At 41.5% G+C, this 288358-nt stretch overlaps 10 protein-coding genes across 11 annotated transcripts in view; 5 read left to right on the top strand and 5 right to left on the bottom strand.

The window, feature by feature from the left end:
• The window catches only part of MFSD8 (major facilitator superfamily domain containing 8), a gene marked incomplete at both ends in the record, with an annotated part of 8571 nt that extends 6703 nt beyond the window's left edge, over positions 1-1868 (bottom strand). The window contains 2 exon segments of the mRNA XM_079534661.1: positions 938-1023; positions 1777-1868. Of these exon segments, the coding sequence (XP_079390787.1) occupies positions 938-1023; positions 1777-1868 (178 nt within the window).
• Positions 1869-5950: 4082 nt separating this feature from the next.
• Positions 5951-22306, top strand: ABHD18 (abhydrolase domain containing 18; the record flags this gene model as incomplete). The annotated part of the gene is made up of 12 exons (XM_079534871.1): positions 5951-6042; positions 9311-9395; positions 10362-10462; positions 12259-12337; positions 12417-12511; positions 13189-13206; positions 14914-15052; positions 17108-17197; positions 17874-17975; positions 18833-19205; positions 21113-21275; positions 22255-22306. The coding sequence occupies 12 exons, from the start codon at positions 5951-5953 to the stop codon at positions 22304-22306; spliced, it is 1389 nt and encodes a 462-aa protein (XP_079390997.1).
• Positions 22307-27692: 5386 nt separating this feature from the next.
• LARP1B (La ribonucleoprotein 1B) lies at positions 27693-60584 on the top strand (the record flags this gene model as incomplete). The annotated part of the gene is made up of 20 exons (XM_079534068.1): positions 27693-27966; positions 33252-33275; positions 34600-34661; positions 35729-35788; positions 38702-38870; positions 40223-40366; positions 42602-42745; positions 42999-43167; positions 46879-47023; positions 50328-50502; positions 51285-51457; positions 51945-52316; positions 54290-54413; positions 55235-55437; positions 55830-55936; positions 56475-56635; positions 57065-57209; positions 59069-59178; positions 59396-59523; positions 60369-60584. 20 exons carry the CDS (start codon positions 27693-27695, stop codon positions 60582-60584), a joined length of 3105 nt encoding a protein of 1034 aa, XP_079390194.1.
• A 7844-nt stretch (positions 60585-68428) lies between these two features.
• Positions 68429-78749, bottom strand: PGRMC2 (progesterone receptor membrane component 2; the record flags this gene model as incomplete). The annotated part of the gene is made up of 3 exons (XM_079534233.1): positions 68429-68526; positions 69254-69409; positions 78416-78749. 3 exons carry the CDS (start codon positions 78747-78749, stop codon positions 68429-68431), a joined length of 588 nt encoding a protein of 195 aa, XP_079390359.1.
• A 19911-nt stretch (positions 78750-98660) lies between these two features.
• JADE1 (jade family PHD finger 1) lies at positions 98661-221822 on the top strand (the record flags this gene model as incomplete). Of its 2 annotated transcripts, none has more annotated exons than XM_079534201.1 (11): positions 98661-98815; positions 188359-188436; positions 198493-198575; positions 201963-202120; positions 205616-205803; positions 208667-208878; positions 209994-210161; positions 210730-210846; positions 213752-214282; positions 219945-220062; positions 220927-221822. In XM_079534201.1, exons 1-11 carry the CDS (start codon positions 98791-98793, stop codon positions 221820-221822), a joined length of 2574 nt encoding a protein of 857 aa, XP_079390327.1. In that variant the 5' UTR covers positions 98661-98790. The 2 variants fall into 2 exon arrangements, with proteins under 2 accessions (XP_079390327.1, XP_079390328.1); XM_079534202.1 differs by lacking the exon at positions 98661-98815 and adding an exon at positions 188091-188189.
• Positions 221823-224687: 2865 nt separating this feature from the next.
• RCHY1 (ring finger and CHY zinc finger domain containing 1) lies at positions 224688-228305 on the top strand (the record flags this gene model as incomplete). The annotated part of the gene is made up of 8 exons (XM_079534660.1): positions 224688-224768; positions 224845-224964; positions 225068-225331; positions 225727-225771; positions 225877-225935; positions 226821-226847; positions 227211-227331; positions 228096-228305. 8 exons carry the CDS (start codon positions 224688-224690, stop codon positions 228216-228218), a joined length of 840 nt encoding a protein of 279 aa, XP_079390786.1. The 3' UTR covers positions 228219-228305.
• A 7993-nt stretch (positions 228306-236298) lies between these two features.
• On the bottom strand, positions 236299-244413 carry LOC306946118 (prostate androgen-regulated mucin-like protein 1; the record flags this gene model as incomplete). The annotated part of the gene is made up of 4 exons (XM_079535068.1): positions 244329-244413; positions 238138-238773; positions 237184-237262; positions 236299-236383 (listed from the first exon to the last, which is right to left on the bottom strand). Exons 1-4 carry the CDS (start codon positions 244378-244380, stop codon positions 236299-236301), a joined length of 852 nt encoding a protein of 283 aa, XP_079391194.1. The 5' UTR covers positions 244381-244413.
• Positions 244414-245773: 1360 nt separating this feature from the next.
• Positions 245774-248579, top strand: BTC (betacellulin). Its single transcript, XM_079534518.1, has 5 exons — positions 245774-245873; positions 247684-247755; positions 247921-248038; positions 248154-248300; positions 248458-248579. The coding sequence occupies exons 1-5, from the start codon at positions 245801-245803 to the stop codon at positions 248561-248563; spliced, it is 516 nt and encodes a 171-aa protein (XP_079390644.1). The 5' UTR covers positions 245774-245800; the 3' UTR covers positions 248564-248579.
• Positions 248580-252390: 3811 nt separating this feature from the next.
• GSR (glutathione-disulfide reductase) lies at positions 252391-256401 on the bottom strand (the record flags this gene model as incomplete). The annotated part of the gene is made up of 13 exons (XM_079534734.1): positions 252391-252540; positions 252709-252842; positions 252944-253075; positions 253149-253260; positions 253451-253612; positions 253784-253870; positions 254272-254371; positions 254628-254682; positions 254778-254925; positions 255035-255104; positions 255281-255369; positions 255855-255881; positions 256273-256401. The coding sequence occupies 13 exons, from the start codon at positions 256399-256401 to the stop codon at positions 252391-252393; spliced, it is 1395 nt and encodes a 464-aa protein (XP_079390860.1).
• Positions 256402-257205: 804 nt separating this feature from the next.
• On the bottom strand, positions 257206-269376 carry PPP2CB (protein phosphatase 2 catalytic subunit beta; the record flags this gene model as incomplete). The annotated part of the gene is made up of 7 exons (XM_079534391.1): positions 257206-257278; positions 257704-257822; positions 258605-258766; positions 260307-260396; positions 260922-261095; positions 261359-261568; positions 269275-269376. 7 exons carry the CDS (start codon positions 269374-269376, stop codon positions 257206-257208), a joined length of 930 nt encoding a protein of 309 aa, XP_079390517.1.
• Between the last annotated feature and the right edge of the window lie 18982 nt (positions 269377-288358).

Genomic DNA, 288358 nt, shown 5'->3' with positions numbered 1-288358 from the left:
TAAGTCTGCTATGGCTTAAAACTCAGTCTGCCACCTCAAAAAACTACGCGTTATGTACTTGCTTAAAGATTAGTAATTCTTTTGGAAAAGAAGGCCTATTTTTAAAAAGGATGTAATACAGTTGCATACGTGCTAAGCAAAAAACTCCAATGAAAAGAATACAGATGCACAAACAAACTGGACAGAATTTTTCCTCTTAGTGGAAAGACAACAAGGTCTCTGAGTAAAAAGAATGTCTTGATACACAGTATTAAAGAATTTTTAATACATCAAATGAAAAAACAGCAAACAAAACCCCTCTGAAATATCTCATAATCCTCCAGTTTTTTTCTAGGCCCCCAGAAAGTTGCCGGATGGCAAAAATCAACAGAACTGTCACTTGGAGGGGCAGCTGTTTAGGACTGGAACTGGAACTTTTTCTGCAGTGGAGATGCAAAGTCCCTTAAGAGAAAACAAGCTTTGGTGTGTTCTTTGAAATAGATAACACATTCTCACAAAGATATTATCTCTAAAGGGCCAAGCTTCTACTTTCATTTCCTGAAAGTTTTACTTTGGACACTCTTTATAAAAGTGAGACCTCTCCTTGGCTTGTTTCTATGTCACAACCACTACCTTCTACCATTACCCCAGACTACTTCATTTCTACCATTACCCCAGACTACTTCAAACCCAATGAAACAAAGATTTAGATAAAATGTCATTTATTCTCCAAGCACGGCCATATTCATTTCACTAAAAGTGAACTTCTGTTTGATTTGCAAGCCTTATCTTCTTTTTTGAAGAAAAAAAACCCAGAATGCACATTTCTATGGGCACAAAAGTTAAAGGAGTTAAATGTTAAAGGAGTTAAGTAGTTAAAATCTGAAAACACTGTCATTTTCACATCTAAATGTATCCACTAAGCAAAGAGCACTGAAATCCATCCATGATTACTCACCTACACTACTGAGAAACATAGTCAGATACATGATCCAGATAGACCTCCACCTGCTCTTGTAATGCTCCTGCGTTTCCACGACATCTCTGCTTTGTGAGGGCAAAAGAGAAAGAAATCACAATCACGTCCTCTCAGGACACTGTGAACACTTTCCACGCACACGGCACAGGACAACTGCATGAAGCGCTTTAACTCCCATGCAGCAAAGGACTTCTACATAGAAGACAACACTATTTTAGAAGCAGGCTCAAAAATACTACTTTGAAAGACATAAAAATTAACAGATATATGATAATAAAAATATGATAACACATGTGATTGTATTGCATTATAACGAAAAGGAAACAAAAAAAAAGAAATAGAAACGTACCACCAGGTACCACCGCATTCACAAGTGTTGCACTAGGAGAAGCTCATCGAGAGAGATCTCGATACAATCTCTGCGTCAGGAGCATCACAGATTTCACATACAAGCTTCAACAACCACGTATGAAGCCACAAAACCCCAGGCACCTCCCAGAGCCGTGACTAAAGCAAACAAACCAAAACCTCTGACCAACAGCTGCCTACGCTCAGCGTCGCAGCAAGTCTAGTTTTACTGCTAGCGAAAGGAAAGAACGACAGATGGTGCCCACACAGCAAAGGCGCTGTGAGGAAAAGCCGCAGCGGCGGGCTGCCGGGCGAAACCTCACGGCCGTTCGCTCGCTGAGGCCCGACCCGGACCGACTCGCGGGACGGAGGGCCGCGCCGCCGAGGGCAGCCGCCGGCTCCGGGGAGCCGGGAGCGACGCCGGCCGCCTGTTGCCGCGGCGCCCTCCGCCCGGCCCGAGCGGCCCGTACCTGCCCCTCCGTCGCCGCTGCTGCTGCTGCTGCTGCTCCTGCTCCTCCTCTCCAGCCCTCAGTAAAGGCTCCCGCCCCTCAGCGGCCGCCATACCGAGCTCCGACCGCTTCCGAGCCCCGCGCCGCCGGGATCCTTGGGGATCCGCCTCCCACTCCTCCAGGCCCGACGCCAGAGGGCGCGCGCCGCGGGAAGAACCGCCTCACGCCGAGTGCCCGCCGGGCGCCTGCGCGCTCCGCCTACCCCGACTCGATCCATCCCTCCCCACGCGGTGCCCAACGGATGCGGGAGGAGCGCCAGGAGCGCCGTGCCGTCGGGTGAGTGACCTTCCCGCGCAGGGGACGAGCATGGGGAAGCTGGCGGTTTGCATGCTGCGGGCGTCCGAGGGGCCGTGAGGTGCGCGCGTCCCCGCCGCGCCTCAGGGCGAGCTGCCTCCTCGCCACGCCGCGCCTCAGGGCGAGCTGCCTCCTCGCCGCGCCGAGCGCCGCTCCCGCTCGTGGACTTTGAGCCGCCGGGTGGTGGTGGGCGCCTGCGGGCCGCCTTTCGTTGGACCCCGCGTGTGGGCTGAACGAAGCGGCGCAGGCAGCGGAGCCTCCTGGCTTAGGCCGCTATGTTTATCTCGCGCTGTTCTGCCTCCAGGCTGGTGAGATCTCTGTGTGGCTCGTTTGTGACTCGTCGTGAGGAATTCTTCGTTTATTGTTCTTGAAGGCGTTTTTCTGCTGTTGGGGGGGGAGCGTGATCTTAGTTGGAAGAGAGAATTTTGTTTATTTATTGAAGTAACACGGCCGGGAAAAGTTCAGGGCTCCCAGTAAGCCTTTCAGAAATGAATCTAGCCTGTAGTTTTATAGATAGTCTATCTAGGTTTTCTTGTTGCTTTCTTTGTGAGATAATGTTCTAAAATGAAAGGATATTTTAGCAGGCCGCTTATTAACGTGTCTGTTTCTCTGTATTTCTCTGTTTCTGTATTTCAGTTTCGAAATACAGTTCTGTGAAGCTTCCTGTGTAAGCTGTGCACTGGCTGTATGCTCAGAACACAGCTGCTGGCTCTTGGCCTGCAGAACTGTGCAGCATCTTCCTCAGGTCATGATTTCCAACTGAAGTGACTTTCAAAGGGATCTTGTTGCCCCCTCCCTGGAAGCATTCAAGGCCGGGATGGATGGGGCTGTGAGCAAACTGGTCTATGGGAAGTGTCCCTGTCTGTGGCAGGGGTTTGGAACTAGATGGTCTTAAAGGTCCCTTCCAGCCCAAACCATTCTGTGATTCTATGGTTGTTTCTTCGAGCTTAAGCTCTGCAGTAATAAATCTTTAGCCACATCAATAGCATTTGCCACTTGTGACAGGAGAGGTATTTGTATTCCTCTTTCCCTGTAGACATCGATGGGCAGTGGCTGAAGTTTTGTCCCACCCATTGCTTACTCTCATAAACAAATAGGGGATTCCTATTGTATTTCAGTGGTATTTCTGAGGAGTTCCATACAGCGTTCTTTACACCCTTTGAATTGTTCTTGTGGTGTTTTCTGCACTCTTTCCAGTAGTAGCTTAGTCTTGAAGCGTTCTTATTGAAATCTCCTGAATTACTTACGTGACTCCATTTAATCAATGAAGTAGAATAAAGAATGAAACAACCCATTCATCTCAGCCAATGTTCCATTTGAATGTAATGTATTTTTCTAGGAACCTTGGCACTCCTTTATTGTAACAGAGAGCTCATGCCAGCATCTGAACTCATGGCTAAATCCTCCTCGTCATTTTTTCCTCCCTGGCTTTTATTATGGAAAGAATTTAAAAATCTCCAGGCTGCTTTGCAAGACTTCAAAGCATTCATTCAAACTTCTTTCAGGATTGCTGGTGAGCAGTGCAGTGATGTAACTGCTATTCTAGGGTTAGTGCATCTCACAGATTGTTCTGCATGTATTACTCAGGCCCGTCCTTCCCAGCCTGCAGGATGCTCTCTCAGGCCAGCTGCTCCCTGATCTCCCCCAGCATCAGGAACATCCCAAGCTGTCTCCCTGCTCCAAGCAGCAGAGGTGCCCTGTGGAGGCTGTCTGACATCCCTACAGCACATGGGGTGGTTGTCTCCATAGCCTTAGAATCATAGAAAGGCTTGGTTTGGAAGAGATCCCAAGGATCGTCAAGTTCGAACCCCCCTGTGCTAGTATATCATTACCGTATATTGCTGGTCACCTCCAAAGCTGAGCTATTGCTTCCCGTTTCTCACAGTGCTTCTGACAGCAGGTTTGCTGTGCTTTGGAGATTCTGCCAGGAGCGAGATGGTGGTCTTTGGGATCTTTTCTCAGGAAAGCCTGAATTGAAGACTGTGAGCGGGAACTTTTTTTTCTGAGAAGAGTACACAAGGTTGTGGGGTGCTAGTTTTCCTTTGGTTTTCTGGTACCAGGAAATACTTACTGTGTGGAAAAGAGCAGGAAGACTGGGCAAGGTCTTCATTACTTCATTACAATCAAAAGGTGGCTAGAATTCTAAGAACCAATTTTCAGTGGTTTCTTTCAGTTGAGAAGAAGATAGCTGTACACAGATCTCTTTGTAAAAAGCTTGGTTTTGGTAGCATGTCTATGGTGGAAGATTCCTCTCTGTCTTTCCCCACCTACCAGTTTTGACACCAAAATACATGACTTGAGGTTGATACCAGCTACCAGTGCTTGTGTTGTTGTATTTATGTTATTTATGTTGGTTTATAGCTTATATTGCATAACTTAATATTCCCTTGTTTGGGAGTTTCTCATGCGTGTATTTCAGTACCAAAGTAATTTATTCTTCTAGAGCAGGCAGATATGAATCAGCTATTTCAGATAGGCTGGTAGAGTAACACCTAATGCTTTCTGCAGTGTTAAAATAAAAGTTTCTGGTGATAGTATGTTTTTATTTCTGTCATATAATGACAGAATATGACTTTATGGGTTGCTTGTTTTAGCACTAGCCTATTCAATTTTGTTATTAACTTTTGATAAGCATTAAAGGGTTTTTTTTGCTTATTTTTTTGGTATCTTGAGTCTTAATGATGTATTAAGTATTGATTATTTGTTTTTAGGAGAGCAAAGGAATGTATTAATCTAACAACACTTTGAACTCATTACATTCAGACAAGTTCAGAATGACCATATTAAAATACAGTCGAATAAATTTAATTGGAATCAGCATGAGAAGCATGAATGAAATCACATTTTTTGGGGGTGTTGTGAAGTTATTCAGGCCTTTTACTATAGAGGCATCTGCAAAAATTACAGGGTAGGGTAGGTGAAGGCAACTTATTAACCAAGTCTTTGATTATTATATTTTTTTGTTGTCTTAGGTGTAGGGCAGACTCTGGACCTCATTTTCATTGAATAACCCGTATCCTGCTGATCAAGAAACCAGATTGTTCTTGTTTGTTTGTTTTCCTTCCTTATTGGAAGAGCACAGTAGTGACTTCAAGCTCTCTTCAGTAAGTATTGCTTTGAAAGTAAGACAGAGTTGGCCTAAAGCCTTGTTGGCTTTAGTTGTATTTGAGCTAATGCATTCTCTGCGTAAAAAAAAATGGTGCTGGTGAAAGGATTCTGATGGTGTGTTTTGTTGTTTTTTTTTTTCAATTCTTTTGTTCTCTGAAGGTAGTGAGAGCTTTGTTTTCAAAATCATAAGAAATGAGTTGGGGAAAATTGGAAAGGAAGGGTTAAAAGAAGAGGTTTCCATTCTGAGACGCACTGATGGAAATTCATTTGGATTGAAAAATATTTACCATTATCGCTATACTGACAGAGGGCAGATATCAATGCTTTTCTTCTTATTGGTCTAAGTAAAATACGCTTAGAACAGGCTGGAGGTGTAATTCTGTGACCTCATGTGCTTCTTCTGTAATCTTTTCATCGATAATATGATAACTTTCTGGTTTCTTAGGTGTATCAAGTTCCTACTGCTACATTCCACTTCTTTTTTTTTTTTTTTTTTTTTTTAAGCAAAGGCAGAATTTGTGTTAACTGCCTTTATGCTTTGTTTAAAAGGCAAAGAATTGACCTAAGTATCAAGGATAACTTCCTTGTAATAAAGTGGTATGGCTTTTCATTGAAACAGGTACCAGAATAAGAACCAACTTAGACTAATAAGCAATGAACTTGCCCCTCAAGTCAACCCCTTTAACTGCCTTGTTTTTACCTGTTCTTTTTTCTAGATGTCAGTTTGCTGCTAATGGGTGTAAGTAAATTAGATGTCTTGTACAGAAAGCTTCTCCTCACTAAACTCTTCATCAGAGGATGGGGAAAGCCAGAGGATCTGAAGAGGTGACTTGTTTAAAAAAATAATAATAGCACAATCTGTCCTTTATATTAAAAGGAAACAAAACAAAATACCGGTGCTCTTCTGTGTGCTTTTTTGAAAAGTTATGCTAAAGTTTGTTATGGTCAGGATATCGTGTATTTCCATACTGAGGGAGTAACTGAATTTAGAAGTCTTAAAGGGATCTCTGAAATGTTTTTCTGTTTAAAGAGGATTTTCTTGAGAGAATGTGTGTGTCCAATCGCATTTTTCACTTTGGAATATCAACCAACCCATTTTAAGTAGTGGCTCTCAAAAGTCTTGACCAAGAAGAAAACTAGCTAATTCTTTCCAGAGGAACTGTTCTGTTTAACATGAAGATGATCTCACTAACTTTCTGTAATGGCTGAATAAAAATGCATTTTAGAAGGGTAAGGTGTATTCAGAAATGTCTCTCATCCCCAAAGCAGTGAGCTCATTTTCTAAGTGGAGATCTTACCAGCGATTAGAAGTATCTGAAGGGCAATTGTCAAGAGCATGAGGCTGGGCACTTTTAGGTGGTGCCTAGCGAGGGGCAAGGGGCAGTGGGGTGAACTGGAACACAGGGAGTTACATCTCAGTATGAGAAAAAAGCTGTTTTGTTGGGGTTTTTTTGAGAGTGACAGAGCACTGGATCAGGCTGCCTAGAATGGTTGTGATCTCCTTCTTTGGAGATATTCAAGACCCGTCTGGAAGCTTTTATGTGTAACCTACTGTAGAGAACCTGCTTTAGCAGAGAGTTGGACTTGATGATCTGCAGAGGTCCCTTCCAACCCTTATGATGCTGTGATTCTTTTTTGGTGTCTTTAAAATAAGAGAATTACCAATGAATTTTTAAATATTTGCGTTTGTTTTTTTTCTTCAAACTGTGAGTAACACTTGAAAATTAAACACTTGCATATTTTAATTGTTATTTTTGTTTTAACCTTTAAGTGAATGAATATATTCTGTGTCATGTAGTATACAAATAGGAAATGATAAATCTCTACTGCATAAGCTAATTTGTATGTGTATGGAAATCAAGGAAGGAAACTTGTAACAAAAGCTTTGTTTGCTGTGGAGAGTGATGGAGTCGTGCAGGCTGTTTGTTTTTTCAATCTCATTCCTTAGTTGATTTATCTCAATAGCAGAACAAAATTGTTGAATTTTTATAACATTAATGCAGTTCTGTTAGAATAAGCAAAAATGCGTAGTTCACTTGGTTGTGACTGCAGCATTTCTGTATTGTATGTTGTGCGTGTTTGGCTGAAATGGGATGTTTATCAAACCCTTTCCATGAAAACTTTTAGGTTGGAGGACTCAACTATGTTTCGCTGACCTTCTCCCCATCTTTTCTCCCCACTTAATGTGTGGGGTAACTTCTGGCTAATTCTGTTAGCTGTAAGGGGTCTGCAAGGGTAACCACTTGTGTCAAACAGAAATGATGGTATCAGCTACAGCTCCTCCTTTTCATGAGCTGGAGGAATGGCATGAAATCCAAAACTGTAAGCAGTACATGGGACAGACTCGCTGGCCTGCTGATCTGAAAAGAGGAAGAACTTTTTCTTCGTGCTACCCCTGGGTGGATAGACAAGCTGTTCCCTGGCAGCTTGTCTTCACCCGGATGAAGAAAGAGAGAACGCTGCCTCTTCACACCAGCAGGAGGAGAGAGTACACTCCCTAGCATGCTGATCATGCTGGAAATAGTGATAGTGTTTGTTTGTTTTCACTATGAAAACCCATTAGAACAATTTATGAGATTTCTTAGCGTTAACTGAGATTGACTGATGTCACTGGCTATCTTGACTTGGATGTAATCTGAAGATTTGCTGAGCACACCATCGATGTGGTGACCTGTATCCTAGTTCTTTATCCTCAGCTCATTAACAAGGGTTGAAATTCCTCAACATGTAAAAGGTTTTCCTTTCAATAGGTTTAGTATTCTCCAGGCTACAGAGAAAATGTGTACATGTATTTTTTTAAGAATTTGTGTCAAGCATAACATCTTTGCATTTAGTTCATCCTCCATACTCATGTCTCATATCTATACTCTTACTCTTAGAAATATTTAGTGCTATGTTCTGTGTAAGAAAAGCAGGTTATACAGGACAGCAATTTTGGTGTGGTGATAAACTGCTTTGTATGGTGGCTTTCTTTGCTTTTAGGAAGGTGAATGGGTTGTTCCTGTTGTACCATTCTTCTGTACTGGCCATCCAAATCTGCTGTTTTAGTTCTATCAGGTGATATATTTGCATGTGTTTAGAGACTTAAGAACTAGTGACTCCTAGCTCCACTAGGGCTCCGCTATGTTTTGCCCTTTCACCTTCTACCACAGTGCTAAGTTTTGTTTCATCTTCTGCAATACTTTGTAGCCCATTTAAGTAGCAGAAGGAAGCAGCTCGGTTTGCCCCTAAGCCTTCCCTTCCCCAGGCCACGTGTACTTGGTTTCTTCATTCTTTTTTTCATACATGATGTGTTCCAGTTATTCTAGCAGCACTCTTCCCAACTGTGGAATATGTCAGCATGTCTTAAGGACAGTGGTCCCAGAACTGGACCGAGTATTCCAGATGTCATTTTATGAGTATTGAGTAGAGGGTGGTCTCTTCCATTGACTTTCTGTCTGCCTTTTTGCTGAATGCTGAGGTGATACCAATGGTCTGCAGAGCTGCAAGGCCATGCTGCAAACTCATGTTCAGTTTGCTGACTGCCAGAAGCTCTATGCCCTTTCCTGCAGAGCTGCTACCTGGCTGGGTGGTACCTGGCTTATATTGTTGCACAGGTCTAGGTGCAAGACTTGGCAGTTGGATTATTGAGCTTTAGGGTGTTTGCTGACTTGTTCTTCCAGCTTATCCAGGTGGCTTTGAAAGGCATCCGGCTATCAGCCTCACTCCAATTTCTGTCGTTTGTGAAATTCACTGAATATGGCTTGTGGCAGTTACACCTTGAGCCACTGACACTTTGACATTGGTGATTTTACCTTTTCCCCCTTCTGTCCATATCTCCCCGGTATGTAAGAGTAGGGGGTTCCAATGTCTTCATTTAGCTCTGAAAAATGGCAGTAGTTTTTTAGGTATCAGGCTTAAAATACTATTTAAAAGCTGTGTAAGCTCTAGCAATATGTGGACTTTTTTCCCCCTTCTTTTTAACTTAAAAATGTTCTTACAGACCTGTGCCATCATAGTCTGACTGATCTGTAAATGTTTGATATTTTTATAGATTTAATATTTTAAATAGACTAAAAATTGAATCTTTTCTTTACTTGTTTGTATTCAACAGAATATTTGAATTCAGAAAGATTATTGGAAACAGGGAAAAATGCCAGACACTGGTTTCAAGAGATTACCCAGTCTTTATTGACAAGGTATGTAAATGCAAAGGATACAGTTTAACTAAATTTATTTGCCTAATGGTATAAAAATGTGAAATAAATTTAGTCCTTTCCAGGTTGATTTTAAAGAGTAGAAGTTTGAATTTTGATATATGTGAATCTGTATTTTCCTGATGTTATTACAGGATGTTCTGCCTCTGGGACTGTCAGTTGGGAACTTGCTTTAGGGACTGTGTGCACATAGGGTGATAAATACACTCCTGATGATACTCACTTTCCTTTTGCTCATCGGTGATTTTCTAGCTGGTGGCATGAAGTAACTTCACGTGTGGTCCCTGTTGCTCTTATCAAGAAAAGGATACTAGAATTTTTCTGTGAAGGATGTAATAATGCTGCAGTGGCAAAATAAATGTAGTGTGAATTTCCAGACTGGTTAGAGAAAGGAGGCCCTATGGTTTCAAGTGAAATGCAGATGTAAGCAATCCTTGTCCTGAAGACAAGGATATTTTTTTTCAACCGAGGTAGTGTGAATAAAGGGGTCAGAAAAAGCCAATAGTTCTTAAGTCAAATAAATACACTTGTGATCATTTATGTGGCAAGCTAAATGCTTTCACCAGTAAAGTGAAATTAATAAACTTCACAATTAATTTTTGAGCCACTGTGAGTAGAATTAGGAGGCAATGGCAGAAAAGTAAAGCTTGGTTGGAAGGGGTAGGAGAGTGGGTGATCATATTTGTTGTTAATAGAACTGAAGTAAGCTGTAAGATTGAAGTAGTGGTTGTACAGATGCATTTAGATTTTTTTCTCAGTCAATAACTGGGAGTGGAGAGCATAAGATTTTAATTGCTGAAACTCAAAAAAGGCTCATAACATGGTTTATATAATTGAAATATATGCTACTGGAGCAGCACAGCTTAAGATGGTTCTTTAAAAGGTCATTTATAAGGAAACATGAAAATATTTGGCTGTGTTGATAGATATGTATCATTCCTTCTGCAGGTTGAGGAACAATCAGACTGTAAAATCCTTGAGGGGCACTTCATTTCCCCTTTAGCTCATTATGTTCCGGGTATCCTGCCTGTTGAGTCTCTTGTAGCCAGGTAGGAGAAATCAAGTGTATTTCCTTTCTGAAGCTACTGCTGGAGAGAAATGAAAATGATACATCAGTGGTTTTACCATGAAGCCAATATATCGCTACACCAATAATCTGCAAAATAAACTGCCTTTTTTTTTTCCAGCCTACATGTTGGAATATGTTTTGACCTTAAAGTTTCAAGTAATCTTATTTGTGTGATAGTTTAATCTGTGTGGATAACATACTTTGGTAGGGTGCTTTATTGTGAAGTATAGAGTCATATTTGAGAAAGATTGATCGGTTATGTTCTGAAGCCAGGAAAAAAGTAAGAATTACAAGAGATGGAAGTTTTGCTGTAATTATGTGAGAATTTATCTATGACTAGAGGAGAGCTTCTGTTATTACTAGTAATAACATGGAAAACTAAGTCTAATCTTAGCTGAGAGTGGATGGGTGGATGATGTAACTCTTTATGAAAAGCTTAAGCCACAGTGAGAAAAGTTAAAACCTGGGATTACCTGACTGCTAGTCACAGGATTTGATTCTGAAGTCTTGTGGGATTGGTTTGTTTGTTTTTCAGTGCAGAAATTATATTGCCCTTGACTATGGAATGTGTTTGTTTTCCGAACAAACAAATTTCCGAAACGATGCTGGAAATCAAGGTTACTAGAGCTTGGACAGGAGCTGTTTGTTTTATACAGAACAAGAGAAATTATTTTTGGAAAAGAAACTCCTTACATTGTATTTGAAGGAACCATTCAAATTCCATAAAAAAAAAAAAAAACTGTCTGTGTACAGATATAAGTGAATGTAATTGCAGCAAGAGAATCTGTTACACTTTGCCAAGAAAAAAAAAAAAAAAAAGTACCCATTCAGAAAGCTTAATGATCTGTAATAGTCAAGATATTAGATTGCGTTTTTGCTGTTTTGGCACGAAAACTGCTTTGGAGTTGAGAAAAGGAGAGTGTAATTTTTAGGTAAAAACTAAAAGCAAACACTTTCATGGCATTTGTTTTCTTTTCCCCAAGCTTTGTTTACTATCTTAAAGGCTGAACATACAAATTCAAACATCCCTAATTAGTACCATAACTGAAAATCTAGTATACTGCCTGTTTTCTTATGTTCCTTTGCACTTTGAGGCTATGTTATGCTATTGCATTGGGCAGTAGTACTGTTAGAGTTTTGAAACTTCCCTTAAAATTGTCATGCATCGCTTTTTTTGTTGTTTGTTGTTTTTTTCCTGAATGTAATTCAGTTGTAGGTTTGTGCTCCATCTTGTGGAGAAAATATTAGTGCCTTAGAAATTATGTATCTTTTGTCTCTCAATACCTTTCTTGTAACTAACTTCTGTGTAGCAGCAGAAGGCATTAGATGTTGTATAAAATACTTTTGTGTTTGTGGGTTTTTTGAACTGTTTATATTTCATTTTAATGTAAACGTTTTGCTCACCTTATTCTTCAGTTTCAGCTGTTGTGCCCTCAGGAGAAAAATAGCAATATTGCCTAGGAGAGCTAGGCATTCATGTTCAGGCAGCTCTTTATCTGCAGTTCCACTTCTCTGCTCTGCACAATTTGAACTGTGATGATGAGGTAGTGGTCTGTTTTAGGAGCATGATCTTTCTGCTTGACTTCTTTTGGTCTCTGGAATTCATACTGTCATACTCTTGGATTTCTTTCTTTGCTGGATGTGTTTATGAAAGATGATATTGCTGTATCAACAGTTTGCCTGAGTGTGTCACAGAGTGTGTCGGTTTTTGTTTGTTTTTTAAACTTATTTATCTGAAGCAATGGATACTCTTACTTTGATGTTTGTTTCTCGTAGGTTTCAGTTCATAACACCCAGAAGATGGAATAGCAAGCACAGACCTGTATGCATTCATTTAGCAGGCACTGGGGATCATGTAAGTAAAATGTGAAATGAATTAGTGAGAAAATAAATATTGGATTTGATCTTCTTATGATTATGCATCTTACCTTTAGCACTTCTGGAGGAGGCGCACATTAATGGCTCGTCCAATGATAAAAGAAGCCTGTATGGCTTCCCTATTGCTGGAAAATCCCTATTATATCCTTTTGTGGAAAACAGGATTCTGAGGCAGTTTTCAGCGTTTTCTCCACAGGGTAGGAACCCACAGAATGGGACACGAGGTGGAGCACAGTATAACATGCTACTATTACACGTTCTGATTTTGCTGAAAACATCTTCTACAACTCCTTGGTGCGGTCATCAGAGTGAAAGTTCTGGCATTAATCTGTTTTCCCATTCATCATCAAGCTTACTAATGTGATTGATTAGTGTAGTCATGGCAGAGGGAAAACTGTGCATTCTTTCTTCATCATACTGCGTGACTTCTGGACGTATTAATGACAGAAAAGAATGTTATTTCCTTTGCTTTCCTTTTTCAAACGCTTATGAGAAATTTTATCTTGGCATTTAAGATCTGTTTTGGAGTAAAAGTTTCCATCAACTCATCAGCAACCTTTGGAACAATGTTACTTCATTTCGTTACATAGAATCTCAGGTTATACTTTCTGTATACCCGCATAGCTGATAGAAGTAAAACTTAATGTTATAAATTACATAATCCAATTGTATTTAATGTGATTTACTTCCAGTTAAACATTTGGAATTTAAATTCCAAATTATAATTAATCACTGTGCTATTTATGTGATTTATTTTTTATTTTAATTGCCAATTTTTATGTAGACAATTCTTACTTTCCTTAACTTGAGACTTCTACATGGCTGCAGAAAACCTAAGGATCAAATGTAAGTATTGCAAAATACAGTCTTGTCAAAATACTACTACTTTTTTTTTTTTTCCTTCAGGAAGCTCAAATGAATATAAACTTTGTGAGCATGTTGAGAAAAATGAAATCCCAAACATCCTGTTAACATAAAATCATCAGCCTTTGTTGGGCTACTTTACTTCTGTTTGCGTTAAGAGATCACTGTGATGGTGAAAGTTTGCATAAGATGGCATTGCAGCGTAAGAATGAGACAAGTGTGAATGCAACCAACAGTTTGTTTTCCTGATCAGCTACTGTATTTGTCTGCATGCTGCAGTTATTTCAGTCAAATATGAGTTTGTTCAGATAGTTGATCTTGTTATTTTCGTATCTCAGCTTTACCTTTTTCTAGATATTTCGAAAGGACCACATTAAGACATAATGAGTTGCTCATTTGTTAGCCTGTTCAAAGAATGCAATGAGAAAATTCTAATTCCAGAAATGGTTTCTAAGTTTATTTTCAAAGCAGGTGCAGAACTTTATTTTGACATAAGAACCAATTTTTTTAAGGTAAAAACCAAAAGAAAACACAAAATTGCCAGCTGATTGTTTTAAAAACTACTTTTTTAAGCAGGAAAAACACTTTTAAAAAATATATTGCATTTAGAGGTATAAGATTATAGGAGAGGGACAAGAGTATGTGTGCTGGAATAGGTCAAGGTTTGTTTTTGTTTTTCCTTGTAGTTCAGTAATTGATGCAGAAAAGTAATTTGGTGAGGATATTTCTAACTCCTTTTTCTATTGTCCAATTTGACAGCTTAGTATATGAATGATGTAGACAAGGATTCTCTGAAAGGCAAGTGCTCAGTCAAATACCCCAAGCAATATCTGTCAGTCTTCAATACAAGCTTACAAAGCAGCAGCAGTGGTTTTAGTTAACGCAGTAGTAACAGTGCTTAGTAAATACAGCAGCTATGGAGGGTTGATGAATCTTTCATAACAAAGCTGTCAGAAGGAATTACGTTAGCTGCTCTGCAGCAACTGCATTCATTTCTCCTGTGACTAGCACAGTATATTTCTTTCTCCTTATTTAGAGGTATGTTAATTGGTCTGTAAAATACTTCCACTTTTTGAGAGTTCCTTTGATGGTTCAGCTGAATAGCTTTTTCCTTTTTGTTTCCTTTGTTTTGATGCTTTAGAGTACACTACATGAGTTTCTCAGTACTGTGACAAACTTCCCACTTTACAATTTCATTCTTACAATGACACTGCTGAGTTCTTCCAAAGCTGGCATACTGGTTGCTCTTCAAATGTTGTGTGCAATTTTTCAGTGATGTGAAACAGGTAAATAAGAGGAGGAAAAGGAAAAAAAGGATTTTTTTTCTGCATTTAAGATAGTATATGTGTAGGATTGAACTGCTCTGATTCTATTTCTAGAATACCCATTATGACTTGACAGCACAGAAGATTACTGCTAATGAGATTCTAACGTTGCTAATACTTGTTTCTAAACGATCAGGTGGTGAGTGATGTTAGAAGCTTAGCAGGTGTCTGTTCCTGGTCCTTGTTTAGAAAAATTGCCAGAGAATCTGGACTTGCTTCTTATGTTGAATCAACAGGAGTTAAGATCCAAAATTCTCTGGGAATGTGATGAGGCTTTGTATGAAAGTATGCATAGAGTGATGACAGATGTCAAAATCTAATCTTAGAAAATAAATCCTGTCTTTTCCTTTTCTGGGGAGAAAAGACGGTCATGTTTAAAAAATGTCTCGGACCTGTTTGTGATGGGAGGAGCTCTTGTTCTAGAATCGGCAGCTCTTTTGCACTGGCTAGAGAGAGAAGGCTATGGACCGCTAGGGATGACTGGAATATCCATGGGAGGACATGTAAGCTTTCATATTTCCTGTTTAGTACTTTTTTTTCACTTCTCATTTGATCTTTTAGTACATGGGAATAATTTGTTTTATTTGTTTCACGAGCAAATTATCCTTGCGCCTCAGGGATCTGAGCTGAGGGCTTTTGGCACACAAACTGTTTTTACAGAATGCATCCTGTGGGCTTTCTATGAATAACCTTTCCTAACCTGTGTGAAGGAGCATTTCTACTTGTTTTTAACCTTTCCTCTCTGAAGGACTTGAAAACAAATATCAAGAGTCACGAGAAAAATCGTCAGCAATTCTCATGCTCAGTAGTCCTGAATTAGTATAATCCTTGGTAAATACTGACAAATCATACAACCTTAGTCAGCCATCTCCTCTGAGGCTTCATATGAATATCTTCTCACATAGTTGTTTTTTATCCCAATGGGGAAAAAAAATCTTTTTTGAAAGATGATCCATATTGATCAATTGCTTGTTTAACTTTCTTTCTTCCATTCTTCTTAAAGTTGTTTTTGAATGCATTGAGTGAAATGCATTCTCTCTACAGAGGTACCGTAACTTTCGTGACTTCTGGTGTTGGGTCTGTTCTCAATGTTTTTCCTCATCTTTGATATGGATTAGTGAGGATTTCTGGAGTGTGGTGGGTAACAAAATATGTGACTGTGCATGTTCCAACTCAAACAGTGGTGTATTCACAGTAAGATGCTTGAAATCCTAATGCACAGTATAACTCTTGTCTCCACAGATGCATGTTGCTCTGAAATACATGTATAGAAAGCCAATTAAAACAACGTACCTCCATTTTGATGATCCCTTTCAGTTTATTTCTTGTCAAGAACTAAGTAGATAATTTCAATGATAGTGTCTACTGAAAGAAAAATAATTTTCCTCCAAAGCACAATTTTACAACTCTAAATGTCGTACATGTTTAAAATACCTTACGTTCACATAAATATCATCCTGATGAGACAACTTCTGTGTTAAACGTATCTCCCCTGTCTTATTTATAAGCTGGATTGTAATTATTAAACGGATGTGTCCTCTGTTAGCTGCAGGCTGCTACTTAGGCGTCTAGGTGAATACTGTAGGAATGACAGAGTGCTGTATCCCATACCAGTTGTCATATGCAGCATGAGTATAGCAAGAGGCAAGATCAGAGAAAGTAAGCTTGGAAACTCTCTTGGAATATTTTTCATTAGTCCAGAAGCATGCATTTTTTACTCGTTCTAACAAATCTAAAGCAGTCTTTAGAATGTATTTTGTAACTGAAAGGAAATAGCACTAATTCAGTTCTAATGATGGAGAGAGCTGGAACTAAGGACAAAGACATCTGGCTTTCTGACTATTGTAACATATGTATGTGATGCTTCTGTCCCTTTTTATTATTAAAAATAATTTGAATAAAATTATATAAGTTGTATAAGTCTACTTACTAGAATGTCTGGGACAAACATGGGATATTTTGTAGGAGGGATTTTACACTGCTTAGTATGTTGAGCTTTTTTCCAATATTTCTGACGTGATCAGAATAGTTACCAAAATATGTCCAGATTTAAAAACAATAATTTAGATTTTGAAGGACAGGAAAACAGTCCCCTTAACATACTGAATTACTTCTCGTCTATGTTTTGTTTCTAGAATATAAATTCAAAAGTGTGAAACTTTAAATAGTTCTTCTTATAGATTGCTTTAGTTTTGCCTTGAAATAAGCTTGCGAGAGCCTGATGACAAGGCTGCGTAAAGTTTGTCATTGTTTGAAATAACTGTAAGAACAAATACCCCATCCAGAATTCTTGTGGTTACAAACTGTTCATGTGTGAAATTAATCCTGTCCACAGCAATATTTGTTACTGGGGAAATCAGTGAAGAGCAGACTGAACCTTCTGAATTCCAAAGATGTGGAAGGATATCCAATTACCCCAGTCCAGTCCTTAAGTGCTTTGGTGGTACTTATTTTTTGCTCTATAAACAAATAAATTGGAGATGAGACAGTTCTTAAGATACCTTCAAAAATATTATGAATTTAGGATTGAAATATATAATAACTGTGTTTAATTCTAGATGGCTTCCCTGGCAGTGACGAATTGGCCTAAACCACTGCCATTGATTCCATGTCTTTCGTGGTCAACAGCTTCTGCAGTATTCACTACGGTAATTGCCCAATATTTTTATATTAATATAGTGAAATGTGATCAGATACATGAGTTAAAATGTTTGGGTTGGCTACATTTGCCTTTGTTGTTAGGTATTTCATTGCCTTCTGGCCTTTATTAATAACTAGTGGCAAAAAGCTTAAGATTTATCAAGTGATGCGAAGACAGCTTTGAGCTACTTCACTGGGTCATGTCCTAAATGAAGGGAAAGGACTGATATGTGACACAGTGATTGCAGTCCTTTTCTGAATGTGGAAGGGTGAGGAAGGAAACTGAAAACTTTTTCTGGTCAAAGCCTGGCCTAAATAGCTGGATGATAATGTAGTCACTGTTTTTGCTACTTCTACCGGGTAAGTGATTTAATAGACCGACATTCATAGTCCTCTCTGGTTTAGTTCAGTCTAAATATGTGTTTTATTATTTTTATTTCTTTGAGGAGAAATGTATTTCCGTGTGTGTTTGCTGTATTGTATACAGGTTGTATGTCCTGTGTGTTTGCTTACGATGCATGCTTAAAAGCTTCCAGTAATTTTAAGTGTTGTCTGGAAACTTAAGCCAGAACTGCCCTGGAAAAATCAAATCCCAGGAACAAATCAATTTTCTTTGCATGTCATTATTTTAGAACAGTCTTTGGCTTTTGCTTGTGTACTAGACTCTTGTGTTTATAACTTCAGGGTGTGCTGAGTAAGGCAGTGAACTGGAGAGAGCTTGAGAAACAATATTATACACAAACTGTTTACGAGGAAGAAATCATTCAAATGCTTGAATACTGTGGAGTAAGTATAGTTTATTTTCACTATTTGTAAATGTTTACATGTGCCTAATATTTTAGTTGAATAATACCTGTTAAGTATGGCACTTACTACAGAGTTAATGCAATCCATAGTGTTAAATGTATTCAGTCAAAACATGGAAAATACAGGTAATTCATCCTGGTAAATGGCTTTGTAATCTGGTAAGCTGTTAGTCTGACACATCAAATGATGAATTTTTGTCCTTTGAATTTGGAATTGCTTCCAAATACTCAATTTGAATAGACTAAGCAGAGGAAAAAAAGCAAGAAAGAGAGACACATTACAGGAAGTTCAGCTTATGACATCCTATTATTTGGAGGAGGTAAATTTGTAGATTTTTCAGATTTTTTAAAATCAAACATCAAATCTGGTCAAATATATTTCTTGCTATTGCCTATTTTCCTTTTTCTGTTTAAAAAACAAAAAACAAAAACCATTGTTTACTTCTGGCTACTTTTTTAAAAAGACAGTACGACTATTTTGAGAGACACAAACCTGAGAAAAGCATAGATTTTATGATTTATTTGCTCAGAAATGTAAGCTTGCCAAACTGTAGTCATGAATTCAGAGTTTAATGCAGAATTTGAAAGAGACAAATGTTTGTCCTGTGTATTGCTGTAGGTACTTCCTTGAGCTGACAAATGTAGAATTAAAATATCAAAAGGCCATGGCAATTGGGATTTAATTCACGGTGTGACATGTAGACTGAAAATAGCAAGTACTGCAAGCAGTTCTCTTTGCCTCCTTTTTACTGAATATTGTTATTGTGTTGATTTGAAGACTAACATGAACTAGCTGAGGTAAACGAGTTCCTTAATAAATGACTTGTCTTTGTTTAGACAGATTCTTTCAAGATGGGACAAGATTTTGTTAAAAACTTTCCTGACAATGTGGATCGTCTGGAGGACATAGATGTGGCTTCCAGAATGTTCAGCTTTGATTCATCAAAGAAGACTGAGCCTAAAGAAGCTGTCCACAGCTTTACCACAAGTAGAAGTCCTCTAAGTGCCTCATCAGAAAGACTTCTAATGCAAGATGCTCCTAAAATTCAGTGCATAAATCAAACGTTTTCAACCAGCAGCAATAAAAACTTAACCATACAACAGGGACACAGGATAAATAATAGAACGAAGAGTGACACTTTACAGAGAGAATCATTAAGGTTCATGAAAGGAGTAATGGATGAATGTACTCATGTAGCTAACTTCTCAGGTATGTATTTATTTGTTTCAATATGGAGTTGGGAAAACTAAATTAGAATACTATGCGAGGAAAGGTATTCTCTGATTGGGCAAACCTGCTGTCACTTAGATGGAGTATGAAAGCATTCTGAGTCTTGTTCTGTAAAATCTATTTAACACTCAATTTCCTGGTGATTGGTTTGTTTCTTAACGACCAAATGATGATCAAGTCAGTTGACAATGTGCCTTTCTGTATCTGTGCACCTTTTTTCTGTGCCGTGCTGTGGCTATTTTCAGATATGACATAGTATATCATATTATTTAAAAGAGCAAAGTGTTTATGTGATATGACTAATATCTAGATCTAATTCATCTGCTGTGTCCTGCTAGTAAGGTTTTTCATGCAGATTAAATTAAATCTAATTGGGCAGAAACCTAGTATTGACTTCAGTCAGAAAGTAGCCTACATAGATGAGAGCTAAACTTGAATGATACCTGAAGACAAATGACACCCGTAAGAATAAACCCTGGTCCTTCTGGGATGATGCAGTTTTGAATATAGCATTTCCCAAGACAAGTACAGCATATAGAGGGAATTGTAGCCCAGTGAGTCTTAAATCTGATGAAGCCGAATTTGGTATCTAGAAAAAATCACTTTTAATGGTCTGCTTGCAGGCAGTGCAAACAAGTGATTTCTTCCTAGTACTGGTTGAGGGAGTTCAGTTGAGATGAAGATTTGGAATGGCTTTTGTAGACAGTCTGTGAAGACAGAATGGTTCTACTGTGAATATACCAAGTACTCAAACACGTATCAGAAAGTGCTTCAATTTCTGACAGGTTTCACCTCAGTTTTGTAATTCTGGCATTCATTGCCCCTCTGCCAAATGTAAATAGTTAAAATAATAATAATATTTTTAAAAATCAAATATTTATACTTAAAATAGATATGTTAAAAAGAAAAAAAAAAAGAAAATTAAAACTTTATTCTAATTACAGATGTTCTTTTATATCTAACCACTTATCCAGGTATCACTTAGCTAAAGCACTGACCTTTCTTGAAATTTAAGAGGATGTGTGATCTCAGTGACGTTTTTAAGGTGATGTAGTCCTTTGTCCCAGTTATCTCTCAGGTCTCTTGATGCTCTGGGAAATACTGCATCCCTTGCCAGGGTATGCTTGACATATATCTGTAGAGGAGATCTGAAAATCCACCTAATGTTCAGATTTCATGGAAAATGGAAGGAAAAGATGGGATCTACCTTAACACTGTATATCTTCTATACATTATTTACTATATATGAAAGGAAAGGGTCTAAAGTTTTTTGTGACCCTCCCCTTGCAAATGCCTTAGTTTGTCCCTATCTGCCATACCACATGTATTTTTCTGAAGAGAGTGGTGGTCTGTGTTAATTTTCTAAACAACCTGGTAGTATTATTCCAGTTGATAATCAGATTGGTGCAATTGTGGTGATAAGTAGTAAGTCTGTACAACAATATGTTAGGATCTTCATGCTACAAACAAAAGCAAAAAAAAGTAGGAAACAGGAAAAAAACCATGCTGCACTTGCTGTCTGACTTCTAATACTGAAAGTTTTTTTTTTTTGTTTTGTTTTGGTTTTTTCCCCTCTTTGAGGGAAAAATAATACAAAGCTTTTACTCTATTGAATTCCAGATATCTTCTAGTTATTTTCCCTGGGCAAGGGGGGTAGCTCTCTTAGAACTGACCTGCATGCTATAGAGTTTGTCTTTAAGGAGAAAGACAATTTTCTTCTACTGTAGCATCAAAAATTGCTGGAGACATTAAAAATATAATTTGACTAAAGGTTACTGGTATTTTTTTTAGTAATTGGGAGCATATTGAAGCAGAAATCTTCAGCTAAAGTATTTCTATCATTTTCTAATCTTAGATTAATTCAATTTTGAGTTGTTTTTCTTTAGTTCCAGTTGACCCCAGTTTAATCATAGTTGTGCAAGCTAAGGAGGATGCATATATTCCTCGAACTGGAGTGCGCAGTCTGCAAGAAATCTGGCCCGGATGTGAAATCAGGTATCTGAATGGAGGTCATGTCAGTGCCTACCTCTTCAAACAAGGACTCTTTAGGTAAGGTAGATAGGAAATCATAAAAATAATACAGAACTTAAAACCATACTTTTGAGATATAGATTCGTTTGTTAGAAGGAAAGTGATAATTAAAGCAACAAATACCAAATACTGCTTGTGAGATCAAATGATTGGATCCTAGAGAATGTCACAATTCTGTTCTGTGAGTGAGGATGATGTGTAATGTATCTCAAATCGTTCGCTAAGCCTTTGACAATAGGGTCATCGTTATCGCTCTTGCTTTCCTATAGTTCTTCATTTGTTTCCTGGACACCAGAAAGTACTTTCTGAGCAGTGACCTCTTACGTTGTATTACACAGCTGTTGCCTTTTTGCAGGTGTTATCTTCTGTGAGTAAGTAGTTGAAGAATTAAGACATAAGCTTGATTGCAGATGAGTGGTACTTGCCTTATAAAGCCTTATAAAGTCTTGCCTTAATAGTACTAGGCGTCAACTTTTTAGAGTCAGTTACATAAATCAGTTATAAAAATGCATTTATAAACCTGCAGTTCCTTAGGTTTGAAAAGGTAAATACTTCTGGTGTTAATTTCAAAATGTAAGAAATTAGCAACTGAGTATACATCCCATTTAGGAAGTCTAGGCAACATCAGAAAGGAATAGCAGTATACCAGGTCAACATATGTGAACTCCCAGCTTACTGCTGTTTTAAACCATCACCCTCAAAAATAATTTATGTTGCTTGTCTGACGTACTTCCTGACATGTTTGAATACAAAAATCCTCATCAATTAAAACTTGCATTCCTGTGAAAGGTGGTAAGTAGTCTGGTTAACTTCTGAAACATATTACTAGATTGAAGTGAGATATACATGAAGGAAAAAATGTCATATTTTTACTGAATGCTATTTTCAAGTTGTGGTGATATGCTTAATTTTGAAATAAATGCAAATCAGCAGTTTTGTCTATTGTTTCCTAAATTATACAAGTGATCTACAATTAACTTGTTTCTTCCTGCTTTAGGCAAGCAATTTATGATGCATTTGACCGCTTTCTTCAGAAATATGCTGTTTAACAATTTTCGTCATGGATTCAAACTGATCTCATTTTATTTCCCATTATTGGAACTCATCTTTGGAAAACAAGCCTCTTGCAGTGTTAAGTAGATGATGGTCAGTTAATTTGAATGTTGTAGGTAACAAATACAAAAAATGATCAAGTCCCAATATTACTTTTCTTTCAACCAAGTGCCATTCTGACACACTTCAGCTTTACTTGTGAAGAGCAATGGTAGCATTTGTTAGTGCACGAATGGTTCATGTATTTCTTACTTTATTGCGTTATGTACAAAGCCTGAGTAAATTCTTATTTGTGTATCTGTTGAAAACAGACTGATTTAAATATTGATAGAACATAAAATTTGCTGTAGGGCTAAGATGCTGTCTTATGTTTGGTGTATTTACAGTTTGTTCTAGCTACCATGTTTTCCTCTTGCTTCCCTGACACTTGCTATTCCTACTGCATTTTAATATGGCTTGGCCAGCACTCTGCCTCTTGTGTTTGTTACTGATTTTCTCTTATTCTGAATTGAAAATAAACTACAGTGGATGAGGCAAAATTAAATCTTGCGAAAAGCTTTCAAAAACTGAATGAAGAGTGAGGGAGACATTTTAATTCAATGCATCCATTAGATTTTTCTGCTGTTTATAATTAAATGGTGCCATTCTGGAAGACTCATGTAGCTATTCATTGTTTTTACAGAACTGGAATAACTCTAAATGGAGTGTCCAGTAATTCATTTTTTACATACATTCAATTGGATAATGAAGATTTTTCTAGTAGATTTTGTAAAAAATTGCTAAAGGGAATAATAATGTAATAACTTTTATTGATAAACAGTGGCAGAAAGAGTCTGATTCTAAGCAGATAAATCAACAGCAGATTATATGGTGCTATAAACATCTCCTTGAAAGCAGGGGTCCTTTTTAAAAAGCATTCAGTGCTGATATGCAAAAGCACATTGTAATTGTTAAGAACATATGTGAGACTAAGGGTTATCAAAACAGTCACATGAACTTCTTGTTTTTTGGAAGTTTTTTTAACCGACCTTTAAAAAAGAAAAAGGTAGGGTTAGGAGCACATTTAAGTAAATCCCATCTGTTGCTGCTTCTTTTGGGATCAAAAATGCCAACAAAGTAAAGTGAAATTAAAGGTCATCATGAATCAGCCGTGTGTGGTAGCTGTCCATATCCTATATAGTGGTAATGTCCTGCATCGTTCTTCTAAAGCAAGTTTGCAGGGAAGTTGAAAGCCAAAACGCTTCAATATTAATTTTAGTACTGTAATGGCTGATGTTACACAGAAACTAACAGAAAAATCCAGATATTTCTTGAGATACGTGACTTAAGTATCTTTCAAATCATACGCCTTATTGATTTCCATGGTTACCATAATGGTTTTTAATAGTGCATTAAGCAATCAAAGCTCTGTTTGTTCCAGCGTATTATCTTGAATTTCAGTCTGGCAGACAGAACTGATAACTGCTAGTATTGCTGGTCAGATAAACTGAGATAAAACCGAATGCAGCAATTTGTGAAAACCAAAGACAGTTAACATAAAAATGTACTGAAAATTCACAAGAAGTGATATTCTGTTGGAAGTTAAATTGCTTCAGGTGTTTTTATCATCATTTCTGTTAGGCATTGTTGTTGTTTTATCTGTATTGGAAGCGGGTGTAAAGTGACTAGCATGTTTCCAAATCTTAAAATACTGAATTTTGGAAGATTGGGAATGAAATATGTAAGCTCTGAATTTTAAAATTAAATACTTGAATACTAAACTGAAAGTTTTATGGGTTTTACCTTAATAACTAACTCACCTGTCAACTAAGGATGTTTTACAAGAAGGCTGTCGGCTGTTCACTAAATCTTTTGCATCTCCATGCGTGGCCACATTTAAATGTATTTATGTGCTTTGTCCTGTTTCTGTTGCAGCTGTGAAAGAAAGGGAGATAACTGGTGGCAAGGGACAGGGCGTGAATAAATGGAAGAGGAAAAAGATTATTTTATAAGGCCAGGACTAAGCTTTAAAAAATCAACTTCTCTACACTACAAATGTAACATGCCAACATAAATATTTCTAAAGTGTACGATACTAGGAATTACACAACTGATGGGAACGTGACATCCTGAGGTTAGTGTTCTGATGATGTTATTAATGAGTTGAACTTTCCAAAAGGGCATACTATGCAATGAAGCAGATATGTATGAATGTAACTCCTGTTTCTGAGAAAGGCTTTTGAAAGTAGTCAAGGACCAGTCTCCAACAATTGTAAATCACACTTGGCTATGTAACTAAAGCAGTGTTGCCAAATAATAGAATACAGTAAGGAACATAGACAAGAATTCTCAGGTTAAAAAAAAAAAAAAGAAGGAAAGGATGTATGTGGTTCATGTCCGCCAGATATCAAACACAGGAGGCCATCAGCTGGTCTGTGTAGGTGGGAAAATTGTTGTGTTTTAATTTTAGGAAAATTGGCTTTTAAAAGTAAATTCTGAGTCCTAAGAAAGTATTATTAGCAAACAATTTTTGATGTTAAGTGAGAATGTGATGTTTGATCCAGAAATTGCTTGAGAAAAATATCCCAGTGGCAGGTAAGCCATTCTGCATATCTTAAACTCCCTGTAAAACTGACCTTGATCATTTTTCAATGTTATGTTTTTCAATAAAAATCCTACAGAATTGTTGCATGGTGTTCTTTTCCCTTGTGAACACAAATTCAGAGTAACTCTCACTGTCACCCTTTAATTCCTGAATATTCCTTCTAGCACTGTAACATAAGAAGAGTGCTTAATCTAAGGCACAAGATAAAGGCTTTACATAATAAACAATGTAACTGCTTTCATGGTCTTCTACATTCAGCTCCTATCTGTCAGCTAATTAAGATATCACTGTGAGTCTAATTTTAGGCTTCTCCATGGCTTCATTGAACTTTTTCCTGCTTGTTCCTGTGCTCCACAGAAGGGTGTACTGTGCTGTAATGGACTCAGAATGTATTGTAGAATTGTGCAAAAGTAATTGTTGATGGTTGTTCTTCCATCTGTGTGGGGGAAGGCAGAGTTGGGCTGGTGGAGTGTTGTTCAAGAGGAGAAAGGAGGTGGCTTCATCAGCAGCAGTAGTCCCTCAGACAGATGAGAATATCGCACGCGAGCTGAAAGGCTGCTTTGGACAGATAGCTGTGCATGTTACTGGCCTTTCATTTCTGAGGCTTGCAGATGTTTATATACAAAGAAAAAGAAAACACTGGAAAACTGTTGTGCCTTGCTCTGTGGAACTGGAGCAGTCAATCTAACTGCAGTTTGCCAACTGTGTCCAGCAACCAAGGCACAATTGTGTTGCAGTGTTCAGTTACGGTGGCTAAGAATTGAAGACACTAGTGACACCTCAGCATGCTAAGATTGACAAAATGTGAGGGGGACAAATGGTGTGGGAAGTGGGCTTTGCACTTGGAAGAAGAAGCTTTGAAATGTGTCTAACCAGCATCAAATAGAGCTGTAATTTTTCTTCTGAAGTCCAAAAAATGCCCCTGAAACGTGACCACTGAGCTTGTGTTGTAGCAAAGATAAATCATTTGTGTTGTGTTACTCTTAAAAGTCGAAACACCCTTTCATGGCAAAAAGACATCTTGGCACCAAGTAATGGAGCCTGACTTTGTCTTACTAGAATGCTATATAAACTGAAATGGATACTCTTTAAATAGCAGATTTTATTATAAAGATTCTTGCTGTGATATATTTGCTTTGGGAGACACTACATATTTTTATTAATATTTTTATTTTGTCTTGTCACTTTTCTTTTTACATGTTGATTATAATTACAGTTGGTGGGGCAGGGAGCTTTCTTTATCTTAAGTTGTCAGGTTCTGTGTCAGCTTGGCTGTAATGATAAGTTACTAAGTGTTGAAGGAAAGTTTGTATAGTCTGTAGGCATGTCATTCCCCATGCAAAACCATGACATGAGTAAAATGCTGTTCTGTAATGCTACCATGTTACTGCTCCCCTGCCCAGCTTTCCTCCACCTCTTAACTGATTTCCTACTTTTCCCTGGTCTTCAGGTGCCAGTACTGCAGTTCCTCATGTCCTGGCTGCCCTACAGACCTGCTGCCTTCTCCCCAACACTTAGAGAAGGAAAAGGAAGCGGGAGGGGTGTGCTGTTCTACCAGTGACTAGGTAGGGCTCTACGCTTTCCTATTGCTCTGGCAGTGGTCTTCAATGCCTCTGTCTAACCTCTGACTTTGGAACACCAAATAATTGCAAATTGTTCTGAACTGACAGTGTGGGAAATACTCCTCAGGAGCATAGGGGTAAATGTATGCAGATAATGCTCTTAGGCACTGGCAATTTCAAATTATTTCAAATGAATGTGTCACTGTGATGTGCTATTGGCATGTCCTTGCCTTGTGAATGTTGTGCACCTGAAGAAGCTGAGCTCTTACTTGCTAAGAAAAATGCTTCTAGGTGTAGCAAGTTTTCAAACCACTTTAACTGCATTTTTTTTTTTGCTATTGATTAAAAATGAAGAAAAATGACACGTCACTTGTACAGAAAGTGCTTCAGAAGCATTTGTAAATGTAGTGCTAGGAAAGATCTCACTTATTTCCAATGTTTTCAGCTTAAATCTGCACTGACAGCAATGTGTGCTAAGTTTGGCAAGATTTGTATCTACATAACCTCAGTAAAGCAGAGTAATGGTGTCTCAAATGAGAGGTGTTTCCACCGAGGCAAAACTCCAGAAATTTGATTATTTGTAACATTCCTTTTAAAAGTACTTAACTAGCTTTTAAAGGAATTGTTTTCAGACCTTTATCGTTTCGTACGATCACGTAATTAAGGGAGGGAAAGGCCTGTGAAACCCCACGTGCCCCACCCGTTAAACTCGAGACGTGACCCCGCGGCCAGATGAGCGCCGCTGCCTCCCGGGCCACGCGCCTCGCGCTCAGTCCGGTGGCGCAGCTCAGCCTGACCGGCCGCTTTCGAGCAGCGCTGCAACGCGCGTCCCATCTAACGCAGCTTTTAATGCGGTTTGCGAGGCGGGCCCCGGTCCCGAGTAAAGCGAAGCGCTCCCGGCCGCCTTTCCTGTCGCTGCGCGCGGCGCCGAGCCGCGTTGTGCCTGCCGGCCGCTTAGCGCGTCCCCCTGAAGTCCGGGGCGCGGCGCGGCCCTTGTGAGCTCACCGCGCCGCCGGGGCGGCCGCCGCCCTCCGAGCCGGCGGCTGGCAGCGAGCGGCCTCTTTCGCTCCTCCTCTCCTGCCCCCGCCGCGGTCGCCGGCGGAGGGGCCGCCGGAGCTGACAGGGGAGCCCCGGGAGGCGGGGCGGAGCGGCGGCGGCCGGGGGAGGAGAGACGGCCGCCCCGCCTCGGCGCCCCGCCGCCTTCCCCCGAGGGCCGCTCGCGGCGGCCGGCAGGGCATGTCCGCCGCGCAGGTGTCCGCCGCGCCCGCCGAGCCCCCGGCCTGGGGCGCCGAGGGCCGAGACGCGCCGGCGGAAGGGGCCCGGCAGAGAGAGGCCGGTTCGCTCGGCGGGAATGAGGCCGCGGAGAGCGGCGGCCGGCGGGAGCCCGAGCCCGACGAGCGGCGGCGGCCGGCGGCGGCCGAAGCCCCTCCGCCCAAGGAGAACCCGTGGACGAAGCGCAGAGCCGCGCAGGACGGCGCGGCCGACGGGCAGCACGCGCTGTGGGACCCAGGTGCGGGGCGAGGCGGCGGGCCGGGCGAGGCGGCGGGCCGGGCGGGCGGGGTGCTGGCCGGCGCCGTGAGTCGCTTTCGGTTCCGCGGAAACGCCGCGTGTGTCGGGGAGAGCGCATCCCGTCCAGTCCCGTCCCTTCCCTCCTTCCCCGGCACCGCTTTCCGCCGCGCTGCACGCGGCCGGCCGCGAGAGCTTCTACATACATGGGCACGGCGGCTCGGGGGAAGGCTGCGGCCGCTGCAGGCCCGGCACCGCGAGCGGAGCGCTGAGCCGCCCGTGCGGTGCTGCTGACATGTAGGAGCGTTACTGAATCCCCGCTGCTTTCCTGTAGGTCAGCTCTTTGTTTCTGTTTTGCTTTGGTTAGTTGTTTTGTTTTATTTTGTTTTTACCTATTTATACAATTTCCCCGTTCGGTTCGCTCCTGAGTTTTGCTTTTTAGAAGGTTGGGCTTGCAAAGGCCTTAGTATTAACAGCTGTAGTCAGCTCACTCGTGCTGACGGTTCAGGCTTCTTCTGTGATAAGAGATGGAGACCAAGATGGGCAGCTTGGTACAATTTGCTGGCCTTTAATTACCCCAAGTGTAAAATAAAGCTGTGTGAGAGCTCCATATGGACCGCGGGCTGCAGACCTGGCTGAAATTGCCCAGCATTAGCTTTGGGCCCCTGTGGAGTTCCTCAAAGTCAGCACTTCTTGGAGTGCTGCTGTCAGCCTGAAGCAGCTGCCAGCCTCACATATTTAGCCCGGCGTGTATTCCTTGTGCTCTGGCCTGTGCTCCTGAGGGCTCCTGACAGCTCCACTTGTGTTCTCCTGGTCTCTTTTATCCTGGAATTAATTGTATGCCTCCCTCACAAAGAGAAATGTATCCCTTGACAGTTTCAAGCAGACATATGCAGGCAGACAGAAATGCTCTCCAGACTACAGAACTTTTACTAAAATGAAGATGAAACCTTTTGGCAGCACGTGTGCCATCAATACCGTGGGGCTGTGCTGTCTGTGTGTACTGACGCACTCGTAAATGCCAACTTAGCGTCCCAGTGCTGTGCTGCAGCTGCAGTCCTGCCCGTACATGACAGGGAGCTCGTCACCTGCCCGAGCTGCTGGGGCAGTCCCAATAATAATACAGCAGTACAGTAATGCCTCGTGGGCCTGGTCAGGCCTGTGCTGGAAATGCTGCTCTTTGCTGAGGTTTTGTTTCCCGCTTAAGGCAAAACAAAAATAGTTGTTGGGGGAAGAGAGAATGGAGGTGTGCAGTTCATGCATCACGTACGTAATGTGTTAAGTTTGATTATTTCAGAGAGCTTTAAACTTTTTCATCTGTGCAGAAGTTATTATTTATGAAATTACCACCTAACTGAGCTGTTGCACTGGAGTATCTTATTCAGTGGCAGAATTCAACAAATAGAGGAGTCGCTGGTGGCAGTGGTACCAGTAAAAGGCATGTGAGGAGGGGTGTGCTACGGTGTGACTGCCATGGGGAGCTTTGGAGTGAGCTTTGGAGTGGCTGATCCAGCAGGGCTTGACTGTGTGTGTGCCCCCATCCGCAGGAGCTGTGTTCTGAAGCAGTGAATTGACAGCAGCGTCAGTCGCACTAGGCCCTTGTAAGTGTGGTAGTATGGAAATTGCACATGTGAAATAGTAGGTGAGCAGAAGCACTGCTGGGATGGAATGTAAAACCATTCATACAGGGGATAATAAAACGGAAAAGAATCTTGCATCAAAGTAGCAGCTGAATCCTGTTCAACTCGTTAATCTTGGCCTAATTTGTTGAAAGTTTCCTGACACATGCATGTACGGCGCCGTGCTCAGTGATAGTTACACTCTAAGAAGGCTGCTTTCAGGCAGTCATGCACTGTGGTGTTACTCATCTGTACCACAGGCAGAACCAACTCCTTTTGAAGGCAACTGCTAAATCACTGGACAGACAATAGAAGGAAAAAGTAATGGAAAAAGCTTAAAAGTCTTTCCTGGTGAAAGAGTTCTGTCCAAGCATTGTTACCTTTTAATTTTGGGTGTCGTATATGTCAGTAGGTTTTAATAACACGGTGGTAAACCAAACACCTCATATGAACATACTTGATGATTTTATGGTGTGTTTGTTACTATAGTTGGGTGTTTTGAAGTAAGCCTTTTATTAAACCCCTAAGTAGAACAATTTCAAAATGATACAACAGATGCTGCTAATCTGCAGTTAATTCATGGAGAAAGACGGGTAGCAAGATGGAATTGCCAGTGAAGTTCATGGGTTCCTATCTAACTCCAGGATCTGTGGTACAGGAAGGCAGCTTTGGCAGGGGCTGCCCATGGTTAAAGGCCGTTCTTGCAGCACACACCTTCCTCCCTGCTTCTCCTGTACTGCTGAGCTTTCACTGCGTCTTCATTTCTTCAAGTTGAATCTCAGTAATTAAGAGAGGAATGCTGCAAGGAGGAAGTGCCGTGTAATCATGTTGATAACCATTTTTTACCAGGTAACAAGATAAGTTTTGTTTTAAATGGAGCCAAGGAGATGTGTCGCTACCGAGGCTGTGTAGCAACCCAGCATTATTCCAGTTTTCCTTGTCTTTCCTTTGAATTTTGTTTTATCTTAGCCTCCCCTTGGAGCCAGGCTCTCCCAAAAGAGGTTAGTTACCCTTCCTCCACTTACATAATTCCCAGCGTGGAGTTGTTGAACTGATTTTATTCAAAAGTTTTCCCACCTCTTTGATGAAATACTGCCTTTTTTTATTAGCTTCTAAAAAGGAACCCAAACAACAAGTTCTGTGGTCTGTATAGCTGATCCTGAACTCTAATGAGTCATTAGGTAATTGCTCTAGAACAGTCCATGAAGTTTATGGAAGTACTCTTTAAAGCAAAATATCTGTGGTGAGTTTGCTTCCTAGTGTTCTTTGATATTGTAGCTAATGAAAGTAACTGCATGCTTTAGTCTTTCATATTTTGCTCAATTTGTCATTCTTCACTCCATTGATTTCTGGACATTGAGGACTGCCTTCATCTGGTTGATGTTTCAGTAGCAGAAACTGATTCACGTGTGATATTGATTAACGATGGTCTGTTAATAAGCAGTTGTTGCAGGTACAGCTTAGTAAAGGTGTCCTGTGTTATTAAGGATAACAGACTTTACAGTTTTGATGAATAAATGGGCAAATGGGCAAAAAATACGATCAAATCCTTTGGTGTATTTCATGCAAATGCTGTCATTATTTCTCATTGTTTCACTGGGAGTAGCAGCTTTTTTATTTTAAGAATTATCAAGAGATACAGCATCAGCAATTATCCGACCCCTGAAGGGAGTAAAAGCATTCTCAAATCTGCTGTCTGTGTTTTCCAGACCTATGACAGTGCATAGAACACAGCATACATCTGTTTGCATGGTATGGTATTTTTCGTTACTAAACTGGAGACTGTTAGGAGAGAGAAATGCATCCTGCTGCCTAGAGCCTCCATGCAGACCTGGCTGTGCTCTGGCACATGCTGGTGCTTCAGCACAAGAGCTTTTGTAGAAACTGAGCCACAGGTTGTAGCTTTCTATGAAGCAGCTAAGAACCAAATAATAGTAGAAATGAAGCAGAGGTTAAGAAGTGTAATGATGAACGTGTCATATGTTGGGGACTTTTTTTCTATTGATTGTTCAGCACTTGTTACACTGAAAAGCTGATTCTGACTATAAACATGTGGAAGGATGCTGGTGACATGATGCAGTGCCTTGGTTTGTTCAAGTAGCGTGAGGAAATTGGTCCAACTAATGCTGTTTTGCTATAAAATGCTTCAACTACTGTAGGAAAGGATGTTAGCATAGATGACTGTTCTTTAATTTCCAAGAATCTTGGACCATAAACCCATGCTTTAAATTTAAACTAGCGCATGTTCCAAGGGATTATTTTGTCACATTTGCAAGACATTTATTTGTTAAAATAAATAAAAGGTTTATAAAATAAATAGGCTAAAATAAATCTAATTTGCCGTATAGTTGGTGATACTTTGGTGATGCATCTTTATGTGTAAAGTTTGCTCCTCTACCTCTGCACAGCATCTAGTTTCACCCTTTCTTTGCTGCTGCTTGAGGATTGCTGTTGTTATGCAATTTGTCTTTTGTCTTTTGCTAACTGTTGTCTCATACCTTGAAATACTGCACTTGACACATTGGCACATCCTTGTCTTTCTACAGAAGATACCTTGTGTTAGGATGTGATGTATAAAAATACTTGAACCATTTTTAAAATGGTTTTGAAAGGTTATTTCAGTTTTCGTGTGGATGAAATCTTCACTGGCATTCACTGATTTGAATTCTGATTGTTAGCAATTAAACTTGCTCATCCTTGATGATTTTTCTTTCAGCCCACTCCTTCAAAGTTCAGCCAAAACCCAACAGGTAAAGTAATTGCAGACAGCTGTATATTTTCAGGGGCTGCTGGCTTCTGCTGTGGCCATAAAGTGAAGATACCATTTCTGGTAGTCAGCGCTGTTACATGATTCTGAAACCAAAGGCTGGGTTAACATTCAGCATGGAGCTTTTATCTAAATATATGGTAGAGTGAGCTTTGTCTGTGTACTGGAGGCTGTACTCCATGAGAATGTGACAGACATGATTGAGGTAAAACTTTTAAGGGAGCCCATGTTTTGTACTTTCACTCTCACCCTCCTCCCCCCACCCCTTATCTTCTCTTTCATGCTTCACACCAAAATCCAGCTCCCAAATGATAAGCTGGCTGGCCAGGAGAGCTCAGTTACATCTGGGTCCGAAAGAGACCCTGGAAGCCTGGAGGAGCTCTTGCTGGGCTCGCTGGCCTTTTTGCTCAGCATGGGCACCATCAGCCAGGCAATGTTGTTGCCTGATGTTAATTTTCTTTTCACTTAGTGGCAAATGTATCTTTTAAGTCTTAGATTACTACATGTTAGATTTATAAACAGATAAGAAAGGTTACCTACAAAACAAGTTGGGTCTCATTTTACTTGATTCAAGGTGGCCTCTGTTGCTGCCTTGAATAATATCCTATGACTAAGTACTGCGGTGAAGCCAAGTTGGCTTTTTTTCTGTTTAATTCCTTGCTTTACCAAGGATGCAGTGAGAGAAGTTGTGACAGAGCAGTCCTTGGGTAGCAATTTAAGTAGAAGTGCTATGAGGTGAAGAAGGTCTTCAGTAAGGTAACCAAACAGCTAAAGGAGAGCTCTGTTCAGAGAGCCAACACTATGGCTGGTCAGTTTGCTGTGGTGGGCAATTGGCAGCTTTGTTGTTGGCACAAATTAGCTTGTTGCTACATGACTGCAACCTTTTTTTGCCCAATTTCATAGAGGGTGGCAGTTTACTTCTGAATGGTAAGTAAAAATTGGGATCATACATTCATTATGTGCACTGGGCATAAGGGTGGGGTTCCCAGGGTGAAGCTGCAGTGAGGAAGATTAGCTAAGTCAGTGGATGCCAGAGAGATAAGGGCTGAGGAGATGATGTTATCCTCAAGGAACTAATAATCCCCTACTGATTTCAGCCATGCTCAATGGTTTGAGCTTGGCTTTCAGTAAAAGGCTGAAAAAAACTTTTCCATTAAAGGTTGTAGCTGCTTCTCTATGGGAAAGACAACACAGTGAGAGTGAAACTAAGGCAACTGGAAGAATGTAATTAAAAAAATGTGCATGTTGAGAACAGAATGAAGGTAGGAGAAACTAAAAGGTGATTTTATCTGTCTGGACCTACTCTCCCAAGAGAAGTTATCTGGTAATAGTTCTGTTGCTATTGAGTTGGGTTTTTTCCCCCTTGAATACTCAACAAAAAAAGCTAGAGCGCAATTAAATGGGAGGAAAGTGAGAAAATTGTGTTCATGTACAGAATGGAAATTGCATCTATATTAAAGGGCGTAATGACTTCAAATGGGCACTGTTGCTCAGGAGGAGTATTGTTATTACGAAGGTTAGGTCTTCTCGTAGGGTGGTTCTGAAAATGTCTGACTATCAGCTTTCTGGCAGCTAGTTACATTTATCATAAACAGGTTTTGTAACTTGCAGAATCTGAACATAAAAATGTATCAGTATCAACCTTACATTTATTTTGTCTTTGCACCTTTCCTTTTATTTTTTCTTCTGTTGCTTTGATTTGTTTCTGACCAATGTGGCTCACTTGTTTAGCAGTTGCGTGATTGCTTATGAATTGAAATTACTAGGAATTTGCCAATGTGTAACAGCTTTTTTTTCACGCTCATGTAATGGTAAATTTCCTAAATGAATCACATGCTTTAAATATAGCTTCTAATATTTGGGTATCTGTTTGTTTGGGGTCTCATTTTTGCTCATACCTGAATTAAAATACCAATGATTGTGATACCAATGCGATAGGCTTGGCATTGTAGCTCATCAAATGCTTACATACTGTGATGTAATATTCTGTTCACCTGTTTTTTTTTGAGGCTATTTACACTTGTTGTGAGTTTGAGTTTTTCGATGTCATATGTCATATTAGCTATCTTGTGGTAATACTCTTGTACTAATTACATTTAGGAATGTTCATCGGCTTCAATACCAAGGCCACTTGAAAAACCATTGGTGTAATATGCTAGGTAGCAAAGAAATTGTGAAAGCATACTTCATGCTTTGTAAGCACAACTTATTACATCGCCTGAAAGTATTTTTTGCTGTTGTTCTTTTTCAGAACTAGAGAATTCCACTAAACATGTAAAAGCAGCGAAAGCCAGGACGAGGAAATGCAGCAAGGTTTGTATTTGCCAGAAGAACATTTAGCTTGGAGTTAGTGGACTGCTTGAATTAGAAGTCCCAGTTAATGTAACCTGCTTATCTAAACTGGCATTTAGCTCTGCTGATAATACAGTAGGAAAATGAAATCGTTTCAAGGAAATATTTCTGATTGTGAATATTCACAGTAGCAAACAGCTGCTGCTGTTAAAAAAGGAAAAAAGAAAAGGCAAGATATTTTGAAGTTAAGAACAGAAACTTCTACTTTATCTTCTTATAGTTTGACAATGGTTAATTTGGAAGACAGAAAAAGGTTTAAAAGAAAAAAGGACAAGAAAATTGAAATTAGAAAACTAAAGTGGTGTGTGTACAAGGGGGTTTGAACAAGTCACAAGATTATACAAAATGGGAAGGGGCTATTATGAAACAATGTAATTTGAGAATGTGGAATGATAGGTTGGTTTTGGAAATGCTATTTTTGTATTATGTTAATAATGAGTGTACTTCATTTTTTGTTGTAAAATTACTATGACAGGAGAGACGTTGAATCTTCTTACTGAAGAGTTAAATTTCTAACATTTTGTGTAGCCACGCCTTCTTAGATTGAGTAAAACTAGTGCTCAAAGGTCTTCCAAATGCTAAAAGCTGTTTAAAGGGGAAGATACCTTTAAAGCAAGTAGAGAGCCATCTGTAAGACAACAATTAGCCTTGAACGTGTTTCTTCCTGTACTTCAGACTGAACTCGTTAGTCTGTTCTAACAATTTTGCTTGCTTATCATCTTTATTTGGCCATGTCCACTTACATGTTCTGAGTGAAGGCATTCTTTAGTTGCTATCACATGGTAGGTAAGATGTGTTTTACCTCGTTTTGGATGTAATTGCGAAGACTGGTTACTTCTGCTGTCAATCTATTCTGTTAAAAATAGCTGCTTATTTATTTTCTGTATTTCCCAGCTTTTAAGAATTGCTAATTCTAACAGCTTTGTTCAAATGGGGATAGTCTTGTCATCAAAGTCAAGACAGTCATCTTCCATGTTTTAAAAGGGGCTAGATCTAGGAAGTAGCACAAACTGTGACTGTCTTTGCAGGCTGGTGATTTCGTTGATATCGGAGACTGGCCAACACCAAGTGAAACAGCAAACAATGAAGTAAGTATTTATTGTTATCAGCAGTACTATTTTATTAAGAATCACGTGGCCTTCTGTGATTAATGTGGTTGCCATATTCTAGAGTTTGTATATTATAATAATATTATATGTTATATATATATATAATAATAATTCCAAATGCTGGGCTGTGCATAACTGTCTATCTTAATACAAGAATGTCTGAACCCTTCACAAGCATGCACACATGCACTCTTTCTAGCTTTGCCTGTGTGAACATGCAGAGTAAAAAAGTGTTGTATTTAATCCACCATGTTTTTCTTTTATTTCCCTTTTCTGTCCTTTGAGAGGTTTATAAACAGCCACAGACCTGTAATTTTTTGGACTGTGAGCACCCTCCACTCTCTTGTGCTCAAACTGTTCTATGCATAGGTGTCCTGGGAATTATCAGAGGAATGGGGATGGAGAAAGGATTTATTTTCCTATTGCCAATGTCATCAAATTCTTTATTTTACAATATCTCAAGTGATACGTGCATGCTATCTCAGACCTCTTTTGTGTTACGTTATTTAAAGCAACAGAGCGTAGACAATTCCTGTATATCTGGTGCTGTTTCACTCTGTGCTTTAGTCCTAGCAGAGCATCTCTGATTTTTCTGCTTTTTCATGATGAGGGAAACCAGAAGATTTGGATTCAGCACTGTGTGTTGTATAATTCAAAACATCCAAGTAGACGCTGAAAAAAAGCATATTAAGGTAGTTCAGTATGAGTCGTTTGTCCTGTGGGCTCAGATTCTAACACCTTCCCTTTCCCCTAATTAAGTCCTATTTTTATTGTTTATGTCAGCAACTAAACGTCCTCAGGTTTCTCACCAGGCATTTCACGTTGCAGGTCAAACTTCTAGATGTCTGTACATTTGACGCAGCACTATGTTTTCTTCTAGGTAGAATTTGCCTCTTCGAGTAGCTTTTTGTACAGAGAAAATCTTTGATGTTTCTAGAAGAATTTTTAAAACCTGAACAGATTACATGCAGATAAATTGTTATTCAGTTATTCACTGAAATACCAGCTGAAATATTTTAGTGGAGACGTACATGCCGCTAAGGTGCAGGATTTATATAAGATCCTTGATTTAACTTCTCTTTAGTATTGATAAGTTCTGTCACTAACATTCCTGCCGGTTGTTGAGATGCTGCTGCTCCAATTCTGCTCAGGGGAACAGTGGTGATATATTTAACAATACCACGAGGGAGGCATGTTGATAGACTCACCCTCTAAGACTGCTAATTTACTGGATAACATTCGCTGGGCATCAAACTCGTGTTTGATTCATAAAACTAGAAACAGTTTAATCTGTGCATTTTATACCTTTGATGCAAAAGGCGCATCCTCTTCATTTGTCACAGTCTAATGACTGAAAAATGCCATTCCTGAAGATTATGCTTTCTATTTCACTATGGAATGCTTCTTATTTGTAATTTTTCAGATACACCTCTTGTAATACATGAGATGTAGGAGGCTCTATGGTGCAATTAAGTTCTATAATAATGCTTACAAAAATAAATTCCATACCATAAGTGTTCTGATTCTCAGAAAAGGAGAGGGTCTACCGAGCTTAGTTCTGCCAGATTGAATAGCATTCAAAGAATTACATTTTATATCTTTTAATAATACTTTCAAATGTTAATGCTGATCTAAGTCTACAATATGCTTATTTTACCATCTCCTTTTTTTGGGAGTGTCTGGAAAGCATACACCCATATCTTTTGTATTCTGTAGTAGCACAGTGCTTTAACATCTGCCGGTTGTGTGAAATTTAGTGTGACTGATGATTTCTGTACAGTACTAATCAGAGCAGCTGAGACAAAAACACAAATGTCTGATGTTTTCTGAAGTAGTTTTTTCAGGAGTTTTTTTGTTTTTTTTTTAATTAAGATTTTTTGCTTTCCCAAATGGTCTAGATTGTATTGCATGAATGTTAATTAAACTTCTGTTGGCTTCAATATGTGAGAATTTAATCACAGAAATTCATGTAGTGTCTGTTATACCAAACAATCAGTTTGTATTTTATCTCAGTTGATTTGTTTAGGAGAAGATTTTTATTCAAAGTAATTACGGGGATAGTGCTGCCATATCTACTGTATGCATTCCAGCAAGTTCAAAGCAGTCTCCACAAGATAGGAGAACTTCAGTTTGGCAAAAATGGTTGTAAGGTTGAATTTTGCGTGAAGATATCATACCAACTTCACATGACGTTTTCCACTGTTTAGTGAAATGCTGTTTGCTTCATGTTCTTTGAAGCTTGCTGTTCTATGGGATTTCCAAGAAATGATGATTTGCAGCATGTTGGCACTACTGGAATGCAAACAGTTCTAAGTAAATGCTATATTCTAATTTTGGGGGAGGAGGGGGGGATGTGAATCTAATCATACAGCTCCACGTCTGTTTTTGGCTCATGTTCTGATTTAATGAAACAGATTTGACAGAGTTAAGAGCTGTGGCTCCTTATAGTTTACATGGACAGCTGAGATTGGTAAATCAAAAAATCACACAATGCTGTGCATTCACAGTTCTGTGAATAGAGCTTTTAAAAGTCAATCAGTCTTAACAGTAGATACCAGTAAGTACATAATGTTTCTTTCTTTCCTGTAGTATGAAATTCAGTTTTGAGGTATTGAAACGTGAGTGTTGTACGTTCTGTAGCTTTGCATCTTCATGTTAAAAAGCAAACCAGACCCTGTTCCTTTTAAAGTATTGTTTTCATAGTCTTGCTAGACTAGCAGAAAATAGTTATTTTTTTAAAAAAGACTTCACAGAGCAACATAGTTGTAAAAACTCACAATCCTGAAGATTTCAAGAACAGCTAATAGTAAAGGAATTTAAATAGGTGAAAGAAATTTATCTTTTGCTATCACCAGCTGTGCTGTCAGGAATAATTATCAGTATTTTTTTCAGTGCAAGTCTCTAAGTTACAGTAAGAAGCCAACAAATAGAAAAGAAAAGGAGGAGAAATTTGATCAAAAAGGCAATAATGGAACCAAGGACAACCTGGAGGCTAACCCAAATGGTCCAGGAGATAACATTAGTGAAGATGAAGGTCATACTAACAACCAAAGGAAAAAAGGTTTGTCTGGATCCTAAGTATAATGCAGTAATTAATTGTTGATACATTTATGTTAATTCCAGTTGAATGACCTGATGGAACATTTTGTCTTTCATTTTTTAGGTAATAACAGGATACGTTGTGTTAGGAAGATGGAAACTGGCCTCCTCTCTCAGATTTCAAAGTGTCCTATTTAATCAAATAGGAATTCTGGAGAAAAAGCAATTCATGTCTTCCTGATGGTTATATGGAGCTCTGACAGAAAATCACTGGAAAATTGTGGTTTCATTTGATTATCATCTTTTGTATTTTTATTCATTGAATAGTTAGAACTATGTTCATTTAATTTCATACACATATGTGCATGCATAGCACTGTAGGTGGCATCATTTTAATTTTCATATTTTGATACTAGCTTACACCTTGAAGTATCGCTTGAGAACTAAACCAGATTTGTTGTTTCCCCTCAATCCAATATGTTACATTAAAAATAGGAAGCAGTTGTTTTTCTTAGTCAGTAAACTTGAGTGAAATGAAGACAGAACTGAGGTAGCTTTATAATAGTGCTGCCATCAACTGCTTTATTTCTTGATTCCTTGCTGATAGTTCTTTAGATACTAAAGACCTTTGTTAATCTTGCTGTTTGTATATTAAAAAATAAAATCCTGTAGTGCTTTTAATTTTTTTAATCTAAGTTAAAGTACAAAGCAAAGCATACCACAGGAACAAACTTGTTTTTTTTTCCCCTCTAATGTGGATTATGAGTGTTATGTGTTACAAAGTTCACAATATCAATCAAGAGTAGAACAGTGAATATTATCACTAAGTAAATGGCCAGTAGATGTTCAGGCCAGCCTTCAGCAAGGTACAGCTTTGCTTACTGTTTTTGATGCACAGAAATGAATTTAATCTGAATGTCTTGATGTAAAACTGCTGTACCACAGCAAAATTCTCAGGAAGTTTTGTATGGCTAGTGATTATAATCTTTATTTCAGTAATTAACCTGACATGCTATTTTTTACATAACGTTTCATGTGCAAATTGAGAAATTATTTAATAATGAATTTAGTGTATGTATTTAACTGTATACTTATGGAGCATGCATACATCTAAAAATTAGAAAGCTCACCTTCATTTACTTATTATAAGGTTACCATTCATTTTGAGAAGTTCTTGCTTACTGCATCTGTTGTTGTTCAATCATTTCTTACATCTTAAAAATACAATTAGTATTTAAGCTGCTTCTCCTAGTTTTTTTCACATGGGAATTTACTGTTATTTACAATTTTAAAAGCAGTATTAAATAGAATCTTAAATGGGATTTGAAACTTGAAGCAATATCATAATTAAGAGAAAGTTATTAACTTCTTCAGGTAACAAGCAAAAATGGGTTCCACTTCACTTGGATGATGTAAGGTCAGATAGTCAAGAAAGATCAAGCTCTCGAAGTAGCTCAAGATCTCAGCTGGAAACAAACAAGTTAATACTTCATAACAACAGGCGGAATGACACAAGAAGTAAGTAGTTTTTAATCTCTTTGGGTCTTCCTGTTTGTAGCAAATGAAATGTGACTTAAAACTTCTTGGCTGTTAGCGTAAGTCCAGTCAAAGTTAAAGAGAACATTGGGAGTGCTACGTTGCCCTTCTTTTTTTTCTCTGATGGGTGAAACCACAAGAGTAGGCATTAGTTTGGCAGCTGATGTTGAAACTTGACTTTGCCAGTACTAAAATGCAAACCAAAACAAAAGAATAGTGTTAATATTTGCCAGTAATTCATAAAAATAAATGAATTGTACCATAGTGTAATCTTCAAGTTTTAAACTGGGAAGTCTTGTTTAAAACGTTATATTAGATAATTATTTTTTAATTCTTCACATATTCATCAGAATTGTAACATCTCAGTCAATGACTCTTTGAGTAAAAGGGCTTGGTAACAGTCTATTTTTACAGTCTGTGCTGGTTCAGAGCCATGTGTTCTTCTGATGGCTAACGAGTATGTGTTGGGCTACAGTTTCACAGTGCAGAAAGTCTGATAATGTTCTTGTAAAAGGTTGCTCTGTCCTGCTCTATTCCTGTTCCTGCGGTTTGTTGTGGCCAGAGCAGTTGCTTGTGGGACGCTTTGAATTCTGCATTGGCAATTCTTCTGGTACTGTTCTCTTCTTTTGTGTTCACTTCTCCAGTATATTTCTCAGCATGGCCATGCAAAAAGCTGTACTAGCACAGCAGAGAGTACAGTGCACTGTAGCTGGTACTGCCTTTGGTCCTCAGGTGTTCTAAATACAGCTTGTCAGAAAGTAGAGATCTCAGGCTGACTCTAACTCTATGGTCTGTATATTTGCATTTAAGTTTCTGAATTGTGATTTGCATTAACAATTCAAGTGTTTGTTCCCTATAATAATAAGTGCTGGACACCACTGAGATGAGTTTTGTTTTTGAAGTCATTTTAGGAACACTGATACAAGGGTTTTATCTGGATGTCTGAGGAACAGAAAGGGACAGGACAAGGATTTTTACTAATGCTTCACTTTACTCCAGCAATTATTCCTCAGGAGCCCCATGGTCAAACAACCACAAACTTCTAGTGTAAACTTTACATCGAGGCTATGATCGCTTAAGATGAATTTCAGGGTGAGAGAGCATAAAACCTCTTCTGTTCTTTGGAAATATTGGTTATTTAAATTCAAACAAACATACCAAACCTGTGTCAGGCTTAAATATAACAGTTACTCTTGGACCTGTTATTTGTAGGGCTTTTGCATGTGCCTAGGAGCTATGTGTACACTCAGTGCAAAAATGAAACTGGCTAGGGGAAATACTTCAACTAATGCCACATTTGGAATCTCTAAGAGGCTGAGGTCCAAATTCCCATAGAGAAAGACATGTACTGACCAGGACATTTGTAAATTCAAGTTATTATTTGACAGAAGATAGAATACAGAAACTTGAATGTACAAGCATACAGATTAGGTTGCAGGGTTTCTTAAAGATAATTGCTAGTAAAGCGGGATTTGTAATAGGAATTTTAAGAAGTGTCTTTAGTCAGCCCTATGTTGAAGTTAGCAGATCTCAGTGACATCAGATGAGGTTTGTACACCCAGCCATTCTTCTAACAAAGGAGTTCCCTGGAATATGGGGATGATTTTACAGAGCTTAGATTTACCTGTGTTATCAAAAAGGGATTCTTAAGTTAAAAGCTCCGTTTAGGGGAAGATCAATAGAGAATAAGATATTGCTGTTTAAAAGGCTGAGTCAGGGGAGTGGTAAATGTCTGCTTCTGGGAACAAAAGGGAGGTTCCAGGGAGCCTTGGAAATCTTCCCCAGAGCAGAATTATCAAGAGCTAGCAGCCCTGTGTAGCTCTCTAACTACTGGGAGTTGTCCACAGGAGCGGAGAGTTATTACCATGCCTCAAAGGAGAATGGCATGATGATGCATTCCTATCCTGGACTTAATGCATATATTGTGATCCCTGAGTTGGCACAAGTGTCCAGTTGCTTCGGAAGCATTTGAGACTGACTGCCAGTCAGCTCATTTACTCCTTATTGCTAGCAGCTCCTCCCCATTCGCACTTAGGCACTGCTATACAAACCTTTCTTCAGCAGTTTCATTTCCTTCAACGTTTCAGAGTATCCAAAAAGTAGACAGTGCTTTTCTGTGCTGTTTTTTAACGTTAATATCTAGGAATGAATCGGAGACTAATTAATTGCACTGTGAAGTTTAATTATGATTGTATGATATTTTTTTTTCTTTTAAAGATTGGCATCGTGATAGAGAAAAGAGAGACGATCACGATGAAGTGTGCAGTGTGAGAAGTGAGGGTGGCAGTGTTCGAGAATTCTCCAGAGGCAGAGGAAGAGGCAGAGGCAAAGGAAGAGGACGAAGCAGAGGAAATCCTAGAAGTATGCAAAGAAGTAGATGAGTGGCATCTGTTTTTTAAGCTGTATTTATAATGTTGATGTTCTCATATGAAGTTAGGATTATCTCAAGGTACATATCCTGTAGCTTGATACTTTCAAGTAGTTTGTGGGATTTCTGTTTCTTTCAAATCAGATGTTGAAAGCCAATCATGAAGTTGCGTGCTTGTTACGTTTATGTCTTAAAATATGTTTGTACCAGACTGAATTAATTTTTATTTTCACCTGCATTTTGAAGGGAACTTTGACTATTCAGTTGGTTATCAAGAACTGTATGGTGAAATAACTGACCAAGCATTTCAACCTGAGCTTAACTCTAGTATGATGTATTACTACGATGATGGAACAGGAGTGCAGATGTATTCTGTGGATGAAGTTCTTCTGAAAGAATATATAAAACGTCAAATGTAAGTAGACTGTTTAGTATGCAAATATTTTGAAAGAGCATTTAATAAAAGGATTAAACACTCTTTGGAATGAGTTATTACCCATAAAATGGTGGGGATGAAGACATTTCAACTTGGTTTTGATTTGACCGTTATCAGTGTCTGTTTGAACTTACTCACAAATGGGGTGAAAAGCCATGAGCGATGGGGAGGAATTTTAAGGCAGCTGTTCTGCATCTTGTGCTGTAGTGTGGCTCTAACTCATATACCTTCTTTATTTATGGTACGTAGCCCTTTTTTATGTTGTCATGTAATTGAGATATGGATGTCTCTGAGCTTGTGTTTTTGAGTACCATTGGTCTGTTTGCTTATAAAGCTCTTCTTGGGTGGTGCAGCTACAGGTTTCCCTTATTTGCTCTTGATTTCACTTTGAGTGTTCTTGTTAGTTTTATGTTTTCAGAGTGTTTCACTTGGAACATTCAATGAAAGAGTAGTTTTGCAATGATACTTGATTTTCGAGTAATCTGAAATGTTTACTTTCTCATGTATACCATTAGGAATGAGAAACCATCTGGAAGACTGATTATCAACAGGAGACATGTCAAAAGGGCCTGGAAACCACTAGTTCATTTTAAAGAGACAGTTTCCACCACTGGCAGATATTTCATCTTCTGTACTTGTAATGGCATTTCCCCGTGATGCCTGTGTGGTGGTTTTTTATTGCCCTTGTATTCCATAAAGCAACTTGCTTATTTTATTCTTGCTTCTTTTGTTACAGTTGTCGAAAAAAAGGAAGAAAAAAGCCTGTATAAGGGCAGAAAGTATCTGGCATGTGACTGTCAACTTCAAAACTTCTATTGCAGTCTTTTTTGTTACTCTTGCTACCAGGCCCCTATGACACCTGACAGTGGACATGTACCCCCATGTCAGGATAATCGGCCTGCACTGTCCTCAGACAAGTGAGGGAGGAGCACAGACACTCCACTGTTGGCCAGATTTCTGGGCATGCAGTGTAGAATCCAGACCTTCTAAGGTAGGACATGATGATGTCCCCCTTTGGTGAGAAAAATGTCAGTTGCAGCATTGGTCACATCTGACTTCTGGTTATATTTGTGTCTTATTTTAGCAAAAAGAGGTTGGCAGGTGTCCATGAAAGACAGCATAGCTGGCTAATCACTGCCATTGGTTGCTTGTCTGATATAGTCTCCCAAGGCATTTGGATTATGGAATTTGCTTTTCAATAGAGAGAGATTCTTGAGTAGGTTTAGAATGTAACTTTACCATTTTTGTGCTCCTTTAAAAAATAAAAAAAAAAAATTAAAAAAAAAAATAAATTGTTTCATTATTCATTTCTTATATCACACAAAAATGATGGGAAACCAACTTTATTCATCAGCTACAGTGATGTTCATCAGTGTCATTAAGTCATCCATGGAGGTGGTTTGGTCTGCCTTTTGTAAGTGAGTTCTAAAATATTAAAGTGATTGTGCCAAAGAGGGAGGCATGTACAAAAGAAAGCTGAACAGAGTTGTTGGATGTTGGAGTTCCTTATGGAGTCTGAGATAAATGAGGATGTGTTAGAGAAGAGAAATTATTTTCTGTAGTGTATTGATGAATTTTAGAACAGTTCACCTGCTTAAATAAGGAAAGATGTTAGATGCTGTGTCCAACTGAGTTGATATGTAATTACAGTAAGAAGTACACTGCTGTCAAGCAGTTTATGCTTGTCCCAAGAAACAGCTTGATGTGCAAGAGGAATATTACAAGAATATCATTACCACTTTTAATTATGGGCTGAAATAATCAGCCTGGAATGTTTCAGTGCCTTGAAACTCCTCAATGTGCAACATACAGTAGAACTCCAAGTTCTCTTAAAAACAGATAAATAAAAGCTCAGATGTGCATCCAAGTCTATATTGATTCAAGAATAAATAAAAAGATTCTGAGGAAATTAAGAAAAGTGAAGCTGGAGGGTGTGTGTTTGTGTTTAGATTTGTCCCTCTACTCAAACAACCTTGTGCATTGTCTTTGTTTATCATTAATGTTCTTTCAAATTCCTTTTTCTAGAATGATGGACATCAAATGAGGCAGTTTGAGTCAAGTTCAGTCACTGTCCATTTCTGCTTGTGGAATTTTTAACTAGGTGAATCATTACAAGATTTTTACCTTTACTGTATGACTGTAAAGGTACCATTACGAAAACATTGACATGGCTTTTGTACTTGTCTATCTTAAAGACTTTTAGGGGAAAAGAGTTACACTGGTTCAGCACAATAGATAGAATATTCTTGAGAGAAGCCTTTGTGCACAATTGCTTTGCTGATCGACTTAGATCTAAGTAAAAGCTTAATTCTCTAGGAGCTATGTTCTCTTAGCTGCTTGTTTCAGTTTAACGGCAGTGTGTTCATTTGTCATATGTCTTACTGTCCAACTTCGAAGCTTTTGTTTTCATTCTGTCCTGGAGCTGAGTGTTTCATGTAGACAGCTTTTGCTTTAAAAAATTTTTTAGCCACCATAAGTTTTAGAAAGAAATGATGTCAAGCTTCTCTTAGGTTCACTGATGGCATTGCAATCTGCTCCTCTTTGTGACTTTAGCCTTGAGCCAGCTTCAGTGGAGATGTATAGCATTTTATTCATTGTTGGAATCAGACTTTATATTTGCATGTGTGTTTTTTCCTCAGCATTTTAATGCTTTTTTGTTTTATTTTACACTACCTCTATTTGAGTCACGGAATAAACATTTCACTGCTTACTTTTTCCTGAACCTGATGAGTAGTAGTATTCCTTGGATGTAGTATGCTAAACTATGGAACGATGTGCAAACCCTGTTAGAGGCTTAGATTTTAGTCACATTTTTTTTTCTGTTCTCTTCCATAGGTTGTTTTCTTACTCCCATGCTTTGTATGTGTGATCATAATTTCAATTCTCCGCTTTTTCTCATCACCAAGTATAAAAGATCCTGACATCCTTATCGTTTCACACGACGACTTCATTGTTTAAGATGTTGTCTTTCTGCAACTTTTTTGTTACTTGTCTCTCTTGTTCTGTAGCATTGTCAGATTCATGAAATGGTCCTTGTCCATCTTCTCCTTATTAACTAAGTATCATTTATTAATTTAGCCTCTACCTTTCTCCATGATCTGTTGTGCTGTTTGGTACAGTTTCATGAAAAATACACGATTACTGGTTTGGTTCTCTCATCTTCCCTCAAGCATGCTTCAAGTAGTGGTTCAGAGTGCGTGTATGTGCCTCAACACTCAGATAGGACACATAAACCTTGTAATGTAGTAGAAACTGGGAAAGGATACAGTTCAGGATGAGGTTGCACTGCTGAACAGGAAGTAAGATGTGAGCAGTAATTGTCCTTCATCTTATATGGAGGCTAAGAGGATGTTGTTTCTATCTGTTCATGTAAGTAATAAGGAGGGATGGGTGAAAGAAAAACAGAATCTTTCCACGCACAGCTCGTGCAAAGGTTGTAACAAGGCTTTGATGTGTATTCTTGTGTGCTGTACTGGATCTTAAGTCATTCCTAAGATTATGAGGATGCATGCATGCTGTTCCAAAAGTTTTGTTTTTAACAATATAGCTGTTGAAAGAATAATGTTGTTGATTACAAACTGCGCTCTATTTTTAATGGAAGACTTTACCAAGGAATATTTTGGCTACTGTTTCAGGATTTACTCTGTTATAATAGGCTCATATATACATCTTTTTTGTTTCTCTGTCCAGTGAGTATTATTTCAGCACAGAAAACTTGGAAAGAGACTTCTTTATGAGGAGAAAGATGGACCAACAAGGATTTCTGCCTATTTCATTGATTGCTAGCTTCCACAGGGTACAAGCTCTGACTACAAATGCTACACTCATTTTGGAGGTAAAATAATTTCAGAAACATATGTGTAGACAGTTTTGGTGCTTTTTTTTTTTTTTTTTTTTAATATGGATTTTTGCACAGTGCCATTGGAACTGAGGGTAGAATGCTGCAGAAAATGTTTTCATCTGCAGTTTGTAAACATTCTGAGAGTGAGGCTACAGAAGGGGGAGATGATGAAGGGCAGCAATTAGATGAAGATATCTCTACATCTGTAGACAAACCAAAGAATTATATCCAAGATATAAAAGACGTAGGGTCAGTAATTTAGTGCATTAGATTAAGCTTACTTTGTTTTTCTTGTCAGGCTCCTACTCACTTCTGAACTTTGGGTATCCTGTTTTGAGTCAGAAGTTGAGAGAAATGTGGTCTTTAACACCCTCACAAGGTGTTCTCATGTGCATATAATATAGGAACTCCTTGTTGCATAATACAGCAGAGTCCTTGTACATAGCAAAAAATGTAGGGTCATTCCAAGGTCATTCTTTTAAGAAAACAAAAGGAGGAAAATGTAAAGGGGATGTTATCTGATGCTGAGAAGTTGTAATATTGCCAAAACATAAGAAGCGTATTAAGCCTATTAAAGAATATACTTGCAAGTCTCTCTTTTGTAGAGTCACTCATCTTCTGTTATTTCTTGAGGATTCTATGTTTTGAGAGGTTGAAACATGGCAAACAGGTGTTCTTAATATAGGCAGGTACTTTGAAGAAACTTCTGATGATTCCTTTGCAAGCTAATCATCATATATTTAGAGTGAGTTGGATAGTTGCAGAAATACCCTGACCCTGTTTTAAAATAAATAAAACCAGCTATAGGTTATGAAGGTTCCACATCACAGACCTCCATGTGAGCACTGTCAAGAGAACCACATCTCTGTGTGCGGAGTGAGAGTGGCAAACATGTTTTGCTTGTTTTGCTCTGTTTCTTTTTTAGAGCAAAAAGAGTTGTAGAGTTTATTCAAGTATTCAGTAGTCAAGATTGGGTTTTCACTGAGCCTGCCACTACTGTAATTTAGGGCAACTGTTAGATGGACAAAATCTTCAGGATGTTAGCACAAATTCTATTGTTTGGTCAGCGTCTCTTGCCAAGGTGGACCAGGTATTTCTAATAGTTTACAAGACTTTTAGGGAGAGTGGTTCTTATGCCTTCAGTCTGAGTGGGAGAACTGGGCTGCCGAATTACTTTTCTACTAAAATAAGAACACTTTGCCTTAAGATTTCTGAAAGGGAACAGATCTTTATGCCTTTCTCTTCCAGGTGAAATTTTGTTTTAGAAGGCTGAAATGGGTATCTGTTTAAATTACAGCATAACACATTTGGCCAAGCTGAAGTGATCTTAACAGTGTGTTCCTGAATGATGTTGAATTCTTCTCTGGCAATAATTTTCCCCACGTCCAGAGATACTTTTCCAATAGCAGGCTTGCCTAAATTGTAAACACTGCCAGCAAGCAAGGAAATAGAAATTGTTCTGCAGAATCCACTTGCTGTTTAGCTCCTATTTTATTTCCATTGACTTTCATAAGATGAATGTCAGCTCTCTACTGATCTTGTACACTGATCAGTGTATTGCCCAATCCTTAAGCTGGTGGTTGTCATGCTGCTGCTACAGGGACATGTTTTTCTGCTTCTAGCACAGAAACCTGTTGCAGTAAATTGCTGATCTGACCAGAAGCATACTTGAGATGTTGTCCTTCTCATGTGGCTCTGAGGCTGACTAGTACTTCAGCAGCTTACTGATACGTGAGCCTCATCAGTCTAAAACAGAATTGATGATTGTAGTAGAGGATCTCTAGGACTACAGGTTATTCACTTGCCTGAACTGCAGACCTTACTGTTTCACAGCTCTCTGTCTATGGTCTCTCCAAATCCTTTAGTGCTAGTTTTCTACTTAGTGTCTGCAGCCAAATGTGGTATGTTTTGGATGCTACTGAGGATGTCTGGGAGGAGTCTTTTTGGTGTGTTGCTAGTCTAAGGAGTGCTTTGCTGTTACATAGTTACCTTAAATCACATTTAAATAAGATAGCCTAAGAGAAACTGGTAGCATTCTTTCATAAGATCTAAAATAAGCAGCGTAGAGCGAGTGTTTACAGAGACCTAGGCTGCAAAATGAAAGTGAAAATAATCTTTGTGTACTTGAACTAAGCTTCCGTAGCAGTTTCCTTTAGTTAATTGAATTCATGCTTCTCCTGAGGGCGATAATTGGTTTCCCTTGTACCTGAAGTTGCATGTGGTGGAAGCAGCTTCTGTCACAGGGCTGCGCTATCCTGCACCCCACCCCAGCCCCATAATGGATCTTCCTCCAGAAAATGAACACCTTCAAGAGAAGCTCCAGCATACTGTTATCAGATCATTCCTGGACTTCTTGTCTAGGAGAATGTTAGATTTTATACCCATTTTATTTTTATTCTCTCTGAAGTCTAGTAAGTTAAGGAAAAAAATATATATTTTTTTACACCATACAATCATACTGTTTTCTTCTTAACCAGAAGATAGTCTGAGCATCTTTTGTAATTAAGATACAGGTTCCCTTACTTCATAAATGCACATATGCTTAATAGACTAGAAGTCCTTATGTGTACTTAACTGGCTGGGGAACAACTCATTGTTCCAATGAAGGACAAATTTCTCCACCCTTTGGTCTTTGGTATTCTTTTACAGAAGTTCTCTGGGTCTTACTGTCTGTATCAGTCTTCATGCTAATGTCAGAAAGGAAAAATATTTGCAGTTTGTTAGCTTGTGATTTTATTCACTTTTTTTTTTTTTTCTTTCTATCTTACTATGGGAATGGTTGAACACTTATAAATTGCCCAGAGAGATTGAGCCGTATCTATCCTTGAAGGTGCTCAAACACAACTGGAAATGGCTGACCCTGCTTGAGTAGAGGGTCTAGACAATCTTGAGAGGTCCTTTCCAGTCTTGACCACTCTGATTCTGTACTGTCTGTTAGCTATGCTTAGAATTAAGAAGAAAATGCGTGGGGTTGAAGTTAATTTTGGGGAACTAGAATTGTGCATAGAAGAGCTAGGGAGGAGTTGGTTTGGTGCCCTCTCACAAGGAAGGGGTTGCAGACTGGGGAGAGGGAGGAAGTGATATTTGATGAAATTAAAAAAAGATGATGAATGGTTATCCTTGAAAATGAAAAGATTGTTTGCACCAGTAGAAGAAAGAACAGTCATTATGAAGAACGAGTACAAAAAGCTTGAATTCCCTTTTTAAGTACTACAGAAAGAGTTGACTGTCTTCCGTGGGCATAAGAAGGTGCTGGATATGTAATGTTTTCTTAAGCTGTAATGTGCTTGTCCAACAGGCCCTAAAGGACAGTACAGAAGTTGAAACTGTGGATCAGAGGATAAGAAGAAGGGTTGATCCAGAAAAGTGGCCAATTCCAGGTCCACCTTCCTGTAATCTGTCAACGACTGACTTTTCTCAGCTCATCAATTGTCCAGAATTCATACCAGGCCAAGTCTACGGCTCACATACTGGTAAAGGATTTATTTAATAGAAACTTAATTTTGGGGCTGTCTGTCTAGCTGAGGAAATTTGCCTCTTGATACTGTTTTCATAATAGAAATTGTGCATTTGGTAATGGTTTATTCAGCTGATATTCCTGCCAGCTCTACAGTTGTGGCTGATATGGCTAATATGAAGTAGATAAAAAGGTCTTCTGTGTGCTATAGTTGTGACCATTCTCCAGAAGAAGGTGTAATGGCCTGGAGTCCTTTTTTATTACCAACAGCAGAAGCAGTAGTACTCTTCAGATAGTCATAAAATCGACTTCATTTTGATACTAGCCGAAAGCTAACTGTATTTTGTGTACGCTAGTTTTGGATGGGTATTTCATCCACACTATTAATGTGGAGATTGCTTTGTTTGCAAACAGTGTTTGGCAAGTAAATCTTTTACTAAAATGTTGGCTCAAGGTAAATGGGAAGAATAAAGACTGAGTTAGGCAGCCATCCGGAGAGCTGGTGCCTGGTATAGGGGAAAATGTATCTCTAATAAATGAATTCTTGTTTTCTGAATAACAGATGATTTCTCTGAGTCTGTTATATACTTTTAACTTAAGTAAGCTGGTAAATTAATTTTCCTAAAATACAATGAAAATTGGTCTCCTAAACTGAAAACAAATTCTGCTTAATCAATGCTAGCTTGAACCACAGAGGTGGCAAGTAGTGGCTGAGGTTAAAGGAAAGTCCCATGTGCAAAAAAAAAAGCAAAAACCAACTAAACAAAAACAACACAACCTACTGTTTTTCAATGCTAGAGTCTGCACCAAGTTCTCCAGGAATGGGAAGCTTGTTGAGTCTGAAGGAAAACACTGAAACAAATAATTTTCAGACAATATCTAAAGGGTTGTCTACAAGTTTGCCTGATTTGGACTCTGAACCGTGGATAGAAGTGAAGAACAGGCATCATACATCCACTGTCAGAGTAAAGGTAAAATGAGAAAGAACTTTATTTAAATAAGCAAATGCAAAACCTTCCCGCTTTCCAGTTATAGTATGAAACAGTTGTTGTTTTTGGTTTTTTTCCTACACTCCAATACATGTGATACTTGATTATATAAAACTGTTAGTGTGGGGACTGTTCACCGTATCCAGACTTAGAATAACCAAGTGCATTTCAAATCCTGCTCCAAAGCTCACTGTAATTAAATGTAATTTTTTTTTTTCTGCTGATGGACAGTTGTACACGTGCTTTATTGAAAAGCTGTTGTGCTATGAGTATTATTCTGAAATCTCATGATGCTGAATTACTTAGAATAATAATTTACTTGTCAGCTTGATAAATATCTTAAAGTGACTGTGTTATTTCTAATTCTGTATGTTCATTACTGAAAGTGTTTGGTCATGCTCTATTTGTCTTTTATTTGGATGATCATTATCTATTTCAAGTATAAAATGCTTCACCTTTTCTTGTTTAGGAATGCGTTCCTATACCTGATCAAGTGTCAGGCCAACAACAGCCACCCCCACCTCCAGAGGAACAAGAACAAGAAGAACTTGACTTTTTGTTTGATGAAGAGATGGAACAAATTCAGGGTCATAAGAATAAATTCACTGATTGGTCAGATAGCAGTTCAGATTATGAAATTGATGATCAGGATGTAAACAAGATTTTGATAGTAACACAGACACCACCATATATGAGAAAACATCCTGGTGAAGGTCATGCTGGTAACCATGTGTGTCATGGAAAAATAACATCAGAACTTGCTAAAGTTATTAATGATGGCTTATACTATTATGAACAGGATTTGTGGACAGTGCAGAGTGAAAATGACACTACAGTAATGGTAATTAGTTTTTCTTTTCTTTCTTTCTTTTTTTTTTTTTTTAAAGCTTTAAACAGTGCCTGTGTGAACAGGGCCAAAGTTATTTTGGCTGTCCGCTACACAACTAAACTATCGGCCTTTCAATATTTGAAGGGAGCTTATGAACAGGAGGGGGAATGACTGTTTACGAGGGTGTTTAGTGATAGAATAAGGGGGAATGATTTTAAACAAAGACAGAGAGGTTTAGGTTAGATATTAGGGGGAATTTTTTCACACAGAGGGTGGTGACGCACTGGAACAGGTTGCCCAGAGAGGCTGTGAATGCCCCATCCCTGGATGCATTCAAGGCCAGGTGGATGTGGCTCTGGGCAGCCTGGTCTGGTGGTTGGCGACCCTGCACATAGCAGATTGAAACTAGATGATCGTTGTGGTCCTTTTCAACCCAGTCCATTCTACGATTCTATGATATGATAGACATTTTTGAAAGAAAGTTGACAGTTGAATTCAGTAGAAATGTAAATTATGTGTATTTTCATGATGATGTAGACAGTTGAAAGCAAAATTTTCTTTTGTCAGAGATTTGACCAAAATTACAGAATGGATATTTGTAGAACAATTTTTAATGTTTTGGAGATGGTTCAACTTTTCCAGTGTTTTCTTGTTTTATACATAGCCTGTTTCATAAAAAGCACTTTCAAAACCCTAGTATAGAGGCAGTATAAGGACATATTTTTGATGTAAGAGAGGAGGACATTATAGTCATTTTTAAGTAGTTTATTTAGAGGTTGCAGCTTGTAAGAATGTGCAGCTGTGTGAGCAAATTGTAGTTGGGTTTGCACACCTTGTTTTATTATAGCAACCCTTTTATTTCCTAGCTTGTATTTGAGGCCCCTGTCATTTAAGCTTTCAAAACTTCAGAAGGAGCTTGTTAATTTTGTGTTTTTCTTCTACTGATTTATTTTCATACAGTAAATAGATATAAAATTACAGATGTGTTGAACTCCAGCACTTCATAGGCTGAGGTCAACTGGGAACACCACTGTTCTATCACTTACTGATTTTGGTTTATTAAGAATCCACTTTTTGTGAAAGCGAGCCCAGTGAGTGGCTTATCTGTAGGCAGTGCTGCTGTATCAATAGCAGATACAGTTCACATAGAAATAAAGTTACCCAAAGACTAAAATGATGAGATAAAGGAGCTTTACCTGTTGGTAAGGACAAATGTCTGTTATATGGGAAGGAGGAAAAGGGTGAAAATAACTTAAGGGAATGAAACATGTGGGTACAAAAGGGAGTTGACAGAGTTAGCAATGAATGTAGAGAATAAAAGCAGGAAATTAAGGTGGGATTCAGAATATGGAATCTTTATTATGAAGAAAATGGTCCAAGAAAATCAACAGATTGGAACAAGACAGTCAGAAATGGCACACAGGAAGAGAAAATATTTTCTTGTTGTTGTGGTGTTCTTGGCTGTAACCTAAATGAGGTTTTTTTTTTCCTTATATTCCATGCATGCATGCCACACTACCTTCAGTTGAGCAGGAGCATGAGTGCTTTGAGGTGCTGCTGTTTCATTTACAACACTGGCATTTCTTCATATGTAGCCTGAGGAAGGGAGCAGGTCATCTCCTGCCATTCTAAGTTGCTTTTCTTGTCAGAGTTGAGGCAGAAGGCAGACTGCTTTGGTTTTGGCAAGAGATAGGTTCTCAGTCATTTCTGTTTCTTACCCTGTTAAAAAATCTTGAGCATGGCCCCATTGGCCTCTGTGTGCCCCTGTGGTGGCCTAACTGTTTCTTGCAGAAAGCTCAGTGTCAGTTGTGTTGTTCATGTCAGCTAGGAACTCCCATTTACATTTAACCAGATCTGTACTGGCTTGTCTGAGTTTAGTTGTATGTGAATTCTAGGTTGCTGATTTTCTCTTAGGATATTCAGCCTTTCCTCAAGATGATGGCCATTGTGTTTTGTGTTTTCACTTTTTGTTTTCTCTAATTCAGCAAGAGGTTGAGAACTTCAGGAAGCTAAATCTCGTTTGTAAGGAAGAATTTGATAATCTTACACCAGAACTGATTGCTGATCGATCCCAAGAAATTCCTCTGGGTTCTTCAGAGTTACGGATAGGTAAGCAATGAAGCACAGGTATTTCTATTTTAGAATCTCTATAGCGAAGCACATATTTTAACTTTTTCTGCTTGTATAATGTTTTATATTTTGTTCAGTCGGCAGTCTGAGAGAATTTTTCTTTGCAAATTTTTCCGGTTGTCAGTTCTTCATCAGTATTGGAAGTTTCGGTTGTGTTAGAAGAAGCTGATAGTGGTATTACTTCTCAGAACAGGCACGATTATCTATAGGTAGCATTCTGTTCTGTTATGCAAAAAGCACCTAGCTGTGCTGTATGGTAACTTGCCATGTGCTCTGTGTTACATAATAACTATGGAGGTGAAACATGTTCTAGATTGGTGTTCTGGGAAATGAAAATAGAAGGAAGTGGGAAGAATTTTCTACTCATATCACAACTTCACCAAGAAGTCGCAATGTCCAAACATTACATTTCAGGGTAATTCTGATCTTATTAACATTTACTGGGGTACATGCTACTATCTTCAAAGTTGTTGAAGAAAAGCACCTAACCAAAAAGCAAGAATGTATTTACACTTGTTTACTTTGCCATTGTAAATACAGAAAAACAAGCAGAAAAGAGAGGATATAGGTTTTATAGAGAAGTCGTGTTTGAAATGTTTATTTCATCGCTTTGAGCAGTCAGTCAGTACTGCTTCTGCACCAAGTGCTTTTTGTTATTTCAGTTATCCTTTTGGGGATGATGTAGTTCACTTGAAGTGAATCATGCCTTTAAGATATTTGGTATTTAGAGGAGCTTAAGATTTCAAGCTCAATTTTCTTTTGAAAATAAAGTATTTCTTTCCTTTTTGCTGATTTATCAGAGGAACCAGTTTGTAATTTGTTCAGTACTGAAGCACTTCCAGCAGCAACAGTGGCTCGGTCACTGCCAACTGTAGTTCCGGAATCTCCCCGAGTTCACCCCGGTTTCACCCCACGAACACCTCGCACCCCGAGGCTACAGGATCCCAACAAAACACCCAGGTTCTACCCTGTTGTTAAAGAAGCACAATCCATTGATGTGAAGGTAAATGGAAAGGTTTAATATCTTTTAAAATCTATGGAAAGCCTATAAAATTCATGTGTGTAATGTAATTTATAAGAATGTCAAGGCAAAAATGAAACAATCGTACTTGATAATTGTTTTTCGTCAAAAATGTCTTATTCATCCTTTTTTATTTCTACAGAATGGTTCCTGATTTTTCTCTGTAACATTTCTTGAAAGTCCATGATGAAGCGTAACATCTAAAGTTTTAAAACTTGTTACATAAGAATAAGCTTAATAAGGTTATGAAGCTGGAGCATCTCGTGACTTTATATTTGGTTAGATATAACATAGAATGGGCAGCATGCTGTTTTGGGAGGATAAAAGTGAGAGAAATCAAATTGTGAAAATAAATGCTTCATTTACTTCGTTAGGCTCCAAGAAAAAGAAAAACACGGCACAGTACAAATCCTCCCTTAGAATGCCATGTCGGTTGGGTGATGGATTCCAGAGACCACAGGCCAAGAACTTCCTCTGTGAGGTAAGGGTTGGTTGGTTGGTTTTTAAAATTTCTTTTTGTAGCATCGTTTGTTCTCACCACCGGTGCAGAAATAGGCTGCGATTAATTGAGAATTTCTGCATGCAGTGGAAGCAAGAGGGAGTGATGGAAGAAAGGTAAATGGGGACTAGAGACAAACCTAGAATTTAGAAGTAGGACCATGTAGACGTGAGCTATTAGCCTAGTCTCATTCTGTTCTTTGCTGATCCATGATACGATCTCATTAATGTTACCTGAAGTACTGATGCTCATTGATGGTCAGTAACTCTGTTTGCCTTTAAGCAGTCATTTAAAATCAATTATTACATTAATCTTAGTTAGCAGCATCAAAAACTTTTCAAAGATAATAGCACAGAAGTAGATGTGCACCCAAAAACAGGGATGACTGGGAATCCAAGTACACGTCACAGTGCTTGTCGGGTGATCATACTGTACTGACAGTGCTTGTATACAGCTGAAATGTTGAAAGCTGATTCTGTGGAAAAGCACTGTCTGTAGAACAGAAATGTTTCTTTTGCAGCAGTTCCAATGCTTCACCTTCAGAAGGAGCTCCACTTGCAGGAGGTTATGGTTGTACTCCAAATTCTCTTCCAAAATTTCAGCATCCTTCTCATGAACTGTTAAAGGAAAATGGCTTCACACAACAGGTGTACCATAAGTACCATCGAAGGTGTCTGACGGGTAAGCCACTTAATGTACTTCCTCACTTTTTAGCAAGAAATAACCAGTTGTCACTTGATAGCAGTTTTCTCCGTGTTGTTCTTGATCCCTCATTTTTCTTGGGGAAAAATGGTGCTTTTATTTTATGATACTTTTTTTCTATTTAACTTCTAATTCCCTGACAAAAAAAAAAAAAACCCTCAAAATCCTTGACATTTTCCAGCAACTTTTTCTGTATTAATATTCATTGCTAAAAGAAATATTGAGTCCTTGAGAGATGATAATTAGTTGACTGTGAGACTTAATAAACAATGTTAATGAAAATATCTTTTGAAAGTTCAGAATTACAATTCTTGAAGATCTTATGTCAGTGTTACTAATGAAAAAGCTCTTGAAAATAGTCTGTTGAAGAAGTAAGAATTTGGGCCTGTGTGTTTGTTTCCTTTTCAGAGAGGAAACGGTTGGGAATTGGCCAGTCCCAGGAAATGAACACGCTTTTTCGTTTCTGGTCCTTTTTCCTGAGAGATCACTTCAACAGGAAAATGTATGAAGAATTCAGACAGCTTGCTCTGGACGATGCAAAAGAACACTACAGGTATGAGGTTTTTTCTTGAAACTGAAATTAAAAATTTTTTTTTTAAAAAAGCTTGAGGTCTTTACCAGTCATTTTAATTACAGTGGGTTTTTTTCATATATCTTTTTTTTTTACGTGTACTTTTTTTACATACATCTTAAGAGAACATTTCTATTGTTAGATTTGTCTCTTTGTAAATCTTTAAAATAGCAGTCTGTGCAAGTTAACACCAAAAATGTGTTTGTATGTATTTGTGCTTTGTGCATAAGTAGCTAAGTGTATGGTATTTCCTGACCTGTAGCTGGTCCTGAATTCTCCAAAATCATGGAGCTTGTTGACTCTGACAAGTCAGCTCTACTCTTAGGAAAGTTTCTGTGATTTTTCTCATCCATTCTTGACCTCAAATTTCTTGTCTTCCTACAATAGCAGAAAAAATTACCACTGCCACATTAGCTCTTCAGTATTCCCTCTCTTCTTCCCACACACTTCTTTTTCATGCACCAGCCTCTATTTCTCTTACTCAAAGACACAGGGTAGCCCCAGTGTATTGAATGCTAAGTGAGAAAGTTTATAAAAATTATGAAGTTTGGATACGTTGTCTCTCTAGAGTGTAAGGTCCATGGGATGCAAAGGTGGTTTTAATCATCATTTTATACCTGTTGAGAGCTTTCTTTATGCTTTTGTGATTATCCAAGTATGTATTTTCCAAGAGAAACTTCAGAAGGCTCTTAAGGGATAGCACATAAATGCTTGACAGAAGGAGGTCCCATTTCTGCTGTCCTTATGTCTGCCAAATGTAGCATGTCATGGCATCAGAAAGAGAAGTTGATCCAGATCCTTCCTGGAAAAATAACTTTTGCATATTTATCTTTAAAAAATACTTCAGGCAAGTGCTACTGGCATTAATATTTCCCTAGTTAAGTGTTCCTTAAAGTTGTACTGATTACTTACATGCAACTTGACTTTAGGAGCTCTCACCATTGCTTAATTTCATATATTCATAGCAATACTGTAATCATCTGATGAATGACCTCAGCACTCAGATAAAAGGTGTGTGTCTGCATGGTAAGAGTTCAGTGTTATACAGGAACACAATGACTGGTTTGGTAGTGGGAGATGGATTAATAAAACATCCTTTGGCCTCAGTTCACTTACCTAGAAAAGAAAGCAATTTATTTTGACCTCCACTTGGCTGCCCAAGGCAGACTTGACACATGCATGCTAAGAATTCAGGTGGGTCCACAAAGCATTAAACTTGGAAGGTAACCAGTAATAACTTCTAGCAGTAGGGCTCTTTTTTTGTGACTTTCCCACTTTCTCAGCTAGTATGGATTAGGAAAAAGTTGAGTGTGACAACAAGTTTAATGCTTCCAACTAAGGTAAAATGAAGGTAGATACCTTACCTCAGCTCAGAGTAGATGATTGAGAAGCTTATGATTGAGTGGAATAAGGGAGTGGCAGGTAGACTGGTGTCAGTTATTTATTCCCTGTAATAGAAAACAGGAGGGGTATGGAAGGAAACCAGAGTCCAAAAACATTGGAGGCCGTTTTTCATGAAGTGTGTGAGCTGTGGGTCTCTTGACATCTTGAAAATGTAGAAGCATTCATTTTGAAATTGCAGGCGTGCAGAGTCTGTAGTTCAGAAATTGAAGCTGTGTGACAAAACTGATATTCCTAAGTTAGTTTTGCCTATTTGTGAAGGTGTTTCAGAAAACAGAACTGTTTTATAAAAACTGAATGTAAAAGGAAGCATTTTTTGTGGAAGGGGAAAAATGAGACCATGCTATTTACATAAATGCAAGGAGAGATTGAAAACTTGCATGCTTTTGAGCAATTAGAGTGTAGTCCTAAGATTCCCATACCTGTTTCTTGTCTTCTAGGTACGGGTTGGAATGCTTGTTTCGATTTTACAGCTATGGCCTAGAGAAGAAATTCAGGCGAGACATATTCAAGGACTTCCAAGAAGAAACAAAGAGGGACTATGAAGCTGGTAATTATCATAGGCCAGTCACTGCTTACAGCAGGGTGACTTCAGCTGGGAGATAATCCCCTTTCCTTGGCACTCACTTGTTTAGTAAGCTCAGTTTTAGTGTAGTTTTTAAGGGCACCTTTAGTTTATCTTTCATTTATAGATACTGGTGAACAATTAGGTTTTTAGTTAAGTCTAGCCTTTGTAAATGGGTAAAATTATCTTCTTTTGTTATTAGGTCAGCTTTATGGACTGGAAAAGTTTTGGGCTTACCTAAAATATTCTCAGCACAAGACACCAGCCATTGACCCCAAGCTGCAAGAATACCTCAGTAAATTTAGGAGACTGGAGGACTTCAGAGTGGATGTAAGTTTCTACACCTATTTTAAGTAATTTGGCAAATCCGTTACTTCAAGTTAAACAGTTTCAAAACAGTACTTCAGTTCATGAAAAGGTAAATTTACAAATCCCATCAAGTCACTACAAGGCCTGATTAGAAAAAGTTAAATGGAAATGAAAAATGTGTTGTTCTGTTTCAGGTGTTATTTTTCAAAGCTGAAATATGGTTAGTATATGAAGAGTGCTGAATTTCTCTTTTTATTGTATAATGTGAATAACAAAAATACATAAAAGGACATTTTACTGTCTAATAAAATGAAGTGCTGAGGAAGAACTTTGAAGGTTTTTTCAACTCAGTGCATAATTTATTTGTCATCTGTTAAGACTGTCTACTTCTATGCTCTTCAGGAATTTGGCAAATTAATTAACACCTAGCAGTTCTTTAATGAATTGTGACAGGCATTGTCCTTTGCACGCCAAATTCAGCATTACCTTCTTATTGACAGCTGATTTCTTGAGCTGCATGATTCCAGACTGCAGTACTGCTGTGTTTGTTGTAACAGGGTTGTGATGTACTGCTCCAGTGCTGTCATCCTCTTCACCCCTCCTTTCTGGGAATTGTGGCAAATACTGGCTATTATGTAGTGCTCCAAGGTGTTGAAGTCCTAAACTTGTCATGTTTTACACTCGTAGCTTAATGGCCAGGAAGGTTTAAGAGTATCAGTGGTGAGTTGTGAATAACTATTAGTATTACTGTGCCTAACTAAAGGCTCAATTAAAGAATGCTCCTTTCTGCTCCCCTACGCATAGGAAAGGGCAGATACCTGGCCTCACAGAACAACTCTTAACAAGGTACTGATGTTAATTTTCAGCCTCCATTTAGTGAAGAATGTGGCAGGAGGCAGTTTGCTGCAGCAGGTGAGGATTCGGGTCATCGCAGACATCCGGCTCGTTCCTGTAGAACATTTCCTGTGGCTCAGCCTGCAGTGCTGGAGCACGTTACCAGTGGGAACACTGTGCAAGCACCCAGAGCAGGCCATCCTAATGCTGCCACGAAATCAATAGAAAGTGATGTACCGGAAAAATAGACTAAGCCTCGCAACCCTTGAGAATCAGCTTTTTCATCGCTCTTTTTAGTTGGAGATCTCCAAGGTGAGCCCATCTAGTACATGATTAAAAGTGTATGGGAAGACAAAGGACTGCATTCTTTTTCGTGGGATTAAGTTCCAAAACACCCTAGGAGAGTTGTTCTTGGTTTTGGGATCATCAAAAAGGTCCTAGGGAAGATTGATTGGCTTCAGTATTGCTTTCCCCAAGCTTTTGTTTACAAAAACTGCATTCCTTGCATATGCATAAAAATACTTTGGGGATGCCTTACATTTCAGCTCATGTTTCTTAAAAAAAAAAAAAAAAAAAATATGGTATATCCATCTTACTGACTGCGCTTTCTTTGTCCCTTTGTTTGTATTTTACCAAAGCAAAAAAATTACAGTATTCATATAATTTTAAATGTAAAGAAAGATCTATGTGATTGGTTTGCTTTTGAATCTGTAACTATAAAGGTATGCTTTGTGTGAAAGTGCACTCAAGAATGTGCAGCTATATATGATACAGCACTGCTGGACTCTATTTAAAGACATAGTTTCTATTTTTTTCGGGGTCTCCATAGTTAGTATTAAGTATGGAGTTGAGTGGACATAACTGGGATAGCTTTGCAGATACTTCTTTCAATACTGATTCTTAAAAAGCCACAGTAAAATACAGGGAAAAATGGATCTGTTGATTCAGCGTCTTAAATTGACACCTAGCATCTGCAGTTGGTGCTGATCATTCAAGTAGCTTCAGCTGAATTCTCATATGATGATCACAGAATCACAATAAAGCACTCTAACATGAGAGGCATCCTTTTTTTTTTTTTTTTTTTTTTTTTTTTTTTAAGATTTTTTTTCCTCTGTATTTCAAGGAATAAAAATTAGTTTGGAAGGAAACAAAGTATTCCTTGTAAACTTTTTTTTTTTTTTTTTTTTTTTTTTTTTTTCTTAATTTTACAATATTTGAATGAAGGTCTGCTTAAATTGTGCTCACTAAGGTAAGATAATTTCACACAGGTCTAAGCACAATTTCACTGAACGTAAGTTATTGAAATATATATTCATTTCTGTAGCTAAAATATGTTTATATCATGCAATTTCTTTTACTTTCATTACTTTCATTTAAAAACCACTGCACAAACTGAGTGGGTCACTTACTTCTTCCAAGGGAAAATGAGAAGAATTTCAGCTTTCTAACCAGTTAGCTACAGAAGAGCCCTCTGTTGAGAAATACATCTAGCACAAATGCCTTAACCCATGAAGTTGTCCAAACAGAATGACCATCCAAAGTCAGAGTGTCAAACTGCTGTCAGCTCTTAGAAGTTGTCATAGTAAGTCTATTATTATTTTTTCATTGTCTTGTGAAACTCAATGAATTATGCATTGTAAATGAGTACATGAGCAGTGGCCTTCCCAGCAGCTAAAAGGGTTACAGTACAAAATAGAACAGGCCCCCTGTAAAAGGCTCTAAGTGAAAATTAACAACTAATTTAAGCAGCATCCTTTCCATAAGCTGAAGTGACATATCTCAACCCTGTGTTTGATCCATGACTCTTGCTATTCAGGAAAATGATGCAAATGTAAATTTGAATTGAATTTGTATATACAAGTAAAAGATTAAAAATATTTCACTTTTTTTCATTGGAAAATGTGCAGACTAAGCTTATGGTGTGTAATTTTGTGATATCTTGCCAAATTTTATAAAAACAACCCAGAAAACCCTCCAATAATGTTGTATTACAAGCTTTGTTGTTACTGTTCCAAAAGCATGAAGAAAACACTTGCATGGAGTCTAAGGCTGTAGGTTTGCCTCTGCTGGTTCTTAAAATGCAAGCCAGCTTTTTTTCAAGTTTCGTGATGTCTTTTCACATGCCCGAGTGCTTTTTTCGAAGAAAAAATGACAGGTGAGTAGAAAATATGGCTGAAGCTAAGGGGAGGGAATACTTTACCTCTTACAGCTTTGTTGATAGTGTGGCCCTTTATTTTGGCAGATGCAGGGGACAGAGGTCTGGCTTATAGCTTTGCCTTCCTTCAGGAACGCCCCCTTTGTTGTCCCAGAGACTCAGACCTTCCTTCCCTCCTTGCTTCCCTGTCAGAGTGGTAGAAAGAGTGACAGCTCCACTGCTGTGCTGTTCACATGCTGAGATGAGAACACAAACATCAAAGGTTAGAACAAAGCCCCAGGACTACTGGTTAAGCAGTTTGTTCTTCTGTAGGGTTCAAAGTTGTTAATTACCTTTCTGTAACCGGCATTCCTGTTGTGGAGCCATATATTTATCTTTGAGCAGGCATGTATACATACAGCATCCTTTCTGCTGCCTTCTACATCCATTTAAGGTAACCTTCAATTCATTCGTCTTAAGACTGTACCCTAACAGGTTTTTACTAAGTACTTATCAAGTTTTTGACTTTACACATGTCTAAAAGCTCTCGTGTGCTTAATGATAGAATGCCTTCTTCTACAGACATTTCTCAGCAAATACTTCAAAACTATACTATGCTAAAAGCTCATTCATTAAGGTTTTCCTTCGGTCTTGCTCAGAAGGCTTTGTAGGGAAAGAAAGAAAACTGTTGTTCCTTATGGAGAGCAGATATTTTCCTACAATGAGAAGCAGTAGCCTGTCTGCATGACAGACTCTTCTGGAGTTTAGCAGGGATTTGGGTGTCTGTGGGATAAATGAGCAGAAAGCAGCTTGTACTCACAGCAGCCTGTGCTCTGTGTGCACTGGAATCAGGCATCCTGTGCTGAGGTGAAAAACCACCCTTTTGCAACTCCAGACTGAGGAGGAGACTTAACTGTTGGCTGATGTTCTTTTGCTGAGAAATCTCAATGCTACACTGGGCTATGCCTGTAATCTTAAAGCTTTCCTCTCTGCTTTCCTTATCCTAGAGTTTTGGAGGAGAAAAAGGCAGTGCCCTTTGCTTCAACTTCTGCAAACTCCACTAGAAATGCAGCAAACGAACCCCCAGAATCTAACCTAGTCTTGGGATTTATGTAGAAAATCAGCTTTTAACTTGTCTGAGGTGGCATTATTATATGCCCAGATGACATGAGACTTCAGCTACAATGCCACTATGATAGAAAATTCTGAAGAAATTTAAGCATCTAGTTTAGCTGTTTTAAGGCAACGCTTTGGATTAATACCTTCAAAGCTCATCAGTCGTGGTTTCTTTCCAGTGAAAAGTGATGCCTTCAACTACATAAAATGAAATGACAGCCTTCATGCTCCCATAAAATCAGGGCCCAAGTCAGGCAGCAGAAATGTGTTTTTACTCCAGAATGCTCATGGACAATGACAAATCCAGACCTGCCTCCACAACTTCTCACCTCCAGAGAGTTTTATTCTTAGGTGTTTACATAGTATGCTTGTAGGCTTTACCCAGTTACCTAGAAATTGTGACAGCTCAGTAAAGTATCATCGTCACAGAAAACAGTTCGTAACCAGAATGGGGATAATTAGGTTTTTTTTCATTAATTTTGTAAGAAGGCTGTTCTGCCAGACTGGAACTGTAAAACACAGCAAAGTTGCAAACTTCTGGTACAGCAAAGTGCACAGAAACACAGGAAATCCACAGAGGGGAATGCTCCTGGGTTGGGTGCACTGGGTGTATTTTTCTCATTAAAAATACTTCACCTGCATTTGAACTAACCTGGGTGGATATACCTGTTCATATTGAATTAAGTTTTCTATATTTAAGCCCTCAAGGCCAAAATGATATGATTACTAGGACTAAATTGCCAAACTGACAACTGCAAATGCATCGTTCCATCCATGGCTGAAAAAGCAATCACTGGTTGAGCTTTTTTTCCCCCCACAACCTATTCTTTAAACCATAACATGGAAATTGGAGGGAGCTAAGACTGCAAGAAGCAAGCTAAGGACTTCATCACAAACATACTCTATGCTTAGTAAGGAAATTTCTAGAACACTTTGTTTCTATATTAGACAGTCAGTTATGCTTCATGAAAAACTACACAGCTTTGATCCTAAAACACCAGCAAAAAAAATCAACATCCATGAAGCAGGAATAAAACATAGGAAGAAAATTATTGTTCGAAAAGTAGAACTTTGAATATATTTTGTTCTATTACACACAGCAATGCATGTTTCAGGGTAGGGGGAAAGCTACCAAGTCCAGTTTAACTATTTCTTGACCTTTTCACCAAAGAGGCTGAAGCTGATCTGATTCACAGGGAAAGAAAAAAAGCAAGAACAAGAGCAGAAAAATAGCTTACATTGTGATGGTTTATAACAGCTATTTAAAGTGTAGCAGAACAAGAAGCAATTTAAGAGAGCACTAAACTGCATATGCTGAAAAGATAGAAAATGCAAATCTTAACCAAGAAACAGCAGATCTGTGTCAATAAAAAGATAAGAACATGTACATGCATGCGGAAGGCCAGTTCCATAATCTCCAGTGAAAATTTGCTATGTTCAAGATTAAGTAAAAATATTTGTTTAAAAAAATATATATATATCAAGATTTAAAAATGCATTTCCTACCATCAAAACAAAAACTTGGGAAGTGGTGTACAAATAGGCCAGAAACATTTTAACAAATGACTGCTTCTAACCCAGAGTAACACTAACTCTAGCCCAAGAAAAGAAGTGATGGCAAACCAGAAATGTATTTTGCTTCTACTGAAGATGAGACCAGCCCCTTACGTTGCTGAAACAAAAATTTTGTCAATATCAACCTGTCATTTTTATTAGTTTAACAGTGAATTTTTACCAAGTGACTGCTACAACTACTACAAGGATGAGTGTCTCCAAAAAAGTTATGATACTGATTTCACTGAAGCTTCCAAGGATGTGATGTTCTGAACTCTGAGTGCCTGCTGTATGCATTGACTTCCTGTTAAAATGAAGAATGTGGTGTGTTCTAAAGCACTGTTTAAGTTGTCATCCTCTTATCACTAGTGACTTTTAAGGCAAGATAAATAAGCCAAAGTCAGATCCACTCTGCATCAAAATACAGGGTTTTATCTATGCAACGTGGTACTGCCAAAATAGGATTTTTTTTGTGTTGCAGTTTTCAGATACTGCTAAGTTGCTTGAAAGCAAAAATAATCCTTCTGCTCATCTTTGATCCCTTTTTTATTTAACCGATCTTAAATCATAAGTACTGGGGCATTGCTCTCTTAAAAAGTGTTTGAATAATTAAAATAAAAAAAAAAACCCACATTCATTAATTTTGATCTGATTAAGCTTCACTTGCAGTTCTTTGAGCATGGGAAAGGAAAAGGCTGCACTGGGTTAGGAAGGCACAGCATATGAAAACAACTGCTCTTTGCCCAGTAAGAAATTTCTACACAAAACAGGCGCAAGCAAGATAAACAGCTCAAGCTACAGCTAGGCCAGGTGTAGCAATAGTAACAGCTGCAATGAGTAAATAACAGGGTAATTCATGGCGGGTGGTAGGAATCTCCATCCATGGCTCTGTACAGTAGAAGCTGTAATACAATCAACTGTAAAAGTATTTTTATGTGGAAGGCTGAAAAAACTTTATCTGATTGTCCCATTTGATACGGGCACAAGTCTTCTATTCCCAATCCACAGCCACATGCATCTTGATGCTGTAATGAGGTGCAAGAGCTTGAGAAAGAGCTAAAACGTGATAAGTGTACTCCAACTACAGTGTAAACCTTTTGGATTTAGTTAAAATGAAGCAGTAAGGTGTCTGGATAGCAAATTAACACTCAAGTACTCTTAGCTGCTGTCCTGCACAAGAAAGCTTTTCTTTATTTGTTGGCAGCTTCTGCTCTTCCATCTAAGTAGTATTCCTGTAATTAGTTATACTAGCCTAACCAACATTGCAGCAGTGTTCAATGATTAGCAGATAGATACTTATTACAGTAATAATGCACAAACAGAATATTGGACACTGCATCCATGCTCAGTTAACAAGGGTGTGACATAAACAGAAACCAGCACCTTAATGAATGGCACACACTGGCCAGACATGTACCTAGCTGCATTGCTCAGTTCCTGTGAGAACCCGCAAATGGAGCCTGACTTGAAATGGCTTCAGTTCTGTTATTTCTTCTGCTGTGATAAAACTATTATGTTTCAGGCTTGCATATGCAAGGAAAAGAATTTAATCTGCCTTCTAGGACATGTGAGTTATGAGCCATTCAGTGGAGGATTTTGTTTGTTTCATTTATATTAACACAAAACTCTTTCAGTCCAACAGTAATAAAAACATTGTAGTTCCTGAAATTTCAGGGTTGACAATTCAACATAATGGATATATAGAAATCTGTTCCTGTAAACATACCACAGATAAAATCTTCAAGCACAGGTGCAGATGTAACTCATAAAACCATAAGCCAGGAACTTAATGGGGTCACAGTTAGAAATCTGGTAAAGTAGGCAGTGAAGTTTCTGCAAGATGTTTGCATTGCTCCACATGTATTGATGTCCAGCTGCAAGCGCCATGAAACACACTGCTTTTATTGTACATTACGTTATTTCCTAGAATGCTTATATACCATTACTTGATTTTTTTTCCACCATAAATACATTGGCATAGGTTTAATCCTTTAACTACAACTTACCTGAGTCTTTCAGTTTCTTCAAAAGGTGGGACTTGAAAAGAAAATCAACACCCCTGGAGCTAGGAACATTAATAACAGCAAATCTTTCATATCCAAGACTTCTTCCCCTTACTTTGTATTCCACCATAATCCAGCTCTGCTTCACAGCTTCCACATAGAGTCTGACAGCCCATTTGGTATTGTACATGCTTTATTAAAATGGTACTCGTATTTACAATATCTGCAGAAACAATCCTTCTCAAGTCTTGCATTCAGACAGACACGCACACAGACACACGCGCGCACGCCCCTTCACTCTACAGGGGTGTGAAGGCTATGCTCCCAAAAGTTAGGCAGCTTCTGGAAGAGGAGGAAGGGTGACTTTTTTTTTTTTAAATTACTTAAAAAGAAGCGTGGGAGTATGCATTTGGCCATCACAATGCTAATTTAAGTATATGTAGTATTAACATATGGCAGTAACACTGAGTATTCCTCTTTTACATTCTATACACAGAATGACATCAAGGTTTTCCAGTCAACAGAACATTCTAACTTCAGTCTCAATGTTGCTATGTAGTGACTATGAAAGAGGGTTTTCCCTTAAAACAATTCAAGTCTATGCAAGCGAAATAAGGCACAATTAATATTTGATTTGATTCAGACGAATGGGAAAAAGGAGTGGGAGGGAGACAGGCTTCAGATAATAGTTGTTGAAGAGGAAATAGTTTTACCCTATCCTTTTGAGAGAAGGATGAATTTTACCCCCATCTTGATCTATGTGGACTTCTCTTAGAGAACTGAAGTATTCTGCCAGGGCTACTAAGGCCCACGTACAAAACAAAATTGGAAATTCACATTATAACACCAGTGTCAGTAGTCTAACCTACTGATACTGATGTACATGAGCACATCTTTGTTTAATGCTGAAGGAGAAGACAAACATGAAACAAGTTCCAAACCTTTCACTGAGCTTGAAGACTCACATCTTTAGAGAGTTTGTAATATATGCTATTTGAAAAGGCTTCAGCTTACCGATAAAAAGGAATAGCGGTTTTGCCTTTAAATCCCTGGCCCCTCTTCACTAAGCCTTACCAGACATTACAATAAACTGCAACAAAAAGTTTGGCAGCACAAATAATGTCTAGTATTCCAATCTTCAGTTGTGACTTTATTATTTTCCTTGTACAAAACCTGTTGAATGTTTTTCGCAGCAGATGAACTGTACCCAAAGATGCAGGACATTCTGTGATGGGGAAAAGAGGTTGCAGTTCCGAAGGCCCCTGACTTTGGTTGTTTACAAAGTTCATTCCTGTTTAGTGTGATCCTTGGTATCTTCCTCATCTGTGTATTCTGATGGTTCTTCCCCTGGTTTTAGGAGTCTACCTACGTAGTCGTATTTTTCTGAAAGAGATTCATGATTCCATTACAATCAAAAACAGCTTCATTCTCAAGTTAGCCTGCACTGCTGCTACTTCATTTTTCCCCCCCACACATTAGGGTTCTGAACATGAATCACTGGCATTGATGGCAATTTATCAGTGAGCTCAGCTGCTAAAACAGTCTTGATACCACTGCTGCTCACTACTTGTTCTACTCTCAGTACTTCGGTTTTGTTTCTAATCAGCTTTGCTTTTATCACATGAAGGCTGAAAATAGTGCTATTAGAACAAGCACGAATTTCCTCTGCCTGTTTCAATTTCAATTAATGTGAAAAAATTGTTTCCTCTCCCTCCAGAGGCATACTTCCATACATTTTAGAAATTATTTCAAGACAAACTTGTTCAACTCTTAATGCCCAAAAATAACTCTCTGTCCTAGTCATAATTCAATGGGATCCAAAGCAAACAACCTGAGAGCAGGAATTCCACTGGCTAAGCTACTCTACGCTGAATAGCTGACAAGAGGACACCTTTCTTGTATAAAACTATCAGGGTAAAAAAGTTGTAGTGGGATATGGTGGAATCTTCTCTAAAGAAGAAAGCCCTGAAGTTCATGGTCTTTTCTAGGAAAGCCACATTGCACTGTTAATGTCACTATCAACATCTCTTTTAAAGATGTCCCAAACCCAAGTCAGTCATTTTATATTACAAGCATTTCCTTAAGCTAGAGATGTACTAAGAGCAGTTACCTTTAAATTGCATTTCCCACTCTCTTACACTTTCCATCTGTACAGCATTTAAGTCCGATAGGTCATCATATTCATCTCTGAGTGCATCTTTATCTAGACAGAAAGTTGCTAGTCCCCTGGAGGCATCTCTGCCAGCAAATATTCCATATGGACCCTCTGAAAACAAAAAGACAAAACCAATACCTTCAGGTCTTTGCTTATGGTGACTCATGTCAATTCTTCAGTCTGCCAAAGCCATACATGAAAAGTCCCATGCTTTTGCAGCTTTGACACTATGGCTGTCCAATGTTCAACAACACTGCAATTCAATCTTAGGTATCATTAGGAGATAAAGTCTGCCAAGAGAAGCAGAGTCAAGAAAACAGTTTTGAAGGGGTATCTGGAAAAATCGCTGACCCTTGATGCAAATCAAGTGATGTTAATTCCAAAGAGATGGGAGGCCAGAATTCAAAAGAAATCCACTTCCATTAAGCAAAATACAGAGCATCTAAAAGTCGGACATGAACAGAACCAAATTACATGGACACCTGAGTAAGAAATCCATCTAGAGTGCCAGCCAATTACTTCACTTGCAGAGCCATCATAACTTGGCAATCAGTGGATCTTTTGACACATTTCTTACTACTGTAAATGTCACACTGCAAAACACAATTTAGAAACCAAAATCAGTCCTATATCAAGATGTTTAATTTACTCATTTATCACACTCAGACACTTTTCACAAAACTGGTAAGAGGTAGTAATGGCTGCCAATGGCAACATAATGGAGAGCTTCTTCAAGCAATAAGTCTTGCTGTACTCCAAACCAGCTGCCATTCAAATGATATTGTTGTTGATGTTCTGAATGAGGAACCCAGGCCCACAGTGTTATAAACAGCTTTTACAAAAGATCACGCACAATCGGTAAATCCTTAAGAGGGTCTATAAACTGCAATTTAAGCTCCCTGCCAACAGTACTTTGCCCCAGACTTTTTCCTTCCCATGAAGCATTTAAAACAAAGTTTCCATAAGCTCTATTTATATAACATTCTCAGAATTTTGACTAACTGTTGTCAAAGGAGCACACTGCCCCTCCCTGAAGCTCTGCATCTGGGGTTTTACGGAGCTCTACAGCCACTGCTGAGATGCCACCTCTTGATCCACCAGCTTGATGCCAATTGTTTCTGCTGAAGAATTATACTCTATTACTCAGTACCAAGCCCTGAACACCCATCTCAATAGCACATTTAGTTGAAAGCATGAACACCTTTAGAACATAAGTTTGCGTTAAGACGATCAGTGCAAGATTTCTCCTCATATATGATAATGCCAGATGCCACTATATGGCTACATCTTTTCTAAAACTGATTTTAAGCGCTTGTGTTTCAGTGTGTTTACTAGAAAAGCATTTGGGAATCAGATACAAACAGTCACACCAGGTGCAAGCACTCAGCAGAATGCTAACAAGTGAAAACAAGCCTTCAGACTCAGCACCTGAAATTCCAGCTCTGCGAATGTAACTTAAAAAATGCCACATTCTTTCATCCATTATTACTATTGAATTAAAAACATCTTAAGAAAACAGTAAAAATGAAAGCCTGGCTTCACCTTACTTACAGGGCTGGCAAAGTAGAAGTTCAGATATCTCAATATATGAGCAATCTACTTTAAGATTTAAAGCTTCCACTCAGGCAACTTTACACAGATTAATTTTAAATGTTGTAATTAGTACAGAATATACACAGCTGTATTTTGCTATGACCCCTTGTCTACTATTCACTTTTATATAAATACTGATACAGTGGTCCTAAAAAGGTATTTTGCACATCAGGTCCTGTAAGATCATTTAGGAAGGTGCAAGCATAGACAACTCTGAGTAAGAAACAGGCTGTGTGAACATTATCTTGTGGCAGAGACATCAGTGCAATCCCTGAAGTGCTCCCACATAGTTCTTTCACGACCAGATGCAATTTACTGTGCGAGTCCTACCTACAGCCCTTCTTTTATTTCCCTTTGTCTGCCTGGCTATTTAGACTGGCTCCTTGTATAAATAATTCATTGTGCCACCAGTACACATACTGAAGAGATTGTAAAAAGAGATGCTAGTAGCATACATATGTAGACTAAATCAATTTTTCAAGACTACCACAGACTCTAGGTTGTTTTCTTTCTCCATACCTCCACAAAATTAGCTACTTCCTAGTCAAGTACTTCACAAACTCCTCCCATGTCTATTTGACATCTCAAAACAAGAGGAAAAGTCATGTAAGTATCAAAAAATCACTGAAATATCTCCACGTTATTTGGCTACACAAGGTCATGAGCCTTACATTAAGAAAGCTTTGCTCCTTGAAGAACGTTTTTCTTCCCATCATTGCTTTCACGTATTACAACACTCCGTTACCAGCCTTTGTTGTAGTGTTAGCTCAGCTCTGAAACCAAACTGTTATCAAAACTACGTATTTGCCTGCCTATCTCTATCTCTGTAATACCACATTTATACACTGCCCTTTTCCCCATATAAAGCCCTCAATTACCTTACAACTCTACCTTAAATAAAATATGCCCTTCTTTAATCTAAGCACATGCAAATACTGCTACCCACTGCCTGGTACCACTCCCAGGAAGCAAGGATTCTCCCTTCCTTGTAAAATCCCAAAAAAATCTGCCCTTCTGACAGATGTGTCCCAGCCTGACATTCACCTTTACCTACAAATGAACTGGGCAGGCCTGAGACATGGCAAAACCCAAGTCTCCTCAGTCAACAAATAAACCTCTCCAACTCTTGCTCTCAGGAACAGGATTTCAGCATCTCTTAGTCCTGTTTTGGATCTTAAATGAAGATTTTTCTTTGCTTGCATACGTTAAGAAACAGCAGATAAGAAAAAACAATATTAGCACACAATATTTAGACGCTTGGGAGATATTAAGCTATCCAAGCTGAGGGTTTTATCTGGAAGCATTTTTTCCAGTGACTTGGATCTTGGAACACAGCCTGCATTTGAATTTTCAAATGATTTCACCAGTAATTCCCCAAAACCTATGTTGGTGCTCAAACTTGGAGTAGATCTTCTCAGTGTACCAAAAGGACCACTTCAGTTATCTGTTGATTTTGATCCCACGCTGCTGCTCCAGAACCAGTAATGAAAGTGAACGCTGTGCACTGAACTCCAGATTGCTCTGGCTGTCAGTACAGGGACCTGCGCCACAAACAGCTGCACATGGACTTGGTATCTAACCTACTGATACATCCAGCTATCCTACTGTGTTACATTTCAATACAATGGGATTAACGCACCTTCCTTCAGGAAGCCATGCAGGCTAATGAGCTTCAATTTAAACCAGTTTTCATTTCTGAAAGCAGCCAAAAAACACTTCTGAGAAATCACCAAACATGTTGACCATAGCAGGTGTTCTTAGCATCTGTGCATCACATGCAGCCACTGGAATACAGCCCTATTCCACCTGCAAGCTCAAAATTCATGGACAACATTCCTTAAGCTGCAGGAAAGAATAAAGGCAAATCTCTCTTAATGTAAGTTAAATGACTGAATGGAGAAAGAGCAAGAAAATTGCTGACAGCTGCACTAACTTACCACTTTGTCTACCTTCTCTGCTAAAAATCAAAGCAAATCTCTATCTGCTTAAAGTTTTCCATCCAAATCTTGAGACATCTATTCAGTGTTGCTCCTTTTATGAGAGAACTAAAAAAAGCTACAAGTTCAACAAAGCTGTCTTGAGATACAGCTTGAAAACAGAAGCTTTCTAATAACATGGATCATTGAAATTCAAGGTAACATCATTTTAACTTTAAACCCACTTCAGATTTACGGGAATGGAAAGATGTGGATCAATTTGAAGTTACAACTTGCACGGAAAGTAAACATTCTTAGGAAAATAATCCATTAAGCCTACATGTTGAAATGGGAACTGCTCGAGTCTAAATCAGACTTCTTAGGCCCAGGCCTCCCTCTGCCTTCTGCCAGCTTTCCCTCCAACTCTGTGGGAGAAGTGCAAGAAACAGTGACCTGACTTGAACTGGAGAGGCTGTCAGTGAGCACTGCTCAGACAGCCTGCAGCTCAGCTGTCAGGAGGCTCTGGCACAGATCTACACTTGGACAGGACACAGATCTCAAACTTCGCCTCAGGGAGAAGTACTCTGCCCATAGTTTGGTCCATTATAAAGTAAGCAGTGCTAGCCAGGGTCTTGATTACATCAAAGAGATGCACCACTGTGTGCTGGATTTAACATCTATACGTCATTAATAACAATGACACTATTGCACCACATACGTCACACTTGGCCAAGTCCCCAGATCCCCAATTTAAATGATTTTACTAGGGATTTACTCAGCCAGCTGATATCAAGCAGTTGTTCAAGTGTTAAGGAACATATTCAGCTAATTAGTAAAGGCAGAGAGCAGCTGTTGGTCAGTGTAGAAGCTGCAGAGGGCAGAGGGCTGCATTCTCCTGCATACTCTGCACTGCTTCCTGCTCTCAGGGAATGGGGACCCTTTTGTCCCGGTCCCTTGTACCAGAAGCACAGAGACAATCTCTTCTCAGTAGCCATTTCTGAACCTTTTCAGTTTACTCGTTCTGGTAGTACCTTACTTTTCCCAGAAACACTGGTTTCTTTGAGAAGCTGAGTCCCAGGGAGAGACCACTTCGCTTGAATAACACAAAAGAGCAGGCAAAAACAAAACAAAGCAGAAGACCCACACCTCACAGGAAGTACTGCTCCCCCCATCTTATCCTCTGTACTTGTCTCTTAACACTCAGCCTGTTGTGTTCTGCACATAAGGCCACCCGTAACAGACTTCTCCAGACACAGCACACATGCTCCACGAGCAGCACTTCACTCTAGCCCTACCCTTGTACATGAAGTACAAAAGCATCAATCAGAACAACTTTTAAATGCAAATTTAATTAAGTTCACAGTACTAAATTCCCAAGGAATTGAGCACCATCATTTTATTCTACAGAAATGATGGAAGACATGATAGTGTTCAGATTTTTTCAAAGAATTTAATATCGGATATTGTAGTTGTCAATTGCATTTGCAGCACAAAACAAAGCCAATTCTGCCCTAATGAAAAATGAACTAAAACATAGATATTTATGGAAGGAAATACTACCACAGCCTAATCTATTCCTCTTGGAAAAATGGAAAGTAGGGATCTTTGTGACACTTCGACAGACTTGAAGTGGGATGAGAAATGAGCAGACAGTGACAATGTATTATAGGAAAACTATCAGGAAATTGACTGTTTTAAATAATGAGAAATGAAGACCCAAGAAGTGATGTGGAACAGTTGTGTACAGTGGATTGCGTACAACCTTGCTTTGTCATGCTCAAAAACGAGTATTTTTCATAACTACACAAAGTTGATCGAAACTAGTTTATAGCATTATACTACCATGCCAATTTAAACTCTAAATATTAAGATTACTTTATCTCTTACTATGCCTTTCTACTGACCAATATACCTTGAGGAATCTTAACGTTACAATAAATGAAACTGTAAAAACTGTCTCCTGTGATAAAAGATATAAAAAAAACAAAGCACACACTAAAGGTATCAACCATTAGGCTCTCAGTCATGAGATGTGGTTGTGGATGGGGAGATCACCCCACCACAATTTATTTGATATTCTGGCTCCACAGTTTTTAAAGTGAGCCATTAATTGTTTGCTTGATTACTTGCAGAGTTTGCAGATGATAAAGGAAAAGGTAATTAAGATTAATAATCAAACAAAGCATTCTAGAACTCAAACAGGGACAAACAAAAGTGATATTTATGTAATAAAACTAAAAGTGAAACACTGAAACAAAGGGTGTGCTTGCAGGACAGAAGACTATCTTAGGAATTGTGAAGAACCTTCTATGTGATGTTTTTAGAGAGCACAATATAAGAGAACTGATTCTTGGAGGCACAGACAGTTAAATGTGTGATACAAACTTCCTGCTCTCACCTGAAATACACCAGACTTACCAAAGACTAATTACCACTAGGATAAATTGTGGAAAGCTTAAAAGAGTCAACATTAAAAAAAAAATTGGAAGATATTCTGATTAAATGTTCAAGAAAGGGAAACTTTCAACCATGGCTGTTTGAAAGGATGAGATTAACAGTCTATCCACTTCTTTTAGATCTTAACTGTAGATCTTCAGTGGGCTCTTCACTGAAACAGAGCAAAGTATACCAGGATTCTGTGGACAGAAATTTAAAAAAAGAACAGATCTGCTAATAAAGTCAAGAGCTTCGCAAGACTTTCAATGGAATCTCACCTGTTGGACAAAAATGTGGGCTAGAGACAATTCCATGTATTAACCTTATGCGAAAAGTACCAAAGTAAGATTTGCATACATTTGCATCCTATTGTGAAAAAAGAAAAGAGACTTTCCAGTGCCTCAACAAAACACAAGCAGCTCCCAGACCAAGCTTGTGCTGTCAGCCAAGTCAGTGCTCTCAACTGCTTCTTCTTCTGTTTAACAGAACTTCACCATCGTTTTGTCAGTAAGCTTTGCACTTCTGCTGTACTCCAGCTGTGAAGCACAGAATTACCAAGGAAGCTTCTGCAGACATCTGGTTACTGTGACAGATGTCCCTGTGGAGAGTTGCAGCTTTAAAAGCTGAAGACTTCTCCTCCTAACTCTTCTCAGATCTTTTAAGGCCTCCAACCACTCATTAGTTTTTTCTCTTCCTGGTCAGAAAACAATTGCAAGAAAATACTACTCGACATGCATCACACAGATTGACCACATCGGCATGATGTGATAGAAAGTACAGAACTGATGGACAGGTTGAGCACCAATTTCTAAATGTGTACACATAACAATGATCCGACAGAAGAAAACTATACTGGGCCTGTTATGAAAAGGTATCTTTCAAAACAGGGAAGAAAAAAAAACAAACAGAACACACGTCCCTCTACACAAAAGCAGGATGCAGTGCTTTAGGGAAACCAGCTGTTGGTACTTATCAAAGAAGCAGGCTGATGTCCTTAAACACCAACTTTAGTTTCTTCACAGCAATGGGCCTCCAGAGGCAGAGGATGCAAACCAGTGATAGTATCTACAGAGAACAGTCCAGAAATTGTCTGTTACACAAAACAGCCAAAATTAATGTTCAGACTGTGATTCAATGTTATTTCATGGGGTAATTTTTGAAGAAATCTATCAATTCAGACTGTTGCTATAAGTTTCATGTGCACACATTTTGTTAATCTATGTATAAGAAACACAGAAGCACTGGAGTTGGAAGGGACCCTTAAAGGCCAACTCCCCTGCAATGATCAGGGATACCTGCAGCTCAGTCAAGTTGCTCAGAGCCTGATCCAGACTGACCTTGAATGTCTCCAAGGATGGAGCATCCACAATCTCTCTGGGCTACCTGTTCTACTGCCTTACTACCTTTACTGTAAAAATAATTATAAAAAAAAAAACAAAACATAACTTCCTCCTCATATCCAAGCTAAATCTCCCCACTTTTAGTTTGAAACCATTTCCCCTTGTCCTATCACAGCAGACCCTGCTAAAAAGTCTGTCCCCTTCTTTCTTTGAGCCTCTCTTTACATACTGAAAGACCACACTTAGGTATATATCCAGAGCCTTCTCCAGGCTGAACAGCCCCAGCTCTCTCAGCCTGCTCTCGTAGGAGAGGTGTTCCATCCCTTGGTTCATTTTTGTGGCCCTCCTCTGGACACACTCCAGCAGGTCCTTGTCTCTTCTGTACTGAGGACTTCACACCTGGATGCACAATTTCAGCTGAGGTCTTGCCAGCGCAGAGCAGAGGGACAGGATTATCTCCCTCCACCTGCAGGCCACGCTTCTTTGAATGCAGCCGAGGATACATTGGCTTTCTGGCCTATGAGAGCACATTGCTGGCTCATGTCCACTTGCCATCCACCAGTACCGTCAAGTTCATTTCAGCAGAGTTCTATTCTTACATCCCCCAGCTTGTACAGATAGCGTGGGCTGCCAGAACTTTGGTGCAATATCTTGCAATTGGATTAGTTGAACCTCAAGAGATTCACCTTACCTGTATTTTTCTATCAGCACACAGGTCTCAGTTTAAAAATCCCTAAAGCATGAGACAAAAGAACTTCCTAAGTAAGTGTTTGGAAGCTGCAGTACACCAGACTGTATCTTCTCAGCTTCACTCATTAACAGGTGTACTCCAGACACAGCTCAGAGCCTAGTGGTAGCTTTTCCAATACCCAAACAGAAAGCATTTTGGTTTACTTATGGCAACTTCCGTTTCTGTGACTGGCAGCAGAGTTGGTATCAGATCCCCTGAGCGTGACAAGAGCACAAGCGTGGCTCAGTTGTACAACTGCTTGTCACAGGTTGGGACCAAACACCTGCAGCACTGCTCTTTTATGTTTTTTATTTTTATAACCTATGACTTAAAAACAAAACCAAATACAAAAAAGCCATCTAACTTGATCTATTTCCTAGGGAAAAAAAACACAGCATCCTCTCTCCTCCGCCCTCATACAAAGGCACTTGTCACACCTTCTATGAAAAACTCCTGTGTAATTTGATTAGATCCGGTTTTCCAAACCACCATTGTTTCAGGAAGAAAATGAGCAGCAGCCATAACTCTCACTTCCTTTGACACTGAGTTAGCACACACAGCTCAGCAAACTTGCCCAACTCATTACATGAAACCATGCATATTTATTCCTCATAAAGGATCCACACAGCGAGCACGGAAACCTAACGTTGGCCCTGATGCACACTTCTTTATGTGTGAAAGATACGTTTCAGCACTAAAGAACCCTATTGTCTACCTTTCTGCCTGAGAGAGCAGGCTGCTTTCCGCACACACCTAGCTGGTGTCAGCACAGTCAGCCCACCAGCTCCCCCTGCTCGCCTCCATCCTGATTACAACTCCTGCTGTTATGTCACCTGCACCTTTAGGTAAGCAACCAGCTGGCTTTACTCCTCCCTGAGCCGTAACAGCTAGAAGGCAGGAAGCGCCGCTCGGCTGCACGTGGCAAACCTACCGGCGGAAACAGAGAAAAACGATTAAAGTACCGCAGTCGCGCGTCTTCAGGCCGCTAGAAAACCACCCATGAGGCGGCGTGTCTCTCCCGCAGCGCCCGGACCGCCGCCCCATCGACTCCCCCGGGCCCGGCCGGGCCGCTCCCACCTCCCCCGCCCTTCGCGACGCTCACCGGGCCCGTAGAACTTGCTGCCTTTGGTCACGTCGAAGACTTTGCCATTGACCGCCAGGAGGATGCGGGGGTTGCGGGTCCCGTCGAACTCGTGCAGCTGCTCCAGGGAGAAATCCCGCCGCTTCATCCGCGGCAGCAGGGCGGCCTGGCTCTGCTGGGCCGCGCCCCCCGGCCCGCTCCGCTTCCTCCAGCGCAGGTACAGCAGGTACGCAGCCAGCAGCACCAACACCAGCAGCACCACGTAGAGCAGCATCCCGCCACCCGCCGACTCCCCCGCGCCGTCGTCGCCGCCGCTCCCCGAGGTCCTTAGCCGCCCATCCCCGCCGTCCGCCATCACCGCCAGGCCCGCGCCCGCCCGACGCCACCCGCCCCCCTCGGCTCCGGCCCCGCCCCCTTCGCCGCTCGCCGCCTCCGATTGGTCCTCGGCCCGCGGGCACCTCCCCCGCCGGCCGCGCGCCCCGCCTCTCAGTTCGCAAGAGGCGCGGCCGCCGCTACTGCGCCTGCGCGGAACGGGTTCTCTACTCTCTCGCGCGAGGCGGAGGAAGGGGGGGGGGGCGGCTTCGGGAGTTCGATGCGCGGGGGTCCCGCGCGGCGTAACGGCCGCAGCGCGTGCTCAACGGTCGCAAGAGGCGGTGTGCGCGCGCCCCGCCCCTTTGAGTCGGGTGTGGGCGGCCCCGCCGGCCGGAGGCGGGGATGCGGGCCTCAGAAGGCGGCGCGCTTTGGGGGGTTGTGGGTGGCGAGCGTCGTTGGAGAAGGGGTCGAAGGGCAGCTGTGCTGGTTGCCGTGGTGACCGCCACGTCGTAAGGCGCCCTTTAAGCGGTCCTTGAGAAAGTGACACGTCTGCTTATGGATCTGGTGCAGAGGTCCCTCCTGGCTTTGTTCCCGAAAGCGGTCAGGCGTGCCCATGAGGTGACGCGACAGCAGCCCGGCGGGGAAGCCCTTGAAGGGGCTGCTCGTTGCTTTTCGCTGCCCGTAAATGCGGGTAAGCAGCGCCGTCCATTTTGGGCCGTCAGAGCTGAGTGACTAGAGTTAGTGTTTGTGCTGTGAAATCTAGCAGTGGCGGCGCGTACATCTTGTGTATCTGAGTGATGCAACACGCGAGCAAAAAGGAGATTACATGGTGAAAGACTAAAAGCTTTCTTATTTTCAAGGAGAGACTCGGTCATTTTTGTAGGACTACGCCTACCTGTAGCACCCGTAACGTCTTCCCGTTCCCAGACGAAGCGGCATCGGTTTCTGGAGAGCTGCTACAGGTAGCTGGGCGATGCCCGCCGCTCCGCCTGGCACTGCGCTGTGAAGCAGCAGCGCTTTGCACCCGCTAGACTTTGTCACGGCAGCTGCCTGCAGTAGAAGCATTCCTCCTACTAACAGCTGTGAGAGCGAGACACCATTTCGTAACTCGGTTACAAAAGCTGGAGAGCTCAAATATTTTCACACAGACAGGTAAACAGTGCAAGAACCCGGCAGAAAATAACACTTAGCGATGCTTAGCGTTTTCATAAAGCTCTGCGTTTTCAACACCTGTAGTGGCCAGGTGTTTAACCTTCTGCCTTTTGAGCCTGTTTGGTAACGACAGCCTTTGTGAGCAAACAGGGTGAAGTTCTCACCAGCTAAGGACCCGCAATTGAAATTCATGGGTTGCTCTGAAAGTGATGCCTCCTATTTATTTCCATGGAAACTCCAACAGATCCAAAGAGCATAATAACACTATTTGATAGGGCACGTTCTCAGCTACAAAACAATATTTTTCAGGAGTCGCTACCATTAGCTATGTGTTTTTTGCCAGTAATGAACAAGAGTCTCCGTGCCACACGCATAGCTATCTGTACCAGTGGAGGTGACCCACTGTGAGCACTGCTGAAATGCACCAGCCAAAGCCTCCCTGCACTCACATCCACTGTTTGGTCTTCATAAACATTCAGCCAGCATCAATGAATGTGTGATTTCTTTTCTGCGTGGAGGAGTTCAACTACAGACCTTCAGTTACATCATGGGCCAACATAATAAAGTAGGTGTTACTTTTCGAGCAGCTCTCTTACTGCTACTTCTCTTCCTTCTAATCAGAGTAGCTTATATTATTAAACTCTATTAAGAGAGTATTTTTATCTTAACAAATTGCATCTTGAGTGTATTTAAGAACAGGTTTTTTTTATCATGGAAGCGTAAAGTGCTTGGGTACAGCTATGGTGTAGTTTAGGAAAAAATGGAGATGTACTTTTACCTATGGATCTGCTTTCTTCAGGAGTTTAAATTAGAATTTCTGCAAATTTTTTATTATGTTCTGCTAATTACCTCTGCATTTTAAAGATGGTTTTAGAAAATAAAAACAAGTAGTAAGAAATGTGAAGTACTTTTAAACATCTTCCTACCGAGTTACTGTCTCCAAATTCATACTGACCAATGTGCGTATCTCTGAAAGTACGTGGCTTCCCTTTGGATGAAAGTGGTGTTCTGCTTTCTTCTGGGAGGAATTATTTCACAAACCTGTGGCTACTAGAGGCCTTGGGGTCTTCATTTGTCTGTTCTGACTGCCCTCTTACAATTGTATTACTACATCAGTTTATTCTGTGAGCTTTGGATATAGTACAGGAAAATAGTGGCTGTTGCTCATCCCAGGATGCGAGCTGGAAACAAAGAGAAAGTGAAATTGTTAAAAGGTCAAATGTAAAAGAATTTTGCTTGAAGTGATTTAAACACTAGAAAATGACAAAATAAAATACAAGTAATGTAATACAACATTTTTTTCACTCTGCTCCTAGCTTTAATTGCCAGGGAAGCTTGCTGGTTCTCCACTGTGACTGTCTGCAGTGTTTCTGCTTTAACTGTGTTTGGTTTGCCAAGATAGAAAGCCTCTCCCTACAAAGTGTAAAAATGACCTTCCATAAACCTATGACCAATTAAAGGTCTACAAATGACCCTTACTGCAGTTTTTGCTTCTACTACTCTGTATGTGTATTTTGTTGTTCTTCTGGTGTGAGTGCATCTATCTAATTGGCAGCTGACTGTCACACACACTGATCCATCATTCAGGAGCCCAAATGTTGCTAACGTATATAGTTGTGTGTGTAGTAATTACACCAACATGATTAGAAGACTGAAAAGAACATCAGATGTTCTAGATTACCTGTTAAAAAAAAATGAATACTTTGCCAAGTTCTAAAATTAAAATAGAAATACTTTCATATCATTTTCCCAGAAAGAGTTTTGTCAGCCCTGGAAGCATATATATGAAAGAATTTCACTCATTTTCTAATTTCATGTTATTGCTCTGTAGTTTTTGTTTTTGAATGACGTTTTTTCCTAACAAATTTTGAGGATTACCTAGAAAATGAGTAATTTAATAACTCTATTCCTATGTAATCTAATCTGTTGTTACTTGCTTATCCTTTAGTTCTTGGAGTTAATAGCCATTAACTTCCATAGCAGTATCTCTGCCCTATCTGACATAACTTGTTTTAGCAACGAGGGAAAAATCTTTTAAAGTTGCTGGTCTTTAGAGTGAGAAGTTCAGTCTTTTCTTACATTAGTGTACATTTTCTCCTTCAAAATTGCTCCTGCAATGTTAAAAACGTGTTAGATATCAGCAGATAAAGTTTTTCATTTCCCAAAAGCTATTTCCTAGTCTTTGTGAATGGTAAGATAACCGAAGTGCCCAGTGATAAGATTGCAGCAACAGGTGAAGTTCATCTCCAACAAAACAGTCTGATTTTGTTCATCTGTTAGAAATGTACTCTGTCTGATGTTGTGTGTCACAGGAAGGTCTCTGTAGTTCAGACTGGGACCAGCAGAAACCCGTGGGCACCAGTGTAGCGCTGAGCAGCTGGTCAGCTAGTAGTGCCTCCCCTCAGAACCAGAGCCACGTTTCTGGTGACCCTGCGCTCTGCTTTGGGCATAACCACTTGGAAGCAAGAGGACAGGTTCTTGGTATAAATGAGACATACTCCTGCACTCAGTAACTGCCTTTTCCTGTTTGACTGTTGATAGTATAGGAGAAATTCTAAATGCCCAGGCCTATTGTGTGACTATGTTAACTCAGGGTATAACAGGATATGCTGGCAGACAATGGAGGCATTGCGTGAGACCTGCAGAGGAGTATTCTTCATCAGGTCTCCAGGAAGGAGCACAAATGAAAAAAAAGCATATTATGCAGATAGAAGAGAGGAAACTGGGGGTAAGACCTGTATGGAGACTTGGGAAGTAGATAATTCGCAGGTACATTGCAGTTCGTGAGCTCAGGAACAGGTTTTCTTGCCTTCTCTCAACTGCAGTGCCTCCTAGTTAAGGTGGTGAAATAAATTATGAAACAGCATATGGGCAATGTAGAATTGAGGTCAGAAAATCAGTTGAATGGCTGAGTGCAGCTGCAAATAACCTCAGTGTTTCCATTCTCCCAACTCAGTTCTCACCCATGCAGGTGTGACCGTTAGCATAGTGGGCAGAATTGTACCTTGTGTATTTTATTACAATACTGGCATGCCAAGCTCTTAAGTAACCAGATAATGTTTATCTGTACAACGATACAGTTTAAATCCTGTGAAGTCAATGAAAGCTTTCCCACTGACTTCAATTCCACAGACTTAAAAATACTGCAAATCTTAACTTGGTTTTCATGAGCTGAGGATCTTTTTTGTTTGCTATTGTTATCTTCCTCTCTGGGAAGCACTGTTAATGTAGACACTTCTTATTTAGTTTTAGAACTAATACTGAATTAGACTATCCAAAATAGGACCTCTTCATTGGACGAAGTGTATCAAGGTTAAAACTCTCCAAACGTCATTGTAAGTCTTTAGTTGTTGTTTTTGTTTGTTTGTTTGTTTTTATAGAAAATGTGCACATATGCAGCTCCAGTTCATGGGCAGGCATTCATTGTAAGGGATAAGCTGCTGAATTTCTCTGATGACGAGAATATTGGTATATTCATACAAATATAATACAAACATTCATGGCATATTTTTTAGTTTTTGCCTTTTTCTCTTTTTCATTGAGGGAAAGTGAGGAAGGTGCGGAATACAGTCAGAATATGTCTATCGGGTAATGATATGTACATCAGCAGATCCCCAGAAGCATTTGCCCTTATCAAATAAATAGTACTGAAAATTTATTATGCAGCCAAAATTTTGGTTGTTTAATTAATAAGGTGAATTTTGCAGAGTCGCTTCTGTTTGTGACACTCAATGTTCACTGATGTAGAACTGTCACCAGAGATTACAAAATCTCCTTTGCATTGGCTGAAGAAATTTCTCTACTGGAAGAAGGTACCATCTCGTTGTTTAGGAAAGCAGCATAGCCATGGTGTTAAACTTTGTAAATTGGGGCCTTTACCACAAGCAAGCTAGGCAACAAATTTCATTTGTATTTCTGACCATATACATATTTAATGAATTCTCTCTTATTTTGCAGGTGCTCTGAGTATGGAAGAGCCATTTTGGAGACTGAATAAGGCCATTGCTACACATAGCAAACAAATGCATTTCCAACGCAGTGACATCACTGTAGAGCTGCAAGAGAGAAACATCGAATTCTGAGACTTACTGCAGGTGCTACAGGAACAAGGAATAAGAAACTTTATGTCAAGGTAATAAAAGAGGAAAGCTGCTCTAGACCATTGAAAAATGAGGCACTTGCCTCAGTACATTTCTGAAAAAAAAATTAGATACTACAGCAACGCCTAAGATATACTAGAATACTTCATAAGTCTCTCATTATTAAAGCATTTCGAAAGTCAGTATATAATACTGTTAAATCAAAACAGCAGCCTTTGACCTGCCTTTTAAATTCACCAAGCAGAAGCCTGTATGACTAAATAAAACACAACACATCAAAAAAACAGGCTTGCTGTGTATGTATCTGTATTTTCTCTCTTTGAGCCTTCCCTTCTTTGCATTTTGAATGTTGTCCAGAGCTTTGCCGAAATGAAATGGAAAAACCATCTTCCAAACAATTAATGCAGTATTATAATTTAAAAGGCTTTTAGAATGGGAAGCTGGAGGGACATTACACAGAAATAGCCTGTAAGGTGTAAAAAAGAGTTAACTTGTCTTCAAGACAATTTCCTGTTAACATCTATGTTCAAAGCAGTCATGCAGAAGTATTCTGTAGAGACTAAATTGTGCTCCAGTGGTAACAGCAACAATTACTTCTAGTAATATGAGCTGAAAAGGATTGAGCTGTGCAAACAGTGTGAGGTGTATGTGAGAGTTCAGGCACAGGATAAAGCTTGCACAGAACTGTTTCCAATAGAAATTCAGAGATTTTCTCTGTTCCAGTGCTATTAGTGGCTGTAAGGAGGTGAAAAGTGACACAAAAATTTCTACATTATACGTGAGCGTAGCTCCAAGTGTGCAGTTACACTGCCAGTCTAACATCTTTTTTACTGAAGGGCATTACAGCCTCTTTTGCCTTAAATAAATCATCTCTTTGTTTAGACTGTGAATGTTCAAAATCATGTATACCGATGTTATAAAAGAGGCATTCATGCTGTGTGGAGATTATGCTTATCCTTACTGGAAGAATCATTCTACTATAGTAGGGTCACTTCACACAAGTATTCGGTCAGGAGATTTCAAACAGACTTGTACGCTTTATTCATGCTCATCTTAAAGTAAGTAAAAACACACAGAAAATATGAAGCACTATATGCCTGTGGTTCTTTATCAAGTAATATCAAGTCCATGCATGCTGGATTTTCTGGCAGTAAAAATTTGATCTGTGTTGGTGTGTATACATGACTGCATTTCTATCAAATCAGCCTGAGCATATGTTACAGTGTTTTTTTAGATTTTATGCCAGCTTTCTGTCAGCTGAGCAGGAAATATGCCTGCTTACTATGCACAATAGTAGAATAGTACAAACAGACAGTATCTCATCTGATATGAACTCACCTGGGACGAAATTATTTCTTCAAGGTATTTACTATCTCACAGGATACTTACCGTACTAACGTGCAGTAAACCCTAACAAGTCCTTAGACAAATCTTTTTCAAGTCTGTGCATGTCTACATCTGATTAACTGTAGAAAGACTGCCATTTATTTTCCTCAGAGGAAAAAGAATGGAAGAGTCATAAATTCAAACAGCATTTTATACCTTGGGCACATACAGAAATACGTTAGAATATGATGTACACAGAAATCCCGAGTGTACTTACGTATTAACGTAAACAATGAGATGGGAAACATTAATTCATAATGATAACTAGAAATATAATTCTCAAAATTAAAGGTTTAGGTTCAGGCTCATATTGTAAAAGAGGAAGATTTTATTTTGTGCATCCCTCCATGTTTCTTCTTTTAAATATGCAGCTGCTGTGTTGTGTCTTTGGCATTTCATCTTGAAGATGAATTGTCATGACAGAAGTTACTGGAGGTAAAGATAGTAAACAAGAATACTAGAGAGTGAAATGGATAATTTTTGAGTTTTCCTAAATCTAAGGGTTGAACCCATCAGTGTATACAGATATTGGTATATTTGATATAAAATTGGCTGAGATTGTTCAAGATTTCATTGGAGTTTTGCTAATTGTCATTATTTCCATTAGGATATATGAATTTACTGTCACTGAAGTATTGTCTGGCTCTGGCTCTGGGCGGTAATCAACTGCAATTCAACATTCAATGCCAGTTCTGCTTAACATAGCTTAAACAACCTTGGCTACTCATTTTTATACCTGCAGTTCAGTCTCTGCTGGACAAGCACAATAATTTTTGAGGGATGTATAATGGATCAGCCCATAGAACTGATTTAACTGAAGAATAATAAAGGTTATGACAACTGATATTGTCTCTGATCTTTCTTTTTATTTTTTTTGTCTCTAATCTGTTTAGTTTATGGAAACAGATGGAGCTGAAAGTTTATAGCAAACCTGACAGAAATGAGTGGTGGTGTAGGATAAACTGAAGAAATAATTGTTCCTGGCAAACTTGAGGTAAAAGCCTACCTGTACCTTCATTCCAGAGAATAATTTGAATACTGTAAGGTAGATGAAATTATGCAAATGCAGAAATACTTCTGTGAAGTACGGTATGTATTGTAGGCTGTAAATCAGCTTTGTTCTAGTACAACTGCATCTATACTAATTGTGCTGGTATATGTCAATGAAAATGTTCTCCTAACTGACAGAATTATGGTAATAAAACTTCTACATATACAAGACTTCCAAAAATTGGAATTATAATAAGTAACGTGCCTGTCTCGTGTAAACAGTGCTCTAAATTTAACAACAATTCTTATTATGCAGATCTTAGTTGAGAGTTTGTAGAGCTATGGATAATGTAAGATAGTGTTAATACAGCACTTTTGGAATATTCAAAAGTTGCGAATTGAGGAGTCTTTCCATTTCTCTTGAAAAATTGTAGTGAACTTGGAAAAAATTATTCTTGTCAGGGCTGAAATGTGTCTTTAGCAGTTTCCTCCTACTGTTTCTGCTACCACTATCACCTCTTAAAAGTTTGTATTTGTTCTCAGAGTGACACCGGATTGTACTGGGAGATTGGTATTTTTGATAGTTTTCTGTGGAGGAATGACAGACTGTTGACTGCATATCACTATTCAGTTCTTACAAAGCACTCACGTAATGTACTCAAGACACATGCTTGGGTTTATGACCATTTAGATGTAATCTGTACTACTAGTGCTATGGTACTGCAATCGTATTGCATTATATGCAAGTGCTAAGTATGCAGGAGAAGGTAATGTAAAACGTGCTGCAGCACTGAATTTTCTGGAAAGAGATGCTTTGTTAAAGCATTAATAGAAAACTCTTCCAAGAGAAATTTGTTGAAATACACCATCAAAACTCATCAAAGTTTTGATGATACATAGCTTTTTGCTGTGTATGTAGATAGTCAGTAATGTGATTTGTCATTTGACTTTACCTGCAGAAGAAACAATAGCTATCCTGCCAATGATTACAGTGCACCTGGGACTGAGAGGGTATAGCTACTGAGCCACAGATGCTACAGACACGTTTTCCTAAGTAGCTTTGGATGCTTAAAGACTCAGAGGAAATCACAAATCCTAAAGATTGAAAAATACCGAGTATAGTTGGCCTGATGGATCTGATTCCCTTAAATAATTGGGTTTGTTAAACTGCTAGACAGCGTGGAAAAGGATAGCAAGTGTGATGTGACTGAAGAAAGCGTGTGTAACCAAGTATCCAAGTGATCTTTGGTACACAGAGACCTGATCCCTCAAATGCAGATGTAGTCCTGTATTACTCCTCCTTCTTGCTTACATTCTCAGCATCCGCCCTGGGCAGCCTGGTCTGGTATTAGATATGGAGGTTGGTGGGTTGGAGCTTGATGATCTTTGAGGTCCCTTCCAACCCAAGCCATTCTTTGATTCCATGATGCTATGATCTTGATTGCCAGCCAGTCTTCCATCAGTGATGAGTCTTGGCATTAAGCTGCTGAGAGTCTATTAAGAACCACTGCCCTTAACTGCTGGCCACTGCTCTCTGTGCTCCCATGCCAGTCATACCAGCCTCCGGAGAGCGTGCTGTCATCAAAATGTGTCTGAGTAAGAGCATCTCGTTCACAAAAGGTATATTTCATCATTAAAAAGTAATGTCTATAAAACCTTACTAATGCATTTTTTTAATGTCAAAAACCTTTCTAAACATTTTTTTTTTTAACATACATGTCTTTTAAAATAAGCTATATTGCACCAATAAGGCAAAACACAGAAATCTTTTACACAGGATAACTTATAATTATATGTAATTATTGTAATTGTTATGCTGTTAACTCCCAGTGCACTTAAATCTCATTGCAAAGCAGTGGCAAGTGGAACCCCAACTTAAGATTTTCTCACAGATGATAGGAAAAGACGTCCCCCTAAATAAAAAAAAGATGCTTAGGCTCTCATACTGCAAGGCAAAACCATCTTCTGATTTCTTGAGTAGGTCTCTACAACCTTACAGCCTTATGGAAAACCAATATAATAAATGTTCCTGTAAACAAGCATTTAATTTTATTTTTTTTTAGCTTCATTTTTTGTTAACATACATCAAGGCCTAATACCTATGTCAAAGCTTTAGCCCTCTGAATGATTTTTGAATTGCACGTAGTTATAGCTTTGTCTTCCCAGTCGCAGGCTTCACGTTGGCTTCGGAATGTTATAAGCAGTATCAAGGGTGACAACATGCCTAGTGTGGAAAACTAGCCCCCATTTGCTTCATTATTCTGCCCCAACTATTAGCAGTATCAGGCCTACCTTTTCAAATTTAAAAGAAGAGGTGGAAAAAGGTATTTTAGGTAACTTGCCCTAGTGTATGGCTATCTTGTTATACTATTTTTTCCTCAATGTCTGTCCTACAATATGTCTATCCTAGTATCTGAGCTATGAGCAGGACCATTGCAGGAAGCAATTTTGCCTCTTCTAGTCTTGGACTCTGAGGCTAAGGGAACACAAAGGGCAGGAAATTGAGAGTCAGAACACTGGAGTTATTTTGGGAAATGTTGCAGCTCTTACGCCCTGGGTGAATTTTGTGCAGTGCTTTAAATATGGACTTAGCATAGCTGACACTGAAGTACTGGTATGGGGATTATCTTAATGATACCAGTCAGAGGGATCGAGGTTTGCGCCTGTACTTCAGTGGAACCCAAATTAGATGTGGCTTTCTTTTGTTTTCCCTTTGGCTAGTAAATTGCAGTCATGTACTAAGAGCATTCAGTTGTTATCCAATTCCCAGTCTCTTCCCAGAAGGAAAGGCAACCTTCATCAAAAAGACTGGTAAAAGATTACTGGTGCTTCATGTAATGGCAGTAAATAAAGTCATGGGCTCTGGCTCTGGAAGTGGCCAACGCATGTGGGAATGCTGTGCCAAGACGGATACAGTGAATGTATTGTTTCATGTGCTGTTTTCCCAGCAGCAGCCTGTTTTAAGGCGTTCCCAAGTCTCACCTCAACTGCCAGCTGCTTGTTCTTGACACCCTTTCAGCTGTGCCAACACAGATGTTTATGTGGATGTTCGTGAACTGAATCAGGAGACTAATTCAGTTTAAACTGCCCAACAACATCTTCTTGCAGTGTTTTTCTTTAATACCTGTTTAGTGCCCTGAGCCCAATTCATACTGCAGCCTAAAAACCAGTTTTGTTGATAAATTAATGTGGTTGTCAAGGGAACAGAACAGGCAGGAAGGAGGGAAATGTTGCTGGAAGTAACTTCAGTCAGTATTGTTGCCAGAGGCAACGTGGCTTGTTGCTGCTGACAGCTGAGCAGAGCTATTACTGTTGCTCAGAGTCCAGTGTCTATGTCACAGTCAGCCTCAGCAATGCTGACACATCTGTGGGTACATTTGTATCGCTTTGCTCATCAGTGCTGATAAACTAAAGATTAAAGTAAAAGAACGCAGTTGCCAACTGCACAGTCGATGCCTACTAACTTGAAGGCTAATAATCTTGCAACATTTTCTGCCAATTCTTTTGTTCTTCACAGTTCAATGGAAAGTAGTTTCCAGAATGGTTTTGAAAGGGTTGCAGTTTTACCACTTGCCTAATTAAGACTAACAGAGAGCAGCCAGTGGATATGGCCAGTTCTGCTCTTTCCTCAGACTTGCATCAGGTGCAGTCACCTCTTCTTTTGCACCAAATCAAATGGTCATGCCATGCAAGAAGTCAGTTCCCTTTGAGAATCTGATGAGAAACTTCTTTTTTTCTGTGAAAACTCTGGTAAATTGAAGGGGTTAACAAAAACAGAAGGGCTAAATGTAACTGCTTCGAAAAGGATCATTCATAACCTTCACAAGGTTTTAAAAAGGAATTCCCTGTTCTCTGCAAATACAGTACTGTTTGGGGAAGTTATGGAATAAAATTGGAACTAACAGTGTGTTTGAAGCTGAAGTTCTAATTTTAATTTTTATGTTAATTTTAGTTTGCCACAAGCGTATGGCCCAAATTTCTTGTCACAGGTCTTTATGCTTCACTGCTGTCCCTGTGTGTCCCCTGTGAAGTTACTTATACCTGTGTAAAATACACATGAAATACTGCCGAGTCACAGCCTTTTATGCACATTTGACACTCACATTGCAGCAAAATTACTGCAATATGAGGCATCAGTGAATAAAAGTCTTGTGTTAGAAGCTGTGTTTTTACTATTGTTTTAATGGAACGTTGCAAAACTGAAAAATCATTAGTAGTCCTGCCAATGCTTTAACATTTAGAAGGTCCTATTTTCCATTTCCCCATAGCCTCTTTATGCTACTCCATTAGTTTTAAAAGGCCGTAAAGAGAGCACATTTAGCCACTCAGGAGTGTTTTCATCTCTGTGTTGCTCTTGCCTTTGGCGCAGTAGATATGTGTTAGGCTGTGGCTGAGGAGAAAGGGTCACGGCTGGCCCGACTCTCTGTTCCAGCTATTCTTAGTTGCTGGAACAGTTCCTAGGGGCCTCAGGCTGCCGTTTGGACTAAAATTGCTGGTAGCCTTAAGACTATTCAAGGATTAATTAGCTACAAAATGTGGGTAATTGTGACAGAGTAGCTAATACTGCTTATGTCTGAACAGTCTAATAAAAGGCTGCATACATGCGAAGAAAAGAAAAAAACTCTTAAGGAAAAGAATTATTAAACAAGAAAATTTGATCTATTATTTTCAAAAAGTTGTGTTCCTTCAAGTAGGATCCTAGTATTGATTAAAAACTATGTTTTTAAATAATTTCCTCTCTGGGAGCTTCATATTCTGCTCTTTGTTTCATAAAAGCTTCTTTATATTTCTTAGAAGATGGCTGTTCACTGCAAGCACATTTCTAAGATCATTGCCTATGAAAAATCAGGAGTTCTGTTTCCACTACTAGAGACAAAGTAATTTTAAGAAGCCCATTTGGAGACATCACCATAGATATGTAAGTTCTAAATCTCCCTCTGTACAAAATGAGGTGGGGAGGGCAATAATTTTCTGCTGATTTGACAGTCTCTCTGTGCATTTTTATAGCTGCGTTTTTCATAATTTGTACCTGTGTTCCTTTCTTCTGCTGCTCCTACAATCATTTGAGAATACTTCCATTCCAACTCTTTTGTAGTGTGTGTCTTTGGTGCTACTTAGATATTTGCTAACAGAGTCATAAAACCTCATATCTCAGATGAATTCTCTATATTCTTTGCTGAACTGTAGGAAATTGCAGTTTTCTTAAGTGCAGGAGTCCCATGTGTAGCTGATAATATCTATTTCTTTCTGTATTCTTAAGTCTACCAGAGTTATAAGAGAACAAACTGCATAAGGTCCTTTTAAGAAGAGCAGGTTCAGAGGAAAACAGTTCCCTTTACTTCCTGTCCAGGTAAAACAGGTTGTTTTAGAAAACACTCCTTTTTGTTCTAAGATACTGCAGTATCTAATATCTTCTCAGCTGTTTTATAGGGTGCTATAGCACTTCCCAGCCACCAGCCATTAATGTCACCACCCTCAGCAGTCTCTGTGTCCTGTTCAGATTTAGATCCTTACCATGTCTTTCAGATACAGCAGGCAACTTGTTCTGGTCTCCTGCCTTTCATTTTCACCATAGCTGCTAATGAGCAGCATAGGTGCTGCTTCCTGTCTTTCTCCTCCCATCCCAGTGGGCTGGCTGTAAGCCTAAATTTAATATCATTCTGAAAGTACACAGAAATACACAAGTATACAGCAGAATGGCATTTGTCTTGTTGCGTGTTTATGACCGTGATCAGTGATCAAATGTAGAGTGCCAAGCTCTTCATCCCCAAATGATAGTAAGTAGGAAATCTGTGTTTTTTGGAGTTTATAAACATGAGGGAAATCAACTTTTTATACAGGTGGATAGCAGTAGGACAAGGGGGAATTGGATGAGGCCTTGAGCAACCTGATCCAGTGGCTGGCAACCTTGCCTGTGGCAGAGAGGTTGGACCTTGGTCATCCTTCAGGTCCCTTCCAACCAAGCCATTCTGTATTTCTGCTTCTGTGATTCTGTGACTCTATGGTTCAGTTCCTTTTCTAAATGCAAAGGGGAACTTGCTATGTTGTCTTGGTCTGTCCAGAGAATAGAGAACTGTGAACTTATGCAGGTACACAAACTGCAAAGTTCAAATCTGACTAAATTCCAGACATTTTACAGCCAGGAATACAAGTGTTCCCTTATTATGACACCTGCATTTCCTTTTTTATCAGCTTCCAAGAGGATGTGATATAACCTAGTCTCCTTGAATAAATACCCTTTGTTGTGAAAGTGAATTAGAAATAACATTGCAACTGATTTACTTACATTCTCCAAAACAAAAATAAACAAATCTCTGTTACTGAATGCAGTTTTTAACTAGAACAGGCAGTTTTTATGATTGTCTTTGCAGTACTAATCGGGTGATCAGCAGAGATTGTGGCTAGTATTGTTCTTCTTCTGTATCCCTTCTATTGATTTGCACTTGGGAATTCAATCAAGTGAGATTATCTGTGTTGATGTAAGAACTGCTATGGAAATGTGAGAACATGGTAGCTGATTCTGCTGCTCTTTGAACTGAGAGTTTGGATGACCTGACTGGCAACTCATGAAAACATTCCTAGGTAAAGAGCAGCTGTTGTGCCGGTCTATCAGGACGGTCCAATCTGAAGACTACTTCAGATTGCTTTATCTTGTTTGTAGGCTGAGGATTAAAGTTCTGTGAATGACATAGAAAATCGTTGTATAGTCTCATCACAGATTTATACAATCAAGGAAGGAAGACTCCGAAAGTAAGAACGGTGAAATATCTATACTTTTTCAAAAAAGTCTGATGGATGTTGCTGTGGTATGCATCTCCACTACTTATTCTGGAGACATTCTGGCTGAGTTGATGAAGTTACAGCCACATAAGCTACGCTTTAGAGATACCTGTCATTGCTCATCATTATTCACGTAACTTTGCGTAGATGGGAATAGCAACTTCTGTATGGGTACTATCTTACTGTAGAAATTGAAGACTTGAAAAAGTAAATTAATGTGGGACAAATGCAGCCTCAATCTGGATGCATGAAGAAAGATCACCCTTAAAATTTTTTAAGACAAGTCTGTGGTTTGGGTTGTCGATGTTTTGTTTTTAATTGACAGTAATTAACATCTCACATATAAGAATGTTAAATCTTTTTTCCCCCTGTATTTACTTATAGAACTACAATTTGTCATCTTCTTATTTAGATGCTCTCAGACAGATGGCTTGATTTTTAGGTGGTCCTTTGCAGCATCAGGTGTTGGACTTGGTGCTCAAGGGTTCCTTCCAACTCAGGATATTCTCTGATTCTATGTATTGGGGTTTTTTTTATGCTAAAGATTTAGTGACATGTTTCCTATCTTTCCCAATGCACCTAACATCCCCTTTTCTCTACAAGTTGTACAAAATCAAGTATCACAAATGCCTGGCCAGTTCCTTTACTGCACCCTTTATCCAACAACAAAATGTGATCAGAGCACACATTAGAGAGATTTGTTTGTCACTGTTCTTGGCCAAAAAAGAAATTGGCCTAGATTTCCCAGCTCAGACCAAGGGCTATGAATTGGAGTTGTTACTATAATAGAATTTCTATGTGTTGGCACCTAAGTAGATGGAACAGAGCACTAGTAACCATACACTGACTCTGCCCTTTCGACCCGCTCTAGGTAAGTACTGGCTAAGATGGTATCTTCAAGCAGCTTCTTGATCAGTTCTTTAGTTGTTTTGGATTTCATGTCTTTTGCATGCAGGCATCCACTGTATCAAGAGCTTAAGTATGAAAACAGATCTTTGGAGTCCCGCGTCACTCAAACCTCATTAATATCTCACCTTAATGCCACCTAAGGCCTCTATACCACTCATCACCGAGTTTGCTGCAGTGTTCTGTAAGCTGGCCTAATGTAAGGTAGCTGTGTTGAGGGAATAGTGTTGTTTTATGGCAGAGAGCCCAGGCAAGGGAAAAGCATAAACTTACAGCCAGAGATGGAGGAGAGAACAGAATAGCTGTTTACCACAACTGTGCAAACAGATTGGCCTAAGCTGATTGTGAAATCACAGTTATAATCCTTAGGTATTTATTTTGAGAAGCGTTTTTCTATTTTTACATAAAATGATATTGCCACTCAAGTTAAGCTAAGTAATTCATGCATAATACTGCATTATTTGGAAACTCTTTAATTCAAGAAGAACACATTATGAAATAGATTGTAATATGCTGCTCTGTTCTGTGTGTACTATGAGTTTTGTGATATAGACTGTATATTCCTTTCTCACTGACACTACTTTGTAATTGTGGCATATATTTCCACTGATCTTTGCTCGTGAGCAAGCTCTTAACACAAATAACTCAAGCGTGGATATAAAGGTTATTCCCTTGATTTTCAGCATCATTCATCACTGTAATGTTCTGAGATCATCTAGAGGTTCTGAATCACGGATGAGGTAGATAAAATTAATTTCAGTACACACTGATGCATATTGGTATTTAAAATTAATACCCTACATTGTTTACCCCTACTCCTTTTGAAGGAATCTATTCCCCCACTTGCGTTGGATTTCTGGAGAGGGTGGGTTTGTGGCACACAGTCTGCACATTAGCAAGCAGTGAGAGACTTGCATTTCTGAGTAAATGTACACTACATAATGTCTTCACATCTCATTTTCCAAAGTTAAGAGCTGACGTAAAACAGACATATCTCACTATAAAGCAGCAAGGAGTACAAGGAGTTTTAAAGCACAGAAAATGAACAAAACAAGGATAGCGTTACCTCAGGATTAGGACTTGCTCCATTGACCTTGCCTTTGAGCTTCATCGATCAGCTCTGGATACCCCTGTATTAGTGGGGAGACAAGTTTGTTGTTGCCAACTTCTGACTTTGGAATTTGATTATACATAAACAGAGTTCTCCTCCTAGACAGAAAATGTATCATTTTTTTCAGCTGTTGTTTTGGAATTACAAATTACTGTTTTTACTTTCAAATTCTTTCTTCTTTAGTATTTGCATGGATATTTGTGTTTGCTTCCAGTGAGCAAAGGCTATGTGTATGGTGTCAGAGTTTAACCCTAAATTGGGTAGAAATAAGTTACAGAGCACATGGAAACATGCACTGATAGTCTTTGTGCCTTTAAAAAGCTAATCTGAAATAAACACTGAAATGTCAGCATGAGTATGTGCAAGCACTCTAGATAAGCAGAAAATAATTTGACACAAGGTTTAGGCTTTTCAAGTGTTGGAGTTGAGCAATACAGGTACTGTAATCTTGTTACTTCTTTAGTGTGGCAGACATAAATGTCCCCAAAAAAGTTAAAGCCATAAAGTTATGAATTACAAGACTTGACTACTAGAACTTTCATGTGTCTAAGAAAATAGATGCTGTTAATTAAGTGAGGGGAATTCATATTATATGTCATATGTCACCCACACTTGCAGTTTTCCAAGCTGTTCTTAGCCTGTACTGTGACTTAATATATGCACAGTGGCATTGCACAGAGCACGTGGGAATTCACAGGCCTCAACACAGACAAAATCCTCAGTCTTGGCAGCATTTTTTCTGATATTTGTCATTTGGCTGTAATAGGACAGATTTACCCTTACACTCTCAGGTGCATGGTAACTAGAGTATGTTACTAGTTTGAATGATTTGAGTAGTGCATCCAATGCAAATACAGCAATTTATTGAACGATCTCTGAACGATCTGTGAGTATAAAAGATTAGGAGTTTTGAATCAGCTTTGTTATTGTTACCTCTAGAAAACAATTGCCTGACAGATATTTCATTAAAATATATTTATTTATTATTATAAATATTTATTTCATATTTCCTAACCAGACAGACTGAAAATTTTGGCATAGTGACAGACTAATGAAATTGTGCTTCAATTCCTTGGTTTGAGAACTTTTAATTAATATACTATTCATAGGAATCAACAGCTTCTTCCTCAGTGGTTCATCCAGAACAATAGATTACCTAAATATTCTACCTGAAGGAGGACCACTCCTAAACTTAGCATGTGTTTTTAAGTAGCTTGAATTGTAATATGTAATTTAGACGCACTTTAAAAATCTAATTCATGTGATATCTAGTATCACGTGTGTCTAAACTTGGTAGACCAGTAAGGTAGATGATTCACTTGATTTGCTTATGTAGGTGGTTAGATTAGTGGTATAAGTAATTCCACAGACTCCATTAGCATTGGCTTGTATAATGTTAGGATGTTGCCTCACCCAGCTTATTGTCCCACTTTGGAGCTGGCAACTCATGGTGCCAACTACCCTGGAAGGAAGTGTGTGACCTAATCTATGTATGCTTGAAGATTCCCAAAGCGACAGCTTTGCAGAGGCTTTCTAAATCAGCACTGGTATGAGAAGATTGCTGTTTGGTTAGTCTGGCATGATTAAAAGCAGACCAACACCTAGTTCCAGAACAAGGTCAAGAAATTAAAGGAGGGCAGAACAAGCCAAGAATAGCAAGTCATGCTCAGGGGCTTTGCAGGAAGCATTTTTGGCTGAGGTGTAAAGTTTTCCAAGAGATTTTTAGCAGGGAGGCACCCACATTTGATGTGACACTGGATGTATTAGGGAAACGTGAGGAAGAAAATACTATTGTATAGAGAGAAGTAAAAGAGAACCTAGTTTGTCACAATTTTTCTTTTAGGCAATTGTATATATCAGGCAGACTCTACAGTTGCCAGTCCCATTCCAAGACCCTGATTCAGTCATTCAGCATTCTTGTAGCTTGGCTTCATTCCTGCAGATCATTGTCTGTAATTGTCAGAGAGGTAGGGAGGGAGAGAAAAGAGGATGCAATCTCCATTACTGACTGCAAGGTTTTTATTCCAGATGTTATTCCCCCATCTGAGATCAGGACAGCGTATGGCATTCAGAAGACCTGGCACGCTAGAGGAATATTGCATTCTTTTCCAAATAGTATCCAATGATGGGCACTATGATTATTTTAATTTTAAGAGGTCTTATTCCATCTCCTATCACCACAGGCAATTAATTCATGGATGTCACCTCATGATTTAGGATGGCGTTAAAGAACAAAGTACAACTTTGAATGTGGCTGCTCAGTTAGTGTGTTCTGGGCCCTGCATCAGACTTGATTTGCTTTTTTAAAAATGATGAATTTAAAGAATATGATGGAAAGCAGCAAAATACCAGGGAGATCCAGAATGATTTTTTTTTTTTTTTCCCTGCAGCTTTCCTTTTACCTACAGAGCTACTGTTCTCAGGGTCAAGATTTTGAATAGGATCAATATAGGTTGATAGCTGAGATGTTTGTAGTCTCCTTTGACATTTTGTTCCAGAAGAGGGCTGAAAGCAGTAGACAGTAGCACTGAACCAGAACCAGATACAGTCTTTCTTCCCTGCTCACATGCTTTGTAAAGCTGTATCTCATTCATCCTGGCTATAACAATACACTCAGCAAGATCATCCCATGCAGTAGTCAGAGGATATTCATTCTCTACAGAAAGTCTACATATAACAGTAGTTTGTACTTAACAGTATAAAGACAAAAGAAATTCAAGCATGAAGTTATGTTTGGTGCCATTCTGAACAATTTGGGACAGAACGGAGGGGATGACTGTGGAATAAAGAGATAAAACAGTGTAGTCACGCAGCCTACAACTGGAACATACTGTCAAGGAAGTGATGGGGCCTTGTCAGTGTTTGTCACTGCCTCAGCTTTAGAACAGCAGGTACAGAGAGATTTATACAAGAGCTCTTTTTTTGCTATGCTTTCATTTCTCAGCTTAACTTTGTTCCTCCCCAATGACCCTGCTTACTTGAAGTTCAAGGAGTTGGGTAGATTTAGTGAGTTTTTCTGCCACAACCGATACCTACTACACTTAGCTACACAAGTGCAGAAAGGTGTGGAATCACACCTACACATGATTTAATGCAAGCCTTGTTTTTCATATGCTATGCACTAAAATCCAAATTTTCATATGATTCCTATTCTGGAAAAAAAGTGAAATGTCTAAAAGTGAAATGTCTAAAGCAAATATTTCCCAAAATCATTCTCAAAGAGTATGAATATTTTGAAGTAGTGTACTTCCAAAAAATTGGACTGAATTTAAAATAATTCTGATTCGTTTCTGTTTCCAAACTGTTTCTTTTCAGTTCAATTTTTAGTGCCTTTATCCTAGAACTTTAGTACCAAGTAATCCAAGTACCAAGTAATATTTACAACTGGCTTACGTGTTCTCTTAGAATAAAGTTTTCCCATCATTCTTTCATTTCCACAGCCTAGTATTTCTTAAACTAGCGGTGTTGAAAAATACAGACCACTAGAAGAGAAGGGACTGAAAGCCCTTCTTGTATCTTGTTTTGTAGGCTCAGGCCTTTTCTAATGAAACTTTTTTTGCTGCCCAGAAGGGAAACGTCTTCTGAATTGCTCACCTAATTGTGTGTCTTGTCTACAACCAAAAATATACACTAGCTCTATAAGTCCATCCAGTGGCTGTATGTGGGAATTGCATATTTTAGAAAGTAAATTCAAACTCCTTGGGATTACATTTGCCAGATACATAGTTAGTATTATTGTAAGAAATAAGCATGAACTACAATAAGAGAATACTCCCAGTGTTTGGTGATGTGTAGCTCTTTGTCTGTAAAAGACCCTTTGAATAATGGCAAGACAATTCATTACTACAAGAGGAAGAAGTTTTATTCATATTCAAACAATTTACTTTCTAGAATAGGAAATGGAAACCTGAGTTAAATGCTTCAGCTTATTTTCATTCTGAAATTGAGATAACTCAGGTCACTGTGAATATAAGCTTAGAAGAGTTGTCCTCAGTTCTCAGCATGCTCGTAGTTCTTCTAAAACACGCCTGTAAAAAATTCTCTCTTCTCATCATTAAATTTATTAAATGCCACAAAATACTACATAATTCAATTTAAAAACAAGTGTGGTATAGAGGACTACATTTGAACAGTGTGAGTTTCAAGGCACATTAAAAATTTATGTAGTCTATTTCCAGAAAATCCTACTTAGGTACAGTATTTGAATCTTAATGGTTCATCAAACTTAATCAGGCTAAATGGATTGTTTGAGAGTCTACAACTAGATGTAGCATTTTCCCACAGTAATGACAGCAATTTGAGCCTCAATGCCTTGAACCCTCCTTCTAACATCACTTCCATTACTACCACCAGTGCCAGAGTTGTAAGTGTGGAAAACTCTGTGGAAAATGTGCTAACCTTTTGCTAGCTAAAAAAAAAAAAAAAAAAAAAAAAAAAAGTTGATTTGCTAAAAGCCTTTAGATAATCTGTTCTTGATAAATACAAGCTTCTAAAATCAAATACTTTATTCTTCCTATGGAAGTAAATCTAATTTTGCCATTTCAAGTGAATGCATTATGACATGGTGTACAATTACAATAACCTGTTATTTTCATGCTGTTACACTGTATAGGTTGGAAAGCATAAAGAGACTGACATTTAAAATATCAGCCTAAAACTAGCTTTTCTTAAATTTTAAGTGCTTTATGTTGCAATCTATGTAAAATTTAGTCTAGAAAGTTTGAGAAGTGTGTCTAAGACACTGTCATGGTAGGTACTTCACACATATTGAAGTTACAAAATGATGACTACTGCAGACTGTGGAACAGCAGTTGCATTTATACATTGTTATACATTTCAGATTTTCATTTCTCATTCTGGAATTGCTACTATTGAGGTTGCTGTGATTGTAAACTCTTGCATTTTGTCTCTAAGAATATATCTGGTTTTACAAATATTGTTCTAATTTGTGCTGATCTATTGCTAGATATCAGAGAAGAACTCAAAATGTAATAGGCCTTTTCTCTTGGCTGTACTAGAGTTTGTCTTGACCTGTACTGCAATTAAACGATAAACCATGGAGCATGGAGGTTACAATCTGAAATGAAATTTACACATTTAAAAAACATTTTCAAATCAGGTGTAGTTTTTTAGCTAAATAAAGCAATATTAATGAACATGTGCATACCTAACACTTTCTATGAGTGTTCTCAATATTTCCAGAGCCCATAGATTCTGCTTAAAGTTTAACAAGCTTTTGCAGTACACCCTTAATCCCTTGCTCAGGATTTCTCAGTGGAGAAAAAACTTAAATATTCTAGTTTTTTGTCTGTCAGAAAGTCTTCAGCAAGTTCCAAGAGTCATCAGATTCATTGCCCAACTCTGCACTGCCCTTTCACAACAAAAGCAAATGAGGAAAAAGTTTTCAAGGATTGCAAGCAGTGTATTTTTTTCTAGAGTGAATACCAGTGAACAACTGGCATTGCTTTTTTTTTTTTTTTTTTTTTTTTAGACATACTGTTTTTAGTGATGTCCATTCACATATATTTCTTAGACTGGTTTTTCTTTCATCTCTTTTTTTCATGAATCAAGCACTCGTTGCTTGGTGCTCTTTTGCAGACAACAGAATGTGACTTACAAAGGATTGTCAAACATCTTTGCAAAAACAGGTTAATTTAATACCATTATATCATATAATAGTGTACTTCAAATACACAATTCATTCTAAAAAAATGTGTTGGCACATTTTATAGTGCTCTGTGTTGTATTCCTCACATTTACATCCAGGGGTCTGTTTCCATTGTATTTTCACAAAAATAGTGATATACAGTTACACAGTTGGTGTTAGTTTATAAAATTACACGTAGCTTTTGAAAAAATTTGTTTCACAAACACTTACAATCCCTCAGTTTATGAAGGAAGCACAGACTGAGAAGACAGTATACTACAGATGAGCATAAACTGATCTTATTGCTTCCACTAGGAGGCAGTACCGAGCGGTGTGCTTGCTTACAGCTGTGTGTCTGGAGGCATAGACTCTTGGTCTCCTCATGAATTAATGTCTTGACAGAGCTGGAGGGCTTCTGGGTATCCAATCCTAAGAGATTTCCTCCTATAAATGTGCCTCCAGAATCTGCTGATTGACAAATGGCTAGTGAAAGACTAAACAAGTGATTTTTGTGCTCCAGAATTTTTTTCTGACAGTTTCTTATTTTCAATGTATTTAAAAAAAAAAAAATCAGTATGAAAGAATTGGCCAATGTCATAACCCTTTTTATTTTTAGTACCATATATTTAAGGATTGCAAAACTTTTACTTCAGGAGTGGAATAGGCTCAGTCATTCCAATCCTCTGTACTTCATTCTTCATAGTAAAAAACATTCTCCACAATTTACAAAAAAATAAAAAAAAATTAACCTCAGAAGCTTCTTTGTTGGGATAGGATTTTCAGAACCAGAATTTTGGTGCTCAGATACCACCTACATCATCCCACAATGCTCCAGTTTTCTTTTTGGTGTGCAATTCTCCGTCTTAGAAACCTAAATGCCACTAGAGAATCCACAGCAACTGAACTGCCTTTGCAACAGGAGGACTGTCTGCAATTAAAAGGAAGTGGAATTACTTTAACTAGGCACAAGTTTAGTATAGCTAATAAAATAGGAAAATCTTATTCCTAAAGAAGTACAGATTGATCCAGAGGCATTTGATTTATTCCTGCTACAAACACTACCTTACATATTAACAGAAACTCTTCTGTGATGTACATTTAAGAACAAGCTTTTATTCAACTCTTATGATAGTGTAGTATTTGTCGTAACAGTGTAGCCACAGGAAAGCTGGGGAGGGATTTTTTAAGAGGGTAGGGAGTGACAGGATGAAAGGAAATGGTTTTAAACTGGAAGAGTGTAGATTTAGACTAGATATCAGGAAGAAATTCTTTACTGTGGGGACAGTGAAACACTAGAACAGATTGCCCATTGAGGTTGTGGATGCCCCCTGCCAGGAAGCATTTAAAGACGAGGCTTTGAATGGGCTTTGATGGGGCTGTGAACAATCTGGTCTATGGGAGATATCCCTGCCTGTAGCAGGAGATAAGAACTAGATGGGCTTAAAGTTCCTTGACAGCTGTACAATCAATGAACTTACAGATGTTATAGTTATGAGGTACACCAGAGAGCTTAGCTACATAGTTAATACACCAAATCAGAAAAAATAGAACCCTTACCTGTATCCTGGGCTCACTAAGTGAAACTCCAGCAGAGTGAATCACTAGAAGAGATCCTTTCTAGTTGGTAGTCAGCTCTTAAATGAGTCTAGGAGAGGTGCAGCCAGGCTCCACCCCTTCCAACAGCACAGCTGAATTGCCTTCACCTGTGCTCCTTTGGCTGACTCAGTGCTCGCCTCAGGTGATCAATCAGAGGTTCAGGCCGTGATTCAGCAGTTTCCATATACCAGCCCAAACCTTTCTGTGATTCTATCAATCCTTTACTATTAAGAAATAAAGCTCATGTGGTGGAATGTGGTCATATAAATATGCATGCCAGAGATCTTCCTGGCTAATGAAATAACTGCTTTTAGCCAAAACCAGCAATATTTTGGTTTTGCTCTCATCTTGCAGTGCTGGATCATGTTTTGCATGTAACCAAAAAGCTGCAAGGATGAATGGATTGAGCTTCTTAGTCTCATTAATCCTGTGCTTACTGGCAATGACTTTCAAAATCAGAAAGTACAAGGAATGATGAAAAAAGTAGAAAGAAGGACCAGGGAGTGGAGTTGCTGGGAGCAGAACAAGGCTACTGTAACCACAGTTGTAACGTAGCTTGAGATTACCTAAGTCTCTGAGCAAAGTGGAAATCTGTTGATGAATAAATGTATTAATAAAGAGAAACAGCAGTGTTTATTAAAAACAAAACAAACAGCCCACAAATGATACTCTTATCTCTGAAGTCTGAAGTTACTTTTATCTCGTTTCACTTTAAACAGTTTGTGTTTTCCAAATAGCGTTAAGTGGGCTGCTCTTGTAGTTTTCGCTATATGATAAAGACTTTCATCCAAGTCATTGTCAGATCTGATTAGAGTGTGGGTCCTAACATCAGACAGCTCACTGTCAACATATATTGAGTCTTTACTGGCTGTCATACATATGTTATGTAGGTCACCCATATATAGAGTAGATGGGAGTGAACTGTAAACTATGGGTTGTAAATACATTAAGAGTCTCTTGAAGCAAAGCTTGAGTGATTTCTGATGCCAACAGAACCCTGAGATGATTAATTTTGCTGCCTGTCAACTCCCCATGGAGCATGTCTCCTTTATAAACAGCAAGAGAAAGCCAATGGTATTCAATAGAGAAGTCAAACATAGACACTAAAATGGTAGTGCAGATATTTACAAGATGTCTTATTCTATCATTGCCAGAAGCAAATGCATACAATTGTGTTTCATTGATGTAGTTCAAACAAGAGTTCTGAGCTTATGAAATATAATTTGCTTAATTTCCTGGCTATAATGCTGTTATAACTGGATATTACATAGAACAACTCTGTGTTTTAGTTTATTCTTAGTATATAAGTTATATAAGTTAAAGTATAAAAGCAGAAAACATGTTAGTGCAGAGTTAAACATGCAAGTTATGAACAGACTTAATCTACACTATGTGCTAAAGAATATCAATTTTCACGACAATGCAACAGAAAATGTTTTTGACACTAAGAATCTAAGATTTTCATATAATTATAATCAGTGATAGCAAAGGAAGAATAATTTAAGTCAATGATCTTAAGGGGAAAAAAAGTGAAACTCAGCTGAATTGTTTCTGAAAAATAGTCCCTAGACTTCAGTCATAAAAAATGGTATATTTTGCAGATTGCACTGCAAATGATTCCCAAACCTGTTGGCAGAATCAGAATGACAGTGCCCAATTGTACTTGCTTCTCACCTAGGGGAGTAAGAGCACTGATCTGAATGAAAAGACCAAATAACAGCATGTCCTGTGTATTAACCAATAGTATCAGGCATAAACCCTGTCACAGCAAATAATAATCTTGTTTCCATAGAATAATCTATTTTTTACTCTGTGCAGCATAGTGATCTAAAGAAATAGTTTGTGATTGTGTTGAAGGATATTGCATATTTACTATAGTTAGTCTGAAGGAACTTTAAGCATGTTAACAGCAAAATCTGTTTCACTGGTTAAAATCTAGTCCAAAAAGGCAATGGTTGCGTGGATCAAAATCTAGTCAGAAAAACAAGCAAATGTGGGTGGAATCTATAAAACAGCAAGGACCTCTACGCAGAATTATCTTTGTAACAGTGCTGAGATGCAGGGTGCGTTTATCTGTAAATGTTGATTTTAAATAACAAAAATTTCTATTAAAATTCCTTTATATCTTCTGATCTCACATTTGAAAAGTCAGATAAGGACCACTTACCTTAAGAGGATGTGATTATTCTGCACTGTCAGCCTTCACCATCATTTGTAATGCTCTGTAAAACTGCAGATTATTTTCTAACACTATCTGTAAAATAGGCTGCCTTGACAAAAGTCAGATACACTGTGGCTTGGTTCTAATTCCTAATTACCAGAGATCCACAACTTTTTCTGAACTTGGATAGTTGGTCAAACTTCTTCTAAAATGCTGTAGTACATGAAGCATAGAGAATTAATAGAAGCTTATTTTTCTAGCATTATTTAAAATTGGTCTTCCTGCAGCTCTTCTTACAGTCTTGTTATAATACAGGTAACGTTATGTTAAAAATCAGTTAGAGGTTATGTGATTGCAAGTTAGAGGTGTTTTATTTATTGCCAGATTCTCTATGGTGGCAATGAAAATGCTTTCTAGGTTTCAGTCTAAAATGTGAAATAAGACTAAAAGTAATTACTCCTGTGTGAATACACAGTTCCTTCTTCTGACGGTAAATTTTTCTCAGTTATACTTTAAAGAAGTCTAAAGACACTGAGAATTATATTAAACATATTCCATGTGTGCAGAAGTGAAAAAGAAGGTTCAAATATATTAATTTCAGCCTCAGATGGGATATAACTCTTAGTTTTTCCATTTGTACTCTGGACAATATCTCATAGCTCTAAAAAATTTCTTATTCTAAATGCAGGTGGGTTCTTAGAGCAATATCGAACCTGTTCATTCCCTTTAGAAATCTAGAGTAATAACTCACAGCATAGAAAAATAAAAATAAATCAGTTCTATTCCAGATATGTTACTGTTTAAAAAAAAAAAACAACATAGATTTGATGTTCCTTTCCAGAGTTGTTAAAGAATGGATTAAATATGTGGCTTTACTTCCATATGGTGCTTAACATTGGTGGTTACACATGGCATTGGAGATAAACTACAGTCCCATCACTGGACGCTGCCTCAATATGCAAGAACTGGATAACAGATTCCTTCAAACGCTTTGGTTCATCTCTCTTGGGGCTTTTTTTTCCCCACCAGCTTGCTTAAAAAAAAAAAAAAAAATTATATGAATATTTGTGGGATTACATCCATTTCAGAGAATGCACAGTAAATTGCATTGTAGAGTGCAATAAAGACATTTATCTGTATAAAGTATTTCATTCTGTACATGTTAGGATGATATTTAGTAATACAGATCTTCATAAAATATTTTCAATTTTTGCCTGGAAGAAAATCAATCATTTACTCAGAGGAGGAATTAGAATATGCATCTTTCCCTAAAAAAGTAAACACTTCAACTCTGTAGTTTCTAAAGATTGCAAATTGGGGAATGTTGTGAATTTTGTTTTGTTTTTCATTAGAAGGAGCTGATGAGATGGAGATACCAGCACTAGAAGGAAGGGAGTTGGTAACTGAGAACTTTGAATGAGGATAAACCCCTAAGTGCTTATGGGTGGCAAAAATTAGATCCTTTTGTTCTGTTTGTTTGTTTTTTGTTTTGTGTTGACATCACTTAGTGCTGTCTAGGAGACAGTCCATTAAATTTGCTGGTTTGAATACCTAAATTTCCTGCATTTTTGGGGAATGTGGGCACCCTATCTCAAGAAGTTGATTTTTATTGCAACACAGAAATCCCAGATGGAAGTAGGCCAAGTTATTTTTTGTACTGTAAAAACTGAGGGATTTTTTCCCTTAAAATAAAATGCCAGAATTTTTTGTGCTCATTCAGCTTCAGACAGAAAATATAAATGAACCATTTTTCCTTTGGATGTGAGAATTTGTGCTGAGTTCTGCTAGCATGTGTAACTAAAGGAATGTGAAAAGTCTTAATCCCTAGTGCCATATGATATGACAGACTATAATATTTCAGAGTTTGCTGCCAAATCCTAATCTAATATAGGCAGACACTTTTTCTTTAGCGAAAGAGTTTCCAGTCATGTCCAAAAATATTTAACCAAAGCAGACATGGAGATTGTGATCTGTCTTGGAGAACAGAGTAGTTGGTAATCTGGATAATATTTTGTTACTCCTTTATTGCAAAAAATTAGGTTCAGACTTCAGCAGTTGCTGTTTAGTGATGCCTTTATTTGGGAATGTATGGTAACTAATCATACTGGACTGATAAAATTATGCTTATGCATAGCCAAAGCATTCAGAAGCACAACAGATTAGGTTTCCACTGCAATTCTGATTCCAAATCATTATAGATCAACATTATTTCACTTCCTATTGGAGCAGAATAGGACTATATGGAAATAACATGAAACCATTCTGTGAAATCACTTCATAAGGAAAAAAATGGCATATTGCCTTTCTCAGACCACCAGATTTGTCAAGTAAAACAAATGTTTTTTTCTTGTTCTTCTTTTCTAATACCTCGCTCACAGAGATGATTTGTGAGTAAATCAAGACATTCTATTAACATTAGATTTTTTAAAAATTATTCATTTTTTACTCTTTTTGTTAGAGTTATGCGTAGTCAGGTGTCGTATTTAGATCCAAATTTTTAATTATTTTTTATGTTTAAGATTTCTGGAGTGGTCATGTCTAGATTTAACATTCGTTGTCTGAAAAGAACAGGAAAGCACCCAAAGATAATAACGTGAGGTGGTAATTAAGTAAACAGGTAAGTTGCTTTGAATATTCTACTATGTCAGGAACATAGCAGATGAAACGGGGTTTCACTTCTTTTCTGAAACAACCTGTTCTCATTTCATTTCCATCCCCTTTGCCCCCTCTTTCTGCTGGAAACCACTGGTACTCATGGGATGGCACTATGCCATAGCAGGGTGTTAGGAAACCGTGTCTGCAGGTTCCATTTTATGGCAAGGTTTATGGCATCCCTTTTTAAACTCTAGAGATTAGCTCAGAACACAGCTTCCCTGTGTCACAAATATCCCGCCTTTCAGACCTACGTCACTTGGGGACTGCAGGAGATTCCTGCTGAGCAGTTTGAGGGAATACCGGTGCATAGAGGGATTGCATTGCTAACGGATTTGGAAGGACGTCTAGCCTAAGGTCCCTCCATGAAAAAAAACCTGTTATCTAAAGGTTCCTCCTAGATAAGAACTGTTTGGAATAAATAGCACATGTAGGCAAGAGTGTCTCCAAGAAACACAGTTAATCAGTTAAACAGGCTTTAACATATTTCATTCATATATTCTTGGCCTACCTTCTAACCATTACATTGCTTTATTTTTATTAAATATAAGAAAGATTAAAGAATTTAAAAGACATCTCTCACATCATTTGTGTCAAGACTAGCACAGAGGAAATGCATTATCAAGCCCCAGCTACCTGAGATCCACTGAGCTGCTTGAGTCATGGAATGTTAAATTAATTGGGCTGGGTGATAAAAGCAATGAAGAGTGAACAAGGTCAGTCCCCACCCCGCCAAAGAAATGAAAAAAAAAAAGCTTCCTGTCATGGAGCTGCTGTGCAGCTTTGCAGAGAGGAGAGCTGCTTTCTGGAAGAGGAAACAACCTTTGCAGCTGTGAAACCTGAGAGAACAATGGAGATTGTGTACACCAGCAGTTGAGGGGAGCTGCTTTCGGCTCTCCAGGGCTCAATGCCAGACCGGTCCCTCAACAGCAATCATTTTCTGTAATAAATTCTAAACTTCTTTTGGCCTTATTGCCACACTCTGAGCTGAAGTGAATCTGAACAATTGATAGAAGGCACCCCCTGTCTTAAAAGCTGTTGGCGTGTACTGAACTCCAACAGATCTGTTCTGGATGATGTAGGACAGGTATGAAAAGTATGCTCCCACCATATAGAAGTCTTCTAATGCAAAAATTGGTTCATTTCTGATTACTGAAATATCTGAAGGAATATGGATTACTAACTTAGAACAATTAGAACAATTGGTGTATATTGTTAAAATTACAATCTATCTAGAAAAGTGATCTTTATTCTTAATTAGTGTAGCTTTTTTGCTTGATATTTTCCTTTTGCTGGTCTGTACGCCCTAAGGAGTGACACAGCAAGGAGAAGAAAGCTTAAATGTGCTCACTCTCATCAGAATGGGAAGTTTTGTCTATTAGATGATGCCTGAGTTCTCCCATCTCGACCTAATTCTAACTGAATCAGTCTCATAATACTCTTCACTTTTAATTGGAGAGTATTCCTCTTCACATTCTGTTGTGCTTTCTCATCTGCTGCTATACCTTTTCATAAAGAGGGCTGCATTTTCACTGTAAGTAAAGCAGTATTTGAGTGTTTATTGCTCCCTAGCCTAGAAAATATCTCATAAAAGTTCCATGGCATTGTTTACAGATACATAATGGGGTATGCTGTGTGTTTTTTTTTAAACTAACATCTCTGTTGGTCTGAAAATCAGTGTACCAAACACAATGATTTTAGTGATGAATACTAGTTAGAGTCTGACTACATTATTTTGCCTGACAATCTTTTTTTAAATAAATAAGTAAATTTATAAATGTATAGTTTTTTCAGCAGGCCATTAGCCTGATTCTTCTTTACTTACCTTTTCAACATATGGGACTATTTGTGTAACGAGGAATTAATTAATATAAGTTGGGAGTAACAGAAAAAGCTCATGTGTTTTTTTCTAAGTCCATAATAATGTTATAGGCTCTAACACTGTGAAACTTGGACCTACTGGAGCTAAACAAAAATTTGTTTGTTTGGTTGAAATTTTTAAAGGTTATCCCAAATACAGAATGATGATGAAAGATAAAGACAGCAATGATAAAAGTTTATGCCTAAAAATGATCGTAGAAGGAAAAGAAAAAAAAAGAAATGTAATGATTAATATTGTTTTTAGAATCATTACGAAGGCTATTTCATGGTTAATGCATGCTTGTAGTCACTGTGGCTCTGATCCCCATGCAAACAAGACAAAGAACATTTTCCTCTTGTTTGTAGACTGAGTTTAAACTAAAACCTAAACTTCTTATGCCTGTCTTAGCATTTTGAAAAGGAGCAAAGGAACTGTTTAAAACGAAGGGAAAATATTCTTCTAGACTTTACTTAGACTGAAAACTTCACTTTTTTTCTGTCTTTGCTGTTTGGAAATATATTTTCCTCTTCACTCCTTCCAACTTGCCACATTAGTGGTTCTCAAAGCCATGACTGATAACGTGCAGGTAGCTCTTGCTTACCCTACACAGGCTCTTCTGTACACTGCAGTAGTACATACCATAATAACTCTATGGAGAAAGAGCAAAGCTGTTTTAACATGCCTGTGTCCATTCCCTTCCAGAAGTCTTATGATTGCTGTTACACACTTGAAAGAGTTCTTTGTTAGGCCAAGCTATACAGATGCATGGTTTAGCTGCAAAACACACTGACATCTCATCCCAAAACATTCATCTATTGGTCATGGTGTTTATATAGGTAGACAGCTGTAATGCGTTTGTGGATGTCAGTAAGTTGTAGCAAACTAATTCTGTTATGGTCTGTTATGCATTAGAGCTAAAATAGAAACAGCAGTGTCAGAATACCTGCTTAATCTTTGGGGGTTTTACTCTTTTTTTTTTTTTTTTTTGTAAAGGTAAAAATGATTTGCAAACTATAGTGGAACTGCTAAGTCACAGACTAAAGCAGTGATTGAGTACCTGGTGGGAAGGCAGAGCCAACCCAGGGCAGCTCAGGTGCATGCAGTGTATCTGAGTGAGCAGAAGGGCTAGAGCCAGGATGCACCCCTTGCTAGACCTCATTTAAGGTAAGTAGGTGTGGGTGTGTCCTTTGGTTTTGTGTTTATGGCTGTATTTGAGTATGTTCTCACTTGCTGCAGCCTAGGACTTTGTAATTCTACTGTCATTATTGTATTTTCCATTGTGTTATAGCATTATATGAACATAAAGTGAAACCTTAAAAATTGTAATGTTAGATTGAAACAACTCTGAAGGGTACTTTTTTGTTCAGTGTCATTTTGAAGCATTTTTTTCAATTTAAGGTCCTTGATTTTATTCCAGGTTCTGTGGAGTTTACTTACCACAGACTCTTATTCTCTACTTCATTATAAAACCTTCTTTATCCGTGTACTTATTAAGGCTGTTGTTCTTTTAAGTTCATGGCTATGCTGACAATCTTGTCATTTGAATGTTCCTACAAAGAGTTTTTTCATACTACCTGCAGGCGTTTACATGCGTTTATCTTGTAAGAGTGGGAACAAAATTATTGCCTCATCCTTAAGAATTAAAATCATTAGGATTTTCTATTTCTTACTGAATGAGACATTTGATTCTAGTTTATGGTTTTTCTATGCATTGTCAGACCAAACGTATTTCTACAGTGCAGCAAAATATTATTGTTTTTTTTGTATTATATAATAGTGAACTTTCATAGTAAGTAGCCTATAAGTATTAGATTAATATTCAAGGATTTTTTATTTGTGTTTTAAATTCCATACCAGGAGGGGATTGTATGTTTTTTTTACATATATGTTTGTGTCTGTAGTCTTGAATTGGAGCCAAGACCGTGTGAAAATATTACTTGTGTGGAAGCTCTGAATGTTCTTTTTCACACTTATCATTATGCAAGCATTTTCCCTCCTTACTATCTACTACCCTGCAATTCTATTTCCTTTAAGTGATGTTATTTCTGGCTCATACTAGAAAATATTCCATCTCCTTTCAACTACCTAGACTCATTTTAAATTAAGTAGTTGCTATCCTTATCTGATGAATGATGCAGTACTTTAACCAATACTGTTAAGGATTGGGAAGATCTATAGATCAGCTGCTTGAAAATAATAAGGCTTCCAACATTGGTACAAGCATTTCAAGTGTAAATTTTGTAAGTGGGCTCTTTAAGACTATTTGATGTTTAGTTGCTCCAAAAAACTTTACACAATTGGCAGTAAGACTTTTTGCTGGTGCCTATATTCATACCACAACAACACAAGAGGAATGGAATTATCATTTCTTAATGATGAAATAATCTCTGTTCTTCCTGGCTGGATTATATTTAAATTCTAGATTTTTTTTTTGACAAAAAAAGGAGATGAAGCTAAGGCCAGTGATAAATTTGGTCATGAAGAAGTTGAAGTGTGGAGTAAATGGTTGTTCTACATCAACTATGTGCCATTTCTATGTAGGATGTGAACATGACAATGTTAGGGAAAATTCTGCCATTATTTACTTGATTTTATATTAAAAAACAAAACAAAACAAGATGATGCTGGATTACTCATGCAAGACAGGCATTATTTTGCAGGTTTGTGTGCTTTTCACACTAATTCAAAGCACTTGGAGGCAAGTGCCTGTATTAGGAGAATTCCTAGAATTGCTCATGATTATTTCAAGAAAAAACTTTCCTACCACCCAGAGGGCAACTTAGGGTAGGAATTCAGCACAAATGACTGAATAACTCTCCTGAAGAGGCCCTTTTTCCTTACTTGTACACAGGAAACAGATGGCATCTAGCTGCCTAATTTATTGCATAAAAAGCAATACGAGAGTTGTATTTGCCACGAATAAAAATCAAATCAGGGAGCAGATAGGAGATTGTCATAGGCTAAATGCAAAATTAAGTACTTAATGCTAAAATTAAAATTCTGAAAATGTCTGCTAATGTGCTATCTAGATTTTAGGCTTTCTAGCTTTTTCAGCTGTGCCAAGACATATCTGGAGATGCTTCTGATTTGGTGATTCTGGATAGGCAGTGTGTGTGTGTCATATCTCAGTGTAATCATGGTACAGAAACTATGTGTTTTCTTGCTTATGACACATACTTTTCCTCTATTTCTTGTTTATATCATTATTAAAGATTTTAATTGTTAAAGCAGTGTTTAGGAGGCCCATTCAGGGGTGAGAGTTAATATAAAAATGGAGGAAATTTTAAGCTTTTTACAGTTAGAGATTAACACTCTGATTGTGATGGATGCTACACAGTAACAGAAGAAGAAAAATTGTATAATTGCTTCAGGCAAAAACTATTTAAGAAGATTGTAAAGATTTTAAACCTGTTTTAATTCAAAGCAGGAGAAAAACTGTGGTTGGGCTGCATGAAATGGGGAATTGGTAGAGCAAGCACCAGGAAATCTAGCTGATTCCATCAGTGCAGCACAGGTTTGAAGCTTCTGGTGAAACTAAGTAAAACCAAGATAATACTATAGCTATATACTATATATAGTTTTTTGTGTTGACTCTTTTTTTTTCTTTTTTGCTTTAGTTCTAAGAAACAAATGGAAGAAATGTTAACAAAACCAATATGGGTTGTATTAATCAGTGGCAAAGGAAGAGGTAAGTTGAAACCAACATCTTGCTATTTCTCTATGTTAATAAATGTTCAACAACTAAAGAAATCCAGACAGGACAGGTTTGAATGAGTGTCTATAGAGTGTCTATATCAATAGATGTGTATTCAACAGTGCTGTTGTAAGACTGGCCAGTAATCATAGCCTACATTAATTCCAGAAAGTACACACAAATAATATTTCTTGGCTCCATTTTGAAAGCAGCATTTGGAAAGTTATTTGCACTAATCCTGTAACAATAACAGGATTTGTGTTTCCAACGTAAGCGTAGCTTTGAAAATGTAACTGTGTCTAATGCAATAGTCATAGAAATCCCAGACCTCTTGACCTCTGTGAAAAGGGAGAAATTTTGCCAAAATATTTGCCTCTAAACTAGAAAAAATGTCCTGTACCCTTTAGGATCCTCACCTCAGCAGTCTCTTTTTTCCTAGAGGGATGTAATATAATTAAAAAAAAATGAAGGAGGAGGAAGAGATATCAAAAGAACCCAAATCTCCTCCTTGTGTGTCTTAAAATCCCAAGCTTCTCTGCCAAAGATGTTATAATGCCTGTGATGAAGAATGGTGACTTTAAGTGCTGAGTGACTTAAAATGATACCATAAAACTATAGAAGGGCTTAGGTTGGAGGGGACCTTGAAGATGATCGAGCTCCAGCCCCCTGCCATGGGCAGGGTTGCAATCATTAATCAGGCTTCCCTGGATCCCATGCAACCTGGCTTTGAGCTCCTCCAGGGGCACCCATGGACTCTGTGGGCAACCTGCCGGTGCCTCACCACCTTTTGAATAAAAAAATTCTGCCTAATATCTAAGCTAAGTCTCCTTCCTCTTTTAGTTTAAAGCCATTCCCCCTTGTCCTATCACTATCTGATTGTGTAAAAAGTTGATCTCCCTCCTGCTTGTAAGCTCCCTTCAGGTACTGCAAAGCTGCAATGAGGTCTCTTCAGACCCTTTTCTTCTTTAAGCTAAACAAGCCCAGCTCTCTCAACCTTTCCTCATAGGAATCCTCACAATAATCTTTGTGACTCTTCTCTGGACCTGCTCCAACAGCACTGAATCCTTTCTGTACTGGGGGCCCTGTGCTTGGATGCACTACTCCAGAGGAGACCTCCGGAGGGCAGAGTAGAAGGGGGCAATCTGTTCTCTCTTCCTGCTGGCCACCCCTCTTTTGGTGCATCCTGGATACTGTTGGCCTTCCAAAATACAAGTGCACACCGCTGGCTCATGTCCAGCTTTTCATCCATCAGGACCTCTAAGTCTTTTGCTGCAGGGCTGCTCTCAGTAAGTAAGCATGCTGTTGTACTCTCCTCTTGCCCGACAATGCATAGTGTTATCTATTCTACTTCAGTTCCTGCTCCCTTCAGTCTGAGGAGAAGGACATATGGAATTGTTTTTTTTTTTTTTCTCTTCTACCTAGAAAGATTTGTGTATAAGCCTTACATATGTTTGTGTATAGAACAAGAAGTTATGTGAAATTCAGTGGTTTATGCAGAAAAGTAGGAAGTAAAATCTGAATAATTTCAGCCTATGTTTTTCTATTCAGAATTCTTGTTGACTTTAGAGGAATGCAAGATTAGTCTATTTTCAGAATAGAATACAATTCTCCACATTAAGTATCTGCCGGAATGATTGGATATTGGACTTTTGCATCATACTAGATGTTGTCATTTTACTATGATATTGGTTTCTAGTCTTGTGTTTTGCAACAGGGATATTGGTTATGATTATATGTGACATGTTTTAAAGGACATGTTTAATAACTCTACTCAGAATAGCAGTATCTGAAGATTGCTGCCATGTATGGCACCCTTGTTGTGAGTCTGAATAAAACTCTAATTTTTTACTTCACGTTAATCAGACATAAAGTATTCTCAGCATTGTAAAAAATAAAAATAAAATCAAAAACTGCTTGCAAGCCAAGAAAATGACCTAGTCAAGAAGTACAATAAAGGATATTAAATAACCTTTCAGATATTTCTCCTTACCTCTCAGTTAAAAGGGAAATAATTTTCAAGACAGTAGGGTTTTACAGAGGAAGAAATATTATACACTAGTGAGGCTTCAAAAAGTGATGAAACTGCTTAAAAGGACCAGAAGGTGGCAGTACTCCATGCGTCGCTGAATTCCTAGCGCCCTCTGAGCTATCCAGTATTCATTCTGAAGTGCTTGACATCTACTTATTTTCAGATATATCCAAGGGAACTGTGCCCTTAAAATAATAACTCCCCTTTGTGGCTACTTTTGCTTTTCATGTATTTCGTGGAAGTGCACAATATGTAAAATAAAGTATTTCAAGAGGTCTGAAAAATGTGCTTGACCAATTCCCTTTCTACTCACAGGCATTCCTGCAGACTGCTGACTCTGTCTCTTGCTATGGCCTCATGTGGCAAGTTGATAAATCACAGAAGTCTGCCAGTTATACGTGTAGTTTAATTGATGTCAGGTGATCTGAAGTAAAATTTATCAAGGCTGAGATTTACTTGATCCTTTTACTTAAGAAAAATCTTGGATACTGGTAATGTAAGATAGTTCTGTATTTAGAGAAGTATCTCCAAGACACAGTTTGAACAGGCTTCTTTATACTTTGAGCAGTCATTTTCAACAGAAGTAAAACTGCAGGTGTTAAGATGGAAGTAGCTGTGTTTTATTCCCCGTGACAGCTATCCTCCTGTTTGTCCATCAGACCAAATCCAGCTAATAATGGATCCCTTTTTCCAATTTCAAAAAACAACTGAAGGGTCCTTGCTGTAAACAGGGGATGGTTATGCTGTATGGTGATGTATGGCATTCTGTAATTCTAAATGAATGCGATACGTTTATTAGTGACTGTTCTTGCAGTAATAGGGTTGTATGTGTGGTACTGTATTTTGCAGTTCTCCGACATTCTGCACAGTGCTGCTCTGACCATAACTGTGCCTCTGACCATGTTACATTCGCTTTTCTCTGTTCCTTCTTCCTTTGGCCTTCTCACAGGGTTGGGATTGTTATCCTTGTGGTTGTCTTGCTTTTATGTTCTCTTTCCTTTCCCTATTGCCAACAGTGTTGCTGTTTTTTCCTAGTAAAGGACCAGAAGAGAAGTGAGCCACCATGCATTCAGTGCAAGTGGAGGTCTGTGTGTTCAAGATGGCAGTTATAAATCAGCAGTTCAGTGAGGGAACAGAGTGTCAGGGAAAGAAATCTCCTTTCTCTGTTAAAGTCCTGTATTGATCTTAGTTTAAAAAAAATAAAAATAAAAATTAACTGTATCAACTTACTTGTTACTATAAATATTAAGAAAGATACAGATTATATTCCTCACTACTACTACTTTTCCTCTTGCAGTCATACTGCTTTCATTACTAAGGAGGTGGGCTTCTCTTACTGAGAGCTATGCTACTTTGATTATACCATTTAAACCCAGAAAATACAGAAGGTGGTAAGATTTTCCTTGAACCAAATTCATTTGTTGAGCAGAATGCCACAGCCAATAGTAAGCCAGCTGTTAGTTATATTCTCACTCAGGGTGTGGTTTTGTTTTTCTTGCTTTGAGGTTGAACTGGTCAGGTGGCTTGCTGCTGTTGAAACGGTCAATTCAGTTCCTATCTTGTCCTGGCCACACATTTGTTACCTCACTGGTGCCGTCTTCTGTATTTGTCTGATCCTACCATAAACCAGTTCTACTCACTAAACCAGAGAAAACTAATCCAACAAAAATGTGAACAGTTTTCTGTGGTTTGGTTGGAGCTGAAGCATTTTTCCCCAAACTCAGGTGAAGGAGTATGGAACTGCTTGCCCATGAACTGGATGAGGGAAGTGTTGAGTAGCATAGTGGTGTTACACTGGCTTAGCCATTCTGTGAAAACTCAGTCACAGTTTAGGAGATACTGGAAAGAGAAGGATCGGGTGTAAAGTAGAAAAAATAGTTAATGTGGGCCGAAGCATGCCACCATGAAGAAAATGGGTCATCTACTATCAGAAAATACAGAGGATGGATGCAAAAGGTGTAGTTTTGCCAGATGTTGGTTTTCCGAAGAGAGTCTGGTTAAGAATCTCTCTCTCCTTCCCTTAATGGTTTGTTTCCAATCTGCCAATGTAATATATTTTAGGATATATAGTGTAAACTGTACTGCTGAAATAATGTGGCTTAAGCATTTGCTCTTTTGGAGGTTTATTTTTATCCCAGTTCACTTCAGTGAAGCTAGTATCTCCTGAAAGTACACCTTTAGGATGGAATGATACGGTTCAATCCAAATTAGTAATTTCGCAGTACATCATTACTGAAAGAAGGAAGTTTTTTCCCTGCTGATCCAGAAAAAATTTAACATCCTTCTGTCAGATTTGTGAGCTGAATCAGCTTACTGTGTTTCTGTATGTGCATGCATGCGGATCTGAAGTGGTCCTCAGTCCAAAGCATGAGTGGTGGAAAAACCTGTGGCTGGGAATGAGAGGGAAGGAGAAAATAGGGTCTCACCCTTTTGGTTACATTAAGGGTTCATGATGGCTCAAACCAGTGCAAGTACTTCCACCTGTCATGTTCATCCCAAAATACTTCATTGGTGAAATAGAATGAGCTCCATTAATGGCTGTACTAAATCTGGAAGTCTAGATTGCAGTTTCCCTGTGCTTGTTCCTCTTTTCTGTATGTCGTGCGTTAACACGTTATTTGGTGTCATGAGTGCTAATAATTGCGTACTGATTTATTTATTTCTAACTTTGTGAAACGCTGTTATTAATTTGCTTAGGTAGCAACCATGTCCTTTACTAGCAAAGTACTTCCTACAGTATTGGAGGTAACTGAGGGAGAGTGTTCTGGGTGCAGCTACATTGTAAATACAGTGAAGAAGCAGCTGTCACCAGCCATTAATTTTTGGTCTGAGATCTTTCATCACTGGTTATCTAACATGGAAAAATCCACAAAATCATCTATTTATCTAGCTTATCAGGTGTCAGGGAAGACCTTTAAACGTTCAGCAGCCTCAAACTAGTTAATCACCAGAGTGACTCTCTGCAGTACATTTAGTTCATATAAATCAGTCAATTGTTTGCTACTCAGTCACAGCTGATTTCCTCATTCTTGGCTGAGATCAACAACTTCCTTCTCCTAATCCCTGAGATAGTTATTTATTCAAAGAGGACTTTCTACTCCTCCATTTCATATAGGGAATTGCTTGATATTGCCCTGTCATAATCTGCATGTGTAGCCTTATTGCAAGCTATTGTTCTCTTTATGCTGCCTTCTATATAGTTAGTTACCCTGTTGATCAAGTACAAATCTTGAAGATCTATTTTCTTTTGTAGAAGGGAGTACTGAAGTCTTGTACTGCTACAAATCTTATTTTTTTTTTCTTGTTATAGCATAAGTGCATTCAAATTTTATGCTAATGAAGTATTATAAAGTGCCAATCACATGCAATGAGATGAGAAATACTTTTAGTCACTTAAACATAAAGCTCCTGCTTAACCTCCCAGTATGGTAATAGAAGATCACTCACTGACCATAAGCTTTAAAGAAGCTAAACCTGTATGTACTCAAACCTCTTGAACTCTAGTAAATGTGAATCCTGTTCATTGTGCACAGAAGTAAACAAAGTGCTTACTTTGTTAGTTAGGAAAAACAGGGAGGAAGATCCCTTCTACTGTTATAGCTGTAGATATTAATTCAGCAAGTTACAAGATCCTGTAAGAGTTTGAAGCTGATGAAGTATCTTTAAAATGAATTATTTCTATAAGGAATCCTGAAATTATTATAATTTAAACAATATTGGTCTTATCAGTGACCCATTAAGAACACTTACATTCAAGTATGTTTTTTTTAATCTTACTGCACTCTTCAGAAGTCTGACAATTATACTGTTTTTCTAAAAGTCTGCTTTTCTGTCTGTCAGCACTAAGCAGTCAGGAATGCTATCCAATATTTAACCAAGCTTGGAGAATAAAAAGTGAATGCCATATGGACATCAGTGATTACTATCAAAGGTAGTTCCAGTTTGATCATCTTGTACATGAAAATATAGAATTTGCTAAATTTTCCTGGACAGAGGGAAATCCTCATCAGCTTTTCTGAATTAGTTTAGGGAAAAAAAGGTGTGCTGTAATATGAAAGGCCATTTTTAATGGTCAGTAGAGTTCTCCCTTGTGCGTGCTTGGAGGCATGTAGATAGTTGGGAAATCACTTTGTGATGATTCTTCTGAATTATGTGCAGCTAAATCAGGCATAGAGCTGGTGAAAGTGTGCAGGATGTGTTAGCAATTCTGCTCTAAGCCATGCTTATAAGTAAATAATATTAATCCCTTCAGTGCAATGCACAACCAAATTATTAAAGCTAGTTTCTGAAGAAACTTAGACCATGGTGCTTAATAAAAATGTCATGTTTCTTGAGTTATTAGTTCCTCTCTCACTGCTGAGAATAGTTTTGAGCTTTTCTTTATCCAAGAATTTGTGTTTTGTGTGGAAAATGCAGCCATAGTACAATACTTACACTATTACTTCAGTTGGTTAAGAACAAAGCAGTGACAATAAAGACTGTAGGAAACACTTCAATATAGGAAGTTTTGCAGATAGCTAAGGCTATCTTGGCTAGTTTGTCCATTACAGTGTCCAAAATGAGTGAGTTGACGATGTGTCTGAATAATTATTTTAATGTCAGATTTTACAGTTGAGCTTAAAAACACGAATGTTGTAATACAATGTTAATAACTTCTCTAAGAAATCTCATTTATATTTTTAAGTTGCCTCCATGTGGTAAGAAAAAAAATAGCCACAAAAACAAGGCTAGTTTCTCAGTTGGCTGAAATCAACATACTACTTTGGAAACTAGAGGAGCTATATTGTGTATAAAAACCAGTGGAGAATCTAACCTACAGGTGTTAATCACATGCACAGTGAAATGAATCTATCCCTATACATTTTCTGTGATGATCTTCCATTTTTCTATGTGGCTAATACAGGAATTACAAAGGTAGTAACTAAATTACATTTGTGAATATACATATATCATTTTAATATGCAAACTAAGCACGTCGATCAAGGATTGTTAAGAGGCAGTAGACAAGCAGACTCAGTGAGATATTTCAGATGCACTGTTTCTGCAGATTTCCATTGTAATGCCACTCCCTGCAATAATTAACAAATTGTTTATGTAGTTATTGATATATATGACTGGTCAGCAACTTATGTTAGGTAGTTTTGCTTTCATTAATACATGCCCTTTGATTGAATAAATCTTGATGTGATTCTCAAGCGATCAATATTTCATTATTTTTAATTTAAAGATGATCGATTCCTGATATCTTTTGTTTAGAATTTTAACATGTTTTGCTATTCAAATGTCTTCTATTTTAAATAATGGTTTATGGTAGTAAGAGGAAATTAATTTCAAATATATATATTAACAGGACAATATTTCATGTTCCTATTGTACTTAAGACAAGGGGAAAAAATAGATGCATCTGAGTGTATCCGATATGTAGAAAAGTTCTGAATACTTTTTAATAAAATAAAGATAAAATTTTTACTAGTGATCTGCTGAAAAGAAAAGCATCTTCAGCAAGCTGAAATATCTAGGCCTATGTTCAACAAAGCCCTAAAGTACACATCTAAGTAGGCACATAGATAATTTTATTCCCCTGTGGAAATCTTGTATTTGATTTTGAGCATGCATAGTCAGACTTTGTGGAATTAGGGCACTGGCACTGTGCATTCCCATGGAAATAACCATTAAGATTCATCCTAACTTGTACAAAAGCAACAAATTCTCTCAGATGCAACTCCATACATCTGTATGCTTGCTGTTGTACAAATTGTAATTCATGAAAATAAAACAGGACTTAACCCAAGCACTAAGGCTTCTCACGTTCTTGGGACCAATGTGATTTTACTACTGGTGTAAGTAATTGTAAGTTTACAGGTGGCATCTTTTTTCTATAAAAACATCTCTCAAATTTCTAAGGGATACAGCTTCATATAATTGTTCATCATGTCTGCTTTTAACAGAGCAGTGTCTCAGTGTCTGGTTAGCTTCCTTAGCTGCCATTTATTTGTTATATGCTTTCATATTGTGATTTCTGCCTTGTCAATACTCTTATGATCTGCACCGGATTTTTCTTGTAATACACTTTCGCAGGAGGCAGAGAACAAATGCAGTCCCTTGAAGAAGAAATCTCAGCACCGAAGAGATTGTACCTAATACATCTGTGGAAATGATTGCACTTATCTAAGGCTTATTCTGTCATATAGTAAGGATGGAGTGGATTTATCTTCTTTCTCATTCTTCAGCCTTGTTTTGAAAGCAAAGAATAAGTTGTTATCATGGCTTCCTCTGCTTCCTTTTCTTGATGACTTGCAGTTTTTGCATTCAATTCTCTATGCTCCCAGCTTGCAGAGACCATGATTGTCACAAGCCCTTCTGTGCTGTACATCCCCCAGTTTAAACTTCAGAATTATATGGAATCATCACAATATGGCTCTAGGTACCATAATGCTTCTGAAGTCTTATGCCCTTCAGAAAAAACCACTTTGCAGCTTCTTCCACACTGCCACCTTCTCACGTGTTCGTCAGGTATTACCGTTGGTCCAAGATGCTTTATGTCTATAATAAATCTTTAAATAGCCTATGCTCAGCACAGCATGTGTTTCTCAAAGAATGATACGATATGTCTTTGAGCAATGAAGCAGAAAGCCTGAAAAGAGGAAGTTGAGACTTTTACAATGGTTGGAAATAACATGAACTACTTGATAAAACTGCTTAGAACCACTGAGTTTTCCCACAATGCCTACAAAATACACATCTCAACAACTGAATGAAGGTATAGAGCCCCTCTGCTGAGAGCCTTGATCCCTAGTGTCTCTTGCATGATCTTCATAAATTTCAGAGTCCTCAAAAAAGAACAGTGGATTTACAAGTCCTTCAGTGTTTGGAGAACTTGCAATCTCTGAGCAACTTTGTTAGAAAAATCATGGAATCTGGAGGCCATCTGCTCCAACCCCACTGCTCAAGCAGGGCCACCCGGAAAGGCTTGCCTAGGACCATATCCAGGTGACTTTTGAGTAATTCCAAGAAGGGAGGCACTACAGACTCTTTTGGTAGGCTATTCTATTGATTTTAATTTCATAACCTAGATTTACAGATAACATACTATATTATTTCATTTTGTGAAAGTGATTTGCTATAAGATTCATTTGCAACAAGTGGGAATTTCTTTGTTTAGCAATGAAGAGATGATGAAACAGATTCATTTTTAAGCAGGAAAAAAATTAAAATGGTGCATCAGCTGGGGGTATGGAGGTTCATAAAACTGCCTTACTGGGTGAGATATGTTGGAACAACACAAAATAAATTTGCAGCATAGCTACAATAATTGTGTAAATATAAATGATAGGTGAAAAATAGTTAGTCCAAGAAGAGTCTTTTCGTGTATTTCACTGGGCTGTTGGTCAGTTTATTTGTCAGGTAGGAAGAAAGGATTTCCTTTGGCATGTTCTAGAAATCATCTCCTTAGAAATACAGTGCTTGTTAATGTTCATTTCTCCCACCTTTCTTTCTTTTGCTTATAAATTAACTGGTGATGAGAGTTCACAGGTCTTTATATTCAAAATATGTATGTAAGCCAAGGCTTAATTTATCTACTTTTTCAGCAGAGTCCTGACAAGCACTTAATGAGACAAGTAGTGTATGCCTATCTTTTACTGTTGAGTATTGTGTCTTTGTGGCATTTGTAAGAAATGCTTTTGAGATACTGTCTGCTAACTATCTATGTGACTTGTAAACAAATTCATAAACACACACTTCTTACAGTTTTCTTAGGGATGTTGGAAGTCTAGTTATGTTGACCTCTCATCACTTTCAAACATTGACTAGCATCAGAATACCATTCAAGATCAGCTGTATTGTGTTTATGGAAGTCTATCATGTTTTATATACGAATTAGCACTCTATCTTAATTCAAATTATTCATTAAAACAATCATAGAATCATAGAATGGCCTGGGTTGAGGTGACCACAATGATCATCTAGTTTCAACTCCCTGCTATGTGCAGGGTTGTCAACCACCAGACCAGGCTGCCCAGAGCCACATCCAGCCTGGTCTTGAATGCATCCAAGGTTGTGGGGCATCCACAACCTCCTTGGGCAACCTGTTCCAGTGTGTCACCATCCTCTGTGCGAAAAACTTCCTTCTAAAATTAGTTTCTCCTAGGCTTATCATTGCTAGTACATAAAATTTATGATGACTGTTGCATAATTTAAAAAAAAAAAAAATCCACAAGCCATCTTATAGCCTGCAGCATATTTTCTATTCCTTTTGTTTTGTACAGTGTTGAACCAGTGCCAGTCCTTAACTGAAATCCAGGATAATGTTTCCTGCCTAACCAACAAATATCCTTATGTCCATCATCTATCCATATTGTTGTCATTGTTTAGATATCAAGTTTTCACTTGTGGTTTTTTTTTTTCTTGGATTGGTAGTAGAATCTGTTTACACAGTTTTTCATTGTAGTTCATCAGTTCAAATTTTCATACAAACACCTGATAATAAATAATGGCAACTGCAATACAGTGCAATGTGTGCAGTATGAGAATATGTATTTCTAAGACAAACATTGTTATTTATAACCCTCTAAATGTAAAGGAATTTAAAGATGCAAATAGATCATGGTAACTCAAATTTTAACAGATATCTAAACAAGATAAACTCATATTGGAGTAAGATTTAATTTTTTAAAATAACTTCTCAAAAACATATAAAGAATACCTATTTCTGCAGAATATACGTTTTTATTTTTCATCAAAATGTTGATTTTTCTTTATGCTGGAAAAAAAATGTCCAAAAGATATACTGTTATTTTTCACTTTGTCCTGTGATATGGATGAAAAAGCAGTGATTTTGATGAGATCCTAGTTCTATGGGCTATAGCATTAGAGTTTGGTTGTTGCTATTGTGTGCTGTTCATGTGATGTTATATATTCAGAGGTCTGAAGCGTTACTGTTGTTTTCTGTCTCCAACTTCTTTCATTATTTCTTTTCATTGAAACGTGGACAAGCTTAGCTTTTGGATTTCATTGTCATAGGAATTCGGGTATGATTTATATAGCTTTACAACCTACACTGGGAGTACATGGATTTAGAAACATACATAAATTGTCTGCTATCCACAGTAGTTTACTTTAAGGGGCTACATACCCATGAGATTATAAAATAAATATAATTTTTGATGAATTTAAATTTTTCATTGAAATACTATTTGCTGACAATAAAAAAAATTCTGCTAGCATCAAAGGTTTTCTGACTTTTACTTAATAGGCAATAAACTTAGCAGAGGTCGTATGTGACCTGCTCCAGAGAAATGACCTCTTGTTTTCAATTTCATTTCTCCCATACTGTAAGAATGTCCATGAGAAAAAAAAAATGCTTGCAGAACAGAAACTGACAATCCTGAATTTTTAATTTTGTTTTCGTCCCAGTGTAGTGACATAGTTATCATCAGCAAGAGTATTCCTGTTTGGTTTTTGTTTGTTTTACTGAAGTGAGTTGGAATGAAGGTTCATAGTTATCTGAGAATGTTATGGTCTCTAAACCACTTTTGGCCCTGGTGTACAGGCTGTATATGATTTGTACTAGCAAATAGAGATGGTGATATCTGTTGCAAGGAAATTCTAAAGTATATGACAAATCAAATAGTTAATTTCATTCGTAGTGCATAAACTTTATAGTAATTAATCTTAAAGTATGGTCAAACTAGACTGAAATGTAATTGAATGATACTTTTTTTCAACTACCCTTTATATGTCTTTCATTCAGTAAGCTTTATTAAACTTACTGGGATGAAAAATGAGCTACAAACTCTCTACAGATTTAACAAGGTGTATTAGTAAATTTCTATTTTCTTGTTTCAATTTCATGTTGAATTTACTAGCTTTGGTTTCTATTGCTAGATCATCTCTGCTGCCAAGTACTTCCCAAAAATGAAAGCAACAACAGTACTACCTTGAAGTGATTTTATAGCAATAGTTTCTCAAACAAACACTTTTCATAAATTAATCTACAAACAGCTGCTGATATGCTGGCAGTTACAATATTATAGCTGCACAGATCTTTATGGATTTTTTACAGGAAAACATCTATGGTGGTGGAAAACTCCTTGCTTGATGGGTGTTCCTTGATCTGTTGGAAAAAGTAAGCTGAAGCAGGGAAGGGAGGGGAAAGAAGGGTTAAAAACAAGGGTGCTTTTACTAATTGACTTCAAGTACCTTAATTTCCATTTAGAATGAGTTTGAGTACTATGCTTCCCTTGAGGACTGGTGCAGTTACAAGGGGTGCTTGTCTTATATAACATCTCCCTTGCCACTTAGTTCTTTCCTTCCAAGATATTATCTTCAAGCTACCACAAGCTTTCACTTCTCCCTAGCTGAAAGATCTTGCTACTCATCACTTCTAAATCTAGCACAGTGGACCTCCAGATCTTATAAAGTGATGGTTATTCCCACTCTAAAATTCTCCAGCTGAACTGCACTAAGCCCTAGGCCCACAGAGAGCAGGGTCTCCAAAGCCTTTTGGAAAGCTAGCATTCCTAAGAGCCAGCTCCTAGCCTACCTCAACCTATCTGCCTGGGGTATATCTGCCTGAGCAGGCTCCGTCTCATACCTCAGAGAACTTGTACCCTTTCAATCTAATTTGTCCAAGGAGCCTGTTCACTAAACAAAAACTAGCTCTCAAACAGCCTCCTTTTGTGATGCCTTATCTAGAAGCTACCGCTAGCCTATCCCAGACTTTTCCCTAAGGAGCTTGCTGCTAAGCCTATAGCTTTTCCTAGCTAGTGCTCCCAGCTCAACATAGGTGCAATGGATCTGAAGCCTCAGCTCAAATGCTGCTGTGTTCTTCTGTTACCAACTGGTTTCAGAGGCTGTTTGGCTACCTCTCCTTCCCTTTCTCTCTGCACGATTAGTCATTTCTCTAGGTCTATTTTATATTTTCTGGACAATAAGTGGTCTTTTGGTTGCTTTGTCTGGATCCCTGAACTTCTCAACCAAGTTTCAAAAATATGGATTACAGAGAAAAGAGAAAAGTGAGCCTCTCCTGAATAGAGAAAATCAACGTTGGTTACTTCTGTGTGGAACAAGTGTAATGTAAGGTCTCACTTTTTTTTTTTTCCCCCTTGAGGATGTGGTAAGTTATTTTGTGAGAGTGACGTTGACTTGGTTAGGAAACAGTGTTACATGTTTAGGAGATTGACTAGTCAATTAACAAGAATTAAATTAGTATCACCTAAGAGGAACTGTGCTTCTCATTGTTAGAGCTCAGCATCCTTATTCTGATGGGGAAATGTGTGCAAAATGAGCAAAACTAGTCTCTTAGAGATTTAACTTATATTGCTGGAAAACATCCAATAATGGATTGCATTCACAAAAAATAAAAAGTGGATTATTTGTGTGCTTTGGAAAACTACTCAGAAGTCCATGGTTGAAACTAATTTTGCTTCTTGATGTTCTACTCTTGTACTGTACAAGTCTTGTTATACATAGAACGTGTTCTTTCTAAGTTTTATGGTACTTTCATTTTAGATTTTGTTTTTAATCTGCACCTAAATAAATGGGATTATTTAAAATATTTCCTTTTAGATTGTAGTCTTTCTGTTGTTCATTTCTGTTGGTTCTTGGAAGCATGAAAATTAGTTTTGATACCATGCAAAGTGTCCTTGGGAATATTAATAACTATGTGGAAGAAAACGTTAACACAGACAACTGGTGATAGAGTCTTTGGCTACAGAACCCTCCTTATCAGGAAATAGCCTTCATCCAGGAAGCATTTTCCCTTTGGAGGCTAGCCATTAAATGAGCCTTGGGAGTGGTGGATGCAGGATCCACCCTTTCTTAGTCATTTGGGAAGCAGGTGAATTGCTTGCACTTGTGCTTCCTGGGTCAGCCACTCACTTCACCAGGTGTTCAATCATCAGTTCAGGCTGTGACATAACATTTCTTTTACAGTTTTAAATGATTTTAATAGTGAGAACTCTCCAAAGTTTCTTTTGTAAATTTCATAGTTGTATTTCAGTATTTTTTTATGGCTTGCTTGCTGTTTTGTCCCATTATTTTTCTTGTAAGTCATACAACTTTTTTAGTGCTAATCGAGTTGTATCAGCCCTTGGAGAAAATAGGTCTCTATGAATAAATCCTTTCTTTCTTCTTAAGTGCCTAGGACTTCATACAAGGTTTCCTCTAAAGTGTGGTGAAAATATGAACATGTGATGTAATCTAAAAATTTATAATTAATAATGTAACTGTAAGCTATTTGTCAGGGAGTCTTGAAGTGACAGACAAATTCAGAGCAGGGTTAATGCTATAGAATTTCAAAACATTTTATGTGAATGTATTTTTTGGAATTTGGTTTTTGTGTTAGCTTAGACAGGAGCATTGTTTGCAATCTGGCAGTGTAAATCTTCTGGACCCCAATTTTAGCGTGATCTAATTCTAATTAAGTCTTGTTTTGTAACATGGTAGCTACTAAAAATGCTTGTGCTGTTTGGCTGAGTGAGAAGAGATGCAAGGCTTGCTACCTACAAATAAATCTTTAGCATGTCTATTATATTCACTGGAGAGACCGTAAGTTAGATACTGACTTTTCAAAAGAATTTGATGTGTTTATCTAATATGCCTCAGAATTTCCAGGCTGTTTCAGAAAACTTTCAGAAGGAACCGTTTCAGGATTTCAAGGCAGTTTCACAATTTTTGCCTTTAAGCTCCAGTGTATGAATCAGTTCCTCAAAATGAAAAGACTTGGAGAAGTTAGAGAAGGCCAGTTCTTTATACTCGCCTACCTTATGTACAAAAGAAAGAATAGCATTAAACAAAGTATTTTGTGGTAGGAGATGCACAGGGACAGCGTGTGATGTTCTGTAGATTTTTATAATAATTCAGTAACAAAGCCTAATAATTTGTCATTACATTTCTGTTTATCTCTATAACCACGGAAATCTGCAGTTCTGTAATGGATGGGAGCAAACACTTTAGAAGTAAATTCAAATGTAGATCAAAGGGATTTTCATTCCAAGACAAATGCGTAGGGTTTGAAAGTTTTTGTCTTCTAAAACGCTACAAGATTTCAGTGATAGCCTTCTGTGATGACCGCTTGAGTAATGAGATTTAATAGCCTAGGTTTGCCTCTGTATTTGCAGAATCATTCTCCCTCATTCACAGTAATCTAGAATTGAATCAATCTACTGGTGAGGGTGTGCTTTGATACAGTTTCCCTCTTCTGGACTGACAGTGAACACGAAGTCTTGAAGTTAGGTACTGAAGAGCTGTACATCTGCATATGCAGCGGTGCTAGGTGTGGACCAAAGGATGTCTTTTGGCTATGGCATCTCTTGAGATAATAGAGTTATTATGTATTCAGTAAAATTCACGTGAAAATCCTTACCAGTTTGGTAGACAAAGCAAAAAGCATAATGTAAGCAGTCATGTAGCTATGGAAAGTCAGAATCACTGCTTGCGAAGTCATGCTTTCTACTGAGCATTACAGTATTTCCAGTGTGTTTTGAGTTTTCCAGACTAAAAATAGTCTGATGTGTGTGAAGCAATTCACATTTGAATGCAGATGTGCCCTCTTTAAAATTCTGTTGTGAACAGATCTTTTGTTTTCTTTCCTGAAGGAAGGACCCAACTGGCGCGACACTTCTGGAGGGATGAGTTTTTTGTTGTTGTTTTAATGAAGCTTAGTAGTGCTGCTGCTGTCAGAATCTGCTTGACAGTTTTTATGTATGAAGTTGTCTAAGTGATGGTTGCCTTTATGGTGATTTAAAAGAAATACAGCTCTCAGGTTTTAGACAAACAGAATTTTTAGAGATAAGCAGCTGTAAGTTGGATAGCAGTGAAGGACATCTGAGAGTGCTGGATAGCATAATCATAGTGAAGAATATGACTGGACTAATTTATTTATAGTTTATATTAATGAAATCCTGGCAAAATCATCTTAATCTCATAATCTAATGTTGCTTTCGTTCTGCATAGTATTAAGTCCGCTTTTAAAAGGCTGTGTATATTTCATATGCTAGTAATAACATAATAGGAGCACATGGAAATCCTATAAAGGTTTGAGAAAAAACTCTCACGAGAAGAAAAACAGATGCAAAGTTATAAGCTTGCACCTGGAAATCTTTCACACGGCAGTTCTGTGTGTTCCCAACCACCCCATAAGGACAGAAACAACACAAACAGCTGATAATGTGATTGTGAGGAATGTGTTGACTGTGGTGATGACAGGGTGATACATTAACCCTAGAGAGCATGAGTGCACCTGTGAAATATTAGACTGTGCTCTTTTACTAGGAGGTCATTTAAGAAATATTTAAGAGTGAGCTGTAAGATGGAAGGAGAGTGCAGTTAAAAGAGGCTGTGAAGAGGTGGAGGATAGACATTTGGGGATAAGCAGAGCATGCTTGCAGAACAATTTATTACAGAGCTTTGGAAGCTTACTCCTTTCTCATTAAGAACAGATCTCAATCCACATTTCCTGTGCAGGCAAGCCTCTATCAGCGTAACTAATTAAATACACTGAAATTAGTAGACAAGGAGAGAACTCCTAGTTTATATTAAAAATACATGATTTTACATTAGTGATTTATACTTGAAAAAGTGGAAAGGGTGGGTTTTAAAAAGCTGATTTGGCTGTGATGACTGTACATTTCTGATTCGAGTTTGATTTTTAACATGCCAAATGAAACAGGAAAATGCAACACGCATGGAAAACATAAAATTGAAATTACTGTTCGTTTGGTATTGTTTGCATTTCCTGACTTGAAATGTTATCTTCAGTACTTAAAAATAAGTAATGCTTACAATTACGTTTAAAGAAAGCTTTGCATACTGGTGTTACTGTCTCTGAACGATCACTTTCCATTTTGGAGTTCCCTTGTGGTATGAAAGAAATAAGAATGAGTTTTTTGATGTTGTTTCTATTTTTATATATTTGGTACTGTGCAATGCAGCCTTACAGAAAATGTGGCAAACATTAAGTTGGATTGTAACAGATACAGGGATCAGGATGTTACAAGTGTAGGCAAGATTCTACTCAGTCACGACACTTTGTATCTGAGAAATGCTGAAATACATTGGTCGATTTACTTCAACATTGTGTTGGAACTTGATGAGAATGTGTAGTCTTATACAAAGGCTGATAAAAGGAATAAAATATTGACTGTATAAAATAGGGAGTCTCTTATGCAGGCTTGTGAACAGATGCTAGCTGACATGTTTTAGCCAGAAACTATGAAATTGATGATTAGGTTTCCTGGGAAAACACTTCTGTGAACGTTTGAGGAAAGCAGTTCTGTGCTTAAAATGTCCTTGCAGTCAACTGGATGAGAACTGATTTGGCCTTTCACCAAAGAAAAATAGTCACTTCACTGACAAGACCTAAAAGGAAAGTCAGGTGCTGAATAGAGTTTAATGTTGAAGCAAATAACTGCAAGGAGACAAGAACTGAGTTTTATAGTGTGGAAGAAGTGACAAAGGATACCAGGAGACAGAAACAGTAGAACACCTGGATATAGAATACTTTTTTTTTTTTTTTTTTTTTTTTTTTTTTTTTTTCCTCTTAATGATAGATCACATTTTGTTAGTATTTCTGTTAGAATCAGCCTTAGGAAGTGACCAGTACCTGGAAAATGAATTAATACTGTGGAGGTCTCTCCAGCATTACTCCACCAGTGAAGTGGAGGAAATGAGTGTGAAGTATATTTAGGAATACATTATGCTGAGTCATACCGACCTCATTAAACATTCCACTGATCAACGGCTACAGTACAATTGGTAGTGGGACAGAGTTTGAACCCAAGACAGCTGCAGGACTGCTGAAGCTTCCTTTGACAATAAAGGCACAAAGTAGCTTCTTCAGAACAGGGCTGGGCGAAGCTTACATGGAATTGTGAAGAGGGTTATCCAGAAGGTCAGGTGTTGTCAGCTGAAGAAAATGGAATAAACTAATTGAAATCTAAGTGCACCAGGAACTTAGTAAATGTTGGGCTTCTCAAGCTGTCTTCAGAAATCTGCTAAAGTGGCCCTGGTCCACATCAGAGTGCTGGAGGGGAAAGTCAGTCAAAGCCTTTCTGAGATTCATCTGCCTTATGCTTCATAGTGAAGGAATGTTTGACTTCAAGTGATGCTGGAGGATGCTGGGCACTGCTGCCTGCAAGCTTTAAAACTTTCTGCAGAACTGCAAGCTGTGAAGGCATCATCCAATGGCTCAGAGAAATGCGGTGTCTGTATAAAGAAGGAAACCGAGGAGTATGAAGGACTGGTACCACTAAGAGATCTAAATTAAATGAAAAAGGGTGTTTTTCAGGCTGTTTGACTCTAGTGTTTGTTCACTTAAAACTATCCTAAGTGGATGGAGATGATCTTCAGAAATAGGATGTGACTACTGATAGTGGCACATAATGTTTCCAAGTATAATATTCCAGAGGAATCTGGGCTCAGAGTAGAAATACTGATGGGTTAAAATTCTAAAAAGAAGATTGACACCACAAACTTCAGAGAAAGTATTTTATTCATTTTGAGTGAGTAAACTACAGTGCCAGAGGAAGAGCTGTTAAATCCAGCGTAGCCACTGGTGACTGGTTTGTTTTACTGCAGTTAATTATGCATGTGCTGCTTTTGTTCTAGCGATGCTTTCACAAAATGTGTGGTTTTCAGCAATTTTTAAAAATTTTTGTTGTTTTAAGTCATACTTGAAGTTGAGACATCTGAAAAAGCCAGTTTGCCTGCCTGGAATAGGATTTACTCTAGGATAGCAAGCAAGTAGTAATCCGTAAGGTTTCTGTCAGTGAAGGGGAAGCCACAAATACTTGTAGGATGGTCAGCCTGTGGTGTCTTGTGTAATCTTGCTGAAGGGAATTTGATCCCTCAGGGTAAAGAATTCTAAAGTTGGCTGTTTGCTGTAAGATTTCTTGGTTTGCTAGGTCAGAGTGACTTGACAAGGGTCTGTACTTCCTAAAGTAATTATGATTTGAAAAATTTTGCAGTATGACGTTCTCATAATCTGTCTGATTCAAACTAGTTGAAAGGCACATATATGATAGTAAAATAAACACTGCAAGGCTTGTTTCTTTAGGAAATGATACTAAAAATCTCCTGTGCATCTCCTAACAACTTTTAAACCCCTTGGTCATTTTAAACCAAAGCAGATGAAGGAAAGCAGTCTTTAAGATACTCTATCTATGAGCTTCCTGGAAATACAATCCATTTCGCCTGCCTGCCTGTCAGTGCTCTCGTTGGCGAAAATGCAGTAGTGTCAGTTCAATTCTCATTAGTTGTTAGGTAGTCTGTAGGTGGCAGCATGGTATGAACGGCCTGATTATTTCTGTCAGATTATTGTTTTTGTAGACACAGGAGATTCCAGCAGTTAGTTCTAAAGCTATAGGAAATCATTCTAATTCTGCTGTCCATATTTCAAATCAGTTGCACTTGAGGCACCGGTATAAAGAAACCATAAAGGTGATTAATATTTGTAATGAAGCAATTGATACCTCGTAAGCCATTCACTTCAATAGACTGTTTACTAAAAATACTTGAAAACTTAAAGGTAATAATGAAATTCTATTTTGAGTACATACGTTTGGATACTAGATTCTATGTCAAAATAAACTTGTTAGTATTGATTGATCTATTGCCTCCCAAAGAAGTAATCAGATGGTAACATAGTTAAAGACAAATGAACTACTTAGCGTGACACTAAGTGTCGAAAGGCCAAATCCTAACTTGAGAGTGGAGAATAGTAACTTTGTGGTTATGTTGGGACTCATAACACCAGAAAGACTTGTTCCAAGAGGAAGTGAGGTTTTGCTGGATCTGTAAGTCGGAGGAGCCTGCAGCCAAGTTGATCCAGCAGCTTTGCTTTAATAGGATGTGCAGAAAGGATGGGGAGAATGTGGTCTATTTCAGTATTGTGCAGCAAGGAAAGATAAGGTCAGCTGAACAGAAGCTTTTAATAATTTCCTGACTTTTGTTAAGTTTTAAAAAATGAAAATATTGTGACTTTTTTTTCCCCCCAAATATTAGAATTAATAATAGGGATAATTCCTAATAATCACCATTGTTCAGCTTTACTGTTCAATGATTCACTATCACTCAGCTTGAGTCAAACTTTAATGTTCAAATATCAGCTAAAAGGTGATGGATACACAGATGGCCAATATTAGAATGCAAACACTAATTGAAAAATGTACTTTACATGGTACCTGCACTTTTTGAAAATTTAGCTCCAATTATCAGCTTTGAGGTTACTCTTTCAGAGCATCTAAACTTCCAATTTGACTACTAGTTCAAACTACAGTAAGCTCTAACAGATACTTGTATGAATAAAATTTAGAAATGAAGCTTTCCATATTCCCACATTTCTGTTTTCGTAGCAGCTTACTGGTCAGTTCAGGATTGCCTGTCAGTCTTATGCTGTCGCTCCAAGCATCAAGAGTTATCTGGCCAAAGAACTGGTCTGAGTAGGCACAGTCTATGCAGGCTGCACAAGGGGTTGGCATAAGGTGAAGTTTCCCCTTTGCCTTTGTGATCTGCAGCTAGCACCAAGCCTGTCCTGAAGCAAGAGACTGTCTAACATGCTGTAGGAAACTTTTTAAACTACTTCTGTTTAAAACACAGTTTAAAAAATAGTTAAAGCATCGCCTTTCTTGTGATGTCCTTGCTTTGGTTTCCCTAACCATTAATCTGTTGTTGTTCCTTTTGTATTGATAAATATTTAGGCTCTGTGTGGGAACAGGAGCAATGGAAAATCAGGTGGTGAGATCTTGGGCAAAGGAAGGTTTTGAGATTGCATGACTGTCCAAATTCCTTAACTACTGGGTAAAAAGATACTCCTCCTGCTGTAGTTTTGTAAAGATAATTCCTTTCTTGAAAGGAAAACTCAAATGCTGTGCTCTCTCTTATGGTGCAGTTTATTTTTTTCCTTAGGATTGGCAAGAAAAAAAAAAACACAAAAAAAAACAAAACCACTTCTTATAGTTGACTTAACTGATGCACTTTTATTTTCAGACATGCAGCCTGTGCAAAAAAATGAGTTACATCAGTGACTGCTCAATGATTTAGAGTAAGGCCCTTCGTAACAATTTTAGGCTTATAAACTGGTAATTCACAGCAGCTACCACTGCATTAGATGAAAGTGACTTGCACAAGCACTTGTAATGATCATACTATTTAAAGTGTAACTGTGGGTATGCATTAGGAAGCCTCTGAGCCAGGAAAGACTACAGGTCTCATGAAAGTGGTCATTTATGTCCATATTTCGGTGTCTAAATGTAGACTTAGGCACTGGTTGAATTGCCTTTTGAATTTACTTTTGAAATATGTCCTTCCTAAAGCTAGCAGCAGTGCTGCCGCAGAAGGTAAAGCTTCTGTCAACAGCATATGCAGTACAGACTGGGGGATTTTGTATGTAAAATACCAACACAAACCTAAACAATCAAAAACAAGGAAAAAAACAGAACAAAAAAGAGCAACCTGGGATCTATTCCTGTGTATAAATAAGGAAATGGATTTTGATCTATTTAAAAATGAACAGGTCAAAAATTTAAGTTCTACTTTGCCACCTCATTGTCACAGTCTGAACAGCATCTTCAGAGCTGACTAAGTAGAGAAAGTACTACTGCTCACTACAGTACTAATGCCTCATGTCATAATACGAGAAAATGTTTTAAGGGCTCACCAAAGAACGAAGTCTCACAACTTCTGCTGATGCTTTGGGTTTTTTTCTTGAGGTAAACATAGTGCCCAAGTTATATATTGGCATAGATTTGTGCCCAAGACTTCTATGATTTTCACTTTTCACCATGAGAAGATTATTTCCAAATGCAGCTGTATTCCTAGTGCTTTTCAAAATCGTTTTGTACAGGCTTGTCTTTGAATTTTTTAAAATCTTTTTACTCATAATAGCTGACTCTTAAGCTGTTCAGCTGTCTCTCTCTTGATCTGCTTGCTTACTCTTACCAGCTGCAGGTCTGTAGGACTGGGGCTATCTTTTGGCTTATCTATTGGCTGTCAGCTAAAAATATAAGGACAAAAATGTGTTCTGTAATATAACTTTGAAATGATGCTTGAAGTGAACTATAGATTGGCACAGAACCAAGGGAGAATGGAACTTTGCGGTTTCTCACATTGCCAGTTTGTAACCATGTGGTTTTGTTCCTTCTTGCCACTAAGACAACTCACATCTTCTGACTTTTAGTCAAGGGATTATAACATGGGGAAAGGCAAAGCATGCTAAATAGCTGTTTGGTGATTCTTGTTGTCATTTGATATGGCAGAACTTGGAAGGTTTGATGTAGCCTAGCTTTGTGAGATCAGAAAAAAAGCCAACAGGCATAGCTAATATTTAGCTGCAGGTAGTGGATGCTTGTTTTAATTTTACAGCTGGATGCTTGTGTTTTTACGAGGCTCCCATCTTAGTGGCCCAATCACATGGGATTTTGTGCAGTAGAATGAATGGCTTTGATTTCCTTCTAAATGCAGTATTAAAGGCTGTCTGATTTATAGGCATTTATAGTGGTGTAATGAATCAAAGAATGGACTGGGACTCAAGCAGTTTTATCACTGCTTTTCCCATGGGATGAGTACAGTAGCCTTACAGGTGAGCTAACCTTTTGTGTATCAAAAGTTGAGTCCTGGAGAAGCAAGTGACAAAGACATTGCTATAAAATAAAAGTGCATAAATATTTAAAAAACAAATGAATGTTACTGTCAATTTCACTGTAGCATTTCCACCTGGGATCATGTCAGAGAGATTGTAACGCAAACATTTTAATTTTATTTCAGAGCCACTTCTCGAGCTTTGTGGCACTTAAAATGGTCGAAACTCATTCTGTCCATCTTTCTCTGTCCCTTTCATACTCCTACCTTTTCTCTCTAAAAATTTCAGGTTGAGGTGGCTCTCATTCTGACCTTACAAATGACAGGAGATAGACCTGTGGGTTTTGTTTGTTTTGTAACAATGTTGTATCAGGTGCTTCTGTTTGTGTATGTTTATCTCAGGTTTGTTTGTCTGGTGCTTCTTCCATCAGCAGCTTTTTTTTCTGAAGTGAACTCTACAATGCAGAAGATTGATGGCAACCTGTACCTTCACTATGAATCAGTGTTACTATGAAGGCTTGCTGCATCTCTGTCAAAGGAAGAACAGTTTCTCAGAATTAGTCGTCAGTATTATCTTTGTACATATACTCTCTATTAAGTGAGATGAGGAAAATCACTTAGTTTTCTTTCCATTTGAAGGTTAAAATGGGGACTTGTCTAAAATCAGGTTGCGGTAAACTGGAGGCTTATTTGAAAAGTATGCCAATATATACTACATCGATAGATTTCCTTTAGTCACCTCATCTTGAAAGCTGTTCTCAATAAACAAGAAAACAGTTTAGAAGTGATTTAGTCTGTCTGAAAATGAGAAAATCTGAGGAAAGCATAAAGCACCATGTTTCTAAATATGACTTCTGTTATAAAGAGCGATAGATAAACTATGTAATATGTTTGGCCCATTCTGCTTCTTCCTGTTCAGAACTAGCAGCAAATTTAAACAAAACTATCCGTGTCTGGATTCTGGGGTTATTCAGTAAATGTGTGAATGTTGGCTTATACTTTGCTCATAGATAGCATTTTGGTGGTGCGGTTGTTTGGGTTTTTTTCTTTTTCTTTTTTGGTTGTGATGTTAGTGTGACCAGTTTGATAGAGGTTATGTGAGTGGGCTCTGAGACAATGCTGTGTCATGACTTCACTGCCAGATGTTTTAGATGGCTGTATGAATGCTGCATGTGCAAGATGCATTACCTATCAGACCTCCTTGCTTTCAGACATATTGTGAAGATTTTAATGATGATATAAATGCCAAGAAAGCTCATTTGTTTTAGTGTTCCACATAATCGCAGACATTTTGGCAGCATTCACTTAGCACTGCTTATGCATGTGCTACCCCTTCTGACTGAAGAGCTAAAATTAGGGGCCTTCTAGATTACCCTGTTTTAGAGGAGAAACTAGGGATTTCTAGGGAAATTGAGCAGCTTTAGTACAGCTAATGAGGAACATGTGCCAACCCTGACTTTTTTCAGCACAGCACAGAAGAAGATAGTTTTGTAATTCAGAGTTTTAAAATTCTTTCCATAAATACTCCATTTTGAGAATCCACTTGTTCTTAATCAGAATGAGCCAGTGATTCAGACATGGATTTCTTCTTGCTGTGGCTTCTGAACTCTTTCCTCACAGAAGAAGCTCTGGATGAAGAGTCATTTCTACATTAAAACTCAACAGCAAAATTAATGTGCCTTTGTTTTAGAAGGAAGTGAGTGACTGTAAGTGCAGTCATAGTAAGAATTTCTGACCTAACGAAGGGTAGTCAAGTCCACCATTTCAAATTTTGATGTAGTGTGAAAGAATTGTGACACTTTTAGATCTTCCAAACTACCCTTCCCAGTAACTATATCCAGAAAATCAATTCACAGGGGTGGAGTTTCTAGGCGACAACTAGCTGTCTGTCTGATGACGGAACCATGCAAAACTGAAATTGTACTTTAAAAATCAGGAAATAGTAGATCTTCACCTACATGAAGATTTGTGTTGTGCTTTTACCTGGCAAGCAGTTAACACTGCGCTGTTGTTCTCTCGCTTTCCCCTAGTTGCAGTGGGATGGGGGGAGAATCAGGAAAAAAAACGTAGAACTCGTAGATGGACATAAAAACTAAGGCAGAAAAGGAAGAGGGAAGTTAGAGTAATTATAAATATCTATACATGCATGCACACATACAGGTCGCTCCAAAAGTAATGGTTCCTATTTGCTGACACGGAAACTGCAACAGATACAAAGAGTAAAGTACAACAGTATTTGAGAGAGCAAATTCTCAGCTACAAAACACTGTCTTTCAACACAGTCACCACCACTGGCTATGTATTTTCACTAGCAATGAACAAGGGCCTGCATGCCATGCTCATAAGATCTCCACCAGCAGAGCTGACCCACTGTCGCTGTGGCTACTGTTGAAGTGCACCAGTGTGCTCACCATACACTGTTTGAGCTCATAAATATTCAGCAAATGCTGAATGTCAATGAGTGCAATTTTCTTCTGCGTGGAGGAATTCAGTGACACACCTTTGCTTCATCTGTACTTCCGTGTCAGACACCGTTCTGTCAGAGTGCTCCTCTGCTGCCATCTGTCACGTGGCAACAACATGTAATGGAGTGTTCATAGAAAGGTTCAGCCTCTACTGCCATACCACCAATGGCTGCTTCTGATGTCATGCCTAACTGATTTAATATTGCTTTCAGATATTATTTGGTGTCCTCCTCATAGATTTACGTTTTTCTCAACCCTAATACTGGACTATCCCCAGCTACTATGTGCTTGGATGTTTTCCCATGAAATATGATTTCCTACTTTTCATCCTTTCTACTGTACATAGTCAATTTTATGTGTGCAACCTTTACTTACAAGTATGTGCAAGTTTGTGTTTTGCTATTTTATTATGTATGATTTCAAAAATTACCTCCAGGAACATAACATTCTTTAATACTTTTGTACTAGCAAATTTTGCAATTTACTTGCGTACTTATAAGACTTAAAAACAAAACAAAAACAACAAAAAAACCCCCACCAACCTTAAAACTTATTAAAAACTTATAAAAGCATGAGATAATAGTTTGTCACAGAGGCAGTTGGGGCACCTTTTTTTGTTTTATTTTTCCCTTTGAGGAAAAAACAGCTTGGTCAATGAAAGATTTGACCTGGGCACATGCAGTAATGTCAGTGATAACGTGTACCTGGTCCAAAAATGTTCAGAACAGATTTAAATCTCTGTTTAGAGCTTATATTTTGTGTGAGCATTCTTCAGAATGCCTCTGCATCTAGCTCCTTGTGGAAATATATATAAGAAAAACAAATTTGCTTGGAAACCATGAGAGTCTGTGATCCAAACACTGATACCTCCAGTGATGATAGTTCAGCACTGTTTTTACATCCAGAAGGTACAAAATCTGGAGTAGAATTAACATCTAACAATGTGATAGACCATACACAGTGATATGACACTGCATATCAGGGTTTATTTCTAGCAGGAAGCCATAAACCTGGATAGCTGTACTCATTTCTTACTCATGTGCTTGCAGTATATATAAGAAACTTTCCATCTTGCTAGTTATTTTTCATGCAGGTGTTTTGGCTACTTGCGTTCAGTATTTCCTCATTGAGTTTGTGTTGTCACATGTTTTATGTGGCAATTTATCATTAATGATGCTAGGAGTTATCACTATGCTCAAGTCCACCAGTCTCTGTTCTTTGATGAAATTGCAGTTGCAAAGTGCTAAAGAACTTGGTGGCTTTGAGCTTTTGCTCTTATTCTTTCTGTCATTATTTTGCAGTACTGTTATGTCTTCCTCAAATGTTGCTATGCTGTATTTGAGAATTCTTTTTTGTTTCTTTTTTTTTTTTGTATTTTGCTAAAAATAGAGTAAAATTGGGGTTCAATCAAGTAACTTTTTTTTTTTTTTTTTCTGTTTTAAGATGTATTTTTGATGGCTTCACATATTTATTTATGTGAAGATAAAGACAGATTTGTGAACTTATTGTGCTCCTTTTGTAGCCTTGGTTCATTGGTATATCCTTGCATCAGTCTAGTTAAAATTCTGTGCTTGCTTTTCTCTGTATTCTGGAAACTGGTAGGTAAATTTACATGCAGAGGGGTCAACTACCAAAACTGAGATACTGAGAAAACTTTTCTAACTTTACATGCATAAAACCGTGATGAATGTAAATAAACTTTGTGACATAAAGATGTAAGAAAGTGGCTTTTCATATTATATAGACTGTACTATACCTTTACTTAAAAAAAAAAAAAAAAAAAAGAAAGAAAAAAAAAAGAAAAGAGCTTACAGGTGTTTATTTTCTGTGCAATGGGGCTGCTTCTAGAGGCCATCTGACTAAAAGCCTACATCCTGCAATTCATAGAACTAGGGTATATCATAGACCATTGTTTACATGACTCCTTATGTTACATGACATGTATCCTCACATACAGATGTTTTTCATCATTGACTGCTAATACTGAGTGTGTGTTACAGTTCTCTATGCATTTTTGTGGCATTTTGTGTGTTTAAACTATATTCATTTTGAATGGGAACGATTATGTATTTTGACTCAAGGAAATGAAACTCATCCCTGGGATACTTCTTGGTTTGCTTTCTCTGCTTGGCCATACAATGGCCTTTTACTATTCTAGAAAAAGGCACAAACCTTTCACCAGCTAAATTTTCGCATTGCATTCCTAGATTAATAATGCAAGCAGGTCTTTATATATATATATATATATATATATGAAGTCACATGAAGAATGACAAGATGACAGAAAATGCTGCCACAGTACAGGGTAGAGCTGGTTTGCAGAAGGAAAGCACCAAAACAGAATGCAAGTGATATTGCAATAATTTCATGCTTCAAGTCCTACCTGAATAAAAAGGTAAGTTCCTTTAGTAAGAACTCCAAAGGTAAAAGGCATGGGGATTCATATTTCTTAGCCCTTAAGTGACTTTAGCTCCATTAGAGATTGGTTAAATGAATGTATTAACTGTTCTAAGTCACTTGAAAATGTGATTGCCAAGCTCTTTCTAAATGAGTGATCGGGCAAGGACAGGGAAGAAATTTCTGAAAAAATATACAAAACCCTAACTTTTCATTTTTTCTCTCTTCTCTGTATGTGGGAAAGACCTGTAGGCAACTAGTAAGAAAAAGCCCTAGCTGAAAAGCTTGATTTGAAAGCGAATATTCAGACTGGATTCCATTCAGAATGGGAAGGAAAATGGAAAACTTCTAAATGCTTTTAAAGGCAAAAATGATGGGTGATAAATGTTGCTCTTCAATATTCATTTATATTACAGCTTTAGTTAAAACAAAAAATCACTTTCCATTGGAGAAACAATAAGTTGAAATGAATGCTCATTCTTCTGTTAGTTCCCACTATCCCCCATTATGCTTTCAGTATTTTCTCTTAAGTAGTCTTCTGAAAAACTGGACACAACGTTGTGTGATATTTTTATTTCACACCTGTTCTTCTTCATATGTTCAAAATCATTTGTGAAGGGTTTTAATTTCATGTAATGGAGGAATCCCTAAACGCTAAAGAAAGGTAAAAGGAAAACTTCTAGTATGAAACCCTGAATGAGCAAGTATATGCTTGTGTTTCTCATTGAAATAAATCTCAAAATCCTTAGAAGGGATGATTCAAAATCTGTCTTTTTAAATTCCTGGCTTAAATCGAGGAACTCTTACATATTTTATGAATAAGGCCATGTCACAAAACAGCTGAATTGTCCTTGTAAACTGTACCTAGAATTCTTGAGAAATTTATTTTAAATGGTGAGTTTTCTATTCTCTAGGGTTTGAAAAGAAAACAAAGTAGTGTAAGAACAAACCAACAGCACAGCTAGGATGAATCCATGGATTTGTCCTAGAATTAATGGCCTGCAATTCTTGTAAATACAAAGGCATTCTAACGTTAGCTACAATTTAAAAGTACAATCTGATTTTAGCAAATGCTACAGCAGTACGTGTAGATGGAAACGTTGTGTTGTGCTCTGGGATCTGAATTTAGTATTGTCTTGAGTTTCAGTGTTTTTAAAGCTACTTGGTTGCCTTCATCATCTCTTTCCTTCTTTGGTGGCTGGTTCCTTCTGCAGTGGCTTCTACTGCAGGAACAGTGTGATAGACACTCAGTCCTTTTTGCTGGTGTGAGTAGTAATGAGTTTCTATCTTTAGCCATTAAGACATTTTATTATTGCAGTTCATGTAATGTAATAAAAATCTCTTATAGTAAGCAATATACTATCTAATATTCTTGCTTTTCTTGTCAGTTTCTAGCTAGGAACTGGAAGGAGGTTGGGAAGATGGGTTGAAGTATAACTGCAGTAATACATCAGCATATAAAATGCTGCTAGCTGCAACAGTTATCTTACACCTGCAAAGGTTCTCCTAGCAAGCTGGACTGATACCCTCTGATTGGAAAGCAGGCAGGGAAGCACAACTGAATCTCACTCTGATTTCATTTTTGGACAGTGTAAATTTTGGAGGGAGATGTTTAGGAAGTGAATGACCTGATGAGATGGAGTGTCCTGTCTTTGTAGAGTGAAAGTCTGATATGTAGGTCTGTGATGTGGAGAAAGAGAGGAAAAAAAACAGGGAACACACACACACACAAAATCAGTGTAAATAAATGCTTACCCTACATTTTGAATGTATATGGATTCTATATGTACCTCCTACTGCATATGTGCCCACACCCTTCTTCCCATAAGCAAAGGGACAAGCATTCTGTTCCATAACATTTTTTCTCATTCGGTTTAAACGCCTTTGTTTGAAAAGGAAGTGGTGAAAGCTGAATAGAAAACACCATGATTTTGAATACAATTCCAGAAGGTATCATTAATGTCTTACTTCCTAGGAGCAGAGAACAAAGTGGACTAAATTATGTACAGGTATGTGTGAGAAAATAATGTGGAAAGATAGAGGGAAGCACTTGCTTGTGGAATGATCTGACTGGGATATCGGATCATCTCATTTTGAACAAAATATTTTTCATACAGTTTCACACTTCTGGCATTTTCCTGTCTTTCAAATTGTTCTTAATACCTCTTGGCAAGAGTGGCATTTCTTATCAGAGGGAGCGACTTTTAATTAATGCTTGTCTTTTGTGAAAGTGGCCTGAGGTACTGCAAAAACTCACAATTATTTGATTCAGTGGATGTATGGTGTGACCAGCTGACAAAAGTTTGACTATGGAGTTGGTGTGAATGGCTTATGATCAGCTTAAAAAAACATATAGCTGGGCAGAGTGAAAAGTGTTTCGAATTTTAATTTTTAATTGAAGAATAATTTTAAATTTGATGTGCACAGAAAATTCACATGAAAGTAACTGATTTTATTTCCTTCTAAACCTAAAGGAGCTGGGTTTAACACTGTTGAAGGATTTTCTGTGAGATGTTCACGCAACTCTGGTGGTGACAGTATCTTGGCTTCAGTTCTGAATTTGGTTCTAAATTTAGGATTCCTCTTTGCCTCTCCCTTGGAAATGTAGTTGTTCCCTTCTCTGCTTGGTATCAATAACAGTCTGTCTCCCTTTTAGCATTATTTCTATACTTGATACGTTCACAATATGTGAATCTCTTTTTATCTTCTGTGACTATCACCATGTTCCAGGCATACATTACTTTTGTTCTCACAGAAGCAATTAACAATAGATGGATAGATGTTGACAGTTCCGGGCAGACAGAGAAAAGAATTGTATCACATCAGGCTTAGTTCAGAATTAAAAAAAATGTTGCTGTCTCCTACCAAATTTCCACAACTGTCATCCATGTTTCCTATCTCATTTTTGGCAAGAAGTAAACAAAAATCAAGCAGAAACCTGTGAGGAGGTCATGCCTCAAGGACAGTTTATTATTATTTTTAATTTTCATCTTCATCAGGTCTCTTGTTAACGTGTTGCTACAGATGTTTATGTGGCTGCATCAGCAGTGCTAGCAGTCCTGTTGCGTGAAATGTCTTGTCTGCCATCAAAAATTACAAAGAGACAGCAGGCAACAAGACAATAGATCAGCCAGAGTGTCTACAGATGTTTTTAATCTGATCCTCTGTTATTTATGCAGTGCCATAGGTATGCACGTTGTTTCTGTAGTTATATAAAACATGAGAGCTTCGTATCCTGAGGGGCTTACAACATACAGGGTTGTAAATTAAATCCTGCAAGATTTCTGGTCATGCTATCCAGTGCCCTTTGTGTATAGCTTGCAGCAAGCGTGATATGGAATATGCCCATTCTTCTTGGCTGCGTGTGAGAAGAAACATGTTTAAACAATGTACAGTGAGAGGACTATAATGAATCTTCAAGGCCCTTAACACTGCTTTAAACCTATCTCAGATCAGCAAAGTGCTCTTATTTAGGCCTGAACTGTATTCTGTTGAACAGGAGGACTTTAGAAAGTCACAAACACATGTAACCCCCAGTGAAGATGGTATCTGCATATGTCTGTGGTTACTGCACTCTGCTCTGCACTGTGCTCTGTGGTCTGGAGGTAACAGTGTCTGCTTCTTTGACTCAGCTCTGTAAGAAACCATTCCTTATAATCACAATTAGTCCAGAGAAACATGGATCAAAGTAACAGGCACTGAGAGGAGTTTCATGCATTTTTTTGGTGCAGCCAAATCATTACTATTTAAGAAGATTGTGATTTTAAAATTGACTCATTCAACTCAAAATCCCATGGATAATGTCTCTGGGAAGCTCAAAGTCATTATGGGCATTGTACAGGTAAAATTCTTCTGCCTGAAAGCATTGAATTATTTCTGCCTTAGCAAAAACTGGTTTTCTTTTCTAAATTGATAGCATTCCTTTTTTTAATTTTATTCCTGTGTATGACCTAAGCATGTGTATCCTACTGCATGTTTTACAGATTTATTTTAGAAAATTCCAGTATGGTGAACTGTGATGTCTCTTGGCTTTTCGGAGTTTGTTGCTGAAGCAGAACTTGGAAACATGCATATCTTTTCAGTGTACACATGTGTCTTACTGAGCAGTGCAGGATGAAATTAAAAACTGAAGGAGGAAAATAGAGATAACTAAACAGCTTCCATTCTAATAAAATAGAATGACTGTTTCAGAAGCCTTTTTGTAAGCCTGTTTCTAAAGTGGCAAAGTTATAACAGTGATATTTTTGCTATATTTTACAGCCACTGTTCTGGAAGTCATCTTCAGAATATGTCTGAAACTAGTTTTGTGGTGGTGTCTTCTCCCTTTGAGCTACTGAATATTGACTGGATTTTTTTTTTTTTTTTTTTAGTATAAAATGAGTACATTAGGAATGCGAACCAAGAAGCACTTTTATAGCCACTACTACTTGGTTAAGAAGTTGTTTACTCCCAACTAGGGACATAGTTTTCTGGCCCTGAATTGTGAATCTAGGAATGTATTGACCTTGTTTGCTTACTCCAAGCACAATTCCTATTTTTCAACATGACTGGAAGGATTTGTCCTCATAAAAAATGTGTCCAAATGATAGAGCTTGAAAAATTTTTAGTTATTGTTGATGTGTGGGGTCATATAAATCATTGCCTCATATCTTTAACTATATATATATATATATATATATATATATATATATATATGTCTTTTTTTTTCCTCCTTCTTCCCTTCTTTCATGTTATTTTTCATTTCTGAGAGGATTTCAGGATGGAAAGGGAAGCATTCCAGGAGGAAGAAGTCAGGAAGGTAGAGGCTAAGAAAAGAGTTAAGTGGGGATTTTCCTTGCTATAAAACCGTTGGGCCAGAAGCCAGGCACTTAAGAGCTGGGGAATAGGAATTGCAGAAGTTTTTTCTGTGTATTGCAGTCTGGGGGAGGGAAGAGGAACTAAAACAGGGCATGATTCAGAGAGGGAGCCTTTTAAGACAGCTTTCTGAGAGAATGGAAGCTAGGAGAAAAGATGGCAAAAAGAGTGTGCGTGAAATATGTTTGTTTTACTTAGCTCAGACTGCTGCTTAAAAATTTTTAACTGTGTTAATTAGGACTTGCTAAACGCTGCTCCAATATGCTGAATTCCTGTCTTTGTGCTCGTTCATTTAGAATTGGCCAGTTGCAGGCTGCGATTTCAAGTTTCTGGTCTTGACCAAGCACCAGAGATAGAAGGATCATCTCCATTTAAAACTCTCTGTGTATCCCTATCTGAGACTCAGTGCACTTCCAGTTTTCACTTCCTCGTTTCACATTACAATAGGTGTAGTGAAAAGTGACAGGGATACTCAGATATGTGGAATGACTTCAATGGAAAAAACAGCCAATTAACCTAGCCTCCTTGAGGCTGGGAAAAACTTGACTCTGAGGAGGATGTGACAGATTATAAAATCCTGGGTGGCTGAGGAAATGTGACTAAAGAAGGAGGAACTACAGTTTCTTACAACACAAGGACTGAGAGAGGTTCAAATGATGTTATTGGCTGGTAGGGTGGAAATGTGCAAGAAAGAAGGTAGTTCTGGGAAACTCACTGCCATGCTGTTATAGTAATGCCTATAGTTATATGTGGGCTCTGAAGTGGTGAGACAAATGACAAGCAGGGCCTTCTGAATGCAAGGCCACCCTCTGTGGCTCAGGGACGCGCTTCATGCTGCTCTTGTGCTCCTTATCTGCCTGTCTGCTGCTGCTGTTGTCAGAGGAAGTCTGTCTCAGTGTGGCCTTTCGTATGGCACAGCATGTCTTACTGTGTAAGAGATGAAATCATCACTTTGGGACAGCACAGCTTTACTTTTGGAATCACTGAAAGTGGGTAAATACTTTAAATGCTCTTTGGATTCTGTCAAATAGTGAAGTCTTTATGTGTCTTTTCCTGCTTTTAAGTGGTAAGGAAGTAATTACTAAAATCAAAGTCTATTCAGACAAAATAGCATTCCTGCAAAGAAGGATGCACTTGAAAATCTGCTGCATGGTACCCACCTTTGGTTTGATTTTTAAGTTTCATTATGTATCCAAGTGTAAAGAGGCTGGCAGAAATTCAAACAAGCTGATGTCAAACTATTGCTTCAACGCAGCCGATACGTATTTTACTCATAACGTGTAGTTCTAACAGTGGCAGGCTGAAGTCTAACTGTAGTTGCAGGAAAAGCTGTAGTCTTTTTGTTCTGGAGTCTTCCTTGAAGCTGAGATTTTGTTGCTCAAGAGAAAAACAGACATAGTCATTGTGACTCTAGATTCTTTAGGAAGTTCAACTCCTAGCTTTTCTTTTTAAAATCTTCTTCTTTCACTTTGCATCTGTAATTTTTTTTTAAGCTCGTAATAGGGCCACTGACTATATTTTCACATCTGGATGATTTTTGTTGATACAGCTTGACTGTGCCCTTGATTATATTCTGAGATTCAGTTTGGATAAACTATTACTGCATGTGAATCATGATGTTCATATTATCTCACCTTTGCCACTTCGTTTCAGGGGTTACCTTTCTCTTTAGACTTTGTGCAGTGAGAGAGAGAGAGAGATTCCTACAGAAAGTTGTACTGTGAACCACCTTTGACAAGAAATCCTTTGGTGAAAGGCCAGGAGTGAATACAACCAGGAGAAAAAAAAACTTGGTTGAAGGGATCTTGGTCTGTTGTTTTTCTCATCACTCCTCTGGTGCACAGAAATAATTCTGTTAGCAGCAAGAAGACTGTATGGTAGCAATAGGCATTACTGTGGTTAAGTCCCCTGCCATCTGATGAAGTGTGAACTCCATCTGAAGCTTCTCTTGTGATGGAATTATTCATAATGTGCCTTTTACCTGTGGCCTCCCCAGCGTCTGATAACGGACAAGTTTGATTGGACTGAAATTGCCAAGGGGTGCAGAAGTTATTTGGAATTTCACAGTATGTCTCTGTATGCTTCTGTTGGAATACCACAAGATATTCCTCCCCTTAAAAAAAATTTAAAAATGAGAAAAATCCCAACTAGTAGGCATGTGTATGATAATTGGACTTATTTAATGAAAAACTTATCATTGTGTAACTAAAATACACAGTGCTGTACCAGATTGCATTTCTGCACTGAAGTTCTGCTAACACAAATATATAGAGCTCAATGTTGGAAATCTGTTGAAGATACGGATTTCTTGATTTTCTTTATAGGAGAAGAGGAGGAAAACATTCTGAACCACTTCTTATTTGACACAGTAATCTTAAATTATCAGGACCTAAACTTAGAAACTTGCAAGTTGAGAAGTGAGGTGAAAAAATACAAAAGACATGAAGAACAGCATTTGAAGCACTGGGCAATCAGAATGATGCCACTTGAACCAAATCTATGTTGTATAAATATTTGCAAATTTGTTTCCACTTCTGAAACTGTGAGGAAAGCCTTGACTAAAAAACAAAGATAAGGACAAACGTAGCTTCAAAAGGCACCAACCATGGAAAGGAAGGCTTGGTATTAGCAGAAAAAAGTAGATGTTTTAGATGTGATTTGGAACAGGACGTTCTATCCTGCAATAGTGTACTTCAATGCTTTGCAAGATCACTGCAAAGTGTCGTGATAATCCAGGCTAGTGTTTTGGTTCCAATCTGGCGCGACCTCTATGTGAGACTGAAGGATGCAAAATAAGTAGCTCCTGTATATCTGTTGTTTATGTTTGGTTTTGTTGTCCTTTAACGAAAACATTTTGCATCTTTTTCAGACTGAATCTTTGTAAACGCAGGGATCATGAAATGTGCATGCAATGTGAATTTCAGGTGTTCATCTGGAGAAGAACATATGTTGTTTGTTTGGCTGCCTTTAAAAGTCAAATTAATAGAGGAAAAAATACGAGATTCAAAGAGTATGTAATGCTCTGTAACATGGGACAGTTGGGGTGAGTCAGATCTGTGTGTTCTGATAGTGGTCATTGGTAGATCTTCGGAGTAGGTTATAATCTCCAATTTTTGAGAGTGTGTGAAGACAAAACAAAAGGGAATGAGCAATGAGAGATCCTCTGTGAAAATACATGTCATTATATCTATTTGTCATGGCAGTAAGGTATAAGCTTCTGTGAGTTCTTCATTTAAAAGAAGTTGAGGCAGGAATGGAATCTGGGCCTGTGGCAGGTCTGCTTACATTTCTCCTTTCCCTATGTTTCCCAAAGACTGTAGAGTCACTTCTGGATAGTAGGCACAGCTGCACAGCCATTATTGGATGACAATTTTCTTAATCTTTTTGTTCCTTATGATAAATTATTTTTAATTAGACACGAGAAATCCTTAAGGAACGTCATTCAGATTACTTATTGAGATAACTGCTTCTTTGTATCTCCACAATATCAAAAACGTTGATATTGTTTGCTGCATCTCCTAGCACAGAGAGGGTTGCAAAACTGAGCACGTTCAAGTTAAAAAGTGGCCAGCTGACCTTAAAATGTGATCAGTGTTTGTGCTCTTTTGACAAATTTTGATAAATTATGCCTATGAACTTTGCTGATTGCCTACAGCTACACTTAGGGTATGCAGTAGATTAATGTTCCCTTCTTGTAAAATCTGATAGGGCAGCTTTAATTCATGCCCTAGCTTTAAGATGAACTTTCTCCAAAATACACAGAAATGAAAAACCTGGAAGAGTAGGTAAGCCTCAGCATAAAATGCTATAAAGCAATCAATATTGAAATAATTTGGTTTTAATAGAATCTTACATAAGGAAATGAAAAAAAGCAGAATTCTTATGATGTACAGGGGCTGCTCTGAAAGTAATGCCTCCTATTTTATTATATTGGCTCACAACATCAGAGGTGAGGTATGGCAGTAGAAGCTGAGCCTTCCCACCAATATTCCATTATGTTTTGTTGTCGTGTGACAGATGGCAGAAGAGAGGCAGTCTGACAGAATGGCGTCTGATATGGAACTGTGTGTATGGAGCAAAGTTGCATCATTGTATTCCTCTGTGCAGAAAAAATTCCACCTATTCACATTCATTGACGTTTGCTGAATGCTAGTGGAAACCAAACAGAGGATGTGAGCACAGTGAGGAGTGTCGTGCGTTTCAGCACTGGTGTGACAGTGGGTCACCTCCACTGGTGCAGGTTTTTATCAGTGCAGCATGCAGTCTCCTGTTCCTTACTAGGAAAAATGCATAGCTAGTGATGGTGACTGAAAAATAGTATTTTGTAGCTGACAACTTGCCCTCTCAAATAGCATTATTGTGCTCTTTGTGTTTGTTGTGGTACACATCTTTGCTTCATGTGCACTTCCATGTCAGATACCATTTTATCAGACTGCCCCTCTGCTGCCATCCGTCACATGGAAACAACATATAAAAGAATATTGGCAGAAAGGTTCAATTTTTACTGCCATATCACCAACAGCTACCTCTGATGTCATAGACTAACATTAAAAATCTATATATACAGGAGGCATTACTTTTGGAGCAGCTGTTGTATATCTGAGAAAATAATCATAGAATCATAGAATTGCTCAGTTTGGTAAGGAAAAGACCTTAAAGATCATCGAGTCCACCCACAGCCTATCCACACTACCCTAACAAACAACTCTTCACTAAATCACGTCCCTGAGCACCACGTACAAACAGTTTTTAAACACATCCAGGGAAGGTGGCTCAACCACCTCACTGTGGAGCCTATTTCCACTTTCAGTCTGAAAGCTCAGAAGAAAAACCTCTGCAGGAGGAACATTAGTTCAATTCATGCTGTTAATTAACACTCAATTTTTTCTGTTTGTTAGAAACTTATCTGTTTCAGAGTGGCATTAATCTTACAGTGAAATTTTGCTTCAGTGAGTCTTTTAAGAACAAGGAAGAGAAAATAGAAAACCTTTTTTTTTTTAAATTACAAAGTATCTGGAACAGGAACAATTATGTCACATGAAAAACACAACCCTTCAATCTCAATAATATGAATAGCTGAAAGGCGGCATTCTTAACATTGCTGAAGTTCATTGTCATTTAAGTACCTAATGTTAGCCAATTCCAATTCCTCCATCAAGCAAAGAGGAAATATGCAGTTTTGTGTGGGAAGAGTATATCAAAGCAGCCTAATTTATCTTGCAGTAGAAAAACCTGACTAGGTGTTGATTATGTCAGTCAATGCTAATGTCTCTACTTCTGAAAACTGACTATAAGCAAAAAATGATAGTTCAGAACCTTACTCACAATCCTCTTTCCCTTTGTTCTCCCTTCATTTGTTGGAAGGGATGCTGTGCTGCTGACATACACCAAATTTCTTTCCACGTTTTGAAGCAGTGATTTGTGTTAGATGAATTTGGAACTTTGAGCTTTATACTAATAAATAATCTGTCTTTTTGGGTCAAAGAGTCACTTTCTTTTTCTGAGTACTGGAGCTGAGTTGAAATCCAGAGAATTTGGCTAGGTTAATGTTTTTATTAAGGAAATTTTCCTACTCCAGTTGTTTTGTTTTGTTTAGGGAGCAGAGAAAGAGTTTGCATGTGGTGAAGTTGCTTTTCTATTTTATTCCCAGCAAGATATGGAATGTAGATGAATCTTCAAACATAAATATGGTTCTGAATAAAACAATCCAAGAAAGATCAGCCCATGTAATAACAGAACAACAAGACCCAACAGAAAAACATTTTGTGAGTTTTTAGCTGAGTAATACTAGAAGGGCTTGTATGCCTTGAACGGTCAGCGTAACTTGGTCCATAAACTTCATTGCAGTTAACAGGAACTCCTTGGTTTGACCTGGAAAACAAATGACTTTCATGGACTTATGAAGCTGTATAACACTTTCAGTAATCTGTTTTCAAACTGTCTCACCTACTCCTATTTGTGTATTTTTCCATTTCAGAGGCAAAGCAAACACAGAGGTCTAATCAAGATGCTGGATGAGTTAAGTAACCCAGCAGACTATACTGTATGGTGTTTGCATACATATAATTCTTATTGACACAGCCTGTGAGGGAAAAGAGTAAACCATCCAAAGGAAGAATCCAGACACAGAGATAGAGAATCTTTGCTTATAATGGCCTTATACACAAACGCACATAGATCATACACATGTCTTTAAGTACAGTTTACATATCCTGTCCAGTCTCATAAATACCTTTTAAAACTGTCTGATCAGGACTCTGGTAAAGCCAGTGCTTCTCAGTATTTGTTAAGGGCTTTTCATTGCTACCAAAACCCACTACTTTCAATGCTTTTTCTTCAAGAGCCAGCATTATCAGGATTAGATACCATAATAAATAGACCTCAGTCTTCACCTTTCCCAAGCATATTTCTTGGTGATACAGAGCTATGAATGAACTGGTTTGATATTTTTGTTCACACGTATGATTCGTATGATATGATATGTCTGTTGTAGCTTACTGGTAGTATGTGACATACAGAGAGCATACCTGTAAAATGCTCCTTATAGTAGCATTAGCTTCTTTCTCCAGCCAGTGTCACTACTTTTCTGTCAGGTCTTCATTCCTTTCAACCCTAAAAGCAAACTTTCCAGCTTTTCTTAGGTAGTAAGTGCCTTCAAGAGGCAGTTTAATTAGGTGAGGTTTGTTGTGACGATTTATAGTGACTCATCTTGATTGGAAGGCTGCTTTGGAGTTGAGAAAGACTTTCTTTCCCCAAGCAGTTGTTTTTCAGGCATGTGTCAACTATTTCTTCCATATGTCGAGCTGAGTGGATTTTTAACTACAATTGTTTTTAAGCAAAACTTGGTTCCAATGGAACCATTTCATACATTTTTGTCTAGTACATTGAGATGTTTCAGTGAGCAGAGAGAAAGTTGAAAAATACCTCACGATGTTTGTTTCATAGTCAAAATAAGTGTTTTACCAGCAGTGGATGTGAAGAGGTATTTTTAATTGTGGAAGTTTAGCTTTAATACAGCTTCATTTGCCTCCATCCTGTTGCATCTTCTTTAGCCTCATATTCTGATTCCCACAGTATAAAGTTAATATTTCTCTTACAAGGTCCAAAATAACTACCTTTTCTGGTTTACTTCTACTCTTTTGTATTACATAAGCTTCTGCTGCTGGGATATCTGAAATAAATCAGCCAGCTACCAGGACTGGTCTAGCTAAGCTCTTTGAAGTGGATCTACTCACTGAAGAGTCTGCTTATACCCTAATACAGAGTGCTTCCTTACAGCCATCATCTTCTTTCGTTGCCCGGAGGCAACGGAGGCAGGAGTGGAATGTTTTGCTTGGCATATGTGTACATCTGAGCACTGTCTTAGTTTGTTGGAGTTGCCATGAACTGCAATGCCCATGAGAAGCAATATCGACTGACTTGACTAGTTCTTGCATACTTTTGCCTTCTGTGCAGATGAGCTGCTATTGAGGAAGAAGTTCTTTAGCTTCCTACTCTGCTGTGCTTTGCACAGGCAAGGTAGAGCAATCTATATGCTGGGTTTAGATTGTAATTTTTTTTGCTTGTTTGTTGGTTTAGGTTTCTTTGTGTTTTTTGGGGGGGGGGGGGGGGGGATTTTTTTTGGAGTACTGAGGCTTTTGGTTTTTGGTTTGCTATGCTATAACAAGCCAGCGTGCATGGTGGGACCCTACACTTCTGTTTATGAAGTTTACCACCCTTCAGATGCTTTTAAATGTGCTCTAGTCTAATGAGCAGGTGGGCTACTGTGGTTGTGGTAGTTGTTAGGGACACAAAGAATGATGAGATATGAAGGAAGAGATCTCTTTTTGTGCTTTGTCCCTAAAGTGATTATCTATGGGTTTCTAGGGCTTTAGCCAGTTGTTTGATTCAAGGACTTTGGCTGTATATTTTGGAAACACAGTTTGGTATCAAGCATGTGGTAAAGCTAATCTGTTTTCCAGTATGAAAAGGAAATGAGTGACAGTGGCTTATTCTCCATGACAGATCTATGTGTAAGTTCTACTATTCTAGTTCATATAGTACCCAAAGAGGTGCCTTTTGCCTCCTTTTTAAGAAACAACATGATTTCCCAGAGAATAAGGCTGTTCTGTTTATTTGTGCCCTGGAGTGCTTATATATGCTTACGAAGTATTGACGTACATGTTTTGTTTCCTGACATCCAAGGAAGGTTCTCTCTAAAGAGGCAAACAGCTCAGCTAAAGATTGTAGCTGACATGGGAGAGTTGTTGATGTGACAGTACTGTGGCTACTGATGATAGGTTTATGCTGCTGTTTTTGCTGCCCTAAAGCATTTTTTGCTGAAGGTAGGAGTATAGCACAGGCAGTGAGAACTAGACGGCTGCTCATTCTGTCTGCTGGCTTTGCTTGTATTACCACTCGGCATAGCTTATAAGGAGATCTTTTGTGTAACCCAAAGTTTGTCACTGTGCAAGCAACACCTTTGTCTCTGACTGCGTTTCTTTATTGGTATATGAGGAACATAGATTTGCATTATGGGATAGAGGGGAAGATGTGTGGCTTGGGGCAGGAGGAGAGAACCTAACTGTGCCAGCTGCAAGAAATTCTTAGCCAGGTTTAATAACCTGAAACATAAAATAAATGTTCAGTTCATCATGTTGTTCTCTAGAAAGCAAAAGATTTGATTAAGACATTTTTGAGCCACCAGAGATACATTTAAATACTTTTAAAACCTTGAATCCAATGCTCATCTTCTCCTGAATGCAGAAGTATGTGTGGGGGATGTGGAACGCCTGGTTTGGTTCATAGAAATAAATGTTTAACTGTGAGCAGTGCTTTTGGGGACCTATAATTCTTTTGAAAATGAATCCCTGAGGGACTGCCAATGGCCCACTTGTTCAAAAGCCTTGAGCAAGAGCTTTAAATGAATTGCAAAAAGAAGGAAGTGTTTTGATGCTGAAAGAAGTTTGTCAACATACTGTCAGTGTATCAGGATGTGTCTCTTCCTCTCACCCTTCCTTTTGTTGAATCCTCTGTTGCTTGATCTTTTTTTGTGAAACAAAGCTGGGCTGTGCCAGGGATTAGAAATAAATTTATTCCTTCCTCAATACTTTCTTACATCTTTTGGGGGAGATACATTATATTTGTAAAAGGGTATTTTCACGTAGAAGCAAAGAATAAAATCTAAAAAAATAAAAGTAAATATCCCACAGACCATTAAGAGCTGATTCCAAGCTCTGGATAGTATTTTTTTTTTTTTTTTCTGTGATAGAAAAGCAGTTAAATGAGTAGTCAAGAAAAAGTTTTGCTTTTAGATTGGGCATGATGAGAGTGGTTGAGAGAAAGGTGGAGCTGAGAGAGACTTGACGTTTGATATGGAAAGGGAGGAATTTGTGTAAATCTTGATTTTATATTTCTGTTAAGTTAAAACACCTTCAACACTGGATGCAACCAGTAAACTGAAGTTGTACCATACCAAATTTTAAACAGCAAAGCTACACTTGGGAAAACTTAGTATACAAAATGACTTCTGCAAGCATAGTGATTTGTGCTAACAAGCATTGTATTTGCGTACATGGCTATCTAAGTGTGTTAGTGTGGATTTTGTGATTGTAAGCAGTCTCTTTTCTCACTCTGTTTTTTTCCTGTTTTGCTGGTACTGTCACCTGGCAAAGCCTTTAGCCTTGTGGCCATATCTTCTTTTGTCAGGCTTTGTCCACAGCAGCTTCCACTGCTTCTATTACAGTGACCCAGACCTTTTGAACTCATGGACTAGAACCAGGTGCTGCTCTTGGTGGAGGCCATTCCTAATCACGTTAGTCCTTGGACTTCTCAGAACTCTCACAGCTAGGTTTGTGACACACTGTCGTGTTTCTTTTGTGGTCCTTTTTCTCTGTAAAACTGCAGGTTACTTTGAGCTGAAGGAGACTGAGTAGATTCACATGTATGTTTTTGCTTTGCACATAAGTACTGTTCTGTTGGTATAGATCACTCCCTTCGCCCTATTTATCATTTCCCTGCTGCTTCCCCAAATGGCCATGAGCCACGTACATTCAGGGGTATGACGAATGGAAAAAACATTGTTAATAGAACATGAAAATACATTTAGAAAAGAATGAAAGGGAGCTTGTCCAAAATATTTGAATTTCAAGTGGAAGTATCTAGCTTTGTTAACTGAATGTATTATTTTGCCACCTTTCTTGTAAATGACATCATGATAAAAAGACCTCAACTTGTTTTCATATGACTGCATATTAATAGCTTCTAGCAGGTGCTCGAGAAATCAAGGCAATCTATGAAATTTTCAGAATACCCCTCCCCCAAGGGAAGCTTGTTTCTAAAAAAGTGCATGTGTTTTTAGTCTGGCTTATCAAATGTGTGAGACTGTGATCTGTTTGTACTTCTGCTGTTTTCAGACTTCTGCTTTTAGGACTTTTTTTTTTTTTAGTTAATATTTTTTTTGCAAGGATTCAAAGTGCATCTGACATAAGTGGAAATTCCACATGAGCTTAGCTATGCAGATGTCAAGGCACCTCTAAAGCATATCATTTTAGGGTCCCCAAAGTGCAGAAACAGTTGAGATAAAGCTTCAAGGATGGGGAAAGAAACAAACAACCACTCTCTAAAATCTTTTGTTACCTGAACTGCAATGGCTCCAACAATCCGGTGCAGAAAACTACAGAACTATGTTTCATCTGCAGATACAGACTCATGGATATTCTTTGTAGCTGACAGTAGGCAGTGAGGCGTAATTCCTTTTGTTCCTCTGATTATTTAGCAGAGTAAGTAAATTTAGGTCAAACTCTCAATCATTTGATCACATGCCTGGAGATGTAATACATTTCATCTAATAGCCAGGGGAAACAGTCATTTAACCAAGTAACTGTTTCATTTCTGTAAGTGACTAATTTGACAGACAAGGCACAGTTCAAAGGAAAACAATAGATCTACAATGGGATTGTTCTCAGCTTGACCTTTGTGCCCAGCTGGATGCCAGTGGTGCCTTCTAACATGGAGGTGTTTGCCAGACTGAGATGAGTCTGGCAACATCATGCATAAAACACAGTTTAAGTTACATTACACAGTGCGCTGCATCATGAATCCACTACAAATAATTTGCCTCTATCTGTTCCTGTCCCATGGTTTCTGAAAGAGTATGAAGAGTGTTTAGCCAAGTAGAAAGGCAAACAGCTTTCTATACCTTTAATTTCAGAATAGTGCAAGCTTGTGTAATTTTTACCCTTGTTTATACTGAAGATCCAATTCAGCACTTCATTGCAGACACTGGCTATCAACACAGGCAGCTAAAACAGCAGGTGGATTTAAAATGAAGGGGCAGCTGTATGGATGAGCTGCTGTATAAGCAGATTATAAAATATGCAGTTTGGAGAAATGAAATTTATCTGCCCTCAGTGAAAAGTCCTTTGCTTTTGGTTGCTCAATAAGTTCAGCCATCATCTCCTGAAGACCAATTTTGATACTGTTATAGCTGTGACAAATTTCAGCAGAAGTCATAATCAGCAGACAGCCACTGGAGAAATGGTTTTGTTAAATCAGATTTTTATTTTCTGATTTATCTGCAAGAATTTGCAAATTGTTCTCACCATTTTTTTTCTTTTTTCTTTGTCTTTTTTTTTTTTTTTTTCCAGACAGAACAAGAGTTTTTCTCTGCAATCTTACTACCACACCTTTTATCCTGATGCTCATTGATGTGCCTCCTTGAGGGAAGGTCTTTACTGTACCTTCATCCATGATGAAAGTTTGCAGCAATTACCTCTCATTCTGTTCTTTCTCTAGAGTATAACATGTGCATGATTTTCTCAACTATGTGCCAGCTGATAAGCCTATTCAAAATAATGAGCCCCAAGGACACAGGAAAAACAAAATTAATATATACAATTTAGTTTCTCAAAATCTTTGATTTCAAAAGCAAAATTTATTTTGCTGTTAATCACATAGCTTTCTTTTTTGCACTTTCACTTTCCTTGGGTTCTCTTGTCAGTGCTGTTGCTTTTGAATTCTTACTTTGTTGCATTTTTTTAACTCATTGAGTTAAAATTGAGTGAGTAAAATTGAGTTAACACATTGAGTGATCTCATGTGTTAATGTGCCTGTGATTCCAAGTTGTACGACAGATTGCCTGATGCTTTGCCTTTACTTAGCTTCACCCCCTTCCATTGTAAACTGCTGAAGTTGCTGTTTTGTCACTGCCTGCCTCTTATGCACACTTTCAATAATGGTAGTTACAAACTCTTTCCGTTCTGTTTTAGATTCCCACCAAAATTTTTAGGGTTCTGTCTACGTAGAGCCAGAACATCAGCTGAAGTTTTCACTGCCTGGATACTTCATTCAAAATTTCTCACATTCAGACAGATATAGAGAAACAGTTTTCAAAAGAATGTCTTGCTTCACCTTCCTTCTTCCCTCTTATGGTCAATTTCATCCATGTTCAGCACCTAGTACATAAAAAGATGTCTAATGCAACTGAAATAATGAAACTGTCAGGTTGCCACTCTTAAAAAGGGTGGAGAACTGGAAAACAACGCAGGGAAACACTGACCTCTGATTCTCTTAAATTGAGCATATGTACTAAATTAGTGTAACTACTGATACCGTTTTATCTTCCTATCTGGTCAAAACCAAAATAGTGTGCTTATTCACATGCACTATCATGTATGTATGTATGTTCTATGTGGATGATAGCTGGGCTAATGTGCTTGCTATTATTTTTTGTTTTTAAATGTGCTGTGCACCTCTGAGAATAAGATAATCTTTATTTAGGCACCTACATGGATTTATTTCTTTACTACTAAATGTTTAGAAATTAAGTAACTGGCTTCATTTCTGACATATGTTGGGAATTGTGTATCAGAACAGTGTGTAACATAGAATTCTCTGGAGACTCTTCTCCCTTGGTTTTACTATTAGTAATGTATGCATCTAACGTTGTAACTGAGAATGGAGCCAATTTCATGCTTTCTTTTCAGGTCTTTCCAATCCTCTCAAAGCTAAAGGCAATAAATGGGCTTGTTATTGTGTCCTACAGTTGATAAACTATAACTTGTTTGTAGGGGGTGGGGAGACCAAGTCTGCAAAGTGAGGAGCCACAGCGAAGAGCACATCTGCCTCCTCATAGTGGTATTTCATCCTGAGTGTTCAGCTGCTGGCAGTCTGCTATAAAGCAGTTATTTGTTGAGTTGTTTCTTGTATACACACGGTTTATTCAAATACTTTAAAGCTATTTACCATGATGCTTTAATAATTTAATTAAGTAAAAATAAGCTTTCAAAATGCTGTGACCAGGTAAGGTCCAAGAAGTGGTCAAGTATGTGATTTGGGGATGCTGATGCTCTCTGGATTTGTAGATGGCTTTTGAGTTGAATATACAGTACTTCATCAGGATTGAGAAGCCATCACAAAGAACTGCAGGATATAGATTCTGCTAATCTAGTGACAGAGAAAAACACTGATGAGGTTGTAACCATAACTTCTTTCTGGTTTTCGGCAGAAATCCACTGGACTTGCTTCTCTTCTGACCTAAATGGAAGTTTAAAGTTCAGTAGAGCATTAGAGTTTGTTAGATCTACTAACTTTGTCTTATTTTTTTACTTCAAGTTGTGAGGACTAAAAAGAAAAGGAAATGACTGTACTGATTTATCCTATGGTTGTTACTGGAAGGGGAGTAAAAGGGGAGGAAAAGGAAAAAAATATTCTGATTTCGGCCTTTTTGTAGTCCTTTTTGTTCTACCTTCCAAGCAGAAGTTTATCACAGGGTGAAAGTAAGGCAAAAACAATGCTTCTATAGCCTCAAGAAAGAAGAGGGAGATGGAGATGCTAAAGTATCTTGACAACCAAGTCCATGTCTAAGCAGATGTATTTGCTCTTCACAGTTTAGATAGATTAGCAAGAACATCTTATTTTATTGCTTTATAAACAAACAATGGTAAGAGCATACACCTGTGTTAAATGACATGATTTCTTTTCTAGTGCTGAGACAGATTTGCTCTGGGCTCAAACCTGGCCTTGGGGATGCTGGTAGCTGCTAGCTACATTGTGAGCACAAGGACACACTGGATCAGGATAGCCTTGTTTCAGTCACACAGATTTCAACTTGCTTTGTATTTTAAGGAGGAAAAAAAAACAGAAAAAAAAAAGAAAAAAAAGAAAAAAGAAAAGCAGCTTAATTTGTAGATGGCTAAGGGTACTGATTGTGGTGTTTTTTTGTTTTTGTTTTTTTTTTTTTTGTGAGTAGATGCTATCTTTAGGGAGATTTCTTCTGTCCTTCTACTCAAAAAATAGAAGAAGTATTAAGTTTACGAGCTGTGTGTTTTATTCTTTTGATTTCAATTTGAGTAACAAAGGTACCACACCCATAACACGTAGATATTTACATCATGTGTAGCATTAGCATACAGTTTTAGTTGCTTCTTGAGAGCTAAGACAAAAGTCGCTGGTTATATCACACATTTTTATGTTGAAACACATATATATATTCTTTCTGTATGGAGTTTACTTTATTCAGAAAACGTATTAGAAATTACACGTTCCCAAGTACTGGGCTTTGCCTGTGCAGAAAAATAAAAAAAACAAAAACAAAAACAATTGCGATCCCAGCACCAGCAATAACAATTTGAGGCTTTGTCCACCTGTGGTAGATAAACTGCTACTCTGAAATCTCAAGGGAAGCAAGCTGTTTCTATGAGGTATTTAAGTGATGGGGCTCATTGTACTCATCTCTTCATGGCTGACTATCTGGTTTGTTCTGTGATAAGACTAAAGACCCTCTGTAGACTAGAAACTGTTTCTACTAGTGAATGAACAAAAGAAACCCAATTCTGGCGGTTAAGACAGCTGCAGTGTTCCAGATGGCTCCACAGTATTTCGTACTAACTCTAATACTAAACAGGTAGGATTTCAAAAACTAGAAGTGCTGTGTAGATTTTTTTTCGCTCTGTTCTTTCCTGTCTCTTTTTAAATTTTAAGACTCATTGGTGAAGACCATTGTTAAAGAAAGAGCTACGAAACGTGGTGCTTCACACCAAAAGTTTGTGAGACTGCAAGATAAACTAAACCTTCTCTTTGATTAGAGCTCTTAAAGTAAACTCATCATAGGAAGAAAACCCACGCTGATGATATCTGTAAATGATACAGGCTTGCCTAAGTGTGTATGTATATATCATCTCTTACAGTATCATATGTTTTCCAATGTGGTAAACAAAGCATTTTTGTAGAGGGAGCTGAATAGAAGTTAAATATTTTATGGCAAAATATAAACTGTGTTCTGCCAGATGGAATCTTCATATTTATAAATTGCGAATCCAAATCTTTCTTTTAAAGGGAAGTTATTCAACAAGAAAGGCAAACAGATTAGGAACATGATGCGAGTGAATGGGCATGTACACTAATAATAGAAAAGTTCCAGGCAGTGCTATAAGCAGTGTATTTGCAGAGAAATGTATTGATCCTAAGTTAAGAGTAGATTAGCAGAAGGAGAGTCCAGAAGGACCAAGAGCTTTGTTTCATTGATTCTTCAGTCTTCTCACAGAATTCCTGGGACTTGCTTAGAACAGCAGAGAAGATGTATTTAAAATTACCTATTGGAAAAGGATATTATGACTTTGTTCTCTTTTTCTTCGACTTTCAACAAAACTTTGAAAATACTGGTTTGAATGTTATGGTAGTTACAGTAAGTAACTTACCGTATTTGAGCGAATGCATGCTTATATCCTAGATAAAAAATAAAAATTAAAAAATTAAAAAAACAAAATTGCCTGATCTGTTTTGACTATCTGAATTATATTAGATCTTAATGTGATGATGATACTAGGCTTCCAGGCTAACCAGCTACTACTAGTTGACTATGAGTTGACAATGATTTAAGGAGATACAAAGTAGGAGTGACTCCAACCTAATGAACATTAGTTAAATAAATTCCCTGTGAGACCAACATCAGGTGGAAATGACCTTGGATGCAGTTAAAGTATCTCAAGTACACTGAAATTTATGAGGTTTTCAGTTCTATTCAGAAAAGGAATTTTTGTGTATTATTATTAGCTGCTGAATTGCAGCTCACTTTTTGCATTTTGCAGAGGCTCCTAAATCCATGAGAAGATCAGGACTGCTTTTCAGTTCAAGGCTTTTTCAGCTGAGCCTTGCACAAGAACTGTGGCCAATGATGTGGCTATGGAAAGATTTATGCTGGGCAGGGAAATTCTTTTGGGATGCCCCCTCTTTGCTCTTTGTATAGAACTCTGTGTCCTTGAAAATCTTTAGAGCACTCATGTAGATGTGTGTGGTGTGACTATGTAGGTCAGATGTTGCACATGACCTTTCCTGGTTTAACACCACAGAACTGAAGATGTAGGTTAGGCTTCACAGTCATTAGGTCTTGCAGTGACTAACTGACTAATTTGTTTTTGTAATGGAGCGGAAGATATATATTCTTTTCCAAAAGATGGAATAGTCTCCAGTTATGTCTAAAATACTTGTAGCATAGGCAGTGAGTTGTCCAGTCTACACACAATGCCTGATATGTATCCTTCGTTATTAATAATAATTAAAAACCCTAATGTACTGTACTTAACTCTCCTGAACTGGTTTTGATGGCATGTCATGGCCTGCTTTTGACAACAGTGACAGCCCTTGCAATAAATGCCTTCACAGCTGACTGAGCCATACATGGTGGTGTGTACCTCATTGACTGTTCCTCTTCCAGTTTGGGAATCTGTGGGGATCAAATATTTTTGATGTTTTCATCAATATCTCAATGTTATAAGGCAACGTAGCTTTGCAGACCATGACTGCCAGTTTTTCCACTGCTACTAATTAGTAACAGGCAGAGACTGTCAGACTTCACTACTAGCACATGTTTTCTGGAATGTCAGTACCTGAAATGTTGTACCAGAATGAAGAGAACATGAGTCTAATCTGGTGATGGACTTCAACTGCATCACTACAAATGCAAAAATTTGTTGTGGGATGTTCAATATCTGGAGGACAATCACCTCAACCAGTCTGACCTCAGACAGTCAGGATGCTGTCAGTGGATGAAGGAAGAAGCAATTATGGCAGTGAGAACTCCCCAGAAGACACTGTGTCTTGTTTTCTTAGAGAAAAAGCAGGTGTAGGAACATGGGTATTGTTTCACTTAAAATACTCTTGCAGTGTTTCCCTGCAGCTGCAGCACTGAGTCTCTTCCCCAGCACTTCTTTCCCATGCTTTCTTGAAGACCATGTTGTTCCAGCACAGAGTAGGAAGGTGATTTTGGACAGCATGTGCCAAAACTGTGCTAGGTAATGTTATGAATAGACTTTTTGCACATTGAGTCATTCACGTGTAATGCTAATGTGAGTGCTGAAATATTTGTGAGAAACGAGAAGACAGTGCAGTATTTCTTGGAGACCTGTAGTTTAGGACACAAAACCCTGGAGGATAACTTACCTTCAGAATGTTTTAAACAGTATGTTTTGTGAGGACGTTTTGTCCACAAGCCAGGCATTAATCCATAGCCCCCCACCCTCCTCAAAAAAAAAAAAAAAAAAAAAAAAAAAATACAATGGAGATGTAAGGAGTTTCAGCATCACCTTCACAGATATGTTGGTAGCTTGCTTTGGCTGTTACTTCCCAATGTAACATAACCTAAAAGTGAAGGTGCTTGTCCTCAGTCCTTTGTTCCCTTTAGTCTTTAACCTGCTTTTGTTATGAAATGCATCACCCTGTTTCTACAGCTAAACGCAATTAAAGAGGTCTGTTACAACTTGTTACTAGTACTCCACTTTTTTAATAAAAGCCTTTGTGACACTTCAGAACCATTTTCTTAATGAAGCAACTGCTTAGATGTTGGGATATATCATTTATATCGGTATATGTTGCTTAAAGGTGGGAAACAGTTTTCATTCCATGGGTTGGTTTGGCAGGCACTGCTATGACCTGTTATATGGCTTGTTAATAACCATCCCACTTACCTGATTCAGTATTGGCCATGAACCATGCTCCCTAAGGCTGTAATCTTGTTAATGTTCATAGGGCAACTAGAATGGGACAGAGTCAGTATTGGCATGGAGAATGCCCTTGGGAAAACCTGAAGTGCTGAAGGAAGGTTGTCTGAATTGATAGATAGTAGTTTTTCTTTGCAAGTCCATGCTTTATCAGTGATAGTGTGTAGTTGGCAGGCAGTTTCTAAGTTGGTATCTTTTAAATGTCAGACTTTTTTAAACTAGTTGTGGTAATGAGATACCATGGTGACATTTACAAGCAGCAAGAAGCATTAGTCTGGAGATTCTAGCTCTCTCCAGCAAGCAAGAGGTGAACTTTGAAAACCTGCCTCTTCAGGAGTTGCCAGTGAGACCGTGCGTGCTGATACGCTGGTTGCAACACTGATCCGTGTTAAGATGACATGAGCAAGCAATATGTTTGCTGGCTATCAGTTTTCCTGTAGTCACATAAGCGAATTTTAAACCAAAAGCTATAGCTGACAAAATACTGAGAAAGATAAACAATGCCAGTAAATACCACTACTTTTCCATGTGGCACTATAGTTTCTTAGGCTGTCTCACCTTGCTGGTTTTGGAGGTTTATGTGTGGAACTGAGAAATCAAAGGGAAAACTCACCTGAAAGAGCTGACATGGGTGTCTGGGTTGTCAGCCATCAGAAAGAAAACCGTGCGTATGTCAGAGGACCAAATAACGTAGAAAAAAATCTAAGTAAAAATGGCTCTATAAAGCCTGAAAGAAGGAAGAACATCTCTACAGGCTGAAATTCAGCTATCTGGGGAGATGAGTAGGGGAAACTTGCCTGTTATAAAGACAATAGGCTTCTAAGAAAACCAAATTAATTTGAGGGATATTTAAGTACTCAGAATTCCTGGAAATAAGGAAATAACAAGACTTTTTTATTTTTATTCTCTGTATAAATATAAATCACCAGATATCAACAAACAACCCCTGCAGTACAAGATTTTGCTCAATTGACTGTGAATGCAGAGTAATAGCAGGTCTCTGTTTTCCTGTAAAGTTGAGCGGAGTGACACCTCTGTGCTTTGCAGAACTCTGCCTCAGACCACAGAAATCTGAACTCCTGGGCCCCAGATAGGAAGTTTTAGATTTGCTTTAAAGGGAAGAGATGGCAATGGTTAGGTATGTCAGAATTCCTTTACAATTGAACTGATTTATTACATACTTTGTTTTTCATAGAGATGAATGCTGAATATTCAGACTCACAGGGTATGTTCCCAGACATAACAGTGAATGAAATTGCAACTTAAAGAATCTCTTGGTGCTTTAGTGATGGTGCATACATGAAACAAAGAGCAGAAACTGATTCTTATACTTCTTGAGACAATCTAGACTCATATACTGGCATGAAGTTCACCTCATCTGCGTCTGTGTTTTATTTCTTTACGTGAAAACATCTGTGTTCATATTGCTACAGATAAAAGATTTTCTTTGAAAGAGAAAGTGTCTGAGCAGTGCAACTTTTTCTTCTATTTTATCTTTTTCTACCACAGCTCTGTTAAAGTTTCCTTAACATACTTCAGTGCTGATATCTGGGCTGCAACCTGTTTGCCCTTTTAAAATGATTATTCCAGAGTTAAATGGCTCTGTAACATACCTGAAATAGATTATTAAATCATGGAAAGCATTTAAGAACAGAACCCTTATGGGAAACACGTGGCTTCTCTATCCTTTTCCTTTGTATTAATTGATTTCTTTCTCGACAATTTCCGCTGATCATCACAGGGTTCATATATGTTAATGTGTTAGTTCAGAGAGGGAATGCCTTGTTGATGTGAATCTTTCCTTCTCTGCCTCACTTTAGATTATGTTGGTGTTGAATTGTCAGTCAGAACAAAAGCTGAGTTCCTTTTAGAATAAACAAAAAGTAAAGGCATGATACAAGAGCATACTTAAAGCATTCTAGCTGCAAAAGGCCAGCAGGATCTAGTTTAAAGTATTTTCCTTTCCTTCCAGAAATACCTGTAGTTTAGCATGGGTTTTTACTCCTAGCAAACATCTGTTTTTTTTTAACAGACTTTCCTTGTTTCTTTTGATTCTTCTGCTTGCTAACGAAAGTATAGCCAAAATTGTGCTGTATTCTCATCAAACTCTGGAAGATTATTTAAATTAAGGTGTGAATCCTATAAATAGGTTTAAATATTTAGCATTTAGCATTTTGGTACTGTTTTCAACAGAACAGTTTTTTAATAAATGACAGCCTACAAATTCAGTTGAGGCTTTATTGTCAGTAATACACCACACTGCAAAATACAAGTATTCAGCATAGCAGTTTGGTATCTTAGTTTTTAAAGCACATGCTTATCATTACCTGTTTAATTTCTTTTGTTATCAGATATGTATGACAGAAGTCTAATAGGGAATTCTATTGATGTTGGCAGGAGTGAAATAGAACTCCGTTCTTTCATAGCTACTTTTTCCAGAGGTTAAAAGACTAGTAGATATTTTGATCACTAAAATAAATGTGAGGGGCTCAAGCTATATGAGGGAACACACCTCTGAAGTACAGGATGAGCAATTCCTCAGTGACAGCAACTTCCATGGACCTGAACTTGCAGACTGAATTTCACTAGCTGGCATTACAGAATCCCAGAGAAAAGCTATCTTGTTTCAAAGCATTTGCTATTTGTTTTTATATAGTAGCTTTTCTTCTAAACTACTCGAATATGGATAGCATAACTGCCACCACTCCATCAATGGCAAGGGTGCCTTTGAAGAACTGTCAACATCATTTTTCTGAATGCTTCTTACTGAAGTCAATGAAATTAAACAAATAATATGCTTCTTTCTCTCTGCAGATTGCCTTTATGGTGGAAGTATTTCTTATGTATAATACTCAGCATTTACTGAGGCTTAAGGCTTGGAAATGCCTCTTTGCTGATAAATTAGTAAAATCCATTTACTCTCTGAATTCTCTTCCAATGATTGTAAAGTGCACAATAATGAGAAAATGCACCCAGAGAAACCTCAGCTTTAACGATGCAAAGAGTGAAGCCAGTTTTGTGTCATTCCGACATGTTCCAGAGGTCTTGTTTGAGAGTTTGTTCCTGTATAGCCTCTTACCTGAGATCCATGTATGGCTTTCCCTACAGAAATAATACCTGGGAGTGGAAGAAGAGCTGCAGCAGCCCCTGCATTGATTGCTATGCGTGAGGTGCTTGGCCTATTATAACGCAATAACACTTGAATTAGCAAACTCTTAAACATGGTTGAAGCGATGACAAGAAAAGAAAATCTATTCTGCCAAGTGAGCAAGTGTAAGGTTACCTAGCAGAGAAGAAACTTCTACACTCACCTGTGAAATACCACAAAATGGAATCTAGACTTATACAACTTCTGCTAGATACATATGGAAAGACTTTTAATGGAGAAAATCTGTATGGTAACTGAAAATTAAGGAAAAGCTGGTATTTGGTGGGCCTGCTGTTCCAGAGAAGCTCTGTGTAAAACAGGGAGATCTGTATGCTAGAGAACTTAAGGTTTAGTCTTGGAGGATACGCTATTTAGAGAGTCAGGTGGTTGTGACCTGGGTGTATTTAGTGTACAAGACATTTTTAAAGCTAAAGCTATGAAGTGCTTGTGCTTCCTTAAAATGTAAATTTATGGGTATTAAGCTGCACACAGGGTTAAAGATCATTTTGCTTCAGTAGTTGTGTGCCACAGAAGAAATGAGCTGAAGATCAGAGTGTCCTGAGTCACAGGCTTAGTAGTCATTGATTCAGAACAGCAATTGGACCAGGAAGTCTCATGAAATAGTGACAGAGAGAGACAGCATTCTGGAAATGTATCAAGGATGCCAAAGAAAGAGATAATACTTAAGCCTGTCCAAACCAAGCAAGCCTAAAGTCATGAAGACCAAATATGGAGGGCTGAATCCCAACAGCTTGATGAATGTCTGGACAGCTGTTTCAGACTGCACTGTGTTTATAAACGGAGCTGGCTGGTGAAGTCCAAATCTCATTCAGTCACAGGATACTCACACTCCAAAACCCAGCAAGACTCCTTGGCAAAAAAAAAAAATATCCTTCAGCGAGAGAGTGCTCTTGATCAACTAACAATGCCGCATCTAGTAACCAGGGGATCACCAATGTGATGCTTCTGCTGGACCAGAAGAGTCCAAGTGATTCCTGTCTTATTCCTAGCTGCTATGGATATAGAATAGATAGTAATGGATACAGATAGTAATGGAAACAACATAAAGGCATATCCAAGAGGAACAGGAAAAGAAGAAAGAGGATGTGTCTTTTCATTCGTTTAAATGCATAAGACAGATTCTCCTCAATTAATGGAAAAGAATTTTGATGAAGTAACTGTACATCATCTGAAGCAGATTAATTTAACCTTAAGTAGAAAGCTTCATTAGTGTCTTGGCAGCCAGGTCTAGCCTATCATTTCTAGTACAAAGACGCTTTGACAAGTGCTGTATACTTTAACCGTGTAGATTACAAACATGGTAGTGAAATGCTGCTGTGCTTTAGCTAGGTATCGTAGGAAGGGATGGCTCATCAGATTTTGGGTTCAAGCTAGTGCCTTTTCCTGGCAAATTTGTATAGCTGGTATACTTTGAAGTATTTTCTTTAGGTAGTTGGAACTTTGTATTTCTGTGTGTAATATCAGTTGAATTTTTTAGTTTATCTTCTGTTTTATGCTGCTTAACTATTAACTTTCTATTAATTGAAGAACGGTCTGTTTAGTGTAATCATGACACAGATTTAGACATGAAAGTAAAAATACTAAAAGATTCTGGGGGACATGGACTGAATGAGTTGAAGTGTTCTGGCCACTAACATCCATTCCCTTTTCCTTTCACATGGGATGCAAGCTGTTCAATTCATTTGGTCTTTGATTCAAACTATGAAGGCTGGCACCAATGAGTATGGAAAGAAGCACTTTTGACCTTGTATCATGGGGCAAATATAACATTTCATGGCATATACAAAGCAGATTTTAATAATTATGTTGCATAATTGGGATAAAAAAGACAGAGGCATTAACATTCTACTTTTGTATTTTATGTCTTTTCCTTTCTGAACTGCTACTGTAATACTGGAACAGAATAATTATTCATTTCCAAGTCTGGTACCTAAAGCAGTAAAGAATAAGGCTGTGTCTCCATGTGAAATGCAGCAGTCAGCATTTTTTACACAGATGAAATAAGGAAAGATGTCAGGAAATAAGGACATGCCAAACTGGAACATACATTCTGCACATACTCTAAGGGACACTTTGTGGTTTATCATAGACAACAAAATAGCTTTTGAATAACCCTTTATGTATGTACAGAAGGTATTCTGTTTGTTTGTTTTGGGTAAGAGAGGAAGACATGATACTCAAATCTTTTCTACTTTTATGATAAAGAAAAAAATGAATGTGAATATTTTATTTCGAAATTCAAATAGAACAAGTGTCAGAAATCTACTACAGTGTGATTCTGCATTCTCAATGTATGCCTGTATTTTGTTTTTAAAGAACAAAATTGGGTATGTGTTTTACGTATAATGACTGTGGAGATGACTTCATATGTATTTTCTTTTGCTTGTGAGAATGAGAAGATATATGCGCACACAATAGGGGTAGCATTGAATAAGAACTGAACATGTCTTAAGGAACAGTAACAAAAAGAGAACAATTTCCTTAACTTTAAAATAGAAATCATTGGTACGCTGCTTTCCTTCAAAAAGAAAACAAACAAAAAAACCAGGGAATTGTTAACTGCCTCAAGCATATAAACACCCAGTCTGACAAAGACCTGTGTCTAATTTTATCTGTGAGAATAACCCAGTGGATGTCTTTGGAGCTAAATGTGTATCAAACAGTGCCTGTGGATATAGTACTGAAAACACTGGACACCATACTGTTTTAAGCAAAAATAACATCTTGTTTTTTAACCACTTGAAAAATCAGCACTCGGATATCTTGTATTATTTTGCACAAGAGAGAAGGAAAATACATTAGTAGAACAGCTTTATCCAAAAATTTGCTTGCTACAAGTTGGCGATTGCATCAAACTTAATTTTTTAAACTCCATAAAATTTTACTTTAAAAGAGCAAATTAGTAAATATTAGTTGTTGGTATTGATCTAATATGTTAAAACATAACCGTTCAAAGGTTAGGTTTTATAAATCATTATTTTCTAGAAGATTCCATATATGAAGGCTGAGAATAAATTTGCAAATCTACCTGTGCTTTCTCCCTATCTATCAAGCTGATATCAAAAAAGCTGATATAGAGCTGATGTAAAAAAGTCTGTGGTTCTATGTCAATGAAAAGCAGAATTGGGCTGCTTTTCTCTCAAGTACATGTTCGTGAAGTTTTTCAAGTTATCTCCCTAATCTCAGTGTAATAGAAGTCTGTCTGGATTTCCTCTGAGATCACAGCTTTCATCCTGTTAAAATTCTCTTTGTCACTAACAGAAAAAGAAGTTTGAGCAGACATGCTTGAATGGAAAAGAAGCAAATTGTTGGTGATATAGCTGTTCGTTGTTCCTGGAGTACTCACTGCATCTTTTGGTTTGTGTAATATATATGTAATCAAAAACAACAAAGTGACATAACTGTTTGTAAATTCAGTAGTAAGACATACCTTGTTCTGCATCTCTGTAAATCAGTGATAATCTGGTGGTGCTTTCTCTGCAGGATTGACAGTCTCTAAATGCCTCAGCAGTTACTTGTGGAGCTTATTACATTTTACTTGTAAAAAGGAAGCCATTCAATTTTGCTGCAGAAATCTTAGAATGCTCTTGGCATTCCCTGTGTTTGGCTATGAAATTCTGACTAAGAATAGGACCAGAATGTTTCGCTAAGTCTCACTGGATCAGAGTCCTGTGGTATGGGTGGTTTTTCCTTTAACTTCAGAGTTGCTGCGCAGACAGGGGAAATTCAGATGAAATATCAGCAGTTAATTCAGAGGCATACAGCATTCTGCAACCTGAGATTTAACAGAACTGAAAAGGATTGGTGCTGGAACCAGTGTTATTTGACATCTTTGTAGGTGACATGGACAGTGGGATCAAGTGCACTCTCAGCAAGTTTGTAGATGACACCAAGCTGAATGGTGCAGCTGACATAAGAGAGGGAACTGATGCCATCCAGAAGGACCCGGACAGGCCTCAGAGGTGGTCCATGCTGACCTCATGAAGTACAACAAGGCCAAGTACAAGGTCCTGCACCTGGGTCAGGGCAATTCCAAGCACAGATACAGGTTGAGTGGAGAATGACTTGAGAGCAGCCCTGAGGAGAAGGATTTAGGGGTGTTGGTTGACAAAAGATTCAGCGTGATCTGGAAATGCATGCTTGCAGCCCAGAAGGCCAACAGTACCCTGAGCTGCATCAACAGAAGTGTGACAAGCAGGTCAAGGGAAGTGATCCTGCCCCTCTACTCTGCTTTTGTGAGTCTCTACCTGGAGTACTGCATCCAGTTCAGGAGCCCCCAGCACAAGAAGGAAATCAAGCTGTTAGAGTGGATCCAGAGAAGGGCCACAGAGGTGATCAGAGGGCTGAAGCACATCCCCTATGAGGACGGGCTAAGATTGCTGGGGCTCTTTAGCCTCAAGAAGAGAAGGCTCTAGTGGGACCTTATAGGGGCCTTCCAGTACCTGAAGAGGTACTTCAGGAAAGCTGGGGAGAGACTTTTTTTTTAGAGGGTGGGGAGTAACAGGATGAGGGGAAATAGTTTTAGGGAAAATAGTTTTAAACTGGAAGAGGTTAGATTTAGACTAGATATCAGGAAGAAGTTCTTCACTGTGGGGTGGGGAGACACTGGAACAGATTGCCCAGTGAGGTTGTGGATGCCCCTTGCTGGAAGCATTCAAGGCCAGGCAGGATAGGGCTGTGAGCAATCTGGTCAGTAGGAGGTGTCCTTGTCTGCAGCAGGGGGTTGGAACTAAATGGTCTTAAAAGTCCCTTCTAACCCAAACCATTCTATAATTCTATGAATTCTTTCTTTGAGTGTTTTGTCGTTGGTTTTCTGTTTCTTTTTTGTGTTGTTGAAAAAACATTACCTGATTTTCCTCTATCTGCAGACTACACAGCAACTATATAACACAAGTTTTTAAGAACAATGTGTTTTATAGAAGCTGAGATATTAAAGCTTAGGTGTCTGTATAATCAAAAAAAAATATTAGGCTGTTATAATCACAAAATAAACAAGAAAATAAACAAGGCAAAGTAAACTACGATAACAAAAGAGAATAAACAAAAGGCTTACCCCCTATCCTGGGCTCACCCACAAAACACCAGCAGAGCCAATCTCCAGAAGAGATCCTTCCCCACTGGTAGCCAGCTCTTAAATAGGTCTAGGAGGGGGGCAGCCAGGCTCCACCCCTTCTGGCAGCACAGGTGAATTGCCTTCACCTGTGCTCCTCTGGCTGACTCATGGCTCACCTCAGGTGATCAATCAGAGGTTCGGGCCGTGACTCAGCAGTTCCCATAGAGCGTCTTTTTAAGAACTTGATCTACAAACATTTGGGTACGCACACTTCTGTGTATTGGAAAACAGAAACTCTATTCTGAGGACCAGTGACTTTAGGATTAAAATATGTCTTTTCAGTGGGCTCATAAAGGCTGGAGGCCATTTGAAAAGTTTGGGCTGAGCAGCAGAAACAGTTTTCATGTATGCAGAAGCTAGGCTCACGTACCACACTGCATGTTTGGGTAAGCTACACACACGTGTGTAGGCATTCTGTTTACATAAATGATACATTTTTGTTTGTGATGACCTGTAGAATAAGAAGTAGAGCCTAAACTGAAGAAATGTTAAAAATAGACTTAAGACCAAACCTTCCTACTTCTCTGTGCAGCTGTTTTTATTCCCTCAAACTACTTCAAGGAAACTGATAACTTAGCTGAAGTTCAGGCAACGCAGTTATTAGTGTCATCTGTACACAAGAGATAACAGTGACGTAATCTTAGTGCAAAGGAAAAAAAAAAAAAAGTAACGTCACTTGTTTCTTGCAGAAGTTTTTTCCTGAGGAAATGCATGTGGCTTGTGACTGTAATGCACCTATGAGCTTCACGTCTTAGAAATTCTTTACTATCTTTTTGGTTTTGCAAGCTATGATATATTGAGAACTATAAAAACAGGAATTCTGCATGTCGAACAGATTTTTCAATAGGAAAGCGTAAGTTGAACAGTGTGATGTTATTAATAGAGGTTAAAAATGTGAAAAAATTAAGATATCTTTGGTGTCCTATGTCTGTAATGTATCTAACAGTGGTCCTCAGACCTACCGTGTTAGTGGTTTGTTTGCTTTTTTATGAAGAGTCAAACATTATCTTTTTTCCTGAAGCTTTAAAAAAAAAAAAAAAAGGTAGTCTAGTCGGAACAAAATTACTAAGTACGAAGATATGATATGTAATGATTTGGTCCAAAACTTGGGCTGCATGTGCACCAAAGCCTGTAGAAGTCATGAAGCGGGACAAGAACAAGCAGGCCATTTGGCTCCACAGCGCGGTGTTGTGAAATTTGGCTTGGAAAAAGGGGAAGCATCTCACCAGTAGGTAACCCAAGCCCTTCACTTCTGGCTCTATTGGTGACCTTATTACACAGACTGAAGCAGTTCAGATCATGCCAAAAAATGAGAGCTGCAAATCTTCAAGGAATGTTGCAATCATGTGGGGAGGTATTAAACAGGTTTAGACTATTCCAGAGCAGGAATTATATCCAAACTACATTTTTTGTCTTGGACATCAGTGTCCTTTCAACCTACTTTCAGTAGCCTAGCATATTTTGGGTGTTTTTTTTTTGTGCTTCATGCTCTTGTTGCTTACCTAAACTTTCACAGTTCAGTGTATCTGTTCTGTGCTATGAAATGTAAACAGCATTAGTGTAGTAAGCACCTCGCTAAGTATGATTCAATTTGGTGACACGTAGCTTTTAAACCTTCTGTCAACTAATTCCCTTCTGAGATGATCTTCAAACTGAGTACCAGGTGTTACATTTGATATATCGGTTTATTAGAAAACATGAAGTTTGAATACCAATTGATGTATATAATAATTCTGTGAGTATAATACGTAGGCTCAGGGGAAAATCCTAGCTTTCTGGTAGTTACTGAAGAGAGAAATTTAACTCATGCTTTTGGACTCAGTGTTTTTGTACAAAGTGTAGGTAAATGGAAAGAATTTTTTAAAAAAGACCAATATCAGTGTTGTCTTCCCGGAGCCAGGGTTCTAGAGTTCCTGATAGTAAAGTATTAGCGTTGCTGTGTGTACTTCTTGTAGCCTGATCTTTGCAGTCTGCTGTTTTCTCATGGAAAGACAGGAAAAAAAAAAAAAAAGAGAGAGAGAGAATTCAGAGAATATCTTTGGGAATTTTAAATAGATTTAAACCATAGAAGCCGCTGTACTGATTGCCTTGTGAAGGGTAACCCACTTGCTTGGTTACTGGTCTCCCTCTCTGGGGACAGTATGTGGCAGATGTCCCCACTGTCATTACTTGCTCGTTCTACTCACAAGAAATGCCAGGGCTTGTGTGACTGCTGATCTTGGTTTTATCGTGTTGTACAAGGTTTGGGACCTTTTGCTGTCACTGATTCCCTTCCCTGAAATCAAACCTCTGCAAACAAGCTAGCTGTAATATCTGAGCATGTGTCAAGTACTAGTGAGTGCACAATACTTACAGCATTTTTTAAAGCACTCATGAAAGGTGTTTAAATTCCTTTAAATAGTGGGAGGACCCCAAAGAACCCACAAGAAACAGCTTTTTGTAAAGTATGAAATAAACATGTAAAGGTGCAGTGAAATCATCACGTTAGCTCCGGCCTCGGAGTGTGGCAGAGAAAATAAGTCCTGTGCTCCCTCTGTGCATCTGTCTGTCAATATGTGCTGTGTTACAGATGTTATTGATCCAGAGCACTACACCGGCATGCCAATGCAGGCTGCACTCTGGCATGTGACTGCTCTGGGGCTGGCACTCTTTCCATCTTTCCTGAGTTTATCTCCTGTAAACTTTTTCCCTTATTGTGCTATGGCTGAAGACCTTGCTCTCTTAAGTAGCTGTGCCCTCCTCCAGAAGAGATTTGACACACTGTGGGCTCACCTTCAGCTTTGGCTGAGGGCAGAGATGCTGGTGTGGTTGGTTGAATATTTGAGAAGCCAAGTGGGCTAGAGCTGTGACTTTATTCCTTATATAAGGACACTGTGTTCGCTGCAGGATGTAAGCATTTCCCCCTACAGATACCAGGTTACAGACAGCTGGCACACTGCCTTCATGCCTGTGCTTGCACTTCCATGGGAAGAAAGTACCCTGCCTCCAGTTGTCAAAGAAAACTAAATGTGCACTGCTTGAAAAGCATATCCTGGATAAAAGCGCGAGAGATTTTTTTGTGGCTTGTGCAATTTGAGAAGCAAACATTGATGTTTACCCTGTGCCAAAATCTGCCCACATAAGCAGATCAGACTTTTTAAAAATGTTGTTCTGGAAGGTCAGAGACTATTTCGTTTGCTGTGGTTTTTTTGCTTAGTCAAGCAAAGTTCACAGGAGCCAGAGGAATGATTTGATTTCCAAGTTTTCTTCATTCTTCACTGTGTGCTTTGTTAAATACATCTGTGGTAGTCTCAGCTTTGCGCAGTAGTGAAGAAGCTCTACCTTCTAAACAAGCAATAAACCCCTTTGTCAATTTTTAAAAAAATATCACTTCCAAATTGCTGAATGAATGGTATCAAATGACTGAGGGGCTGCTTATCTCCTGAGTGTCTGTGTTATGTGCACAGAAGATGTGCAAGCTGTTTGAGGTATTGCTCTGAACCTTTTTGTGTGCTAAGGCTCTCCCACCTGCTACAGCTCATGTTGCTTTTCTGGAGTCAGAGGCAGAACTTTGGTTTTAGACACATCCAATGTGCAAATGCAGTGTTAACAAGAGTTGACCTTCTGTAGTGTATATGCTTCAACCAGCGCTGAAGGATTATACGATTGTAATGTGTTAGGGCTGAGTCATGACACTGTCTCTGCACTTTGCCAGCAACCATTTTCAGCTCTTTAACCTAGTTTATCTCTCTGTATCTCTTTAACATAGTTTATTTGCAAAGAAAGAAGTAATTCCCTACCTGTCAAGGGTACTGTGGGTTTCCTTATGTTTGTGTTGTTTGTTTGTTTGTTTGTCATTGTTTCAACTGAGTATTTCTGATAGACTCTGATAAGCTCTCTCGAATAACAACACTCAGCACGGGCCACTTCCTGCATGCTTATGTGGCTCACTGAGATACGGGCTGTCCCATGGCTCCTCTCCACCCTTTTTGTTTTCTTTTTCTGATAGAGATGGAGTAGAGAAGGTGTAAGGGTTCTTTTGTCCTCGATACCTTGAGCCTCTTCGTTCCTCCTCTTGTGGACTTTCTCACTGCACGGTTTCTGCCTGCATACACACAGTTTAATACTGAAGCTGAAGCTCCTTTAGATTAGACAGTGTGATGCTGCTTGATGAGCTGCCAGGCAGGCACGTGTGTATATTTTAACTGAGATTTGATCTGCAGCTACCGCACTGTCATTTGCCTGAGGTTTTCACAATGTGTTCTTCCTGTACTAGGGGCATTACCTTGGCTGCTAATTACTTCTCTCATCATGAACAAAATTGTGCTGTTTACCTTAAAGGTGATGCATCAGCTTCATCCTGCTTAGCTCGCAGACCTGCAAGTTAACCGCCTGCTTACGGCTGTTCCCCCGAGGTTCTTGCTCTACTGGTTTTCCGTCAGCTTCCACTTTGCAATTAGAGTCATTTGGAAGCACTCAACTTTCAGTAGCTGTACTTTTGAATGCCTGTTCCCACTTCACTTAAAAATGATTATACAATGTGAAACATTGCATTTCTGTGCAATGACTGTCTTCGTCTTGCAAGAATATTTTAAGGTATCTGTGTGTAAAATGTCATAGAGGTATACTTTGTACTCTGTTATAATCCAGGCCAAAGGAGAGGATGCAGCTTAATCATTACAGACTTTGGACAGGGAGGCATGACTTTTGGTTTCTATTCTTGGTTTTACTGCTGACTTAACATGTGACTTGTGCAAGTGATTTAACCTCTGTGTGGCCCAGCTAGCCCACACATAAAATAAATATTATAATCTCTGCTTCTCAAGTTTTGTCACTGAGGGCACTACAGTAGCCTGTTGCAAATATCCTGTTTGATGATGTGTTAAACGTAAAGTGCAGCTCTGCAGATTTGTTTTTCATTCTTTCCCATCCATGCCCCTTAATGGCACTCTTCTGCTTACCGGGATACTGAGCCAGTGGCCTCTCACAACAGCTGCATTTGAATAAAACAGAGGAACTGAAAACCATAAGAATGAGGCTTGCAAGTGTAGGAAAAAGTCCATCTTTATGTGTACAGCCTCTGACTCGGCAGTTCCCTTCCACAAGCAGTCATGGTAGAGTAAAAGGAAGTAACATACTACCTGAGCCTGGTGTTTCCGAGCTCAGGCATACCAAAATTCAGCTCTTGCAGTTGGAGAAGGAAAAAAAGCAAGAGCACAAATGAATTTTTGTGGATGACTTTGTGTGATGGTCATTTACCATGCTGCCATAAATGATGTGCTTGAACTACAAAAAACTGACGTGCACATTTCTCTGTAGTCCGTACATAAGCTACATGAGCAAGTGGTTAGTGCAAGGGCTTCTGCAGCAGTTAAGCATATTCTACTGAAGCAATGTGTAAGCATAGAGATTTACATGTGCCTGAGTTAAAATCTTTTCTCCCCTGCTTGTGTGAGAAGACCAACTATGGACAAAATGGGCTTCAACAGGGCCTGGCCCAACAGTGCAGCTCCTCTGCAAGGAGTAATGGAAGCAGAATCCAAATATAAAAGGAGTAGCTGGTATTATAAAATTTTAAAAAAGAAAAAAGTGAATGGAAATATTGTAGCAGAAACTGCTGCAGCAAATGTTTTCCACTAAAGCCTACACAAAAGTGCTAAAAAGCCACATATTCTTTCCTGGAGTTTGTGCATCTGCTCAGAATCAATAGTTGAGAGGGAGAACTTAAACTATATAAACATAAAAGAAAATTTAAATAAAATTTAGTATGGATTGTGCCTAGTAAAACAACTTGGAGAAGGGGCTGCAGAAGTTCAGCATGTTAGCATGTTCTTGCCTGATGCATACTCTCCAGATGCTCCTAAAACAAACGTCAATACTGATAGAGAGATGATTGAGAAAGACAAAAATTTACCTCAAGTGTGAGGTTTTATTAGAACAAAGTGCACACTTAAAGTGTAGAGGTCATTATTAGAGACGAAGGCTGAAATTCTGCCCCCACTGCTGACCACGGCAAAATCCCTACTGATTCTATGTATGGCAGATTTTTACCCATGGTCTTGAAATTTAGCCAGCAGAGGCAGCAGAAAACTGCTATGTGGTCGTCTCTCCTTTTTTGATTTTCTCATCGGTAGTCAGGTGTTTAAGGCAGAGTTACAATTTTTGTCTGCCCTGTGTGGCTTGTTTTTACCATCCTCCTTTGTCACCACAGGCAGTCCACCTGTCCTAGCAGGTTGAGCTGGGTGCTGATTTTATTGAGAAGTTAGGGCGGATCACTCATACAGTCATTTCTGCTGTCTGATGTTTTTAGGCAGGAATCATAATGGTGTCCTAAGCTGATAAAGCTGCTTCTGCAGTGAACAACTCATCGCGAACTACATAGATCCCTTTTTTGAGAGCTGACTTCTGTTAATGATGCCCATGGCTTACCCTGGCATGCTTCATCACATACTTTCTTGTTTTACCATAGCTATATTGATATCAAACTTTATATCTGTAGTATTTGTGGTAATGGATGTTTCGTCCAGTATTTCTGGACATGTGAGTACGTTATTGCAGAATGGTGTCAGTGATTCCATATGCAGAGACAAAACAGACATATACTCCTGAAGATTGGGGTATTCCTTGCTTGGGTACATTTCCTTCCTCATAAAGCCCAGACTATCTGTGTTTGCAATGCAGAAAGCTCACGTTCGGTGAGCTTTAGAAAGCACATTTTTAGCCCCTACTTACTAAAATATGGTCCACCATCTAGAACGTGTTATTGTTGTGCTTTCTACATGCATGGCCTTGCATGGATTCCAAGGAAAATGCTTCCTAAAATACAACACATAACTTAAACTTGGCTGTGTATGCAAAGGAAAACCAATTAATGATAAAAATATTGTTTCAAATCCAAGGAGTTTGAGACAGGAACATTGTTATTGCTCTCCCTGAAGAAATCAGAGTGCATTCATATATAATGTTTTCTCAGCAGCCTGCTCTGAAATTTCCTAGAAAGAATTAAGAGTGGTGGCACAACCAGTAGTTTCAATGATCCTTTACGTTAACTGAACCGCTTAAATGAACCAACAGAACTCATATTCATCCTAAGGAGTTCATGAGTGCCCCAGGGGTTGACCGCCGAGTGAGGAAGCGCTGACCATGGGTCTGTATGGAGCACGGCAACAGGTCTGTGCTGACCCGATAATACACATCAGGGAGGTCTGTGCTCTCTGTCTGCTTTAGCAGCGTTGGACATTAGCATTGGAGGAAGGTTTCTGGAATCTCAGGGAAAAGACGATGGGTAATAAAAATGTCACCCTGGCAATAAGGGGCAGATAACAAGATCCAGTGTGTGGCACGGGCAAACACCAGGGATGGGGAAAGCTGAGGCCCTGAGCCTTGCAAATACACAGCATGCCTGTGGAGTTGCTCCCGTCTGTGCCTTCAATGTTCTGGGTTCCAAGAGTAAGAGAACAGAGAGAATTTTTTAGGATGTGTAGGAATGGGAGCCCTAGTGGGTGCCGGGCAGCTGTTACGCATCTGTGCAAACTTTATCACCTGAACTCCTCTGTTGGACCCAGACTGGTGATTACTGGGCAGGCCTAGGTGGCTGCACACAAATGCTGTGCTCACTGTGCTCTGCTCTGTAGTTCTGCTCAGCAGGGAGGCAGCCCCTTCTCCCCATGCAGGGAGTACAGGTGCATGGTGTGAGGTAAAGTTTTGGTATGCAGAAACAGAATATCTGCATTCAAATATTCCTTATGGTTATGGAAAGTTTGGTGTGGAATTTAGTACCAATTTATGATCATTTCCCATCCTGCTAGAAAGACGTGGCGACGGCTCTTCTGGTGGGCCAGCAGTGAGGGAGCTGCAGGTGCCGCCTTATTCGTGCCCTGGCCGTTGTTTGCTATGGACGTGCGTTACAAAACTACCGCGTGCCTCAGCTTCTTTGCCTGCAAACCACAAAATGCGCGGTCCGCGGGGAACACCGTACCGCGTCATGAGCCCGCCCGACACGCACCGGGCGAGCGGAGCGGCCAGCCCCGGGGCCGTGCCACACGCCCTCCCCTTCGCGCTAGGGCGCGGTGCGGCCGGCGGCCCCTCGATGCCGGGCCCGCTCGGAGTTGCTGCCGCTGCCCGTGGCCGGCCCCCCTTCCTCGGCTTCCCGTTTTGGCAGGGGATTAAAGCAGCTCCCCCCTGTGGCAGCAGTGACCCAGAAACGAGTTTGATTCACGGAGTCCTTCCTCCATAACAAGTACAAACGTCAGTCAGAGGGAGTCTCCGGCGGTGTGTGTGTGTGTGTGTGTGCGCGTGTGTGTGCGCGGCGCGCACGGCCGCTTTCCGCGCCCCGCCGCCGCCGCGCCGAACTCATGCGGCGGCCCCGCGCCCTCCGCGCAGGGGGAGCCCGGCCGCGCCGCCCGCCGCCGCCCCGCCGCCAGCAGGTAACCGTGCCGCCGCCCCGCGCCGCCGCAGCGCCCGCCGGGGAGCCGCCAGCACAGCCATATTTGATGGGTTTTTTTGTCGCTCCGGAGGCGGCGGGAGAGCAGTTGGGTGCCGAAGGTCGCTGCCTAGTGGAAATAAGAGAGTACGTCATTAACATGGCGCCGCGGCAGAGCGGGGCGGGAGGCGGCCGAGTTGCGGCTCCGCTATCCCGCGCGCAACTTGTGCCGGGCTGAGCGGGCAGAGGGAGGGAGAAAAGGAGGGAGAGAAGGGGACCTGCGGTGTCGCGCTGCGCTCCGGCCCGGGCTGCGGGGCTGCGCCGCGGGCAGCGCCTGCCGCGGGGACCGGGGTGCGCCGGAGCCGCTCGGGAGGAGGAGGACGGCAGCGGTCCCGCCGGAGCCGCGCCAGGAGAGGGCACGGCCGGCGGCTGTCACCGCGGCCCCGCGCGTCCCGGAGCCGCCCCGCCGCTTACCGCGGGAGGAGGGGCTGTGCGCGGAGCAGCGCGCTTACACCAAGCGCCGGTTGGGACTCAGAGGGGAAAAAAACGCTTCGACAGCGTAAAAATCGCCCTCGTTGGAACGGGGCACAAGTTGTCGCTCGGGGCAGGATTGGGGGGAGGGGGTGCGGCGGGCAGCAGGTGCAGCGGCCCCTCGCGATGCATGTGCCCGGCGCCGCCCCGCCCGCCCGCACTCGGGGAGTTTAAAGGCGCGCGGAGCGAGAGCGGCCACGTGGGGGGCGCGGTGCAAACTTGGCGGGGCCGCGGGGCAGCTCCCGGCGGGCTCCTCCCGCCCGCGGTGCGGCGCTCTGCCCGCGGGGTGCGCCGAGGGAAAATCGATCGCCGTGGCGGCCGTTGAAACGGAAACGCGGACGCGGCGGCGGGAGCCCCCCGGCCGCCGAGGCGGCTCCTGCCCCTCGCCCCGCGGCCGGCCGCGGCGGGGTCTCGGAGCCCGGTAACGGTCTGCGCTTCCCGGGGCCGGCCGCGGCGTTTGCGGTGCGAGACAAAGCGCCGCGTCGCCGCCCACGGCACCCGCTGCCGGCATGGGCTCTCCTCTCCCCGCCCGTCCGTCGGCGCCGCGCCGCGGGGCGCTCCGCGTTTCGGGGCGGGCGGAGCGGCGGGCGTTTGTTTGTGCGCAGCGCCTGCTGGCTGCCGCCTGTGACAAGAGGTGATGCACAGTTTCCAGAACTGTCTGGGAGTGGGAGGAGAGACAGACACCGACACGAGCGCGAGTCCCCGCCGCTCGCCCCGGCCCCCCCGTGCTCTCGCGCCGAGGGCGGGGGCGGCGCCGCCGCCGTTCCTGCGGTGACGGCGCTCGGGGCGGTGGAGCGGCGGCGGGGCAACAAGTTTAATTTGCGGCCGGGGCCGAGCGGATTGGTGGCGGTCGGCAGCGGGGAGGAGCGGCGGCAGGGGAAGGAGGCGGGAGCGCCGGGCCGTTCAAATGGAGAGCGGCGGCGGCGCGGCCTGGCTGCTCCGTTCCCTTCGGTGGGGTGGACGTTGGGGTGGGGACGCCGCGTGAGGAGAGGGGAAGAAGAGAGGAGAGGATTGCCGAGCCGCGCCGCGCCCGGCGGCGCCCGCGAGGCGGCAGATTTGAACTGGTTCCCGCCCGCCTGAGGGCGGCACGCAGCGCGCAGTGGAGGCGCCCGCGGGGAGGAGCGCGCGCGATCGGCGGCGGCCCCCTGCCTCTGGTCCCGGCCCTCGGCTGACAGCGCCGCTCTAGTAAAGTCCCTCGATGGCCCGCAGGTGAGCTCAGCGGGGTTCCGAGCCGCCGGCCGTGCTGTGAGAGCTGCCAGACGTGACGTGCAAATGAGCGGTTCGTGTGGCTGCGCAGCGGCACGAAAATGTGTGGGTTCCCCGCCGGTAGCACTAGAAGTTGGGATCCCTTTTAACGACACACCTTGGTTGGCTTTTTAATTCACAATCAGGAAGATGCTTCTGTGCCGATTGCATTTATTTCTTTTTAGAGACGAGTTTTCCGGGACTAGGAATAGTGACCACCTTAAGCAGGCGCTGTCTTTTAAGTGAGTGAAAAGCTGTCCACACTTGCAAACCTGAAGCCTTCACAAAGTGGTGCCAGAACGCGCTCGTTGTGATACTGTTTGGAGAGACTTCTCACCCTTAGCGGGATGTTGTTGGAACGGTAGGGCTGTGCTCTCGCAGCAGTAAGGTTTTCCCTCTGACTGCACACACTGCTTGCTCGCTGTTTTTGAGCTTTGTGTAATAGGCGTGTTTAAAATACAATAACCATAATAAACCTCCTTCTCCTTCGCAGCTGCACATTTCCCTTCTAGCTTCTCTGGTTTCATTCCCAGTTCGCTGCAGAAGAAAATGTGCAGTGTTTCCTCTTGTGCTTTCTCCCAGCTGTTCATCCTGCTGCCCGGTTCCAGTGGGACTGTCTGAGCTGACAGCTCCTTGGTGGCAGGACAGAATCGTGGTGGCTGTAGGGTGGGCTGGGTGTGCTCCCAGAGCTCAGTTTGCTGGCACTTTGGGTAGTCGCTTCCCCCAGCACAGCTTGGGAATAGGTATTAGGAACCAACTTTGTACAGGTGCACCAATGAGCGTGTGGACCTTGGGTGTGGTGGCCTCAGACATGAGCATGTACTGCTTTTCCTTATCGGGTTTGGGGCAGAGGCGCTGCAGTTAGTGGGAGCAGTCTTAGTGAAGAGTGCTCCTGGCCTGGAAACTTGCTCCCTTTGTTTAAGAAACCCTAAAGGCTTTCTCTCCAAATCTGCGTTTTGGGCTTTTTGTGCTGCAGGCTGTGCCACACAGCACTGTGGTGTTTCACCATAGGTTGAAATGTGGACTCTTCTTTGTGACTATTGAACGTCTCTTTCAAAGCTTTTATTGGTGCTAAAGAGTTTGAGTTAAGAAGTTTTATGTAGGTTGGAATAGTTGATAATATTTTGGTGTAACTGCGCCTAGAAGAAAACAGCAGTTTTCTCTTCTTGCACGAGATGTCAGTTCATGAGGAGCAAGGTGATGCCACGACCCAGCTACTGAACTGAGCACAGTGGAGGAAACCAAATGTGTTCATCTGCTGTTCTTGTGATTAAGACTGTGTTATACTTCCATGTACACAGTGAGTGTTCTGAAGTGATCTCTGGTGTACTGGCTGTAATTAGGTCTTTGTTTCAGGGCATTTAGTGTGTTACTTCCAGGAAAAGCCAGTTTTCAGTTTGTCTTCATTGTGTGCATCTGCCATAATTCTGCTTTCTTTCCATCCTGTCTCTGCAGCTGCTCGTTACAGTTTGTTACATTGACACCTGTTAACACAGTTACGGTTAGTACTTTCTACGTGGAGATTTATCCCTGAACGTACTCTAGTGAGAACTCCACTGTAGAAAGCCTCTGACTCGCAGAAGTAGACTTGTTCAAATGCAGTTATTTTTAAGAATCTGTTTCTTTTTCACTATTGGCATTACAAAGGCTTTGGCACACTTTACATCTCTCTCTTCAGCCATGTCCACTCAGGGTCAAATGGAGTGACAAAGTATATCGTGCCATAACTGCTTAGTAGCAGTGCAAAAACAAACAAACAAACAAACAAAGAAGTATATAGATGCAACACATGAGTGTGTGTACATGTGTATCTGTGTATGCTCACCTGCAGTTTTTATGGCATAGTGCCTGGATTTCTGCTCTGAGGAAGCTAGAGTAAAGGATTTGGATTTTGTGTCTTTGCAACTTTCAGTGTGTCTTTAAAAAAAAAAAAAAAAAAAAAAAAAAAAAAAAAGAGGGATTTTGGTATTGCTGTCCTGTGCAGCTTCTGTTGTTTGTCAGTTGTTTCAAATCAATCTGCTGTAGAGGTAGGAAATGAGCAGTGCTGTGATGCTGCAGTGCATTTCTGTGCTGGGTCGTGTTGCTGTGCTCCCTGTGAAGAGTCAGCAGAAATGGCTGTGTTCTTAGCGACAGCTTGTTGGTGTGTAGGGTGAGATGTTCATGGCTCAGCTCTGCTAGAACGTGAAGATCCACTGTGTGTTTGACATTGATTCTGCATTATCATTTCGTCATTCCATTCGTACCGCATTTTACAAGTGTTGTGAAGTAGAGGCTCTCTCCAAAGTGAAGTAGGCAGAAGAAACATTTCAGGCAGCGTAATCTTGTCTTTAAGATGATCACAGTATCAATTCTGTAGTGTTAACTCCAAGGTTAGATTTGTGTGTTTGCTGTTTGCCCAGTCAACAAGTAAAGCCCAGAGCTTGGCTTTCAGACCTAGCGTGATGACATGGGGGGATAAAGCTGCTGGTGTCGTCTCTGGAGCATCATGCCTCAGGTGGCGGGTACTGCAGAGCCCACAGAAGGCTGCCTGTCAGCTACATCGCTTGATCTCTGAAACCGTGGCTTTGAAGTGGAGAAGCAAGGGTCCTTCTAAGAAGTGAAGCTGAACTGTTATGCAGAATTCAGTAAAATTCTTATCTGTATCATAACCAGCCTTGTGAACAAGTCGAAACCTCACGTTGTTGCACTTGTGTAAGCACTGCTGTAAGCTGTGCCAGGAGTGCTCCCTTGTTATGGCAGGATAAGAGGTGAAGGTAGAATCAGCAAAACCTGAGCGCTTCTCTGTTACTTGGAATGGCAGCAAGCATCCAGTTGCTTCTGTGAAACTTAGGACAGGTGCTATTGCGTATACCACCAGAGTTTTAGTTAGACCAGGGTATAACAGGAAGCTCAGGGATTGCCTGATGCATGGGTGATGGGCAGCCTTCGTTGTGTTTGGGCTGCAGGACTTTGTAGCTCTTGAGCACTGGGCTTACTCTACAGTTAAACAGTATATGGGCAAGTGCCCTTTTCAGGCTGCTGTGTGCGTTTGGGAGTAATGGCAGTCGATGGGGAGTCAGGGGGCACTGCTTGGTTGGCCGCTTCAGAGACGCACTCGTCTTGTGAAGGCAGTGGGAAGTGGTTCTGTGGCATGTGTGACACACTGAGTGCTTTGTGGGAACTCCACGACCGTTCAGCAATTATGCGGTTGCCTTGAGTTGCTGGGAATTGAGCTCAGTAACCTGGGTGGTTTCCTTCTGTCTCATCGCATCATTTTTACTTCTTATTGGTATGAGTCTTAAAGGTTGGTTTATATGTGTTGCCCTTTTATTGGTATTGTGCTTACATGTGAATTTGCTTTGTTTACGTACATGTTTGTAGCCAGCTTGTACCGTTGTGCCACAGTCTTGGTGAGCCCACCGGTTGGAATTGCCAGGCTTACTTCTGTTTCAGATACATGTTTTAATGAGATCAGGGGTGAGTTACATGCATTATATTTGCACCTGAATACATTGATTGTATGTCAAAATCCAGTCAGTCTTCATGATCGGAAGGAGAATTTCAGATAAAGGTAGCACTGACATTCCAGGCTGGGAAGGAGAAAGAGATAAGCAGTTTTAGTGGAAAGCCTGACATTCTGCCTTCTAAAATATAAAAACCTGTCCTTACTTTTAGTTGCAGATATCCCGCAAAGAATGATGGAGGATAGTCTTCTTTTCTAAAGTGGCATGCATTTCCAGTGTCCTCTCAGCGTGCAAACTTGTGCATGTGGCTGAACAGGGAAAGCCTGTACTGTCAATCTGCACCTCAGCAGCAGCAGTTCATGGTTAGCCTTGCTGCACTTCTTGTGTGACTGTGAGGTCCCTGTTAGCTGCCCGCAGCCTGTGGTGTTTGGGGCAGAGGGACTGTGTGTGGTACCGCAGGAGAAGCGGCATTTCCGTCTGCGTGGGTTATTCTTGTTAGCTGCAGATGGTGTATTCTGGGCTATGGGCTTGAGCATCTGGTGCACGATGTTTAAAAGGAACAGTCTGAAGTTATTTTAGAAGTCAAAAAATGCTTTATTTCTTTTAACGACAGAACATCTAGGGGTTAATCGTAGGGGGTTGAACAGTTGCTTAGGGCAGCCAAGTGCTGCTTTTCTGCCAGCAATGTAGCTCCCTGAAAACGCAGTGAAGTTCAAAGGTAGGGAAGGATGATCTACGGATTCCAACTCTCCTTTTGTATGCATCTGTAAAAGAATCTCACACAAACTTCATTGAATCGTGCATTTCCTTTTAATGTTATATTTGGGGATGTAGGCTTTTCAATACAGCCGTCTTTAGAAACCTGCCTTAGAGTGGATGGGTAAATGAACTGCCTTATTGAACACTGTACTCCAGAGAAGTGGCTGCTGTGCTGGCTCATCTGACTGCTGGAGAATAGCTAGCTAATCCTGAGGGCTTGACAGGGAGGGTGTGAATACCATTTGCTCCTTTAAATAGCAGTCGGGGGAAAAAAAAAGCAGCATCATTTGCTGTATTTTTTTAAAATTTTTTTTAAAAGATACACAGTAGAAAGGAAAAGCTTCGGGTGTTCCTTATTTCATGAATTTGCTAAGTATGGTTAGGAGAAGATGAACTCAGAATATACTTGTCCGAAGAGATGCAGGGAGCAGAATTTTGGATTTCCTTGTTCATCCCAAGGCTGTGAATGTTTCCTCTGTGTGTATATGCAGTGTTACTTTGCTTTAGATTGCTTACTTTTCAGACCGTGTTGAAAAGAAACAAGAAGTGAGGATTTTGGCCAGGAATATGTAAGTAGCATTTCTGAGACAGTCTAGGTATTTTTTACTTTATTCCATATCCCTTTTATTTAGTTTACAGGAGATATTTCCATACTAATGGAATATGCTGTTTTAGTTTGGTGGTGTTCACACTTGTTTCACTTTCAAGAAAAGTATGTTAGAAAAAGTGTGTTGAGAAGCTGGGTTCTGGCCTGATAGCAGCTAGTTCTGTCTTAGCCCAGTTTGGATCTGAGTTGTTGCTTTCTGGTATTTCATAAGTAACCGTATGAGTACTTGGCTCTGGAATGGTCCATTTATACCAGATCCCTTCAGAGGATTGTGATGTTCTGCGCTGGTGTGTGTGTTTCTTCATTGGTGACCTTTCTGCTTGTCATACATAGAAAATTCTGGTCTGCTCCAAAGCCGTTCTTCTGGGCTGAATTCTTTACACACTGTAAGAGGCTGTCATTAATGATTCTTCATTCTCTGCCGTCAGAAGTTATATGTGAACTTTTACACGGTGGTGATGACAAATCTTGGTGAAATATTCACCAACTGTTCAATTTAATATAGTATAATATCAGAAAGGAGGAAATCTTGCAGTACTTGGGCTCTAAAAGCAAATTGGAATTTACTGTAGGTGTAAAATAGTTTCAGATTCAGTTGCTTATGTGTTCCTAGAGAATGGAATGAATTGGATGAATTCTGTCTCAATAATGCTTATTTCTGTGTGAATCCCTTTCTGAAGAGAAGATTTATTTCTGGTTTTTGTTTGTTTGTTTTTGTGTGTTTTGGGTGCTTTTTTGAGGGGGGATGAGAGGGGGGTTTGGAAGTTGAAAGTAGTGTCAGGCTTTCTTCTCCTCACTTTGAGAATTACTCTTCAAAGTTGAAAGGGTTCTCCTGGAGTTTACTACCATGAGTCATTTCTCATTGAACAAAGTAAAGTAGTTACAAATCTCCTGAAGTGGTCAATGAGAAGAGCTTTGCTGAGAGGTTTCTGGGAAATTCCAGCTCATGTGGAGATTAAGAGGTTGGGCTTTCTGCACCCACCTAGAAGCAGAAGTGTTTTCAGCATCTGATTTTCAAGTCCGTGCCCTGAAGGCACATACTAGGGCTTTGCTGCTAGCAGAACACTCAGACCTTGTTGATAGCACAATTGATACATGGCAGGCAAAGGCTCAGGGGATTTGATGTTCTATCTGGAGTCCTTGTCAGTTCAGCTTAAAGTGGATGTGCCTTTCTGCACTTCTTGTCATGTTTTTTCTGCTTTTCAACTTACTCCTTTTAGTAAGTGTTTACATACAATGCTGACTGGTTATTCACAGCTTCCTATTTGTTTTTTGCCTGAATTTACTTCCATTCTGCAATACACACAGAATACCAGCACCGTGTGAGTAGCCAATACAAACATAAGGAACATTTGCCTTTCCATCACTGGTTTGTGTGCGGCTGAGCTCACTATTACTAGAATTCACCAACTTTGGAGCTTGGAGGGGCAGTGTTATCAGATGATGGTGTGGTTCCTGAAAAGGGTTTAGGCAAGCTGGTGGACGTGTGCCTGCAGGAGGAATTGACTGTGACCTTAGAGATGGTACCTTCTGGAGCATGTATGATCCATGTGTAGTTTTTCTGGGGAAGCTTGACTTGCTAATGCTGATGTTTCTTTTTCTTTTATGCAAGGAGAAGACTTTAATCTTTGACGTTGCAAATCTAGCACTTAACACAAAAATAAGATTGTTCCAAAGGCATATCTGCCAAAGTAAATATTTACTGAGGTGGTTAAAACGTTACTGTATTGCAAATCTAGTGTCAGGAATGGGTAGTGTGAGTTAATTTACTCAGATACTTAGTGGTGTTCAATCTCTGAGAAACAAATATGCTTCTGTTTTGGGGTGGAAGAGTTGGTGGACCTGTCATTATACCCTCCAGTTTTTTTTACCTGCTCAGAGGGTAATTACCTAATTAAGTGCCTTGGAGATATTCACTGCTCGTATTTCAGTTGCTGCTTAAAGTTGTTTGTTTTCCTTTATGTGTTGTGAATCCTCCGATGCCATCAGAAACCCAACCTGATGACTGCGTGTTATTATCTTGAGTTAAGTGCTGTCTTGTTGCTTTGCAGGCTGCCTGCTGTTTCCCGGGGAGATCATGAAACGACGTCGGCTTCCTAGCAGCAGTGAGAATTCTGACGACAATGGCAGTAAGTGCTCCTTTGTTGTAGAGTGCAGTAGGTTATGAGTTGGAAAATGCTTTTTAATAGAGTGTTTCATGTGGCAGAGGCACTTTGCATTGGTTGGCCTGGTGGAAACGTGTGAGGAACCAGTTTTAAACTTGGTTGTTCTGAGCGCGTGTGGATGTGTGTTTGGGATTCCCCCCACTGTATTAACTGCCTGGTGTTAATTAATAAGATAAAACATGAGAAGTTGGTCTTTGTTTCTCTTTTTGTGTCTTCAGTTGCCATCAGCATAATATACGCAAGGACAGAACTTGGGTAGAGACATGTGCTAACCTTGTGCACACATCAGTATTTGGTATAAGACTGTACTAGGATTTTAAGTCTGCTTCCATGTTCCCATACTCTTTTATGCAGTTGGAAGGTATGTTGCTGCAGACTTCAGCAGTAAAGACTGTTGGTACGTGAAAATGTTTTGCTTCCATTGAAGATTATTTTACTTAATGCATAAATTTCAACAATCTGAATTCAACACATCACTGATTTGAATGTACGATTTTTCTTTAAAAAACCAAACAGAAAAACAGCATTTCCGTATTGATGTAACTAACACTGAGCTCTGTGTGGTCTCTCTCAAGTTTGGATTCCAGGGGCCTGTAATCTTTCGTTTATTTAATTAAAAAAAAAAAAAAAAAAAAAAAAAAAAAGGCAGTTTGGAAAATGCATAGATGTGCCAAGGTGTTTTCTTTGCCCCAACAAACAAGGTGATTGTATTTGACTGTGGAACTGCTTATCCAGTTGTCAGAGCTATTTTCCTGGTTTTAATTTGACTTTACTGGTTGCACGTCTTCACATTTTGAACCTGGTTTTGAGTAAATAAAAGAAGGTGATGGGAGATTTTTCTATGTGATTTTGAAGGATTTAGTCTGAAGATGTAGCCCTGCACTATGGCCCCAAATGGGTGACTTCCTCACCTGCATGCATTTCCAAGAAGCATCTGTGCTGCATGGAAGAGCTGCTCAAACAGCTCTTAGGGTCAAATCAGTGCCTTACACCAACCCTACACAAACTGTAGCTGAAATGAAGGAGTGGTAAAAAGGATTGAAGGAGGTGAGAAGTAGCAAGCTGATCAGGACCTCATCCATATAAGGATTAGCTATTAAAGTTGGGTGGGATTTAGTTTGGTTTTGCAGAACTACTTGAGGTTGGAAGATTTTGGAAGACATTTGTTTTTCTTCCTTAGAATATTAGCTTGGATTATTTAAAAAAAAAAAAAAAAAAAGAAAAAGTAAAAAAAGTAAATTGGTATGTTTCTATGAAGAAAAGAAGTATTATTCACCCCAAAAAAAGTATATTACTGCTTGTAAAGTAGACAAGTAGCAACAAACGTGATGTTAAGCGTTAGAATTTTGCTCTACTGTATTCTCATTCCCTCTCTGACAGCTTTATGTAATAGTATTACATTTTGATAATAATTTTATTTTCACTCTGTTTTTAGTCTTTGATCTCCCTTCATGCGCCTTGTTTTTCACACTTCACCAAATATGCTATGAAGTAAATACTCTGAGTTGAAATTCTGCAATAAATATTGCTGACTGATCTGCTAGTGGTTATAATACTTGTTTGTAATATCTTTACATATATAAATGTCTGAAGTAGAGCTCTGTCTGGAATAGTTGGGTAAGTCAACAGCTCTATGTTTTCTAAAAAAAAAAAAAAAAAAAAAAAAAAAAAAACAAAACCAAAAAACAAACAAACAAACAAAACCCCAAAAAGCCCCCCACAAACCTATATTTTTATCTGCTCCATAGATCAAGATCTAAGAAAATGAAATAGGGGAAAAGAAAAATCTTGCCCTTTTATAATTAAAAGCATCCTAAATAGGAATAACTGTTTCTTGAATAAATTATATGGCAAAAAACAGTGAAATTTTAGAAGTATTTTCAAGTATTGTCAGAAGTAATATATCAAATAACACAGCAATTCTGTTTCATTACTCTTCCTTTTTTCTTTGCCTAATGCTGTTGTTTGTCCTTTTATTGAGGCAAATTTTACTGGGCAAATTTCAGATACAAGTTCATTTATGTTCATTCTATTACTATACACATGTGGGAAAAGTTAAGTTAGTAATCAGAAAGAATGTGACCAGAAGAGAATATATATTGTACGGCCAGCATCTCCAAGGTTTCTTGTCGTTCATGCTTTCATGAGAACAATTTCTGACATTCAGGTCCTTTTCCTCCACTTCTGCTTTGATAATATCCTTACATATTTGAACTCCAAAGCACTTGCCTGATGGTTTTTACCTTAGTTTAATCTTTGCTCATCTGTAGTAGAGTTACTGATCAGTCTTGCTATGTTAATTTCTGTATGGAGATCTATTATTACTTCATCAGTAGTATTTCTGATGCACTGTGCTGCTATTGGTGTTATGCAGAGTAAGCAAATTTTTTTTTTTTGCCTAAAAGTCAAAAGGTAAACATTTCAGGGCTACTTGTTTGAAGTCCTTAAATAGCAAATAAATAGCAAAAGCTAGCTATTTTTCTTTCTGAGAGATCCCACAGATAGAAAACAATTAAATAGACTATTCTGAGCTCTTCAAACAGTTGCCTTCTAATTGAAAAGTTGCAGTTTTAATCAACACTTAGTTGGAATCCTGTTGCCAAACGTCTGTTTCCCTTCAGTCCTTAGCACCTCTTGACCCTCCAGTTCCTCCTTCGCATTGAACTCACTAGTTTCTTGGCTGAAAGTTCTGCACTACGCTCCCTCATCTTGTGAGGTGACGACTGGCACCTAGAAATAGGATTTTTTCTGTTCTGAAGTTGGCTTTTCATACTGTACTTTAGTAGACTGTGAGATCAGGCATCTTGGATTCATCACAGGCATTGCTTGGTGTTGTATTGCTGGAGTAACCTGCACAATGATACTTGTTTGGGTTGGAATAGTGCTGCCAGGAAAATGTTTTGACATGAGGAAATGAACTTTATTTTAATTGAACTCAGGAGCCTGAATATTTATAAGGTAATAGAAACTGTACTACTAATAATGCTGTTTATCTACAAAAGTAAATAAACACTGAGATCTTGTTTTCTGCTTTGTGACTACAAGGTGATCTGAAAAGAAACCTCAAACCCCAAGCTCTAAGAACGTATTACACTGCAGATTTAAGCACATCTGTAGTTCTTCAGAGGAAGAAAAGGTTGTTCTACTTCTGTAAGATGAAAGAAGAGTGAATTGTTACTGTTTAGAAGTAAAATATTATCAAAACAGAAACAAGTTTACCAGCATGGCTGCAGTTCTGGGGTATATGCATTTTTTCTTACATATTTCAGTGGGGGGCAGAAAGAGAGGGAATGAATATTATTTACAGTATTTTAAAACCTTGCAGCTTAGAGAGCCCTGCTTTTCTCCTTACCACTTCTTTTTGTTCTCTGACTTGATTCTTTCCTATATGTTAAGGGTAAACCAAAGGCCACCAGAAGTGTATAGCTTACATCCCTCAGTCTAAGTTGTGCTGCGCGTTGTTGAGCTGTGTCCCCTTAAAATCTGACATCTACATTTAGACACAAGACCAAAATAGCGTATTTGAAGCACTGCGCAAAAGATGTCAGAGTTGTGCACCTCGGTGCTGCAGTCAGGCCCTGGATGTCTCAGTGTGTTCTCGGAGATTCCATTTTCTGAAATTATAGGTCACATTTGAACATCTTACCCATGGAATAGAATTGAACAAAAAACGGCTCCAGACATACTTCAGGATTTTGCACTTTTTGCCTGAGTACAAACAAGAGGAATAGTTTTGGGAGATGCTTGGAAGGATTTAAGATTTTTTTGGTGTCATTTGTTTACATCTGGCAACTTGTTAGTTTTTGTCACTTTCCAGGTAATGTATTGCAGCAACTGTAACAGATGTCTGAAAGGAGGACTGAAGAGGCTTGCAGATGGAAAGTACTTCTAGGCTTTGTAACATGTCAGTCACGTCACTTCTGAGAAATGAAAGATTTAATATTTAAGGATTGTGAAATATAGGTGTGTGAGTTAGATGTACCCTCATGCTGTCATTGCTAAACTAATATTATTTTAATTGCAAACATCTTGCCTATATCCATTGCTTTAACTCAGTGACTGGAATCTTCGGTAAGAAAGGGCTTTTCACCCCACTGGACTTGTGTTGTTTGGGATGGATCCCACAGTGCCATCACAAGCACTGCTGAAAACGTAATCTTAGGTGCATGTGTTGTTTTTTTGTGGCCATTACGTACCGTGCAGGTAATGCTGTGCAGCACTTTGGAAGCAAACACAACTTTCCTTGTTTTTCAGTTGAATGAATTGCTGGATGAGGGATGGTGTTTAAACAATGGGTGTAAGGCAGTTGTAGCACTAAGATTTGAACAGAGCAGTGTAGAAGGTGTGGCTTTTGGAGTGATGACAGAGGATCAGAACTTACTGCTTAGTTCATGACTAGGCTTGCTGGGATAGATGCTTAGTGATGAAGTTGCACTTTGATTGGAAAGCTTTACTTGGTTTGATAGGCTATTCAGAATCACAGAACACCTATTGTATCTGAGGAGGGGACTTACACATCCTGATCATCATAGGCTTTGGAGAGGCACGTGTTTTTTTTACAAAACTGCTAGTACTGAGTGTACCTATCTGCACTTGGATTATAAGTCTCAACAACATAACATTGTCAGCCTGTAAAGCTACCTTGAGAGATGCTGAAATTGGCTTCAGTTATCTGTAGTGAAATTGACAATAAAAGTTCATACACACCGATGGCAGAACAATGCTGTAATGGGGAGCCTTGGGCTGGGGTGCTAAAATGGCACTTAGGTCCAGTGATTTAAAAAAGAGTAAGATGGACTGTTGGAAAGGTGATATGTCTCTCTGTGGTCTCTTGTCCTTTGAGATTATAAAACTCAAATGTGTGCCACTGAGAAAAGTGATGACAGAAGGCAGCTTGTATTGAACTGCTGTGGCAGTGTGCTGCAAAGGCTGCTCGCTGCATGCATCGGGTACTGAGCAATTGAGCAGCAGTGTTGTAAAGCTGCAGAGATCGTATGGATCCACGCAACAGTCAGCACCTGCAATTGGATAGCTGTGAAATAACGTTATTTTTTTCAGTAGTGTCAGTATTGACAAGTGAAAGGCAGTTGCTTTTCCTCATTTGATCTTGAATGAGATTATTGCATAATAGTATACTATTATCTACAAAGATAAGGACAAGTGCTCTAGCAAGAGAAACATGAGAATTTGGCTTTATAAAATGTAGTGTTAGGCTCTGTTTGTGTATGTTCTGCATTCTCAGTGATAAGATCTGAAGATAAGTGTGCAGACAGCTCTTCCTATACCCAGCATAATGGAAAACTGCTGTCAATCTGTTTGCATTTTCTTTGTGCTGGAATTCTGATCTAGACATGCAGAGTTATGTCTAAATGATATGAAGCCTTCTTGTAAGCAGTTGTGGGCCAGGCACTAAATGAGAAGACTGTGAGCATCTATATTTTCTCTTCAGACTGCAGCTCTGTCTGACAGTTGGCAGCATCACCTACTTTGTCTCAGAGAGCTGAGAAGGGATATAGGCATCTGGAAATGCCAGTGTTGAGCAGAAGCGACAGCCAGACATGCATCCATGCCAGAGGTGTTTTGCTCTGTTGAGCTGCATGGTGTAATGATGGAGCAGGATTGTATTTACAGTGAGAGAAGTGCTTTCAGACGCAGGGTGATCTGAGTCTTTGAAGTGTTCAGAAGCTGCAGCAGCAGGTAATTCCGCAGGGACACAGCTGGGTGCTTTGCAGGTGGCTGTACAACAGCCTTGTGCATGATACATAATAGCTAAGCCTTTTCTGCTCATGCTGAGTAGCGTATTAGTTGTGGGGTAAAATTCCCTGAGGGTGTTAGAATTGTTTTATTAGTTCAAATGAATTTTCTGGTTTGATGGTCTTTCTTGGACTCAAAAGGTTTTTTGACAGATCATTTAGCAAATTGATACAGTTAGAATTGATGTCTTTTTTTTTTTTTTCTTTTTTTTTTTTTTTTCCCTTTTGGGAAATGTGTGCTCTTCACAAATGCTTAGAAAGGATTCACAGTCCTTGATTGCTTTTTTTTTTTTTTTTTTTTTTTTTTTTTTTTTTTACTGTCAGGAGGTGCATGTGTTTTATACACCCTGTAGCGGTATTATATATGGCTTACTCTGTTTTTATAATACCCTGGAAGTCTCCTTCCTAGTACCATCAGTGTGTTAGAGCTTTGCCTCTATTGCTGTGAATTGCATCTCATTAAGTTGTTTTAGGGTTTGGGAGTTTCTTTGTCTTTAAGTGGATAAAAGTGATGGGAAAACCGAGTTATGTTTAGAGATGTAAGCCTCACCTCTTTATTCTTGGTGATGAACACCTAACCCATCTGAAGAGATCTTAATTAAAAGAACCAAGATGAGCTTGGTATTTCCTAGAGCAGTGATTCTAGCTAGGCTACTGTGTTCATCCTTAACTTTCCCAATCGTGTGAAAGGATAGGCACTTAATAAGAGACCTTTTGTGCTTAATTTCTTATGATGATAGCATTGCATCATTCAGGTATGTTTATTTAGCTCCGTGCTTTGTGGTTGACTGTTCTTCATATTCACTGTTACTCACGCAGCATTTGGTGGTGTTGGTTCTCTCTAACATCTCATTAATCTTCCATCTGCTATAGAACTCATTTTCCCCATGAGGTATTCTGTTACCTTACCAAGGTTTTACATCTTCAAACTTCCAGCAGTTCAGACTTCTATGGTTTCTTGCTGTTGTTTTGTTATTTTTCTAGAACAGGGTTTAGCTCTGTCTTGAGCCTTAGAGGTTTTTCTAGCCTTGGTGATCCTAGAGTTCAGAAAGCTGCTGATGAATAATAGTCACTTCTTTTTATTAACTGTTTGAGGATAAACTTGCTGAAAAGTGTCTGGAATCTATCTAAAATACTCAATTAAGTTAATGTGCTTTTGTAGTACAGAAGAGCTGTTCTGAATCCTGTGTTTTGACCACAGCGAATTCTTCCTTCCATATAATCCAGGAATGGTTCTTACTTCATGTACGTAGGCACAAATATCAGATCATTAATCACTGAAGTAGCGGTAATTGCCTGTTAACTTTGCCTTTCACTGAGGTCCCTCTTCTGGGTTACTTAACAAAATATGGACATAACGCTGCAAAGTCAAACCACATCCTCCATTTTCCTCCTGCACTTCTGTTGATATGTTTGGAGCGGGGTGCGTTGCTCCTTGATGGAAGCAGCTTTGGGTAGTTCAGTGTTGTGTCTTGGCATTGTGAAGGGCATTGATATTTTGCTTTAAGTGCAGCAGAAGCAGCGCTGAGGCTTTTCTTCAAGATTCTGTAAGTAGTTAAATTTCATACTGTCACAGACTGAATATTTTTCTGTGATTTGACTGACTCCTGTAATTTCGTGTGCTTTTTTGTCCAATGGTAGTTATATGAATCTGTGAATGCATGCCTTATAGTTGGGCTTTGTTTATTCAGTGAGTAAATGTTTTCCCTATTGAAGTGAAGCTCTTGAAGTGTAGCTCTGTTAGCTACAGTTACAGGGCTCAGCCAGTAGTAAAATTTGAGTCCCATGAGAAATTCCTCCACCTTTTCCTCGTAGTATTATGTATGGTCAGTTTACACTGCTCAGAAAATACAACAGTCCCTTTAGTAAGTTGCTAAAATACCACGTTTTCACTGTGCATTCACCAGTGTTATGTTCAAGGAAACAGCTATTGCAGAACTGTGTAAAAACAAAACACAAAAAAACCCACTTTCTTTCCTTTCTCAGTGTAGGAAGTTATCGAGGTGGATAAACTACTCAGTATAATAAATTCCTGAGGAAGCCTGGCTGTGTTCGAGTTGTCCCTTCACAGAATCGTAGAATGACTTGGGTTGGAAAGGACCTCAAGGATCATGAGCTTCCACCCCCCCCGCCACAGGCAGGGCCACAAGTCTCCCCGTTTAATACCAGACCGGGCTGCCCAGGGCCCCATCCATCCTGGCCTTGAACACCTCCAGGGATGGGGCATCCACAACCATTCTTGGCAGCCTGTTCCAGCACCTCACCACTCTTGGTAAAGAACTTCCCCCTGGTATCCAACCTAAATCTTCCCTCCTTCAACTGAAAACCATTTCCCCTTGACCTGTGGTTATCTACCCTTGTGAAGAGTTGACTCACCTCCATATGTCCTTTACATATGGAGGTTTTACATAGTGTGCTTTCATGGAGCTCTTGAAAAAGAAACACAACAACAACAACAACAAACAAAAAAAACCACACAAAAGTTCTGTAAATTCAGAAGTGGTAACATTTGACTCTTCACATTGCATCCAATAGTTAATTAATCCAGTGCTTTAGCCCACGTGTATTGGGTCCAAAATCAGAAATAGACATTTAAGGCTCTGTTTTGATGTCTATCACCAGATGACCCAGTAAAGAAATAGAAGTAGCACTTACATAGCCGTTATTTGACTTCTCACCATTGCAGTTTCTGTGTGGCATGAAAGAGGTGTGTGCATTTCCTGGGAATCACAGTGCTGAAGCTTCTGTATTTTTTTAATAACTGTGAAACACAGGCACTTAGGAAAAGTGATGGCAGCAATTCAGAAATCTTTCAAATGATCAGCCTTTGTATTGAAACACTAATGTTTGTCTAAACAAATTTTTGTGTGTGTGTTCTGACCTCAGAAAAGAAGTTTTTGTAGCAGGTTGCTGATTCGGTTTTGACCATTATGCAAATTCTGTGAAACAGGTGTTATTCACTGCTCGGTTTTGGAGTGGATTTTAATGGGGCAGATCCTTTAATGTATTACTAACTGAACAAGGATGACAAAAGTGCAGCTACAACATCATGAATTCTTCTGATGACTTCATGGTGTTTTTTTCAACACAAAAAACATGGTGTTTTTTTCATGAAGTGTTTCAAGAAACACTTCATGGTGTTTCTTTCAAGTGAAGGTCTTGGGGAGAGAGCTTATCCCATCCTGAGCAGTGCATCTTTTGAAGAGGTCTGTCTGATCCATGAGAGGATTCTGCAGGATGATGTGATTGTTGCTTTTATGAGCTGCAAACTTAACCTCCTACTCATAGTGTTTCTGCGCACAGGCAGAGAAGAGATGAGCAGTGTAGGAAGGTTTTTGAATTGATCCTGCTTTATTTGTCTGCTATTAATACCCAGAGTTGCCAAGTTCAGCCTTTAGAGTTGCCACTCATCATAGGCATTGTTACAAGTCCTTAATTTCTTCACCTAAGAAGAATTTATTGGCACTTCTTTTTTTCTTTTTTCTTTTTTTTTTTTTTTTTTTTGCTACTGCTGTGTAATTGGCAGTGGAAAATACCTGCTGTACCTGTAAATCTTGCTAAATTTAAAATGAGTTGATTTTCGCAGTTACAAATACACTCTGGTGTCTGCTTTGTCAATGGAGTGTAGTTTCTTCCTTTCTCTTTTTCCTTTCCTCCTGTTGCAATATTTGTGAAAGCTGACAGAGTCTGTGTCACAAAATTTCAAGGCAAAAAGGTATAATTTGTTTGGAACATAATGATTCCGCAGACAAAAATTGTCCAACCACCCTGGCTGAGAAGGAGAGCAGCATGTTTTCGGTGGCTGCACTGACTTGGCATGTCAATCTCTATTTTGAAAAGCCTTGCTCTAGGTAGAACTGGATAACCAGTATAGGTAATTAGAATGTGAATACATTGAACTCAAAGATTACATCTCAGGCTATGAACAGACCACCTCAGTAGATACTATTAGCCTGCAGAAAGTGCATTATTGATGCTCAGAAGCAAGCATGGTACAAGATGGCTGTGTTCAAATGCTGGGTGGAAGGCTGTAAGTGCAGTGCAGCCAATGCATACATCATTAGAGATAGTATAACAGAGAAGCCACAACAGAAGTTGAAGACTGAGTAGCTTCTATTTTCTGGTTCATTTTGGAAGAGTCTTTTTCAGGTTTGCTCTAGAAGCCCAGCTCTGGTTTACCTTACTCGTATGATCCTACTGGAGTAAATAGGCCTAGTTGGGTGTGCTGAGAGCAAGGAAGCTGCAAATGATTTTTTCTGTATTCTAGGTCTGTCCACCTGGTCCCAGCATTCCAGATCTCACCGTCGGAGGTCTTCATGTTCCAGACAAGAAGATAGAAAACCTTCTGAGGTATTTCTGGAATATGATTGCCATTTTGTTGCACCTACCAAATAAAAAGTGCATGTGTGTTCTGGGCATGTATCCGTGTCTTCTGAATTGTGCTTTATTTTCTTGCTGCTCCATTTCAACTGGCACTTAGTGCCCCCTCCTTTGCCTTTTTATTTCTGGTCAGGAGATGACAGAGCTCAGCTGCCAGCACCAGTGCCTGTCAGAGAATTTTGACATAGTCTGACATCCATTCAACATAGCTGTAGAGTCCTCTAGTGTTTTGGGCATCAGAATTGCCAGTGAAACTTTATCTTAGGTGCGCTTATTTTATAGATTGTACTGGGTCTTGATATGTGGTCATTGTTAATGTGCTTGTCAAATCTGCTTCCTGATAGTTTTGTCTTCCATTGTGCTTTTAAGAAGTCGGATCAAGGGAGATAAAAATGGTTTTGAGTTTCCTTGGATAGATCAACTGTTAGTAACACGTAAATGGGATCCAGTTCATTCTGTATCTCCCTATCTTCAGGCTAATACTGCATTGCAAACTCTGCAGAGGCTGCAAAGAAAGCATTAGATTTAGGAGACAGGATTTCTCGATTCAACTTACTTGCCTGATAACAAGTATTTTTGATTCATTAGCAAGTGTTTGGTGTAAAGAAACATGCTCTGTTAATCTCCCTGCCATACTCTAGCAAAATCCAGAAGAAGAGATTTCAAAGGAAGAATCTCCTTCATTCCTCGTTGTGCTACTTGGCTTTCGATCTTCATTTTATTTGGACTTTGATTTGATTTTTCTTTCATTTTTATTTTTTTATTGCTGACTGTTAACAGCTTCTTTATTTTTGTGAATGTGCAGAGCTCTGGAAATTCACCAGAGCCGTCAGTTGGTTTGCTTTCCTTAATTATCTTTTGTACATAAACTTAGACTCATTTTTGAGAACTAATCCATGAAACACTATGAAGAAATAATTTCAGATAACCAGAGATCTTGCTGTTGTTTTTGTGTGCCTGTAATCCTGTTTCTCATCTCCCTTTCCTTGTGTTTCTTGTCATTATCTTTCCAGTTTTGTGCTGTTTTCTCTTAGTCTGGATGGACTTCCATATACTTCCTTCATATACTTTTTCATATATTAGCTCAGTTTCCAGCCGTCTCACCTTCTCTTCCCCTGCTTTGCCATAGTACACTATTTTAATGGTAAATGTGCTGGCAGAAAGGTGATGCTTGCTAAACTCCCTGGGTGAAATCGTGGTCTCACTGAAGTTGACGGCAAAATTCCCATTGACTTCAGTATGGTCAGAATTTCACCCTTTAGCTTGGAAGTGTTCTGTGCTGCTGAGAGCCAAGCGCTCCAGTGAGCTCTGCTTTGCTCAAGGCAGTCTGATTTCATCAGAAATTAGAGCAGAAAGAATGGTGTTACAGGGCCACTGGCTTGGGAAGGAGATTCTTGGCTGTCAAGTACCGTGTTAGCATCTCTCTAGAGAGCTTTGTGAGAAGTTTATCTGAGAGCTTGGGTTGCTTTGCCTCTTGGATTGAGCAAAGTTTGCACCCCATTTTATATTTCTTACTCTTCCTTTCATTTGATGGCATTTATTCAAACAACTTTGAAGTGCAGGATCCCCTGACCAGCTCTGCATGCTCGTTATGTGAGACTGTTAGCTTTGCGGATTATTTTTCGTTTCTTGTTTACAGCCTCATAGGACTTGTGTTTTAAACACTCAGTTTACATCGTTACCTGCGCTTACCTCTTACTTCATACAGTAATATTAGTCTTCACTTTTAAGGATGGCAGGCTTTTTGACCACGTCAAGAGAAATGCTGAGAAAAATGTAATTTTCCTACTATTTTAATGGTAAAGGCAGAGCAGAAATGTACTGAGAGAGAAGTGGGGAGTATGTGAGTATTGGGAAGGGGAAGAGTGTTGAGATAGGCTGCATTGTGAGACAAATCATACTTGTAAATAGTCTTGAAAGTCTGGCTAGCCATCGGGTTTGTTGTTCCCCTAAAATACTTCTCCTACTAGGTAATCTGTAGAGATTTCAGGGGTGTGACCAGTGTATGACAGGAGTTGCTGTCCTTGGGAGGCCTGTCTAATTAGCATGGTGTGTAGCTGTGGCACTTCTGCAGCCATATGCATTCCGGCAGCTGGCTGGAGTTAGTTTAAAACCACTATTAGTTTGGGACTGGTTGGAGGCCCAGGAGGTTGTCACTTTGCTCTGTTAGCAGTCCCATAAGAGAGTCCAGGAGTACTTTCCTTTTAAGATTGTGCAGTGTGGGGCTGGATAGATGCCTACTGTCTTCTTGTCCCCGCGGTGCTCATTTTTTGTCGCTTGGTTGCCGTTAAATCCTTTCCTTTGAATGCAACATTTAATAGTAAAAAGCTTGCAGTGCTGTGGAGGTAAGGAGTACTGAGTGCTGTTGCTGTCATTGACTGCAGCCTTGTCTTGCAGGGAGAGGAGGGTGGGGAAAGCTGGAAGATGGACAGACAAGTACAGACTTGCAGTTCTGATTCCTGTGATAACATCCTTTGCTTTCTGAAGTGCTGACAAGCAGTGGTGAACTAGCTGGGGCTGAAGCTGCCACAGCAGTGGTGTACCATGCCTGCTGAGGAGCGGATCTCTTTGATTTCACTCTGTGGCTCGTGGAAGATGTTATCACTGCTTGCAAATGACCCAAAGTTGGCTAAGATACCGCTAGGTTTAGAGGTGGATGCTTTTGCAAAGGCAAATGACAGCTTTGGTGCTGAGGTGTCTGTAGCTGACAGAATAACAAGCATGTCTGGTGAACATCAAGCTACCACCAGAATTCAAATCTGGGGTTATTTTGTTGATGTTTTGGGTTATTACTTTAAATGCTGACAAGTGTATGGGGCAAGAATCATCTTGGTAGAATTTCCTCTTGTATCTGGTCATGGTGGAGTCATGCCTTGATTTATATCACAGGGAATTTCTAGAATGCCTTTGGATTAGTCACAGCTCCAATAGTTGTGGGGGTTTTTGTTTGTTTGTTTGTTTTTGGTGGTGGGTTTTTTTTTTGTTTTTTGTTTTTTTTTCGAAGTAGTTTGAGCAAAATTGAGTCTTCCTTATGCTGGTGATCTGAGTCTAAAAGCTCCTGTGGTATTTTATTGCAGCCAAGAGGGAGGTCAAGTTGGGTAGCATCATTCAGCATCAGTGTGGGGGGGGAACACAGGACTCACAGAGAAAGTAACTGAAGTCATTTGCACCTTTTGCTACCCCTTTCTCTGCAATAAAGCTAAACTTCTGTCCTGCAGTGGGAGGGGTTAGTTGACTTTTGATATAGTGACCTTATTATGCGCTGTGCTCCATGGTTACCCTGGAGCTGTGAATCATAGAGTGTAAATATCAAATGTCAGTGTCTCTGTTTTTCTCTCTTGCTCACTCTCTTTGCAGGTGTTCAGAACGGACCTGATCACTGCCATGAAGTTACATGACTCCTTCCAGCTGAACCCTGATGAATACTATGTGCTGGCAGACCCCTGGAGGCAGGAGTGGGAAAAGGGCGTGCAGGTGCCAGTTAGCCCAGGGACCATCCCAGAACCAGTAGCCAGGTATAGTTTGGAGGAATGAAAACAAATACCTATTTATGCTAGCAGCTTGTGTCTATGTTGCCTTGGCTTCCTGAGCTTTGTTTCACTTATCTAGCAAGGAAGAATAACGTGTCTCAGCTTTTTGAATGGTTACAGCAGTCAAGAATTAGGTCTCTTCTGCCAATGTGTTGAAATACTGATGTCAGAGAATTATTTTTGGCCTGATGTTAGGATGAAGGGTGATGACAGAGCCTTAAGAATACTTTCCAGTTTTAAACCCAGGCTTGATCTCATTCAGCATTGCTGGGAATTCCTCGTATGATGTGTCCTGTGCTTACTCCCAAGCTGTAGGTTTCTTTTCAAGGTAAAATTAGGCAAGCCAAATTTAAGGGCTAGAGAAAATACAGCATTTTTCTTGCTGTTTTATATATTTTTTGGGTCATTTTATTTACTGAATTAGAACGCTGTTCATTTTAGTTGTTGTGAGAACCATCCAGATGTGCATGTAACAATATGTTAATGTGAGATATTCCTGCTCTTGTCCGAGAAACCCTTATTTACTTTCCCTTGTTTGTTACGCTTAGAAGTTTACTTTTTCAGGTGAAACAATCCGCTTGCAAGGGCAGGAGCATTTTGCGGCCATGTGTCTGTTTTATGCTTAGTTAGGACAGGAGTTAGAAGTGAGGAAAGAATTATTGCCATTTACGCAAGCTAGATCTCTGAGTAAGTCTAGTCTGGTGCATGAGGCGTTACTAAGTGACACACCAGTGCCAACAGGGCCAGAACAGTCTATGACATGCACCAAAAAAATGTTTTGGATACAACTTCTATTAAGGCTTTATCTGGCAGCTTTAGCATCGGAGTAGTGGAACTACAGGAACATTTGTTAGTACTTCCTGCGTTCTCTGTACAAACCTGTATGTAGACCGCTGCACAGCTCCACCAGGTCTGTACAGTAAAGAAAACTTGTCTGCATAACAGATGAACCCTTTCCTTCTTCCACCTTCTGAAGAATCAGGCCTCGGGCTCTGAGGAGAGTTCAGCACTGAGAGGAGAACTCAGAACTTCCCCATCTGCTGTGTACTTCAGGGCATAGCAGCATTTAGTTCCCCCCCCACACACTTGCCCCTTGCTCCACACTGATCTCACCCACCACCTGCCTAAATGTCCACACTTCGTACAAGTGTGCTCACGTTCTCACTGTATTTTCTTAGAAGCATTTTCCAAGCCTGCAGGGAGGCCAGGAGACCAGTGGGCCTTATTAAAAGGAGACCTTCCCAGGTATTCACCAACCTATATCTATCTTACATTTGACGAGGTAGTTTGGTGGTTCTGTCAGGTCCGGGTGCTCACTGAAGAGGGAGCCAGTCTCTGTGAAGGGCCAACAGAGAGTGTGTTCTAGAAAGGGGAAAGGAAAACAGGGTTCCCAGAAGTTTGATGCCAGCGTGGAAGGCACTGCTTTTTTTTTTTTTTTTTTTTTTTTTTTTTTTTTTTTGGTGCTGAGCTGTCTTGAATGCTTGTGTTGGTGAATACCTGCTGTACAGTGGCCTTCTGATGCCTGAGAATTATCCTGTTTGTCCTCTCACGACATATTTGGGAAGCCCTGCCATAGTAATGCTGGAGTCTGGAACTGCTCGTTGTGTAACTGTGAGAGGGAGGGTTGAGATTACTATACTTGAGATCAGCAGTAGTCAAACAGTACCTGGTGTAGAACAGAAGGAAAATATAACACAGAGAGTTTGGTCAGGGTGGTAAGAGAAGCGAGAACGTGTGGGGCTTCAGTGTATGCATGTGCTGAGACATAAGATTCATTTCAGTGTCCTTTAGGTATGTCACAACTTTTCTAGTTCTTCCTTCCACAAAAATAAAGAGATGAAGGTGGTCTGTTTTAAGGCCAAATTACCTTTGCTTGTTTCTTTCGTGCTACTACAGTGTCATCTAGTTGATATGTGCAGCATGCTGCCTAGAGGTTGTAATTTTGATGTAGAGAGGTACTCAGGAAGGAATTTATGGTACAGAAGATTCAATGAGCAGTACCTAGTTTAAAATAAATTCTCCATCAGATGTAGTAGCTTGTAATATTTTAATACTGCAGAGTATAACCAGGGATAGTCCTGGCAATGCTGTTAGCCTGGCAAAATCATTCAGGTTCTTATTCTGCCACAAATCCCTTCTGTACCATATAAGCTCAGAATTCAGCACGGGGCTCGTGTCTATGATTTCTCAGATTTATTATCTGAATTAAACTAGGTGGGGGGAAGAATTAGGGCTGTGCAGGAGACTGAAATAGGTAGAGAGTTCATAGAGATCTGTATGTGCAGATACACTGATCGCAGAGCAGGAGATCTTTCTACTGTAAGGGCCACAGCTGGGAGCAAAATAGAGGAGCAAAAGGACATCCTCCTTGCTGTGAAGCTTAGGCTGTTGTCAGCAGAAAGCTCTGACTGCACCTTGTTGCCGTCTCTCATGTAGGACTGGAGTACAAAGGAGGTCCTCAATACCAGTGCTGCATGAGGAATTTATTTTGGTATGTGCATGTAACTTAGAGAAGGTGCAGCATCCTCTGCTGGGAGGACCACGTTGTGGCTGTACTGACAGAGTTGCCTGGAAGTTAGGAGGCAAATCTACAGCTTGCTAGGAGAACAGCTACTGTCCTTTGCAAATGGCATTTTTGCCCACCGCTCCTGACTTTGTGAAATTGCAGTACTTCAGGAATCTGATGTAAAATAAGTTATGTGCTGTAGGTATTTTCCTGTCTCCAGAACCAGTACATGCTGTTAAGCAAAATTTCAGTTGGCTTGCAGCTCAGATACACTCACGTGTTTTATTTGTTGGTCAACTGGAGCCTCCAGACCCTCAGGGGAGATAGGATTCAGTGGCTACTGATTAATACTTGCAGAAAAGGGTGCAGCATGGGATTAGTGACTGTGAAAGAGGAAATGCAGAGCTGGGATGCCAGAGCTTGGATCTACTTGGGTGAGTGAAGGGAAAGCTGTTGCGAATTGCTGATTCTCTGAGGAAAGTTCTTCAGAATTTCAAAAAGATGACGATGCTGTTGCTACACACACATCCCAAACACCCAGAAGCAATATACCATGGAAATTAATGTCTTTATTTGTAGTTGGTTGGTAGTTAGCAAATGGATTTTGAAGTCCTAAAATAGTTTAATACACGTATATGGCAACCACTACTACATAAATACAGCATCTACTCTAGCTTTAAAGGAGCATGAATTTCAGGTAAGAGTAGCTGAGTTCTGTCTTCCAGAGTTTTCACTGTATTTATAGTTCTGGAAACAAAATGGATTTCTAATCAACTCCAGTTAATTTCTAATAATATTGCAAATCCTTTATAAAATTGTTACATTCTGTTTTCTGTTCCTTTCTCAGTGGTGCAAGATAGGCTTAGAAGATTGCTGTTGATTGTTAGCCACTTAGAATGAGGCATTGGGAATTCTTTAGAAATGGGTTGTTCAGCACCCCACCTACCTAATGTGTGCTTGTCTCTTTGTTTTAGGATTGTGTCTGAGACAAAAGCTGTCACATTTACACGTCCCCGGAAGTATATTTCTTCATCAGGCACGAAGCCTCCAGAGCTGGGTTATGTTGACATTCGCACGTTAGCTGACAGCGTGTGCCGCTACGACCTCAGTGATGTGGATGTGGCATGGCTGCAACTTGCCAATGAAGAATTCAAGGAAATGGGTGAGTAGTGAGCATTTGTGCGGGTTTTATTTTTTGTTTTCATTTTTGTTCTGTCTCAAAGCTGGCAAGCTTAAGAAGAATTTTAAGAGGGGTTGGTGGTGGAAAGAGGTGATAAGAAGTCTGAGAAGCAGCTAATCACCACCTTGGGGTAGCTGCAGTCCTGATGTAATTAAGCCCTAATATGTGTGTCTTCATAACCACCAAGTTATATCTGCTTAGACCAGATCAGAATCTGGCCACATGGTCTTCTATGGTACTTACTGTTTCACAAGGGAATTTTCACGTAATTTATATTTTGCCATCAAGGCTAGCAATCCATGCAGCATTAATCATGTATTTTTCTCTGCAATATCCCTGGCCTCATTTTCAGCTAGTGATGTTCAGTGCAAAGAAACTAGACAAGGAGTCTTAGGAGGTACAGCAAACTTAGGTCAGTTGATCACACAGGAAATTAAGCAATAAAGAGTTCTTGCAGTGGTTTATTTGAGGTTCTTCCCAAACCTTGCTTTGTGTGCTCCAGTTTTGAATCATGAAGAGCAGCTGTCACGGGGAGAGCAAACGTTGCCTTTCTAGGGGATAGGTTGTATGGAGGAAGGCGCAGGGAAGGAACAAGGTTACTTATTTGAAAGATGAGTGCTTCTTGAGTGTATTTCACTACAATTGGAGAGTCCCCAAATCGGCGCAGGACTTTTACTGTATTGTTGGTAAGGGAAAAGATCCTGTGGCAGGTGGAAGAGGTTTGGATGTGCTGTTAAACACTGCTGAGTTGTCTTTGCGTTGTGGCAGTTCCCTGCTTTGCCTAGTCTCAGGAGTTAACATGGCTTGAGCCCAGGTGTGGCATAGCTCAAGACCTGGTAAGCCACAAAAATAGCCATTTATAACTTTTTGAAAGTCTTTCCTTTTTAAACCCACATACGGAAGAAACTGATGAGCCAGACTGGACCTAATCTCTTAAGCCTGTTTTTTTTCAGGTCTCTGTCCAGGTTTGGCACTGAACTTGGAAAATTAAAAAAAATTAATAATGAAGAAGTTGGTCTAAGAGCTTAGGTTACTTTTCCAGGTACCATCAGGAAGGCAGCAGCAGCAAGTGTCTAACTTCTTATAAAGAGAATTTGAAAGTATGTTGTGTGATTTGTAATTGATACCCATCTATGCAATACAGATAATGTACCTTATTCTTGCCAAAACCAGAGGAGATCTACCAAGGTGTTAAACTGAGTGTGATAGCAGTTGTGATAAAGTGCACAAGAGGGGTTCTCTGTCATGCAGACCCTGTACCTGTACATGAAGCTCATAGTACACCACAGATAGTTTCCCTACACGTAGGACCAAGATGGAAGCTGTCAGAAACACCCTGCTTGCAGTGTGGGCATGAGGTGCTGCAGCAGATAGCTCTTCACATGTGGGCACATCATGCTTGGGCATTAAAAAGTGAACTACTTCCTGATGTGCAATTGTAGCCCTTGCTTGATGGTGTCCCTGCAGCTATGAGCTCCCGGTGTTTTCTTTGAAATCTGCCGTGTTTCAGGTATTGAAAACATATAATATTTCTTTAAAAAGCTGTATGTAAACCTTGGAAATGAAGCCACAGCATCTTCATTCCTTTCTTATAAGTCGTACCAATTACAGTCAGTGATGTCTCTCTGAGTTTTATACTTTTGTAAAGCAATAGTAATTGTGAAGTTAGAATTTACTTGCAAACTTGTCTAACTCCTGTGATAGCCTGCTTTGCCTTTGTAACATCTCTGGGCTGCAGGGCAACGCTCACTTGTTCATCAGTGGGATTTGGGGTGTTCCCATTTGCTGCCTTCCAGCTTCTCAGTCAGTGTAGTAGGAAATACACTGAACTCTGCCACAGGTGTTTACCTGTCCATAAGGGAGGTGGATGTACTTCGGTATTCCTTTTCCAACCTGAGATCTAGGGAAGTATTTTTCTTCTCCAGCGTGTGGCTCAGATATTCACAAGGAGAGCTGAAAGGAGGATTTTCATGTTAAAGCACACATTGTGAGGTTACTGTCTTCTCTTCTGTATGTCTCAGTGAGTGTTAGGCATTAGGAGCTGGACAAAGCAGGATGTCATCCTAAGCCTAGGCTTCATTGTAGTGATTGAATAACTTGGAAATTCTTGTTCTAATTGACTTTGCAAGGTGAAAATGAGTACTTTTAATAATGCAGCTTTCTCAGTTTCACATGTGTTTGTGTGTCATGTTTTTGTGGTAAAGCTTGGTGTATTACCAACTTGGGAAGTATTATATCTGTCTCTCATGGCAAGTGAGAAATGCAAGACAGAGGAGAAGCACTGACTGGGCCAGAACTCTTATTCTTTTTTTTTTTTTTTTTTTTTTTTTTTTTTTTTTTTTTTTTTTTTTTTTAAGCCAACCATTATTAGAAACTTTAAGTTTGCTACAAGTATTGTACCAGATTTTGTCATTGTTTTTTGTTCCTTTATTAGGTCTTGGTTCAAAACACTCTCAAGTCTCTGATGTATCCGATATTCAACATTTATGTCGCAAAAAGGCAGCAAAAGCCGTAGATAGATAGATATAACCGTAGAGGCTTTTTCCAAGAAGTAAAAAAAACAGAACAAGTCTAGGAAGCCAGAATTTGAGTGATATTTAAAAAATGATTTGAATACAATGCTTCTGTTAATTTAGTATCGTTACATGACTTCCTGACTTTTTTTTTTTTTCTGTTGGGAAACTGTTTATGCTGCAATGGGCACGATTGTCTAGAAATGAAATGAAATGTGTGTGTTTGGGTGGGGGGAGGCTGGACTATATCTGCTCAGCTGTTGCTCCAAAGCTGGAGTTGTGCGTGGTCATGCATTGTGGTTTGTTTTTAAATAACAAATTCTGCTTCCCAGGGATGCCTGAGCTGGATGAGTACACAATGGAAAGGGTCATAGAAGAGTTTGAACAGCGATGCTATGATAACATGAATCATGCTATTGAAACAGAAGAAGGACTCGGGATTGAATATGATGAAGATGTTGTCTGTGATGTCTGTCAGTCTCCAGATGGAGAAGATGGCAACGAAATGGTGTTTTGTGACAAATGCAATATTTGTGTGCACCAGGTATGGCAGCTAGGGAACTGAAAGGAAGTGTAGGGGTGGTAACAGAAACAGGTAGCCCAACTGCTAAAGATGATAGATTGGATTTTTCCAGTGACAGATGCTGATCTTCTAAGCTGGTGCAGACTCTCTGTTGAGCAATGGGATGAAATCAGAAATGACAGAATTGAGAAATTGTGACAGGTTAGAAGCCTTTTTAGCATGGAACAGCAGATACAATTCTGGCATACGTGTTTTCCTGGCTGCTTCTTAATATAGAAGATGCCTTTTTTTCAGCTTGTCCTTCCTTCAGACTCAAAGGGATTTACTTTGTAACTCAGCATTTGGAAGCTGTGTTGTTCATAGGCAAGAGTGGCATTTACTTGCACATGTTTCTTAGATGTATTTGTACAAACAGTAAAGAAATACTTCTAAGAAAACAGCAAGGTATGAATCTTACCTACAAGCTGTAAGGTATTTTACAAAGTACTCTTGAGAGTAATCTTGATGTTTTTAGACTTATAACAGTTTCATTTTAGTCTCTGATCACATAAAATCCAACAATTGAAGGTTAAATTGAGACTACCAATGGAGGTCTCCATAAAGACAGTTTTTGGGGTGGTTGGGGGGAGTGATTTTAGTTGCTTATTTTGCACTTTTCCTTCTGAATAAGAGGGAAGAAAAAGTGCTTTGGAATAACATTGGGTATCACACAGCAGTGCTCTTGAATTTGTAGTTGTTGTCTTGTGAAATAGATACAGCCCATTTCCTGGTACGTGTAGTCTTTGTGATATTGAACTTCATCCTCTCTCACTGCTTGTGGAGCTGTCTGTTGGCATTTGCCTCACTCTTCAGTGGGGTGAACAAATTCCTGATTGAAGAGTGGGCATTGTTCTTTTGTGTTACAACTGGTCATTACTTCTGTCAGTGAAAGGTCTGTGAGAGGAGTGAATGGGTCATGTGTTTGGCTAAGTGCACGAAGGTGTCCTGAGATTCTTTACAAACTATGTTTCTATAATGTTATCAATTCCATGGGAATATCTTAAGAGTTTTGAAAGACAACGTGTAAACAGCTAAGAAGTAGCATAAATGTGTGCTGTATCCTCTGTCTTCTTTCTCTTTCCTACAACTGAGTACAGGCCTGTTACGGTATCCTGAAGGTGCCAGAAGGCAGCTGGCTGTGCAGGACCTGTGCTCTTGGTGTTCAGCCCAAGTGCTTGCTGTGTCCCAAGAAGGGTGGTGCCATGAAGCCGACCCGCAGCGGCACCAAGTGGGTTCACGTCAGCTGCGCTCTATGGATTCCAGAGGTAGGCACTGACCTGCTAGAGTGCCCATGTTCAGAGAAGCAGATTTTGGGAGAGAAGAATCCGTCTGAAATATTGTCCAGTCTACTGTGTGTTGCTGCAGGGATGAGCATAGATATATATGGTACTTCTTAACAAGGTGGTATCAAAGATTTTCATTTAGATGTAAAATCTAGCAGGATGATCTGAAAAGTAAGTAGTTACATTAACCTTTGTCAATCAGAATTGGCTGTCAGAAGGGATAACTGCTGGCAAGGCTCGTTTAACAAATGCACAAATACCATTTTAGTTTGTAAACCGAAATTGAGGGGAAGTTGAAATATGACAGTGAGAATTCCTATGGGTTCTCGTAATTGAAATACTCATCCTCTGCAGTAACTTCCAATTGATGGTGTTCATTGTGAAACTCTTTTCATGCGGTGAGGAACTAATTTTTTAGAAAGCTGTACTTCAGTTCCTTACAAACTGACTAGCTTTGATCTTGCTCATTTTAAGATTTCTTTGAGATTGCTTCCTTTTTCAGTTATAGGTGTAATAATCACTCTGTTTTTTAATATTTTTTTTCTCTTAGGTGAGCATTGGAAGCCCAGAGAAGATGGAGCCCATTACCAAGGTTTCTCATATTCCCAGCAGTAGATGGGCATTGATATGCAGCCTTTGTAATGAAAAAGTTGGTGCTTCTATACAGGTAATTTAATAACACGAGTGACTGTGTTTTGTAGTTTTTTAGGAGATAAGCCTGATGTGTATCCACAGTCAAACTTCTTTGATTTCGTGTTTGCTTCTATGAACTTAATTGCGCTCAAAGTGCTTTTGAAAGTTAGTGTGCTCTTTCCTTCTAGTAAAGTTGTAATAAAAATAACCACGTTAACCCAGGGACTTCTAATTTCTAGATTGGCTGGTAGGTTTATTAGTACTGAAATTAAAATTTGTTGAGTAGAGGAAAGAAAATATATTTCTGTGATGTATCGTGTACAAAAATGAAGTTTGAATCCTGAATGCTTCTGTTTTGAGACCCGTGTGAATGTCTATTCGGTGATTTATAAGGCAAGTTGGATACTTCAGTGAGAGTTTTACATTGCCTGTAACAAGTGAAATCTGGGCATGCTCAGCACCTTTAGAATTTAAGTCAGTGGAAGTGAAAACCTTTATTTTGATGATTGATCTAGTTGTGTTGTAGGTACTAAACATTGGAGTGATTGGGTTTTCAGGATAGTTAGGATTAGAGTGATTTCAATCTTGGCTTTTATTGCAAAGGAGGCAGTGAAACTATGGGCCTTTCTTTTTTTTTCTGGACTTTATTGTTGGTCCAGCTTTTATTTTACTGAAGACAGTATCTGATCACATAATACCAGGCCTTTGAACACTAAGAAAGAAAGATTGCTCTACTGATCTGCCCCAAGATTCAAGTAAGCCACATGCTGAGGAAATGGGCTCCATTTCCTCCATAGGTTGTGGGTAGATTCTGGAGCTCTTGGTGTTTCCAAGGGGAGGAAAAAAAAACGAAACAACAACAAAACACGGCCTCCTGGCTGTAAATTTCCCAGCTCACATTGCTGTAGAAGCAGTGCCACATTATCATTCTGGCTTCTAGTACTCAACAGAGCTCAGCTTTGATGACATAAAAATGTTTAAAATCTTGAGTGTTTCCTTTTCTTCTGCATTGAGTCATTTGGTGACACTATCTGAAGAAGTTGTAAAACAGCAACACAGCAGTAGTTTCAATGAAACCTGTCAGTCTGTTTCCATTCAAGGAATGTATAAAGTAGTGGGTTTTAAGTAGAGAAAATAAATCTGTCCACAGTATATAAATTTGTAAACAGACTACTGCCTTGCAGATCTGTCCCTTTTCTCTTGGCAGTTGTTACATAACCAAGAGAAACAGTTTTGTCCATTCTCCAGACCTGTTTTGAGGAGTAACGGTAGTAGTTTAAGTTGAACACTGATCAGCTGTGTGTGTGTGAGGGAGAGGGGTGTCCTTGCATAGCTCCTCTGGTAACACCTCTCCCTTCTGCTGACATACACAATGATTGCCCCTTCAGACAGTTCAAAATTTGAAATTATAGAGGAGAAAAGAAAAATTCCAGTTTTTCCTGACATCTCAAAGGAATTGTGTAAAAATCTTGGTATCGTTAAAGCTAGGCATGAGAAATACTTAGATTTGTGTTGTGAAATCTTAAACAGCAGACAAAAATGTTTTACCAAAAAAGAAGTTACTATGCTATGAAGGAATAGCATTACCTGGCTGAACTGGGGGGGGGGAGGAGAGATCCTCTGGAGAGCAATGTTAGGACATGTTCATGGTAACTAGAAAAGCAGGCAGCTGACGGTATGCATCAGACTGGGCAAAAACAAAGCTGTGTATTCTCCTAAGTCCTGCAGATTTTTTTCCAGTGATGCAGAATTGTCCCTTTCCTCCCAGTAAAGCGTCAGCCACGCTAAGAGTTAAGTACTCTAAATGATAGCAGCTTAGAAACTGGCTGAAGTATTCTTTTGTACAGTTTGATTCTGCTTTTGCTGTGTTTGTTATTAACAGAGGAAAAGCCAAAAGATGTTTTTTTGTTGTTGTTGTTTTTTTCCAATTCCTTTTTTATATTTATTATTGAATGTTCATTGGAAACTTTTGCAGTAAAGTTTTTTAGTATACTCTTCATATGCCATCTGGCTGCTGAGTCAACCTGAGCAGGAAAACCCAGGAAAAGATATTTGGCTTCTTTACAAAGTGCTGTACAAACATCCTAGCACAATGCATTTTTCTTTAAGGTTAGATGGCTTGAGTTAAGCACACTTAACATCTGTAACATTGATTTCAACCTCAAATTCTTTTCACTTGTGGGAGAGGTGTGAGTTGATGTGTGTGTGTGTGTGTGTGTGTGTATTTAAATCTTTCCATTTATGACTGGTAATAGCTATGACAGCATTTTGCAAGAAAAAGTTATTTAAAACTGAAATGAAGTGCTGAATCATCTGAACAAGCACCCATCACTCCAGGGAACAGATGGTTCGCTGGGAAGGAAGAAAAAAAATTAGAAAAAAGAATTCTCATTCTCTTGTGCCCCATGTGAAATGAAGGCTGTAGCAATTGAAAGAGTGATTGACCATGGTGTTATATTTCACATTATAAACTTTTGGCAATGGGAAAAAATGTAACCCGTTCAGTTGAGGCCTTTTGGGTAGCATGGGTCCTAGTGCTGGGAAGACTTGAATTAAAAGCATCAAACTGGCCTGGAGCCGGCAAGTTGTTTTTTCCCTCTCTCACGCTGACACAGTGGAAGGGGGAATGTTTTGCTTTGTGTAACACTGTTCTCAGCAAGGTAAGAACACTCCTCTTGTGGATTTGCTGATTATCGAATGGGGGGATTGAGCCAGGGAGGGATTAACCACTCCTGTCCCACGGGGCCACTTGGTTGTTGCCTGGCCTGAAAGCACTAAATTGCAAGTCTAATTAAAAGAGAGCCAAAAGTACAGGCTGCTTGGAAGCAGAGGCTGTTAACAGGGTCGATTCTTTCAAAGCAGTCCTGGCTGCTTAAATAGTTTTAGGCAGTGTGGCTTCCTAAGTTTATGTTTGATGAGTTTTAATCTAATTTCTGCAGTGTTCAGTGAAGAACTGCAGAACAGCCTTTCACGTCACTTGTGCATTTGACCGTGGCTTGGAGATGAAGACCATACTGGCAGAGAACGATGAGGTGAAATTTAAGTCATACTGTCCCAAGCACAGCTCCACCAAGAGAACAGATGATGAGACCTTCAATGATCACCTGTGTCAAGAGAATGGGAATGGGATTCAGGACAGCTCTCTTCCTGCCCACATGGACCCTTTCCACAGCATGGATCAAAACCAGGAGGAAGCCCACAGAGTCAGTCTCCGCAAACAGAAGCTCCAGCAGCTGGAGGATGAGTTCTATACTTTCGTGGAGTCTCTGGAAGTGGCTAAAGCACTGCGGCTGCCTGAGGAGCTGGTGGGATTCCTTTACCAGTACTGGAAGCTGAAAAGAAAAGCCAACTTCAATAAGCCATTGATTACCCCAAAGAAGGATGAGGAGGATAATCTGGCCAAGCGAGAGCAGGATGTTTTATTCAGAAGACTACAGCTCTTCACACATCTACGGCAAGATCTGGAGCGGGTAAGCTCTGTGCTGCCTGTGGTTGCGTAACGTGCACTGGGCTTCATAGCTGAGTTTCTAAACTATGTGCCCAGTTATTGCCATTGTGTGCAGGCAGTACATGCTGTGTCCTAAATCAAAGTTGTATTGTCAGCCTGGTAAAAGACAGTTAACACTAAATTTTGGGTTATGCCAAGTACCATTTCCAAACAGAGGCTTAATTCACAGGGCTCTTAGTCTGCAGTATGCAGTATCCTTGTAACTGGATTGTGCACTTAGGCTTTTTTTTTTTTTTTTTTTTAAACTGATTAAGGCCAATGGCTGTGGAATGTACCACAACCCCCACAGGGAGCCTTTTCAGTCAGTAAGGGCGTTCTCTGCTCCTTTTCGCCCAAGGAGGAAAGTATATGAAACTTACCTTGACTTGGGGCTGGTCTGTTTTTTGTTTACACAACATTGAGAGATGCTTCTGTTCAGTGTGTTCAAGATTTATCTTCCCTTCGGTCTGTTAAATAAATTAAGTTTATCATTAGGTTCTCTGGATCTTAAATTATTATGTGAGTATGCTTTTGGTTTTTAAAGCGTGCTGTCAAAACAGGATATGTTATTCTAGCCTTGATTTTACATTTTATTACTCTGTTGTTCTCACTGATAGATACATCTGTCACTTCCCACCCATGAATGGAAGGAAGAGTGATCAGGTTGGCAAATCCCTCCAGTTAGATTAAGGTCCATACTAAAGTTGATTGTTTTTCCTCGTGTAAGAGATTCTTATAAAAACAGTTATCCTATATGTGTTGGCCCTCCTACAGTTCTGTCTACCTAAAATGCAGTTCTGTAGGAAATTCAAGTAAGCCTTGCACGGCTTAACACCTTTGGGGGAAAGAGAGCAAAAAGTATTAAAAGAGAGAGAGATCATCCATCGTGGGTCCAGCACTGGGCCTGGCTATGAAGGTGTTCTGTGTGACAAAGAAAACAAGCAGCAGCAGTTGCCCTGAGCAACCCCTATTTATAGTATCAAAGAAAAAAGGGAATGGACTTTTTTCCCCCACACCACAGCCCTATTTTGGAATTGTAGCTGAATCCAGCACCAGGGTTGGTTGGAAGACAAGACCTGAGCCACATCTTGACCGAGACAAATGGATGCCAGCCAAACCAAAGGAGGTGGCACTAGACATCTTTCTGTGACTTGATTGTTTCTCAGACATTGTTCTGGACCTTTCCAGGAGTGTTGAGACATCAGTCAAAAGAAGGGAAGAAACACCTAGCCTCCTCCTTGTGGCTTTACTGCCTCTTGAGTGAGGACTCATATTAAGAGTCACCTGGGGCTCATCCCTTATAACATTCAAGTGAAGTTGGTTGCTAAAAAAAATAAATAAATTGGTTTTTGATCCTCTTCAGGAAAATGCCTGTTAGATTTTACTAAGAATGACATCAGTGACAGTGTCATCCATCCAGAAACATTTTTAAGTGGTGTCATCTAGTTCATCTAATAATTAGTAGTTTTGTGCACGTCTGTTGTTCTGTGGCTGGATCACATAAGGCAAAGAACAAAGGACCATGGACTGTATCAGGCAGGGTCTTGGCAGAGGAATCCCTTCTAATTCAAAGCCGCAGCATAATAACAGTGATGTAATATTTATAATACTGGCTGTGGAAGATCTGGAAGTCTAATACAGCAGAACTTCAGCAAAAAAACTCACGCGTTAAAATAGACCTGCTCCTTAATCATAGAATAGCTTGAGTTGAAAGGGACTTCAAAGATAATCCAGATGTTCCAGCAGAACGTCCTTGCTGTGGGCAGAGTTGCCATCCACTAGCTGAGGCTGCCTGGTCTCGGTGTCCAACTGAGGTAATCAAGGAGAACACTACCTGTACTTCTGATACCTTCAACATCCTTCCAAAGGACATAAAGTCTCTTAATATCTTGTAATTTCCCAGTTGCAGCCTCCTGTGACCTAGCTTGAGAGAGCAGGAGCAGTTAGTAGTCCTCTGGCTCTAAGAGCCCTGGTCTGATCCTTGTAGTCAGTGGTTGGACTAACACAGTTGTCCCTTTCAAGGTTTGAACTGTTACCTGCACCCCATCCTCTTTACATCCCTTTGTATCTGTTGCTTAGGAGTGCTTTGAGAGCAAGGGAGTGGCTCCTCCTGTTCCAAGAAGAGACATGCATCCAATTTCCGTCATTCTGCATGGCTTTTTGCTGTCTGGCTGCTGAGGGCTGGAAGTCTGCTTAGCTTCTTCCCCTTGCAGGGACTTAAGGCAGGGCTATTGGTCTGCTTGTGTGACTGCACAGTACCACATATCAATCTCTCTCTCTGATTGCTGAATATTTCTCAGCATGGTGATTTTCTCTGGCAACCTGGCCCCCTGTTGATAGAGTTCATCTAGCTGGACACACCTAGGACACCCCCTTCTGCCCTCTGACCCTTGGGGAACCCCCAGATTCTGGAATCCCCACAACCAAAAGTCTGGGCAGCTTTGCTCTGTTGCTCCTTGGAAGGTCCATCTGCATGCACGTGTCATTCCAGGGCTGTTGTTGCCCTCCAGTCTGGGTTTTGCTTCAGCTCAGCTACTGCATCAGGTGGTCACCATGTTTGTTTCAATAGAGTATGGCTCTCTGCTATTCCCTGGCAGGAAGGAACTTTGTCCTTCATTGCCTGCGCTGTCTCCCTCCCTGTGCCAGTCTTCTAAAAAGCCAAGAGACAATCAAAACAGTCACCTTGTTACTATTTTCAGTCCCTGCTGCCTCCCTTGTGCTGTGCTGAATAGAAAGGTCTGCCTTCACTTTGATCACTCCGTGGGCAGTGGTAGGGTTATCAGAAAGTGATTCTGCTGAATAGCTCTTCACTTTTTACACTACTAGTAAAGCATAATTTCCTCTTGGCTCAAGCAATAAGAAACAAATAATGCTGAGCTATTTGAGAACACTTAAGCATTTTCAGCATTCCTCTAAGTTTGCTCTAAATTAATATAATTCAAGTATTGTCTGAAAAGTAGATCTGTCACCTGATGTGCAAATGTCAGTAGTCACATGCTCAGGAGTGTGTGTAGTCAGTTTGCAGTATTCCACAGGCATAAAACCTGGCTTCACCTGCCCACAAAGGGGTCTTTGGATCTTGGGATTGCTTTTGACACAAATTTCACATCATTGTGTAACACTCCTAGTGATCAGCATCATAATGATTCCTACAGCGTATCTTTTCACTGCTTCAGGTAAAGCTTCAGTTACCATATTTGTCATCTTACGAGTTCACTCCATTAATTCTTTCATCATTTGCAGAGTTACAACACGCTGTCCAACTGTAGTTACCTATCATCCCTGTCCAACTGTAGTTAGCTGTCATCCTTCAGCATTCTTCATGCGTTTCAGTAGCTTAGCCAACTTGTTTTTTTCCTTATATTTAGGGTTATCAATATTTTAAGTTCTTACTGTGACTAAGGCTCCTACAGTTGTTGATAGAGCAGTTCTTTTTTTGGCTTCATGTGCTTTTCCATTTCCTCTAACTATATTGGTGTGTCCAGATTGATGTGCTTTGCAGTGTGTCACTGCTATTTCTTTTGGTTTATTAACTGCTTGAAGTAATTTCATAATCTCTGTACTACAACGTGTAGGATTTCCTTGTGAAGATAGCAGTCCTCTTTCTTTCTAAATTGCACTATCAGCTTGTATTATTCCAAAAGCGCATTTTGAGTCAGTATAGACATGAGCCTGCTTTCCTCCTGATAGTTCCAGGGCTTGAGTTAAAGCAATTAATTAAGCTTTCTGAGCAGATGTGTTCACTGGTAGCAGTTATGCCTCTATTACCTCTTGCAGACTAACAGTGGTGTACCCAGACTTCTGTTTTCCTCTTACAGAAGAGTTGCATCCATCAGTAAACAGCTCCCAGCTGGGATTCTGTTAAGGAGTAACCTTCAGGTCTGAATAACTGGAGTATACCTGTTTACAAACTATTAAACAATCATGTGCCAGTTAACTTTCACGTGAAGATAATAATGATGCTGGATTTGGGGCACTGCACACTTTGATAGCGATATCCTCTTGTTTGAGGAAGTACTGCTTGGTATTGTGCCATCCTGCTTAGGAATAACCAATTGTGTCCTTTATGCTCCAGCACCATTGCAACAGCATGTGGTACGCTAACAGTATTTTTCAGTCCTGAGGTCAATTTTCTTGCCTCTTATATTAGCAGCACAGCAGACTGACCCTTGTATGTAGCCTCCCATTGTTCTCCAGAGCCTTTTCCAGCACAATTATTTTCCTCTGGCAAAAACAAAGTGTTCAACAGCACTTTTATATCTCTTATCTGGAGTGTGATTTTCAACTATCATTTTAAAAGATCAGTATGTTTTTTCCGGGTTTTCACAGTAGGACCCAGCAGATTCTTTTCAATTCATCAAATCTGAAGTAGAAAAAGGAGCCTCGACGTGCCATTCTGGTTCTATTGCCTGTCACAGTGGTGCTAGTACTACAGGGTTCTGTTGTGCTTGATTTCTACATGCCGTGGGACTAACTTCTCTACTCCATTTACTGCTGTTGCCTCTCTTAGTCATCAGTGACACATCTTCTTCATCCCTTTTTTTTTTTCTTTTCAATATTGCAAGCAGAACAACATCGAGGTAATTTTTTACTGTCATCCATTACCATTAAGATATTGAAGTTAGATAACAACAGTTGACATTTTTTCCTTGCTTTGTGATCATTTTTCAAAGAAAAATCTGCATATGGGATGTCACCCTGATTATCCTGCCTTCTACAAACTTAATAATTTCCAAGATTGTATTATGATTCAAATTCCTCCAATTTATACTACAGCCACTGTTGAGTACAATATTCTCTTAATTTTTTCTGTTAGAGGATCCCTACCACACTTATTCCTGTGTTTCAGGATGTATCCTCGTAGAGAGCAAGAGAGCACCCCACAGACTGTCCTGTTCCCATACTGTTACTCACAAAGAATGTTTTTACCAGTCATGCTTCCGTGCACTCCAGTCATCACTGTCCAAACATGCACAAAGCTTACAAAATAACTTTACCTATCATTACCATGCTCCATGCAATGTTTCTTTATCGTGCACTGCACCTTAGAGTCGCTTATCACTCCAGACAGGGAGATTACTCAGAGTCCTTTGAACAATAGATTGGTGCATGCTTGGAGTTCAGAGAACATTTTTTCCCCTCCAGCAGCCAGCAAGTCTATCCAGGCAAAGCTTCACAGCTGTCCCATCGGGGTCTCCAGGAAACTGCTGTCTGAAAAGTAGATTCAGTGCCTTGTGTTCAGTATTTCAATGAAAGCAACATGTCTCAGGAGAGACATTGCTTTTTGGTCTATGGATGTGATCTTTGCTATTATAACGAAGGTGGTTCAGCTAAGGATACATGGACCTTGAGTTTTCTTGCCAAGTTGGCAACATCCTCAAAGCATCCTGATTTATGTCTTCCTCAAGGCCTACTGGCTCTGGAATGTCTCTGCTTAAAGGATGCCAAGATGCCAACTGTTTATTCTTCTGATACCCACTACAATGTTAGCTCAGTTTTTAGAGTAAGCTTTCATTGCAAGTGTTTTCATAGAAGTTACTTCTGCAGTGTGAGCCTCCCAAATCTGATAAACCACCAGGTAAATGGTGTTTTAGACTGTTTCTAAGAAGTATTGTGGAGACTCATCCACTTTTGATGCCTTCTAGGTGCGTAATCTCACTTATATGGTGACTCGACGGGAAAAAATCAAGAGATCAGTTTGCAAAGTTCAAGAACAGATATTTAACATCTACGCAAAACAGTTGGAACAAGAAAGAGTTTCAGGTATGCTTCAGCATTGTCTTTTTCGCATGACAACACAGGCATAGGCACTGAAGTACTTGGTTAGAGTCTAATGACTGATTTTGAAGGACAAGCAAGGCCTCACTTATTCTCATTAGAATCATATGTAGTCTACCATGCATCAGCAGATTGAAAAAAGAAGATAAAAATGTGCATAGCTCTAATGGAGGGCACATTGCTATAGAAACTGGCAAGCCTGTGTTATCCTTGGGGTACTGAATGGCTTGCTGCTTCAGGTCCTGTCAGTTGTGATTCTTCAATGAGTCCTTTTGACTGAGAGACCATGACTTACACTCAAGTGCCATATGGTATCTCCTGGGTTTATGTCTTCTTAGTGCCCCTGCATTCGTATTTAGTGTGTGTTTCTTTGCATCATAGGGTAGTTTGAAACATACTTTTTTTGCCTAATCTCACTGAAAGTAGTCTTTCCTCCTAAAGGAGAAACTTCAGTTACTGTATTAACTTGGATTATCCTCAAAGTATTCAGTAACAAATTAATTTTAGATAAAATCAATCACATGGACTTGCTGATGGCTTATTTTACCCCAGCTGAGGAGTTTCTATGTCTTAATGCATGTAACAGCACTAGGAATTGTATTTGCTACAGGTAGAATTGGTGTAGGATGGCTATGGGGAAGACAGCAACATGAACAGTGTGTTGTGAAACCAGGACGTAGCCACATAGTCATGATGTGAAGGTGCTGGATAACCAACCAAATGCCCATTTACAATTTACACTGAAGAAACTTGACTGGCAGAAGTAGTGCTAAAATATGTACTACTTAAAAGCGGTATTTGCCTCGACATGGATTGCTTGACTTCAATCTAATTTGTTTTTACCTTTAGGTGTGCCTTCATTCTCCGCAATGGAAAATGCAGTGTTGTTCAATAGTCCATCTTTGAGTCCCAATGCCCCTAAGATAGAGGATTTGAAATGGCATTCAGCATTCTTCAGGAAACAAATGGGCACATCTCTGACACACTCTTTGAAAAAATCACATAAAAGAGATAGAGTAAGTAATAGCTCTGGGAACAGTAGCAAATCCACGCTGAGGCAGCCCATCCAAAGGGGAGATGGTGCAGCTCCAGGAAGCTTTTTAAATTTTGACAAGAGCTTTGCAGAAACACGGATTGTATCAGCACAGCAGAAAAATGGCATAGTTATGCCAAACCACAGAAAAAGAAGAGACAATCTTCCAGAATGTGAAGTAATCAAGACAGAACTAAAGGAAAAAACTAAACAAAACCACAAACCACTGAGACCCACAGAACTCTCTCAGAGGCAATCAGAAAACAAAAGGGCTGTGAACCACTCCAGTGGTAGGTCTGCACCTGGCACACGGAGGGACATAGTGCCTAAATGCAATGGGGGTCTTGTCAAAATAAGCTCCAATCAGACAGTAGTTAAAGTGCCTACGACACCCACGAGCCCAGTGAAAAACTGGGGCGGATTCCGAATTCCAAAGAAGGGGGAGAGGCAACAGCAAGGTGAGAGTCCAGAGGAGACCTGCCGCCAGAACTCCAGTTACCCCTACCTGGGCGTGGGCAGAGTTTCACCGAAGGATAGGGCAAAAAGCAAGCCGAAGCCTGACAGTGAGAATGATGGGTACGTCCCTGATGCTGAAATGAGCGACTCCGAAAGCGAAGTAGCTGAAAAAAAGTGCAGACAGCAGAGGCTCAGCCCAAACAGCACTATCAGCAGAAGGACGGACATTATTAGGAGAAGCATCCTGGCATCCTGACCGGCAGTGGGGCACCGTGGTCAGTGGTCACTGCCTACAAACCAACTTCACTTTATTTATTGGTGTGAGAGGGGAGAGTTCTTAGACATGGCTACAGACCGACAAACAGATAACCCATTATTCCTGAGCTGTGTAAACATGTTTACATACACTTAAAGCTGGATTTTTTTGTTCCCCCAACCCATTCTGTGACCAGTTTGAATCTCCTTTATTTGAAACTTCCCTGAGTAAGCAGAGAATTGGCATCACTACTAAAACAGGATTTGTGATAAACACTAAAGTAAGTCACAAAATCGTCTAGGGGGACAGGGTGGGTGGTGGAGAATTAGGCAGCATCATCCCTTTTCTCTAAACTGCACTGTTAAAATTCTCTTTCCTTCCCCTGTTTTCTGAAAAAGCACAAGCTCTTAATTTAACTAAGTGTGTATTGAATCAAAGATGGTTATTTATTTAACCATATTGCACTGCTATTCCCTGCTACAAAAGGTCAGTTGCCTTGGATGGTGGTAGGTCTTTGTCCTCCCTTTGCAGAATGTTTGTTGTTGCATTCGGTTTGAGCACAAGTGGCAGCTTAAAACGCTCTGTAAGCTACAGAGTTGATGTGTAAGTACAAGACCGAGATGTTAAACTGGAAAAAAAAGAAAGGAACAGGTCAGGGTTGCAGCTGCCTTACACTGCAACAGCTTAAAAGTTCTCAGACTGAGAGTGTGTGGCTTAGTTCTGAGAGAGGGGCCGGGCTCACAGGTTACTGTGAATAACCTGTAGAATAACCCGTCAGCATTTCGTTACCTGCCTCCTGAACACCTTGACAATTCAAGCAACAAAATGCTAAGTCACCAGTCAGTGGGATTTCCCAAAACCCAGCACATATGCACTAATGGTAACGTACTGGGAAAGCCCAGCTTATGACACTAAAGGGTTACCTTAAAATGGACATAAATATATATTTTTAAATGAAATGGAGAGGCAATAAATTGTGATTAGCCCTTTACAGTCAAATGAAGAAAAGTTATTCTATTCTGGACTAGATTTGATGGAAGAGGGAACTCATATGCATACTTTTTTAATAATTGCAAATGGCAATAACAAGAAAGGTATGAGCAATAATATTAACAGTTCATTATGATACTTTTTTTGTAGAGTGCACATGTAACAGTGGATTCTTAGGAGCCTGTAAATTTTGGAATTCTGCGTAGATTTAACTTAGGTATGCACTGGTGAAACGAAGGTTTCAGCTGCAATGAGTTAGAGAAACACAGGCATAAAGAACAAGAGCCCAGCCTGCTGTTAACCACACTCACTTGCATTTTATTGTTAGACCCTTGCCTCTCGAGCAGGGAAGATTTTAAAGTACAGTAGAACTCTGCCGTAACTGAGTCTTCCAGAGGATTCAATCAGAAAAAGGCTTATTAACACCCCGTCTTGCTATGCAAGTTGTAACTACTTAAATATTGCAACAGAATGTATCCCTGTCATTTATGTTTCAAAACTCTGAAGTCTCAACCTTTTGATATCTTCTGGGGTGATGCTGAGGAAAGGAAGTTTGATTTAACACGGTGTTTTTTTAAAAGACCATTGCTGGACCCAGGAATTTGGATTGACCTCATGACTTGCACAGATTGAAGCCTAACAGGGCACTGGTGAATGTGACATTATGTAGTTGCTTTTGGGATCTGTTTAAATAGAAGTACTGGTGTGATCAAAAAGCAGCAGACAGACAGAAGGTAACTGCAGGTAGCTCTACCTGACGTACAGCTACATGTTTAAGGCAGGCATTGTTTCGGTAAGAAGCTCACAACCACGTGGGGAATTCTTCAAGCCATAGATGGAATAATCTAAATTCTGATTCTAGCGTGTAACCTCGCTCCGGTGAGAAAGAGGTACCTTGTGAATTTGCACTATTCCGATTGCTAATGTTGTGCAGAATGAATGCCTTACCTGTTTTGCTCCCCGATGTTTAGGTTTATAAGCTTTCTAATGTTTTGAGTTACGCTGAACCAAAACCAAAAAGCGCTTCCCCCATCCCCATTCCAAGGGCAGTCGGATGGCTGCAGGATGGCCAGCTCGGTAGGATAGCTGTGTCCCCAGCGCTCAGCAGGAGGTGGCAGACGGTACAGCAGTGACCATACAGCACCCCGTACTTTGTTGGGATGGAACCGTTTGCTGAATGTGTGTTCCTAGGCATTACCTTTACTTGTGCAGACTGACCGAGAGACCTTTGATGCGGATTGACAAAGTGCGTCAGCCCCTGGGCTGGTTGGACTTGTGTCAGTTGCCTGGGACGGCAGTCGTTAGGTTACGAACTCACGCAGATCTCAGTGAAGGGTTGTTACCATACGTGTTGTGCATCAGTCTGAATTGCGGACGTTGGAACAAATGGTCGTTAATTTGTAAAACCGTGTACAGAAGATTTTTCACTACGTGCCTGGCTTTGGTGTCCATTCGGCTGAAATTAATCGAGAAGGTGCATGAAGAGGAGCAGGTAGAAACAAAAAGTATATGTAGAGATGACTATTTTATATTACATGGCCCAATCCTGTATTTATTTCTCCCCTTTTTTGAAGTATTTATAAAGACCTAGTCGAAGACAGCTGTATTTTTTGTTAAGATATTCGGTAGAATTGTGCCTTTTTGTCCGTACGTGAATAAAAGCTGTACATTTTTGCAGTACGCTCACAGCGGTGTTTTAGAACGCGCAGTAATCGCTGAGGTGCCATTCGGCACGAGCCGGTCCCGGCGGCTCCTTCAGCCTCTGCCCGCCAGCGCTGCGGGCGCGGCGCTCTGCGCGCCTTCCGTTGGAGGCGGGGCCGCGCTCAGCGGAAGGGGTGGGGGGGGGAGCGGCGGGGCGCGCCGGACGCCGTGGCCATGGCGGCTGTCGCGGAGGAGCGGCGGGAGCCGGAGCGGGACGGGGGTTGCGAGCACTACCGGCGGGGCTGTCTGCTGCGGGTGAGGTGGCGGCGGCGGCGGGAGAGGGGAGGGCCGCGGGGCTGTGCGGGCGTTGAGCCGCTCGGTGCCGTTGCAGGCGCCGTGCTGCGGGAAGCTGTACCCCTGCCGGCTGTGCCACGACGGCGCCGAGGAGCACCGCCTGGACCGCTTCCGCGTGGCCGAGGTGCAGTGCGCGCGCTGCCGCCTCCTGCAGAAGGTGCGCGGGGGCGGGGGGGCGCTGCCGCGAGGGGGCGCCGCCGCCATTTTGGGCGGGGGTGGGCGGCGCTCCGCTAACGGCGGCGTAACCCCTCCGCCGGCAGCCCCAGCAGCGCTGCGAGGGCTGCGGCAGCCTTTTCGGGGAGTACTACTGCGACGTGTGCCACCTCTTCGACCGCGACAAGAAGCAGTACCACTGCGGCGAGTGCGGCATCTGCAGGTGCGGCCCGGCGCCGGGGGTTGGTCGCGGCGGGGGAGTGGCGGCTGCTGAGCCGTTATCGTTCTCTAGGATCGGCCCCGAGGAGGACTTCTTCCACTGCTCCAAATGCAACTTGTGCCTGAGCCTGAGTCTGCGGGGAAAGCACAAGGTGAGGGCGCGCCGGTTCGGGCCTTGAGAAAGAGAACGGCTGTGCGTTCTTCGGAACGGCTGCCGAGGAGCCGGAGCTGCGCGGGCGGCGGGAACGGCAGCGGCCGGCCTGCCCTCAGCGCCGCGGGCGGCCCGCGGCTGGGGCTCAGCTGGCGCCTCGGCACCTGCCGGCCCTGAGCGCTGCTGCACAGGGCGGGTGTGGCAGTGTGTGGTGCTGTTCTGCTGCCTCGTTGTTATTGTTCAAGTAGCCGTCTGCTGAGCCTCAGAGAGTCAAATCTGTGTGAAAGCAGTCATGTTTCACGCGTCTTCTCTTATCATCCTAAAGGAATTCTTGCGTTCAAAAAAAAAAAGCTGGTATCCGTACAGCAGTGTAACTTTGTCTTTGTCTTTGCTAAGTGCATCGAAAATGTCTCCAGGCAGGATTGTCCCATATGCTTGGAGGTGAGCTACTTTGCTTTTGGCTCTGGGAACTGTGTTGGGCTGTGCTGTGAGCTGTGTTGAAACTTACTGTTTTCTTTCTTTTGTCTGATACTTGTCTCAAAACAGGACATTCACACGTCCCGTGTGGAAGCTCGCGTTCTGCCGTGCGGTCACCTTCTTCACAAGTAAAGCTTTGCAGATATTTGGGAATTGGGAATACCTGCTGCCCTGTGTACACATGCTGGGTGTGCCTGGTTCCTGAGGGATCATGCAATAGATGATGGGCTCTGCTTCTTCAGGAAGTATTGCAAGAAGGGTGTTTTCCTTCTTCACAAGCAAATTGTGTTGGCGGAGGAAGATTTGCTCTGAATTTTTTCCTATGTTCAGTTTCCTTCTGTTGCAGCTCAGTGGCAGGAATCCCATAGCGATTCCCCGCTTTGGTGCAGAAAGCAGTTGCATAGTGTTTTTATGAGGCTGGTGCTAGTTTATGCATTAAGTTTTAAATTGTTTCCCTAGGCACTCTCAGTGCTGTAGATTACTGTGTTACTCTGCAAAATCTGCCTGCTCCATTGAGCTCCAGTGATGCGTAGCCCAGTGTGCCTTGGGAAGAATGGATAGAGCAGGACTACCTGCTTTCCTTTCTCCTGATCCACCTGTAACCTCAAGATGTCATTTTCTCTTCTTACTGTTTGTGTTACTCTGTTTGTCTCTCTTGTTTTTTTCCTGTGTGCTGAGTTAATGCCCTTCAGACTGAGTTTTCCCTTTGCTGCTGCCCATTCTAAAGTTACTTTGTGATGCATCTTTTTTCACCAAACTCACACTGCCATATTCTTGTCATATTGTTTACTTTCTCATGTTGCTTAGAATGAAATCAGGTACGCTTTGTCGCTGTGTGTTTGTCTGCATACCAGATTATTTTGAGAGGAAGCTTTCTTTTCGCTTGAACTCAGGATATTTTTTTAACTTATGATCTGGGGATAGCTATGAACCTTTCCCCTTTGTTCAATCCAGATGTGTTGCCGATCAGTAACAGTTCTTGTTCTTCTGAACTTATTGTGTTTTCTTTCCAGAACATGTTATGAAGAGATGTTGAAAGAGTAAGTAATTCTGAACCTCTCTTGTGTGGTTGTAATCTGAGTAGATTACTTGAGGCAGTGATCACAATGTCATTCCAGTACCCAGTAACTTTAGGACAGCTCCTAAAGGGAGAGAAGGCTTTTAATTCCCAGCTCTGATTGAAGGAATGTTTCTGCTTGCTGTGTTTTTCTCTGATTTGTATGATGAGATATGGTTTAGTGCTTGTGGTACTAATAGGAATGGGAGGGTGGTTGGACTAGATGATCTTGCAGGTCGTTTCCAACCCTGTGATTCTGTGATTCTGAGAAACTTGTCCTTTTGAGTAGACTTGTTCTGTGGTCCTACTCCATTTTCTGAATACGGCTTTTTCCCCTTTTTGCCAGAGGCTACAGGTGTCCTTTGTGCATGCACTCTGCTTTAGATATGAGAAGGTACTGGCGTCAGCTGGATGATGAAGTAGCACAAACTCCTATGCCCACCGAGTATCAGAACATGATGGTGGAGGTAAGAGATGAGGCGTGCGCTGGTGCCTCTGCTCTTGGCAGCTCTGCAGCACACCCTTGCTGGCAGTAGAGAGCGCTAGGAACTCATCCTGCATTAGGAGCCAATCTGACTGCTAGGGATTGTTGAAGAAATGTCATGTATCGACCTGAGATGGCATCAATTGGATTTTAAAACATCAGCACCCCCTGCCCCACTAGAGGAAAAAACAAAACAAAACAAAACAAAAAACACGAAACAAAACAGCTAACAACAAAATAAAAGCAGAAAGTACCATAATATCACACAGTGGAGAAATGGTTTGGTGTTTGGAAGTATCATGCCTCCTTCTATGTTTGGTGCTGCCATAGCGAAAAACAGAAATATTTGGGAGCCTCACAGTCCAGAGTAACTGTGCTATTTTGTTCTGCAAATTATTCAGCTATTGATTTGTGCAAAGCTTGCAAATGGTGATAATTTCTGGTTCCATTTCTTTGTGTGAACTGGGTGCTGTTAGTTACTAAGACTGAATGAAACTGTTCTGGTTGATTTAGTTGTATCTGTTCCAATTTAGACAGCACATCTCACTGGTTCCTGGAGTCAGGATACAGGGAAAGACCACATTGCTGCCTGTTCTTAGAAGGGTGTTTCCTTGACTGTCCCACACAGCAGCCTAGCTGATGATGGCGGTTCACTGGTTACTAAAAGCACAGCTGTACAATGTTCTTGTTGAGTGTCCTGTTGATGCAACAGCCTCTTTCTCTCTCTCTCCTTTTCTGTGTACGTAGATTCTTTGTAATGATTGCAATTCCCGGTCTACAGTGCAGTTCCATCTCCTAGGCATGAAGTGTACAAACTGTGAATCGTACAATACTGCCCAAGATGGAAAATCCAAGCAGCCTGTGGAGTAGCAGTGCCTAAGCAACGTGCTGCATACGGCTGGACAAGGAAGACCGTACTGTGGAAGAGGCTATCTGTTAAAATAAATTGTCAGTAAACATTCAGAGGTGTCACAGCAACAGTGAAGATGTTCTAGTGGTGGTGCAAAGTAGTTCTGCAAGCACTGTCGTCCCCCCCCTTGTGCCTGGGGCACCGTGTTGTTGGGAAGCTCCCTGCCAAGCGGAGCAGTGCCTGCTGAGGGCTGGTCCCTGGAGAGCAGAGCCCTGTAATGTCAGAGGAGGCAGCCTGGGAAAATAACCAGTGAGATGCAAAATGGGAAAGTGCTGTGAGCTGCTGCTGTCAGAGCAGAGTGCGTTGTGGGGACAGAGGTTGGGAGCTTAACATTGGGTGGAGGTGTAGCTGTTCTGCTGTTAGGGAAAAAGTAGCTTTGAGGGCGGCCTTTTGCATAAAGCTGACATCTGCAAAGTTTTGCACGAGTACATTTTGTTCCTTTGAAGTGATGTATTTGTTCTGGGGCCTTGGAGGCAGCAGTGCGAGCAGGCAGAAAGGGTTGAGCTTGCAGAAATCACATACCTTAGTTTGATTTGTCGACATGCATGCAAATGATGGATGCAGAATTCATTTCAAAAGCAGTGCCTGTCTGGGCAGCCCTTGTGCTGAACGGCCTACAAACCACGCTGCAGGACTGCCCTCCTCAGGTACCACCGCTCCATGTGTCTCTTCGCTCTGATTCCTTTGCCAGCCATGGTTGCATTTACGATGCTTTGGATTTTTTTCTTCTCTATTGCATTGTTGTCTTACAAAGGCCTGGACGTTCTAGCATAGCTTGATGATTTGATAGTTAATTACAGGCAGCAAAGCACACAGCATTGTGTCAGGCCGGCTGTCCCATCCAAGTCTGGGACATGTGCTGGAAGAGCTGCAATTGATAGAGGTGCTCACGTAGCACAGAGACCAGGTTTCTGCGGCCTCATTTTTTTTGCTTTTTTTAGTGGTCTCCGATTTCAGTGTGAGCAGGGAAGCTAGGACCTAGAAGTGTTATTTATCCTTTCTTGTGTGTGGTATGCTGCCTGGTGTTCTGCATACTGAGCCCCAGTTCTTAGAGAATGCCAGAATGCATTGTCCAATCCGCATTAAATGCACTAAGAAGTGACTCCTTGTCTGTGCCTCACCCTTTCTCAGCAGAGCACCGCTTTCTCCCACTCTGAGCCCTTGCAGTCAGAAGCACCAGGAGGCAGATGGTGGCAGCACTGCAGCTCACTTTCACCACCCTATCTTCTGCAGTACCTTTCTCACTGTTAAAAATAAATGTTAAACAATGTCTTTATTAAAACAACTTATGCAGCGTGGTGCCGTCACTTCCTGTGTGCATACCTCCTACAAATACTCAGGTGAGCTCGAAGCAGGGTTCAGTGCTGTTCCCACCTGCCAGGCTGGTGCTGTGCATGGGCTCTCCTGCGTGGAGGGACCTCTGGAGAGCAGCAGGCTGTGTGTGTGTGCTCCAGCTCTGCAGAGCTGCGGGATGGCACTTGCAGAAAGCGAGCGTGAGTTTTGTCTCAGGAACAGCGCTGCCTGCAGCCTGCAGGGGAAATGAGTGCAGTCAGCCAGCAGCAGCACAGGAGGCTGCACTGAGCCAGAGTGCGTGGAGTGCGCGTCACCCTCCTGAGTCATGGTGACTCCATCAAAACAAGCAGCAGCTGCTGCCAAGCAAGCAGCAAATTAACTGTGGCCTGCCATGGGTAGATCTGATTAAAATGGATACCAGAGCCTCTCGTGCCACTGAGTGAGCTGTGCTGAGATGACAGTGGCAACTGAGGCTGGCTGTATCTGGGACTGAGCATGCTGTCTGCCCTTCTGCCCCAATCCTGCCTGTCCGCTCCCTGTCCAAGCAAGGGTGCCAGCAGCACACTGGGTGCTAAGATGTCAGAAGGCCACTGATGGATTCTGACCCAGCAATTGTCATCCCCACTGAGACTTCTGCTAGCAGGAGGTGCGTTTGGGTGGAAAAGTGGAGGCAGCATAGAGACGTGCTCAAGTGCTCAGGCATGCAGTGTGGCTAGGATAGGGAATAAAGAACAAATTCCTTATTCTAGTAAACATATGGAGACAAAAGGCAGAACAGAAAAAGCCTGCAAGCCAGGGAGAACCAGATGCAGCCACTTCTTCATTATCTCCATGCAATGTGCATTTAAAGAGCTGCAATGCTCCAGGGCAGCTGCAGGGCATGAACAGTTGAGGCTCTGCTGCAGGGGCTGAGCAGTGCATGTGTGCACTGCTGGTGGGGAGTGCACTGCATGCACTGCTGGTGGCTTACAGAGGTCAAGTCTGGATTGATGCATGTGTCCCAGCACTCATTTCCATAATGTTTTGCTCATTACAGCAAAGTATTTCCTGTTTTTTTTTCTCTGCAAAAACTATTAAGTAAATGAAGTGATGGTGTATCAGAGTGCAGATGTAAAGCAACCAGCAGAAAGCTCAATAGCTGAATAGCCTTTGACTGTATTGCTAAAGCTAAAAAGGTGCTGGTCAAGTCCACAGCCAGGCAGATTTTATGCTAAATTCTTTGTTAATTTTACTGCAGCTGGAAGTATTCCTATTGGGGTTTCAATTGCAAGACTAGCATGAAAGAAGGCCCTTGGTTTGGCTAAGCCTGGGGGACTGCAGCTCCATCCCAGCTGTACTTCTGCGTGAGGCTGAGAATGAAAATGTCACTGACTCCGAATCTTCCCTCTCTTGCTTTCGTATTTTCTGCTGCTCTAGCAAGGGGGTTTCTTTCCTTTTGTTTCAGTCTGGGGTGGGTGTGCTGCTCTCAGCCACTCTGGTCTGAAGGTAACTGGGGTCTTAAACCATGAACATTAGGAATACAGTGTCAGGAGCTGGACCCTGCGTTGTACACAGAGCATGGCACAGAGCCCTGACTTCTGCCAGGGACACGTTGCACAGCTGAAAGCACATGGTTCTGAGGTGGAGATAAATGTGGTGGATTAAGGTGGGTGAGGAGCTTGTTTGGGAAAGAGGAAGCTGCAGAAAGAGCTGACCTCTGACACAGACCTGCTAGCTGAGGGATCGTTTTGTAGAATGATGACCGCCAAATCCTACATGCTGTCACAGCCCTGAGGTTGGTCCTCTCCTGCTGGAAGGCAGGGATGAACAGGTGGGCAACTGCTTTGTATTGAAGCCACCTCGAGACCAAGTGCTTTCCCTGCTGCACAGTGAAACGAGGACCAGATGGGGTGGTTGTTGCTGGTGGGAAAAACTCCACATTCTAGCAGGCTGGGGATGCAAACAAGGTCAGAAAGCTATTAATAAAGCTAAGGCCCGCTGAGGAATGTGAAACACTGGGCGGGGATATAAGAGCAGAGCATTGTGGGTCCGTGGGCTCTTCCCAGAGCTGAATGAGGGCAGCAGCATCTCTGAGGCTGTGGTGCTGCCCCTGCCCCCCTGCACAGATGCCCTCTATCCTTCCTCTGCAACTGGACTGAATGCAATTATCAAAGTGCTGCGAGTGTCCTTGGCTGGGCTTTATTTATGATTGAGCCCTGCAACAGCGTCAGTCTGTTGGTCTGTCTTACAGCAGGATGCCTGCATACCGCCCTGGTGGTGCTGGAAATGGGATAATTTCCCTGTTTTTTCTCCTTGATGGTCTCACCGTGGTATTGGGGTGGGAGGGAGCTGCATGTAGGACTTGTGGCTATTTTCCTGGTGGTGCTGGCAAGTGGCTTTGTTTTTCTGAGTAGAACAAGAAGCTGAGCCATTGGAGCTGTTTAGAGCTGCTCATGAGGGGTAGGGGCTTTTGATGGAGGTGAGGGGATCTGGGGTGGACATCAGGAGGCCGCTTGCTGGTGGTGGAGTCCAAGCGAAGCTCAGACTTTCACCTACTCTGAGCACGAGGTGATGCAGGATCAGGGTAGGGGCCAGGACAGGAGTGGTTCTGCAGTCCTGAACACGTGCAGATTTCTGCTGAACCAAGCTGGAGATGAACAAACAAAAAAAGGCTAAAAATATCAATGCATGAATGTTTTTGCAGCATCCAGGAGCACAGTTGGGCTGGAGGCCAGGTTTTTGTTGAAAATTGTTGCGAGCCTTGAGAGCTGAAGGGGAGACGGCTTCCCTGTGCCTTCGTGTGGGGACAGCTTGAGAAATGACCTTTCAGTGACAGCTGAGGATGACAGCAACGCAGTGGCATGAGCCATGGGAATAAATTTCATGACCCTTAGCCCTCATGTTGTGATTTTGGTAGTGTTTTTTTCGTTCAGAGTAACAGTTTGATGCTGGAGCTGTAGGAACATGTTGTGAGCTGTAGAAACCATTCTGATGGTTGGATTTGATGGTCGTGGAGATGCTATCCAACCTAAGTGCTTCTATGATTCTGCACGGGACAACCTCAGGATGAGGCTGTCAGCTCTTTCCAAGTCGCTGCGTGCTTACCATGGCATTTGTGCCATTGGTGGAGATGGCCTGGATTGTAAGCAAGCTGCTCTCACCTGTGTGTTAATTACGTCATCTAACAAATGATTGTAGCCAGCACCTGTCTCAACTAGTGTCTGACGTACACCTCACTAAGAGTCTGACCTGGTGGTGTTCATTGGACAGCCACGAGTGCCATAGTTTCAAAGGGAGGGGAACTAAAGCTGAATGGAGTGGGATGGAGCAGCAGCAGCAACGCTGGCACGATGGCCTCCTCAGTGCCTCTCTGGGTAGGGTGAGCAGGGGACCTGCAGTGGGATGTGTCCTCAGTGCTGCTGTGGGTACGCGCTGTGCTGGGCGCAGCTATGCCGGCTATTTATTTTTGAATAAATAAAGTATCTCAGAGATGGGGAATCTGGCCAAAAAGGGGGAGGGGGAAGCTTTTAGAAAAATCAAGAGGCTGCTGCTGTTTTTGTAAATACATATATGTATTTCTAAAGCAGGATATCTATGCCAAAGCTTGTTGTTAAAGAAGAAAAGTTTCTAAGGCAGGTCCTGGCTGTTTTTTTTTCCCTTTGTGTTGCCATTGTGCCTTGGGAGGCTGTGGGGCATGGCCACAGGCAGTGCTGGAGGCCCTTGCCTCTACAGCAGTCCCTCTCAGAGGCTGCTCTCATGAGGAGCTGCCATCATCAAACAGTTCAGCTGGCTTGGAGTGGGCCCTGACTGGGACATGGCACAGAAACATGGTCCTACTGCCTCCCCCAGGGAACCTGGCAGAGTTTGTATGTGCAGAGCTGCTCCAGTGAAGCTGGAGGAAATGAAATAATGTGAAGACAATTACCTTCTCTGTACTTCATCACAAAATCAAATCAAAGCCGTAGTTGCTGAGTCATTTCTTTTACAGGGTGTTTTTTTTTAAGGCACGTAAAATGTATACAGACATTGGAGTTAACAGGAGTCCTTGGTGTGCCCAAGGCTAACTTCTGGAGATTTCAGCCCCCTAAGTTGGAAGCCAATAACAAGAGTTATGAGGAGTGGCTGAGGGAACTGGGGCTGTTTAGTCTGGAGAAGGAGGGGGGCTGAAGGGGGTCTCCCTGCTTTCTACCACTGCCTGCAAAAACGTTGCAGTCTGTTTTCTTAGGCAAAAAGCAATAGGACTTGAGGAAGCAGCCTCAAGTTGTGCCGGGTCAGTGGGGGTGGGTTAGATTGAACATCAGGAAGAATTTCCTTATGATGAGGACCAAGCACTAGAAGAGGCCACTGAGAGTGGTTGTGGAGTTCCCTTCCCTGGAGGTCTTTAAAAGATATGTGGATATGGCATTCAGAGGCATGTTTTGGTGATAGGACTTGGTAGGTCAGATTGATGCTCTTGAGAGTCTTTTCCAACCCAGAAGATCCAGTGATTCTAGTAATTTACTTTTGGGCTTGGACACTTCTGGTCATGAGGCCAAGTAAATCCACATATCCCAGCTACAGCACATCGCACTTTTAATAATAATCTGAGCAAAATGTAGGCATGATGGCCATTCTCAGAGCACTGAAATCCTGATTTGGGGACAGACAAGCATCAATGGGGCTGCATCTGTTGGAACTGAAGCAGAAGGCAGCCACTGTGGGAGAATTGCTCCTCCCACGTATTGCCAGAGCTGGCAGTTCCCACCTCTGCATTCTCTCCCCTTCTTTCCCCAGCCTCACTGAAGCAGACAGCTGAGAATCAGGGCCATCTGGGGAAAAAGAAGTGGACTCTGTTATTAAGTAGTGGGGAGCCTCAGCATCCCAGGTGCAGGCAGGGTGACATTTTGGATTTGCACAGGTTCTGCCATGTATTGCTCATGGAAAAGAACACTCCCTCCTGGGGTGCACCTCCTAGGAAGTATTTGAGCCTCTAAATATAAGCCCAGAACAGAGGGTGTCCTGGGACCTACTGAAACAAATATTGAAGCAAACATAAAACACTAGAAATTAAAAAAAAGAAAGGAGAAACCCTATCATAAAACTTGCCCTATGTATGCCAAAAGTTTGGCTTTCCTCAGCTGGATGGATTTGAAGGTGTAGTTATCAGCAAGTTTTTCTCTTGTAAACTCATCTGCTTTCTCCCAGAGCCAACATGCTTCACCAAGGGACTGTGACCTTGTTGTGGACCAGTTTTCTAGCTGATGCTAGAAAAGGAAGTGAATGAACACTGCCCTCTCTGCACAGGTTGTGTTCTTAATTATGGCCATTTTCCCTTGATCATTCCCAGCGCCTTGGCTAGTTTTCTTGCCTGCTGTCATACCTGCTCCAAATCTGCTGTGCCCTTCAGCACAGGTGAAGAGGACTCCAAGTGCATGAGATATCTCAGATAAAGACAAACCTCAGGGCTCTGCAGCACTTTAGTGATGTTCTCTGCTTTATTTGCTGTTTCTAACCCATCCGCCTTAAAAAAGAATGAGGAGCTGCTTGGTACCCACAGCTCATCTTCACTGGAGGGCAGCATCTCTGCCACCAAGCCCAGGTGAGAGGCCTCCACGTTGAGGTGCCTGATGAAGGCTCCTGAAAGCTGATGAAGTTTTCTCCATGAGCTCACAAGTGTGGGGATGCAAAGGTGCTGTGGAGACTCTGTTGTGGGAGGTGACCACCCTCTTCCCAAAATAAGCCCCTGTTCCAGTGTTCAGCCAGGTGCTCAAGCATCATGCCTAGAGGAAGGCTGGAGCTCCAGACTTGCACACATACGTGGGGCTTGTTCTGCCAAGGAGCCAGCAGAGAAATCTGGTCTTGCCCATCTCAGCTGTCCCCTGAATGGACAGCTTTGTGTTGCTGGTCCCCAAAAAGTGAGGGGTTTGAACACAGTGCTGCCAGCCCACCTGCTCTTGTAGAAGCCTGTAGTATACACTGCAGCATTTAAAGATGAAACCAACCATAAACAACCCAGCCCCCTTTTTTTCCTTTTTGGTATGTGCATGTGTGCAATTAACTGTGTGCATAAACTGGGGATAAAAATGGCTTCAGTGTATTTTAGAGGACAACTGTTTTAAGGATGAAAAATAGTGCTGCAGAGCAAACTATGGGTGCAGCAGTGGGGTGTTCCTTATCGCAGAAGTGCAGGTGGGAAAGGCGCTTTTCCTGCAGGCTCCCACGCTGCGTTGGAGGAAAAAAGAAAGGAGGAAAAGTGAAATGACATGCTTCTCTGCATAAACACACAAAAGGAAACAGCAGGAGAGTAAGCAGTTGTGTAATTGCCCATGGCGAGCTACCACAGGCGAGGGAAGGCATAGGCTTTTGCAGTGGGACAGTGCAGGGAGGTGATCTTGGAGGGAGGGACACGTAAAGCAATGGGACGCTCTGTGTTCTTTCCGGGGATAACGCAGGGCTGCCGTCTTCTGCCTTTGCCTCCCCCAGCCCTCCCAAAGGGAATTAGGGCTTATTGGGCTAGCAGCAAAGGGGCAGACCTGCCCCAGGTCCCCCTCCACTTCCGAAGCAGCACCCACCCCATGTTATCAGAGAGCTTCCCACACAAAGCGCCAACACTCAGGTTTATTGTGGGCGCTGTGCACCTGCCCTGCGGCCAGCCGCCTCCTGCTGGGCCTGCTGCGGTGTGCTGCTCATGGCGGCAGCTTGGCCTCCAGGCTGTGGCCCAGCATGCGTGGCGAGGACAAGCAGCAGGTGTGTGCTGGGGAAGCGCTGATAAATAAGGATCTTCTCCCGCTAGGAGTCGTCGTAGAGGGGGTTGTTGTAGTTCCCCCAGGAGCCATAGTCGTGGTCGTCCAGCAGCCTTCCATAGGAGGAGTGCCTGTGGGGAACATGGCGCCATGTTAGCCTGCAGAAGGCAAAATGAGTCAGGGGTACTCACATAGAGGGCCAGAAAGATATCATCAAAATTCTCAAAGCCCATATGAGTCCTTCAGAGGGACAGGAAGAACGCCCTGTGCTTTGCCACTAGGCGTATGAGGAGGACAGCATGGAGCTTGTGGCACTTTCAGTGTGGGCAGCAAGGAGCTGGCCAGTGCACAGCTACAGGAGCCCTCTTTATTGTTTTGTTTTTTTTTAACATGCTGGCTGCTTTGGTGGTTTATTAATTCTTTTACTGTAGGGTAAAACGAAAAAAAAAATGCACCTGGGCCTTCACGACGTCGTTTTTGAGATATTTCTGTAGAAGGCAGTTTGCCACCAGCAAACCCCACCTTGACCAGCCGCCTACAGAACACACCAAAATGGCACTGGGAAAGGATCATCGCCTCCCCATGACCCCCTGGCAGGGAGAATGAGCCCATGCCATGTTTTGGGGCACACCTAACAGTAAACAGGAAGGTTGGAATTAGGATGGGCTTGAGCCGTTCTGTGATTTGATGATTAACATGAGACTTGCTCATCCAGATCTTGTTGGGCCACGCTGCTGCTTATCACTGCAGGCACAGCAAGGAGCAAGGCAACAGCTCGCCCTGGGGATAACTGCTGGCTATGGCTGCGTGCTGAGCAGCATCTCTGGCGTTTGAGTGAGACTTCTGTAAAGCAACAGAGAAAGCTCTGGCTTTCAATAGAGACATGATTCCAAAGACTGGGACTCGAGGCCCTGCAGAGGGCCAGCCTTACCTGATCTTGAGGTACGCCGCCGCCCCAAAGACCAGCACGACCACCACGATGACCGTCACGGTTATGGCCACGATGCTGCCTGCAGGGAGCACCAGAAAGGGCAGTGCTCAGCTCCTGGTGCCAGTGCCAGGTCCATCTCCTGCACAGGCATCCCTGTGACGCTCCCCAAAAAATCCCTTCTGGAGGCTGCTGGGCCCCACTATCCTTATGTGTTGCTCCGTTCCCATAACACAGGGCAGATGGGTTTGGGATAAAACAATGGTGGTTTTTCCACTACTGCAGACCTAGAAGCCCCAGAGCTACTATCTATTTCTTGATCAGGAGCTTTAAACTCATCTCAGTCTGTGCTCTGGTAAAAAGATTTTGGGGGGTCTAGCAGCCCCCAGCAGAGATATAACTGAGCTTTCCTTGCAAAATCCAGCCCTTGGGGTTGGACCTTTAAAAGTACATTCCAACCTAAACCATTCTACGAAATCTGGGCTTTCTCCTCAGTGTTTCTGCCAGCATCAGGCAGCACCAGGTGCCAAGTCAGGGCTGGAAGCCATGCAAGGAAGTGGATCTAGCCACCTCCACTTTCTGGTCCTTTAACCCATCTGGGCTTGTAGAAGACAGGTCAAAGCTGGCTTCATGCTGTCTCCAGAAAGGAGAGAAGAAACATACATCTTCCCAACTCCTAACTCATGGTTGAGGCTTCCTTCCTTTCTTCCTTGAACATTTTAAGTCATCTTTGCAGCTCAGGGTTTTATTCACATCTGAGTGTTTGAGTGTGGGTATCCACAACCCCTTGCCTTTACAGATGACACAGGCTCCTCCAGGGAGCACATCTTTGCTCTCAAAATACAGTGAAAGTGAAATTAAGTGAAAAAATAACTGGAAAAGTAAATTGTAACTGATAAGAGCAGGAAAAAAAAGTTGCATATATATTGTGTGTGTGCAGAGAGGGGTGCTGCTCACCTGCACTCAAGGCATGTGGAACCTCTTCTATGGTGACACCAGTGGAGGGAGTACTTTTGCCTTCTTCAGCCATGCCCTTGGTGGGGCTGGCCACAGTCACTGAGGGGGATGTTGGCTCCATGGCCAGGCTTGATGCCATAGCCAGCATCCCTGGGGAAGGGACATCCTTCATCAGTGCCGGTGGCTGGGTGGGGATGGGTGGTGAGAGCAGTGCTGTCCCAGGGGATGAGTGCAGGGTGCTGCTGTGAGGGGAGGAAGAAGAGAAGGATGCAGGTGTGCCCACAGGGCTTGGATTTGTCCCCGAATCTGTCGTGCCTCTCGCCATGCTGGAATGTGCTGTCCAAGGACTCAGGACTGTCTCCAAGGTTGGTGGCACTGAACTGGGGGCCACTGATGGGCTGTCTGCTGCAGTGACAGTGTTTGTGGGGGTGGAGGCAGGGGACAGCATGGCCGTGGTGCTCCCATTGCGGCCACCCGCCTCGGGGGACACTCCATTACTGGTGGGTCCCGCAGCTGTCAGAGGTGTAGACTGGTGGGGAGCTGCTGTGGGGACAGATGTGCCCCCTGAGCCTGGCCCTGCTGATGTCCCCACCACTGGAAAGGGGGTGAGGGATGCTATGGGGTCATCACCGAGACCTGGCAGGGAGAAAAACAAGCATTAGTAACTAGGAAATCTTTATGAGGTCTCTGTAGCCATCGCAACAATGGTAATGGGGACTTCCTTTTCCACAGCTCCTAGAAACCCAAAGCCAGCCAAAATTGACATCTAGAAGAAAATGGTGGAAAGGAGGGGATTCTTCCTGCTCACGTTTCCAGGGAGTGGGTTAGAGGAGCTCAGCACTTGGAACCCCCATCCCACATATCCCAGCCTATTTCTCTTCAGGGCTCAGCTCCTATCCCAGGCTGGCACCCCTGTCCCCAACTCCCTCAGAGCAGGCAGCAGCAAGCACCATACAGCTGGGAACTGTGACACAGGATGCCTCTTTCTTCCCTCACTGTTTCCTTGTGCATTCATTCATTCATCTCCATTTCTTAACATAAAGATGAGTCATTCTTTCCCCATTCTTTCCACTGGTCCCCACCAGTGGCTGCTATTTTTTTCTTCTTTTTTCTGTTCTCGACAGGGCCAACCTCAGCTCTAAGCCACCACTAGCAGCTCCATGGGCACAGCTAGGCTGGAGAAAGAGTGTGCCAGCAGCAACTGACATCAGGGGGAATTTTTATTCCCATGTTCTCGCTTATGTATAACCCCACAGCATCCTAGCATGGAGCTACATGAGATCAGAGAACAAAAATTTCAGGACAATACTGATTTTTTCCTTACCATCCGGAAGGCCAGTTTCCCCAAAGCCCCTCGTTGGTGGCACCAGGAGAGCTGGCTCCACACCCCAGGTGCCCCCAGCCATAACTTGGGAGAAGGTGGCCACCCATTCCCATGGCCCACAGTTGGTGGCACCCAAAGGCCCCAGCTGGATTCATCAGGAGTGCTGAGCAACACCTTTCCCAAGCAACAAGAGCTGCCAAGGCAGCTGGGAGGATTCAGCGCAGCAAGCTGCATTACCACAAGCCAGCATCCCTGTCAGCAGGCATTGTTAATTCCAAAACAGAATCGCAGCAGCAGGCACATACGCTTCTGCAAAGGAAGGTGTAGAACATGCATCCACCATTTTAAGAGCTCTGCACCGGTAGTGGCCAAACTAGGGCAGAAAGCAGTTGCTAGGTGGTGTCTGAGGATGTGGACGTGCTGACAACCTGAAGCAAGCATCCCTTCAGCCCTGGGATTCTTGAGATCAGGGCTGGGGCTGTACTTAATTGCTTTGAAGTAATGCTTCCCACATATTTACTGGGGCACGTCAGCCGGGTGCAACTGGACCAGCAGGTTAAAGGCTGCCACCACAGCTTCTTGCAAGATGCGTTGCTGCTCCAACAAGACCCTCAGTGGGCTGGTAGTACCCTGAGCACTCTGTTAGCTCTCTGTGAAGAGAGCTGGGCCTTTCATGGAGAGGAGCAGCTCACTGCCTCCCTGGACCCCCTTGCTGCTTGCCTGAAGCCTCACTCTGAACACCAGTCAGATTTGTATTAAAAAAGCTCTACTGTGAGGTAGTGTTTGCAGAGTTACCCCTTGCACTTGAAGAAAGCCATCCCATGCTGAATGTCAGGGATGGATGGGCTCTCTCTTGCAGGAGAAGCACGCCTGCCCCTGTTAATCACCAAGGAGACCTGCTGTGGGACAGCTTCCCTCTCAGTCCCTGTGGATCCCGAAATTCAAAACACATCCTCACCCCTGCTTGGTTTTGGGGTTTACCCAGTGTCTGTGTGTCCTTTGGGCCAGCAGCACCACCATGGTCTGCCTGAACATCCGGGGCAAACTGGTAGGGATCCTGCAGAGCTGGCAGTGCTGCTGGCTGGGATGAATCAGAAAGTTTCCGATAATACCTACATGGCACAAGTGCAGCTGGCCTCACAGCCAGGTCTGGGTATGTGCCTCAGCTGGGCACTCATCCCCAGCAGATCACAAGTCACAGGCATTGCCCAGGAGAGCTGAAGGGATCCCACCAGCAATCTCGGGTCCTTCCCAATAAGCCACCCCATCCCACAAAAGACAGCCCATCCTCCTGGTGCTGGGTGGCACGCAGCAAGCCAGCTCCTCTCTAAGCACATCTGAAAAGGTGAAGAAATGCTGAGGTGGTGGTTCCCTTGTTTGCTCAGCACCTGGGCTGCAACTGTGAGCAGTAGCCAGAAGAGTGCACTGGAATAAAGGATTAAAAAAACACCAGAAATCTTCCTTTCAGAGCATGTGACTTCAGAGGCAAGCAGGGGTTGTCAAAGCAACTGAAGGACATCAGTTATCAAAGGATACCATGCATAGCTCAACCCTGAGAAATTTGCCCATCTAATTCCCTTAAAGCAGCAACCGCCTTGCAGGAATCTGGATGGGAGCAGAACGGGATGGAGAGCACCAGGTAACCATGCACAAGCAGCAGCTTGGCACAGCACCCTGCACCACCCGTGTTCCAGCTCCACGTGAGCTCTAAGTGGCCACTGGCACGGGTAGTCTTCTTGGAGAGGATGGCAAATGAGTGAGAAAAGCCCAAATCCCTCTAATACAAATGCTTTCATTTTCAAGAGCATTAAGTGCAGTCACCTGGGAAACCCCAGGGAACACCACCGAATGTGTGGATTGATTCCTGTTGGCATGCTGCTGGCCCAGTTCCTCCATGGCAAGCAGAGGTGATATCTCACCCTCATACAAGCTAAGCTCTGCTTTAGCAGCACATACCTAGCCTGGGCTGGGAGCCTCATTAGCAGTGCATTGCTCATCAGCACTCAGAACAGGCTGTTACACCAGCTGAGAAGCAATGTGAAAACAAGAGAGCTCCAGCCCAAGAAAAATGAAATCAGACATAACAGCTGTGCTACAGCAACAGCACCCAGCAAGAGGTGGAAATGGTGCTCTCAACCAGCTTCCATTTGACATGCTGCACCTGATACAGCCACCAGAAGGTCCACCTGAACTAACCCACATGGGGAATGCAGCCCTCTCCCCACATTAACCCAGACCCTTGGGGGATGCTCCCCAGCCATCACATTTTGCTGTGTGCCTGCATCAGGAGGTGAGTGGTACTGCTTTGGGGAATAGCATGGCTATTTCTTTCTCTTCCTTCCCAGCCGCTTATCTTGACTACAACAGCTTCCAAACTTAACCTAAACACCCTTTTTCTGAAAGATGGGAATGCAGCAAAGAGCAATGAATAAGTTCACCCAAGAGAGCTCTCTTGGCTGGCCAGAGCACACCTATTTCATGCAGCAAAGCTAGGTGCCACTTCCCATCCCAGCAGCTGCTGCTGGATACGTACAAATAGAAACACATGGGTAAGACACAGCATCAGATTTTTTTTGCTCCTAGATCTGTAAGCAAAAATTAAGGGCAGCCTCAACATCTGCCCTCAGGATCCCCCCAGAGGCAGATGCTGCTGCAGCCCCATGCACCATAAAGTGCTGGGGGCTATGAGCAGAGTGAGGCCTATTACAAAAGCTGCTGGCTGCAGCTGCTGGTGCTGCTGAGAGTATATGGAGAGCTTTAGGGGTGATAAATTATAAATGCTGGCAGTGCTATGTGAAAATACATAGCTTGGGATGGTTTATTCATGCATTGTGTTTGGAGAAGCAGCTGACCCTTCTGAACCAAGAACGCTTGCTCTGGATGAGGAGTTCAGTGGCTCCTTACCCACAGATACATGCTATGCAAGTTCTCAGCAGGAAGTGGTAGAGTGACCCCTGCCTCCCTTGCTCCTACAGCACGCAGTGCTTTATTGCTGTGTGGAACAGTAAAACACTATATACTTAAATATAGGGCAAGGGTTTCCTGCCTGTAACCTCGTTAGTTGAGCCTTCATATCTGTGACCAATGCTTTCCTGTGCCGTTCTGCTGCTGCTTCTCCTTTTCTGCTGTCCCTTCTCCTTGCTTGTGGTCAGGTTACGGTGCTTCTGCTTCCCAGCCTGACACTGCCAACCTGCAGCTGTGGTGCAGATCTCCCTCATGTGAGCACATGCAGACAGCGCTGGGTTCTGCCTGGATTCCTGCTTTTTCTGAGAACACTAGGAGCTGGGCAGCCTCAGCTCCCACTGCGCAGCTAGGTTGTGCTGATAGCCCCACAACATCTGGGGAGGGCATTGAGGGGAGGAGAAAGACAGGGTCCAATGCAAATGCAATAACAAAGCTTTCAGTGAAAAAGAAAAAAAAAAAATCCCTGGCACTCAGATCACATGTACCCTTGGTTGCTTTGACTTAATGGCTAGCTGGGCTGGCTTCCTGCATGGTCATTAAATGGGTTAAGCCTAATTGCTCCCAAGCCTGAAGCTTTCTGTAGTTCAAAGAAACAGACACGCAATGGAAACAAACATGCTGTCTGCGTTCCTCACCTGCTCTCCTGTGTCTGTCCCCTTGGGAGAGGCTGTCCCAGGCATCCCTCTGCCTGCCTGGGTACTGCCCGGGGAGAAACCCACAGGGGTCTTGGTTCAGAGCGTTCACTGTGGGGATATTTCCAACCCAGGGAGCAGCAGCTGCCTCTCTGTGGGCAGCCTAAGGGGCAATGAGGATGGAGGGATCCTCTGGCTCTGGTGGTCCCTGTCCCCCTGTGACAATGAGGAGATGCACCTTTTGTGATGGGTGCTGTCATGGGGGAGCAGCAGCTGTGGGACACGTTCCCCCAGCAGGGTCAGAGTGACTGCAGAGCTTTGCTTAGTGTCTTGCTGGTCCTGAGCTGTAACGAAGAAGAATAAAGGTGCTGAGATGGCTCTGACAGGGCTTTGGTCCGGTGTCCTGCCTTCTGAATGGCAAAAACTTCTCCCTCCTTTTCTCAAACGCAGTGTGAGAGATGCTGTTATCTCATTAGAGGGGCAGGAAAAAGCCTGATAATATTTGGTACTTGCCAAGCTGTGTTCTCTCTGTCACTAACTCCTGAAGAACAAGCTCAGAGCATATTTAAATAATAATCTGTACTGTTGGTTGTGTTGGTTTTATTTTGTTTTAAAGATGGAAGAGTTTTGGGTTTTGTTTGGTTTTGTTTTTCTTGTAAATACTATTTCAGTGGAGAAAATAATAATAATAATATATACATATGGGAAGCATCCAAAAGATTCGTGCTCTTGTGCATCCCAAGAGGCACGGAGTAGGAATTTTCCCAGGGGTCTTCCACAGGGTCCCACCAATGCTGCTATGGGATACCGCACTGGGAACAACGCGTCCCCAGCCTCAGCACTGCCAGCGACCGCAGGTGGGAGACGCTCGGCTGGAGACGTCCCAGGAACAGCTGACCCGCTCCGGGCCGTTTGGTCCCCGAATGGCTGAGTGCTCCCGCACCTCACCCAGCCAGGCACGGCTCCGGTCCCGCTAAACGCTTCTTCGCCCAACGCATTTGTCCCTGCGCGGGACTCGCAGCTCCGCCAGGCGCTTTACCGCTCCCCGAGCTGCCCCCAAAACCTCCCGAGGGCCAGGGACGCTCCGGAGCGCGCCTCTGTGGGTACCCGCGGACCCGCGCGGCTCCTGGCTGGACGCATCCCGGCTGCCCCCAGGACCCGCGGCCAGGAGGGCCACTTCCCACACAGCCTCGGAGCGCCCCTCGCCCCACGAGGGCGAGCAGCGCGGTGTCCCGCCGTGTTCCCCCCCCACGCGCGTCTCCACCGCTCACCTGCGGGCAGGAGAAGGAGGAGGGCGAGGAGAAGGCGGCAGCAGCAGCCCATGGTCCCGGCGGCGCGAGCGGCAGAGGATGGAGGGAGGGAGGCAGAGATGGAGGGAGGAGGCGGGGGGAGGCATCGCCCGCCCCGCTCCCCGCCCCGCTCGCCGCCCGCAGCGGCACCGAGAGTGCAGCGGCACCTGCTGGCACCGGCATCGCGCAGCCACCGCTCCCCCCACTTTCGGCATCGCCCTGGCTGCAAACCCCACGCGGAAACCGTGAGAAGCCTCGGAGACCTTTCTTAGGCACCGTCCTCTGGCTCCAGCTGCCGTCTGCATAGCCGCCTCCTCCTGGTCTCATTGGCATTGGCCGCTTCTGCGTGCTCACCTCACCTGGTGTCACCGGCACGGGTTTCCCCCGCCTAGTCTTGTTGGCACGGTCATTAGCAACAGATTCTTTGGCATGTTTGGTGTTTAAGAGGTTATCTGACTTTTTTGTTTGGGGAATTCACCCGCCATCGGCTTCTCTTGACCTCCTGCACCCTCTCAGCTGGAAGTCTCTTCCATCTCTGGGGGCAGAAGGGAATGGCTGGGATGCGGGCAGCCGTCTTAGCAGTGCCGCTGGCAAGGAAGGGTTCTGAGATCTAAAGAGGTGAAATAAAAAATGCTGAGGAGAAAGAGGATGCTGAAGAGGAAAAGAACACAGAGAGCTTGCTAAGCAGGAGGGACTGCTGAGTTTGGGGAGTTCTAGAAGTAGTAGCGCACAAAAGACGAATGGCCGAAAGAGCCGAGAAGCTCGGCCCTCGGGTGGCGTACACGAGGCTCGGTCAGATATCCTAGAGCCGATGCCTGGGAGACCGCAGGAACTACAGCATGCGGTAAATATAGGATATCCGAGCTGCTGTGCTGGAAATAGATAGGGTTCCCCTAACGGAAGAGGGTTCTCACACCCCTGCTGCCCGGGGGCCCACACGGCCCGTTCAGAGGGACCCAGGACGAGGCACACGCGGGCCGCCAGGACCGCCCATCAGCCGGGCGTGTGCGGGAGCGGAGCCCAGGCGGGCGGCCAAGCGGGGCGGCTGCCAGCGCCGCGTTCACAGCCGCCATCCCGCGGCGTGAGGTCACCGCTTTCTTTCCAGCCCGTCATTCCTCCCCTTGAGCTCATGCAGGCGCGGACGAGCCGGGAGGCCGCCCCGGGGATGTGCCACTCTCTTGGCACCCGCAGCCCTGCACGGCAACCCGAGGCTCTGCGTGAAGGTGTTCGGCGGGTGCGAACGAACCCCCTTTCTGTAGCGCTCGGGACACCCCGCACAGGGTGCAGGCGGGGAGATCCCCTCCGGGGGTCCCATCCGTGGGTTTCCGCGCCGCTGGGGGGAGCGGGAGAAGGAGGAGGCAGAGCCGCCCCCGCCCCGCCCCGTCCCGCCCCGCCCCGCCGCGGCCGCCGGGCACCGGGCACCGGGCACCGGGCAGGCTGAGGCTGCGGCGCGCATGGAAGCGGCGGCGGTCCCGGTCCCGGGCGGCGGTCCCGGCCCCCTGCTGTTGTGCCTGGCTCTCGCCTCCGGTAAGCGGCGGCACCGCGGCCGCGCGGGGGAGTCCGTCCCGACTCGGGGCTCGCACGATCCTGGAGTGCTCGCACCCCGTACTCCCAGTCCCGTCCCATCCCGTTCTTCCCGGTGCCCACCCGCTGCCATCCCCGTGCCCCGCATGCCGTGCCCCGTGATCCCTCCCCAGTCCCGTCGCGGTGCTCCCTGTGCTGAGTCCCTCGGGTTGACACCTCCCTGGAGTGGAGATGGGACGCTTCTGCCATCCGGCAGCGGGACCCTGCCCGCAGGCAGCCTCGGTGCTGGTGGACCATTGGGTGCGTGGATATGTGGACGCGTGGATGTATTTTGCCGTCCTAAGCAGCGCCAGCGATAAAGGATACTAGGCAGCAAGTGCCTGCCCCGCAGGTTCTTGCGTTGGAGCAAAGGTGCTCCTCCAGCACTAAATGAGGAGGCGTCCTGCCCCAGAGCCACCCTTACAAAGTCATTTGGTTTGGCTGCCTTCAGGAGCAGCACAGCCCCACTGCTGCCCATCACCTCACCTAATTTCAGGCAGCAGGCAGCCCCCTGGGTCCCAGACGTGCCTGCTGCCATGAGCAGCCCAGGGCTTGGCCCTTTGGCGGGGCTGCGTTGTGCTCTGCCCAGCCCACACCCACACAGGGGAATGGTGCCTGACCTGTTTTGGAGCCATGGTGCCCAGCACAGGAAGATGATGACTGTGGGATCCAGCCTTGGAAGGACATCTGTGCTGGGTGGGCTGAGAGCTGGCTGCCAGAGACCCCACAGGGCTGCTATTACCCACATCATCCCCATGCCACCGCCCTGCTGAGGGGAGGCTGCCTGAGGGAGGCTTGCAGGAGGGCAGCTGTGGAAGCTGTTTGCTGTAAGGGTGGGGAAGCTGCCCTGCCGGGGTCGTCCCATGCTGGGGTGAAGTCAGCCTGCAGCTGGTGCTGGGGGGGCAGCCGGGCCTCAGCTCTCATGCTGGAGACTGCACCCAAGCTTATTGGCGTTCGGTCACACGACGTGTGCAGTTACAGCAGCACTGCCTATATATAGCCTGGAGGGACACAGAGCCAGGAAAGGCTCTGCTGCTGGCTGGGGGACTCGGGAGGTTGCCCAGTTAGTCCCTCTACCACTACCACAGGGCACTGGCAGGCAGGCCAGGTGTCCAAGTGGCACAGCACACCCGCCCACCCTTCCCCACATGAAGAGGATGTGCCCCTTGTGACATGCTGCCCTGGTGAGCACTGGCCCCACCAGCAGGACCTGTCCTGTGGGAAGTAGGGCTGTGCTGGGTCATCGCTGGTTACTGCACCACCTTAAACTGCCTTAAGGCTGGGGCCAGGGCGACTGCCCCTTTCCCATCTGAGCACATGAAGTGACACAATTAGGGCGAGTGTCTGGGTTTGCCCCCTGATGGACATCCCCCTGCAGCAGCAGCAGGGATATCACAGCACCTGGTGCTGGTGCGGTGATACCTGAAGCCACAAGGGCTGGTTTGCAGCTCAGCTACCTCCTCCCACCACCAGCACAGTTTTTGAACACCCAGGCTCTTCCAAAGAGGCCACCTGGCTACCTGGGGCTCTGCCAGCCTTCCTCATGTCCCCCAAACCCTTCCTGTTGGCTCCTGTCCCTCTGGACCCCCCAGGTCGCACCACCACGGCACGGGTAGCGTGCAGGCTGCAATGGGCCATGGTTGGGTGCCTACAGGTGTGAAGCGGCATCCATCCCTCCCCGCCTGGAGAAAAGCTGATGCTGGTGAGGCAAAAGGTCCCCTCCCCATGGCTGTCAGCCTCCCCGTCCCTGCTCAGCCGCTCTCCTTCATTCCAGGCCTGGCACTTTTCAGCTGCGTGGGTGCTGATGCCAATGTGACCGAAGGGCTGCCCTGCGAGGGCTGTGCAGGTGAGGAGGTGTAAGAGCAGAGCGGGAGGCTGCCGTGTTTTGTCTGGCGCAGAGGCCAGCTGCCGCTTATCAGCACAGAGGCGCTGGGCCGGCAACGGCCAAGGTCGCGAGCTGGCAGCAGGCCACGCTCGGGGTCCCCGCTGCATCCCATCCTGGTCCCTGCAGGTAATGTGACACAGATGCGGCGGCGGGGACACTTCTCCCGGTGTCCCGAGGAGTACCGGCACTACTGCGTCAAGGGACGCTGCCGCTTCCTCGTGGCCGAGGCAGCTCCGGCCTGCATGTAAGTTGCCAGTGGAGGAGACGTGGTGGCATGGGGGGACGGCACGCTGCTGGGAATGGGCAGCAGGTGGTGTGACGGTTTTTGGAGCCCTGTTGTCCTGTGTGCTGTGGGGCAGGTGCGAGCGAGGCTACACGGGGGCACGGTGTGAGCAGGTGGACATCTTCTACCTGCGAGGCGACCGGGGCCAGATCGTGGTCATCTCCCTCATCGCTGCCATCGTCACCCTCATCGTCTTTGTCGTCTGCGTCTGCCTCTGTGCTCAGTACGTGGGGCTGGGGCGGGAGCAGCGTGCGCGGCCCTTGGGCATGGCCAGGTGCCATTTGGGTGTGGGATGCGGGGTCTGACCTGCTGGGAGGGGCGCGGGGCATCACTGATGCCTCATTCCTCGCTCATTTGTTTCATTCCTATCCCCTCAAAAGCCACTGTCGGAAGCAGCGCAGGAAGAGGAAGGAAGAGGAGATGGAGACGCTGAACAAGAACGTGCCCTCGAGGAGTGAAGATGTGCTGGAGACGGACGTTGCGTGAAGGTGCGGGGGTTTGGGGGTCAGTGGTGATCCCCTAAGCCCTGACAGCTGACAGCTGCCCGCCAGGAACCTGCGGGCGGGTCCCGGCGCCGGCCGGGTGGGCGAGGGGTCGCACTTGTCACGGTGCTAATAAAAGGGTGACCGAAAGCCCGCGCCTGTCTGCGTGTTGCTAAGCTGTCCTCCCCCCGCCGTGCCCGCTTCCCCGTATCTTGCCCGCAGCGGAGGGCAACCGTCTCGCGCGACGGGGCGTTGTGTCGCGCAGCGCCCGCCAGGGGGCGCCGCAGCGCAGGGCGAAACCGCCGCCGTCCCTTGGAGGCTTCAGAGCCGGGGGCGCTGCGGGTCTCGGCGCAGCCAGAAGAGGGCGCTGCACCGCAGTGCTGTTCCTGGCAGAGCTGGCGCGTGGCGCCGCGAGGCGCGACCGGGGCGGCAGCCGTCGGGCGGTCCTGGAGCTGCCCTGGGCCCGTTCCTCCCAACTGTTCCCCCGTCCGTCCGCCGACGCATCCTTCGGCACGGATCCTCACAGCTCGGCCTCGGGCTGGTGGCAAGAGGCAGCTCCTGGCTGGCGGTACAGAGTAAATTCCGATCGAGGCCTGACGCGGCCCCGAAGCCGCGCTTCCACCCGGCTCCCACCTCCCGATACCAGCGGGGCTCGGGGAAATCGAGCAGCTCCTCGCCTTCCCTGCCGGAGGCTCCAGCCCGTGGTGCGCGACGGGGCCCGCCCTGCTGGAAGCGCAGCTCCCGAGAGCTGGCACGTGCTCGCAGCCGTGTCCGCGTGCTCCAGTACGGAGGGACCTGACTGTGCCCCCGGCTGCAGGATTTCGTTCTCCCATTTGCAAACATCACCTCGGCTCCGTGCGGGGGACAGCCCAGCCCACGCTTCCGTACTGCACCGCACCGGGCACGGACACCTCCAGCACCAAGTAACCGCAGTCTGGACTTCGTGCAATCTGTAAGTCGATTGCTGTCAGAATATTACAGTTCACAGTTATACACTGTACAGAAGCTAATTAGTTTGTATTCATTAATTAACCTTGGATTTCTCCACCTCATTGGCAGCTCCAGCTTATGGCTATGTTTAGTCCAGGAAGTCTCTTGTTTATTGTATCCCCAGTTCATTTCATCTCCAGCTCGGTTTCAGCTCCGGCTCACTGCAATTGCAGGGGAACTGTTGGGTCACAGCTTGATTGAGCACCTGGTGAAGGGGAGTGGCTGTCCCAGGGAGCACAGGCAAATTGTTTGCACCTGCGCTCCCCATCTGACCAGAAGGGTGGAGGTATCCTGGGCTCACAGAAGGGTCAGCTATTGAAGAGCCGACCCTTATATGAGCCCCTTTTGTACTGAAAACTATCTCTTGGACTTGGGTTTCTTGCTGCAAAGGAGGGCTTTATAGCTGAAGAGTTCCTTCATCACTTCTATGAGTTCAGCTCTTTTTTTGGCAGGTGGCTGTTGGTTTACCTCCAAATACTTCTCCTGGGATTGCCAAGAACCTGTTAGAAGCAATTTTGCTTCTTTCTGAATAGAACACAGCTAGTGCTTGTAAAAACAGCCTAGCTTTAGACAAGGTTATAAGTAATCACTGTCACAACTTCAGTATGGTATGTCATAGTTGTATGTCATAAACTGTGGATTAGCTATTTTTATTTTAGATTTCTTGATTAATCAGGCCTGGAAACATCCAGCTCCCAGCATCTACGATTCATTGGATGCCTCCAACTCACTGTAGTTTGGGCTCATTTCTATGTCTAGGTAGTCATAGCTCATGCAATTAAAATTGTTAAAACAACTAGACTTTAGACAAGGTTGTAAATCAATCACTATTGTAACTTGAACGTTAATATTGAATGTCTTAGTTGTGTACTGTATAGATATTGACTAACTTAATTTGTATTTGCAGGCTAATTAACCCTGGATGTCTTCAACTTGCTGCATCTCTGGTTTGCAGGCAGCTGTGCTTCTCTCCAGTTTGTTTGCAGCTCCAGCTTGTGGACTGGAATTCTCCTAGACTTCTCCAGCTCTGTTTTGGCTCCAGGTAACTACAGCTCATGCTTGTTAAAACAGTTTGGGCTTTATTACAAATCAATCACTGTCGTAACTTGATTATTGCTACTGAATGTCATAGCTGTACACTGTATAGATAGAAACTAGTTTTTGCTTTTGCTGATTTATTAGTTGTGGATGTCTCCAGCTCATCAGAGCTCATGCTTGCTGCAACAATCTGGGCTTTAGACAAGGTCATAAATCAATCACTGTCATAACTGTAATGTTGCATGTCATAGTTATACATTGTAAACTACTTAGTAGTCAGTTGAATTGATGGATTAATTAGTCCTGGACACCTCTGGCTCCCTGCATCTACCATTAATTGCTGTCTCTGGTTCTAGCAGTCTCTAGCTTGCTGCGGCTCTGGCTCATTTGCTTCTAGCTCATGCTTGTTTCAACAGTCTGGGCTTTTGAAAAGGCCATAAATCAGTCATTGTCACAATGTGAATACTAATACAAGCTGCCATTGTTTTCTAACTGTTGTACTACACAGGCCCGTTGGTAACTATTCTGGGCATTGTTTAAACATTTGAGTAAGCAATTGAGCTGAAAAGTCATGTTTTATCCAGAGAGTCTCTCATGTGGGTTCAGCCCAGTGCACACCAATGCCCTGCATTCTAGGGACAACACAACCAGTGCTGTGGTTGAGAGCACCTCTACCTGCTGCTGTCTGCACAAAGCCAGTCCTGGGGCTTGGCTCAAGGCAGCACACCTGGGTTCAGTGTCTGAGCCCCCAAAACTGGTTCTGAGTTCCAAAAATAGGCCGCTTAGTCTCCGTTCTCAAGCTCCCACAGCATCCCAGTGCTCTTGTAACAGAGGCTGAAAACTGTGTAATGGACTGCAGCCAAATGAGCCCGTTTTCAAGCCTCAGAAATGCAGGATTCCATCTCTGCTTTCAAGAGGTGGGAAGGCACAGTTCAGTTACTCTCACTGGGTCCCCAGGCCAACCAAATCAGCCTGGGTTTGAGCCGCTGCAAGGCAAGAATTCGCCTCTGCTGCCGAGCCCCAAACTGCTCACCCAGCTGCATTCTCTGCTCCAGCAGCCATCACAGTGCGTACTGCTTTACTTTTCCGTTTGCCCAACGTCCGGCCCACGTGCGATGCCGAGGCGGAGAGCGCAGCCCCGGGACCGCTGCCTTCATCCCCCGCCTCCGGCCGCTTTGCAGCCACACTAACAGCGCAGCGCAGCGCCACCGGCGCCGCCCAGGGCCGGAAGGGGAATGGAGGGCGGAGGGAAGATGGCGGCCGCACCGCGCAGGCGCCTTGGGGTCTCAGCGCCAGCCCCGGGCCCCCGAGTCGCGTAATGGCGGTGGCTGGAAGGGCGAGTTAGGAGCCTCGTAGGTCAAACCCCCTGCAGCGCTTGGCCTTGGTGAACTTCAGGAAGCTCATTTTGCACACAGTTTGCAATCCTGGCCCCGTCCCTTTGGCACCCTGTGGTGACTCCCTGTCTTTGCCTCTTACGGCTGAGATGATGCCTCAGCGCTCGTTCCTACCCTGTATGGTACAGCACAGGACAGCAATTACAACACACAAGGCAAAGGTTTGCCAGCATCACTGCATTTATTTTCTACTCTGGGTCACACCATGCTGATTCTACCACTGCATTACTCTCCAAGTACTCGGCTGATGTTTAGATGCTTTTTAAGAAAGGAAAAATTTATTTCCTACAACCCAGGACAAATTTTCAGAGAAAGGGATGAAATTTGCTCATGTGATTAATTTGCACACAGGAAGTGCTGGCAAGAGGCAAGGAGTGGCTCCTCTGTTTCAGCAGTTAATCTCCACACTTCAGCGCATTGTCACCAGCTCCTCTGCAGAGGTGGGGTGGATAGCAACTGTGTTGTCAAAGTCAGCCTTGGTGGCTCCCATTTTGATGGCCACAGCAAAGCCCTGCAGCATTTCATCACAGCCCAGGCCTTGCATGTGCAGCCCCACCACCTTTGAGGAAGAAGCAAGAAGCCAGTGAGACCAGACTCACAGCCAGGAGTCACACTACCACGACTGGTGGCCCCCCACTCGGACAGTCCATGGTGTTCCCTGCAGTGAGATCCTACAAGGGGACCTGCATCTTCCTAGGTGGGGATACCACTATCTCCTTCTACACACCTTCTCCTCCTTGCCAGCGCACACCAGTTTCATCACACACTTCACTTTCCTCTGGGTGACTGCGTGGTACATGGGGGTGAATGACGTGGAGTAGATCTTCACGTTGTCCTTCCCATACACAGAGATAGCTTCATCTGCAGCAGAAAACACTGCACATCAGTTTCCCTGGCCTGTTTCTCCACACAGGCACTGATTTAAGACCTGCATGCCTCTCTGCATGTTCTCCCACCCCTACCTTCAGTGAGGCCCACAGTTCCAATGGGTGGGTGGCTGAAGACGACAGTGGGGATGTTGCTGTAGTCAAGCCGGGCACATTGTTGGTTACCAAAGAGCCGAAGTGCCAGCTTTCTCCCAGCTGCAATGGCCACTAAGGAGAGGGACAGGGAATGTGAGGCATGGCTCTGCTGGGGGACGAGGGGATGGAGAGCACCGGTACGCACCTGGGGTCAGAAGGGCTTTGCCACAAACATCTCCGATGGCATAGATCCCCTTTCTGGTGGTGTTCTGGAATTCATCCACCACCACATGGTTCTGGGCGTCCACTTTCACACCCTGCCAGGGGAATACTAGCCATGTCAGCACTTAGAACCTTGTGGTCCTCACAGCAATGTGAAGGTCCCTGGATGGAGAACTGAGCCTGGCAAGAATGCGCCAGACTTTTTATGGTCCCACACGGCACCAAGAAGCTCTGCAGCCCAAGGATGGCAATGCTTAAGGGTAAGGGGATACATTTCTGTCTCACCACATGCTCCAGGCACAGCTCCTCTGTGTTCGGCTCCCGCCCAATGGCCCACAGAAGGCAGTCCACATCATGGATCACCTTCACAGTTGGCTTGTGCCCAGGCTCAGAGGATGTGACCTTCACCTCCAGCAAGCCAGTGGGGGACTTGGTGATAGCCTGGACCTGCAGGGGCAACCAGGTGCCATGATGGGATGGTGCTAGTAGGTGGGTAAGCAACCACCCTTGCTTGGGGTGCTACCCCATCCATCTCAGAATCGTAGAATTGCTCAGGTTGGAAAAGACCGTCAAGATCACCAAATCCAACCTCATCTTGTCCCCCGTGAGCACCCATACCTGTGTGTGCTTCCAGACATCAACTCCAATGTTCTCCAGCTCCTGCGTGCAGTTTGTGCTGATGAGCGAGTCAAACGTCCTCAGGACCTAGGCAGGGACCATGCAGCCCTCTGAGATGATAGGCCACACACTAGGATGCTTGATGGCCCTATCCACCTCCATCTCCCTACTGCCTGTTTTCTTGCCCCACTCTGTCACAAATAGGCTGGGACACTTCTGCTTCATAGTAAAGCATTTCTTTGTTTTTTTAATCTTCTTTAGTTTGCTTTCTTCAAGCTATGATTCAACATGAAGCTGAAGGAAGCAGATCCCACGGCACGCACTGCTACAGAAAAGCTCTGCATGCTCTACAGCTGCAGGGATGGGCTCAGCAGCATGCCTCTGCTCTGCCTCCACCCACAGCTTCCCTGGCTAACCTGCCAGAGACATGTGAGCAGCTGGGATGTGGCTGCAATGGGAGGCACCATGGGGATGGCCAGCAGCAGTACCTTGTCCCGACGGATAAGCAAGGAGGACTTGGAGCCCAGTGTGGAGAGGATCCCTGCAATTTCCACTGCAATGTACCCTGCACCAACGACCACGCTGTGCCTGCAGAGAAGCAAGAATGCCACGTGCACATATTTGGAGCCTGACAAGCATTAGAAACCTGGCAGCTTCTCCTGGGCCCAAACCAAATAGTTCATCTTGGGTGCCACCACAGTGAGAGCTTTGCAGAACAGCCTATGCAACCTCCCAGGGCAGAGCTGAGAAGAGCAAGGTGATCAGCTGGAGCCACTGAGAAGCCACCAAGCTCTGGGATTCACCTCTCCACTGCGTCACCGGGATGGGAGATATCCCACCGTACCTGGGAAGTTCTTCCAGGTCGAAGAACCCATCACTGGTTATACCGAGGCTGGCACCTGCAAAGCAGCACGGTGATTTTACCATGGATAACTGCAGAAAGCTTCCTGCAGCCACATCACCTGCTTCCTGCTTGTGCTATGTGGGTACTCACCGGGAACTTCAGAGTCAGGAGGGACCAATGGGCGCCCACCTGTTGCAATGAGGATGTGAGGAGCCGTGTACTTCTTCCCACTGACTTCGATGGTGGGCTCCGGATCAGAGGTGAACTTGCCATAGCCACGGATGATGTCAATGCGAGCCTGGGGAGCAATAGCAGGGAGCCCAGGTATCTCATTAGCAGAATAAATACAGAAAATAGACAGAAAAGACTGTTTCCATGCCAGGCTCAGGGAATAAGAGCATCCACACCTTGGTTAAATTATTTTCATAGATCTCATTCAGGCGTCTCACATAAGCATCGCGCTTCTCCTTAATGGTCCTGGAAAAAGATGGAAGTTTATTGTCACCGCCAACTAATGAAGCTGCAGAGCTCATCTGAAATGACTCTCACCGCATGGCAAAGGAGGTCCAAAATAAAACAGGTGTGAGTTGCACAGCAGGCAGGTGCTTTCCCCACTGGGGCTGGCACCCAACCCCACCCAGCCTGAGCCTCACCTCCAGTTAAACCTGGCACCAGGTATCTCGAAGCCATAGTCAGGATGGTCGTGAATGAACTCGGCGTGCATGGCAGTGTTCCACATCACCTGCTCACACAGAGCATGGCCCACTCAGTGCCCTGGTGCAGCAGGCTTCAGGATGAGCCTATTACACCCAGCAGGCTCTTGTAGTTTTAGGAGAACTGCAAACACCACGGGAGCCCCGAGGTCTGCCGCAGCAAACACCAGCTGCATGACTGGGACCACCCTTTGCGTGCAAGGCCATACAAGCGGCTTCACTGGCTTGCACCACCGGGATCTTAGCTTGGCTGCGTGCAGGCAGCGCTTCCTGACGCCACCCCTCTGCCTGGACCCGCTCACGGGACAGGGATCTGGGTGCCCCAGGGAGGTGCAGTTGCGCAATGCTCTGCAAGCACTGCTTCCTCCCCACGCCCTTCTCTGCAGGTTGTGCCCTGACCTCGGTGCAGTTATCCGCCTTTCGCTCAGGGCCAAACCCAAGGCACCGGACTCTGTGCCGGGACTGAAACTGATCCAGAATATAACGTTGCAAACAACAAAAAAATCACACTCACTTTTTTTGGCACGCACCCAACGTTGACCTAGGAGGGAAGAAGGGCAGGTTGTGAGCACGACTTGGACGAGGAGATGCTCCGGCAGCGCTGCACGCCACGTCTCATGGCCCGGAGCCGAGCGGGGTGCCGCGTCCCTCGTGCTGTGTCACAGCCCTCCGCTTCCTCGAGGCTGAGCACTGAAGGTCGGCGGTGCTCGCGGTCCAAAGGTAGAACACGAGAGGTCCACAGAGCGCGCCGTTTGCGGCCCCGTTCGGGCAGCGTCCGCCGCACGGCCGCTCCGGCAGGGGAAGCGCACCGCCGCCGCTTCTCCCCGAGCGAGCCGCCCGGCGGACGAGCCGTTTTCCTGCCCGCTGCTACATCCCTGCCCGCTAATCGCGTCCCGCCGCCTCCCCCGGGCCGCCGCCTCCGCCCAACTCACGCAGGTGCCGCCGAGGCGTCGCGGCTCCACCAGGGCGACGCGGACGCCCATCTCGGCCGCCCGGCGCGCCCCCGCCAGTCCCCCCGACCCGCCGCCCAGCACCAGCAGCTCGTACGCGGCCGCCGCCATGGCTCAGCCACAGCCCGCCCTCCCGCCCGGCGCCGCCCCGGCCCCGCCCCCGAGAGCGCAGCACCACGGCTCGGGCTGAGAAGGGCGTTTATTGTTCAGGTACAGCGAGCGGGAGAAGCGCGGCCGTGACAAGTACGCGGAGGCGGGAACAACACAGGACGGGAATCGAGCTAAAAAGGGAACGCTTTATTCCGTGTTATGACAACGTACTCCCAAAAGCAGGAATCGCTCCCCTTCTCCTGGCAGCGCAGAAGGGCAGGGGGTGCAAGGGGCCTTAAGGGCCACCCGACCCCTGCCGGGGGCAGGGCTGCACGCCCTGGGCCGGGCCGCCCGGGGCTTCGGCCAGCCTGGCCTGCTCCACTTCAGGCGCTCGTCTTTCAGTAAAATCAAGAGTGGTGGGGTAAAGAAGTTAGTGTGCATTTCCCTTAAAAATGAACTCTGAAACGCTAATTCATGCCAGTTAACCACTAGAACTAAAAATTTACAAATAAGCATAAAAGGAGATGGAAGCGTTTGAGTTACCTTGTCCTCTCTGAACAGTCCAGAAAAAAAAAAAAAAAACAACAAAAAATGACTACAATACAGCAGGCAAACTGACTGTTGGACTGATTGGTATAGGATATATAGTGTTGTAAAGAATTCAGTCTCAAGTTGTGCTGAACGCTCTTCGTCCTCAGTATGGCACATTTTGGTCCATGAAGGGGATTATAAGTAGAGACGAACCCCGATTTCTGACAGAAACAAGTAAATATTGTTGCTCTTTAAAACACCAGGCGTACTTCCTTCTAAAAGGTTATGAGAGGTTTATAGGAAGTAGTCTGGGGTACGACGGGTGACATGAGGCTCTCCACGACGAGGTGCTGGGTCAAACTGAAGGCTGCAGGAAAGAAAAAGGGGTCAGTGCTCTTCCACACAAGGCAGTTTCCAATACTGCAAACAAGACTTGCTCTCCTGTTGCTGTCACTTTATTTTCCCAGCTGCTTCCACCTGAAGTGTCCCAGATCTCCCCCAACCCCAAATCTAAATCCAGAGGATGTAGCAGGTCCCCAAACTGATGACCAGCAGGAGGCAAACTCATCTGCTGGTAGAAATACTGCTCACAGAGCAAACACGGCCTGGCCCTGCAGAAGCTCCAATGTTTCAGAACCAGGAAAAGGAGACAAAGCAGTACCTAAGAAACGTTTTTAAGAGCTTAAGTAGCTCCTTTTATAGCTTGACTTAAGTTCCAGAGCAGTTTGAACTAGGTTTTCATGAAAGGACCCCTTTGGAAAGGATCGGACTTGCTTGAAGCACGTTACTTACAAGGAATATTTTAAAGTGTCATCTAGTTCCATGATAGCGGCCTGGTTCCCACAGCGGTAACAGTAATTGGGCGCACTGAAAATGGTCACCACATTTCGGTCATGGCACCAGTTATAACCCTGCCAGGAAAAAGAGAAAAGAAGTCTCTGTTAAACCTCAACCCTCAGTCCATCTGAATTTCCTCAAACAACAAGCCTCAAGCTATTTGTGAAACAGTAGGTTCCTTCCAAGTAGTTCCATTTTCAAAAGGCACTCTACAACATCAACAAAGTGGTGTTTACAAGCAATGTTTACCTAGCGAGAATAATTTAAGCCATTCTATAAGGAGGCTGGCTATTTGCCATTGATGGGTTTGTATGCAAATTGTGGATTACACAAGAAGGAAAACTAGAGATTTCAGCTAAACCCTCAGCTTTCATTCAGCACAAATGAATTTTGCCAATTCACTTGGAAGGGAATTCTGACACATGCTACTCCTTACAAGACCTGCTTGAATGAGATGTAAAAATAAATCTGCTCCATTGACCCACTAGGCATTTTTCCATCAAGATATACAAGAATACACCATCAGCAGCCGAAGTTAGGGCTTAATCCCTGACATATCTGACTACTGTGTACTACAGGGCAGCCTGTTTAGTACGGCATGTAAGAAGATTACTACTTCAACAAACAGGGCGTGGCAGGGTCTCTAGCAATGTACTCAGTTACAGAGCAGGTCAAAGCATCATCCTTTTACATAGCCTGTTGTTTTAACATGATTGAAATCTCTCTTAGGAACTTACCTGCCTCACCTTTATGTGTCAGCTCGTGCAAATGCACCCAAAGGTCTCACAAAAGAGACAAGAATTTACATCTACCTTTTTTTTCTTTTTGCCTGTCCAGCCGACAGTGCTTCCCCTACCTCCATGACAAGTTGGTGAGCACGGGAAACCAGTGTAAGACCATTGGCATGGTTAAATGTTTCAGAAATGTCTTGCCCAAACGTGTAGCCAGCACCACGTGGAGATATACCCCAGCCGCCACGATCATCTGGATCTGACCACAACAGATCACACATTGGACCCTTGAAAAAAAGTGAGTGTTCTTTGTTAGCTTTCATCATGATTACAAAATAGTTATAAAAATACAACTTTAAATATTTACAGTAAAAAGCCTGCCTGCATGTTCTTCTCTGCATAAGCCACATATGTTTATCTAGCAATAGTTACTCCAGTCAACATCCATTCACAAGGAATGAATACGCACACAGCTGAGCATTCCGTACTACCAGAGAACTGTGTGGCCACCTCCAGCACACACTGCTTACCAGCTCACTTCACCTAGCCAGAGCTGCAAAGATGTGCAGAACAGATCCACGTGCTTCTTCCTGACTCCCACAGTATAAAAAAGGCCACACGGGAAAACATGTATGCAAGTCCGAGGATACACAAAGGGTTCATCAGTGCCAGCCAACTTGTAATAAATTAATGGAAGGGAAATTACCCACGTAAAGCTACGAACTAATCAAAAGATTGATGGTTAATCTTCAGCAGTTCTTCTGGCAGGGTATTAAGCATGTAATTTCCTCTGCTGAATTGTTCTTCATTGGATTTTACATATTCAGAAATATCCTGGTACTTTTAACAATCACAAGTGAAGCTCAGCAGCTTTTCTCGCTGAGCTATTAAGAAACTCAGGGGCACTACAAACTGTCTAGTACTTATCAAAGCCCTCTGCTGTTTCCCATCCATTGATCCAAACTACGTGGTAGGGATCACGTACAGAGGTTCTTGGGAAATGGATTCACCAATCAGATGCGGCATAAGACTGTGAAAAGACTGTGAAAACCCCAGAGTAACAAAACAATAATTACCATCTATCCACAATCAGAAGCCCCACCAGGCAGCCTCCTTCCTAATTCTGGGGGCAATTCCAACAGCTTATTTCAGATTTTCAGAAATCCCAGACAGACCTTGCCACTCTATTCTTGCTCCTGTACCCAACATGTTTCAGGACAAGCAGTTTGTTTCCATGGGGGGATAATCAAGACCATCTGTAAGCCCCAACAATTCCAACACAGCAGAGCTATTTGCTATTTGCTTGGAGCTCAGAGAGTGGTTTCTTCAGTCCAACTGGCACTCCCCAGCTGCTCCACATGGGACTCCTGCACATCAGCATGTCCTATAGGCTCCCTCTAACTTTGTCAGGTCCCCCAGAAGAAAGAGGGTAGCAATGAACACGGTGAAGACACAAAAAGGACTGGCTGAGGTGGAGGGACAATGACACGACAGCTTAGTGTGCTGGTGGTTGGTTCACAAGGAAGTGTGCAATGGGGCACTTTCCCTTGGCAATATGACTGAGTCATCATAACAGTCAAGAAAATCTGCTGCTGTGAAAAACAGCTATGAAAACCTCACAGCTGTCCTTTTGCACATTGCTGTAATCACAGCATATTGACTTGGGTGTGTTTTAACCAAATTAATTTTCATTTGCTATAGCTCTTACTGAGGCAATAACCTTCTGCAGAACAGCATGTCTCACTGCGTGAATGCATTTCTGCATGACTGTACAATTGCATTTTCAACAAACATATGTAAATTGTAGTGCATCTAGTTTCCTGTTACCTCATGTGGAACTTCCTGCAGGCGGTCCAGAGCCCTGATATGATCCAGTGTATCTATGGATGGAGAGAGGCCACCGTGGAGACAGAATATCTGTTGCAGGAAAAAAGAGCAATCCATTAAATGCATTTTTGCTATGGGAAGGCTCGTCTCAGAAACAGCTGGTTTTAACCCATTATTTTGCAATTACAGTGGTCTACCCTTACAGGGGAGAAACAAATTTTAATTCTCTCAGATGGAAACAAAACTGGACAGCTGCACATTGCACACTAGTATCGGAGCAACAAACATCCTGTGCCTTCAGTATCACAGCAATATGTCAACTCGCAGGTGATGTATCATAAGGAGATTCTCACCTGCTGAAGACTTCTTTAAAATAAACAGCATCTGCAATACCCTGACACTCCTTAGGCAGCAAACAGAGGCCTTGTTGTACCATCAGCTTGTATTAATAGTTCACCCAATTCTTCCCCAAACCCACAGTAAACACCTGGGCTTTACAAAAAATTCTGGCCACAAGCTAAGACAGCTTGTTTGAGATTGTTCATGCATGGGCCAGACAGCACAGACTGCACTGTGCTACCAAACAGTTTTGTTTATTTGGGGCAGGAAGCTTACCTGGCCATCTACTAGAGCTGTAAGTGGAAGATAATCAAACAGATCTGTGAAATACTTCCAGACATTGGCATTGCCGTATTTCCGCAGACATTCATCATAAAAGCCATACACTTGTGTAATTTGTCTGCTTTCATGATTTCCTCTCAGTATTGTAATGCGTTCTGGGTAACGCACCTATTGACCAAAAAGGGGGGGAAAAAAAGCAGCTTTCCTTTAACACAAGAACTGTATAAAAGATATGGAGAAATACTAACTAGAAGTTCAAGCAGCAGACAAGCACTCAGGCCTATTATATAAAAGCATGTGTCCATTAACAAATTCCAACTTACATCCATTTAGCTCAAGCCAACTGCAGTGTCAAAGGGGAACAATTCTTTCATATCCCCTCCAAAGCACAGTTTTGCCCAAAGTTATCAAACCAAGCTGTCCAGCCGTACCTTTAACGCTACTAGTAGAGTCACCGTTTCCACTGAGTAGTAGCCTCTGTCCACGTAGTCTCCCATGAACAGGTAATTTGTGTCTGGAGACTTCCCACCGATTCTAAAGAGTTCCATAAGATCGTGGAATTGGCCATGGACATCGCCACAGACGGTGACAGGGCAACGTACCTCTTGCACATTTGACTCTTTTGTAAGAATTTCTTTAGCCTAACAAGAGAAAAATAAAAACAAACAAACAAAAAACAACAGAACAAAAATGCATGAAGCTCCTCTACTGGCAGGTGCAGAAGTTATTCCACTGCGTTTGCACTGGAAAATCAGTTTCCCTCTAATAGAGAAGGATGACCACTAGAAAAAGAGCTTGTTGAATAAGCAAAGGCAATGTGCATTTTACAAACCGTTGTGCAAGAAGACAAGTTTGGTACTGTGAAGCCTGGACACACAGATTTTATTGTACCATATATGACAATAAGCAAATTCAAAGAAGTAAATAAACAAGTTAATTCTTAACCTGTCCTGAAATTAAGGAGTGTGAATTTCAAGACTTGCTGTTGCATACAACTTCCATCACTGATGGGGTTCATCCATGAAATCTCTGCTTTTTCCAATCATTTCTGAATTGCATACAATGACTGCAAGTGCTATTCCAGTGTTTTCATTAGTGTCACATATCTCATCTCCTTAAGCACAACTGACTTGTTTGTTTGAAGCACGCTGGTCCATTTGCTTGATAGATCTCTTGGTTCAGAAGAGCTCAGGTCAATTCATCTGACCTGTGTGAACTACAGCAGCACTGGGGTTCCAGTCTGACTGCCAAAGCCAAGTGCTGCTCAGCTTTGTGATGCCTAGCAGCTTTACCTCAAGAATGACAAGTGTATCACTGGTCATCTCATGTCCTGTCAGAACCTCCGTGAGCGGCTTGTGTGAACAGGGTTTGGAAGCCTGTGGCCATGGCAGAACACCAGAAGAGACTGCATGTTGCCCAGGCAACTATTACGGCTTCTGAAAAACTTGGTTTACAAAAGCAAGGGTAAAGCCAGATACTATTTCACGCTTATTCCAGTAGTTAAACCACGCCTCTGAGGCTTCTTTGAGAAGTTACCTGACTTGCAGTGATACACTTGCACACAGGCTCTCTGCTCCTGCCACATTTTAGCCTGACTGCCACCCAAGTTACTGCTTTCCATCCCACGCAGCCATGAGGCTCCACACAGCAGGCTCAAATCTCTCTGCTGCCAGCCCTGACAGCTAATCTTCACCGCCTTCATCCTCTGGCATCCCTCGTGCTTCCTCCTCCCATTGCTGCACACCCAGGAACCAAGCATGCTATCCTAAAACCAGGATTTGGCAGGAACAGATTTGTGCCATGGAAACAGCACTGCAGGCAGTGCATTTGCTCAGTATCTACAAAGCCAGCTCATCATCTGAGCAAAGCTGATGCTAAGCAAGGCTGAATGTGACGAGGCAACTCGCCCAGCAGAAAAGCCGGGCACTGCTGTGGCACTAGATGAGCAGGACCACATTACTCTACCAAATGGCAATGAGAACAAGTGGTAGAGCATTGGGCACCTGAGCCAGCTATCTGAAGGCACTGTGCTCTCAGATCACATTATGATAAGAGACAACTGTCAGGAACAGGAATCTCTCAGCTATTCCCAGCTGTTCCCAGGACATACGGGAACCATCAAATCCATCTCCCTTGCAGAGGGGAGGGTTTCTTCTTGCTGAAGTCGTAAGGAAAAAAAGCATTTGTAAACCTTACCTGTACTAAACTGGCACAAACCTCAGTGCATATGCATGAGGCACTTTTCTAGCCCGGGGCACCTACTTCCTGCCAAATTTCCAATTCTTTTCCAAGTTTAATTTAAATTCCTCTGGAGATATTATCAACTTCCTGGCTGTAACCTGGCAACAACACAACTACAGATGGAGGGAAGGCATTCCTGAATTTAGTCATCTCTCTGCACCCAGCAGTTCCTATGCTAATTACAGCCACGTAATGTAGTAATGCAGCCTATCTGCATTACTTCTTATTATGGTTGTTTTTGCTGCCTCCAGTTCATTAGCTGATATAGGCCAGAGCCGTGGCACATCTGAAGCACAGAGAGCACCCATGGGCAGGCTCAGCCAGATTCAGACAGAAAGGACGAAGGATCACCGTGCAGAACAGTCACTCACAGGTGGCGATTTGGCTGCTCTCTTTGCTTAGGCTGAGTGAGGTCCCACCTACCACATGGTAAGAAGCTGCTTACTGAGGACACCCTCAGCAGGCACCCCTGAGCACATCTGTCTTTACATTCGAGTGTTCAGATGCTTTGCTTCTTACGCGCTGGGAAAAAAAAACTAAAGCCCACTGGCTTGGCTAATGCCCAGCATGCCACCTGCATGGTATGTAACCTGAGGGATGTGACCCTGATTCTCAGAGACATCCTGATTATAGACTGAGTGATGTGGAGTCCACTTTGCAGTTCTAAATGGACTGTAAACTGCTGAACACGCGGCATCTGAGTGCAACAGCCCTCCTGAGTTCCTCCTGTTCATGCCTTTAAAAGCACTCACGGGACCTCTCAAGAACTCCAGCCCTCAAGGAGTGACAGAAAATTCAGTCACAAAACACTTGTTCTGTGTGTTCTGACATATGCTGTGTGAAGCAAGAGACTGGGCTTCACTGTGAATTGGAGTTAACCGAACCACAACAGGTGCCAGGTATTTTCTGTCTTTTTTTTTTAATTGTGCACGCTGCTCCTTTCTCAGCTGCATGAAAAGACAGGGTCTTCGTGCTTCTGGGAGAAAGATGCGGGGCATGATACACGCATCACGCATACCTGCCAGTGTCCCAGTCCCATGCATGCATCCTGGGAACACATACAGGTAAAGAAGCATTCAAGAAACACAGGGCAGCTGCTTTTGTGCTTTAACACCCAAAATGCTCATGTTAAATGCATCCTAGGAAGGTGGGTCAGCAGGACACTTGAAATATTGGTACTAGGAGAATCTATAAGTTTCCCATCAGGAGAGAGAAGGAGCTGACAGCTGAAAAACAGCAGCTTCTTCAACTGCCAACCAGCTGTTACTGTTTACCCTATTTTAGCTTACTTTGAAGACATACATGAAAAATAAAATTTGTCATGTTAATATTGCTTGGGAGCTGAGTTGACCACAGAAGTTTGCTCTCACTTGATCTTGTAAGGCAATATGAGATCTTTAAAATCTTAAGCATCATTGAAAACATCCGAGAAAAGCTGCAATCGATCAACTCTGGTTGCCCTTTTCACTGAGCATAGGTAACACTACAACAAAAAGACTGAAAAAGCATCAATACAAAGGAAAAAATTCTATGACGCCCCACATTACTGTCATTTATTTATGAAGGCTGTTAAATAACTAGTAAAATCATTTTTAGCTACCTTTTTCTAGCACGTCAGCTTCCTAACCATGTCCCCCATTTGTTTTGGATTAAAGCCACCTTCCAAGTACGAGTGAATAAAAGTAACTGTTGTGGAACTGCTCAGTCATGGCCTGAACCAGTGATTAAGCACCTGGTGGGAAGGCAGGGCCAACCCAGGGCAGCTCAGGTGCATGCAATGTACTCCAGTACATTGGTGGACCCAGAATCCACCCCTTCCCAGACCTCATTTAAGGGTTGGCAAGGGGAGGTGAGGACATCTGTCTGGAGATCTCTATCTACTGGAGGCCTTCCACAGGTAAGTAATTTTTCTTCCCTTGTTTTTGAGTCCATGGCTGCAACATTTGGGTTCATTTTCATTTGTTGTAGCCTAGGATTGTGCTACTCTGCTGATATTGCTGTACTTTCCATTGCATTATAGCATTTCATCATTACAATAGTAAGAATCTCCTGCTCTTAAGTAGGCATAATATTTACAGTGCTTGCCCTCAAAATTATGCTGAGGAGTAAGTTATTTGTTGGTTGTGAGTTTGCCAATCAAACTGACTCTCAGCTCTTTCCCAGCAGACCAGAAGTTGAAGCTGCCTGCCATCCCGACCCTTGATCTGCATGGATGGATGCTGGAGGATGTGTCCCAGCACTTTACTGTGTTGTCACTGCAAGAAGAAACTAAACAGTCTCAGGACTCAAACACAACCTCTTAATACACTGCTCTGAAACTGGAGATCTTACACAAGCCCTGAGACTACTGTCAAGATCACCAGGAGTCTAAGCCTCTGTGAGAGGCTTAATAATCAAACACACATTATCTCTCACACTACTTGAATTTGTCTATGAGACTTGTGTAGGCTGACTCCATCAGTGAGAGGATTAAGATGCATCCGGATTTTCAATGTCAGGCTTTCCCTAGAGCATAATAGAGACCCAGGCACCAGATTAACATAAGATCCTTTGACAGCACAGAAACACAGCTTCTTCTGGAAGATTCCCTGACCTCAGTTTGATTGCTGGAGGCCCTTACTTCAGGAATCAGAGAAACCATCTATGGAGTTCCTAATTTAAATCGGCCAGTTGCAATTAATTCAACCATAGCATCAACAGGCTGAGGATCTTAAGATCTCAGAGGTGCCTCAGCAGCATTGTTTGACAAGAGCCAGCTGGATTCTCCCCAAATGGGAGGGTAGCTGGAGTGCTGGAGCTGCCCTGCCCTTCAACAGCAGAGGGCACCCAACAGCAAAACGGATGCCAACGTGGATGCACACTCCTAGAGACATCCAGGCCAGTATGTGCAAGATAAACTTCACTGCTGAAGAGATAAAATACTGCTGATTGTGATCCACCATAACGCTCTCAGAATGTGTCATGGTTTGAATGGCATCCAGGATGCTATTTGGCTTCCTCGCTCGTACTAATTTCACCGATTACTGCAGAAGAGCCTACAAGCTCATTCTATTGAAATTATTACTGGGCAGAATGACCTCAGAGAGTAGAACTGTCACAGGTACATGCCAGTAACAGCAGTATTCTCTGAAGCACCAACTGGCTTCTGCTCAGCTTCAAGAATCAGTGCACAATTACCTTTCAGCAACTGGACAAGAAATGCAAGTCTTCATTAGTGGTTAGAATCCTTCTCCTCCCACCTCTTTGCAACACAAAGCTCTCCAGCTGCTCAAAGCTACTCTCTACTCCTCTCTTAGACAAACAGAGACCAAGGATATTAAAAAAAAAAAAAAAAAAGCTACAAAGAAATAGATGGTTATAGATGGTTGTCTGCTTGTGTTTAAGAAACAGCCTTTAACTTGATTTTCTTTATGCCGTATCCTATATTAATGAAAACCTGTCTTTATTATAACTAAGGTCTCAACTCCCTCATCAGCAGAATTAATTTGCTCACTTGACCTGAATCTCAAATTGAAGAGCATTTAAAGCTTTTCATGTACAACTTTGAGAGCACTTCCTGTTATATGAATCCACTGCCTCAGTCTTTCAGCCCAGCTTTAGCTGCTCAAAGTGCAGGTTGAGGGGCAGCAGTGCCCACACGGGATCAAAAGGAGTTCCATCCAGAAAGTGCTACCCTCCTGTGAGTACCCAAATTCAAAGCAAGCACAACCATGGATACAGAACATGCCAGTGCACCTCTGATTAAGTGCAGACAGCATCAAAGGCCAAGCTCCATAGATATTCTCACTGCGTTTTTAATGAGAGCAGAAAAAAGGTTTTTAACAACCTTCATCTACTCACGTGACTACAATAATCAAGTTAAGCACGATGAGATACAGGAAGTCTGATGTCTATTTCCCTAACAGGCTGGATACATTTATGGTGCCTAGAAGCTCCAGAAGCGACATTAATTGTTTGTTCTTCTATTATAGTCTAAATATCAGCATGAATTTAGTTTTCATTTTAAGACCAGCAGAATGGGAAGTGTTTTATTGCTATCAGTGGATGACATCTGGATTAATTCTATAAAGAATATAAGATGGATTAGCTGCCAAAGTTATGTCATAACCAGGCAGATCAATTTACAGTGATTCTACAGGTGGAAATTTCAAAAGCTTTCTGAGAAAGAATGACTTCTATACCACGTATGAGCCAGGCTATCTCCAGTCCTTCCCTCATTACTTTCTGTGAGGTCAGCAAGTGAAACCAAGAATGATACACACACGCAAGTCTGGGACTTGATCTGTTTTTGTATCTCCTGCTTTCATGTAAAACTTTCCAGATTTTTTTTGCGTTTTTTTTTTTTTTTTTTCTTTTTCATTTTAACCACCTAATACAATTACTAATTAAAACCTGAAGCAACAGTTACTATTGCACTTGACCAGAAAGGTTGTTAAGGGTTTCTCAAGTATTATCTCAAGGAAACAAACCAAGCTTTCTGACAGAACTGCAGATCAGTTACCAACGCTACCTGAAAACTAGATGCTGCAATAGCTTACACTCATTACTAAAAACAACGTGCTGTGCCTTACAAGTTCACATCCTACCTGTCACTTTTGAGGCCTGACATTCCCTTCACCTGCAGCTGCGCTCTCAACTTGGCACCTCTCCCTACTTTGCAGCCACTGACTGCAATGCAATCAACTGACAGTACTGTCCAGCTTTAGAAAACAGCAGCCACAGCTCCTTCTCTGGCTTCGTTGTTAATTAAGAAGGGAATTTTTTTTTTGTAACAGCTTGGCAGTTGGAACAACAGTTCAGAACTCTTGTTGTTTTGAACTGGAAATAAATTCTTTCAGGCTCATCAGATGGATTTCACACAGGACAGCACAGCCACAAGAATCTCGTTTGCTCTCAAGACAACTACATCTCAAGGCCCTTCTGTTGCTCCCTGCTGTAGCACCAGCCTTCCTCTCAACTGTCACAGCTCTGTGAGTGCAGAAAAAGCCATGAAGCAAATGGGCAGTCTCAGCATGGGTAAGAAAAAGAATGTGAGAAAGGAAATAGAGGCCAATGTGCAGTCAGACAGAAGGCAGGACCATGGGTAAAAGCATCTGCCAGGCAGCCACAGCTTGGAGTCCTAAAGAATATCCGCCTGTGGCACTCAAGCAACTCTACCTTCTGAAGGGCACTCTTAGCATGTTATGAGGTGATGGTGCAGACCCTCTCTACTGTTCAAATCTATTGCTGTGGTGGCCTACTGAAAACTTGAGAAAAAGAAATAGTTGCATCTTCTGAAAGCTGTCACCAAGGTGTTTAGTCACTGGCCAAAATGCCAGGAACAGGCACCGGAACAGATCACCTGGTCCTGAAAGAAGTCAGTAAGACACAGGTAACTGACACAACAGCAAAACCAAGCTCACTATCATCAATACGAACAGTACAGGGAACAATGAGCAAGCTGTCAAGCACACAGGCAGAGCAGTTATCAGCTGATCTGGTGCACAGCAACGGTCCCTGCTGTCACTGAGCTAGAAAGCGAACTGCAAGAACAGTCTTAGCCGTTCCATTGTGAAGAAACCTACTTCAGCTCCTTGGCCTTGTCACATCTCATACTTGCAAAGAAATCCTGCCTCAGTCATAGACTGCAATATGGAGGAGTGTGCCTGCACACAGGCATTTAACAAAAGACAAAAGCCACCAAGACCTGTCTCCTGTCTTTGCAGCCTCCACTAAACACACCTGAACAGCATGCTACCGAAGGAACATCCAACAGCGATCGAGAGTGGCAAACTATCATTTTTCCAACCACTTCCCACTCTATCCCAGCCTTCCTTCAGCAAGGCATAAGCCTCTCTTTCAGGCAGCACTACAGCCCACCCACCGCCCCTCTCCAACCTCCTCCATCCCTCAACGCACGTTAGAGGTTTCCCACAGCTGGGGGCCGTTCTACACCCGACGCCTCCCGACGCTCGGAGCCGCGATGCGGGCAGCGCCGGGCGGGCCCGCGGCAGCCAGCGCGGAGGCACAAACGAGCCCGGCTCCTCCTGCCCGCGGCGCCGGGCCCCCGCACGGCCACCTTCGGCACCTCAGCCTCCCTGCGCCGAGCCGTCTCTCCCCGCCTCACCTTCTCGCAGAGGCTGCGGACCTGGCTCTCGCTCAGCTGCCGGCACTCGTTCAGCTGCTCGATCCACTGGTCCAGCTCCTTGGCGAAGCTCTTCTCCTCCATGACGGCGCTGCCGGCCGGGACCGGGCCCTTCGCACTGGGCGCCCGCGAGGGCCGGGCCCGCCTGAGGCTGGCGGCGCAACGGCGGGGTCGCGCGGCCTGCTGCGCTCCCCGGAATGGCGGCCCCCGGCCCTGCGCACTTCCGCCTGCCTCCGCCCCCGCCTGCACTTCCGGTCCGCCACTGCGCCTGCGCGGGGTTTCGCGCCGCGGCGGAACGGTCGCCGCCCGCCTGAGGGGTGGCCCGGCATCGTGCCCGGGGGAGCCGCTGCCGTGTAGCAGCGCCGCGGAATCGCAGGACGCCGCGAACACGGGGTACCTCGGCTCTGCTGCTTCACTGTGGGCGGTCGCTCTGCTTCGGACCCACTGGCCGAAACGTCTCGCCTTGCAGACCGGAGTCAATAACGGAAAGCAAACGCGGCTTGCAGCCTCTGGAGCTGTGCGGCACCTGTGCGGGGTGCGAAGTCCCACCGAGCCCCCGGTTAGGCGCCGCCCCGCTGCCGTAGCGGCCTTGGCCTGGCGGAGAGGTGAGACTGCCCTCTGGAACCGGAGCGCTGAGGCACTGCGGGTAGCGCAGCGCTGCGTGCCCTTCTGCAGAGGAGTTCCTCAGCACGTGCTGCTCCTTGGAAATGCGGAGTAACGCCATAAGACGGCCCTGTCTTTTGGCTAGCTCTGGTGCACGTTAAACCACGCCGTGTGTTACAGTGTCCTTTCGTTGCGTCATCTTAGGGGCAAGTGTGATCAGGACTGGTGTGCATGTGCCCTTATGTACCTAACACAGCATCTCACGGCCAGCTCTAGATCACTACCAAAAAACGTACTGTGTACTGCAGTGTACAGAACTCCTTGGATCTTCTGTGTTTTTTGGGCACAAGTTTCAACATTCTCGTAAATAATGCTGACAGACAACATGCAATTTCCTCAGTTTCCACGGGCTGAAACAACCAGAGTTTCTGAAATTCACTTTCCCTCACGTGAAGCTGGAAATCAAGGGGTGTAGCACACTGTGCACCTTTAATGAGCTTTCCAACTAAAAATACATTTAGCAAAGTAAAAGGGAGTGATATATTTACAAAAATACAATTTTTTAGTTGCTCCTAAAGGGCTTCTGCCATTTCTGGACTCACAAAAGGTGCTTTTGTGAGCTGTGAACAGATTGGAAAACTCAGCCAAGAGAGCCCCTGGACTGCTCACCAGGCTGCTGAAACCCACTGGGTCTTCCATACTATCTTGCCAAAAAGGAGTCCTGAGGGTATTTTACTTCTGATTCTCATAAATTAAGACTTAAGCAATCAGATACATAAAGCATTTGTAATGCTTCCAACTTGGTCCTTGGTGATGACACCAGGGGCAGCTTAACTTCAGTGTGATACACACCTTGAAGATCTTTTCCACCTGGACCTGATGGCTCCACGCAATAAAGAGGTTGATGCTGACATGCTGGAAAGAGGTATGCACCTAGGAGGGGTCCATCCAGCTCTTCCAGAAGGTCCTGCTGGTGTGCTATTCTCCTCAGCATTGTATCTCCTCCCTGTGCATCACTTGTGCACAGTGGGGCCCCTCACATTCGCACCCCATGTGGCATGGGCACTCCCTGGTACCCCTAGCACCTGATACAGCCTTGCATATGTCTTCTGCAGTGGCTCTGCTGAGTCCCAGCACCCCTGTGACAACAGTGGGAGAGGCAGTATTGGGGGGTTGTATTTGAGGGGGCATGAGAAATCATCTGAGGAAACAAATATACATTATTTAGGGTGGTGTGAGGATGCTTGGCACACCCAGGGACTGAGCAGAACTTGTTGCCTTCCATTTGAGGCTACAGGGAGATAAAGGGGCATTTTGTGGGGCAGGAACAGGCAGTGTTCTTTTAATTTCATCTACTCACAGACTGGATTCTGTACCTGAAGATGCATGGTTTGCAACCACTTGTGAGTGCTGCCTTCCTTTGTACAATCTCTAGTAATCAATGCAAATGCCTTGTTAACGCGTGGCACTGAAAAACCAAGGTGGTGCTGTTCACCCTTCTGAGGAGAAAGAAAGATTTTGCTACATCTCCTCCTGTGAACATCATTAGATGTCCACAGCTTTTGGCTGCTGTTTTTGGTGACGACATCACGATAAATTGTTTCCTTCTCAAATGCAAAACACCGTCATCAGAAATTACTTAACTTCAATGAATACATTAATAAGTATTTAATCTCTTAACTGTACTTAAGTGTACTGAAATGCAGTGATTCTTCTGTTGTACACTTACCATTTTGAAGGATGTAATTATGAAAGACTGGTGAAAGAGGACATAAGGTTGAAAAGCCCTGGGGAGAAGATGTGAGATAACCAAAAGAGATAGATTTATATTCTGGGTCTTGGCTAAAATTATTGCCCCTCACAGGCAGACACATTTCCCTATCTTACTCACAGGAAGCGCCCATGTGGGAGACACTGTAAGGGCAGCTCTGAGTGACTGAACCCTGAAACAGCCGTACCGTGCATCAGGCAAGAAGAATCAGACCAGACAGTTCAGACTACACAAGTAAGCAAATTTATTTTAAGACAGAACAAATATTGTGGCAAACAACAATATGCAAATTCAGTTGGTAACAGGGGTAAATATCAGACTTTGTTTTCAAATAGATATAAAATATATTCAGATTTTGTTTTGTCCAGAAAGCAGCTCATGTGGGGGGCTTGGAATGGGAAGGGTCTGTCCACACTATCCAACAGCCCATAAAGCCCCAGAACCAACAGTGACTCCTCTGCCAGTGGGGCTGCATGTGTGGGCTCTCCCCTCACAGGACAGAGGTGCCTGTTGGGACTCCAGCTCCTCTTCAGTAATTCCCTCCCTTCTGGTAAAAAGCCAATTCTTGCTACAGACTCCACTTTTGGTTGTGGAGGAGTTGGAGCGGCACCACAGTGTCCACCTACCTGGGGATGGAGTGGTCACAGGTGTCCTTTTTAGGCACAGACAAGCACGCAGAGAGCTGCTGGGGAGGCAGCTCACCTCCAAAGGCAGAGGAGTCACACTAAGTCCTGGCCCCATGCTCGCCATGGAGAAAGAGGACAGGATTGCCTACTGGAGCACAGGGGCGGCTGCAAACCAAGGGGGAGAGAGCTGCTTTCTGGAAAAGCCATCCCAAATAAAAGCACACATAGAAAACATTAGATTGTCAATGATGCTTTGAAACAAATTCAAGTTTATCATTTAGTGTGTGTGTGTTCACTTCGTACAAACAGAGGAGAAATACTGTGAAACTTCAAGCTCTGGTCAGCATGTCCTCAGTTAGTGTCCACAGAAGCACCATAAGGTATGGGAGAGTTAGCACCACAGAGTTGTAGGACCTAACTGATAACATGCATCATTGTTGAAAAACTGGGAACATGGAGATCCATGGGGGACATGGTACAGTCCATTAGAAACAATACAAGGCAATTTATGCGTCATCATACAGTACAATACAGTCACTGACCAACCAACCCTTTGAGTACAGTACGGAACATGTAACACTTTGCACCCTGTTAACACTAGGGGACTAAGAGACTCTCACACTTTTCTTTCCTTCTGGCCAATTCTGGTACCAAAATGTGCAGGAAGGATGAAGAGCTTGACCCTTTCCTGACATGCTTCCCAGGATCCGCACGTCAGGAGAGACGGGTCCTGACAGCCCCAGAAGTGCTCCTTACTTCTGGCATAGTGAGAACAGGGTTAATTGAAAAAGTGCTAAATTACAGTACATTTGCATTTTTATATGTCAACTACTGAACAGCGAAACAGATCGTTTGAAAACAGAATTGGTATTGTACAGTAAGTTCACACTTAATTCTTCACCGTTTCTACACTTGTAACACATGCATTTTATTTCCATTAGTGTGATTCCAGTAGTACCAACATCCTTCAGAACAATGATCTAACATTAAACAAAACTCCCTAAGAAAAATACTGAGCATCACATAAGTTCCAGAAAAATCTGTTAATCAGCATCACAATGTACTCAGATTTACATCTAGGGTTCTTCATGCCATGAATTTAAAACACCTTTTGGTTAATATCCTGAAAACAAATCAAAACCCCCCAAAATAATAATAACAGTAATAATAATAATAATAATAATAATACCACAAAAAGAACAGGTGGGGAAAATAAATTCTCTGTCTGTAGGTTATATGTGCACACACATACATGCACACATACACATTGATGGGTGCATAGGTGTGTGTGCATTTGGAGACTGCTTCCTGCAATGCACAATTAGTTCGATAAACTTGACTCATTTCAAGGGTCATTCACATGGGCCAGGAAATACTTTTGGGAAAGAGCTCTGAACTATGGAAAGAAATTAAAACTGTCTCTGCTGGAGAGAACGAAAAGGTCAGTAAAACATCGTCCGTGTGCCATTTCAATGCACTTCCCATGAGCTGCCTCAAACCCAAGCAACTGAAATCCCCTAAAAGAACCGTCTTCTGCTTAAAAGGTCCTTCCAGAGAAAGAGGTGCTGTGCTATGCATTACATTCAGGCCTTATGTGTGCCGTGCAGCAGAAAGTGCTTAACTTTACCTTCCTGAAGGACGAGATGCCAACTCGGAGGGGCAAAAAACTACACCTGTGGAAAAAAACACAGAGACCTGTTCTGCGTCCCTCTTCCTTGCCAGCTTCCTTTCCCCAGAAGGAAAGAAAGCTCTCAGCTCCCCAAAGGATGACAGAATGTCGGCTCAAGTATTGAAAAGCATCCCATTGTGTCCCAGCGCCAGCCAGAGGGGCCAAGGCCCTCTGTGAGCCTTTCTGAGAGGCTGTCCTCATCAACTAAATACTAGCAACTAGTACTAACAACTAGGTAGTGAGAGAGCACCTGAGCCGCTGCATGCTAGTTCTTTAAAGCTAGATTTGCAGGGTTAATTTGGCCAGGAGAGAAAAAAGTCCGGAATCTATGTACATTTCCACTTTAAAATCACACAATGGAGAATATAAAAGCATAACGCTTTGGGCTGCTCAGATCTTGTTGCTTTTTAACCACTTTCAATTCTGAACGAATACCCAAACCCATAAAGCTCTATTGGAGAAGAAAGCCTAGGTTGAACCAAAGCAAAAGCAGCTGGTCAGGACAGTACTTGATCTGCTGAAACAAGCAAAATTATCACATTTTTTTTTCCACTGGAGGTTATTTCCACCACAGCTGCTTGCTAAAAGTGAAGGAGAAGACCTAACTCATCTCTCTTCCTTCAAGCAATTGACTGTGCTGATGGAGTTTTCCCCCCTACTCATGTCACCAAGGAGCAAATCCCATCCAGGAGCATTGCCAAGGAAAGGCTCCAATGGAAGGGTTCCCTTGTGTGCCTCATGCATGATACCTCATTGGGAAGGATGCACAGAACCCTTGCAAGCACCATGGTTTACTTGTTGCTGCAGTAAACCCATGATGGCTTTTAGAGAAGCAAAAGACATCAGTGGGTTGAGAGGGTATGGTTTGGAATATCAAAACCTGGAAAATGGTGCATCCTGAGGATCATCACCCAGGTCCAAATACTAGAAAATTATGACTTTGCCATTTGGGACAAACTCTATCCCATTGATTTTTTGCTGGAGAACTGGCAACTCAGGCCCCACACCAGCCATGCTGAAATATTGCAGGAATCTAACAAAGATAGGAAAGCACATTGACATGGCTTCTTGCCATGCAACTTGCTAAGCTCCTAATGCTTCTCTCCAATCTCAACAGCAAACCCAGTGGTTATATGCTTCATCGTCTAAAACATTTGCAAATCCTTTACTTTTTTTTTTGTAGTTTCAGCCACAACGATCCCAACAGCACTTTCAGTACAGGCACAATGATGGCATGTATTGCAATGGCTTGAGCGCAGTTGTTACTGATATCTGCATCTACAAGCAGTTTCAAATTAGCTTTCCCACTGATCCAACCCAACCTGCTGCTGCAGACCGGGTTCTCCTACCAAAACCTAGAGTATCTGCCACACACTCTTAGCTTTGGTTCTGTTTCACATCCTGCTGTCTGTGCAAATCAAAGTGTCAATTATACCATCTTGCACTATCCCAATCCCTTTTGAGATTTCTCCTATATCTTTGGTGTTAAAAACAACCATGCGCTTGGTTTTCTGATTCACCTCAAAGTTTACAGCAACCACATCTGCTTGGATGTCAATGATACAGATGTTCAGTCTATTAGGTAAAAACAATCTTTGACGGTTTCATTTCTCTCATCTATAAAATTGCTAAGAGATATGCAGTGGAAATTAGGCACCAGACAGTGGTCACATACACCTCAAAATTATCTTTTGATGGCCCCTAGGTAATTAATGCCATGCCTAAGAGACTAAATAGACTAGGGGAAAAAAGTGGTTCAAAACTCAGTGCTAATAGTACTTACAAAAGTGCAGTGCTCAGTATAATCAGAAGCAAAGTGACCACTAGTACTTAAAGTGCTAGTTTTAAAGTTTGTTTGGTTCAGTGTCCAAAACATGGGGAGAACACGTGTGATAGCTAGGGATGAAAACAAAACCAGATGGCACTGCTACTGTACATGCCACACCAAAAGTGCTTCAAATCACACCATTTCAGGGATGCATAACGCTACAGGTCAGCTTGTGAACACATACAAGCAAACAACTGACACCTTTTAGGTTACGATAAAGAACAGCTCCATTAACTCCATCACTATGAACCGATTCAGAAAGCAAAGGGCCACAGCGTACGAAAAAAACAAGAGTCTCTCAGAACAGGTACAAGTCTCTGCAACTATGATACTCAAAGTCTAGCAAAAGCAACCCTGGGAAGCTGCTGAGTGTCTACAGCAGGCTTCACCAATGCTATCATGCAGTTTACAGAGGAGTCACGCTGCAGACTGCCTCCTTTTACAAGCTATCATACAGTTAGCCTATTTATGTACTTATTGGTGGTTTGTTTCTATACTTTTATACTTGCGCTTTCTGACTACGTGTTAAGCCGGCTTTTCTCTCTTCACCACCCTAATGGTGAAAGGACAGATAGTGCAAGAACAAGACAATGAAATGTTGACAGTAAATGTCAACGTTCCTAACATCCGATCTTCATTTTCATGAATGAAAACATCCCCAAGAAGGACTTTGGATATGCAGACATCACTTTCACATGTCTAGCATGCTGTAACACACAGCTGGGCGACTACAAGACAGGAGACACGCAAGAAGGAAGGAAGCTGCAGGAAGATAGGACCAGGCAGTCAACATGTCTGCCTCCACTCAGCTCTGCATGCTCCTTGAAGGAGGCTAGGCGAGGAGAACTCTTCCTGACAGAGGCCAGATGCTGTTCTTTCTTCTCCTTAAACACACGAGACATGCTGCACGCTGAGTTCTGCTTCTCTTATTCCAGCTGTTGGCTTTTCTCCCTCTGAATAACCATGTTGAGCTGAAAGCCCAGACAACCTAGGGCAGACCTACGAGGACCAGACAGCTAAACTGAGGGGAGTATGAAAGGACGAGTAGAAAGCTGGAGTAGCAGGACCTCAGGAGAATAAACAAACTGTTGAGCTTAGATGTCTCAAAAGGTTTCAGCAGGAGACTGACAAAAAGATCACTCTTCCCAGGCTCTGTTTGCATAGTTGTCAACTCTTGCGAGTATTTTACTAGGCAATCCCTAGCTGTCCAGTACCTGATGCATGCCAGCCAAGTGCGAAGCTTCATGGAGAAAGCTCTGTTTAAAATGAAAGTGTTGGCTTGCTGGAGTTTGCAGTCAGAAGCTGCTGTCTGTGTTTGGCGGTACATTCCATGCTCTGTAAATCACTTCTGGATTGTCAAAATGGAGAACCACACCTTGCATGTGTAGTGGGATGTTCCAGGAACAACTGTAAAGCTTTTCCTGTACTAAACCAGTGAGCAAACGTCAGAGAGGTGATTTTTCAGAAACAAATAATACTAATACCCTGACCTGCAGTGTTGCTTCAAAGACATGTACTTAAACAAGCAAAAACAGGTGAGGCATCCTGTAGCTAAGAACACAGATCCTACTCTGCAGACACAGAGCTAGAAAGAGTAAAGTCTGGATAAGATCTGGGAGTTGGGGATGGGAAGCACCAGCTTCACAGCACCTGCAGTGTTGATCCAGACAAGAAAACTGCTGAAAGAATCTGTCCTGTGACCCTGGCTTTTGTGTTTCAACCTTCTGAGCAGCTGCAGGGAGCAGCTGATCTAAGCTGGCCCTATGCAGACATAGCCCTCTCCCACACAAAACTCACCAAGGAACAAGTGTACAAACTTGCACATCTCTGCTTTCGTGGCAGTGATGGAGACATGCAAGATTACAAGCAGTTATTGGACATCATGCTGGGCAAAGAAGTTTCCACGCTTCTTATCACATGCACTGTGCAGATCTTGCAATGTTGTAATGTATTACATTACATTAATGTAGATACATGGAAAATATTTGGTTTCAGTAACACTGATCTCAGTGTTGAGACCAAAACCAAACACTGTATGTACTGAAAATGTGCCAGCATGGAAAGTACAGTACAAAAATTACTCATTTTCTCAGTCATTTTTTGTGTGCGTGTTCTTTTCTGATGGTAAAGATTTTTGGTAAATGATAATCAATAATAAATCTAATGCTAGAAAACTGCATCAAATTGCAGGGTAGTTTTCCACATTGCTGTCTCAAGGAAGGTGTCTAAGTGTGCTATATTTTTGCTTACCTACGCCTGCAACTCCTTGCAATTTCACCTCCACCTGAACTGCAGCCATTTTTAAAAACCACAGCTGTTCCACACTTTCTCCAAGAAGAGCAGCATACAGGCTGCCTCTCATGCCATGCTGCGACCGTCTCACCGCTGCCCTGGCATAGCAGCACCTGCTGTCCTTTGGGATCGCACACAGAAAAGCAAACAGACTGTCAGGCTTTTCACACCAGGCAGGTGCTGCATAGAAGTGTTGCAGGAAATCATACAGCCTGCAACCTTACCTGCAGCCTGAATGCTGCTCAGAGCTGGTTTTTAAAGGCAACGGTAAATTCACGCTTTAGTCAGCATGCTAGATTTTCATGCAGATATTCTTGGCAACTTTTCCAGTCTCTAAAAAACAACTCATTTGAAAGTTTATGAGAAGCAACGTTTTATTTTTGGAGGCAGAGGCTTTTGCTGCATGAAAGCCTGCAGATATCTGTATGCCACAATTAAAAGCTGATTTTCAGTGATGAATAAAGTGATTCCCAGACACAGCATACTGCAGAGTAAAACATGATCCAAGATTGCTCAGTACCACAGGCATAGTGCAAACTGAAGACACGGGGCCATTTTTAATTATATGCAAATTAAGAAAATCCAGATCCTGCAGCGGAAAACCAATTCTGGGAAGAAAGAATCATCCATCTTTTGTAGTCCTAGTGGTGGTGCTTGAGAAGAAGCTTATTTACAAAATGGCAATCTCCATGAAGAGGCTGTCTTATCACTGCCCAAAAAAGGCATGAATGCAGATACACACTACTACAGCTCCATAGATCCTCTGCCTGGAAAATTCCCAGAAGCGTGGGGATGGTGCCTGAGGAACTGAGATGTGCCAAACCGAATTCACACCAATGTGAACGGCATGGAAGGAGCCTAATTTCAGCTCCAGCAAGGGTGCGTGCACGCTGGCACATGGAAATTAAACATTATGAGCCTTGAGTATGGGAAACTGTGTCCAGTTCAACTCATACCAGCTATGAATCTAATGCAACCGACAAAAATAGCGCTCTGAAATTTGTGCTTTGAACTGCACACTTTCAGTATAGAGCAGGAAAATCATATGCCTTTTAAATTATGTATAAGCGAAAACATCTTCTCAATAAAAGCATTAATGATGTGTAAAACCAAATGCTATTCAAAAAAAAATGCAGCAGGCTTTAGACTTTCTGCACATACATGATTATTTACATGTGGATGAGAAGCATCTTGTCCCTGCACAAAAATATCCATCACATGGGATGACAGAGAAATGTTTCTTTTTTCTGTATAAGAAAAAAAAAAAAATCATGAACTCTTGGAATGGTTCATAAAGGGCTGAAGAAAACCAAGCACTAGGTTCACAGAGCAGTGAGAAACAACCTATACCTGAAACTGCGTGGTGAGACAATCACATGGGGAAAGGAGCCTCCAACTTTGGTTTATGGCCAAGAAAGACAGCAAGAACTGCCCCTTGTGTGGCCACCTGTATCCAATCCCAGTGAAGCATGAAGTGCACGGAGGGGAGTGATGCATGTGTGATAAATTCATTTACAGGACCTTCTAGCCACCGCTGCTGCTCCTTCTACTGAGGGATGCTGCCACCACAGCCCCTCTAACACAGCAAGCATTGAAGCAGCAGAAAATAGAAAGTCAGCAGGCACATAGGGACATCTGAAGTCTAACTTCAGAGCCTTTGTGCATTTTCTGAGCCTAGAAGCATTAAACAACTATCTATCTGCTTTCTAGTCCTAGCTGGATACCCACCCACATAGCTGGGCATTGTGGTCTGCATCCAGCATTATGAAACTGAAGGCAGCCAGAGAACACCGATATATTGAGCTTTTGTAACCGTGGAGCCTGATGATGGGAACATTGGACCACAGGGACAGCACATTGAAAGCAAAACATTTTATTAATGCTGGCTAAGCTTCGTAATGTACGCTTATGAGTAAGGCAGAGGTTGTATGTAGATCACTTTGCCTGCCACCAACTACAGCTTCTGGAATTAAATGCAGCAGCAGTTAAGCAGTATGTACAGTATCTATGAGTAGAAAGAAAAGAGGGTAAAGTGCAGTTGAAACAGTAGGGGGTTTAGCTTGGCAGAAAGCAAGGTCTTTACTTGACATCAGCCAGGGACCAAATATTACATCAGGAGCAGAGGGCCCCCAGAATGCAGCCAACTCGAGTTCTTGTCTGGTTGCAATGCTGCAGCACCAACACCATGCAGGAGTGAGAAAGGCCAGCCTTGGTCAGGGGCTTTGCAGGCACCAGACTGAGCCTGGGAATGGCCAGGAATGCAGGCAGGTGGGTCACAACTCATATCTAACTTAGCCATAAATCTCTGCACATGGAGGCCTGGTGCTGACTCAGATCTGTGATTTCTGTTTTGTTCTTTTTAGGCTTCCGTACAATATTTTTGGCTTTAAATGTCTTTCTGAGATGGTTTCTAAAAAATGTAAGTTTCTTACAGCAAGAATCACACCTACAATCTAAGACAAAAATATGTTTATCTTTCCTAGATGTCAGAGGTGGTTTAAAAAAAACAAAACAACTATTTAGGACCATCTTCTGAAGCATACCCAATATAGTTTAACAGCAACAGCTTTTTCAGCCCAAATTAGTTCACCTTCACAGCCAATCTTCTACAAGCAGCTTAAAATTGCATCAAATTCCATCCAAAGGAACACTTTGTTCTGATCTCCTCTGATATTGCAACTCTTATTTTGCATTAGTTTCTGCATCCATACAAAATTCAAGGAGTAGGGAAAAAATCCATCACTGGTAAAAGAGAGTTCTAGGTTTTACTAGTACAAACTTACTGATTTTTTACTTTTTAATAAATAACTTTAAAAAAAAATAGCTGTCTGGCTTGAAAGCCTTTTGGGGAAGGTTGAAGTGAACCCCCTCTTTAAATGCATATAAAAAAATCTATGTTCTTCCTAACTCACAGTCCAAGCCTTCCGTTGGAGTCACATTTTCTGAAACTGGTAATATTTAGCATTGTGGAGCTGCATCGCATAGCTGGCTGGGACTGCTTCAGTTGCCAAGGCTTGTGAGCTGGACAGGATAAAAGATCTCTGCTAGAGTATTGGCAAGAATGACTGCAGAAAAGGCTCCTGGAAGACTGGATGATAAAAAGAGGCTGGTGTTTAGGCTGAGGCAAGTGAAAAACACCCATGTCGTTGTCTCCTGCTTGTCGTCTTGTGCACAGCCTCAGAGCTGCAAAGAGGAAGAGGTTGGCAAGGGGTTTGAACAACTGTAGAGGGCTGCCCCAGGATGTATCGTAGCAGGTCAAGAGCTGCTGCAGGGTTGCAGCATGGACAAAGAGCGAGGCCACTGCTGCATTTGCTGTGCTCATGTCAGTGCCCAAACTCTGCAGTGGCAAACCATCCCTCAGGTGTTAATCCAGTGCACCCCTCAGGCTCTGAAAACAAGCATGGGCATTTAGCTAATTTTTTTTTTTCTTTTTCCGCTCTGTTTTAAGAGGAAAATGAACCTCTTGTATGCAACTAAAAAAATAGCAAGTCCATTGCTGTGAAAAGTTAAAATTCATTACAACCTGAAAAAACAGGGCAGTACAGACAAATGTGTGCTTTCTGTTGGACGTCGAGCGTAATGAAGCAGGATGGAAGAGGATGTGAGCTTCTTCACATTGTTAGGAGCCTAAGAAGCTGAGGAGGGTAAGAAGATCCCCCAGGTCATGATTTCTCTTCCTCAGCACAGAGGGGCAAGGAAGGCTGAGTCTCTGCTGGACAGCTTTTAAGGGCCTATCTCAAAAAGAGGTTCAGATACAGACTACATGAGCAGTCCTACCCCAGAGGGCTGTTGTGCAGTCTATAATATCCAAACAAATATCCAAGCCTAGTCTTCACTTCTACCTTTCACCAATGTTTCAAGAGCCTCCTCTTCTAACTTTTCTGTTCCTCTTTTGGGGGGAATGCAGAAATAGTTTTGACATGATGTCTTCTCCTCTATACCTTAGCTAGCAAAAATGACTGTTTCTTTACTAGATTCGGAGTTTGAGCACTTTCTCCATTTATTTATTTACTTATTTGTAAGATGGCAAGACTAAAAGGGTCACCCTCAAGAGCACTGAGAGATGCCTGTGCTGGTATAAGTAGAAAATGCTGTTACTGAAGTCAGGGGCTGGAATGCAATGAACATACACACCAATTGCATGCCACCACTTTCAGATCCCACAGACAGAAATGTCCACATACTCCCCAGAGTGATCTCCTTCCTCCAAAATTCTATTAGATAGTGAAGGAAGGCTGAAATAGTTGTGCTCCTGCAGTATCCAGAACAGATCTGTTTTCACCTTCCTGTTCTTTGCTCACTGAGTTAATATAATCCTGGATTGCAAGACCACTTGCCTCCTGCTTTTTGTCCTGCTCAACAGCAGCAGGGGAGCTCATGAGATGCAGCCTCCTGTAAACGTCCATGTACAGTACAGTTCCTCTTCCACCTCCCTCCCACTCTTTATATACTCAAGCCCAGCTGGAGCATCATCCCTTCACTCCTACTTTGACCCAGGTCCCATGGGCAGGCTTTGATGGTATCTCATTGTGGTGGTTCCCTTCACCATCATCACCTGCTAGAAAACCTGGAGCCAGAGCAGGACTACAAGAGAGTGGATGGAAGACTAGCAGATGCACAACTCTTATCTCAGCATCTTCGTATCAACTTTGCTGTGGCTATGCTCATTCTACAAACCTAAATTTATTAACTTGGCTAGCTCCTTGGGCTGATTCCCAAAATGTTGTGTTAGGGACTTGCTGTTACATGCACAGAAAGAAGCAACTTCAATCATTTTGCAACCAATTTGAATGGCAGTGTTTAGCTCAAAATGTGTACTTCCAGACTGCAGCCTACTTCTGCCTTCAGAGAAACAGAATTACAGGAATACATAACACATCACAAAGTTGTGATAAGAAGCAACAGTCCATGCTCAGAGTAGTACTCCTAGTACACGCAGAAATGCTCATCTCTGGGGAAGCTGTTGCATGTTAACTGCAAGTCAGATTCTTGCATCCTAACAGTCAGCGTTTTAGTCACCAGTTAGACTACAAAAGGCATGTGATCAAATCTGCCCTAGGTAACTACTTTGTGCAACCCTACCTAACATGAGAATGATCACAGAGTGAATAAGTGAGAGTCGCTAAATAACTGCTGCTTTGCTGCAGCGTGACCCCCAACCTCGCAGAAACTCGCCTCAACCCACAGTTAACATCTGTGTGCTCCCAAATTCCCACTGTCCACGCAATAGCTGCGTAAGTACATGAAGGCTGCAGAACAGGATGCCTTTAGTCATTGGAATGGTTAAGGCCAAAGAATGTCAGACACAGGCTGCTATCTACACTGCTCTAGTGACCTTGATGTTTTGCGGACAGATGGAGAGAAAGAATACCAATTGAAAAGATATGTTCTGAGACAACAGGAATGAGGCTTGGTTCACCTCATCGAATGCTGTGCTTGTTCTCAGCTTTCTAAGTAAGGGTTTGAGCCAAAAAGGTATTTTCCTAATTCTGCTGGGTTGAGGCATTATGAAACCTGATCAAAGTTAAAAAGCTGTCTTCAGTATTTTAGAGATTAACAGAAAACTTCAGCCTGTAATCTCTGGGTTTGCAGCACATACTCTAAACCTGCCAATGGGCATCAGGGTGCTTCTTCCATTTGCAGCAGATCACTGCTGCCTGCAGCAAGGTGCTTCACCAGCCTTTTGTAAGAGAAATAAAAGCAATCGTGAGGATACTACGCCTTTAGAACACTTCTAAGTAAAATCTTTTTTTATGATTATGGGTGGAACAAGAGATGAATGAGCTGAATTCACACTCACTGACAAAATTCACTTGCCAGAGAGCATTTAGAAGTTAGAAACACATAAAACAAATACCTTCAATTTCCAGAGAGGTGGGCAAAGTGGTAACCTATTAGATAAGGTGGAGCCAGGGAGACCAGAAGTGACTGGAAAGGTATTTGGTGTGAACACAGACTTACAAACTCAGTAACATGACAAGATAGCACCTGCCTTACCTACTCAAGCTCCTCTGCCTGAACTTAGGGTTGCCTTTGGCTTTTCATTTGCTCTCTGGAGGTGAGATCTTTTTTGCATCATTTCAATATTCACAAACAGAGTAACAGCAAAATCCTCGATGCTCCTTGTCCTCCCCCAGCATTTAGAGCTAAGTGAAGTTCGAGGAGGAAAGTTCTCCTCCAGTGCAATGCCAGCCTTCTGTGCAAATGCTAAACTTTGCTACCTGGGAGCCCAAAAGTTTTCTGGTTTGCTCCTGGCTGTGAAGCTGTCAAGGTCTGCTGCTGTTAGCACAAGATGTGCTTCAGCTCACCCTTTAGGACATTAATGCAGAACAGAATGGATAATTAATTTATGTTAAAAATACCAGGGCTGCATTGGCACATCCAGCCTTCTCTGAGGAAGAGAATGAAAGAAAGAACAACTGCTGTGTGACAAGATGTTAGTCATTATGCTTAAATGCACTTCTGGAAGGCACTCACATATATGTGTCAAATGATTAGAGTAATGCAAGATGCTGCATAGAATAGGAGGAATTTCTTTATAGCTAAACCTACACAAAACCTTGGATCACCTTGCAATAAAAATGTTACGAAAGAAAATCCAATTAACCTTCAACAGATTAAGCTTCTGGGAACTGGAAAAAAAAAAAAAAAAGAACAAAAAAACAACAAAGCTCTTCAAGCAGTTATTTTGCATTGCTAGATGGGAGGTGCTTGAAGCACAGCTTGGAAAGAAGTGACACAACTACATTACGACAAACTAGTTGAACAGCTTTTTGAGTAGCCTGACACACAGCTTCTGCCTGGGATACCAGAGTAGGTGCTTAAAACCTTTTTGGAGAAAGTAGGAACAGCATGGGTAGAAAGCAAAAATGGCTGAGAGTGAACATCAACATTTAATGTCTTGCTAACTTCCAAACAGCCAGGGAATTTTGTCCTTCCAGTACAAGATATTTCCATTTCCTACTCAAAGCAGCTGCAGTTGTTTGTCACTCTTGGTGACAAAGGTGATTTGTAACCAGATTTTGAAACACTTTGAAAGGCACAACCCCTCTAGTAACAGACATACTGATGCTAATTTTTTTTTCAGGTCCCAATAAGGTACTAATGTTCAAGCTATTTAAAGCAGAATGAGTTTGTTGTGTATTGAGTATTTTACTCAAGGAAGGATCACATGAAAAAAAAACAACTGAATGTTAGCCTGTTTTGCCTTGTGGCCCCAATTAGTATGAAAAAAATAGCAGCAATGCAGAAAGCTAGAAAGCCCAATGATATAAGGAGAGGTGGGAATAAGAGGACACAAGCACAAACAGTGATGGCAGGAAAGGCAGAAGTAACACAGGTGAATGTCATTTTAAAATAAAACCTAGTTAAAACTGGCAAAGTTCAAGTAAATGTTGGTGACTATTCAAATTACTGCACGATGAAAACAGTGTTTTACACCTGTTTGCAACAATCTTTAAAGATATGGGAAAACACGGAGGAAAACTGTATTCCAAACTGCACTGGCACAGGCAGCCACTAGATTCATTCTTGTGCTTAAACAGGGATCTTGTTAGTCCTAGAAGAAACTCTTAGACCTTTAGCATCCCAGTTTAGTCAATATCATTTCTTTTGACAGTTAGATCATGAGCAGCTTTTGAGGCTTATCTGCAAGAATATGTATTTTCCTCTCCATCAGACACTCCTGGTTTACCCAAGCCTTTGGATACCTACAAAGAAAGCATACAGACAAGAACATATCCTGAGCTTGTGACTGCTGAAGCAATCCAAAGATAAATATTGTGAAGATGGCGGGTGTCAATGAAAATAACTTTCATATTCAGGTAAAGGCCTGTTTTGTGTTTTTTTTCCCCTACATCTTATTCAGAAATAATAGGAGCATGAATGTTGTTAGGTGGTGTGCTGTCAACCTACCATGTACAAAAAAGATTTATATTGTTAGGCTTCATGGAAAATGTGTACTGTAGTATTTTAATAGCCCCGATTTTCTAAAACTATTAAGGAAGGGCAAAAACTACTGTTTGGACTCTATATAGCCTATGCAGAAAAAAACAGGGAGAAAAAGAAAGTCATCAGCAGGAAAAAAAACAGCCTACAGGAAGAACAGGTTATGATTTCTACAATTAGCCTGTTTAATTAGTATCACAGTCAGTCTGCTGGCAGATATCAAGAGAGGTCCTGTTGAGGTCTGCCTGTCTTGGGAACTGCTCTTTTCGACATGTGAACTGATGATTTGAAGATGGATAATAATTATTTAACCTGCAGATGGCACATCCCTGGGAAGGACCGTAAGCACTGACAACCGAGACTGATCTTGACAAGGTCAAGAAAGAATCTGAAAAGAAATAAGATGCAATTTCGTCAGGATAAATGCGAGCTTCTGTGTCAAAGCAGAAAAAAGCCTCTCTGCAAAGACTGAAAAATGATTGCCTTTGTCGTAGCTCGGCCACAGAGGAGCTGAGAGGACATAGTTTCAAGCAACACTTGAGTCAGCAAGCATGCTGTTGCAAAACCCAGCACATTGAGTATATAAAATCTTAAATTGTTTGTGATGCTTTTGCTTGCAGCCGGTAAGATGGCAACACATGTATGTTTCCTCATCTTAGATTTTCTGTGTTCAAGAAAGAGATCAGAAGGAGCCTAAAGAAAGAATCAGCAAGAGCATGGTAAGGGCTGTGGAAGACTTTATAAATACCTAGAAGAGCAGACAACAGTCTTTAATTATGTAAAGAGCTGCAAGCAAGAAAGGAAACAAACTGTTTCCATAACTCCTCTTGAGAACATGGCCTGTAAGACTAAAAGAGACAGCATAAGAATGTAGCATGAGAAATGCAGGTTGGAGAGGAGGAAAGGTATCCAACAGTAAGCAGCGTGAACCAATGAAACAGCTAATCTAGGGAGGCTGTGAATATTCATCACTGGAGGTTTTAAGAAAGCAAATCTTTTCATATCGTTTAAATGGAAGAAACACAGATGCCTATGTGCTGTGTGGACTCTGAAACATACTTGTAGACACCTTCGTAACAGCAGATTTAAGTTTACTGTCAGATACTTTCTTTGAGCCATTCTTCAACCTGAGTTCCAGCAAAGTTGAAGACCAGTGTGTGGAAGGGGGCTGGTTTAGCTAATCTTTGCCTAGGGGGCCACTGTTGATGTTCTCTCAAGGTCCTTGCCAACTCCATCGCAATACAGCCTATTAAACATTCCCTTGTTCTCCTCACCCTTAGGTTTCTTGGTCCTTCCTCCATGAGGGGACACTGAGATGGAGTTGTCACACAACTTGTGAGATGCCATTCAAGATCACAAAAACAAATGTATTTTACAAGCATCTTTCACAAGAAGACATTACACCAGTAGAGTTTATACAAAACAGCAGAGAAAAAAAATATTGGAAAACTAAGTATCAGAAAGTGCCAGAATTAAGGACAGAGTAACCTGAAATTCTGACCCTTGGATATGCAATTCTTTTACAACTGCCTCTTCTTCTCTAGCATATGGATTTCTTTTTGATCCGTTGTTCTGCAGTCGTCCAAGCCTTACCTATGTGTACTTTCCAAACACTGTAGATATACCTACCCACTATGTTGCATCCAAAAGATGTTAATGCTTTTATTTTAGAGACCATCAGTATTGATCACAAAAACTGCAATGCCAAATGAATCCAACTTTCTCACACTCCATTGAGGTAGGGATGTATCACTGACTACAGCTCATGGTAGCACTGGGGAACATAGGCATAGGCAGAATAAAGCCAAAGTTACCAGCAGGCCCAGTTTTCGATGCTGACAGTTTATATGGAATACTTGCCATTATTACAGCACTTCACTTGTTCAAAGCATGGCTTTCAACAGCTGCTTACACCGGCTGCTTCTGCAAAGCAAGCCTCAGAGTACAAGCCCTGGGCTCCAGGCACAGAAATGCTATAGCACTGATGATCACCTGCAAAGAGCCACAGATCTTTTGCAAAGATGGCACAGAACATGTTTTTGGAAAGCTTTTCACAGTGAGGCCAACCTTTCTTTCCCCCAAATCCCTTCAGCCCATATCGCACTTTTCTTTCCTAGTGCACAGGAACAGCTGTCCAGCAGGGAAGTCACTCGCACTGGTTCCTGTAGTGTAAAAAGTACACCCAGTGCTGCACAAAATGAGATGGCAGGGGTGAACTTTACAGGCAGCCAACACTTGTATGCTTCCCGAAGCTTCTGCGTGTGCCCCTGGACAAGCCTAGGCTACCTCCAGCTTGGCTGGACCTGAGCAAAGAGGAGGGCTCGAATGCT

This window comes from Tetrao urogallus, assembly GCF_951394365.1.
Source record: "Tetrao urogallus genome assembly, chromosome: 4".
In the NCBI taxonomy this organism is placed as follows: Eukaryota; Metazoa; Chordata; class Aves; order Galliformes; family Phasianidae; genus Tetrao; species Tetrao urogallus.
The sequence above is the reverse complement of the archived record's forward strand: the minus strand, read 5'-3'. Positions and strand labels throughout refer to the sequence as shown.

Bases quoted from the DNA above. Each gene is read 5' to 3' on its own strand.
- BTC (XM_079534518.1), top strand. From the start codon at position 245,801: ATGGAAGCGGCGGCGGTCCCGGTCCCGGGCGGCGGTCCCGGCCCCCTG. The intron at 245,874-247,683 runs GTAAGCGGCGGC...CCTTCATTCCAG, and splicing joins GTGCCTGGCTCTCGCCTCCG to GCCTGGCACTTTTCAGCTGC. The intron at 247,756-247,920 runs GTGAGGAGGTGT...TGGTCCCTGCAG, and splicing joins GCCCTGCGAGGGCTGTGCAG to GTAATGTGACACAGATGCGG.